Source organism: Argiope bruennichi, chromosome 1 (genome assembly GCF_947563725.1).
Source record: "Argiope bruennichi chromosome 1, qqArgBrue1.1, whole genome shotgun sequence".
In the NCBI taxonomy this organism is placed as follows: Eukaryota; Metazoa; Arthropoda; class Arachnida; order Araneae; family Araneidae; genus Argiope; species Argiope bruennichi.
Genome location: NC_079151.1, coordinates 33,602,999 through 33,891,356, shown reverse-complemented (window position 1 = coordinate 33,891,356; position 288,358 = coordinate 33,602,999). Strand labels below are relative to the sequence as shown.

The following is a 288,358-nucleotide window of genomic DNA, read 5'->3' as shown; positions in this document are numbered from 1 at the left end:
AATAAGATTTATTTTATTTAATGTTCTATTTATAACTCTTATAAGTATGATCAAAATAATCTATATATATTATTTATTCGTTACAAAATCTTTTATAAATTTAGTGCACACATTGCCATTCAAGTTAACCCTTTCTAGGGCCGTGGGAAGTATGCTTCCCACCAAATTTATCAATCTTTGTATGAAATTATGTAGGTTGGCATAAGTTCTGACAAATTTTTTTTAGTAAGTCAGAAACTTAGATGCTTCAGTTCTTTATCTCAGACAAAATGATGTGCCTTGATTTGTTACTTAATTATTAATTAGCCAAATTAATTAATTAATCAAATTAAATTTATCTAATAAGCTAAATGAATCTCCTTTCTTATTCTAATTTCAAACTTAAAAATATTTTAACATAATATGACTAGAAAAAAATGACCCTTTAAAGGGTTAAAATTACAAATTGATATGTATCTTGCACTTACAATACATAATAAAACATATCATAATGTAATAATTCGTTCACTTACAAGATGTTAACATCTGGAAATAGATTCGCCGTCTCAAATGCTATCCTCTTCATGTAAGAACGGTTTAAAAAAATGGAAGAGATCTTTTCCAAGTACAGAAAATTCTTTTTATATCGGACTTGAAGGTTCCTAAAATAACATTTGTTATGTATAGAAATTTGTATTGCAATTTTTTCATCATTTTCTTACTAAAAATATATCAACATTGCTGATGTTTTAGGATTAAAGAAAACTTTAAAATTCAAACTAAGATAGAAATGTATTTTAAAAAAAATATTCGTACAAGTTTGTTCTTTATAAATTTGTTGACAATAAATTTGTAAAAGTGTATGTTCTTATAAAAAAAATGACAAATGAGAGTAAATCTTGTAACATAACTAAATAAAAATAAAACTTTTATAATTTAAAACAAAGAACAGTACAGCTAAGAGTCAAATTGAATTTATGATTAAATATATTTCAAGCCTTAAATTAATGCCATCATTTTTTTAAATTTTTAATTTTTAAAGGAGAGGGTCTATAACGATAATTAAAATTCCAATTGTAAGCATGCATCTAGTTGCATTAAATGTATAAATATTTGTTAATGCCCAATAATAAATGGAAGAAATGCAGCAAAAACAAAATTTTAATTCTTTTGTGAGTCCGTACCTAAAAAAAAAAAAAACCAGTAAACATAAATTATTTCCAAGATTATATCTCTTTCTATCTTTAGAAATTATTATTTTGTTTTTTAATGCAATTCAATTCCTGCCTTTTAAGAGCGCCAGAAGGAATTACATCCTGTAAAGCACCGGATCTCCGGTCTAATTACTTCTTTTATCTGATGCGAAGCTATCTTATTAAGTTTCATCTTCATCGAGATGAAGACTCAAAATATTTAAAAGAAAAGTCGAAAGTGCGGAAAAGGTTAAAACCTAAAAAGGAAAGGGACTTATATTACCTGAAGAAGAATAGCTCTCATCTTGGTTTCTTTAGCGATTTCTTTAGAACATCATAAAAAATTTCATAAAAATATTTATTAAACGAGGTTTTACAATTTTTGTCTCCTCTTCATTTCTATATTTTAACTTTTTCATGCAGAAATTTAAGAGAAATGTGGATCTTCAGTTCAGTTCATTATCTTGTTTGGGATCTTGATAATAATTTTTACTTTATGTTATACGAAGTGAAGAGAATGTATAATCGTCAAAAATTCGAACTCGAAATTTTGACGAATCTCCACGTTTTAGATCGCCGAAAGGCGAAGTCGGAAAAACACATTTCTGGAAAATGTACGTCTGTCTGTCAGTGAGAAAGATGATTGTAAAACGCTTTGAGCTAGACGGTTGAAATTTGGTCTACGGTCTTGACACCAAATTTGTAGAATTCTCCCAAATTAAGAACAAATTCCGCTGAGATGTCTGTCTGTACGGCTGTTAGAATATAATTTATCCTGATAACTATAAACCGAAGGCAGCTACATAGATAATATTCAGTACGCAGATTTAAAACCTTTAGTATAAATGCCTACCACTGTGTGAGTAAAGTCAAACAACTAACTCTCCGACCCGCCACGAAGGCACTTGGATTTAAACCATCAAAACTGAATGACCCGACCTCCGCAAAGGCAACATTGGTGGGAACTGTGGTTGAGTCCTAAGGGCCGTCACCGGTCATGGTACAACCCTCCCCGAAGGAAGTACGTCTTGTCATCGATAGGAGGAGTCAGATCCCCCACCTATTAGTGTATCCTCTAGGGTGGCGAGATCCAACCACCATGCCGGAAGCATCTCATCCGCATTTCGAGGTGCCCCCCGGGGGTTTCAATGTATGAGTAAAATCGAACAAGGAGTTGGAGATTTATCAGTCTAATTTTAGAAACATATAAACGCGATAGCTGAAAAACACAATTACTTAAACGTATCAAATTTGATAAGTGATTTTGTGACTTTAATTGTAGTTTTATGTCAAACTCTTTTTTCATCTGGTTGGGAAGAACGGTTTCTGAAACCCAAATTTGATTTTTGGATCATTTAGATCGCATGTAAGGGATTAATCGTCGAAATGCTCGCCAAGGATCACCCGATAGATTCAGTAAAAATGCTAAATTCACGCCAAAGGTAAATATTTTGTAACTATTGTACGCCAATGCCATGCAAAACGTTCACTTGGATCAATCACATCTTTATTAGAGTGTATGCGAGAAAAGTTTTAGAGAGACCACTCAAGTTGATTTTGCTTTATTTTTATGTTACCCTTTAAAGTGCCATTTTTTTCTCGTCATATTATGTTAAAATATTTTTAGGCTTAAAATTAGAATAAGAAAAGGGATTCATTTCGCTTATTAGATCAATTTAGTTTGATTATTTAATTATTTTTTTAATTATTAATTAAGTAACAAATCAAGACACATCATTTTGTGTGAGATAAAGAATTGAAGCATCTAAGTTTCTGTCTTTCTAAAAACTTTTGTCAGAACTTATGCCAACCTACATAATTTCATATAAAGATTGATAAATTTGGTGGGAAGCATACTTCCCACGGCCCTAGAAGGGGTTAATTACTGTATTAAGAATGAAAACTCTTTTATTTGGTTTGGCGTTTATTTTGGTTTTTGTTATTAATAATTTTTTTAGCAAATTAAATAATTTTCTTTTAAGAAACTCCGCCAATTAAATGCGTTCCATTTTTATATTCACAATTCGTATATGAAATATTCAATATAATGCAACATATAAGTGAAAAATATTTGCTGAATATATAATATTTGCTCTCCAATCGAGGCTCAATAATTAATTTTTAAGCCTATAGAGATAACACAGATTTCTAACCCGGAAAATGCACAGCTGAATAAATATACAACTAATATAAATAGGCTTATATTCTTTAAGCTTATAAAGATATTAACAAAAATTATAAACTTACATAGCAATCAAGATTCTTGTCGATTTTCTACATAAACGAAAAAAAAATTAAAGGAAATAGTTATATTGTTACTTAGCAAGAGAAGTTATATTCTAATAATGGAAGTGAAGTCTGCATTTTTGCATCACAACAAAATTTGATAAAAAAAACTATTTAATAGAATATTGCGAACGACATCTAATATGAGCCTGGAGTATTATAAAATTCAATATTTCCTTTTTGTCACTTAATGCATTTTTTGATGTTATCGAAATCTGTATAAAAAAAATTCTAAATGGGAACTTATCATTAAAATTTATTAATATTCAATAATTAGCTATAAAATAATCAAATAGTTTGGTAACATAATTTACAAGTGCAGGTTTTTTAAACAAAAAATGATCATTAACATATCTTCCATATTAATTACTTTATCGATATTATTAAAAAATTATTTTATTTACCCAATATAAATTTGTTTTCTTTGCATATATAAAATTTCTTTTAATGAATAACAGAAAAAAAATATGAGTTATATAATTTAATGATGAAACACTGCAAGAGAATATTTAAAGAATAAAGCTGATGCAATTATTGACTGAAAAATTAATGTTTTAGAGGACAAAAAAATTAAGCCAGAAAAAAAAATACAGAAATTAAATAGTATAATGAATATGATTGTTTTTTTCATGCAAGTAATATATTCCGTGTTACGTGTATGTATTATATCAGATATAATACAAACACACAACACGCAAATCCGATACTTTTTACATTTATATTTACAAATTTTCACTACAAAAGTTTGTTGATTCACTAATTTAATTTTTTTCATTAATATATATTTAAAAATTAAGCGAAAGTGGCTGGGATAGACTTCTCTGAGAAATACAGATATGTAGAATAGATTATATAGTCATGCTTAAAATTTCTGACAATGTGTGCAGTTTTTGTAGAACAAAGAATTATAGGCAACTTTTTTATAAGCCAATTGTTCCATATTAGTTCTTAATGAAATTCAAAGGTAAACAGTTGAGTCGTCATAGTTTAAGTAACTCGAAAGCACACATACGAATACTTTTGTTATAATCCATCTTTGCATTAAAAAAAATTATCTTTTTCTGTCCGGAGTTAAATTTCGGAATTTTATCGTACACATTTATTAAATGATAATGCATAGTCTAGGAAATGGGATATAAATGGAGCAATAATCATTAAAAAAAATAATCTAAATTAATAATAAATGCGAAAGCTAATTAAATGCATTTTGGGCCAATAACTATCCATTTAATTAAATGAAAAAAATAATTGTTTAATTTGAATTTAAAGAATGAAATACATTAAACGGGGGACAAAACTGATCATGTTTGAAATGATGCATAAAAACTTTTAATAAAAACCAATGACACAAGCTCATTTATTAAAAAAGAAGAATGAATACTTACATTTAATTAATAAAAACTATCTCCTTTGAGAATTCGAACCCCTCATCTCGCTTTCACAAGATTAAAGTATCACAATGCAGCTCTTGGAGAAACTTAAAAATTCTGATAATTCAACACATTAACCATGTTCAATTTAACCATTATCGTCGGCTATAACCATTATCTTTCACACTGGAAACGATTAAGCGTGGCAAAATGAGGTTTTGTAAGAAAAGTAGTCCCTGAGCGAAAGGAGAGAGAGAGAACCCATTAAGAGTATTTATCTAATCTGATACCAAACAATTAAAACCTCTTGTTCGATGGGTTTTGTTGGATGGCGTTGCCAGGCAACCGGCCTGTATAATCGTCAGACCTTCAATCTGAAAGAATGTGTTTCCCGCTATCTTATTTCCTCAGGATGGGTTCGAATACTTATTGTATTTCGGCAATTCATAATCATTGTCTAGAAATATACAAGTGTTTTATCCCTCTCAGCAAGGGGTGCAAATACAAGTGGTGTAAACTAAAGAATTTACGAGAGTTCTCATTAAACGTTGCTGTTATCAATTCGTCTTGAAAGAAATCTTGGAAGAAATCTCAGCGACTACTGTTTGGTTTAAGGAGACTCGTGGGACGAATTGTGCAGACTCAAATGTTTGAAACTAAAAGTTTAATTTTGATGCATTGATGCGCAGACGAAATTGTTTCGGTTTGCATATTTATAGTGATGATAAAATATTTAAAATTCAGAAAATAGTTTTAGATATTTATATAGATAATTCTTTTTGTTACCGGATGAGAACTGCAATTCATGAGCTTGTTCGATATTTTAAAAATTCTTCTATTTATAAATAAATTAAAAGGATAAAAATTACATTATAAGAGAGAAATAGAAAACATATTAGTACTATTTGATCTTGGAAAATCGACTTCATTGACGTTTTCACTAGATTTAATAATTGGAAGTAAGACGTGACATAACATAAGACAGACGAAAAAATAATATTAATAAATAAATAAATAATTTTCGTTAAGAGTTATGAGGAAAAAAATGTGTTGTTCGGAAATTTCCTGATTTCGTGATATCAACTAAAGCTTGGAATCAACTGAAATCATAAAAAGCTAGGCTATGTAATTAAAAAATTAACACTGCGAAAACTATGACAGGGCTAGTACATGGTCATAGATTTCCCTGAATACAGTGTCAGAAGAGAGTAAGCTTCACGGAGAAGCAGGTACCTCTGTGTATTACAGAATAATGTTACTTCTAATCTTTTTGTTGTCCGACCCAATACTCATTAAAACTGAAAAAGGGATAGTTCACGTAATTTCCAAATTATATGAGAATTGGTTACCGAACTTTATGAATGAAAATCTGAAACATCTTATCCCTGCACTTCGTAGCTCAGGTGTCGTCCTCGTCATTTGACCGCCGTTCAAAATTACGAGGTCCGTCCCAAAATAGCCCTAGTGTTGCTTTAAGAACAGGACGTTAATAAACTAAACTCTTCACTTCATTCTCAATATTTTCCAGTACCCACCAAATAGAAGAAAGAGAAAGAAAGAAAAATAAAAAAAAATTCAAACACATTTTAAATAAATAAATGCTTCGATTTGAATGAATGATATGTTTCTAAGGGAATTGTAAAACTCGACAGAGTTCGTAATTGGGCTATCCAACTCAAAAAAGAAAAGAATGTGTATGTACATTTCTTTATAATTCTATTGCAGTTGAATATAAAAAGAAAATTGAAACTATGCTCACCTGAATGAATCATTTTTCTACTCAAAATTTTCGATAATTATTACCTTTTAGAGATTAGAGAAATAAAATAATTTCCAGAACTCCTTCCTGCGGCTTGACAAGTTTCTATTGGTTTTCGCTATTAATACTTTTTGCTTAAGTAGCTCCATCGGTTTAATTATCAATTTTTATATTCACAATATTTGTATGGAGCATTCAGTAAAATGCTACACATAAGTAAGAAATATTTGCTACATATATAACGATTTTTCTCTAATCGAGATTCAATAATTAATTTTTAAGCCTATAGAGAGATAACACATATTTCTAACCGGGAAAATGCGCAACAGAATAAATATGCAATTAATATAAATAAGCTTATATATATATATATATATATATATATATATATATATATATATATATATATATATATATATATATATATATATATATATATATATATATATTTAACAATTATTAATATTCAATAACTACCTACAGAATAATCAAATAGTTTGGTAATATAATTTAAAAATACAGGGTTTTTTTTTTAAACAAAAAAAATTAGTAACATACTTTTAATATTAGTTACTTTTTCTTTTCTTTGCATATTTAAGATTTCTTTTAATGAATAACAAAAACAAATTATGAGTTATATAATTTAATGATGAAAGAGTGAGAAGGGATATTTAAAGAATAAAGCTGATGTAACCGATGACTGAAAGATTAAATGTGGTAGATGACATAATAATAAGCAAGACCGAAAATACGACAAATAAATAGCATAACGAATACACCTATTTTTTATATATGTAATATATTGCGTGTTGCGTGTATGTATTATAACAGATATAAAACATACATGCAACACGCATGCCTGGTACTTTTTCATGTTCTATCAATCTTCCATCTCTTAAGTTTCAGGATACGCATGCTCACACACGAATGAAACTGATGTCACTAGCAATAGCGCCATCTGTATTTAAAAACTGTAACTACAAAAGTATGTTTATTCACTGATTTAATTTGATTCATAATTTTCTATTTAAAAATTAAACGGAAGTTGCTGAGATAAATTTCTATGAGAGATACAGGTATGCTTTAAGTGTTTATATACTAAAATTAAAGTTATTGAAAATGTGTACAGTTTTTTCAGTACGATGAATTGTAGGATCTTTTTTATAAGATGCCCATTCTTCTGTATTTTCAGGTCTTAATTAAATTCTAAGGAATACAGTTGTATTGTCATCGTTGAAGTAACTCGAATGTATAAGTGCCAATATTTTTGTTATAATCCTTTCTTCCATTTCAGTTTCCAAATAAAATCTAAAGAAGTCGAATTGTCATATTCTTAAGTATCTCCAACGTACATAACGAATACTTTTGTTATAATACTTTCTTCCATTTCAGTTCTCAATTAAATTCTAAAGAAGTTGAATTGTCATTTATTAAGTAATTCGAACGCACATCTACGAATACTTTTGTAATAATTCATGTTTGCATTCAAAAACAATTTTCTTTTCCCCTAATCGAATTTCAGAACGTCATCAAACAAATTTATCAATTGATAATAGGTATTCTGTGACATAGAAGATAAACGAAACAGTAATCATTAAAATACAGAACAAAACAATCTAAATTAATAGTGAAGGCGAAGCTAATTAAATGAAATTTCAATCAGTAATTAGATCCATTTAATTAAATGAAGAGAAATAATTATTAAATGCTAAAGAAAAGAATGGAATACTTTAAACGAAAAAGAAAACTGGTAATATTTGAAATGATACATAAAAACTTTTAATAAAAACCAATGACACAAAAACATTTTTTAAAGAGAAAAATGAATACTTGCATTTAATTAATAAAAACTATCTCCTTTGAGAATTCGAACCCCACATCTCGCCTTCCCAAGATTAAAGTATCACAATGCAGCTCTTGGAGAAACTTAAAAATTCTGATAATTCAACACATTAACCATGTTCAATTTAACCATTATCGTCGACTATAACCATTATCTTTCACACTGGAAACGATTAAGCGTGGCAAAATGAGGTTTTGTAAGAAAAGTAGTCCCTGAGCGAAAGGAGAGAAAGCGAACCCATTAAGAGTATTTATCTAATCTGATACCAAACAATTAAAACCTCTTGTTCGATGGGTTTTGTTGGATGGCGTTGCAACCGGCCTGTATGATCGCCAGACCTTCCATTTGAAAGAATGTGTTTCCCGCCATCTTATTTCCTCAGGATGGGTTCGAATACTTATTGTATTTCGGCAATTTATAGTCATTGTCGAGAAATATACAAGTGTTTTAACCCTCTCAGCAAGGGGTGCAAATACAAGTGGTGTAAACTAAAGAATTTACGAGAGTTCTCATTAAATGTTGCTGTTAACAATTCGTCTTGAAAGAAATCTCAGAGAAAATCTCAGCGACTACTGTTTGGTTTAAGGAGACTCGTGGGACTAATTATCCAGATTCAAATTTTTGAAATGAAAACTTTAAATAAGTTATTTCTACGCATTGATGGATAGAAGAATTTTATTCGGTTTGCATATTTGTTGCGATGATAAAATTTCTAACATTAAGACAGTAATAAAAAAGTTAATGCTTTTTGTTTTGGAATGAGAGCTGAAATCTATGATCCATTCGTACATTTAAAAAAAAATCTATAAGATTTTATGATTAAATTAAAATAAGAAAAATTTCATTATAAAAAAGAAACAGAATTAATTAGCACTATTTGATCATAGAAAATCGACTGCATTGAAATTTTCAGAAGATTTAATAATTAAAAACAAGGCATGATACAATACGAGATACGAAAAAAAAAATAATAAATAAGTAAATAATATATGTTAAAAGTATTAAAAAAAATGTTTATTGTTCGGAAATTTCTGGACTTCTGATATTAACTGAAGTTTTAAGTCTATGGAAACCACAAAATGTTTAAATAAATGATGAAAATAATAACACGAAAAAACTATCACAGTGTAATTACAGGATCATAGATTTCACTAAATACAGAATAAGAAGAAAGTATCTCTATATATTACACAATAATGTTACTAGTAAATTTTTTTTTGTCCGCCTCAATACTCATTGAGACTGAAAAAAAGGACAGCTCACATAATTTTCCAATTATAAATGAAAATTATAAAATATCGTTTCTTGCGTTTCATTCTGAACATTTTCCAGAATGCACAAAATAGAAAAAAGAAAGAAAACGAAGAAAATACAAAAACTAAAACACATTTGAAAGAAATAAAGAATAGTTTTGAGTTGAATCGATGATATGCTGCTAAGGTGGTCGTAAAACTAGACAAAGTCTGTAATTGGGCTATCCTATTCACAGAAAGACGAAAGATTTTTATTTCTATATATAATTCTGTTGCTGTTGAATTTCAAAAGATAATTCAAACTATAATCACCTGAACGAATAATTTTTTTCTGCTGAAAGTTTTCGGTAATTATTATCCATTAGAGATTAGATTAATAAATAATAATAATAATAATAATAATAATAATAATAATAATAAATAATAATAATAAATAATAATAATAATAATAATAATAATAATAATAAATAATAATAATAATAATAATAATAATAATAATAATAAATAAATAAATAAATAAATAAATAATAAATAAGAGGAAATAAAATAAGTTCGAGAACTCTTTCCTGTGGTTTGACAAGTTTCTATTTGTTTTCACTATTAATAATTTTAAAATAGCAAAATAAATAACTTTAGTTTAAGTAGCTCCATCGATTAAATAGTCCATTTTTATATTTTCATATTTTTGAATGTATCATTCAGTAAAATACCGCACATAAATAAAAAATATTTCCTGCATATCAATAAATAATTTTTAAGCCGTTAGAGACAACACAGATTTTTAACCCGGAAAATAAGGACCTGAATAAATATGCAACTAATATAAATGGGCTTATATTCTTCAAGCTTATATAAATATTAAAAATATATATATTAATTTGTAGTAATTACAAGCGTTGTCAATTTTTGTCGTAAGCTGAAAAGAATTTAATTATTATATTGTTACTTAATACGATGGAAGTTTAGCTTGCATTTTTGCATGATAAAAAAATTCGATAAAAATTATTCCATGGAATATTGATAAAGACATTTAATATTAGCATGGAGTATTATAAAACTCAATACTTCCTTTTTGTCACGTAATGCATATCTTGATGTAAATGAAATTTCCCTAAAAAATACTTTTAAAAAGTTATCTTTAATATCTATTAATATTCAATAATTAGCTACAGAATAATCAGATAGTTTGGTAACATAATTTATAAATGCGAGTTTTTTTAAACAAAAAATAATTATGAACATACTTCCAATATTAGTTACTTTATCGATATTATTAAAAAATTATTTACCCAATATTAATTTCCTTTCTTTGCACATTCAATGAATAACAGAAAAAAAAGAAGTTATAACAATAATTGAAGAAAGAGCGGAAAGGAATATTTAAAGGATAAAGCTGATGCAACCGTTGACTAAAAGATGAATACAGTAAAAGATAAATATGAAGTCACACAGAAAATACGACAATTAAATAGCAAAATTAATATGCCTGTTTTCTTCATATAAATAATATATTCCGTGTTGGGTGTATGTATAATATCAAATATAATACAAACATCCGATTCTTTTTCATGCTCGAGGTAGCATCTGCTAGATTTCAGGAAATGCATGCTCATACACGAATGAAACAGATGTCATCAGCAATTGCGCCATCTGTATGTACAAACTTTTATTACAAAAGTATTCACTAATTTAATTTATTTCCTTTGCGTTATTTAAAAACTAAGCGAAATATCTTGCAATCAAATTCTATGAGAGTAACAGATATACTAATAGCGATTATGTACTAAAATTCGAATTGTTGAAAATATATGTAATTTTTGTTGACCGATGAAATGCAGGAGACTTTTAAAAGTTGTCCATTCTCCCATTTCAGTTCTTAAATAAATTTTAAAGAATGCAGTTGAATTTTCATTGTTTAAGTAACTGGAACGCCCAGGCACGAATACTTTTGTTTTAATCCGTGTTTGCATTCAAAAATGATTTTCTTCCCCTTCCCCATCCCGAGGGAAATTTCGGAATGTTGTCGTGCAAATTTATCAAATGATAATGCAGATTCTGTGAAATGGAATATAAATGAAACAAAGCATGAAATGAAGCAATAATTTTTAAAATACAAAACAAAACAATCTAAATTAATAACAAATGCGAAACCTAATTAAATGAAATTTTAGTCGGAAGTTATCCATTTAATTAAACGGAAAAGAATAATTGTTTAATTCGAAAAAAATTATAAAATATAATAAACGAAAAAAAACTGATCATGTTTGAAATGAAAAATAAAAACTTATAATAAAAACCAATGACACAGAATCATTTATTTAAAAAGAAAAATGAATACTTGCATTTAATTAATAAAAACTATCTCCTTTGAGAATTTGAACCCCTCATCTCGCCTTCGCAAGATTAAAGTATCACAATGCAGCTCTTGGAGAAACTTAAAAATTCTGATAATTCAACACATTAACCATGTTTAATTTAACCATTATCGTTGGCTATAACCATTATCTTTCACACTGGAAACGATTAAGCGTGGCAAAATGAGGTTTTGTAAGAAAAGTAGTCCCTGAGCGAAAGGAGAGAGAGCGAACCCATTAAGAGTATTTATCTAATCTGATACCAAACAATTAAAACCTCTTGTTCGATGGGTTTTGTTGGATGGCGTTGCCAGGCAACCGGCCTGTATAATCGCCAGACCTTCAATTTGAAAGAATGTGTTTCCCGCTATCTTATTTCCTCAGGATGGGTTCGAATACTTATTATATTTCGGCAATTCATGGTCATTGTCGAGAAATATACAAGTGTTTTATCCCTCTCAGCAAGGGGTGCAAATACAAGTGGTGCAAACTAGAATTTGCGAGAGTTCTCATTAACCGTAGCTGTTAACAATTCGTCTTGAAAGAAATCTTAGAGGAAATCTCAGCGACTACTGTTTGGTTTAAGTAGACTCGTGGGACCAATTGGACAGACTCAAATGTTTGAAACTAAAAGTTTAATTTTTATGCCTTGATGCGCAGACGAAATTTTTCGGCACACGTATTTGCTGTTCAGGGCAGTGACAAAATATTTAATATTAAGATATTTATAAAAACGTTTTATTATTTTTATTTCTGATGAGAAATGTAATTCACGAACCATTCATATATTTAAAAATTTCTTCTATATTGTTACATAAATAGAATAAAAAGATGAAAATTACTTTATAAGAATGAAAGAGAAATAATTATTTATATTTCATCATAGAAAATTGACTGCATAAAGTTTGTAATAGATTTAGTAATTGGAAACAAAACATGATACGATACGATACAGCGAAAAGAAATAATAATAAGTAAATGAATAATATTTGTTAAAATTTTGAATTTTTTTTTTTTTTTTTGAAATTTTAAGACTTTTGATATTAACTGAAGTTTAATGTTGACTAAAACCACAAAAAGGTTTGTGAAATATTGAAAAATTACACGGAAAGAACTATAAGAGTGTAATTACAGTGTCATAGATTTTGCTGAATACAGTGCCAGAAGAAAGAAAGCTGATGTAGAAACACATATCTGTATATAATTCACAATAATGTTACTATTAACCTTTTTGTTGTCCGACTCAACACTCCTTGAAACTGACCAAAAAGAATTTTCGCATTATTTCCCAGTTTCAATGAAGAAATGACAGAATTTTATCTGGAAATCTGGAATATCTTGTCCTAGAGTTTCATTCTTAATATTTTCCAGAAAGCATTAAAAAGGAAAAAGAAAAGAAGGGAAAGAAAGAAAAGTTGAATATATATATATATATATATATATATATATATAAATTTGAAAGAAATAAAATAAAGCTTCGATCTGAATCATTAATATGTTTATAAGGTGGTTGTAAATCCAGATAGATTTCGCAAATGGGCTATCCAATTCAAAAGGAAAGGTGGGATTTTCATTTCTTCATAATTCTATTGCTACAGAAAATAAAAAAAAATAATTCAAATCATCTAATCAAATAATTTTCTGCTGAAAGTTTTTGATAGTTATAACCCCTTTGAAATTAGAGAAATAAAATAAGCTTTCAACCTTTGGAAGTGGTTAGGCTGTTGTTGAAAAGCTCTCTTAAATCGCAATCTCTTATATCCTCATACTTCCAATATCTATGAAATTAGAGATAGAATTGATTGTGGAATAGAGAGAATGTTCATTATGTCTCAGGGGGGAAAAATGTATTATCGCATACTGGCTTTTTTTTGTATTGTTACGAACCTGTGATGCGGCTTCCCAGCATAGCTGGTTCCATAGGAGGTCCCGGAGCTTGGCGACAATTTGGCGACTTGGCAACGAATTTGGCGACTTTGGCGCCAAAATAGATAATACCCGAAACATCGAGAATTTTCCCGAGCCGTCCAGTAGGAATGGAGATACGCCTCGAACGTTCCTGATTGGTTGAGAGGCTTCTAGCCCCGCCTCCTAAGACCTATAAAAGGAAGCAGTCCTGCCGCTGCCGAGTAGTGGTGAGTCGAGTTGTGAACCGACGGTGTATTGGGTCGTGGACCAGTGGAGTCGAAAGCGACGGTGAAGAACTGGTCTTCCAGGGACTAGCGGAGCAGCGACGGAGTAGAGCTGTTGTGTATACTGTTGTATGCTGCACGTCTCGGTTGAAGATAATCGTCTTCTGTGCTGTATATAGTTGTCGTCTTTGTGCTGTCCGGTGTGTCTTCGTGTAAATAAACGTCGTTGTTTTATTTTCTACTGCCGCCTGGTGATTGAGCGTTCTTCACACCATATAACCCCCACTATCCAAACGAACCCCCCGGAAATTTCGTAACAGTATTATACACCCTTTTTTATTTTTTGATATTATTATGAAGAAAAGTAGTATTGAGAGGCTGAAACACAGAATCAAGGGGAAAAAATACAAATCTTATCTTAAAGTTAAGACTTATTCGAAAAAAATATATATAATTTTGAAATATTTGCAAAGATATTTCATAGCCATGAATATTAAAATAATGCGTTTTAAACAGAAATGAGTACCAATATGTAATTTCATGATTTTACTTTTTCTGTACGGTAACAAATAATGTGGATTATGAAATCCTATTCTATCTGTTTTCGCTAATAGGTGCACGAAATATTGATCAAAATTGCTTTAATTTTTCACTGTTATGCATGAGATCTGACATTGTAGTTTATTGAAAACAAAATATTTTCATTAAAATTTTAAATGAATATAAAGGATATAAATAAAATATAATGAATTAATATAAAAAAAACTAAACAAAATATTCATTCTTTTGTAATTTCAGGTGCTTTCACATAGTGCTTGAGGACAAATATAAGAAATATCAGGGATATGGATAGAATACAATTTCTTTTCCCTGAATATTTTCCAAATATAGATAAATGAAGATATCAAAAGTTATATCTTCTTTCTTTAACTGTGCACTAGGTTTATGAATCAAGACTGTGGTCAAACCATTGCATATCATATTCTCTTCGTTCCGGCATTGATAAACCCTTATTAAATAGAAAATTTACAAAAAAAATGGTCTACCATTATTGAATTGAAAAATTTAAGCAGCGAAATATTTCAGCGAAGGGAACTAATAGCAATTCTTATTATAGTACCGGGTTTCATTATGTAATCTTGCTGACTATCTAATTATTTCACTAAGTACACTAAATACAGAGAAAAGTAACTGTTGCCTGATTAAATATTTAACTGAAAAATTGTCATCCCGTCACAAAAATATAATAAGGCTATTGGTATTTAACTTACCATTGCCATGCATAGTAGATCAAATAAGGAAACTGAAGATAATGCAGATATTGTAGATATGCATGGGCCGCTCTTTATGGGTTCTTTTCCAGAAAACAAAAAGCACGACATCACTGTAGAACAATCAAAAAGATAACTATCTACTTTCCTTGGCATCTGGCCTTCTCTGAATAATAAAACTGTCACAATAAAAATAAATAAATGATAAAGATTCAGCGAAATAAATGGTGTAAAATCCTGTATCAAAAGTGATGTAAATTAATAGTTTAAAAAGAAATAATCAAATAAATAAAAATAATTGAACATAAATATATTTTGGCAATGGAAAGTGGCAATGGCAAAAAGAGGCCAGAAAATTCCAAAAATTCCATTTTCATTTATAATTTTTATTTTGGAAGCTACATTATGAGCTTTTCTTTTTGTTCTGTCATTATTTAAACTTACAAAAAATATTTCTATAAATTTTATTTTATTTGCGAACAATATTCACACATAGAGAACAAGAATAGTGTTTACATGTTCAACAGCAGACACATCCTAGCCCTTTCCTGTATGAGATACAACACATCATTGAAATGGAAATAACTCAAGCCTATATCCCCACAATTATAGGTCTCTTACAAGAAACGAGAACAAAATAAAAAAAATTCGTCAACTTTTCATCTACATGTCCCTTTCAACCCGAGTGGGCGACCACACAAACAGTACATGATAACACGTGAATGTATTACAGATGCAATGAACATCAAAACTTTGTCATGTAATTGCAACATCAGTTCAGTTACATGATTCAATTTGAAAAAATTCTAATTTAAATTTCCTGCAGATGATAATTTTAAAATCTGTTAAACTCAGTTTAGACAATATTTTCAAATGCAATAAACTGGGAGATTCTCAAGTCATATTTAGTTTCGATTTTAATTAATTTTGAAACCTTTCAGAATAAAATAAAGAATATTTTGAATCTGTGCATCTAATAAAGATATATTAGTATAACTACGAAATTTATCTTTGTCTTGGAAAAAAAAACCCTTTATAATATGAAATGGAATTATATTTTTCATTTGTTAAATTCAATGATTAAAATTTATTTTTAGTACCAATTTAAGGAATTTGATAGCATGGATTTGATCTTTAACTTATTTTGGTTTTTAGTGGAGCTCTTGAGAAAAATATTATGCTTATTAAGAAAAATTAATTTAAATTAATTGGATATCTAAATAATAAGACGAAAAATAATAAAATGAAACACGCAATTAATCTTTAGAGTTAGATGATTAAATTTAATAATTTGACATTTAAAAAAATGCAATTCAGTTATCATTTTTAAAATAGAAAGAGTAAAATTTTCGTTCATCTTTAATTAAAGCATTTTTTAAAAGAAACAAAAACAGTCGTTAAGTCAGTGGCAACAAAAGTCAAATGATAATTTCTTTTTAAAGGGCAGTAATATTTTGAGCGATAGCAAGCAAAGAAGAAAATTAACACTCCAATAAATTTTTATAACGAAATCATCGCTTTCTGCAAACTGTAACCGACATAAAATCTCGTTTTTATGCCTTTACGAACTTTTTTAAAGCTTATCTAAATTAGAAACATAAAACGGTCAGTAAAATTTATATTCAGGCTTTGTTAAACAGTTTAGAATGAATTTTTAGGTTGTAAAATTATTTCTAAAAGATTATACAACAGCGAAGATGAAAACATTTATTTTTAATATATTTATTTTACACTTTGTTTCCGAGGCTCTATCGGATATTTGACAAAAGTATAAATCTTCATTATTTTTTATTAAAAATCAAAAATGAGAATAAAGTTCAGTAAATATTTCTGAATCATTAAGGCTACAATTTGAAAGTTTAAAAATTAAATAATTGTCTAAAAATAATAAACCAAAATTTTAAAACGGAAAATTTTTTGACAATTAAAAAAATGTACAAATTCAAGCTACAAAATCAAGCAAACGTTGATATTTGATTATATAGATATCAAATAATTTTTACTTTATTCATATAAAAATATAATTAAAATTTATTCCGTTTTTATTAAACGCCATGCGCTAGTCTATTTTGAAATCTGACGCAATGTATTAATCCATTTTTGAATTCCGCAGTAATTACAGTCTTTAACTTAATTTCAGATACAATCGGGACTTCTAGATCTTATTCTGCTGAAGAGTAAAGTATACAATAATGCATTATATAATATAAACACAATTAAATTTCGAATAGCATAAAATACTCCTACATAACATCTGCTGAAGAGTAAAGTATATGATAATGCATTATATAATATAAATTTCGAATAGCATAAAATACTCCTACATAACATCTGCTGAAGAGTAAAGTATACGATAATGCATTATATAATATAAGCACAATTAAATTTCGAATAGCATAAAATACTCCTACATACCATCTGCTGAAGAATAAAGTATACGATAATGCATTATATGATATAAATTTCGAATAGCATAAAATACTCCTACATAACATCTGCTGAAGAGTAAAGTATATGATAATGCATTATATAATATAAATTTCGAATAGCATAAAATACTCCTACATAACATCTGCTGAAGAGTAAAGTATACGATAATGCATTATATAATATAAATTTCGAATAGCATAAAATACTCCTACATAACATCTGCTGAAGAGTAAAGTATATGATAATGCATTATATAATATAAATTTCGAATAGTATAAAATACTCCTACATAACATCTGCTGAAGAGTAAAGTATATGATAATGCATTATATAATATAAATTTCGAATAGCATAAAATACTCCTACATAACATCTGCTGAAGAGTAAAGTATACGATAATGCATTATATAATATAAGCACAATTAAATTTCGAATAGCATAAAATACTCCTACATACCATCTGCTGAAGAATAAAGTATACTATAATGCATTATATAATATAAATTTCGAATAGCATAAAATACTCCTACATACCATCCTTGAGTATAACTCGATATATTTTTCTTAACATGTTAAATCAAATGTATGATGCGATTGGGAGTCGAACATAAGCCATCGAACAGTCACAAGATATATCTTATAATTCATGAATAACTGCTTTGGTTTGAAGTTCTTAATTTCTTCGATATCAGTTTTCCCTCAGTTATGATATTAAAGCTCGGAAAAGAAATGCTTATCAATTAGGAAGACTTCTTCAGGCTAATTTCAACAAAATTCAAAACTATGAATGTCACAACATTTCTTTCGTTTAACTTCCAAATAGAATGCGAAATTAGCTAAAGTTAACTGCAAGTTTAAAATGTGGTTTAATTCAAGCGAGTATTAAATTTTTACCCCCACCTTCGTTAATTTTTTTACCAACAGAATTTAACTTCATATTTGATGAGTATTATGGATTTTTTTTCTTTATCAGATAAAACTTACTTGTAAACATAATTTTCAAATACCATCAAATAATTTGCACCGCAATATGTTCCTTTATATCTGAGTGTTCAGAAGTCTATCTGAGAAAATTTACTTATTAAGTTTATAAGTATCATAAATAAATTTTTAAAAAGCTGATGTAAGTATCCACACCGAATTGTTTAATAAATGTTAGCTAAACAAGGCTTTAGCTGCAAAAGAATCAAGAAACAACTGATATTAACGCCAAGATACAGGGAAGAGCGTCTCAAGTTCAGATACCAGCACATTGAATCTACGGATTTGCAGCAAATGGTTTTCATGATTTTGCCTTGATGGACCCGACAATGTCAGTTCATACGTCTAACAAAGAGTGGATAATGTCATTGCACCACATCGAGTAAAGCGTCAAATGTGTGCTGGCGGTGTCATGATTTTATGTGCCATCTCCAGCTTTGGCAATTTCATGATACAGGTTGTTGAAGGCAAATATAATAGCTAAAAATATCTCGATGACCTAACTTTATCCCGTGGTGTCACGGGCAATTTGGCAGTAAGACAATGCAAATACCCAAAAAAGAGAGTTGAAGTACCCGAAAATCCAATAAAATTGCTATCTTAGACTAGCCCGCTAGCAGCCCCGATTCGAACATCATCAAGAATGTGCAGTCTATGGAGGTGCAATCTGTGGATAGTGATATCAATACGATGACCGACTCTGAAGAGATTTGCAAAGAAGTTTAATAAGGAAACCCTAATGAATCTAAAACATTAGGATTTCCTTACTGAACCTCTTATGAATTCTTGGACGTTTAAGAAAGGTTGTTGATATTACAAGGCACACATTCAATAACTGACTCACCATTTTGACAAACGTGTGATTTATTAGAAATTTTTTCGTGCGCTTCATGTAAACTATTTTAAGATATTAAACAGTTTTTGATATTCGTGTTTACTTCCTATTGTCTCTAAGTCTGGATGGAGAATGCATCCGAACTAGATTTGAAATTTCTTAGAATCAAGTGGTAGCCGAATGTTTTTCAGAAGTGGGAACGTATTTTCGTTTTCCGAAATCACAACTCAGAACCTTAACTCGAGAATGTCATCATGAGCCATTTCTCACTATGGTCTACTCAGCACTCAAATTAAAACACAGATGAGTGAATTATATATTAATAATAAAATAAGATAAATAAATAGGAAATTTCAGTTGGTACACAACTCAGGATCATAATTCAACTATACCATCATGCACCATTTTTCACTGTGGTCGATTCAGCACTCAAATTTTTAAAAAAACAAATGAGTAAATTACGTGTAAATATGGAAATAATACAAGTAAATAGAAAATTTCGGGAGGGACATAACTCAGGATTTTAACTCAAGGATATCATCATGTACCATTCCTGACTTTGGTCTATTCACTACTGGAATTAAAATACAAACGAGAAAATTACTTATAAATATGGAAACAATATAAATAATTAGGAAATTTCAATGGGGATATAAACATATACGTTTATAAATTATAAACAAGCAATCAAACTACCTATTCAAGTATCAATCATTTTTATACCTTGTTTATGTTGGAAAAAAATGACTATATTCGAAAGTTTTAAGAGAAATTTTCGAATTCATCTTCTGTCTTTCAAATAACCGATAGTCAGTCCGATGTAATGAAATGCAAACCTTTCAACAATGTAACATTGTATCATTACATTCACTAACAATGAAAATAATGAAGAAATATACAAAACTGCGAGTTTTATTTTCCTTGGTATAAAAGAAACTTTTGACAAATGGAAGAACGTGAAAAGGATCACTTACGACAACAACCGAGAAAAAAATAGGACACAGGCAATCGTTGCAACCATTCAATCATAGAATGGCAAGTAAAGCCCTTGTTTTTACAAGTGATATCTCATACACACATACAAAAAGAACTATTACTTCCAAGAATATCACAAATACAATCGTGGAAAATATAATCGGGAATTTTTCAAGCCGTTGCAGGACTAAAAAAAAAAGATCGGAGAAAAGATAAAGCTTCTAACGCAATTTAAAGAAAACACTCGCTCAAACCAAACATTCGAGAGACAAAATCCTTCAGCGGCGGGAAATTGAATTATGCGAATGATAAATTGAAAAGCATACAAGGAATATTTATCTACTCAATCCTCCTCTATTCCTTTCATTCTATCGTTCGTACATGAGAAATACGAAGAAAGCGCCGCATCGTTCCATGGGAAAAAAAGGAATTTCTCGAAACAATAGAGACAATAATAGATATCGAATTATTTTTTGCAGAGTAATTAATTTCATAAAGGAAACATTTCTCAGGAAAGATAAAAAAAAAGTAAAACAACTTAAAGTACAGTTTTATTAGTATCCTAGAATGTAGATCGTAATTTTTTTTTAACTCCACTAACAATAAAAATCAATATTTTTACATTGGTGCTCTAAAGAACAAATTATTACAGTTTATGGATTGGGGGATGGTAATGTGTGCTTTGGCGTCAATTTTTTTAATTTTAATTGAAAAAAAAAACTAAGCAAAGTCACCGAGATAATAAATTATTGTTTTATTAGTGTCATCGAAAGTAGATAGTAATTTTTTAAACTCTACTAAGAATAAGGATGAATACGTCTGCATTGATGCTCTAAAGGACAAATTATTACAGTTTATGGATTGGGAGGTGGGAATGTGTGCTTTGGCGTCAATTTTTGGAATTTTAATTGAAAAAAATAAAGTAAAGGGTCTTACAGTATCACTGCGGTGTCTAACGAAACTATGACAGTATAAAAACGAGTTTTAGTCATCTTAAAATTGAAATCTGCTATCGCATATTACAAGTTATCATGTGAGAACCTAATTATTTTAAGTCATTGTTTGTTTTAATTATCTTAAGTCATTAATTAGTTTCAACCGGTTTGAAACAATCACGTGACTGTCAAAATACGCATGCGTCGATATTTAGAAACATGATGGTTTCTTTCATCTCAGAATGGGTTCAAGCTCCACAGTTTTTTCTCGAGGCCAGATTTTTGAAAACACCACCCAAATATTTTTAATTCTTTAAAAGCTATTCATTTTTTTACCTATATTTGATACATCTTTTTCTTATATATATAGTTTGTCCTTTCCAATTGCGTTCCCTTTATTTGCTTTATAATTTTTTATCAGTTTTATCTTATTTTCATGTATTCATTATTTTTTTTAAAAAATTCATAGCTTTATCGAAATTGTGTTTTTAATTTTTAAATCTTTCTCTTGTTGTTGGATATAATTTATTTTTAACCATATATATGACGCAGTTTAGCCAAGATAATCTCTTGGGAAATTAAACCTCATAAACCAACCAAACCAAACCCGTTTTCTTTTTTGTACTTAGGAGGATAACTTCTTATGACCCTGCCCTTTATTGGCCGGACGGAAGAATCGAGTGTACGATGAACATTCGCGCCAAATTGTAACTTTTTGTTGGCGATAACTTGCCAAATGTAACCATCTTTATCATTTTCTAATAACCCTAAAAGCAAAAAAAAAATGATGCTTCAAAAACGATAAATCGCCAGTTTTCTACCCATGCATTTTGTGGCTTCAAACCAAAACAACATCATGATCTCACGTGATAAAGAAAAATGATCTTTTTAATGAAATCCATCTGATAATCGTGTAATATTCTTTTTAAATCTTGGGAAAATTTTAAAAATGGATTCTTTAATTTATTTGTCTTATTTTCAAAAATCGATTATATTGTCGTCCTGAAATTCAAATTGTTTTATTTATTTCATCAAATATTTAATCATATGCTTTTTCTTCAGTTGTTGAAAACTAAGCCAGAAGAATTTTGTTGAATGTCTATACAGTTTACATGTCGAATAAGAAAATGAAGTTACTGTACCGCGAAAGTTAAAAGATTATTCAGATAATTACCTTGGGGCTTATCACTATTAAAAGGGTTCATATACACAATAGACAAGATTATTAAACTAACACGGCACTAATTTATATCACAATTTGACTTTTAAAATTATCTTTGGGAGGGTATCAGAAATATTAAGTCATGCAGAAGAGATGTAATTGAAAGTAAACACCACCAAAATTACTAGTGAAACAGATAGTCAACAAAGGAAGCTAATCAGAATCATAAACATCAAACCAAAATTATAAAGTGTGTGGTGTTGATAGAAATAATTTGAAGCAAATTGAAATTTTTATTATATATATATATTGGAATTAATTTTATGTTTGTGTGGGTAATTCGCGTGTTTTACAAGCACACAATAATTTTAACACTAACTGATTATATATAATTTACAAGATTTTGGCATTTCGTTTTTGTTAAAATTATTTTCTTTTCATTTATGGAAATAGATGCATGGCAAATCAAATCTTAAAATGACATTGAAACGAATATTTTTTTAATTGAGTTTCTTTAAAACAGCGAGATATTTCTCTGATAATTCAGATACAAATTATCGCTACGAATCTGTAATATTGCTACCCTATGCACTTCCTCTTGTAATACGGAAAATAAATTTATTGATTTTTTTAATGGATCATGAATTATGGTCAGGACAATAACGCCCAGTCTTGGAAACCATTTGGCGTCCGGGCGACAAGTGTGAGGATAAAAAAGAAGATTTTCGGAAATACACGAATTTTGACATTAATCAAATCAGTATCCGAGATTCGTAGATCTTTCTCAAAAATTCAATACTAGCGAATTCTCTCTTTGGATCTTTGTTCACAGAACTAGCTGTTTCGCTGCAGTGTATCAGTTGTTGGATAAAGATTTAAGGTTTTCCTGCATATTCTTGGTTTCTACAAACACATTCTCTTCATGCACATTTCACATTATCTTCATCTACCGTGTTTTGTTTTTTTGTGAATTAAATCGTCTTTATCCACTGTTGCATTTGTTAATTTTTTACATTACACTCACCACAGGATTTCTGTAACAAAATAAGGGAATTTAAACATTAAGATATTAAGATTTAAAAATCAAATAATGGCGTATATCGCATCTTTTCTCTTTGAATTTGAATGATTGAATAACAGGATACATAAATCACAAGCTGTTAGCCCTTAAATGGCTAAAGATTACAATTAGCAAATATTAGCACGCATGAGAGCTTAGAAACATATTAATAGATTATTTTGGTTGGCAAAAGTCTGTGATATAGAAAAGCGGTATGAAATTCTTGATTGAATAATTTTTAATTTTCTTACCAAATTTTTTTCTCTACAGGCATATATTACACATTAATAAAATATCGCGCGCATTGTTAAAATGTATAATACGCATACAGGCATACATTACACATTAATAAAATATCGTAAACATTATTAAAATGTACAATCATATAAATACAGGCATATTATACTTTTTAACAATATGTAGGATGCCTTCGGCTGCGTTGCAACGTTGCTACATTACGTTTTTAACAGATTATGATATTATGAGAACGGTTTTTATTAGAACGATTCATGTGCACGAAGCCGGCGTCCTGGCATAGGGGTAGCGTGTCTTCCCCGTGATCTGAGCGTCCTGGGTTCGGGCATGGTTGTTTTCATCTGTTCTATCGGTGAGATGTGTGAATATGCCCCCCTGTAAAAAGGGGCCATGCAAGCGAATGTGTTGCGCGAGTAGCTAAGACGTACTCTTGGCACTAGTTGGCGCTACTAAAAAGAAGAGACGCACCCCCGGCTTAAAATCGCTGATTTAGTCAACGAGCTTGTCCAGGGCAAGTGTCATTAGAAACAACAATGAACCCGATGAATAAAACAAATGTACCTATGACAATAAGATGCTTACAAACAGTTTGTTAATGGAATAGATTAATATAAATTAAATACAATAATTTAGATGATTAACTGGTTCGCCAGTTAGTCACCTAAACACAATGGGAGTTAATATGTAAATAAATTTATTAGACTGATGCTTCAATACGCAAGTAATTGATACCTATATTATATCCATTAAGTTGGCTCAAAAGTTTGCCAACAGACATCTTTTTTGTAACATCTTCATAATTTTTCTTCTTCATTTTCTTTGATCTTGAATTTTTATTTCAATCTTTTCAATATTTGTATTCCTAATATTTATATTCCTCTTTTATTCTCCACATTTTTAAGTTCTTCTTTAAGTCCTTTCTGTTTTTAATCACCATTTGCCTCAAATCTGTATTCTCTTTCTTCTTCAATACCTCGCCGTCTGCATTTTTTCTTACTTTTGCGTGCGGCTATGTTTGTCTGCCTGAAGCAATTTCTCTCTGCCTTTCCGTTCAACGTCCGTCCGATTCCTGATTCCTTCCATTCTGTTCTTTTGTTTCGAATGTTGCGGTTTGAATTCTTTTTTTGAAGCTGAGTAAGTGACTGCCAAATAAAACACGTATCGTGAAAAAATAATCCCGTGATTCTAAATTCCCTTCCTCTTTATAGAAAGAAGAACGGGAAAGGATGGTAGGATATCACTAAAAAAATTGCAGACATTTATTTAATAAAAATCTTAAAAATCTTAATTAAAAAAATCTTAGAATGAGCAAAATGTTGCTAAAAATCCACCATAAAATATCAAAGATAAAAAATACAATACAATCCTGATACAATAACCATTATGAAGGTAAAATATAGACTCACGCAAGTTTAAAAATAAATGATAAAATTTTTCAAATGTTTTGAGAAAAAAATGTCTGTTATGAAATTAAGAAAAGAATCAGTGCAAGTGCTCTCTCCTAAATTTTCTCTCGTAACATGTCATGGCAGATAGAGCCTTGTATGGCAACAGAGTACAACATATACGAAATATTAACTTTTGGCATGAATTTAGCATTTTTACTGAATCTGTCTTGTCATCCTTGGCGAGCTATTTGGCGATTAATCCCTACAATGCCGTTAATAGTATCCGAAAATCGAATTTGTGCTTTTGACAAGTTTTTCCTAATCGTTTGAATCAAAATGTGATACAAAACTGCACTTGTAGTCAGTAAATCTTACACTAAATTTGAATCATTGAGCTTTTTAATTATCATGTTTACACATTTCTGAAAGTAGAGAACAACAGAAAATCAATTCGTTATTGGATCTGATTCAAAACTGGACAGCTATTTACACCATACTTGTTAAATCTGAGTACCAAATCTGATCTATCGAGCCCTCTTAGTTATGTAGTTATCCTAGTGCAATATGAGGTTCGAACTTGCTACGTTAGGGTTCATAGCCGAGTAACATCACTACTAGACAGAACTGTACACTCCTTACCGGAGGTTGTTAACAAGTTACCACCACAATACTCCCCCACCAGTGAATCGGTGGAGTGTTATCGCACCAGTTATGGCAAGCAACGAACGTGATTATTACGCCAGGCTTTATGGCGAGTGACGAACGTAGTTATAGCGCCAAGCGTTATGGCGGGCGACGGCGAGCGTGTGTGAGTGATTGCTGCCAGTAGATGGATACACGACAGCTGAATGAAGGATGCGGTTGTTCAGAACCAGGGACACCAATGTGCAAGTTGAGGTTCGAACTTGCTACGTTAGGGTTCAGAGCCGCGTAACATAACCACTAGACAGAAGTGCACACTCCTTACCGGAGGTTGTTATCTGGCTTATGAAGTTACCACTACATCCTGTTAACTCATATTAGAACAACCGGACAGGCAAACTTCTTCTGAATGCATTTTACTTAAAATTTGAAGAAATCTGCAAATTTGGTGTAAATACCATATACCAAATTTCAACCATCTAGCTCATTGCATTTCTGAGTTGTCACAGATAGACAGACGGGCATTTTCCAGAAATGTGTTTTGGAAAATGTCAATCGAACTCAGGAGAGATCTAACATGTGGAGATTCGATAAAATCTCGAATTCGAATTTTTTGATAACAAGGAAGATTAAGAAATAACTTTAAATCATGTTTATCAGGAAAGTAATTTTTCTGAATACAATGTCTTAAAATACTCAAAACCTGCTCGCATTTATTGTTTAACATTAAACAATTAAAATAATAAAACGAATTTTTAAATAAATGCCGCGGCGTAAGTTTCGACTTATGACAATTCATCACTTTGCCAAATTATGTGTTGAGATGTGGAACGGACAAAGAAAATAAAAACAATTATACGCAGTCCAATTCTAATGATAATGTTTAGGAAATACAAATACGGGACTTGAACGAGACGATTGCTAAAGTAATTTCGGTAAAACGATACCGAAATTCCATTTGGGAGGGCAATTTGAGGCTCATGTTACTGGCAATTGGTTCTTTTGCCTAACACAGCATATTTTTGGTAATTGGAGGGGAAAAAATGTTGAATGCAGATAATTAGATATAATTGAATGATATAGATTTGCAGCAAGAATTAAGAACCGATATATATATCTTGTCTCTTAATTGATGAGAAATTACCTTAGATGAAATTCAACGTGGTGATGCAGAAATGAAGTTTCCGTTTTAAGAATAATGATGTTTATAGATTTGATCCATTTATAAATCACATGATACGAATTGTCATATTCATAATAATTCAAAAATAATACAAAGTCCGTCAGTCCGTGTAGTCATTTGTAGGTAGTGGGAGCTCACTAAGATAGTTTTCTTTAAAATTTAATTAGATAAAAAAGTAATTATAAACATTTCCTTCAAAATTATTATGTTACAATACTTTATATTCGAATTTGGTTGTTTTTTGTCTAATGGTCACAGCTAAGAGCATCAGTCGATGTTGAAGAATTTTGTTTCGGATTTAAGGTGTTCTTTAAACAAATCTTTAGATATTTTAGAACTTAGAATTTTCTTATTTATTACTTTTGCTTTTGTCATCATAAATAAATTAAAAATCAGAAAATTCAATCACAAGATTAGAAATATGCAAGAGTCAAACAAAAATAGTCAAATCCATGATGACATAAGAAGAATGCTAAACTTTGGAAAAAGAAATGTTTATCGGTAAGAATGGTAAACACATTTTAAAATTATTTCAGTTTCCTCGAAATATTTAAACAGTTATCGGTTAGCAAACTAAATCATTTAAAGTTAGCGTTGTTTATTTGAATTATACTTTAAAACTTTATCAATAAGCTATGCATTTTTAATGAAGTTTTTATAAATTCAATCTCTATACCAAATAAACAAACAAACAAAATTAGTAATTAAAATGAAATTTGCGATCGCAAGTTATGATGTGAGAACATTATTATTTTTAAGTCATTATATGTCTTAATTAATTTAAGTCATTAACCAGTTTCAACCGGTTTGAAACAATCGCGAGACTTCTCTATCGGTCTCTATCCCCTCCTCTCTTTCTATATATAATGATAATTTTTTAAGACTTTCATATTCAACTTTTCTAGCTGGCAAACGAAGTTTTGGAGCTCGACCGATTTTGAGATGAAATAACAGCTATGATGTCATAGTTCTGCGTCAATCTTTTAAAAATTCATCTGCTGTCAAAGAAGCATACGTAATAGTAAAGCAATACTGGTAAAAGCAGGTCAACCTTTTAAAAACGCATCTGCTTTCAAAAATGCCTACATAATAATGATGCAATATTGGTAAAAGCAGGTAAAAGAAATATATGCGATTAAAAGATGATGACGAAAATTGCCATTTATGTTTTATTCATTGCCTACGCGATTTCGAGCTGTAATATCCATTGCCTACTCGATTTTGAGCTTCAATATTCATTGTCTGCACGATTTCGAGCTTAAAAACCGCCTAACCAAAACAACATCATGTTCTCACTTGATAATAAAAGGAAAAAGTAGAAACATTTATTTAAAACTTATTTATATATAAATATAAGCACTAAATAAAAAAATACATAAAATGTAAGCAGTTTGTTTTTCATGATATGCATAACTCCGAATTCTCAATTATTTTTCAGCCTCAAAATGTTATTATATTTTTTTACTTTTTTCTCTACAAAGAGAAAATATTGGAATTGTCAAAAAAAACCTCGAAATTTTAAAGAATCTTAAATTTTCAAAGTTAATCAAGTCCAGAGAAACAAGGTTTGGAAATTATATCTGTCTAATAACTCAAAAATGCTTTAAAATTGAAATTTGTTACATAAGCTTAAAACCAAATCTGTATATTCCTACCAAATTTTGAATAAAACCAATTTAGAAGAAGTCTATCTATGCAGTTATCCAACTAACTAAATATTAACTAAACATAAAACTATTAACTTTAAAAATTAACTAACTAAATAATTATCTAACTAAAACAACAACCAAAAAACAAGGACAGTTTGATAGATGAAATTTGATACCTAAATTTAGTATCTAAAATGTATATATCTATCAAATTTGACATCAAATCCATCATGGCATTAACCACCTTCGCATCTCTATTTTCACATCTATGAACATACGATAATTCCACATTGCATTGATTTAAATACAAGAAATTTGGCATGTGATTTTAGGATTGTAATGGCAGATATGTATCTAAATTTGGTGTTAATGAGTTTGAAATATGATTCCAAATACACATTCGATTATTTTTATTTATGACAAACGACATCTCAGCGATTAATCGCCTCTAATAGGCAATGGCATGACGTTCATGACAAAAAAAAAGAATACATTTATTAATGCGTATACAAGAAAATTCGAGGAGACCTCATTTACTGGTTTAATAAAACGTTCCAAAAAGCTTTTTCGAATATTCAAAGAGCAAAATTTAGCTATGCAACGCAAAAAATGAGTTGATGAAAAGATAATATTTTACAATGTTTCCATAAAGAATTCATGAGTCCTGTCTTGTTATCATTTTTTTTCGAGTTTGATTATATTTTTCTTCTATTCGCCAGTTAAATTTGCTGATGTTTTTATTGCCATTTTTGATGTTCAATTTTTATCTGTCTGTCTCTCTTCTGCGGGCCAATAGATGGAAGTAAGTAAAATGTAGTTCCGTAACTCTTGCATGCGGTTTTCTTTCTCTTTTTGTCTCCCTTGCGAGAAAATAGCTATCCATACAAATATTCGCTTTACAAACATAAAATAAATGTATAAGTAAAAAAAAATAATTTATACGGGAAAATAATATAGTTAACATTTGAAGTTTTGCGTTTAAAATATACAGGAGATATTAAAGAAAGGAAAAAAAAATATGTAAATTAAATTCGAATCTCTGTTCTAAAATATCAGTCAAACTAAAGAATACATTCCAATAGTCAATATTTTAAATAGCCATATAGTTGAGATTTTAAATAGCCAAAACTTGGCGAGTTTTACTGCTTGGCACGATTTGATAAAGTTTGACGAAAAATGTGTATCTCTCATTATAATAAATATTTTAATATGATAAGGTTTTACCCTGATGCGTTTCTCCTCACATTATTTTCAAAATTTATTCTTTATTATAGCCGCGATACAAAGTAAAAAAAAATGTATTTAATATCATCGGAATACTAGTGTGTACAAAAACAGTCTCTAAAGCAATAAAAGCTTTTTTTTTGACAAAATATATTCAAAAATTTATTAAAATCAATAAAAAAATTTACGGAAGAATCTGATGGTATCACTAAAAAAATATTATGTTTTTATTTTAAAGCAGTACAAAAATGTTTTTGATGCCTTAATATGTTGTGAAGCTGTGACAGTAAAATATTAAAATTTAAGTGAATTTTTTAATGAAAATGTATTAAAAATTTTTGAAAAATATTTTCTTACTAAATATCATAAGTTAAGTAGTTACTAGGTAGGAAGGTTCTAACTCAGGTACATTCTGGTCACCTTAGAATAATTAAGAACTACGAAATCCTAGTTAAGATAGCCCTCGTATTGCTTTAAAATGAGACGAAAGTATAACTAAATTGAATGAAAATATTCTGAATTCCAATTGCTTATTAACAGAACGCTATCGTATTCTTAATAAAATATGTTTGTCACGTAGTACAAACTGATGTTAATTTATCTTATGTAAAAAAGAAAAAAAAAACATTAATTAACTTTCCACTAGTATGCGTGGTACTGTAAGAAGAAGACTGTCCATTATATTTTCAATAAATATTTCGACATAAAATTACAGACGAAAGGTTATATTAAATTAAAATATATCTATTTATAATATTAAGATTTATATTTATTCTCAAAATCAGAATCAGTAATAAAGAATTCTACAGGAACACAGTTTCCTTTTTTAAAAGATATTACATCATTTATCAACTTTATTGAGAGAACGAAAGTAATTAGAATTTTTTCCGCAAAACCAAATTAATCCTCTAATGCAGTAAGCTTGCCAAGTTTTCCTATGGGAGAAAAAACCGGTACAAAAAATGAAAAAAAATAAGTAAAATTATATAATAAAAGTCAGGAAGTACACGTAAAAGGCTTAAATGTTTTGCTAATATTCAAAAAAAACAAACAAAAAAAAAACAGACATTCGAAAAATAGGTGATAAAAATTTTTCATTCATAAAAATGTATGGCATTTTAATAATCATTATAGGAAATATACAGTATATTATATGTGAAAAGCAATAAAAAGATTCGAATGAGGTGAAATTATATTATAAATCAAAAACTGAAATGGAAAAGACAGAAATTCTCTGCTTCTATAATTTTTATAAAAGAGCATTTATTCTTATTTTTTATATATATTTGTTTATTAGAATGTTCTTAAGAACAAAAATGGTGAAGATTGAAATCTGAATTTCGAATAACAACAAAAAAATCGAATGTAACTCGATAATAAGAAATAATTCCTTGTCCTTGAATACTGTCTGAGCTATTTACTTTGAATAATTATTTCTTTTTACTATTCTTTTGCTACTTAACTTTGTTCGTACAAAGTTCAAAATAATCAGAATGAAGCAAAGTCGATATTAAAAACATAAAAATGATTGACAGATTATAAAATTATTTTAGGAACAGTTGCGCAAAATAACAGTACTTAAAAATCTATTAGAAATGTTCACAAGTAAGTATAAAATAATTAGAAAAATAAAGAAAAACATATATGCAAATTTAAAGATAAAAAGAAAGGCAAAGAATTCTTTCATGTCAGTATGAAAAGAATATTAAAAATTATTCTTGCTTAAAATTAAAATTCAGAATAATCGCGATAAACAATATTTTCAATATACATTATGATAAAACTTCCGATTAATGAAATCAGAAAATAGTATTTGATTCAATGGTAATCTGGAAGCATGCATGAAAATGAAAAATTTCGTCATCAGTCTAGTTCTAGGCTTAGTAAAAAGGGATAATTGTGATAATCCTCAGTCTTATCAGGAGTGCTGAAAGATCTGTTGAAAACAGTTGCTGGGATTACCCTCATCCTTTCAGTGAACAGATTACTGCTGACAAATCCTGACATGGATTGCGCTAGTTATAAGTTCTTTTGGACTTTATGTAAGATTATGGGAAATATAAGCTCAAACATGTGTGTTAGAAATTAACACAGGAATAGAAACTCTGCAATATTTTTTCCTCGATTTGTTTTTGTACAAATGGAGATGACACATGAAAATCTCCTATTTTCTAAGTTTTCAAAGATAAAGGATGCCGGGAAATGTCTACCCACATTTCTATTAATCGGAGTAGTTCTAATTAGAAAATAGAATCATAATAGAAGACTAAGTACTGCAACTGTATGATAGATAGCAATTGTAATAGAAACTTTAAAAATTGAATTGTATACGTAAACTTTAAAGAAAATCCCTAACGGGGGGTGGTCTTTTGAAATTTTCTCGTAAGATATTAATAACAAAGAACACCTTGCATGGAATTGGCGTAAGGTGATTACAAAATATTAAACTTTGGCGTGAATTTAGCATTTTGATTGAATCATTGTGTTATCTTTGGTAAATAGTTTGACGATTAATTCCTGACATGCAATTAATAGTATTGTGGTGAATAGCATATAAGCCAGTTAACAACTCTTCTACTCGAACGATCGTTTTGGTATAATTGTTAAGTTACTGGACTGCTAACCTGAAGTTCCCAGGTTCTATCCTAGCGCGTCCCATACCGCTTCAGTATCATTATATTCAATTCACATTTTATGTATGTATTTTCCACCCGATAGAAATAAAAATTTGGCACAGTAATTCATTTGTAGTGAGAAAATCACATACCAGTTCTGATAAATTTACGTCTTTGGTTTTAAAATTATCATGTTTATATATTTTTGAAAAATTAAACCGACATAATATCTACATCTTGTTGAATTTGGCTCACAAATTAGCAGGTTTTTACACTACAAATATTAAATATATGTACCGAATTTTATCTATCTAGCTCTCTTCGCTTTGTAGTTATGGTGTTAACTTATATTCAAGCAGCCGGACAGACAGATTTTCTCAGAATGGATTTTGCTCAAAATTAGATAGAAATCTACAAATTTGGTTTAGAGACCATATACCGAATTTCATCCGCCTACTTCAAAGCGTTTTTGAGTTAAATTTGTTGCAGACAGACAGACATTTTCCAAAAGTGTGTTTTTGGAACTCAGAGAGTTCTAAAACGTTGGAGAATCTACAAATTCTAGAATTTTAATTTTTGATGATTACTATGCTTTCTCTATATTCCGTATACGGAAAAGTGAAAAAAAAAAATAGCAATTAAGCGGTTAACAACATTTTCTTAGTAACTATTTGTTGATTTTCTCCCTAGTAGTATCCAAACGGCATTATCCGAGATATGACAAAAGTTAACGATATCAAAACCACACAATCTTAAAATAAAGCTACCAAAACAAAAACAAAAATAATTCCGTATGTTTTTTTAGAGAAATACAAAGAAAAATTCTCCTGCCCCAAATTTTGAATCGATTTTTTTTAAATTAATTTCATATGAACCTATTCAATCACCAATCTCCATTTTTCGGAAAAAAACGGGGAAAAAATCTGAACTATTTTACTTAACATTTTCTAGCTGTAAAATTATCGACTGATTTCCCAAAACCAGTGCACCAATTCAGAAATTCATTGTTTCATATCAATACTTAAGTCTTCCAGAAACAATTTTAACGTCATACCGTCATTTTCATGAAACATATGCTTCGTATAAAATATACCTTCCATTTGGCAGCAATGTTTGTTAACTATACAATATTACATTACAGTTTGGTAATAATTCAGGGAGATTAGGCGTAGCTTTTATTGAAACTGCATTTTGTAAGTAACATATTAATGCATCCTTACTTGTTTAGTTTAGCTATATTAACGTCCCGTTTTTAAAGCAATAGGGCTATTTTGGGACGGACTTCGTAATTTGAAATCGTTGTCAGATAACGAGGACGACACCTGAACTGGTACCCTCTCTCCAAATTTAAACACCAGTGGAGGACGTTTGGCTCCGGCGGATTCAACATGAAATAGGCCCACTTATACGATGGTTCTTCAGTGGAATCGGGTCTCACACCTGAAAACTCTCTGGTTCCGAAGCCAAAAACTTACCCCAGGCAATCGGCCGCCTTACTGGAAACTCAATTTATAATTTAAAATGCGTTAATTAAACTTAGTTTCCTCAAACTAAATTTTCAAAAAATGCGGTTTTCGTGGAATCAACTTATATATAATCCAAAAGTGCGAGTTTTAATTTAAAGAGAAAGTTTAAAAAAATAGGAACAGAATGTCGGATGCAAAAACTTCATTACCATTATTTCATCAAATTTTAAATTCACATATTTTTTTCTCTTTTAACAAACTATATAAAATTATTCACAACTTTTAAATGCTGGCATAAAAATATTTTTTTTATTTTCCAAACGACTCGTTATTTTTTTATAAATTTCTGTTCCTAATTTTATCAAAGCTTTAAAACGGATTTCTTAAATAGAATTTGGAAAATGTTTATTTTTTTTCTTTTGGGGGAAAGAAATGCAGCTCATTCTTATTTTTTCGCCATTTTTATTTATTTATTTTGAAAATGAAATATAAAGTTGTTTTTTTATTTTGTGAACGAAATTTTTGTTCGTTTTTTATTATTAAAAGTAAGAATTTTAAAAATTATCTAATTAATTTTGGAGGTTCAATTTTTGCAACGGTCTTTAGATCATTTTTTACCTTCAAAAAATAATCATCTCTACTTAAAATTCATTAGAAAACCATACATGTTAATTGATTAACATTACACTTCATGTGTTATTATTAGCTAAAATATATATTTTATAGTAACTTTAATTATGTGCAGGAATTAAATATTAAATTAGAATTTTGCTCAGACAAAATAAAAAAAAATCATTTTAACTTAACTATTTTAAACCTGATATCTTCGAATCAACTGAAAGTAAAGGTGAAATTCACTCACTTTTTTAAATGCTGAATATTACATTTCCAATTTGATTTTATATAAAAAAATTTAATTAAAATTCAACCTGTTTTCTTTTCAATCATTTCATTTTTATAAGTCAATTATAATAATTAAGATTTTGTGTTTATCAAAAATTATAAATAAGCAGTAATTAAATAAGTAATACTAGTACATTTTAAAATTGGTTTGCATATTATATTATGATTATTATTAAGAAGAAGCCGAAAGGTTTGGTATTTGGATGATTAAAAACGGTTTTTCTTCATAGTTTAGTCTTTTTTCTTTTCTTTTTTTTTTCATGTTTTCATGTACATTTTTCAAAAAACTATTATGCTTGAAAAGATTCTGAAACGTACGAGAAATATTTAGCTCCCAAAAGAAATTCATATGAAAGAAATGATGCAAGCTTTATTCCACAAATTTTAATCGCTATTTTCTGTTTTTATTAAAAAAAAATACAGAATTCTTGTCCTCTTTTTTTTAAATAGAAACCGCAATACTCTGTGCTCCAAAAAAATCAAGGATGTATTTTTTTCTTCAATTCTTACTAACAACATTAAAAAATTAAAATCTAGTAAAAATTAAATAGCTTAAAATTTTAAGGACATAAATTTGAACGCGATCTATTAATGAAGCTTATAAAAACTTAGTTCATCTGAATTTTTTTTATTGAAAAAAAAATCCTTCCATTTTAAAGAATTTACTTCGATATATCTCTTTTTCAGTGCTTTTTTTTACGGTTTTGGACCTCATTAATGAAAAATACAGAGATTTCTAAGAAAGCGGCTTTAAAAAAAGAAGAAAATGTTTCTTTTGAAAGCAAATAGCTCTTCTTTATTGAAAAAGAAAGAAAAAGGTAATTTGAGAGGTTGATAATAAAGTTTAGTGAAAAAAATTCATTTCAGTCTGTTGTTATGTGGTTTTGAGAAGAAAAAAAAAATTCCAGTCAAGATTTGCTTTTACTTTCCTCCACTGTAAAATCTAATTAATAGAAAAATGTGGTTAAGGCAAACAAAATGAAAGTAATTTGCTCTCCCACAAATAAACTTTGTTGCTGCCATTTTTTATCTGGTAATTTTTTGCTAAAAAAAAGAGACAAAAGAATTCTATCCTTTTCAGTTTAATTATGAAAATGTGAAAATTATTTATGTTATTCAACATGAGTTATAACCTACGAGATTTGTAATTATTGAGAAATTAATTAATAACCTAATATTAAGGTATTTTTCTGGAATATATGAAAATTAATTCACTGAAAGAAGTAAGTAAATTTTTATTAATTTTTTTTTTTCGAAAATTCAAATGACATGGATGGAGTGATTTTATTTCCTAAAATTGGATCAGTAACTGCAGTTTTATTATATAGAATGCATATGGAATTTATTATTATTTTTTTTTTTTCATTTCTGTGTTATCGTTGCTACAGACCGGATTCCAATCAGACTTATTGTGGATACAGTGTGTCCAAACTTTGATAGAAATCTGAGACTGAGTGAGTTTGCATTAGTGTAACTCACTACAATTTTACTTTCTCTCCTACATAGTATAGAGAAAGTATAGTAATCTATATAAGTAAAGTAAAGTATTTTACTTTCTCTTCTACATAGTATAGAGAAAGTATAGTAATCTATAGTAAGTAAAGTATTTTACTTTGTTTTCTACATAATATATAGAAAGTATAGTAATCTATAGTAAGTAAAGTAAAGTATTTTACTTTCTCTTCTACATAGTATAAAGAAAGTATAGTAATCTATAGTAAGTAAAGTATTTTACTTTGTCTTCTACATAATATAGAGAAAGTATAGTAATCTATAGTAAGTAAAGTAAAGTATTTTACTTTCTCTTCTACATAGTATAGAGAAAGTACAGTAATCTGTAGTAAGTAAAGCAAAGTATTTTACTTTCTCTTCTACATAGTCTAGAGAAAGTATAGTAATCTATAGTAAGTAAAGTATTTTACTTTCTCTTCTACATAGTCTAGAGAAAGTACAGTAATCTATATTAAGTAAAGTAAAGTATTTTACTTTCTCTTCTACATAATATAGAGAAAGTATAGTAATATATAGTAAGTAAAGTAAAGTATTTTGCTTTCTCTTCTACATAGTCTAGAGAAAGTACAGTAATCTATATTAAGTAAAGTAAAGTATTTTACTTTCTCTTCTACATAGTATAGAGAAAGTATAGTAATCTATAGTAAGTAAAGTATTTTACTTTGTTTTCTACATAATATATAGAAAGTATAGTAATCTATAGTAAGTAAAGTAAAGTATTTTACTTTCTCTTCTACATAGTATAAAGAAAGTATAGTAATCTATAGTAAGTAAAGTATTTTACTTTGTCTTCTACATAATATAGAGAAAGTATAGTAATCTATAGTAAGTAAAGTAAAGTATTTTACTTTCTCTTCTACATAGTATAGAGAAAGTATAGTAAATCTATAGTAAGTAAAGTAAAGTATTTTACTTTCTCTTCTACATAGTCTAGAGAAAGTATAGTAATCTATAGTAAGTAAAGTATTTTACTTTCTCTTCTACATAGTCTAGAGAAAGTACAGTAATCTATATTAAGTAAAGTAAAGTATTTTACTTTCTCTTCTACATAATATAGAGAAAGTATAGTAATCTATAGTAAGTAAAGTAAAGTATTTTGCTTTCTCTTCTACATAGTATAGAGAAAACATAGTAATCGACAAAAATTCGAATTGGAAATTTTGTCGTATCTTTATGTTCTAGACCTCTCTTAGTTCGAAAAACTCATTTTGTCTCTCTGTCTGTGACAATGATAATTTAAAAACGCTTTGATCTAGACAGTTGAAATTTGGTATATGGTCTTTACACCAAATTTTTAAATTTCTATAAAATTTTGAACAAAATCTGTTGGGAGGAAGTCCGTCTGTTCGGCTGTTCGAATCTAAGTGAACACGATAATTACAAAATGAAGAGCGCCAGTTAAATGAAATTCGATACTCAGAATCAACATCTACAGTCCAGACACCTATACTACAGATAGACAGACACGACAGATAGTCACCCAAGTCTGACTACGGGTTACTATCTGTCGGTCTATGATTTCAGAAATAAGTAAACTTGATAATTAAATAAAGGAATGACTTAAACATATGAAATCTAGAATGGGATCTTGTGAGTACATGTGCTTTCTTGTGTCAAATATTTATTCCAATCGGTTGAGAAAAAAAATGACTAAAACACAAATTATATTTTTGGTATTGGTCGCCAAAACACACGCCAAGGATGATGCGATATTCTCAACAAAAATGCTAGATTCACATCAAAAGTTAACATATAGTAACTTTTATACTGCAATACCATGTAAGTAGTTCTCTGGCGTGACAGGTTTATTATGGAATATGCGAGAAAATTTTGGAAAATCCACTTCCTCTGACTGAATTAGCACTCTCTCAGATAAACAAATTGGTATAATTAAAAAGCATTTTGTAAAGGGGAGAATGCATTCGGATATTTAAAACAAGGAAACTCATCAATATAATAGATTGCATTTTCAAAGGTGTGACAACATTTACGAAAAAATAAAAATTATTTAAAAGTTGAAGACTAGTTTCCAAGTAGATGAAAAACAAGAATTTATAATTATATATACCACATCCTTGTAGGTAAAAAAAAGGAAGATAACAACTTTTAACATGTTATTAACATCGACGTGTTTCGCGTTGCATTATGATAAGCGGGCCTAGATTCAATTTCCTGATATTAAATATTTGTAGCGCCTTTCGCGCTCTCCATTAGAAGTACTTAGTTTATTAAACTATTAGTTAATGAGCAAAAACTAGGAAAACTGGTGGTGGGCTTTTAAGCAATGGTGAATGACCCTGAATACAAAAGAATTTATTCATAATTTTTAGTTTCATAAGCTGTAATTATTTTTTATGCTTGATTCAGTTTATTTTGGTAACACTTCTTTCTAACCAAAAATTTCTTAGCAATTTTTGATTCATTCGCTAGTGATAGATTTTGACATTTTACAATATTCTTCTTAATTTGTGTTATGGTAAATTAAATATAATTTCTCAGTAAGCATAAAATGCCTAATTGTTATACTTTCTTGATATTCCGAATGTCGAATAATGCTATGGAGATATCATAGTATGTCTTGTGGTATTAGAATTCAGCATGTCGAATAATGCTATGGAGATATCATAGTATGCCTTGTGGTATTAGAATTCAGCATGTCGAATAATGCTATGGAGATATCATAGTATGCCTTGTGGTATTAGAATTCAGCATGTCGAATAATGCTATGGAGATATCATAGTATGCCTTGTGGTATTAGAGTTCAGCATGTCGAATGATGCTATGGAGATATCATAGTATGCCTTGTGGTATTAGAATTCAGCATGTCGAATAATGCTATGGAGATATCATAGTATGCCTTGTGGTATTAGAATTCAGCATGTCGAATAATGCTATGGAGATATCATAGTATGCCTTGTGGTATTAGAGTTCGGCAAGCAAATTCTGTTAATATATTAATCGTGATTATGATAACAGCTTGGTGAAATACATAGTATCAAGTTCATCATAATTCTAACTTTTCTTTCTCTTAGCCAAAGAATACCATCGAATTTAGAATCTGTAGATTTCCTGGTAGTTGAATGGATATATGTGCAAAAATTTATTAAGAAGAAAAGAGTGTTAAAGTTTACTTACGTTACATAAAATAACAACACAACGACTATACACAATACAATAATGAAAAAAGGAGCATGTAGAAGGGAATACAAGTTCAAGAATTTTGATAAAGTTAATATTGCTAAGAGAAGAGCTTCGTTGAGGAAGGAGGCAATAATTTATTCTGGGATTGGGTCGGAGAAATCTGATGTTCGTTATCTTGCACAATATTTCTAGTTTTGATTTTGGAATTTTGTTTGTCATCACGTTGAGCCACCAGATTTCGTTCGAGGTCGTGGGTGGGTTTGTTATGATGAAAAGATGTATTGAGGATATCTAGTGGCATAATGAAACGGTGACCGCAGCTACAGAGATCCGATCCTTTCATATGGAATCGTTTGAAGTAAGAAGGGAAAAGGCCATCGCCGGTTGCAAAGATTATATTTAACCTGTTTCATTATGCTGGGTTAAAGGAACTATGATATTAACTACAGAGATTTCGTTGCTACAAGGGAAATAAGACTTTTTCTGCCAAAACATTGGTTTTGAAAGAGTTGAACACTAAAACTTGATAATTTGGGGATCTTAAAAACAGTCTTGGAGGCCATGAATACTCAGATAATATTTTCAGAAAACCCTCGAGTTAGCGTTTTGTACCTCGTAGTATTATGGCGAAGAAAAACAAGTAAACACTTTGAATGCCTTTTTTTTTTTGACAAATTGAAATTGAAACTTGACTTAGAACTGCAATTATAGTACCATGATCACACACTAAAAGCATTCATCTAAATCATTGCGTTTGAGAGCTATCAAGTTTATGCGCATGTGACTCTTTTCCCGATTCAGAGTTTGATACAGATTGATACATTAGATCTATATACAAATTATGTCGACCTAGCTCCTTACTTTTCGTAGCATTGCATTCACTGGCACTCGTATACGTAGACTAGCAAAGACTACATATACGTAGACTTGAATGAATTTACTGATAGAAATCTACATATTAGTTGCAAATATCAAGGGAAACATTTCATCTGTAATTCGCAAAACGTTTTTAATTTTAATTTATAGATAGATAAAGAGACATAATTTCATAGGTAGACAAAGAGACATAATTTCAAAATGTTCTTTTCAAACTCATGGTCGGTCTGAAACGTGCATTTTACCAAAATCTCGATTTCGAACTTTTTGCCGACTACAATATTTTGCTTTTGTTTATTTCGTATACGATAAAGTAAAAAAAAAAAAAAAAAAAAAAAAAGATATGTTTCTGATGTAAATGAACATGATCAGATACCCGGATTACATAACCCCTGGGGGGGGGGAACCTCGGAATGAGGATGAGATGCTTCCAGTATAGTGGTTGGATCTCGCCACCCAGGAAGGTACACAAAAAGATGGGGGATCTGGCTCCTCCCATCGATGACGGGACGTACTTCCTTCGGAAAGGGTTGTACCGTGGCCGGTGATAGTCCATTGGACTCAACCACAGTTCCCGCCAGTGTTGCTGTTGCGGGGTCCGATCATTCAGTATTATTTATCCGTGTGCCTTCGGGTGGATCGGAGAGTCAGTGATATGACTTACCTGGATAACATTGGACATCCCAGAATTTCGATTGTTTGTTCCCGATTTCTCTTAAATTGAAACCATATGTATTTGTTGGAATTCAATGATAAATTTCTACTTTTGTATACTGAAGCAATTATACCCATTCTCTGTGAGTGGCGATTAGTTGTTGCTCCTCGTACGTTTGATTGAGCCAATTATTTATTCTGACAGTTTTTATCAGTTCGACTTTAGATTTCCGACTCCTTCGTAGCTTTGCAAACTGAAGTGACATATTATCTTTCCTTCTTATGTTTTTGAAAATCTTTCGTCTTTAGTGATTCTTTATGTGTTTTGCTATATACAAATGCTTTCATTGTTGAGTTGAGTTTGGTTTAGTTTAGTTATATTAACGTCCCGTTGTAAAGCAACACTAAGGCTATTTTGAATCGTTTGACGGACCTCGTAATTTTGAACCGCCCCAGCCACACCACCACACCAGCGGGAGGACCTTTGGCGTGACGGATTTAACGTGCAACAGACCCCCTTACATGACGGTTCTTCGGTGGAATCGGGTCTCGAACCTTAAACCCTACGGCTCACAAGCCGAGACCTAACCACCAGGCCTCCGCGGCCTGCTTTCATTGTTGAAGTGTGTTGTTAGTTTGCAATGTCTTTGTGATTTTCTATAGTATCGGTGTGTCTTAAATTAAACACATAATTCACATTAAGTTAGGTGACTAGTTTGGGAAGTTGATTTCTTGCGAAATTATGCATTATTTTATTTAATATTCTTAATGTTTGAAATATTTCTTTATAAAACTTTTAGAACTTTGCTTCTAAGTTTATTTTTTGGGAAGTTAGACTAATCATACATTTTAATACTATTTTACGTCTTTAGATGCTATTTTCTCGAATTCTAATCTTTGATTGAATTTTTCTGAAATCCCTAAACTATAGAATATGTAATCTATTCATTTAGAAGTGTTTTATAGTTGTTTTAATGCTTCACAATATGAAAAAAATTAAAAATTTCTTGTTATTTTTCTTGTTAATAATGGATAGAAATGTAGCTTATTTTTTTAATTCAGGAACTAGATAGTATATGTCTCAAGCTATCTGTAAATTTTTAAGCAAATCATTTGATACACTCCTAAACTAGAATATATATTTTTTTTCTAAAAAAAAAAAACTTTTGCTACTTAACTGGTATATTTTGGTTTCATAGATGTTTTTTTTTTTTTTTTTTTTTTTTGGAAAATATCCCAAAACATATTTTTATTTAAAGTTTTTCAAAAAAAATCATCACGAATGTAGTAACATACCTTACAAATATAATGTTTTACTTTTAAAATGTAAGTCTAAGAGATTAGTTTAAATTAAAACTTACTCCTTTTTTCCCCAAAGTTTGGCACAGCAGTGAAGTGACCGATTGAATAAAGTTCATTAAAACTGTTCCGATTTTCAACAATCCTAAAAGAAAACAGAATCCGATGAAAGAAAACAAAAATTCAATCCCATACAGAAATTAAACAATCTCAATTATACCATTTTTATAATAAATAATTCATGCAAAAAACAAGATTGAAAAAAATTTAAATATTATTTCAAATTACTGCCCTTTTAATCTTTTACTACATATAAAATAAAAAATTTTAGAGACATTTTAAAATTTATTCATTTATATATTAGTTGATTGATTTCGTTCAAGACCTTTTTGTTTTCATACTAGCCCGCAATATAGATTAAACGAAGGGATTTTAGAATAGATTAGATAAATATAAAATCAGAAAATATGATAGTTTTGATTAAATTCGTTGCGAATATACCTGATTAGATATTATTTATACCATTTGGGTTACAAGTGTCAGCTTTTAGTTTAGTTTAGTTATATTAACGTCCCGTTTGAAGCAACACTAGGGTTATTTTGGGACGGACCTCGTCATTTTGAACCCCGGTCAGATGACGAGGACGACACCTGAGCTGTCACCCCCCTCTCCACACCACACCAGCGGGAGGACGTTTGGTCAGGACGGATTTAACGTGCAACAGACTCCCGTACACGACCACCGTGGCCCTACAAGTGTCAGCAATTTGTATGCAATAGTTATTGTCATAGCGTACAGTTATCGCTTGTTGATTTTGCTTCAAGTTTATTTACTATGATTTAAATTTAAATATATGATAGTATACTTTTATATTTCAAATATACTTTTATATTTGAGATATAAAAGCATACTGCCACAAATTCGTTTTCATAAAACTTCATCTTTAAATAACTTATGCATGATAATTACAATGAAATGATGTAATGAATTTTTAATATATTTAATTGAATAGTCGTTTTTTTCTGTTATTTTAGAAAAGCTTATGTGAACAGATCATTTGAAATAAATAAAAGTTGAAGAAAATAATAAATAAAGAATTATCAGATACCCTTCCTGTTTATTGAGAAGTCATTCGAAACAGTAGCATTTAAAAACGCATTCCCAGTTCTACTTTTTATAAAAGAAGAAATAGATTGAATAAATAGAAAAAAAAACATCCATCAAGTCAAAGTCGCTTTTTAAAAATCCATTTATTTAACTTAAAAAGTTTTATGTTTATATATAGGTGAAATTTTAGAATAAATTTTTCACTCACTTCTTGATGTATTAGAATTCTGATTTCTTGCACAATTGTTTTAGGTATCAATTAAATATTTTAATTATTACAGAATTCTCAATTATTAGCTAATATATGAATTTAATTCAATATTTATTTCATGCTTGCGGCTTCATCTATTTATTAGAGAAATTAGAATATCATTTAGATAAATATTTATTTTACTTTTATACCATATTTTTATAACCATGGTTTATAAATATATCAAAAGATAAAACACAGAAAATGATTAGAATAAAAATATTTTAAACAATGTACCGTTTAAGTAATGTAATAAAAAACAAAAAATAATGATACCGTTTTAACCGAAATAAAGCAGTGATATAAAGAAAAATACAGTGGATGTCATTCAAATGAAATTCCTGGCCATTCATAAAAACTAAATTATATTATAAATGCGATTAAAATTCCAATTTACAAAATGTATTTTTAACAAAGTTTTAATCTTTTACGGTTTTCTTTAGTTAGGCTTAACTTTGATAAAAAATTATTTATTTAATTAACATTTGAATAAATCTTATTTTTTATTTAATTAATTTAACAATATAATAAAAATATTTCTTTAAATAAATTAATATTTAAAGCTATTAAATTATTTATAGTAAAAATATTATGAGAAGATGCAAATTAAAATATAGAAAATGTTTAATATTTTTGTGGAATATTACGTATTAGGTGTAAATAAGATTCCGCCCATTTTTAATAGGTAACATTAGTACATTTTCTCTTCGAATAAATCGGGAACATTGTATTTGAAAGGTTTTAAGGCTTTCAAAATTAGTAAGTGAACTATGATTTGTATTTAAAATATTTTTTAAATTAGAAAACATGTCAAATTTTTAATCAAAGAAAGATTTTTGGTGGAAATTATGTTAGATTACGTCATTGTAAAGAAAACTATATCAGAAAAACATTAATTGATATCAGAGATGTATGGTAAATATGCCCCATCAAACATAGCATGCTGCAGATTTGGAAACATTATTTTATGAAAGGTTCAATTATGAGCAAAATAAGCAAAATTTGATCAATTTGAAAGAAGCATTGAAAAGAAAAGTGTTCGAAATATGGTGGAAGTCATGACAAGTTTGTTTTCCAGCACGACAATGATCGGCCACATGTAGCTAGACAAGAGAAAGTTATTTTAGAATTATTTCGCTGTTACGTGTTATCCCGCCCGCCGCGTTCACCAGATATTGAGCCTTCAGATTACAATTTGTTTCGCTCCCTGTAGAGTAATCTTTCTGGAGGGAAATCGGTTTTCATGCAGACATCAAAAATTAATATGATCAGGATGGAATCTAAACAATCGGATTTTTTTTTTTTTTTTTTTTACATCATAGATTTCTTTTTTTGTCCGAAAGATGGATAAATGTTTAGCTTCCAAGGAGAAATATTTATAATAATCGTTTTTTAATAACGAACAAGTATCTTTCCTGATTTAAAAAAATATCATATTTATGTATTTAAATTATCAATGACATAGTATGTTTATTCTTTTGAGATCAAGGATATTAATAGATATCCATGATAATTTCTTTAGAGATTTCTTTGAGATGAAATTTTACATAATTGATTAAAACACAGATATAAACCTAAAAAATGTCACTTGATGTGGTAAAAAAGTTTCTACATACAATTGCATCCCTAGGGTGATTTAAAGACACAAATAATATTCGAACGTTTTCTAAGATTAATCGTTCGACTTTTGCTGTTAAGTAGCTCGCAGAGGGAAAACAATATTATCTTTGGTAATTATATTAAAGACTAAATTTAGGGGGGGGGCATAAAAGTGTTCGGCACCGTATGAGAAAGAACAAAATTACAATAAACAACAAAAAAACATTCAAAATATAAAAGACTTAAAATACATCCTAAATATGAATATTCCATTTTATTTAGTGTATTTCTGCGTGCGTCACAAACCTTTACAATTGTTGTCTTGTTCTCTAGTTTTTTGATAAATGATTATTTTCCATTTTAATATACTGATAAAAGCGATGTTTTTAAAACCGTTTTTCATGTTTACCATTCAAATTGCAATTGTTCTGTTGTATCTTCAATCCACACTCCGTTCCTTAGCTTATCCTGCTATAAAGAAAACATCACATCTTATTGGAAAAAATAGATGGATAGTTTAGTCAATAAAAATAAGCTGCGCAGATAAGATAAAAGTATCAAGCAATGTCTGATGTCAAATTCTATCTTTCCTATGCGAGAAATAAATAGTTTAATAAACCGCGCAACAATAATATGAGATATTGCTTATTTCGGCTTTCAAAAAAGAAAGAATAGCGATCCACAGGTATTCGAAACCGGACTTAAATCTACACTCTGCCCAACCCAAAGTATTTCGCTTTTCCCGCTTTTGATGCTCAAGAAAGAGATTTTCAGTTTGATAAATCGCATCTGCATTGTGAAAAAGTTCCAAATAAGGATTTTCGAAGAATTTCCTTATGTTACATTCGGAATCTATTGTTGGGATTTAGCGAGCGAACTGTTTTTTCTATATTAGCTTTGTTCAGATGAATATCTATGTGATATCGTTCCCCACTTCCTTCTTTCCAATCACTCACGTGCTCTTTGTCCCTGCTTTGATACAGCCGTATACTTACAATACTAAACAAAAAATGCCGTGAGATTTTCTTTATTCGTGTTTCTTATACATATGTTTGCGCGTGCGTATTAATTGTGCTGACAGAAAGAGAAAACCATGCCTAGGATCTTATTAAAATACCACTCAATTTAAGAGCTAGAAACAAATCTAAAGCTTGTTGTCACAAGTTGAGAATTGTTCCCTAAGCCATTGCTGAACTTGTTCGATGTAGAGGTTTAGAAAAGTGCAGTGCTTTCCTCTATTATCCAGGTTTTAACTATTCCGACCACTCTAAGAGTATTTATTCTATCAGCATTTTAGCAATACTCGATATTTTAATAAATATTCCTTTTTCAGATATCTTTGAATCCAAAAAACACTTTTTATATCATTCGCCGGTGCCGTCCTGATCTGGGGGTATCGCGTCTTCCCCGTGATCTGGGCGTTCCGGGTTCGAGCCCTGGTTCGGGCATGGTTGTTCTCTTCCTTGTGTTCTCTCTGTGAGGTGCGTGAATGAGCCCCCCCCCCCAGTAAAAAAGGGTTGTGCAAGCGAGTTTGTGTGTGCTATCTTCATTTGAGCTAGACGTCAGACTACTGCCCTCGGGTGCTCAGGGGTCTTTACCCTCAGAAGCTACTGCGCAAAAATGTGGCTTAAAATAGTCGCACGACAAAAAATAAATAAATAAAAATATCAGTGACCTTGGTTCGAAATGAGTAATAAATTGCTACTCTGATTTCCAATATTCATAATAAATTGTATAATTATCTGTACAATGACTTTCTCGTATGCTATCTATACAGACGGAAAATATTGTAATATTTCAAAAATATATAATATTTTATTAATATTTCCATTTTTCAGACATCCGTGAGTGTGAAAAACACAAAAAATCAGAAATTGACCACCTGTAGCTAAGGGCCAACCGCTTCGAAGAGGATCCCAGTTCTGAAAATTTGTCAGTAATATGGATGGATTACGATAAAGACAGAAGTCGGCCACAACAAATCCTATCTGTACTACTTTGTTCAGTGGTGGCGGGGTGGTCGGCTGTATGCAAGAAGAAAAAGAAGTTTGAAAAGTACCTTTTTGGAATTATATCTATCTGTCACTCTGCCTGACCAAGATAACTCACAACGATTTGTGATAAGCTGATGAAGTTTGATACTTGGATTTTGCAATCTATTTGCAGATTTCTACGAAATTTTGAATGAAATCCATTCACTCTATCTATACGGTTTCCAATTACAAATAAATATTTGGAGATATGCGATGAGCGAGGATAGAACCTGGGACCTTGTGGTTCGCAGTCTAGTAACATGACCAGGATACAAAAGCAATTGCTCGGGTAGCATAGTTGTTAACAGGCTTATAAGCTTTCACCACAAATACAATAGCTATAAAATATAAAGAGCTAGATAAATAAAATTTGACACTCAGGCTTGCGCATTTAAAATGGAGTCTTATAAAATTTGTAACCAAAACTGTCAAACGATTGTCGTTTACCATGTCAGTCGGTACTTTTCATGCATGTAAAAGCAAGGACTTAAAAAGTGAAATTTGGTTTTTAATATTACGACTACAATGGTAATTCTATATCAAATTTTGTTTCCAATCGTGCTGTTGATGAAAAACGGTGTTTACGATACAATGTGACTTTCTGGTATTTGTATATAGGACGCATGCTAAGTATTAATCGCTCAAGATCATACAATAGATTCACTTTGAAAGCAGTATTTACGCCAAAGAACAATTTTTAACTATTGTTCTTTGGCGAACATAACTATTGTTCGCTAGTGCATTTGCGACTTTTCCCAAGGTCACAATTCTATTCAAAGAAGTCGATAACACCTTTAACAGAGAGTATACAAAAAAGTATTAGAGAAAACACTCCTGCATAATTTTGCATCTGTTCTACAAAACACGCAAGGTTTTCAGCAGAAACATCTTATTATTACTTTATTTACAATGCTTTTGTTAAGTTGGCATCCTTTGTGTTTAATTGGGAGATTACTGTGTTTAGTTTCCGTCGGCAAACCATAATAATAATTCCGATATCCATCTGGTGCATTCAAATTAAATTTTTTTGGTCAGAAAAAGAAAACCCTTAATCGTTCTTTATCTTTTTTGTTTGTTTTTCTCTAGGTGTTTTCTTATCCAGAATTGTTAAGCACGGAATCTTAGCTCAACTCATTTTCTTATTTTTTACCCCAACTCAAATTTCTCAACAAATGTAAATCTTGACATATGCCAACAAACAACTCATCCATTTCGCATATTGAAAATATTTATTGTCCAATGTTCTCTGGATAATGTTCTTCATATATACTTAATCATTATCTTAATTTTATTTGATCTGCCGACAAGCTTTTATAAGAGAAACCTGAAAACAGAACATTTTCTTATTTTATGTAACCGCTAGAGGATACATGTTAACCAAGTTGATGAAATCCATGTATCCTATAAAGGATAAAATCCGTGTGCCCTATAAAGGATAAAATGTGTCCTATAAGGGATAAAATCCATGTGCCCCATAAAGGATAAAATCCATGTATCCGATAAAGGATAAAATCCATGTATCCTATAAAGGATAAAACCTGTGTGTCCTATAAAGGATAAAATCGATGTGCCCTATAAAGGATAAAATCCATGTGCCCTATAAAGGATAAAATCCATGTGTCCTATAAAGGATAAAATCCATGTATCCGATAAAGGATAAAATCCATGTGTCCTATAAAGCATATATGATACATAATAGAATGAAGCCACAAGTAACTAAGAAAGGAAACTTCGGACACTGCAATTTTGCTCTGTTGGGATTGAAACACATACCTATATTTTCCAAGAAGGGTTATATAATATAAATTTTGACGACATTTTTTTCAAAATGTTCGCGGTTACAAAACGATATTTTACATGTACTACATGAGTGAATACTCAGTTTCGGTTTTAGGTAGATTCCTATAGGAAGACTAACTACTTCAATGGTTCTCATGACAAGACTTCGGATCAATTTCAACATCACCGATCCTGGTCCCAAACCCACTCTTTGTCTTGCCCATGTTATCTCGTGAACCGGATAACTGGAACAATTCTTTTTTTGGATTTTAACTAGCTTGGAACTAGCTATTATTTTAACTAGCTATTATGTTGTTAGAAATATAAAAATCTCGGACGAGTTCATAAATGATCTATGTAGCTCAAAGGGGGGTGGGGGTAGAAATGGTGTACAGATTGAAATTTTAATTTCGCTATAAACTTTCTTAATATTTAAGACAGAAAAATCAATCTAATTAGCCAAATGAGCGCCTCATTAAGACGCACAACTTTTGTATTTAAAGCTTTTCGATAATTGCAATATCTTAGAGGTTAGGGGCTGGAAAGTGATTTTCGCGCTCTAATTTTGACTGTTTATAACATCAACAATTTATGTTGCTAAATAGTAACTCATATGTAAAGGAATCTACCTTTGCTTTCCAACTTGCAGAGAGTAATTCTTTTTTATTAATGTTATAACACACATAACACCTACTTCGCTTTCTTCTTAAATCTTCAATTATCAACGAGTACATGAAATTTGTCAGGTATATTTTTAGCATTATAATATTTCAATTTTGCATAATGTTTTTATGTTTCACAAGAATTTCATCACAAGTTAATAGAGTGAAATATTTTAGTCCTAACTTATTTAAATGATAGATATTATATTAAATGATATTATATAAATATTATTATATATTTATATAAATATTATATCTCTTGAACATAATTTCAGGGGATTTTCGGGTCACGAGGAATCATTATTAGACAATGTCTGTATTTCCTCACAGAAAAAATCCCTTTCTTTGAATCCCTGCCTGAGGGTGACCCTTGAAAAAGTCTTCAGGCCGGATTTTTTTTTAATATTTTTTTATAATTTTTTTGGGTTTAATTTTTGTTTGATTTTTTGTTTTTCCTATTAACTTGATTCTAATACTTTTATATAAATATTATTATATATTTATATAAATATTATTATATATTTATATAAATATTATTATATTAACTTACATATAACAACAGAGCAATTGAAAGCATTTAACGATTAATATGAAATCTTAATTTTTAAACTAAGTATAATCGAAGTTAGAAAAGGAGAAAATCTAGGCTCAAATCTGGCATGCACGATAGTAGCGCCATCTGGGAGCTGGGGTTAGCATAACATTAACATCATCAGCGCATACTAAATGGCGACACTTGACGGTGTAAGGGGGGAATAATGATATTTGGTAAACATTTCGGACTTGCACCAAGCGACTATGAGAATGCCAATAATATCAATATTTAATATTGTCAATATGACATTATGACAAATGTCAATATTATCCGGCGAGTCTCAGCATTTAACGGAGTATATTTACATTTGGTAGACATCAGTCTTACGCTGTCATATATGCACGTCAGTCCAAACGTTAATCGGCGCGATTAATGACTACGCACGTTTTATAACATAAAAGATTACCATTCATATAAAACTCAACTCCATAAGATGTACTTAGTGGCATGCTTCCTTTATATTACTTATAAACCTTCTATAAATTAAAATATATATATACTTTACTTGGCTCCTGCATATTATTTAACCCCCGGGAGTAGTCATCTCGTAACTTTCTCGCATAAACTCCAGGTAAGGTCTTATACCTCTCCTTCTACATAAGATTACATGCTTTGCAATGCATTAGCGAACAATAGTTACAAAATGTAGATATTTGGTGTGAATTTAGAATTTTTACTGTAGGACGCAAAAAGTGTAATTGAAAATGCCCTTTTTTACCGAATAGGACCAAAATTGAACAAGGAATTACAGTTGCAGTTACACTTACTGAATTTCAGTGATTTAAAGTCATTGCATTTATGAGTTATTGAGTTCATGTGCGTGAGAAAGTTAAGCCCGATAGATGGTCAGATCTTTGAAATATTTAGTTCAAAATTTGATAGCTATCTATATTTCAAATTGTGAATAGGTGTACAAAATTTTATCTATCTAGCTGTCTGCATTTTGTAGTTATCGAGTTTTCTTGGATTTGAACCGCCAGCCAGACAGACTTACTTTTAATAGATTTATGTAAATTCAAAATAAATCTGTAAATTTGGTAGTAGATCCATGTACCAAATATCAACCGACAAACTCAACGCGTATTCATAGATAGACAGACAGACGTAATTCCAAAACTATGTTTTTCGAACTCATTGGAAGTGGAGATTCGTCAAATTTTCGAGAACGAATTTTTTGAAGATTATAATATTTCTTCTATACTTCATAAACTAGAAAGTTAAATAGAAAAAACTGAAGACTAACATCGTTACGTATTTTGCTGAAATGTTTTGAAAAAAATTGTTGAAGAATTTGTGCACTAGCAACCCCACGCTTCGAAAGTTGTTCAACCAAATGCAGCTTCAAAATCTACTCATCTGATTGGAAAACATTTTTCAAACTTTATCTGAACTATGCCATCAAAATCAAAACGACTCCGAAGATATGCCTTTTATTCAAAAAAATGGAATCTGGAAAGAGTCGTGCTACTTGTACTGGAATTGACATCATGTGTAGTTTGAAAAACACCATACCGAAATCAACCAATGTTTTCATTTTTTTTCATTATATCTTCATGAAATTTATTTATTTGATAATATCTTTTATTTTATTTAATAATATCTCATTAAACAATGCATTGTTGATATTTTCTAAATAGAATAAACTATTTACCATAAAATTTTGAAATGTGGCATATATACTTTGGAAGGTGAGAATATGCAATTCGGAGATATTTTAATTTTTGAAATTTTAATTCGAATTTGGAGTAAAAATCAAGCAAAATTTTGTCATTTTTCCATAATTTCAGAAATGCAATTTTGAAGAGAAACTAGCTTTGCACATTAAATTAAGAAAAAAAAATATATATAAAGATATCAATTTATTTTTTTTTTGTCTATTTTAAATTAATTTATAATATTTTAATGTTTATTTTACAACAATATGTTTCACTGTAATAATGAAACTGAAATCATTTTTATTATTGCTATAAATATTTTGTTATTACTATAATTATTTTCATTTTTGGTGAAGGAAGTAAATAACTACACATGTTGAATCATAAAAGTTTTAATTGAATAATTCTCTAAATTATTACTTAAATTATGAAAAAAATATTCTATAATGCACATATAATTTTAATTTTTCAACGATTTTATTCCATTTCATTGCTTCATTTTAATTTTATCATAATTTAAATAAAAATGTATAGTTTTATTTTTTTTTTAAATTTATATTTGCTGAAATTTACACATCCCGTTTTTGTCAATTAAAGTTCAAATTCTAAATGAGGCAACAGAAATTTAAAGATATGTTTCTTCAAAATGAGCAAAACGATGCATGACGTTTAAAATAATACATGTTACAAATCTATCAAAATTTGAGGGTTAAAAATAATTTGCTGAGAAGACCATTAAGAGACAACTACATAAAATATTGAAACGAAAATTTCAACAAGCATTCCTTCCAGAGAAACAGCTGGTCGCTAAAAGCGACTAACATTCAATAAAACTGCAATTCTTATAATTTTACTTTGATTTGCTCGTAAAATATATTCTGATACTGTTTTATATTGCTTTCGACTAAAAAGAGATGCTTAATTAAAAGGGTATTCATGATAAAAAAGGGATTTTTGATTACGCATTTTTTAACAAAAATATCGCATTTAGCTTATTATAAACCTCTGATCTGCACCCCCACCCCCAACGCACATACCACCTAACAACCCCAGAAATCCAGGAGCACGAGCGCGCGCCGTCCTCCCCCTAGGCGCTGCTCCGTGTCTCTGACTCCTTTTTTAACCTAGCCTCCGCTGCGATGATCCGACGCGTGCGCAGGTGATGCAGCCGCAACCTGCCCTGCTTCAGTCAGTCCCCCGGCCGACACTCGCTCTCATTCCAAGAGCAACCCGCTAATGGCAGCGCACCCCAGGTGAGTGTCTCTCTCTCCTCTTACTCGTTTACTGTGGGACATCAGCATCTCTTTTTAGCTTAACAATGAGAAGGTCGCAAAGTCAACCGATTCGTGCCGGAGCGGGGGTGGAGTTTTGACAGTAGATGACTTTTTTTTTCTTCTTTTTCTTTCTTTTAAAACTCGTCACAAACTATAAACTTGGGCAAGGACCGTTGTTGTATCTTCGCGTTCTATTGCGTACTATTGTTTATTTTCGTTTTGCTCTTCTTTTTTTTAAAAAAAATCGTTTGGCATTGTTATTTTCGAAGCACGATAGCGGGATGGCGAAGAAAAGGGAAAGTTCGCCCCGGCTTGTTTCGTAACTTTGTTTCAGTAAGTGTGTTTGTTATTATTTTATTTTTTATTTTCATTCCTCATGCGTAACGCGCCTTTGTTATGTTTGTTTTGTTGTTTTCGAAAAGGGGATGGGGTGGGGGGGATTGCAGGCCGTTCCGCGTGGCATTCTCGTTCGTTTCAGCTATTGTTTCGTGCGCTATCTGGCATGGGATCAGAAAACTGAAGAAGACTTTAGATCATTTCTGAAATGTGCTGAACTGAAGTAGCTGTACTGTGTGTATGCGTGCATGTGGCCCGAATAAATATTGAAGAATCTTTGTACTTTATCATCAGCCGGCTTGGGCGACCAGTTTATTCATCCAAAAAAATTGGTGGTGTTTCGTTTCATTCAGATAGTGCATGTATGTTTAAGATTACATTTTACTTTCTTTCAAAATGCATTAAACAACAAACCTGCTCTCGCGCTAGCTTTTAATGCACGCTTTGGAGTTAGAATGCTATTCTGACGTTATCTGATACATGAAATTCGTTTATTAATCTTAACGAATTATATTTGGAAATAACTGTGTTAGTTTACGTCTTGATTTTCTTGTGAAATCTAGCCAAATTATAAAAATTTAAGAATATAATCAAAATAGATCTAATGTTAAATTCCCAATTTAATGAAATTGATGTAGTTGTGCACTCAAGATGAAAAAACATGCACAAAAATTCATAACTGTTTTGAAATGTGGGTGTAAACTTTGACAAAAAGCGCTTCTAGTCTCTACCTGAATCAGATGACGTCATTATTGGAGGTTAAACGTCAATACGTTATACTTCTTCATGTTGTGACCCTAATTATTTTTAATGCTACATGGTTTAAATGGTTTTATAAAAAATAATTTAACATGGAAAATTTTATTGTATTCTCTAAATATATGATATTACTTTTATTGTTAAAAGGCAATGACATTATGTGTTATCATATTTTAATTTTATGTAAATTATACTAGAATATATTAGACTAGGTTATTAATAGGGGTTAAATATTATTATATACCATTTTAGCTTTTTTATTTTGTCATACATAAGTAAAATATAGTAACAATTGATTAAAAAAATAGCACCAAAAAATACTTGAAAAGTTATTTCTCAGTGTATGTTAAAGTATTATTAAAATATTTTGAAGTAAATTTTCTTCCTTATTTATTCATTGGGAAAAGATAATTTAGATATTCTTTTATTATAAAGCATTATTGTAGAAACCGTATATTTTTAAAGTAGATTTTTTTAATTATATTTTACATGAGATTTTACTAAAATTTATGTCTTCATGTAAATGCAACAATTTTATTTTGACCATATGAGCTTAATAATGTTATTGATATTTTGTAAAATGTCTTCATCGGTGAATATACCTCATTATTTTAGATATCCTTCTGAGCTTTATGTTTCAAACAATTATTTTGCTTTATTTTCGTTTCTCAAAGTATTTTTTTGTATTCGATATTGTTCTTTTGACTTTTCTAATTTCAAATGAGATATTATTAGTTCTTAAATGTTTTCATTGCGTTATAAATTAAACAGTAATTTTCTAGAATGTCATTAGAACAAAATTTTACTCCACAGATCCCATACAATGTGGAAATGCATTATTTTACAACTTGTACAAAATAAGCGCACATTAATTTATAAAAATATTCAAAAATCTTCATTTAATTCATTTTTTCATTAAAAATTAGTTTGTTTTTGTTGAAATATACAATTAAAATTTAACAAAATTTCTAATTAATTAATAGTTTTATGATAAATTATATAAGCCGGTAGTAGGTCTAATGATAAGAACTCAGCTTCGAAGTCAAAGAGTTCGAAACCCGATTTCCCCGGGGGTATATTTTGTATTTTGGTTTGGTACACGTCAAATCTGACGTTGTGGGGACACATTTTGAGTTAATATGGTACGTAATTTTGATAAATGAGTGTTAGGAAAGTCTCTGTCCTCGTTATAAAAAAAAAAACGAGTGCCAGCCCAGATGTAACCCTCGTTATCTGCGTAATGTTTAATATTACTAAGAATGATTCTATAATCCGATTTCTATCAAAGTAGCACTTGTGTTGCTTCCAACTGGTGAGTTAAGCAAAATGAATTAAAACTTCTGATATCATAAATGCTTTTGCTTTCTACAAATCCTATCCTAGTGATATTTTAATGAGATATAACTTCATAAAAGAAATTATTGGCTCATATATTCTAGAAATAAAATAATGTTTATTTATTTATTTCTGCAACACCTCTAAAAATGGCTTCTGGGGTTATCCCTAGTTTCCCATCTCTACCTTAATGAAATAATTTTAGAAATATTTAAACCAATTTTTTTCCTTTGAACAGATAAAAAAAGCTTTGAATTGAAATATATATTATGAGTTCCAATATCTGCCCTTCTTGGCTACCTTTTTCCTATTTTTGTCCCCCTTAAGCATTTCTGCTTGTGATTCCTAAGTCAGAAAAATGGGTAAAATAATGAAACACGAATTAATGTTTAGTCCAGAGAAATTTAATTTAAAATAGTTGATCATTCATTTTTAATATGAAAAATTTAAACATTAAAAAATTATTAAATTGTCTACGAAACGAGATGAAAAATGTTTAGTGGAAGATTCCACTGCACAAATGTTTATCCAAGTGATTCCCATATCCTAGAACCTATTTGATTTTATAATTTAAGAATATTTATTCTAAATAATAAATAAATATTCGGTAAGAAACAAAGAAATTGTAGTTAGTACTTTGGCTTCAAAATTCGTCTTTGGAATTTTCCATACGATGATATAAATTTTACAACAATAGAATTTTTTTATTTTCTTTTGTGTACTGAAGATAGATACTACTGCTTACCCCTAAATCTTAAGAATTCCTTTGCTTACCCGAGCTAATCAGCCAGCATTCTAATCACCTGATCGATAGCTTTATCACTAATACAGAACTATTTCATTTTATGTAACACCATAATATTTTTCCTAATGAAACAAGAAAAGATTGCTCCATGGGCTGTCGAAATGGACTACTGATTCTGTCTAATAGTGGCATGAGAAAGAAGAAAATATTTTTTCATGTAGAAATTTTGAGGTTTCAACTATGTCTGTTTTTAAGATTGGGTAAATTGAAATGTAGTAAAAGATCTGGAAAAACCAAGCATCTCTCAGCAGGGTTTTCTTTTGAGAAAATATTTAGATACAAATCACATACCGATTACACAAAAAATATTTTTCCATCTTACCTACATATGAACTCGTCATTTAAATTTAAAAAATCATGAATGCATTTAGTCTAACGTGTCATTCGAAACAATTTGCTATATTACAATATTAATTTTAGGTTTATCTATCGTTATTTATCTTTTTGAACTTGTACTGAGTTTTACCATGATGAGATCGGGTCCGAAATGGCGTTATATGACATTGTCAGCATGAGAGCAGATAGAAAAAGGCTCTAACAGTTACTTATAAAAAATGTTTTTTCTTGTATGTGTGTGTGAGTGTATGTGTGTGTGTGTGTGTGTGTGTGTGTGTGTGTGTGTGTGTGTGTGTGTGTGTATGTGTGTGTGTAAAATCCCATTTTTTTTTCAAGAAAGACACTTATATATTAAATGTTAATTTATATATATAAACTAAAAAAGCAAAAATATTAAATGTAAATACGTAAGTAAAAAAATAAAGCAAAAGACGCGATTCGAATCGAGGCCCCCAACAGTCGCGTCAATCATGTTGTTCTGACCACTATACTTCACGGCCCACACTTCGAAGTGTAAGTTGAATATACTTATACTAATAGTTAGTTATAAAAAAAATGTATGTGTTTTTTGATGTATAATAGATTTTTTTCAAAAAAGATACCTATATAAAAGAAATTAAAAAGCAAAACCTTATCTAAAAATAAAATTTGATCTAAATCATTAGAGTCGTTTCCGAGATACTCAAAATAAATTTATATGCGTACGAAAATTTCTTAAAGTTATAAAATTCTTAATGAAATTCTTAAGGTATTTTATAAAAAAGTAAATTAATCAAACCATCAAGATTTCCATTCTTTATAAATAATAATTTTTTAAACCCGTGATATTTGTTTCCCTTCTGATAGGAAATAAAGTTCTGCATTTCTGAAGTATGTATATTGAGTGCAGCGTTGGCTCCTTGCCCGACAACTTCTCAAAGCTGGCAAAAGAAAGGTTTTAGTTTATCAACAAACCAAATATTTGTACATAAAATTACTCAACCGCAATCCAAAAATTGTTTTAGATTGAAAAAAGGCAAAAAAAAAAAAAAGTTAACTTCTCTTCTATAAAATAAAACCCGCTGAATAATTTATTTTTAAGTGAAAGACTCATTTTTCTGCGCTGTTGGATTGGAATTTATTTGCTATTTTTTTCCTTGCATCTATTAGAATCATAAAACTTTAAACATTGTAACTTTTTTACAATTGCCGCAATAATTAAATTCCTTTAACGAATTAAAGTCAGAATTCATATAAAATAAATACAAGTTATAAATGTAAGCTAATGACATTTTATTTGAGAATTATTTGTTAACGCATTAAAAGATTTCAGTTTAGAGAGCATTGGGAGATTTGGATCTACAATTCATGATCGATTCCGTTTTCCATAATCATTGCTGGGTAAAGTGAGTTGTGGGGATGAGTTGCCTTCACTCCGATGATGGGACCTACTTCCCTACGGGAAAAATGGTGATTGCCATTAGTACTCAACTAAAGTCCTGTCACAACGCTGTTCACTATTGTCGAATTACTCCGAATGCTATGGCAGGACCGCGGTGACTCCTTTTTTAGAATACGGCATGTATTAAAGTTTGTAACGAAGTACGTCGTTTCAAAATCCATTTTTATCATTCTTATAAAGGTTTCAAATGGCCAGGTCAAATTTATAGAATCTATAGTATCTCTTTTATACTTTCATAACGAAAAATTATTATACCTTAACTCAATTAGTTTAATTTAAATTTTTGTTAATGAAAGCATTCTTTGGAACTATTAAAAGTTTAAAAAATTACAATTCTTGAACAAACTGAAACTATTTTTGGAAACTATTTTTAGATTTCTCTTGATAGGATTCATAGAATTAGTTGAATAATATTATGCCGTTTAACAATCAGTAGCGAAACTTAATAAAATTAATGCTTCAAAAATGTATTCCACTTACATCAATGCATAATTTATTAATGGTGAAAGTTTATTTATAATATTTTAAAACTACATATTGTGTGAAAATTTTGCTGAATCAATTTTTAAAAAATTATGTTAGTTTTGTGTAAAACCATTTTATCATATCCTATAAGTTAGAAAATTACATTTTTCCATGTATTATATAAACTTTTGTGCTACAAATTTTTTGAGAGGATATGTGTTTTTTAATAAACCAACAATTAAAACAAATTTAAACATGGTTTTAAATTCTTCAAAATAAGCATGTGAAAGACGATTTTCGTCATATTATTAAATTTTGCGAATATATTTGTGAGCTTATTTATAATTGGCCATTTTTCATGAACAGCTGCTTAACCAGGAATATTAGTTGTATTTACTTCCAATTAAATCTGTCATACATAATTTCGTAATTCCTACTCGAATATATTTTCAAGCATGAATGACAGAAATTAAAGCCATGTTAATTGAATAGCCTTGCACCTGTTCTGTCCAATGCGTGCATCAACCATGCTAATAGAGTTAAGTCCCATCATATCATAGTACTATTGAAAATGCAGTTTCCTGAGTAATCTAAGTTCAAACATTCGCGATACTATAACTTCATTTTCTTATTTCATTTATATATTACACAGATATTAAACATAACTCTACTTCTTTAGCTTTCAATATTGGAAGAAAACCACGTGATTAAATATTTTATGGAACAATAAAAAAAATTGGAATTTCTGTGCAACAATGTAATATATTTTTGAAAATAAGACATAGAAATGATTTTTTTAAATCAGTCAAATTTTAGAAACATTTGCACAATGTATCACTAAAAAGATTTTTTTTTTTAGATTTTTAATATGATAATAAATAAGATTTTTAGGAAGTTATCTCAGAAAGATTCCAAAATCTCGATTAATTTTAATTAATTAAAATTAAATTTTAATCTAGATGAAATGGTTTGACCTATACCGTGCGAATACACATACGCACTCACGCAGAGACACACACATATCATTAATATAAGGAAAGTTTGTCTAGTGATCTTGTTTTTTTATAACAATTTTTCGGTGGAAATGCTTAGTTTGTCAATGTGAAGCAGACTTTATCTAAAAATTATAAATAACGTGTTAAATATAGCATCTATCTACATTAATGGATTTCCGATTTAGTATCATACAAATTAAAGTTATCTCCGTAGCTCTTAACTTCCAGAATCAATCACGGCTTAAACACAAAAATAAACAAAAATATTTACCATTTTTTCCAAACTTTTTTTTTAAAGAAAGCAGCTGGAATGATCCTCCCCCCCCCAAAAAAAAATATCAGACATATTATTTAACAAAGATATCTCAATTCCAAATAAAAAATTGCGGTACATTGGTAAAATCAAGATTGTCACAAGTACTCAGATCCTTATTTTTAGATCTCGCATATGAGCTCTTTGTGCTTCATAATATAATAATACAGGCTATTCCTCCCCGCCTAATTAAAGGCATTCGGTTTAAACTTGAATGACTGGACTGTCAACACTGTCGGGAACTCTAGTTGAATCCTAAGGGCCATCACCGGCCACGGTGCAACCCTTTCCGTGAGAAACACGTCCCATCATCGATAGGATATAGCCGACCCCCACCATTTCTGCACCCCCTCGAGTGGCGAGAACCAACCATCATACCGGCAGATTCTCATCCTCATTTCTGAGGTGTTAACTGATGGCAGGTACTTCATAGTATGAACAAGAAAATCGAGTATAATTTATAAGTCTTTCTTCTTTTCAACTGACTGAAAACAAACATTTTTGATACAACTACTTTAAAAAACAAGTACAGTCATTTGTAGTGCGTCAAATGTGTATGCGCCATCGCTTGACATTTAAAACGGGAACTTGAGGAATTTTTAAAAATTAATTCCGAAGTTAATGAGCTCAACAAAGACCTCAGAAAAGCAATGTTTTCGGATTGATTTATCGCACACATAAAAATTATTAAGCACCTTTGATTATATGGAAGGATTCGATCTGAAAAGGTACCTCACTGTTCTAGTCATAGATTTTCATTTGTTTTTATGTATATTACACATTTAATTGAAACATTTAGACATTAATCAGGTGTGAAAATATGGAGAGTACTTTATCAATTCAGGTGTAGTCCTTGATATCCTACGGAAGCCGATCAAAAGTTTTTAAAAAAAAACAAAAAAAAACAATATTGATGAACGATGATAATTTAATTGAAATAATATTAAATTGGATCTGCTACTTTATGTTATTTAGAAATAACAAATTGCCATAAAACTAACGCGAAATTTATATTGCTTTCATTGACTTTATATAAATATATTTATGTGTTTAACAGATTTCCAGGCTAGAACTCTCACAGTATACGAAAAATTACTTGTGTGTATTCGTTTTTTAGATGCTGTAGCTTTCGACTTGAAAATATAATCTTTGCTTCTGACAAATATAGATAGATTTAATCTTTTAAAGGGAACTAAATTTTCTAACCTATTATGTATTATTGCTCATTCATTAACTAACATAATTATTAATATTTTATGTCGGTAAATGCAGCCTTACCAACATGTTAAGGTTGTTTTTAAAAACATATCACGACATTTGTAAATACCAATGAAAAGGATAAAAAAAAGTTTTAAATCTTGTTATTATTCTTTTAAAGGCCTATGGTGATAAATTCTGTAAAATAAATACCAAACATTTATTTTATTCTTAAAACCACTTTATTAATTATTTTATCAACTAATGCAGTAAATGATAGAGATTACGTTTTATGTAAATTTAGTATTAGTTGAAATGAAAAATTCAATACCCAAATTGCTTCTTTTCAGAGAAATATGTATAATATTCTATTGTTTATCTAACAATGTAAGCCTCTTACTTATGAAACAAACAAAATAAAATAAAACTACAACAAAAATTCATTTTAAAATTCTTCAAACATTAAAAACCGTCGCAGTTAATTTTATGATACTACACTTCCTTTAACAAACATTATTTAATCACTAGACAAAGTACTTCAAATTCCAACTAAATTAATTAAATGTTGCAAACACAGCTTTTCCAGCAGAAAGTAAGAATTATTCTCGCAGAGCGGTTGTTTTTGTGTTTTACTTCATTTTAGCATTAGTTTCGGTTAAATTAACCGTAAGAAACGGATTAGCCAAAACACAACTAATTGAAAGCAACAAACATTCGATTGTTTTCGCTTTGTTACACTTTATAGAGGTCCGTAGGGAGAGACGACTCCGAAATAAAGACTTTTGTTTTAATTGACTGCATAAAAACAACTTCATTAGCCATTTCAGTTAATTTTTATTCCTTTTTATGATTTATGAAAAGTGGAATATTTAAGAGAATGTACAATTAATAGCAATAGGAATTAAATGAAAATGTCAAGCTCTTTCATCATTTAAAAGTTATGCTTCTTTTTTGTTTTATTTACTGTTTTTCTAAGATCAAACGATATTAAAAATGCACCACAACAAATATTTATATATGAATTTAATTAGTTTAATATTAATAAAATGAATTTGTTTTTGCATAATTTATCGTTTGCATCTTTATCTTTACTTATAATAAAGGTTGCGTGCGTGTGTGCGTGCGTGCGTGCGAGTATCTGTGTGTGTGTTAAAATTTGAACAAAATGCAAGTCTTTGCATAACAGACTTTTTATTTCGGATGTATAAAAGAAAAGAAAATTAGAATTTATAATTATCATTTCTTTTAATAAATCTTTTTTTTTTCACTTAATGCTATGCAGATATCTTTATATATATCAACAAGATATCTTTTTCATTTTCGATTTTTAAATGTTCTACAAAATGGTTGAAACATTCGATCAGTTGTTCCAATATTTTGGAAAATGAAAATTCAATAATTAATATGCCTATTTTTTGTTTTTATAACTTTTATATTCAATTTAAATTAGTTATACCCTCTTTATGTGAATAATGATACATATCTAATAAGAATAATAATAAGAGCATAGTTATCGTTCTTTTTTAGTTTGACTGAGTAACAAATGCTTTGATGAATTACATGATTTCGATTTTTTATGCAGACTTTCAGTCCACTGAATCATATTTAATGAAATATAAAATTCTAGTGAGTCTAATAAAAAAATTCAATTTTTTACGACAAAAACTGATTTTAATAAGAAACTCTAAGTATCATTATTAATAAAAATGCGCAATGTTAGACCACTTTGTCCTGAAGAAGATATATCAATCAGCAGTTTCCTGAAATTCTGTTGGCCTAAAATAATGAAATAATTGGATATCCTAAAACAGGGACATTCATAACTCGGTCAGATTTGGTTTCAGAAGATTGAAACTTTTTTGCAAGTTGCAAGAAGGTTTTACTGAATATAGCACATAGGACAAAAAGATTGAACAAATCCTTTTTCAAAGCATATTTCTTGACTGAAACAAAATAAATTATTTTTAATTACATTTCTTTAAATACCCCTGAAAGTAAAACTGAAAACTGAATTGCGCAATGATCCAGATAAGCTTATCTCTTATCCTTTATAAATCGTATATATTTATAAATTTTATAAATTTGAAATTATATAAATTTGAAAAGAATTATATTATACATACAAGGCTGCCCTGCTGAATGACTTTAATTTCTTCATTCATAATTTTAAAAAATATATATGCTTGGTTTCATCAAAAAAAAAATGTTTTAAATGAAGTTTGATCAATTTAGTTTGAAATTTAAATTCAAATTTGGGGGCTTATAAAGAAAATAAATAGGATAATGCAAAGTACAATGAACAGAAAGGTGAAATGTTTCTAAAATAGTATGAGTTATATAACTATCAAAATTTAAAAATTAAAATATTTTGCATAAGAAAAATAAAAATCAATATACTTAAAATATCTAATTGAAAATTTAAGTGTCTTTTCATCCCGGCAAGCTAGCTGGTCGCTAAAAGGGACTAGTATTTAAATAAAATTTTTCTACTTTCTGCTATCAATTGATTTATTGAAGTTTTCAAATAATAATTTAATTTTTTAATTACATTTATGGATTTTAATCAAGTAACTTGGAAATATTATTTATTTATTTAATTTTTTAGGGAAAAAACACATTTAATATCGTACTCGCAAAACAGCGTAGATACACATGGTATGCGTGCTGACGCTACCACTGAACTATAAGGTGACACTAATTTGTCTAATTAATACTGAGCTTAAATTGTGAAAACAAGATAGTACTTATTATTAAGATAAAATTTTAATTCTTTTGACATTTCCTTTTACTTAATGAGTGCTTCATTTGTGGGAAAATCCTTTTAGTTAAGAAAAAAGCTCTATTCTTTTTAATAATTATAATAATGAGCTAAAATTCAGTGAAAGATATTTATGTTATATTTTCACACACCCTTTAGATTATATTAACAAAAAATTTTGTTTACGAAGGAAAATAACAGTAAAAAGATTTTAAAGAAAGCTATTTCAAATTATAAATCATTATTTATGAGTTAAATTTTAATAATAATTATTATATATAAAAATATCTTTATTAGAAATCTGAATTATCTGAAATTAAATTATCTGTTATTGTATCGTCTTTTAAAAATTCACTTTAATCAAATATTTTACTGAAACTTCAATACCGAAGAATTTACCAATGGCTGACTCATCAAATAAGCAGGGTTACCATATGGTTATACTTTAGCTATAATCTAAATTTTAACACTTTCAATTTAAGGCAACAAAACTGCAATTTTGTCAGCCTAAAAGCAATAATGACTTAAACAACGAATTTTTCAAATATTTGGAACAATTTATTTTTTTTCTTAAAAGTCCATAAGCTATCTATTTTGTTTTACAATATTTAAAAGATTGATACATTTTTAACTAAAAATTAATAAAATGGTTATGTTTATCGTTAATATTTTGAATAATCGATTTTTTTCAGGTAAAATCTATTTACCTAAATGGCAACATGCAATCTTGTTAAGAAGAATTATTTCAAAAATCAATCTTAAAAAATTAAGAAAGTATTTTGTAAATCCATCATTTACTTTTATTAGCTTTATATCAACCAAAATATGTGGTAAAAATTTTAATTCCTTGTCACTTGATTTTTTTAAATAAAAAAAGTCATAATAAGAAATAATGTCTAATATATTTTGGTAAAACATTAATCCTTTTTTTGTCGCTTGTCACTTTGTTTGTTATAACTCCTTGATAAGAAACTAATTAGTTCTTCAACATCTAAATTTTTAAATAAAAATGAACAATGAAATAAGAAAACAATAAAATGAAATTAATTAACATAAAAACTCGTCTGGTACAGATTAGTAATTGCGACGCGGTTTAATTTTTTAAATCAAATATTGATAAAAAATTATTAAATTCATTCCATTTAATTTTTTTAAATTTATTTTTATGTTCACAGTACTGATAAATTTAAAACCTTTATTGTCAACAACATTTTTTAAAGCTTTCGCTTGCCATCTTTCTAAGCTTAAAAAAGGTGAAAAATAAAATAAATTGAAAAATAGACGAAATAAAAGAATTAAATCATTCATTTTTTTTACTTAAATTCATGTTTTGAAAATACAGAACATTTTTCACGTTTTTTTCAGAATATCAATATAGAAAAAAAAATTAGATGCGTTTAAATCCTTATGCAGTCATTTATGCTATTTTGAAATCTTCGATATATTAGTTTTCATTAAGAAGAAAGAATGAAAGAAGATTCTTTTTCAAGTATCATTTATACCAAGTGATTAAAAACTATTCTTAAGAAATAAAGAGATTATTTACAGACATTTAGAATGATTTCAAAAAAAAAATATTAAAAAAGTAAAATGCTTCAGAACAAAAATTCCCACCATATACTGAAATGAAAAATATCGTCTGGTACTTTTGAATTTATTCTTCTTTCAAAATATCGCATGTAAACAAATTAAGGTGTGTTTTCCCTTTTAAATTGACATATACTATAATTTAAAAAGTTTTGATTTATGATATTAATATTTCTATATGCAAAATATACCACCGTATTAATTGTAAAGGAATAAACCATTAATAATTGATTCTACATAGCAAAAAAAAAAAAAAAATATCGAAAAATAGATGTTTACTGTTTTAAATATTTCTAAAATGAAATCACTGATAACAGAAGAAAATTCATCAATTCAAAGTCTTTAAAGGCGTCTGTAGCAATAAATTAAGATTTGCGAATAAAAAAAAAATTGAAAACTTAATATTCCCAAATTTTTGCTGCGGCATGTGGTTCAAGGCAGAACACTTTGTAGAGCCATGTATGAAAACTATAACGATGCATGTATTTAACAAAAGATAAACAAAAACACATTGTGACTCGATGAAGCACGGCTTTACTTAAATAATCGCAAGAAAAATAGTTTATTTATTATCAAAAATGAAGAAAAAAAAATTAACAAACATTTTTTTATCAATGCAATGAAAATCTCAGTAAGGGGTTTGTGATTGTAGCAGGATTCTCCTGTAGTGGGGAATTATAAGAAGAACTGGAAAAAATGTTAAAATCAACTCAATATATTATAGAGACAAAGTTTTGCATCTAATATTTAAGCGTATATATATATATATATATATATATATATATATATATATATATATATATATATATATATATATATATATATATATATATAATGAAATTTAAATTAAATTTTAAATTTCTTAATCTTTATCTTAATTTAACCCATATTAACTTCATTCTAAAATGTTATCTTATTTCTTGATCCAATTCCCACTTTGTATTCAATTATTTTTAACACACGCTCTAGAAAATTGACGACTTCAGCACTTTTTCACGCTCAGAGTGAAGAGATAAAAATCTCTATTATTTATAACATTCTTTTAAAGATACCTAAGATTCCTTTTCCTAAGTTTACACGTGTCAATGAATCCCTATCAAAAAACCTTATAGTAAAATCACTGAAGGGAAAAAATTCTGTCCGTTTTGCTCTTGTATCGCTATGTAGAGTGGTGCATCTCCTATCGCTTATTCTTTATATGAAAATTATTCCTATTAAATCGAAGTTGAAATTCCAAAATTTCTATCTTTCAGTCAAGCACTGTAAAAATATATGTGAATGGATAGACCGACAGGTAGTTATATCAGATTCATAGTCCAAAATAAAGATTATAAAACCGAACATTAAAAAGATAGTCTTTGCATTTTAAGTACTAATTAAACGATTTTGAAATCATTATAAAAATGTGTAATTTTTGTGTGAATTTATAATATAGTAAAAAACAATTTATTTAGAATTTTAATTTTAAAATATTATTCTGATTTGTCAAGATCATGTCACATTCATTCACAATGTTAATTTAGAATCTTGTCAACAAATAATTTAATTAAAACAGCTTAAAATTTTAATAAAAATAAAATATTACAATTGTATTTTAAATTGCATAAACATAACCTCTGTTTCAATATTACCAGATAAATGCACGGAAATCCAAAATTGAAAAAAAAGGAACATTGAATCATTAACACAGTTCCTACTCGTAACACACAATGCGATTCTAATAACAATGCCCTATTACGTGTATTACCCATTATCATATAATATTAGCTAATTACCATAAAATGCCTGAAATGTTTCTGCCCAAACGAGCAAGATGGGAAAATTAGATTTGAAACAACGTATGCAAATTTCGTTTCTGTCGAGTTATTTACGTGAAATTAATTCGTGTCGCAGTTGCGTCGTGTTCATCAGATCAACGACGACGCTTCATACAATTACAACTCTGACAGGATTAGCAATTAGATCATTTTCAGGTTCTTGTGGTTTACAGTTAATGAAACGACGGTTTTATTTTCAACATTTGTCTCCTCACGTTTGAGAATATCCCATTTGTCATGCATTACTTTTAAATCAGTGACCATAAAAATTATGTGTGCAACTTAATTAGGATAAGGCTGAAGGCTGCAATTTCAGGAGTTAGAAGTTTTTAAATTACGATGTTATACAATGGGGGATATAATTTTCTGAAGCAGTGAATTAGTTCGTGGAATTTCTCGGTATTTTGTGGTTATAAAATATTTAATTCAAGCCAACCAAATGAAATTCTTTACGACATAAAATTATAATGATTACAATGGTAAAATAATTATCAAAAATGTTTTTGTGTGTGTGTGTGTGTTTGCCAAATAAGAAATATTATAATTGTATCAATAGCTCACCTTGTAGGAACACTTAAGAACTAGCTGATAATTTAACGAAATTTGTCACTAATAGCTGAAGATCTTCTGTTTCTTTTAACTATCTCAAAAAGCATGTTATAACAAATATTTACTCTAAGTGGCAAACTCAATGGAACCCTAAAGAGGAAAATAAATTTTACTCATTTACATATGTAATTGATTATTGATCTTGTTTACTTGAGTCTTTGTTTTAAGGGGCTTATGAATGAACAGTACATCCATAGAATACTGTACTTCTGGGAATAGTATGTCAATATCCAACATTAGTTCTTTACGCACAATTTTTTCGATGGCCGCGGTGGCCTGGTGGTAAGGTCTCGGCTTCGGAACCGGAGGGTTTTAGGTTCGTGACCCAATTCCACCGGAGAACCGTCGTGTAAGAGGGTCTGTTGTGCGTTTAATCCGTTATGACCAAACGTCCTCCCGCTGGTGTGGTGAGAAGAGGGGGGCGCCAGCTCAGGTGTCGTCCTTGTCATATGGCCGTGGTTCAAAATGACGAGGTCCGTCCCAAAATAGCCCTAGTGTTGCTTCAAACGGGACGTTCATATAACCAAACCATTACGCACAATCTTAATTATAAACGCATCTGATTACTCCATTCCTACTGTATCACTCTGAAAGACATCTTTCATAAAAGACCGCCTCCTCATCTGTTTAGTCCGTCAACACGTGCAAGTGTTTTTTTCACCTTATTCGTTCCTTTTTGTTCAAAATTCTAGGAATTTATAAAAGTTTACACCTGTTACTTCTTATATTTTCATGGGGGAGCTTGAAGAAGATGATCAGTGCAACAGTCATCAAAGACACATTGTATCGCATTTTTTTACTGAGAGGCTGGGGTTCAAACTGACCCCTGCATGTAATAGCATTTCAGATTCTTTTAATGTTAGAGCTATAAGGGTGTACGAACAGGAACAACAGAGATTAAGAAATCTTCTCAAAAGTGCTCTTATTAATAGTAAAAATGATGATAACTAAGATTAGTCAGATATTGATGAAATTTTGGAAAGTGATCATGATACAAAATGGTAACTTAGATTAGTCAGATATTGATGAAATTTTGGAAAGTGATCATGATACAAAATGGTAACTTAGATTAGTCAGATATTGATGAAATTTTGGAAAGTGATCATGATACAAAATGGTAACTTAGATTAGTCAGATATTGATGAAATTTTGGAAAGTGATCATGATACAAAATGGTAACTTAGATTAGTCAGATATTGATGAAATTTTGCAAAGTGATCATGATACAAAATGGTAACTTAGATTAGTCAGATATTGATGAAATTTTGGAAAGGGATCATGATACAAAATGGCAATTAAGATTAGTCAGATATTGATGAAATTTTGAAAAGTCATTATGATACAAAATGGCAATTAAGATTAGTCAGATATCGATGAAATTTTGGAAAGTGATCATGATACAAAATGGTAACGAAGATTAGTCAGATAGTGATGAAATTTTGAAAAGTCATTATGATACAAAATGGCAATTAAGATTAGTCAGATATCGATGAAATTTTGGAAAGTGATCATGATACAAAATGGTAACTTAGATTAGTCAGATATTGATGAAATTTTGGAAAGTGATCATGATACAAAATGGTAACTTAGATTAGTCAGATATTGATGAAATTTTGCAAAGTGATTATGATACAAAATGGTAACGAAGATTAGTCAGATATTGATGAAATTTTGGAAAGTGATCATGATACAAAATGGTAACGAAGATTAGTCAGATAGTGATGAAATTTTGAAAAGTCATTATGATACAAAATGGCAATTAAGATTAGTCAGATATCGATGAAATTTTGGAAAGTGATCATGATACAAAATGGTAACTTAGATTAGTCAGATATTGATGAAATTTTGGAAAGTGATCATGATACAAAATGGTAACTTAGATTAGTCAGATATTGATGAAATTTTGCAAAGTGATCATGATACAAAATGGTAACTTAGATTAGTCAGATATTGATGAAATTTTGGAAAGTGATCATGATACAAAATGGTAACGAAGATTAGTCAGATAGTGATGAAATTTTGAAAAGTGATCATGATACAAAATAGTAACTTAGATTAGTCAGATATTGATGAAATTTTGGAAAGTGATCATGATACAAAATGGTAACTTAGATTAGTCAGATATTGATGAAATTTTGCAAAGTGATCATGATACAAAATGGTAACTTAGATTAGTCAGATATTGATGAAATTTTGGAAAGTGATCATGATACAAAATGGCAATTAAGATTAGTCAGATATTGATGAAATTTTGAAAAGTCATTATGATACAAAATGGCAATTAAAATTAGTCAGATATCGATGAAATTTTGGAAAGTGATCATGATACAAAATGGTAACGAAGAGTAGTCAGATAGTGATGAAATTTTGAAAAGTCATTATGATACAAAATGGCAATTAAGATTAGTCAGATATCGATGAAATTTTGGAAAGTGATCATGATACAAAATGGTAACGAAGATTAGTCAGATAGTGATGAAATTTTGGAAAGTGATCATGATACAAAATAGTAACTAAGATTAGTCAGATATTGATGAAATTTTGGAAAGTGATCATGATACAAAATAGTAACAAAATGTAGATCCTGAATACTCTAGAAAATCTGATGGGAAGTATTTTCCTACACGTGTAAAAAAAGCAAATCTTTTTATAAAATGCATTCTTTTATAATATGAATATATTGCATTGAAATTCATGTTAAAATTTCATTTGATGCTAAATGAGGAATCATAAAAAGTGTTTTTTGAGTATACGTATAAGAATAAAAGACAAAATTTATGAATTTTTAAATTTGTATGTTTAAGCTTCTTGTTCTAAAAAATAATTCCAAATGTAAACCATAAGTAAAATCTATAATTTCGTATTCTTCCAACATTTTTGTACAGAGAAAATTATTACTTATTATTTTTTAAAAAAATAAGTTTTATATGAATTGAATAGAATAAAAGGAAATGAATGTAGAAAAGGTATCGTTAAGTTAAAGTATGTTTTTTTTTTCTTATTCAAAGTCACTTTTATATCTTAAATAAAACATATATGCACGAAAATATATTTATATAATCTAACCATATTTTATTTTTATGTAAATTGTCAATAAGATAGATAATAAGTGCTTGAAATTTGTGGTCAAAATAACCTCGCGTGTTTGCTAATGTTCAAAAAATGGTGCATGTACTAAAGGGTTAAGTTCTTACAAAATTATTGAGTTTCGTTATTTGATCTGGTTTTAAAGTTTTAAAATTGCATTTTTCCTCACAACAGTTCTTTTTTGCTTTCTGTACAATTTGGCAGATCATACAATTTTTCAACTTTATCCTTCATCTTATGTTTTGTCCAGTTTAATCAAGAGAGTAACTCTATCATATACTAAGTCAAGGACAGTATATTCATGTTCTTATGATGCATGTAAAATGTGCGATTTCCAAATTAATTATCAGATTTATTACAGGTTTTATAAAAGCAAAGGAACAGTATGACATCAAAAACCGTCGTACGATAATGTATCGTAAGACATATGCAAAGGTGTTTGTCATATACTATGGTGATACTACAGTGAATCTGGCTCCATTAAACAACAGTCTATACTATAGTAATTGAATTACAACGGTACAGACTATACTATACTTTAATAGATAATACGGTCAATACATTGTTTTATGATAAACGTAATAGCACATGTTATTTGAATGTCTGACTGCATGTTGCCGTCCATAGGTCTCGCTTTGGAATCGAGTCTTTTTTCCTGTTATAAAATATTCCAAAATTAAATTTTAGTTGCATATTTTATGTGCATCACGTGACTATGTATTCAATTCATTTCATTTTTAAAGACTTTAAACTAACTTGGTTCGTTTCATGTGTGTAAAAATGCAATTTGGCAACATCTTTTAATATTTTATTCTTTATTTCATAATGCGTTAAAGTTTTGAAATTTTGTACAATTGCGCATTCTCTAAGAACCATCTTCTAATATTTTCAGAATTTAATTTTATGTTAACTTTTAAGTAATAAAATTGTGATTCCTTTTCCAGTTCAAATGTAGATTCTAAGATTAAAAAGTAGAGAATAATTAAAATATCTAAGTCTACTTTTTATTTAATGCCCTGATGAAATAGGGTTTTTAAAAGAAAAAAAAACCATTTTAATTAAATTTTTTGTTGTTGGTAATGCTTTGTTCTTAATTCCGCATTCACATTAACTAGAATGTATAAAAAGAAGATTATAATAGTTAATTTTAGTTAATAGACTAAAAGTTTTTAATTCAAATTTTTCGAAGACAGAAGTAGGTATTAAGAATTTAATTGGATTAAAAAGTTCCTTTTTTTTCTGGTTATTCAAAAAGTGTCTCATATACAGTGTCTTAATCCTTTATGCAGCGCAAACAAATCTTTTCCAATATTGCTTAAGTCTGGTTTCCTTACCTAAGAGTTGAAATGACAATAAAGTAGTTTATATTTAAAAGGATGTGTTAATAACGGTTGGCACTTTATGGTAAAAAAAATATTTGGAGAAAAAAATTCTTTCTCATAGGCAAATTAACATTTAATTCTAATTTGTTACAGTGTGTGTTTAATCTATTGGAAAAGAAAAAATAGAAGGCTTTCTCGATTAAATTAATTTGATTAATGCTAAATTTATAAATTTATTAAAAAATAATAAACAACACAAAAGTATTTCGCATACCAATCTTATTTTAAATTTATTCCTTAGAATAAAAATAATGTATGGATTTTAAAGTTATTTTTAAAATATCGTCTGCTTATTTATATAATGATGTTATGTTCTGTAAAAAAAGTGAACAGAATATAAATGAATTTGGCTAAAATTTCTTTCTACTCATTTTGGTGATTATTTTTTTCATTACTCAATTCCATAGAAAAAAATTCTAACAAGTTAAATTTAGAAAGGAGAAAAAGATATAAAAAGATGTACTTTTCTTGGTAATTTAAGTTAAAAATCAGAACAACAGGACAGAAAAAAGTAAACATGTAAAAAGAAATCTTATTCGGAAAGAATAAAATTCTAATTTATTAGAATTTTACAATTAGGAATTAAAATATCATCAATTGCGAGTGTTGAGGTTTCCTGTGGAAAAAATGTGCCATTTGTACAAGAATTCAATTCCATTGTATTTGCAATTCACTCTTCAATTCCTAGATAATCACAAGAACATTCGACAACGAATTTCCTTTTCTTTCGCAGCAAATACACAACTTGTCGCCTGAGGCGCTGGACTTAACTTCATCTAGAAGATTAGAGCCGTGTAATTTCTCGAGAGGAACCAGAAGAATTCTTTCCCGCCATTAAATGAATTTAGCGCTCGTCGCATTCCGAAATCGGATTGCAGAAACGAATGAAAGGATAATGCTTTTCGGATGTTAAACAGTACCCTTCAAATAAGGCTTGTAGTTGCAGAATAGTCGTAATGCTGCGATCAAAGCGATTTTATTGTTGCCATGTTTGCGGAGGAAAGAATTGTAGTTTCAGGCAGCAAATTAGCAATAAGATCGAAGTTTCTTTTTATGTTCTTTTATAGAATGTATCTCAAAATGTTACATGATTTATGAGTTAAACAAATAAATATATTTATCAGTAAAAGTTGCAGTATATGACGGAAAAATATTTCATTCGTAATATAAAATTATTAGATATCGAAGACAACAAACGATATTTAATAAAAATAAATAAAAGGTCATTTTTTATCAAAACAATTTATATAAAAACGTTTATATTTTATTGTTATAGAAAACTTTAGATTTATTCAGCCGATATTTTTACGAGAATAAAGAATTCTGATTTCTACAATAAATAAAGCTATAAAGAATTCTGATTCTACAATAAATGGATTTTTAATATTACAATATTTTTTGAGTTTTAATATTAATAAAATGTCTGCTCGTTATAAAAATAGAATGTTAGAGTAAAAGGAAAAATATCTTTACCAAGTAAATTCTACATCATTAAAAATAATTTTTAAGCTTAAAACGCAATATTACGTAGGAGAAATGAAACCAGGGCGAGGTCCGTTAGTTGGCATGTTTATAAAGTCATGAGTTGTGTACGTGCAGATTAACTGATATACTCGGTTTGCCCGGGAAAGAAATTTTTCATCATTTTATGAATAAAAATGTAATTATTTTATTAAAGTCTAAGGAGCGTTCTTTAATGCTCCATATTTACTAATATTTCACAATAATTTCGAGCAAGTTTTGAAAATAATACTTCAGGAATTTATTCTATAGAATACACATTATTTATGAATTTCTCTTTTATTTATAAGGATATTTTGGAATTTTTGCAATTAAATCAATTTGAACTAAAAATTCATAGATTTAATAATTGTAATGGGCAAATGAGCAATTTTAATTTTAACTATAATACAAATAATATATACAAAATTTATAAATAAAATTACCTCTTCAATTGCTTTCTTAGAATAGGGCAAGCTACAACTTCATGAACATTTATAAGTCAGATTTTAAATCATTCGAAGCTGAAATTTTTAATTTAAACTAATGTTTATTATTAACAATTGTTTATGCTTGTTAAATTAAAAAAAATTGATTAAATTAAATTATTGTATGTTAAACAAAATTTTAATATTATGTATATGTATGCATTAAGAGACATGCCAACTAAACGCCATTTTGATTATTTAGCTAGCCAAAAGTTCATTCTAGGCACATTATCTAACGATCTGAAAATTTAATTTATTACCTATTTTTTTAAAAAATTACTTAAATTCTACCCTATTCCGTTGTCTACTACAAATCTGAATAATATATTTACATCAAAACTTCTGCAAAAGCTGACAAAAAATATCCCAAATTCTAAATTTATCCAATTTAATAAAGCAGGCAGAATGCTGCATCTTGGCAAAAATATTATAGAAAATAAAAAAAGATTATGGTGAAATGCATTATTATATATTTTCCGGGTATTAAAGTTTTTTGATAAAAGAATTGAATGGCTCCAAAATTAATGAAAAATTCGTAAATTCTTAGTGCTTAGATATAATCTCATTAAATAAATATAATGGATCTTCCATATAATCTCAACATTTCGAAATCCACTATTTGTTTCCAGCATATCTTATTCTATAATAATTCTAAATATATTCAAATAAATTGCCGAGGATATAATATCTTGAAGCAAGAAGCAGACGATAATTATAGATAATATTATCAAACAGGCAAAAGCAGAAATGAGTTTAATTGTGCTGTATTTTTCGAATTTGCTCAAGGTGAAGTCACATAAGATCGACTTTCTTTAGTTTATTTAATCATTGCTAAAATTTCCCATCATTTTGTAAAAATGAAATCCAAAACTTTTTTCGTTATTTGAATAATATTCGTTATCTGAGTAGTTTGTTTATTGCGCATAAAATAATAAGGAATATGTTTACATGAAATATCACTAAAAATTATTCAAGAAATGCTGCTCAAAAATTTAATATAGTAATCATATAATCAATATCTTATATCAATACAGTAAATTAAATCTTTCAACAATATATTAATCCATTGACTTATAATTTATAAATTTACTGACTAATACAGACGAAATTTTCCCTGATAGTCTAAAACATCTATGGATTTTAAGTTAATAATCATTGCTAAAATTTCTACATATTCTACATAGTCAGATGGGCCTATACATCCAGAATTTTACAAATTCCAACATAACTCGACTTAAAAAATTCCCATTATAATAAAAATATCACATCTCATTAATATATATTTGAGCTTTCGGGAAAAATAATAACATAAATAATAGAAAAAGAAATTTTTCAGAAATGACAATGACTTTAGCTGAAGTGCATTAATTAAATATACATGTGGGTAAACAATTATAATAATAGTATGTGTTGCTTTTCTATATGACTTACAATTCCTAATGATTTTTCTTAAATATATTTGTTGAAAATTCTTTGATTCATTCTTTGATTGCTGTCTGTTATGTTTAGAATAGATTCTGAAGTAGACTACTTTATCTATTACTCATAGTAATGAATATTTTGGTGCCCAAAATCATTTAACAGAATTTTATGAGTATTGTGGGTACTTTATGGGTAAATACGATTTTAGGTTTTTTCCCCCTTACAATTCTTGTTCGAAAAATATGATAATGTTATTTAAGTTAATACAGGTGATAAATTAAAAAACACTTTTACTTCATAAATTGTGTAAAACAATTTAACTGATTGGATAAAAAACACGATGACACTCCTGTAAGTTTTGCAATTCTTAATTAAAAATTAGAAATGAGAGAAATCAAATAAAAATAAAAGGAAAAGTTATTTTGTTCCACTTCTAAATGTCTTTTGTTTGGCGTTCTCGAATGAACTTTATTTACCAAAGTCTCTTTGCAGATGTCAACAGTAATCGGCAATCAGATAAACATCCTATCTGACATGGTATTGGTTTCCATTTTCTTTATGTTTTTCACTTTTTTCTTCTCTATCATCGGCAAGTTTAACAGGGAAAGGGTCCAAATAGCAATGCTTTACTTATAGATATAAAAAAAAAGGTTTTTTTAATCAATATTGCAGAAAATTTTTCGAGCGAAACAGCAACACTCCTATAAGTTAATTTAAAATTAAAGGGGAAAATAATAAAATTACCATTTTTTGCTCCTATCTGGAAGCTTCTTTTATCTGATATTTTAGAGCAAACTTTATTTATTTGATCCTTCTTTAGATGAAGCAGTAATTTGACATCGTATGGGATTTCCATGAGCCCTAGTATTCGTCCTCCATAGTCTTTATATCCGAGTTAAAAACCATAATTACCATTTTCCATTCATAGTTGTTTCTTAGTATTGCCAAGATTTTATGGAAAACTGTCAAAATGTCAGTGGGTGTAATGAATATATTCATAATATACCAAGATTTCTGAAATTGTTTAGCTTGTTATTAGCTAAATCAAAATGATTTATTGGCCTTATGGTTACCAAGAAATATCTTAACAAGAACAACAAGTGAGATTCACGCTTTTCACTCTATCTTATCACGGACCAAACGGGACTAAGATATTTCATAAGCTATCTATTTTGGCCATTATAAAAAATTGGAGTTTTAAGTTTTAATATTTATTACATTCAGTTTTTGGGCCTATGTGCACAAAGCAAGGGCTGCTGTAATTTTCATAGAACTGTTTGATTATTCCTAAATTTATATGCAGCGAAGGAAAGATGATTACAAATAATATTTATTTCTCCAGTAAGCATGTTCTCTCTGTAAATCACTTTATCCTTTGGTATTATTTAATTCTACTTTGCCAAAAGTAGAAGAAACAGTGCTATTTCATATGGTCCTCTTACTGACCAAGTGGATAGCTTACAGTTTTTAAACCCACGCGATTTCCTCATTGATGTAGTAAATTTAACCTTCTACGTAATAAAAGATGTGATATATTGTTTTTTATTCCCCAGGAAAACTTTTTTGTATGAGAACAAATACTAACATTCGTCTTTACCTTTCATATGATTCTTTTGTTCCAGACGAAATATAAATTTTATCTTATTCGGAACAAAAGATAAGGTATCATATTTTTCTTTTATTCAACAGAAACTTTTTGTATGAGAACAGATATTAATATTCGTCTTTTCATTCCAAGCATTTTTTTATGTTCGATGTAAAAATAAATTTGTTATATATTTTTTATTTCTTTATAATTTAGCTACACTAATGTCAGAATTAAGGAGGAGAAATGTGCAGGCAAACTGTTTTTATATTTGAAATCCACACACCAAAAATACTTAAAAATTGCAGGCATTAAAGAAAAACAGTTGACACCCTTGATACCTGTTTCCCTTATGTTCTTAAATATTATATAGAGATAAAAAATTTTTAATGAGAATTCATGTTTCTTCTAATTTATTCTTAGTATGGATATTTAAATTCAAGCCATCTTATATTTAAGATTTTATAGAATTGTGAAATTATCCAATAATTTAAAATATGACTTCAACGTAATTTCTCAAAGTACAATAATTACGTTAATATATTTTTAAATCATAAAATCTTTTAATAAAAAGTTATAAAATTTAATTAATAAATTTTCTGTATGTGTGCGCTGGAATCTTAGAAGCAAACTATTGAAGTATTCTCAGAAAATTGACCATCTTTGACTTACTTTCAAAAACCTTCACCATCTTAATGTTTGCCTTTTATCAGCTATTTTATAATTTATTAAATAATTTATTCTAGAAGATTTTGATGCAAGCAAATTGCTGTAAACAAAAAAATACTAGTTTAATTTGTCAAAAAAATATTATCACGCTAAAAATCGACGGAAATCAAATGAAGAACATAACGCATGACCAAACTAATATCACATCACATGAAATAGCTAAGATGTCAAATGGCATAATATAACTATATCGTGAAAAGCATTAGAAGTTTTTAAAAGAATTCTTTTAAGCTACTGTTTGCATAAAATGATTAAAATTTATTTTTAAAATGGAATTCAATTTCGCATAACGAAATATTTTTAAAAATTATTTTGTTCAAGTTTTTTATTATTTTAGAGTTTAAACATATTACCATTTAAGATGAATCTAATTATTAAACATCGATTTCCATAGATAATAATAAACAAATAATTTAATTGATTAAAATCAATTGCTTCAAAACGTTTCACTGCATTTCAATTTAACTACAAAATACTTTCATAATGTGTGCAATATAATATTATGAGAGAAGATGGACATGCGATTTTATCAAAATATTACTAACAGTTATAAAATAAAATAGACAGATTTCATATATATCGAAATAGACGTATATATATTACATATATATATCGATAGATAGATATATGCGCAGATGAATATACTTGTTTATAAAAAATAAATAAATGGAAATAGAATAAAGTGATTCAATATTTTGTCTGAAACTATTTTGAATTATTTTACGGTCTAACCTTCTTTCGGATTGATTATATCAATAGCCGTGTTCGTTGCGCCTTGAAATTTCTGAAAACAACGGAATAAAACCACGTTATGTTAATTAAAACGAAAGAGAAAATTCTATTTCGAAGGCTGTATCCAAAGAAAGGATTTTTTTCTTTTTAAATTGCAGCATTAATAGAGATAGTAAATGTAATTGATACATTTAATGAAACAATGTTAGTGATTTGAATTTCATTACAATAATAAAATACATTGGTGGGATATGTGTTTAAAATTACGTTTAAAAATTTTATAAAAATTGGAAAAAATCATATGGAAATACAGATTAATAATACTAAAAATCTAATTGTGGAAATATTAAAGTGATCGGAAAAATGATTTTGTGCAACAATGATTTTTTGGAGTAATTGAAGAAAAATGTTGGCATCTCGATAAATTTTTAAAGAAAATCTATTTAAATTCTTGAAAAAGAAATTTTTGGTAAGTATCACCCAAGTAGGGGTTTACTTGTGAAATTGTATAGTTATGAATCCAGTAACTTGCCCTGCATAGTGTTTCGAACGAATTTTACATAACGTGTAAAGCAGAAACCATTATAGCGTTAGAATACGACAGGAAACAAAATATTGATACTTCATTGCGAATTTAAGTTCAATGCCAGTAGTTAAACCTCTACTTCTAGATTTTACTATATGTGCTCTTTCTTTCATTTGTCCTTTATCATCAGTATCGAACGTTGAAACGGTATCAAACGTATCCCATATTTACTTTAAAATCTTAAGAAAAACAAATTTAACTGTGGATGACCAACATTTACTGAAAATTCTATTGTTTCCTGCTTCTTAAATAATCTGAAGATAAATTTCGTCTTTATTTTCAGCAAACAAACTAATATTTCATTTAACTTTCGAGATTTTAGATAATCAAAATTTCCATTAAGTGACATTCATCATTTCTACTATAAGCTTTATAAAAAAGTATTACAACACAAAAAGGGTAAATATGGTTTAATAGTTTATTATTCATCAAAAATAAATAGAATTTTAAAGCAAGTACGTGTAATTTAAAATTCAAATAAATATATTTCAGCAAAGAAACATATTATCTACCACTGTTTGAAAAATATTTTTGCGGTATTTTTTCTTTTTGTATATGGATTATTCTATTTTTTTTCCTTTCTTCCTTCCTTTTTCTTTTCTTTTTTTTTTGAACATTATCTGTAAATATCTTATTTTATGTTCTAACATATGTTCTAACATTCTTTTTAAAAAGACTCATAATTTTTTATAAATCTTTTATTAAACCACATTTTCCGAAAAAAAGTATCTAAAATATTTTTATTAAAAGATTAATTTTATTTTTATTTTCCAATTCAACTGCTACATAATAAATATCCGGCTGAAAAAAAAGCAAACCTTTGAACGATGCCATTCCATTCCAGTCAAAAAGTGAAAAATCGCATATTAAACCTTCAAGAAAAAAAACAAGAAGGAAAAAAAAAATAGTCCGAAATTGTTTGGGTTACCTAATCGTTCTTTACGGAGCATTTAATTTCTTTTATTATTTTCATAACCCTTATCCATCGTTGCTGACGGGAAATATTTTTCAAATCACAAGAATTAATCTAAATTTCATAACATCTTTTTAGCCAAGAACTCTTTAAAAAAGAAGTTAAGTTTTTTTTTTTCGTTTCTTTTTTATTTGTTTTTGCCATCGCTTCCGGCCCACTAATAATATTTGGTAATAAATTTCTTCCATTAAAGTTAAGAGTGCTCGATCAACTCATTCCAGCCGAATGACTTTTTGTCAGCCGCCATTCATAATGGCCAGGTTTCCAGAACGTTCTTGCCAGCGATGGCGATGACAGGCGCTGGATACATTACGAATAACTGACAAATTGCTTGATGGATACTGGTGGTGGGCTTTAAGAAATACCTTTACAGTCACGGAATTTGTTTTTGTGGGAGTTGCAACATAAGGAATCACTTTGTAAAAGCCTTTGAATATTTCTAAGGGATAGATTGTTATTGTATAGGGGGAATAAAGCGCTTGTGTTTTAGATAGCAAATATGCAGTGATGTATGTGAGAGCTTCGAAAGATGAAAAATATTTATGGAAAGGAAAATAGTATCAGATTTTGCAGTTTGTTTTTAAAACTCTGTTTATTTGAGTATTTCTTATATGAGTATTTATGTTTATTTGGGTAAAAGAATTGAAGGTTAAGATAAAGAAATGGAAAATAATTAAAATAAAATTTAATGCACGATTAAATCAAAATTTAATTGGGATTCATCTCTCTTATACAAAACATGATTTCATAAAGCTGTTGTTAGCTTTATTTGATTAGTTAGTTGATTTGGATTTAATAGCCAATGAACCAAACATGCCAAACTTCGCCAAATGTTACCTTAAGAGCACATACATTGATTAATTAAGCATAAATAAATTTTACATAATTTTGAGCTAAAAAAATAGCTTTTTAATCGTATCAGTTTTATTGTCATGATATTTTTAATTTATAAAAGTATTTTTAAATATATTTTTAAACTAAACACCTCATTGTTTTATTTACCTTATTTATACTCAGGCGAATTTTAACTATTTTTTGTGAGCACGGTTTTGGTTGCTATAATTAATAAAAAATTTTGAAATCAAGTCAGGACAAACACTGTTATTATATGACGTATACGAATGCCCTTTAAATTTTAAATATATGCAGTGTTGCAGTTCCATATCTATACATTTTTTTTAACCTACACATGTGACAATTCGTACAAAATTTCTCAATAATTGCATTCTTTGCACCTTATTTAATCCACATAACTCAAAGTCATGAAATTGAAGAAGAAACTGATGGAAGGATTGAAATTTTCTTTTCCTAAACAAAATTTACTTCCAGGTAACTTAAAGGATTTTTTTTTTAATTTCATATTTTTTCGATAATTTTTCCTTGGTTTTTTTTTTTTTTTTTTTTTTTTTTTTTTGCCACATCATTTCATTGTTCCTACTTTAGAACCTTTCATTCATAATTTCCATGTTCGTACAGAAGAACCTTTTTTTTGATCGGAAAAAGTTTTTTAATCGGTTTCTAAATTATATTATTCTAATTATTTAAAAATGTTTTCCTTCTTTCATCAGAACCATTCATAATGATTTAAAATAAATGAAATCTAAATTAAGTTAACCTTTTAAAATTTAATTAGATAATCTTATTTAAATTATATAGCAGGTAATATCTTAATATTTTTTTTTGCTTATTTGTTAAGAAAGGATTATACAAGATAGTTTACTAGCATTGTTACATTTAGGCTGCAAGATACACAATCTGGATAACTTAATAAAATTCTGGATGAATTTTCAAAATAACTCAAAAATACTAAGTGAAAAAATGAAATCGTTTGCGAATGACAATTTCTTTTCTCTTTCATATTTTTATATACAAAAACCAAATGATAATGTATTTTTCCTAATCTAAAAAAGAAACTGTGACTATTAAAAACAGTCAGATGTTAATGACAGTCAAATCCACATAAAATGATGTAAATGCATGTTTAGACGTTATGCGCATTGATGTTTGTCATGTGACCGTGACGTCATATAAATTGACTTTTTTCTATGTTATAGCAGCTACTGGAATAAAAAAAAAAAAGAGAGAGAACGAAAGATTATTTGCGCAGCCTTCACTATTCCTGTAAATAGCTTTCTGTGAGTGACCGTAATTATGGTCTAGGCCGCTTGCGTGTCACCCAGACCAAAATACTAGACTAACAATTTTCTACCCACTGGGATCTGCCCATTTTCAAATATTAATCGAGAACACCCGTCACGTTTTGAAGAATGGGTATTTATAGTGGTGTTATTTTCAGCCCTATGGGCTCTTCTTAAACAGGTAACAATGCGTGGTTGGTTTTTAATAATTTTAGAATTGCTGCTCTTTCTTTCGAGGTGGTCATTTATAAAAATAATAATTTGGGCATTATGCGAAACAGTTTCGTAGACTTCTTTGGTTTGAGAATATATACTTTTTTTGCGTTCTGTGGCCTAGTTTATTTTCTATATAAGACTCGTAGAAGTATCGTAAAAGTTTTTGCAAGTGTTTAGAATTTTATGGGTTGACTGTTGTAGTGATCGTAGCGCCATCTTTTATTCATGTCATTCTAAAGTGCTACCTATCTACTTTCCCTAATACAATCTATGTATATACTTCTCCCGGGGGAATCCCCGTTCTGTGTATACGTGCGCTAAGCAGCGATGTTCCGATAGTTGTTAGTGTAATAAAGAGTTTATTTTTCTAATAGCGATGAAATGCTTTACACTACACTCTACATGAACATCACCACAAATGGTGACCCGGATAAGAAATCACGCATCTCTTTTGATTTAATTGGATTAATATTATCTTACTAAGTTTCGTTTTGAAACGAAAGCGCACTTCATGATGGAGGAAATCTCAGCGGTGAAGATGCCTAACTTCATTCCATCCGACCCTTCCCTCTGGTTTACGATGGTGGAGTCAACATTTGAATTGGCTATTCCAAAGCCAATTACAGCTTCTCGCACTAAATTCAACTACTGCGTGAGCACCTTACCTCCAGAAATCGCAATAACTGTGCGCGATATCATTCTTTCGCCAGATGCAACTGACCCTTACAGCCAACTTAAATCTGAGATAATTTCCCGATGCGGAGAATCAAAATCTCAGGAAATTCGTAAGTTATTGGCTGGAGAGCAGTTGCATGATAGAAAGCCGTCCGAGCTGTTAAGAATTATGCAAAGACGTGCCGAAAGTCACAATATTGCCGATTCTCTTTTACTGGAATTATTTCTTCAGCAACTACCATCTAATGTGCAATCAATTCTTGCCTCAATACAACCTTTGACACCTCAAAAAGCCTCTGAAATAGCCGACAAAATACTGGATATAACACCAAACCAGGTAAGTGCTGTTTCAAATGCAACTGCTACAGCTGATTCTGAACTGTTATCAGAAATTAAAATGTTGCGTAAAGAAATTGCACAGATGCGTCGCCATTCCAGAAGTCATTCACGGAATCGCCAACCTCGTTTTCGACGGAAAAGCCCTGCCAGTAATGATGATATCTGTTGGTATCATCGGAAGTACGACTCCAAAGCGCAAAAATGCATTCCGCCTTGCAATTATCAGCCAAACCACAACGGCAAGGAGTAGCGGCGACATACGCCTCGCCCAGTAGTTCTCGTCGCCTTTTTGTTCGCGATAGAAAATCAAATGTAAATTTTCTTGTTGACACTGGCAGTGATTGTAGTTTGATTCCTGCGACTAGAAATGATAAACTGTGTATTCCGATTCAAAAATTCTTTGCAGCAAATGGTTCCATCATAAATGTTTATAAACAAAAGTTATTATCTTTAGATTTAGGTTTAAGAAAACAATTTGTTTATCCTTTTTATGTTTGTGATATTAAAACTGCAATTATTGGTGCAGATTTTTTACATCATTTTAATTTGCAACCTAATTTAAGAAATCGTCGTTTAAATGATATGTATACACATATAAATGCTCATGCTATTCTTAATAATACTGATGTTCATTCTGTAAAATCTGTATTTTGTAATGATGATTTTTCAAAGTTATTGAATGATTTTCCTAATATTGTTAAAGCTCCATGTGCAAACCAAACTGTAAAACATTCTGTTATGCATCATATTGAAACTTTTGGTTCTCCTGTTTATGCAAAACCTCGTAGGCTAGCACCCGATCGCTTAAAAATCGCTAAAATGGAATTTCAGCATATGTTGGATTTAGGCCATATGCGGCCATCCAACAGCAATTATGCCTCTCCTCTACATATGGTTCCGAAAAAAGGAAGTGACGATTGGCGTCCTGTTGGTGATTTTAGAGCTCTTAATGCTCAGACCAAAAAGGACAAATATCCGATTCCCAGTGTTTTGGATTTTACTAGCGAACTACATGGAACCACAATTTTTTCTCATATTGATTTAGTAAAAGCTTTTCATCAAATTCCGATTGCTCCCGAGGACGTTCATAAAACAGCTATTTGTACTCCGTTCGGACTCTTCGAGAGCACTCGGATGCAATTTGGTTTGTGCAATGCATCAAGTACCTTTCAGAGATTTATTGATGAAGTTACTAGAGATTTAGATGGTGTGTATGCTTTTATTGACGATTTATTAATTGCTTCAAAATCAATCGAAGAGCATAGACAACATCTCAGAGCTCTCTTTTCAAAATTAGACCATTATGGACTTACAATTAAATCTTCTAAGTGTACATTTGGTGTTCCTACCCTAGATTTTTTAGGATTTAAAGTTTCCAAAGAAGGTATTTCTCCAATTCCTGATCGAGTTAGTGCAATTCAAGAATTCCCACGACCCACTACCCTTACTCAACTTCGTAGATTTTTGGGTATGTTTAATTTTTACCGCAGATTTCTTCCCAAGGCAGCTCACATATTATCACCTTTGATTAAGTTTCTTGAAGGCCATACTAACAAAAAGAAATCACCACGGCCAGCAAAAAAATCTGAAACTACTCTGCAATGGTCTGAGGAAGCTGATAAGGCATTTTCTAATGCTAAGAAAGCTCTTGCCGAAGCTACCCTACTCAAACATCCGATTCCTGGAGCTCCTTTAAGTCTGTGGACTGATGCATCCTTATTTGCTATCGGAAGCTCTTTAAATCAACTTTCAAATGGAATTTGGGAACCTATTGCATTCTTCTCAATGAAACTTTCTAAAAGTCAAACTAATTGGTCAACATACGACAGAGAACTTCTTGCTATTTATGCTTCCATAAAAAAATTTCGACACATGCTTGAAGGTAGGGAATTTTCAATCTATACTGATCAAAGACCCCTTACTGAAGCCTTTAAGCAAAAGCCGGATAAATGCTCACCTCGTCAACTGAGACATTTAGACTTCATATCCCAGTTTTCTACCGACATTCGTTATGTCAAGGGTACAGAAAACATTGTTGCAGATGCATTGTCTCGCATTGAAATCAATTCAATTTCAAAGAAAAATTTAAATTTTAATGACATTTCACTTGCACAGTTAAATGATTCTGAACTTAAAGAATATCTGAAGTCTTCAAATTGTAAAATAGAAAAGCAATATTTTCCCTTAGAGGATGTAACCTTGTATTGTGACTTATCTACTAATTCACCTCGTCCGTACATTCCAAATTCTTTTCGTTCAATAGTTTTTGAAAATATTCACAATCTTTCTCATCCTGGCATTCGAGCAACAAGAAAGCTGATTACTAAACGTTATTTTTGGCCAAACATGAATTCATTTATTAAAAATTCTGTTCAATCTTGTCATAATTGCCAACGTTCTAAAATTCAAAAACATACAAAATCTCCTATAGGCACTTTCGCTTTGCCAGATGCTCGATTTGCCCATATAAACATTGATTTCATAGGACCACTCCCACTATCTGATGGTTATAAATATTGTATGACAATAGTTGACCGATTTACCAGATGGCCGGAAGCTATTCCTACTTCAGATATAACTGCTGAAACAACATGTAAAGCCCTAATTCATAATTGGATATCTCGTTTCGGTTGTCCAGTAACTATAACTACAGATCAAGGTAAAAATTTTGATTCACATCTATTTAGACATTTGAATAATATTTCGGGCACAAATCGAATCCGCACAACGTCCTACCATCCCCAATCCAATGGACTTGTAGAACGTTTCCACAGGGATCTTAAGAGTTCTATTATAGCCCATTGTCAACCAAACTGGACTGAAACTATTCCCATAGTTTTACTCGGAATTCGATCTGCAATTAAACCGGACATTAATGCCACATGTGCTGAATTAGTCTTTGGTACAACCCTCAGATTGCCTTCTGACATTTTGACCTCAAAAGTAGATCTATCAGTACCAACAGATACTTATGTATCAAAATTCAAAGCACTAATGCAATCTACAAATCCTATCTCAACGTCTAGACACTCGGTTAAACCTATTTATATTCATCCATCCTTAAGTACTTGCTCTCATGTATTTTTGAGAGTGGACAGTGTTAAACCTCCTCTTTCACCTCCTTACACTGGTCCACACCTTGTAATCAGCAGGAAAGATAAAACTTTTGTATTAAAAGTTAATAATAAAAATGTAACAGTTTCCATAGACCGTGTCAAACCTGCATATGTGTTGACAGGATCTAATGACTCGTTACCTTCTATACCTGCAACTATTCATAAAACTCAAGGTGAACTTTCTTCTAAAAATGAACAATTACCGACAAAACCAACTACCACTCGTAGTGGACGTCATGTCCATTTTCCAACGAGATTAATTACTGAGATATAAATTGTTATGCATATATATATATATTGTAACTGTAATTTTATGTATTTCATATATTATTGCATCTATTTACTTCAATTTCTATTTACCATTGAAACCATTATCCTATATTATACTTATTGTATTATGTGATGTTTTATTTTTATGCGCGTATAATTATCTTGTATTATCACATTTGTCGTTCTCCTTGTTCACTAGGGGGATACTCATGTAGTGATCGTAGCGCCATCTTTTATTCATGTCATTCTAAAGTGCTACCTATCTACTTTCCCTAATACAATCTATGTATATACTTCTCCCGGGGGAATCCCCGTTCTGTGTATACGTGCGCTAAGCAGCGATGTTCCGATAGTTGTTAGTGTAATAAAGAGTTTATTTTTCTAATAGCGATGAAATGCTTTACACTACACTCTACATGAACATCACCACACTGTTATCTTGGGAATAAAAACGAGATACACCTTTAATGTTTTAGCTAAGAGCTCGGTAAAAGCATTTGTAAGTATAAAAGAAAAGAATAATAAATTAAAGGAGATAAAGTGTATTTTTGTTACAATTTCAGTGAAAAAGCAAGTATATGACTAAAGCAGAAAATGTATTCAATGTATATTTTATTTTGTAGAGAATTCTTTGCATGTTGGTATGTTTAGTGTATCATGTTAATATAATTGGCCAAGAAAAGCCAGGAATTTTTTCTACGTCAGATGTGAACAACCTTAAAATAATTGATTTTTTCATAAGAAGAAAACATATTTATTTAGTACAACTAGGTATTTCTCTTCATTATATTTGCAGCCCATGTTTGGTCTTATTAACCAATAGTGTAATAGAAGTAAAATGTTTTAAATGTTCTTCTTTTTATTAAAGATAATTTTTTCTAACACAAATATCATTAAATATTTATTATCTTTTTCCTTGATAGCGGAATGAAAAAAAACACTATCTAACCGATCTGATAATAAAACGCTTTATCTATACTGTATATTACTCATGATATGTATTAAAATTATTTTTTAAATGTATAACTATTTATATGTTTAATTATATATTTAAAATTTTGTTTTAAAAACAATTTTATAAAAATTATTATTTTTTAATGTTTAACAATTTTATATCAACATATATTTCATATTATTTATGTTTGTTAATTTCAGAATCAAATGCTAAATATACAATCATATAGTTTATTTCGAACCCTCCTCTGTATTTTATAAACAATTTTTTTTAATATGTGTTTTGGCTAAATTCTTTGGTAAAACTAAATGTTTTGTATACAAAACTATCGGCATTTCATGTGTAAAAACACTCTACATGAAGAAGCTAAAAGGGCTATATAAAGATTTTAAGCAACGTGTACTTCTGCTTACGATGAAAATATTACTATCTGTTTGTAATGAAGAAAAACTTATTTATAAATAATGGAGAGAACTCATTTTTAAATCACAAGCGTCAAAATCCCCATCCCATTTTAATTTTCGAATTTGCAGGGTATTTAATTTAATTCTATTAACACCCCGTTTAAAAGAGGCACAAGAGCTATATGAGATCAATTACTATGCTTTGATCCATAATTAGGAAGTACAAGGCCACCATCTGAATCGATTATTTCCTGTCTAAACTTCCACGGCGCTCTAGTGTGAGATCGTCTGATCCTTGATCTGAAGTAGGAATAACTAAACGAAATCCGCAGCTGACAGGATTCAAGTAATTATATACACCAGAGCGCTATGCCCTGTGAAAGTTTGATGAAATCATGTCCCCAATACTGAGACGAAATCAAAATCTTAACCCTAATACCATTCTTAGAATTTCCCTGCTACATAAACGATAGATCATTTAACTGCAGTCGAAATCAGTATTCCTGTCAGCTGACGAAACTCACACGAACAAGGCGGGACTGATAGATACAGAGAGAATCTACGACCATGAAGTCAAGATGGTGCCACTAAGCCAATGTAATCCAATGAAATATAAAGCGAATCTCAATGGAATAGAGACAAATGCCTTTCAGAAGTCTCTGGTGGAAACTCACGGTCTCGATTCTCATAACAAATGCTGACTACTTCTTCAAGAAAGGGAAGATGTCATTCTTCATTCCATTCCTTTTAAACTAATTATGCTACATACACCAAAGACAATAATAATATAGACGTAAAAGATGAAACTAAGGCAGAGGGTGAAGGCTCCATCTTATTTCTGCTCAAATTGCAGATAGAAGAAACTGCTTCAAAACGATATACTTGCAGTAATTGATTATGATGTTCGTGTCATTTTCGAGCGATTATTCGATTATTCCTGATTATTTTTGAACAGAATAGATTATTTTCGAACATTTTCAAGTGAAAAATGCAAAAAATGAATTTTTTGATATATGATTAATATTAATAATAACCGGTAAAAGTGATGATTTATCACATTGACTTGTTATTATTAATGATAATTGATTAATTATGGTAACACACACACACACACACACACACACACACACACACACACACACACACACACACACACACACACACACACACACACACACACACACATATATATATATATATCTATACTTATAATAAAGCTCAATGTGTGTGTGTGTGTGTGTGTGTTGGCGCTCTACAGGCCAGGTCATTTGACATACAGCTATCAAATTTGGTACATGTATACCTTAGAGGTCGGGAATGTGCACCTGGGGTCCCTTTTTTTGAAATTTTAATTAGAATTTTAATTATTAATTAAAAACTAACTTTCCCGCCAAAAAATCTTTTATTTTCCCCACCGCCAACTTTTCCGCCAAAAAAATCTTCCATTTTCGCCACCGCCAAATGAGTAAGGCTTCCGGGTTTTTTTTCTCCCAACAGTAATGAGGCTAGGGTTAGTATTTTTCGGCGGATTATTTCAAACGATTCTGTTTATTTTCTTAATGTTTGATGCATTTAAAATTAAACATTGTTAATTAATCGATCCTTCAGATTCATTCTGAAGAACTTTTGAATAAAAATAAAACAGAATAAAGGAAATTAAAAATTTCTAATCCGCATAGCGTTACCCAAACTGGCGTAGAAAAAAAATAACGTATTTGCGTTACGTAACTGGCGTTGAAAATTCACGCATGCGCTTTGTGTTCTGAATTTCGCATTGTGTTGACGAATTATTATCAACCGATGCGGACTGGATTTAAATTTTTTTTAGGTTCGTTGCATGTTTTTGTAATTAAAATGTATTTATGTTAGTTATATATTTTTTGTATATGCTTATAGTTTTAAGTGCATCGTTTTTTAAGTAGTTTTTTTAAAACCTGTTTTAAACCGTCTATTTTAAACGATTCGTTTCATTTTCTTAGTGTTTGATGCATTTAAAAGTAAACATTGTTAATGAATCGATCTGCTCATGATGAATCTAAGAAAATTTTGTTGACAAATTCTTGAGATAATACGTAAATTGAAAAGGATATTCTTTAGTGCCCATAAAGTTTAAACGCTGAGTGACTCTATTTTCGTTAATCAGATTATAAAAAAATTCTTTGTTTCAGTAAAAAATATTATTATATTAATTGCAGATTAATTCTTTCCACTTTAATTTAAAACATAAATTCTACGGGTGTTAACAGAAAATTAGAGAGATACATATTACGTTATGACTGAAGGCCTTTATAATATTATAAGTGAATTATATGACTATCAAAATTTGAAGTTTTAAAATATTTCGTCGACAAATTCTTGAGATATTACATAAATTAAGAAAGATATTTTTTAGTTCCCATAAGGTTTAAATGCTCAGTGACTCTGTTTTCGTTAATCATGTTATTAAAAAAATTAACATTTATTGACGAACACGAATACACTGATATTCACCGTTACTCTGATTAGATATTATAAAATCTGAATAGATAAACATAAAAGTGTAAACAGCTGTGCGCCGGTTTCTATGGCAACACAGCTGGAAAGGGAAAAGAAGTTTCCGAAGAAAATTTACGCATGCGCATTGTTCTGATTGTTGTCATGACAACCACTTTCAACAGACGATTTAAATTATTTTTAGGTGAGTTACATGCTTTTGTAAGTAAATTGTATTTATGTTAGTTATATATTTTTTGTATATGCTTATAGTTTTAAGTACATCGTTTTTAAGTAGTTTTTTTTAAACCTGTTTTCAATGATTTAAATTATTTTTAGGTTAGTTGCATGCTTTTGTAATTAAATTGTATTTATGTTAGTTATATATTTTTTTGTATATGCTTATAGTTTTAATTACATCGTTTTTTAAGTAGTTTTTTTAAACCTGTTTTAGACCGATTATTTTAAACGATTCATTTTATTTTCTTAGTGTTTGATGCATTTAAAATGAAACATTGTTAATGAATCGATCTGTTCATGATGAATCCGCGAAAATTTTGTTGACAAATTCTTGAGATATTACATAAATTAAGAAAGATATTCTTTAGTGTCCATAAAGTTTAAACGCTCAGTGACTCTATTATCAGTAACCATATTATTAAAAAAAATGCTTTGTTTCAGTAAAAAATATTATTATATTAATTGCAGATGAATCATTTACACTTTAATTTAAAGCATAAATTCTACGAGGGGTAACAGAAAATTAGAGAGATACATATCACGTTATGACTGAAGGCCTTTATAATATTATGAGTGAATTATATGACTATCAAAATTTGAAGTTTTAAAATATTTTGCTGAAGAATCTATTAAAGTTGGAATTGCATAAAATATTTAATTATTAAAATTTTAACGAACATTAAGATTGGCGAACCGGCTGGTCGCCAAAGGCGGCTAGTATATATATATATATAAATATATATATATATATATATATATATATATATATATATATATATATATAATAGCACAGGTTTCTGACTTTCCAATCCTGCTCAGGATTTAATTTCTGTGATTTTAATTGTTTAATTGCAATACCATGTAAAGAACTCGAGTATAAAATAAAAGATTTCTCAACTAGATTTTGGTAAAATTCTCTTTTAAAAGTATATAAGCTCTGGTATATACTTTCTGATATATAAAAGTATATAACTTCACCACCCTTTTTTTTTTATTTGTGCCTTGCTATGATGAGAGAGTCTCCCCCACCCTCCATCACGTATTTTACAAAAGAATTTTTAAAGTTGCATTAGAACTGATTTAAAGAGAATTCTCTCCCGACATTACGTATAGACACACACACGCACGTACACGCACACACACATATACATATTATATGAATGATCACTGCAGAAGTTGTCACTTCTTATGTTCTACAAATAGCTGCCGACTTCTACGTAGTAAGAAATGAAAAGTTGAGCTTATGCAATGTACATGTAAGAGCAGATTCAATAACAAAAACCCGATTGTTCACAAAACACAACCTTTTATTTTAACATTTAAATGACATATATCAATACGAGCACTTATGAAATAATACGAACAAAAATATAAAAATGAATTCTTCCAGAATGCATTAGCAGAATTCTGAAAGAACACACAAAGAAAAGCTTAAGCTGGTTGAGGCAACTCAAGAAAATGGTGCAACGAACTGAATTCTATTAGTTATTTTATTAGTTGTTTTAGAAATGTATTAACATTAATATTCGTTTTTCTGTAAATGATTTATTGTACGGACTGATAAAATATTTAACATTTAATAAAATTTAAATATCCATTCTTAATGATTCCAATGCATTTTGTTTTCAAATTTTTTAACTTTTAATGCATGTTTCCTGCAATTTAAATCAGCATTATTGTTTAAATGTGATTCATTTAGACCCCTTTCAATATATTAAACGCAAAACCGAAAGCATATCTAAAACAAAGAATAAAATTTTTAAAAAGTTAAAATTCGACAAAAGCAAAAATTTATTTTTAAATGCGAGTTTAATAAAATTAAAATTCAAGCTGTGTGACTTGGATGGCATTGTTATTTATTGCAGGTAAATTTCCGTTTACACCCAGCGGGCTTTATTTGTAAACGCTGAAGACAAACGAGTATTTATTAACCAAAGAGCTTTCCATCATATGCATCAAGACAAATGATGTTTTAATTAACTGCATCACTAAAAGCTCGCTAAATTTTAAGTCAGTATTGAATAGGTCTTCTTATTCAGGGCAAAGAAGTGAATATCGTGATTGAAATTACACACATTTTCTGACAGTGATTTACAATTTTAGCCTTTATTTTTTCTTGATTTTCTAATTATATATCAAAAATTCAAAATTCTTTTGAAGCTGATAGTTATATATATATATATTTTTTTGTCTAAATTATTAATTCTTCGAATTGGTCGTTAAAAGAATTCGATTGGAGATGTTCATGATGAAATTTGTGTTAAGTTAAAAATGTTAAATAAAATTAGATAGAATCCACGTTTTTACTTTGTTGCATATTTTTCTTCAGCTTGATTTATTTTTTGTTTGTTAAGATGGATTCTTGTAATTTATTATCAATTTATTTCTTGATGTGTTGGAATTTACAAATTTTGTGCACTTGTGTATATTTGAAGACAGTATTAAATATTAGTCTTTTAAATATTTAATTGTAAATTAATCTATTAATGTAATTAAATCTTTTTTCCATATCAATGAGGATGATCATTCTAGTATACGCAATTTATATAATACCGTATCTCTTAAAATTTATTATATAATAACAAATTATAAATTAATTTTTTTTTTATTTTTTAATATGAAAGTGTAGTTAATTTTTTTAATTTAATTTTTCTTCTTTGATTTGTAATTGGAATTTTGTATTCGATTTTTTATTTACTTCGAATATATTGAAAATTTCTGCAGTAATGTATTATCGATGACAATGGAATATTTCAATATTTTCGGAATTTAATTTTAAGTTAATAGGTTAATTTAATCAAATTTTGATAGCGTATAATTGGGGTCATTTGATAGTTTGAGGTAAATTTGATTTCGAGATTTCATAAAATCTATTAATAATGAATAGTACTACATTCAAATTACTCGAAAAGTAGAAAATAATTGTACTATTTAATCTACTAATAAAGGAAAGTCTAGAAAATAATTTTATTGAGTTCAAATTTTATTCATTTAGTTTATCGTATTCACAGACAGGCTGAAAAGTTTATTTTTCATTGAGTTAAAACAAGACGTTGTCTTACAAAATACTCAGGAATGTCTAAAAAGTAGAAATGCATCAAAATCTCAAATGCCAAATATTTCAGCATTTGCTACACTTTCCCTTAGGATGTATCAATATGTTCAATTCAATACTTTCTGTTCAATTCTTTTTCTTAACAAATTCGTATTTCAGAAAGTAGAAATTTACGATTACCATTTCTGTACTTGAAATAAATAAAAGATTAAATCCAATTATTCAAATAATACAAGGATCAGATCTGTAAATATAATGAAATTTGCATGAAATCAAAATTACTAAGAATGCATGAAGACTCATCGCATACGTCTTTACTAAAAATAAAGGTGAATGTGTGTGCCCTCTATAGGTATTGGCATAGATCTACCAAAATAGATACAAAAATACCTTGATAGATGAGAGTGTACATCTCAATGTGATTTGTTTATCAGTTTAATTAACATTTTAATTAATTAAAAAAATTGATTTTTCCCGTGATATCTTTCAAAAATATTATCAAAAAAAAAATGAAATAGACTGTCTCAAATTTCAAATTATCATGTGAGAACATTATTATTTTTTAAGTTATTATTTGTCTTAATTAATTTAAGTCATTAATCAGTTTAAACTGGTTTAAAACAATTCACGAGACTTCTCTATGGGTCTCTCTCTCTCTCTCTCTCTCTCTCTATATATATATATATATATATATATATATATATATATATATATATATATATATATATATATAATGATAATTTTTTTAAACTTTCATTTTCAATTTTTCTAGCTGGCAGCTTTTTTCTTTTGGAGCTCGACCGATTTTAAAATGAAAAAAAAAAAAAAAAAAAAAAAAAACCATCGTTTTTCTAAATATCGACGCATGCGTAGTCTGATAGTTTCGTGATTGTTTCAAACCGGTTTAAACTGGTTAATGACATAAATTTATTAAGACAATTCGTAAGAATTCAGAGAATGTATAATTTGGAAATCAAGTTGTAACTTTAAGTTGGCGATAAATTGCCAAATGTGACAACGTTCTGCATTATTTTCTAATAACCTTATTTATATTAGTTGAAATTATCCCTGGACCAACAATCTTTATCGATTAAACAAATACGATTTTAACTTGCTTGATTTATTTTAAAAAAATGTTGCGCGAGTTAGGCTACAACAGCAGACGATAGATAATTCAAAAGCTATACTGTGAATGCCGACTCCAAAATAAAACTACATTAGCAGACGATAGATATTTCAAAAGCTATACTGTGAAAGCCGATTGAAAAATTTAAAAAAATGGATAATTTGTTGCCTACGCATTTTGAGGTTTCAACAATTTGTTGCATCCAAATTCCTTCAAAATCCTCAAGCCAAAACAACATCATGTTCTCACATGTTAATAAGAATAATTTTTAGATTATCTTAAAATTTAAAAAAAAAAATTATTCTTTTAACGATACCAATTTAGTCGTACAAATCTTTCCTTCATTTTCGAATTTCTTTTAAATGTTTTTCTCGTCTAATTTTCAAAATCAGGTTACAATGTTGTCCTAAAATTCAAACCATTTCCATTGTTTCATCCAATATTTAATCTCATGATTTTCATTTTTCAAAACTAAAGAAGATGAATTCAGTTTAATATCTATTTATACAGGATGAATAAAAAATGGTTATAATACTAAGAAATTAAAAAAAAATCGCATATGTACGTTTTTAAGCGCTTATGATGTCATGGGACTTGATTCTATTAGAATGGTTCATATATACAATGAGCAGAACAGGTGCTAGTATATTAAATTTACATAGCTTTAATTTCTGCTTCAATTTGAGGGTTAGAAATATTTTCTGAAGTAATAATAAATATTAAGTTATGCATAAAAGATTTAAATAAAAATAAACGCAATGAAAACTTTCTGAGAACAGTTGATCACCAAAGGCGGCTAGTATGCAATAAAATTAAATATTAAAGAAATAATATTTATGGATCTCACTGTAGGTGCTAAAAGTGTCATTGTTGGAAAAAAAGCACCTTAGGAGCTCTGAAAGTACTACAACTAAATGTTGATATTTTTAGTTTTTTTTTTCCCCTTAAATTTTGAATTTAAATTACTGAAGATTATGTAATTGAAATTCAAGTAATTAGGATTCTAAATTTTTTTGCAGTATATTATATGCTACCTTCCGATTAAAGGAACAGTTCTTCGGAAAATTATTTTCTCATAACAAAAAGCAGAAAGAAGACTGACACGTCCCCTCCCAAACATTAGTTTGTGCACACCGAATCCCTCCTCATCAATACAGATCACATTTCTGGCTTTTGGTGTTGTTGATGGTGGCAACGGCTCCTTCTTCTTGAGCCGCGACCTTCCAAATTAGATCTCCGCCGGCCGCCCCAGGAAACATAAAGACATTTCTTGAGCCCCAGAAAACTTTTGCCGCGCATCCACATTTATAATCATAATGCTCACCACGTAATGGCACCTCTGCGACTTCTGATGGAAGGAGAGATGCAATTTATTGTGCTGGGAGGGGGAGAGGTAGGAACGACTTCGTTTGTCTGTTAAGCGAGAAAATGTGTTTCTGTCGTTTCATTCTTTATTTGCCTGTGAAAAAATGGAGCTTTAAGGACCTATTAATAAAAACAAAGAGTGGTTTTAGTTAACGAGCCTTTTTTTTTTTAAGCTTAGAAAACATAGATCATCGTTTAAAGGACTCTATTTGGAAGCTTTTGTAAGTTTTTTAATCGCGATGTGTATTGCTTATATTAATATATTTTTTTAAAAAAAAGGATGGCTTCTTAACATTACATTTTTATTGTTCAAATTGCTGTAGGAAGCAATGGAAAGTTTGGCCAACTAAATCAATAGAAGATGACATATCCAACTTTTTATAGAAACCTTATAAGATCTTGCTTTACTTATATTTCTAATGAAAGTCTATTCATGATTAGAATGATAATTAACCAACGTATCGGGGAAATTTATTTTTAGAATGTCTTGCTTAAATTTGTAAGAGTGCAAAAAAAGAGTGAAGAGAAGAGAGAGTTAAAATCTTTGATATTTTGAAGTTGGAAAGTTCATCAAATGATCGAATATAAATTGTGAAATAAAAATATTTAAATTGCTTGTGACGTTATTGAGCAATTAGACGCAATTATTCAATTAAAATCAGTTTAAATAATTCATATTTCAATGCGTTTTTGAAGCATCGAGCTCAGGTAGGAACAATCAGCTATTTTTTGGATTTTTGGTTCATTACAGTATATTTTACATGTTAATTTCTTGCAGGCAAACTATACAAAGAGAAAGAAATGAAATCGTTAAAAAAAATCGATTTCGAGGTTTTGTCAAATCGCCACATTTTGCAAATTATACAAAGAGAAAAATCCTCAAATTTGGAATTAGGTCTGCCTGTCTGTGAGCACCATAGCGAGGAAAAAAAATCTCTTTCAACTAAACTGATAAAATTTGGTGTGTAATCGTTACATCAAATTTGTAGATTTCGAACAAGAATTAAATGAAACATACCCATATGAAATTTGCTATTTGTGCAAGGGTAAATGGACATAACAACTATAAAATGTGATAAACTATATGAATAAAATATGGCAGACAGTTTTAAAATTTAAATTGTAGATTTTTATTAAAATTTAAGCCAAATCTATAAGCAGGTCGACCCTATTTTGGTCTGTAAATTTTCAAACATATAAACGCGACTTGTCGAAAACGTAAAGGCTTAGTTATAATTCGATATGATTTCATGCTGATGTGATTTGAAATATCAAGTTTCCATACCAAATTGCAGCCAAATAAAAAGATGCAGTATTGTGCTGTAAAGTATGTATTAATTATATACAAAACCGAATCAATAGCAATCATTTACGCAATAGACCATCCATGATCCAATAAAACATTTTTGAGATTTTCAGCAGTAGAATTCTATTTGTTATGTTTCGAAAAATCATCTATATCATATTTTAAAACAATTTAATTGACAACATATTCAGGAAAATGAATTAAAGAAAAATTCTAACTAACTTTTTTATAGAAAATCTATTTCTTATTCATTAAAGTTTTTCTTTTATATATTGTCATGATTCTTCAACTTTTCCCTTAATTTCAATGCAGTTGTTTAAGATAATTAATTTAATGACAGGTTATTATAAAAATACAAATTCAAAAATCATTTTTTTATGTTTATAACACAATTAAATATAGCAATTTTCATTAATTATAACTTCTATTTAAAAGTGAAGTTTGACAGTTAATAAGGGTAATTAACATTGTTTATAAACTTATATAATCATTATTAACCAGCTGAAGCCAATATAGTATACCTTTACAATATAGTATGCCAATATAGTATACAATATAGTATAATATATATATAGTATACGTATCCCTTTGATATAAGACATGGAATAATTTAAATAATTTACGAATTATATTTGCAAACTTTTACGATTTTTGTTCGTTGCGAATTTATAAAAGAAGAATAATTAAATCTGATACATATAAATTTAATTCGAAATTTGAAATTGGTAATTAAATAAAAGGATAAATGATATAAATGAAAAATAATAATAATTTAATTTGAAATAAAACTTTTAAGAAGGTAAGTTCAGAATTTAGAATCAAAAGAAAAGAATCTCAGAAAGAAATGCTTTAGAAATAATTTAAATAATACTTGTGCTTTGTTTATTTTTCAAATCCTTTTTAAAATATCATTTATTTATTTATAATATGCACTTTCAAAATAGAAATATGTAACTCCAATTTTATGTATATATGTATGATTTATAAAGTTTCTGTTACTAGTAATTTGATTCATAGTTGGATTTGTATAAAACATAAATTCCTGCTAGCGTCGAATCTATAATAGTGTATAAAATGTGTACACTTTTTATTTTAGCTCTTATGTCACTGCAGAATGACAAGATGGTTTCTTACAGATCAAATTTTTTCCATATATCACAAAAAAAGACGAATATAATAATAATTTTTTATCTCTTATTGAAAAAAAGGATTTATAAAAATTCTTGGCGTTTCAGAGATCAGAAGAATGCCAAATGTGAACACATCCCTTTTTGTTCCAAAAAAGAACGCGGGATCCGTGATATTTCGGAACATCAGCCGAACTGATATCAAAAATAGATTTCAGAAATTGATTCATTCTAGAAAGTATCACCGAAAAATGCTCCTCAACGGCGAACAGACTTTTTCTCGGCCTGCGACCGGGGAATTTCAAATAGGCCGGTGGGAATATTTCTTGTCGCTTTTTCTTTTGATCTTAAAAATAGAACTTCGAAAAAGGTTTCGGCAAGTTTTTAAAGTTAAAATTTTTTAAGGGTATTGTCGAAAACCCCGAAAAAGGCAGGGTATTGTCGAAAACCCCGAAAAAGGCAAATTTTTGAAAAAGAATTTCTTTATCCTATTCATGTGAATATGTTTTCATGTACGATCTGCTTCGGAAATTCATTTTATACATTGTGAACTTTTTTTAAGCTAGCAACTATTGCTAAGCAACGCGTTATTTTCGGAAAGAATGCGGAATTCTGTTTTAAATATAATAACAATGATGCATGAACATGTGGTTTATTAATAGCATCTCTCCCAATAAACATTTTTATTTTTATCGGAAGAATTTGATTATTTTTTACTCTACATAGTTGTATGTATAGTTTGTCTTTCATTTTTCTGTAACCCTTTAAAGGGCCATTTTTTTCTAGTCATATTATGTTAAAATATTTTTAGGCTTGAAATTAGAATAAGAAAAGGGATTCCTTTAGCTTATTAGATAAATTTAATTTGATTCATTAATTAATGTGGTTAATTAATAATTAAGTGACAAACCAAAACGCATCATTTTGTGTGAGATAAAGAACTGAAGCATCTAAGTTTCTGTCTTTCTAAAAAAATGTGTCTGAACTTATGTCAACCTACATAATTTCATACAAAGATTGATAAATTTGATGGGAAGCATACTTCCCACGACCTTAGAAAGGGTTAAAAAGTATGAAACACTTATTTGAAGCATGATCTTCCTTTAAAAGTTCTAGAATTTATTACTATTCTCAATATCTATTCTTAAGGACAAAATATATATATAAATAAGATCAAAAGAGTTCAAATATAAGATCATAAAAAAAAACGAGAAAAAATCGCTCATTATTCTAATTGATGTCTCTTACATGTCTACAAATCAAATTCATTAATAAATATATGTATCACAGTTATAAAAAAAACAAAAAAAAATACAGATTTGAAATTTTTGAAAAAAAAACCTTTTCATAGGGTAGATTTTGAAACATTCCCAATCAAAGTAGAAACGGGTAAAAAAAGACAACAATTAGTATGGAAAAAGTATAAATATATCCAAAGAAAAGATTGGTTACATAGTTTTGCTTTAAAGTAAGAAACCGTTCTCGAAGAATGAAATAACTAACTATTAATTACATTTTCGCCTCAATTAAACTATTCAAATTCCTTGCCATTAAAACCAGAGTGTTAAATTTAAAACTGGGAAGGTTGGTGAGATTACAGATGTCTTGAATGATGCCACAAATCTACACAGGAAACTAATAATATTAAAAGAAATTGCGATACAAATTTTTATTTTTATATTCTATAATTGAATGATTATACATATATTGAATTATGCATAATCGTTTCTTCATATTATTGAATTTTTAATGTTTTTTTTTTATTTACAGATATAACTGTCGATATTCTGATGAGAATGCACTACCAATTATCTAAAATCAGGTATGTTCATATTTCATATCAATATTTGCCAAAGCCGCATTTTTATCAACTTAAGGTATCCGAAGAACTTAAACTAATTAATGAAAATAACTTAAACTAAGGTTCGAAGATGATTTTTCAATGATTTATAAATAAAATTCTATAGTGTCAGATAATTTTTAAGAGTTAAAGACGACAGAAGAATCTTGGAACGACAAAATTAGAAATATATATGTTTGTGTGTGTTTAAAGAAAGCTTCGTAATTAATGAAAAATAGGCAAAATTTTCCATGGTAAATAAAATAAAAAAAATAACAGAAATATTTAATTTTTATTAATATTAACTTAACGCCTTTGACGATCAGCTGGTAGGCGGGATTAATAATTGATAAACTATACAATTAAATATTTATTACAACATAATTTTAATGGTTTCATCAGGACAATATTTTTAAGGTGTACGTACACACTAGAAGATTTTTTTTTAAATTTTAACTTTAAAAATGCAGTTTTTACAGTAAGTCAATAATATATGTTTAAACTCATTTCAGTGAGAAAAAACCATATTATACTAATTATTAATTAATTAAATAATATTTAATGAGCTAATTAGCATATTTTTGAAACATGATATCTTAAATTCTAATTTGTACAGACACACAATTTTAGTTGAAAATTATGCCTAATATTAGTCTTTATGTTGTCTGCCTCAATTAAGCGATAAAAATATATATTTTAACAATTTTTTCATCAACGATGAATAGAAAAGGCGAGATTTTTAATGTCATTTTAACTTTTAAATAGCTATTAAAAATTTATTTCTATAAATATAACTTTGATTGAGGTGCAAAACATCCACTGTTTCATACGAATTATTTTGATATATAAATCATTGCATTTGGTTAATTTCTTATTGAGTTATGATTGTTTGAATGAAGCAACATAGTGGAAAAATATCATTCTTCATAAAATGAGTTTGAAAAACACCGAAACTAGACTTTTTAGTGAAAGTACCTCAAGAAAAATAATTATAACTCGAAAACTATTTCGAATATTGATAACATTTAACGTAATTTTTGTTACTCCTCTTAAAATTTTAATTTTGAGTGTAATAACAAATGTGGTAGTTATAAAACTTCAATGAGTAGAAAAATTTATTTGCTGAAACCAAATATTTTTTTAATATGAGTAAACCAAATATTTTTTTTTAATATGAGTACAGAAAGCAGAATCGTTCAGCATCCAAATCTTACTTGTATAACAAATTATTTTTTGCAATTTATTCATTATCTCAGTGGATTATTTAATAAAAAACTTCTCTGATTCTAGATAAAATTCAGTTTACTACATTAAGAAAGATTGTTTTAAATACAGCTAACAGCACCGAAGATCTCTATAAAAATTTCAAATTCCTAATTCATTAAATTTTTCATTGACTCAAATATCATAAATATAATATTTTTTTTTTTCATTTAGTCCATTTTTACAATTAGATGCATATGTCTGATATTAACTGCTTAAGAATTTCATGTTGAGACCCGTAAATTACATTGGACATCTTGTAAACACACACACACACCACACACACACACACACACACACACGCACATCATGCTTTTCATAAACTATTCATAATGAAATAGTTATCCCTCGTAAAATGCCTGTAAAAATGTATTTAGACATTAATTCAACTATATACACTAGAAGCTAACGTTGGTTTCAAGCAATTTTAATAGAATTGCCTAAAATAAGCAAATTATGGTTGAATCGGTAGCTTATTACTATAGACATAAGTATGCTTTGACGCAAATATTATTTTCGGATATTTCTAGTATAAATTAAATTATTCAGTTTGTGTTTAAAGTATCATTGTTTCTGTTCTTTTCATTTCCTAATTTTAATAGGGGAAAAAGATGTGTGTATTAAGGTTTGAGAATTTAAAATAACAAATTAGGCACAGATATATATTAAAGGACGGGAATATGATCCATGTAGAGATATTTTTGAAATTATAATTAATAATTCAATTTGTTTCTTGAACGAAGAAAAACATAAAATGAATGATTTGGTTTGTTATTTTGTTTTGTAATTTATATTTGGAATACGAAAAAGAAGTAATATGAAGACGAATTACATTAATTAATGGCTTCCTTATGACAGTTGATTCCATTCCTCCAGGAAGGATTATATTATAAAAGATGTGACAGATGTAAAGCTATTAAAATAACAAGGTTTTAATGTCTCTTGCAATTTGAGTTTAAAATTATGTTGAGGAAATTACGAGCACCAAGTTATGCAAATGTAGTTTAATTGAAATCCCACTTCTTGGCAAACAAGCAATCTATTTAGAGATAAAGCCACGTAATTTAGCAATGCAAAACAAATGCAGAATTTTATATGAATTGTTTATTACCTCTTAAATAGTGCATTATGAAATAAATTGTAATTGGCAAATCAAACTATATATATTTTAATAAAATTTACGATAGTAAACACAAAAATCTATAAAAGAAAAGGGTTGATCCTTGATTGCAAAACTAAATCCGAATATTCCCAATAGAAAGATATTTTATTCTTTTTTTTCCTTTCAACTTTTAGAAGTTTTTCAATTTTTCTTATCTTCCAAAACGAAACGTTTTTTTTTTTTTAATTTTTTATTTTATTTATCTTAGTCATATTCAATGCTCAGCTTTCTAACACACACAATTCCACCATTCTTTACTTAATTCAGAATCGGAAACAACTGAAATATTAAAAACTGGAATGCGAAAGTTTATTCAAGCGAAATTTTATCAACTTAAATGCAAGTCTTTCAAAATCGCGAAAGAAAGCAAATCGTGTTACAGAGAGGCATTGGATGCTTTTTAAATTTTTAAAAAGAAGACTTCATTCTTTGTTGGCATAGTAAAGCAAGCGAGAAAGAAGGCGAGTAAATATTCCAAAAGCGATAAATTTGTCAAGGAGGAAGGGCTTTGAAAATTAAAGAAGAATCTGGATTCCCTTTCTTTCTTTATTTAAGAGACGTTTATCTTTTCACTGAGTATTACAACATTTGAATTTGCACTCAAATCTGGCATCATTCGTGAAAACTGACGGCTTAAATTTCTTGGCTCAATATCTGTGAAATAGGATGCCAACATGGCTTGAGAAAAAAATAAAAATGGTTTGAAGTCCTACTATGACATTTTATTTAATCAAATGCTTGCATGTTTTTCGTCAAGTAGGCAACAACAATTTAATTTTAGAATATATTGTGCACTTTGTTAGAGGAAAAGGAATATGACGTCACAGAGCGGTGCAAGAAAATGCGCAGTGGTGTCTGCCATATAACTAAAACTGCACCTGACTTGTTCCCATTCCGGCTCTATCAAGAAATAGAAACTCACTGCAGCAAAAGGGCTGTGGTGGCTTGGTGTTAAGGTGTAAGCTTTCGGAACCGGAATATTCGAGACCAGATTCCACCGAAGAAGCATCCTGTAAGAGGGTCTGGTGCACATTAAATCCATCGGAGCAAAACATCCTCCCATTGGTGTGGTGTTGAAGTTTGGAGAGGGAGGGGTGCCAGCTCAGGTGTCGTCTTCGTCTTGTGACGCGGTTCAAAATGACGAGTTCTGTCCCAACATAGCCCTATGTTGCTTTAAAACAGGACGTTAATATAACTAAACCAAACTAAAACACTGCAACAAAGATTTGCTATTAAACTGAATGGGTGGGTTGAGCTCTGTTGAAGTACATATATTCACTTAATAAACAAAACATAATGTTTCCATTCCGAAACATGCTCTCAGTTGCTTTTAATTATAATAATTATCTCAATTCTCTGTAAATTGTGACATAAAAATTAAAAATGAAAAAAAAAAAATCAAAACTTCCTACAAGGTAGACTTTCTTTGTACCAAGAGCTGCCAAATTTGGTAGATGTTTAGGTCTTAAGTCGCAAATCTTTCCTATAAAACGCTTCCTAAAATATTTAATAGATTTTTTTAAAAAAAGCAATTAATCACTATTTTACCATCTTTCACATTATAATCGGACACATTTTGTATTACACATTATAATATTCACATTTTATTGAATAAAAAATATTTTTATTTCATTTTAAAATGCGAGAATTAAGCTTTTAATTAAATCAATTTTATTCCGAATTATGATTATCACTAATTTTTACAAATATTTAATATAACATACGAGGAGAACTAAATGGTTTTTATTTGTCGCTCTTTCTGAAAAAGTTATAATAATTCTGTGCTTCTACTCCATTATCACTCATTATCATGAATAATCTAGAATCCTAAATAATCTAGAAAATCAATATCAGTGCGGTCACCAACACGTAAAAACATTATTATATCAGGGTTAAGCACCTTAGTATCACAACACTGCATGGAATACTTAATTTATAAATATGATATCCGATTCTTCATCATATCATAATGCATTACTTATGAAAAAGTCTGTTAATTTCATTGATCCTATATTATCACGAATATTCTAGATGAATAATCAGGGAATCAACTTTAAAGCATTATCTAACATTTAAGAGCATTATGTTATTAGTTTTAAACATTTCAAGAATCCTATACCGCATAAACTGCTTAATTTCTAAACAAAATTATCCTTTCTCTCTCTCTCTCTCTATATATATATATATATTACAAGGTGAATAAATAAATTATCTTGAATTAGCATCACCTCTAGATAATGTCTAATGTCTATCAAGCGACTAATCGTTGTTATCATTATATTTTCCTTCCATATAAATTTAAATTAGCAATTCTTGTATATTATATATATATGAATGCTGTACTATAGCAGATTGTTTCGAATAGCATGTTAAACTAAATACATTTATGATTTTTTTTTATTTAAATGTTCAGTTCATATGTAGGCAAGTTTGAAAAATAGTCATATGTAATCAGTATGGGATTCGTGTCTAAAAATTCTCCAAAAAACACGATTTTACAAAAAATAAAAAGAACTGTACGAGCAAGCTTGATCTCCTAGGTATTCATAAATAGTCTAGAATCTACAATAATCTAGAAAATCAATATTAACTCCTTCAATGATTTATTTTCTTTGCTATGCAAATAGATAAAGTTTTCAAATTCGGGAATGTTTTGTCGTTTTGATTCAATTAAGAATTCATAAAGAAAACTTCAGATATTTACTTACTCTATGTGATTTTTGCACAACATTATAAAAATTAGGAATAGCTTAATCGTTGTCTAAAAGTGAGATAAATCGATGCACGAATAGCGTACGGGCAAACCGGTTAAGGGGTTAATACCGTCATTAACGTAAAAGGGCATCATGATATCAGGGTTATACAATTTTAGTATCTCTATACTGCATAAACTGCTTAGTGATTTAAAAAAAAATAGCTTTTCTTCATCTATTACAAAATTAGTAAATAAATTAGCACCAATCATCTCTGAAAAAAATTCTAATAAACCACTAATTCTTGATACATTTCATTATCCCTCACTATCAAGTATAATCTAGCATTTACAATAACATAGAAAATCAAATTAAGTCGGTATGAGAATTTTATGAAATCAGATTAAACATCTTGATGTCTTTTTACTGCCTAAAGCACTTATTTATAAATAAAATTTGCATTTCTTTATCTATTACAAGTATAATAAGTAAATTCACCACACTTACAATCATCAGTTCCAAAAAAAAGTAATAATAATCTGATAATCTGCCATTCCGTGCTACTACTCCATTATCCTACACCATCATCAGTAACCTAGAACCTGGGGGGCTTTTTTCGCCTATTTTTTTTCACAATTACAATTCCAAACAATGAGTAAAAAAGCGAGAGGGAGAGTCTATCGTGTTGTAAAAATCGAATCACCCCTGCGCGAGCACGAAACGGTGGGCGAGTAATTGAACGTCTGTTGAAGTTAAGTGTGATCGGTAAGTAACGCGATAAATTGCCACGGAACAAAGAAAGTGTCACTTATCAATTACGCACTGAAGTGAAGGGAGAAGGCCCTGGGCGTGGAATATCGATGGAGGGAATGCTCTGTGAATATAAAGCCGGCTGCGTGAGCCCCCCGCAATCCGTCTTCGAAAGGCTCGTCCATCTTCATCCATTGAAGTCACGCCTCAAACATCGATCTGGTGGTGGGACCCCAAGGGGTTATGGGGAGGGTGGAACGAAAATTTAAGGGGCATGTTCTTGTGGTAGGTGATTTGTGAATAATTGGGATTGCATTGCTTATAATTTGGAGATCTGATCGTCAGTTTAATATAGTTGTACTTTTGATTCTTTGATGGTGGGATTTTACTACTTTCGAATGTGGTCAGATTAGCTCAGTTCAGTTTAACACCCCTTTCTGAAGCTATACATGGACCAGATTGGGACTGATTTCGTAATTTTGACCCATGGTCAGATAATGACAGTAATATATGCATCGGCACTTCGCTCTTTAAACTTCCAGATTTTTACACTAGCTAATCTTCGTATTTTGCAGAGAAAAACAATGTGACATTATGTCTCAACCTTAGATATCTAGCGATGAGATGTTAAATGATATACGCCATTATTCTAATCACGTGACTGTGGCTGCAATTTAATTAAACCCGCAGTATACAATATTCTATTTGTGGCGTATGCTGCATTACCGACCCATATAAGAAACCAAATAAAAGTCCACATACTTAAATTTGTTTATAGGATGTTATTTTTAATTGATTTTTTACTAGTAATTAGTTAATCAATTAGCTGCTAACAGGATATAACGATTTTCAGCATTAAAAAACAATTGATGCATTGCAAAGTCATTATTAAATGCAAAAGATTTTAATCAGATTTCATTTAAATAATGAATGATTAACTGTTTAAATAGACGGATGATTATTTTAGGAGTCACATAGTCTTATAAAAATAGTTCATCTTAAATTTTTACCCATTTTCATTTAATTTCTTCACTGTTTTGTAAATTTCATATAAATGAAATTGCTTAATAGATCATTCATAATTTTTTTTGATTTGCCATAATTCCGAAATTTTTGTGCAGTTGCGAGTTCCAGATGATAACACGATGTGTTAATAGTTTCAGATTTATATGTTAAATTATTTAATTTAGTTTCGATTCTATATGAAATGCAGCAACTTTCTGGAAAATTTTTTTTAGTTGATCCTATAAAATTATTTATAGTAAAGAACTATAAAATATATTTGAGATGGGAAAAAGAAGAAAATACTTATATGTAGTTTATTAATGAATGGAAAGTAATTTTTTCGTAAAATACTTAAGGTCGACAGAAAATTGCAAAATCATAAGAAGCTACTATAATATTAATTTGCTTATAGTTATAATATAAGCGAATTAAGGTCATTTAGCCATTTTCGGTTACCAGCTATTCATCTAGGATAAATAAATAATATTAATTATATCAGCCAGCTAGGGGTAGCGCGATCTGGGCGTCCCGGGTTCGAGTCCCGGTTTGGGCATGGTTGTTCTTCTGTTGTTCTATCTGTGAGATGTGTGAATGTGCCCTCCTGTAAAAAGGGGTTGTGCAAGCGAATGAGTGATGCGTGAGTGGCAAAGTCGTACTCTTGGCCCTAGTTGGCGCTGCTATAAAAAATAAGAGACGTTCCCCCTCAGGCTTAAGTCGCTGTCTTCGTAACAGTGGGCTTGTCAGTGGCAAGTGCCATAAGAAACAAACAAACAATATCAGCCAGCTGTGATGAATTACATTTTACAACATCAAATGAAAGTATTATTTTAAACCTGCACTATAACCTAATTATATCAAACCTGCACTATAAACATAAAGCTTTCTAATTGATTGACTATGTACATTAAAAACCAAATATAATTGGCGAAATATGTCCAATTATCGAGACTGACAAATGTGTCAAGGTTTCATTTTGTACTTCATATCTTTCAAAAATAGGGTTTGGTTTAGTTATATTAACGTCCCGTTTGAAGCAACACTAGGGCTATTTTTGGGACGTACCTCGTAATTTTGAACCACGGTCAGATGACGAGGACGACACCTGAACTGGCACCCCCCTCTCCACACCACACCACACCAGAGGGAGGACGTTTGGTCAGGACGGATTTAACGTGCAACAGACTCCCTTACACGACGGTTCTTCGGTGGAATCGGGTCTCGAACCTGAAACCCTCCGGTTTCGAAGCCGAGACCTTACCACCAGGCCACCGCGGCCCACAAAAATAGGGGGAGTGCCAACAAGAAGAGTAGAGAACCATTGATAATTCATCCTGGAGTAATACATTTTCTTGTGAAATAAAATTTGATAAAATAGGTTCAATTATGTGGTTTTCGGAACTGTCTCGGGTTTTTTAAACATAAAGAATGTACAATGAATGTACAGTTTGAGATTTCCCTTGTGTGATGATAGAGAGACAGGTGACTAAACTAATGACAGTATAACATGAGGTCTTGAGCTCTTTTAGGAAATAAAAAATGACGAAATCAGGCCGTTTATTGGGATAGGACGACATTTTCTATTATTTTCTTAATTATTTTAAATACATAAATGAATAATATCAAGAGAAAAATCTGAATATTCATTATAAATTAAAAATATAATATTAATGTCATTAATATTCCGATTAACTTATAATTTTATTTTCAGAAAAATTTTTCAGCTTCAAATTAGCTTCAATTTACAATTTCATTTTGATAACCATTTTTTACTTTCTCGTACACGTAGTATAGAGAAATTATAGTGAGCGTCAAAAAATTCGGATTCGAGGTTTTGACAAATCTCCACGTTTTTGTCTTCTCTGACTTCGAAAAACATATTTTTTGGAAAATATCCATCCATCCGTCTGCGGCAAAGATAACTCAAAAACGCATTGATCTATACGGATGAAATTTGGTATATGGTCTTTATAATAAATTTGTAGATTTCTATCACATTTTGAACAAAATCCCATCAGAGGAAGTCTGTCTGTCTGACTGTTCCAATATAAAATAACACGATAACTACAAAGCGAAGATATCTAGATAGATAAAATTCGGTACACATAATCAGCATCTATTAACTAGACACCTATCAAATTTTGAGACAAAACCAACAAGGCATTGACCGTCTGTATGCCTGTACTTTCAGAAACATGTAAACTTGATAATTCAAAGACGCAATGATTTAAATATATCAAATTTGGTATGGGAAAATTTGAACTACAAGTGTAGCTTCTTGTCATATTTTTGTGTCAGTCGGTTGGGAAATACCGGTCTAAAACACAAATCTGATTTTTGGATACTATTAACAGCATGCCATGGATTAATCGCCAATTAACTCGCCAAAGGTGACGCGATAGATTTAGTAAAAACTGCTCAATTCACGCCAAAGGTTAATATTTTATAACTATCATACACCCTTGCTATACAAGGCATTCTGGGATAACACTTTTATTTTGAATGCGAGATAGTTTTGGATCGACCACTTCTCTAGGGTTTATTAATAATAAAAATCTGTTCCACTTTTTAGAACAATAATGAATGTGCGTTTTTAAACATTTTATGTTTATTATTTTATTACTAAAAAGGCCAAGAAATGCATACTTTTTGCAATTTATGCACACATTTTGCTCTGCAAAAGGATGGCGCATATTTCCACATTTAGAGTAAAAAAAAAAGTAGTTTTTGAGCTGTAAAAATTTATTCAGCAAATCGCCAGTACATATCTACAAATCTACGCAAGACATTCATCTTGGCTAATGCCCCCGAAAGCACTGACCGGTCAGAGGGAACTTATATCGAATGATAAATATCCCCAGACGACAGGGCAGTTTTCCGGAATTTCACTGCGCGATTTAATAGCAAAAAAGTAAAGTCGCTCGCTTTTACATTTTTCACTGTCATATTCAATACGCATTTTCCGGCGGCCATGAGTCAATCATATTTCAAACTTTTTTTTTTTTTTTTTGGCAAAAGGGTGCTCACAGGGTTTTTTTTTCGGTATTTTGAACTCTGTTGTGTGGAATAAAAGTTATATAGAATTTTAGCGAAATTTTAAAAATAAATAAATAAATGACGGGGATAAGAAAGATACGGTAATGGTTTGTAAAAGCAATTCACTGACAATGAAAGTCTTATAAAATATATTTCTTGCGATCATTATTTTTGATAGTTTCGCTGTTTTTTACACACATTTTACATAGATATAGTATTGCAACCAATGAAAAATTTGACCTTAGTCTTCGATGCATTGCCGTCTTGTAACTTCACAGATTCATAAAGTACTGTTTCTTGTTGGCATGCGGCATGATAATATAAACTTTGGCATTACAAAAAAAAAAAATACTATCTATTTGTATTAAATTTTGGATAGCAACAACAGTGCCAAATTTTCGGACATTATATTTGTATAATTATCGAACATAAATATTACGTATATATAAGGTATTATATATTTTTCAAGACAAAAAACTTGGCTATAGAGATGGCTTGATTTTATAGATATTTATACGATTATGTTTTAAGATAAATTTACTGTAAAATATTTTGTATTTAGAAAAACTTGATGAAAACTGAATTCGAAAATAAATCAATTTAATTTTTATTCTGTCAAATTAATTTTAACTAATCAATTTGAAGATAAAAATTCACCTCATAAAATGAATAAATTGATCTTTTTTGTATTTAATAAAAAATGATTTTAAAACTTTACATTATATTAGATTACTGTGTATTTTCAAGCGAAAAATAGCTTGTGAATTGAATTAGCAGAACTTAATAGATACATTTTGAATTTTTAAAGATGAAGTTATCAAAATATTTTTTTGTTTTGTTTTCTAAAAACTGAATTTGAAATTGAGTCAGTTCATTTTTTTCCCGTCAAATGATTTTCAATTAATATTTTTAAGGTTTGAAGAAATAGCTTTTGAAGTAAGTTAACTGAACTATTTAATAAACTTTGTCTCTTTGACTTCAAAGGATATTTTACTTATTGAACTTACAAACGCAGATTATTGTTTTTGATGGAACACGTAAAAATAAAAATGTCGATTTATTTAAAATTTGTTTAAAAGCAAATTTCGAATTCTATAACAAAATTCCTTTTTTCTTTTGAAGCAAAGCCTATACAATTTAGTTTTTGCATCTAAAATAAAATTCAATGCTAATCATAATAAGACTCAATGATTTAATTTCTTTTTATCTATAATAAAGTTAATTTTTGATCACATAAATTTCTAGGATTTAATCGGGAAATTCACTAGATATCACGTGAAGTCAAAATTTTGAGCCGAAATGCAGTTAGAAAACTCGAGCTGTTACATTTGTGATATGACTGTGAGTTCCAGTGAATGGACTTCTTTGAAATAACAAAGGTCATAAAATCTTGAACAGAACTTAAAAATAATTTCTTTTCGGGAAAAAAAAGTCAGATTTTTTAAAAAGAATTTCGCAATTTTTTTATTGCTTTCCGCAGAAGTAGAAACAAAAGGAGAGGGAAAAAAAAACTTTGTCTAAATACACAAGTAAACAAAGCGCAACAAACAAAAGGCCAAAGACACTTCATCCTTAGAACAAAGGAACTCCCTCTGTGACAGTTTCTTGAAAATGTCGGTCTTTCACGTTGTGCCGTGATTATTTTTAGCGATTGTTGTGAAGCTTTTTTTAATAGTATCTCCGTCACCGTTTTACGACAGGCAAGTTGCTTTTCACTACAATGTATAACATTTTGAAAAGAATCATTCTCTGCAGAATACTCTCAACATCATCCCTTCAGAAAGGCTGCATTCAATTTCTATTCATGATGAGTGTTTAAATCTGGTTCTGTCAAAAAATATTTTTATACTAGAAAGAAGGTAGTTTACTGAATAAGTCCGAATCAAGATTTTAAGAATAAAAAAAATTTTCACTGTTTCATTTGGATTTTTTTTTTTTTTTTTACTATATCGCGTATAAAAAACCGAGTTAAATTTTTAAACTCATTAATCATTTATTATTATCGTTTTCACTTATTAAATATTTATTGAATATTAAATGTAATTTTTTTTCTTTTTTTAAAAATCGTCTGCTTTTACTTTTACAAATCCATTATGCAATCCAATTCGACAAAGATGTTGGAAATGCCTAGTAAGGAGCTCCGTTTAATACTAACTTATGCATCGAATAAACGAAAGGAAATATCAAATTCCTGATGTGTAAAAAAGAATAAATATTTTTGGCAAAAATCTAAGAAAAAAGAAGTTACTATTTATTATAAAATTTATAATAATAAATTATATAAAAAATATTGATCAAACAAATTCTAAAAATTAAATTGTACTTAAATGGAATATCTATGTAACTTATTGGAAATATCGATAAATAAATTTATATTTTAAAACTTTTTAATTATGCTTACATATTTAATTTTTAATAAAATTCTATTCAATTAACTGAAGCTAAAAATGAGTCAAAAAAGACTTACGATATTCTAACGGTGCATAAAAATTTTAAAATTACTAAGCTAGTTTAGTTTAGTTACATTACCGTCCCGTTTTAAAGCAACACTAAGGCTATTTTGGGACGGATCTCGTCATTTTGAACCGCGTTACATGACGAGGACGACACCTGAGCTGGCACCCTCCTCCATTGCCAAACTTCAGCACCACACGACATCATCGGGAGCACCCGGCTGATTTAACGTACATCAGGTCCTCTTAGACATAATTCTTCTGTGCAATCGGATCTCGAGCTTGAAATCCTCTGGTTCCGAAGCCGTGACCTTACCACCAGGCCTCCGCGTCCCTTAAGATTATTAAAACATGAGATTAAAGTAGGACAAACAATTAAAAAAAATTCAAAAATTTTAAAATATAGCATTTAAATCACATATCAAAATGTAATATGTAACAAATTCAACTCAAACTTAACCTTAAAAATTGTCTATCAAAAGTAAAAATATCCAAAGAAAATAACTTCAACATTGGTAAAGGCGCACTAGCGATAGATGTAAGTAAGCAGGTAAATGATCTTTAATATTTCAATTGAAAAAAAAAGATATTGTTATAAAATATATTTAAATTAAATTTAAAAATTGATGAAAAATCGGGAAATATTTTTTTAGATATGGAATTTATGTCAGCAAAATGCTAATTTTTTAAAAATTTATAAATGTGTAAAAATAATTTGGGGCAATGATTTATGTGTATTCATAAAATGAAATGGTGACCATAGTTATAAAACGTATGACGGAAAAAATGTAAAATTTTTCATCGTTCATTTCACTCCATTTAGAAGTTTGTTGAGACTTTTTAAAAGAGCAAAAATTCCTTCTAGATGGTAAGGATGTGTGCCAAATTTCATAAAATCTAGTAAGAACTGAGGAATTGTACAAGGTTCAAACATGTAACTAAACAAATAAATGGATGTTCCATTTTATATAAATACATATTATTTATCGCCGTTATATTTTTTCCAATTTGTAAACACCATTTACATGTAATGTTTATAAATAAAGTAAGATATACCTTTCAAGTATGTGAATTCTATTAATATGATAGCATTTTTCTTCAAATTTGTAAAAAATAATTCAGTCGAATGTTGTCAGTAACAGAAGAGTTGTTTTGTATTTTCAAAATATTATTTCATAGTTTTATTTTTAGTCCAAACAATTTTTCAAATTTAAATTCAATCGATTCTCAAATATCCTTCCATAAATGGAGCAAGACAGGAGGATAATAGAAAATACAAATTGACTGGAATTCTATAAATGCAGTCCAAAAAATAAGAAAATTGTGCACATTGTAAGATAAATTTAATTATGTTCATTTAAGTAAACCGCAATAATTATAAAATAAGGTATAATTTACAATATGAAGACAAACGCTTTTAAAGTAAATAAATCTATAAACAAAAATTAAAGTTAGTGATAAAAAGTCTTTAAAATTTATTTCCTCATTTAATGATAAAGAGACGCACTCATTTAAAAGTTAAACCTAAGATGAGACAAAATTGACAGTTTAACAATTTATTGTTTATTGTAACAGATGCTAGAATGCAGTGTCTGCTAAGGCAAATAATTCCTGATTTTAGTATGGAAAGTTATTATTTTTTAACTAAGCCGGGAATCATCAATAGTAGAAAGTATACTATATAATTTTTTTTAAATATCTGACAAAAAAGCAATAATTTTTTAAAAATAAAGCATGCATTTGTTACACATATTTTATATTGATTTATAAGAGTAAGCATAATAGATTTGTATAATTATTATTTTATCTCTGTTGCCAGAGGTTAATTTAATAGTTTGATAAAAGTGCTGTTTCATTTCATGTTAAAACTTTTGCGACTTTCATTACTTAAATAAATTTGCAAAAATATACTTTTGATATTTTGATAAACGAAATAAAATAAGTGACTTATTGTTTAAAACATTTTAAACCATAATGTACTTAGGGTACTTTTTACGTATTACAATCAGAATAGTTGAATTTTAAAAGAATGACTCAACTCAATGACTGTCGCACGATTCGCGTGTGACCCACCCTTATTCTTTTATTAGTTCAGTTAATATTGTTACGAAATTTCCCGGGTTCGTTTGGATAGTGGAAGTTATATGGTGTGGAGAACGCTCAATCAGCAGTAGAAAATAAAACAACGACGTTTATTTACACGAAGACACACAGGACAGCACAAAGACGACAACTATATACAGCACAGAAGACGATTATCTTCAGCCGAGACGTGCAGCATACATTAGCGCACAGCTTATTTCAGCACTAGCTTCACTCCGTCGCTGCTCCGCTTTTCTCTGAAAGGCTAGTTCTTTACCGTCGATCCCGACTACTCTTCGACTCCACTGGTCACGACTTCTCAATTCACCACGACTCCCCGGCAGCTGCAGCTCCTTTTATAGGTCTCAGGAGGCGGGGCTAGAAGCCTCTCAACCAATCAGGAACTTTCGAGGCGTATATCGGTTCCTAATGGACGGATCGGAAAAATTATCGATGTTTCGGGTATAATCTATTTTGGCGTCAAACTCGCCAAATTCGTCGCCAAGTTTGTCGCCAAGCTCTGGGACCTCCAACGCGACACCCGGACTCCGTCCAATACAGATGACTGTAAAACAGTCTTTCTGATGATGGAACCAACTATGCTGGGAAGCAGCATCACAGATTTGTAACAATATTATATGATCCCCTTTCTCCTACAATTAAAAGATAACAAAGAAGTGTTCATGTAATTAGATAAACGATCTGATTCACAGGTGAAAATAATGGCAGCTAATGGGTTAAAATTCTCAACTTCAAAACTCTTTCATCTGAATTAAAAATGGAAACAAAATAAGATGATTCACTTTTCACTCCAAAAGAAAATAAAATATAAAAAAATAAGCTTCTAAACTCAGATTTTAAATTGCTAATCTTCAAACAAACACTTTGGGATTTTCTTCCAAAGGTGCATTCAGATGCTTGAAGAGACATGCATTATTCATTAACTTTCAAGAGAAGATTTGCTAAGCACAGACATTAAAATATGCGAGTATATTTTCAGAAATTTGTGTTTGATCATATTTTGAATTTCATGCGTGTAAAGGAAATTAATTCACTGAAGGTGTGATGTTGAAAACTCAGATTAAAAAGTAAATGCATATTTATAAACTTTAAAATCAAATTACTTCTACTTTTTTTTTAATATACTCTTTTTGAAAGAGATTACTATTGATGAGTTGTAAATACAACAAATAACATTAATTAAAGTTTAATTACACAAATTTATGGATACAAATTTTAGAATTTTCCATATATGGGAATTTTTTTAATGCTGTTTAATCAATATAATTTTTTATTTTTTAAATGATAATTACCTTACATTTAAAGAAGTAATGTTACAGACATCCATAAATAATGTCTCAGTGATAGTTATTCGGCTATATTTTCATTTAAACTGGAAAATAACATAAAGTTAAAAGGATTATTAAAAATTATTTTACTTAATCTTATTTCAATATAAAGTATTTCTCATCAATAAAAAAATAATCCTGATGCGTTTAATTTTAATTCTGGGCGACGCAGAGAGAACTTAATAAAGGGGCTGGTGGTCTGGTACATCTGGTTAGAAGAAAAACCGATTCTCTTAACTTCTGGCTCCTCTCCCATTCGATATGCACCATAGAACTTGGAAAAGAACTTATCCATAACACTGAAACCGAATTAAAAATCAATCATGATTCTTATTTTCCATTCGATATCACCATAGATATGGGAAAAAATGTTGTTTATAATGCTGAAACCGAATGAAAAATAAATTCTTATTCTTTTTTCTATTCGATATATATCATAAAACATGAAAAGGACTTATTCATAACATTAAAACTGTACGTCAATTCATAACATTAAAACTGTAAAATCAATTCTTATACTTTTTTTCATTCGATATGCACCATAGAGATAGTAAAAGAACGTATCTATAATACTTAAACCGAATGAAAAATTAATTCTTATTCTTTTTTCCATTCGATATGCACCATAGGTCTTGGAAAAGAAGTTATCCTTAATGGTGAAACCGAATGAAAAATCAATTCTTATTCTTTTTTTCCATTCTATATGCACCATAGATCTAGTAAAACTTATCCATAATACTGAAACCAAATGAAAATTCAGTTCTTATTCTTTTTTCCATTCGATATGCACCATATGTCTTGGAAAAGAAGTTATTCTTTTTAGTGAAACCGAATGAAAAATCAATTCTTATTCTTTTTTCCATTCGATATGTATCATAAAACATGAAAAGAACTTATTCCTAATATTAAAACTGTATGAAAAATCAATTCTTATTCTTTTTTCCATTCGATATGCATCATAGATCAGGTAAAAGAACTTATCCATAATATAGTAATCAAATGGAAATTCAGTTATTATTCTTTTTTCCATTCGATATGCACCATAGGTCTTGGAAAAAAAGTTATCTTTAATGGGGAAACCGAATGAAAAATCAATTCTTATTCTTTTTTCCATTCGATATGCACCATAGGTCTTGGGAAAAAAATTCCTAATAGTGAAACTGAATAAAAAAGCAATTCTTATTTTTTTTTCCATTTGATATGCACCATAAAACTTGGAAAAGAGCTTACCCGTAATACTAAAACCAAATGAAAAATCAATTCTTATTTGTTCTGACATCTTCTTCCATTCGATATATGTCACAGAATTCGAGAAAGGCCTTAGCCGTAACACTAAAGCCCAAAATGCAAATACTTAATATTTGATGAAATTGAAATGAAGAAATGTTTTGAAGAAGTAAATATTTCAAAACTGAAATTAGGTTTTACAATGAAATATCCAGCTTATTATAACTTCCATTTCTAATCCAGGCATCAATCAACACGATAGACTATGATTCAAAAATCACTCTGTGTTTTACTTAAAAATAAAAATTGGACTTTACACGTTGTGTATAGTGTTGGCCGACTTGGTGTCGATGCAAATTACATATAAGATGGTATCAAAGTTCACGTCTAGTCGATCAACAGGAAGAGATCGACTTTCAATATGCAATCTTTTCTACGAAATGAATATGAAACACCTTGTAAAATGCAAGTATACGATAAAGAAGAACTGCAGCACTTTTTACAGCTCGTTATGCAAAAAAGTGAATTTAAAGCAAAAAATTATGTCCAAAATAAATGACAGAAGGAGTGGTCTTTCCCCAAATGTCTTGCATGCGCGCTAATAAAAATGTTATCCCTCTCTTGTTTGTCATTTCAGTGAGGCCCTGAATGCCCCAAGTGCTCAGATTTTTATTTTCAGAGTCTACAAATGAACGTGTTTTGCTTCATAGTATAATGAAGAAGAAAACTAAGAATGCTTTTTGGCTACCATTTTTTCAACAGGTTGAAACCAAAATTTGACGTAGAAACTATAATTTTAATGATACAATAATGCCGAATTTTAGTAATTTGCATTTTTGAGTTAATGCGCTTAGATGCATGAGAAAGTATTTTAAATGCGGGTCAATATTTTAGTGAATTTCATTTAAAATTTAAAAAAATAAATATCTAAGTTTTAGATGCTGAATTTCATTAATCTAAGGCATTGCACTGTTTGATGGATGGATGGATGGATGGATATTGGAGTTTTATGGCACAAGAGCCAAAACTGGCTATGCTGCACCAAAACAAGTGGTATGTGTATATTACCATATGATTGTTAAACAAAACATTTCCTCAAGGTTAAAATACAAACAACGTTTTACACTTATAAAAAGAAAGCGCAATAAGTTTAAAAGACAAAGATCTTAAAATTCAGACTCCAATTATGGAAAAAATTCCAAGAAAATGTTTAAAATCCCAATAGTTTTCATATAAAATGTAAAAAATTTATGGCTCTTAAAAATTTAAAGATATTCCTGTGAGGGTGTTCTCCCACCAATTCATGCATTTCCAATGTTAATGAATTAAAAAACCGCACACGATGAGAATTAAATTTAGGACACTGAATTAAAATGTGTAAAACTGTAAGATTAACACTGTAGTCTGAGCACATCGGTGGACGCTGACCAAACAAAAGATATTTGTGCGTAAGGCGGGTGTGACCAATGCGTAGTCTGGTTAATTTGACACCTGCCCCTCTAACCGAGACAGCAGGCCAGAAGTTAACATTCGGTTTAATAAAATGCAATTTATTTTGCATTTCTCTATTCCAGGATTCTTGCCAAACAGAAAGTATGTACTTGTCATATGTGGCAAACAGATCAGAATGAGTGCAAGGTCGTGACAGACTATGTAGAGCCGCTCTCGCAGCGCAATCAGCCTTTTCATTGCCAACTATACCTACATGACTAGGTATCCAGCAGAAAAGTATGCTGAATCCCTTTGTTTGAAGAGTTTTTAAGCGACAATGAATATTGATTGCAACAGGATGTTTGCATTTTGTAAAATGACACAATGTCTCCAAGGCGCTCATACTATCTGAATAAATGCAATATTGCACTTTTTGAATTTTTGCGTTTACATGCATACGGAAACACAAACAGACAATCAATCTTTTGATAGATTTAGTTCACAATTTGATGCAAATCTAACCTTAAATGCTATATCATTCTACCGAATTTTACCTAAATCCTTACATTTTGTAAGTATCGTGCTCATTTAAATTTGAGCAGACAAACAGATTTCTTCTGAATTGATTTCATTAAAAATGAGATAAAAACTACTAATTTGATACAAAGGGAACATGATAAATTTCGTCTCAAGCAGTTTTTTGAGTTACAAACAGAGAGACATGATTCCAAAAATGTGTTTTTACCATTCGGGATCGTTCCGGAACGCAGAAATTCGACAAACTATACAGATCGACTTTTTTTGGCGATTACAATATTTTCTGTTTGTGTATTTCATGTACGAGAAAATAATAAAAAAAATCCTTTAATATTACTTCTACACATTTAACCCTTTCTAGGGCCGTGGGAAGTATGCTTCCCACCAAATTTATCAATCTTTGTATGAATTTATGTGGGTTGGCATAAGTTCTGACAAATTTTTTTGGTAAGTCAGAAACTTAGATGCTTTAGTTCTTTATCTCACACAAAATGATGTGTCTTGATTTGTTACTTAATTATTAATGAACCAAATTAATTAATGAATCAAATTAAATTTATCTAATAAGCTAAATGAATACCTTTTCTTATTCTAATTTCAAGCCTAAAAATATTTTAACATAATATGACTAGAAAAAAATGGCCTTTTAAAGGGTTAAAAAAGGAAATTTGAATTTAAAATATCTGGTTATTATTTCCCATATACAAAAGGAGTACAATTATTGTAATTTTAAGGCATACTTGTTGTAAAAAACAAGTATTTGAGCGCCCATAGTCCATGGTCATCACAAAGATGTATTGCAAAATATCTCCTGCGAATCCCTTTTCAGTCCATATTGATTTTGTAAGCGGCTCTATTTCTACGGGGATTGATTAACCGAGATTATGAGGCTTAGGATGCGAGCGGAAATTGACCATTTGCGAGAATGCGGACTCTCGATGTTCCCGATATTAAGCTGTCTGGAATGCTGGCTATTGCCCGATAAACAGAGAACGTTTCATGAAGATTTTTCTTTTTTTAATCTCGAGATTTAGGAAAGCTCCATGGTTGGGCGGAGTGGTTATGCATGCTGCTTTCAGGAGTTATCTGGAACATATAAATCGTTTGTAGCTTCGAGTTATAATATTTCTACTCTAGTTCGCCCCATTAGCGTCACTCAAGTCTTTGAAGAGGGATAAAAGTTCTGAATATCTTGGTAAGCATTCGACTATGAGTATCAGAAGCTTAGGGCAAGATATTAATTCCACCTCAGACGAGTCTGCAATCTTAAAATGGAATGTATTTTATTAGAATTTCTCTGAGGTTTGCACATCTGCACTTTCTGATAGAAATATGTAGCAGTCATTGTTACTGTAAAGCAATGGCGGCTTGTCAGTTCAGAAACGAGCAATACTGCAAAAAATAATTCACCAGAGCAAATAATTAAATGCAATTCTTAAAAAAACGGCTTTACCTCTAAAGCGCCGAAAATTATTAATTTCATTTTAGAAAATTCTCGTAGTATGTTTTACCGATAAATGATATCTAAGAAAGAGTGTTCCAAAATTAATACAATATTTGAATTTGCCACCATTCGTGCAGAAAAAAGCTGGAAACAATAATTAAAAACCCATTTGACAGCTGATAGTTTAGTAAAAATGGAACGTGACACAATGTGTGAACAATGTGTTAACGCAAGATTTGAATTAAATAAAAAACACAGTTTTTTTCTTTAAATTGTTATATTTTTATTGAATCATAAAGTACACAGGATACAGTTACATATGGAATAACGCATTGGGCAAATGGCTTCTACGGTTTTGCTGGCCTATACGCACTCTTTTGTTGGAATTTTCCATAGCCATTTTGCATAAATGTGGCTTAATATCGTTGATGAAGCGTTGAATTTCTTACTTCAATGCGTGCTTGTGGGCTTGTTAGCATAAACATTTGATTTTAAATAACTTCATAAAAAGAAATCCATTAATGTCAAATCACACGATCTTGTGGGCCAATTCTCAAATTTTCGAACTATGGTCACCAGACTTTCGTTATTTTCGAAATATTGTTTAACAATGAGAATACGTTGTTCAGTCTTTACTAACCCTAAACTATCAGCTGTGAAATGATTTTTAATAGTGTTACCAACGCTTTACTGTCCGAATGGTGGCAAATTCAAATCTTGCGTTAATTTTGGGACACCCTTTAAAAGAAAACGAATGGGCATTGAAGCAGATGAGTTGCCAGAACAAAGTGAAAACGAAAACAGAGCCAAATAGTAGTTAAGTAGAATAAACAAGAGAAGCCAATCAAGATGGCAGAAGTTAACCTCACAATAGAAAGAAATACACTCACGCATATGGATCCCTCATTTGACTGTGGTCTGCTCTCAGATCAGCCTAACCACCGCCAAACTCAATGGGATAAATGCTCAGTTTTTGCCTTTGGCCATTGCTCAGTGAGCGAATTTTGATACCTTCAGGAACTGTTCACCAAGCAGTCTTAGCTTGGGAATCTCTTTTATTTAGTGATTCTTTTTTGTCTTATTTCTTTGTTTTTATTTTATTTATTTATTTTAAATGTACGTTAATTTGCATGTTTAATGCGGAAAAAGTAACCAAAACGGTTTAAAAACGAAGAAACATCCTATTAAAATAGTTTTAGGGAATGATGAAGTTCTAACAGATGAGTCGCCATTGCTGTATAGTTTGTTTCCGAATGTTGATGCTGAATTACACAATAATGTAGAATTAATCGTATTTTTTCAGCAATAATCTCATTTGGATTTATTTTATAAAAATTAAAATGAGATACGTTTTAATTAAAAATTAAAGCAAAATTTATTTTACTAGATTCTCGTTGAAATTAGAGGCTTATAATTGTATGGAATTCGATAGATATGTATGCTAATGATGCGAACATCGGAGCAGCGGAGCTGGTAAACAACCTGATATTATTTTGTTTCTTTCGAAACGTTTCCCGAATTTTTTTCATCAGTTTCTATTATCTTATTTTATAAAAGATAAAAAAACTGTTTTATTAAGCAACGTGAAATAATATTTTCTTTTAAAAATACGAATTGATAAAGCTTAAATGTTTGATAATTAAAAGCGAATTTTCGAAAGCGTTGATTGAAAGAGAATGATTTAATTATTAATTGATTTTATTTGTCTAAAAAATAAACTAAAAGGGAACTTACCTACCCAAATTTTAATATGTTTAGAATAATGTAATCATAATTAATTTCTGTCGCCATATTATTTCTTCATAATTTTCTAATTTTAAGTACGTAAGATATACTAAGATATGCACAGATACAAGCAAATTTTGCAACAGAACAGTCAGAAACGCAAAGGCAGGCAGGCAGCTGCACTGAGATCTTTGTCAATGAATTATGCAAAAAAAGATAACCAAATAAAATATATTACACAAAAATTAAAAATATTGTAGAATTCCAATCATATAAATATCTGAAGCTTGTATCGCTTTATATAGGAATCCATTTGATAGCTTACTTTCAACACAGTACTCATAATCAATATCCCGAAATAGTTATTATCTCTTTCTATATCCCATTATCGCATCCATCATGCTGTATATAACTGGTAATGTTGTTATTAAATAGTGCTGTTCAGATGTTATAAATAGGAATTCCCTTAAGTCAGTATAGTGCATTTTTTATTCTGTATATACCATTCTTTCACTTAATTCAATGATAAAGTGTTCTCTGTAATGCCCTCCCCCCGAAAATACATTTCCTTCACGGACTGGATCCCAAATTTGATATAGATCTATAATTTTCATGTTGCCTTTGTCAGTAGCCTTACCATGTCACCAGAATTGTCTTTACCATATACAGGATGTTCCATCAAATTATTAAAGGAAAATCAAGCAAATTAATTTTTGCTGTATGACATTTATTCGGAAATGTTAAGGAGGTGGGTCATTACAAAGGGGCCTTGTTAGTGAATTAAGTAAAAAACAAAGTGACTCATAATTCAAAATATAAAATATAGAATTAATAAAATATGTATTTAAATTAGCATAACAACTAACTTTGTTGCATAAATTTAAATATGCGAAGTGTGGATCTCATCGGACTTCATTTCCTTTGCTGTAATTCAAAAGTATATAGTTGACACTGCATCCTATTTGCAATTATTTATCTGTCACATTATGTAAGACTTTGTATTGCAATCATTGATAATGATGATGTCGTGTCCGCGTTACCACGGAAAGGGAGGGGGCAGTAGCTTCTGAGGGTAAAGACCCCTGAGCACCCGAGAGCAGAAGTCTGACTTCTAGTTCGTATGAAGATGAAGCTCACACATTCGCTTGCACAACCCCTTTTTACAAGGGGGCACATTCACACACCTCTCAGATAGAACACAGATGAAGAACAACCGTGCCAGAACCAGGATTCAAACCCAGGACACCCTGATCACGGGGAAGATGCGCTACCCCTATGCAAGGACGCCGGCCATTGCAATCATTCAAGCAAATCTATTATTAGAGTAATAAAAATTTACATTCCCTTAAAGTATTATAGTATATTTTATTCAGTATATCCTTTTATTTAGTATACTCTGACCCTCGGGGGGGGGCACCTCGAAATGAGGATGAGATGCTTCCGCCATGGTGGTTGGATCTCGCCACCCTGGAGGGTACACTAATAGGTGGGGGATCTGGCTCCTCCCATCTATAACGGGACGTACTTCCTTCGGGGAGGGTTGTACCGTTGCCGGTGACGGCCCTTAGGACTCAACCACAGTTCCCGCCAATTGCTGTTGCGGCGGTCCGGTCATTCAGTTTTTTGGTTTAAATCCGTGTGCCTTCGTGTCGGGTCGGAGAGTTAGATGATTGACTTATTTAGTATACTCTGATAACCATCTATATAATCCTTTAAATTACTTGAAAAAGAGTCAAATATGTTTATGATATTTCAATGCAAAATTGACTTGTTTCTGCACATCTGACTTATATTGAAATTCTTCAAGCAATCTATTTGAATATGTATACGCACAGCAACATTTCCTTTTTGTTAAGTTTTTAAGGTGAAATCCTGAGGGCAGACATCTTAGTGACAATGTGGAAACAAATATTAAATCTTTTGTGCCACTTTTAAAAACAAACATGATGAAGAGATGAAATATTAATAAACAATGCGAACCCTATTTACCCTTGCTAAGCCATTAAAGACGACTGGGAGGGCGAAAAACCCATACTAAGCCCCTAAAAACCGTACAACGACATTACGTTATTGAGACACAGCAATGTTTAATGCTGTAGGAATATTTGCAAATTCTTCTTTCCAGACGCAACGTATATTTATATAACCATAAGATATATTTGCATAGCTTTCAAGAAATCCTTTTCATGCAGTGTTAGTATTAAAAAGATAAATTATAATTAATATCTCGGGGAAATGTTCGAGTAAATAGAAATAAATGTCAACATAAAACCCTTTCAAAGCTTGTTGACTTCATTTCTTCACGCAAAAAAATAATTTAAAAAAAACCCGAAAAATCCAAGGATAATGAAAGAAAGAAATTTAATGGAAGAAATATCTGCACGAGGCAAAATTTCGATAACTTCATGTCTAAGCTTACTTGGTTCTGTCAACAAATATCGCATGCAGTTGAGAGCTCGGAGAGTCATCTACTTAGCATATTTTATAGCATTTCTTTAGAAATGTATAATCTACAATGCAATGCATAAATTAGAGTACATATAGGAAAACTACTGGATGTAAATATCTCCTAGATATTTAAAAAAAACCCAACTCTATTCATCAAATTAAAACTTTCTAGGAACAATGTGAAAATTGCCCTTAGCGAGTAAATATTGCACAAGAATCGATTTTTCTATTTTTCTCATTTCTGTCAGCCGAACAATCTGGGGAAGAGGGTAGGAGTAACTACGTGTTCTGGAATTATTGCATTTGCTGCTAATATAAGGATTGAGTTTTTTCGCTGGAGTAATTTACGTGATTATTGGGGATAAGGTCTGGTTATTTTACTTTTGTATCTTAAATACAAATATGTCATACTGATTTTTTATAGAAGAAAATCACGTGGAATGATTTTTTTTGTTACCAAAATATATGCGATAAAACTGAGGATGACATATTGCCAATTGTAGTCGTAATTTAGGTGCTAGACTCTTAGATAGAAGCATACTTTAGTAGATTCAACAACTTTCAATAAAATCGTTCAAATTCAAATAAAAAGCATAAAATGCAAAATACGCATATGACATTATTAATTTTATTATTTAAGAAAAAGAGTTTTGTTAAAAACAGTTTTTATAAGACATTATTATAAGTATACTAAAGAGAAGATATTTTATTTCCCTATTTTTCAACTATTTAGTCTTTAATTTATCATTGACAATATTTTTTAAAAAACTTATGATAATGTTTTTCTAAAATTTAATACCAGGTGACGCCACAATACATCTCCATAGTATATAGAATCAAAATTTAATGAAATTAACCAGTTAAATGCGTTTGCCGCGTACGCGTCAATCCAAATCTTCCTTTCGGTCCGATCGATGTGAAATTTTTTTAACAAATAAAAGTAAAATTTTATTTGCTTTAATATATTTTTTTGTAAAATTTACTATACAATCAGATTTTAAAAGACATTATTATAAGTATACTAAAGAGAAGATATTTTATTTCCCTGTTTTTCAACTATTTAGTCTTTAATTTATAACATATCATTGACAATATTTTTAAAAAAAACTTATGATAATGTTTTTCTAAAATATAATACCAGGTGACACCACAATACATCTCCATAGTATATAGAATCGAAATTATATGAAATTAACCAGTTAAATGCGTTTGCCGTGTGCGCGTCAATCCAAATATTCATTTCGACCCGATCGATGTGAATTTTTTTTAACAGATAAAAGTGAAATTTCATTTGCTTTAATATAATTTTTTGCAAAATTTACTATACAATCATTTGTATTACGTTCGACGTGTAATGCGCCATTAATTGCCTTTAAAAAGAAAGACAATGAACTTCCGCATTTAAGTGGTTAATAGATTTTTTGATAGCTAAGTTTTGAAATTATTAAAATAGCATGTTATCATCAAGAATACACAGGAATACAAAATTTGAAAACTCTGTTACATCAGAAAAATACAGAATAAGATTAATAAAAACAGTTTTTGCAAGCCCTTTTATTAATGTATTACCAACATTTGTATTTTGAATATTTTCAGTTTTCCAGATTTTAATTTATAATTTATTATTGTAGATGTTAGTGAAATAGTTTTTTCCATTACTCCCCACTAAGTGGAGACACATGTATGAAATCAAAATTTAATTTAATTATTTTATTAATAATTAATATTCGAAAATATTGAAACAATTATTTAAATTTATAATTCATTATTATAAATATTACAGGAAAGTGATACTAATTTTTTTCGCAAATTCATCATTAATAGCTTCACAGGTCCAAAAGCAAAATGTAATTTCATAGTTTTATTAACTAATAATTAAGTTCTGAAAATATAAAAAAATAATTTTAATTTATGATTCATTATCATAAATAATACATTTTTGGAATTCTATTAACATGATAATTCCAAAACGCTTTGAGGTTGATGGATGAAATCTGGTATATAATCTTTACACTGGATTTGTAGATATCTATCTAATTTTGCATGAAATTCAAGCGTAGGAAGTTTGAATGGATTATCAAAATTTAGAATTAAAAAAAAAAGAATCATTCATAAATATGAATATAACATTAAAACAGTTTTGAAAATGCAGAAACGAATGTAACTTTTTAAAGAAGCACTAAAACAAAACTCAAACGGTTCTGAAAAAGAAATTGCTTTTATATTATATATAAGCAATTTCTTCAGTATATTTTTTAAATGTCTGTTATGTACCGAAAAATAAAAATCGTATTGAATATAATTGAAAAAATAAATCGAAATCGAAAATAATTGAAAAAAAAAAAGAAACGAAATCGTGCACGCTGTACTTTACGAATACATACACTTTTAAATGAAACTATGCATTAACTTTACAGTAAGATAAACTGATAGAAAATTATTTAAACTTTTTTTATTTCATTGATAAATGATGAAACATGCTTAAAAAGTCTTATTAAAGAAAATTAAACTTCAATTTATTACAGAGAATGTTTTTTAACTAAGCCAAATACAGAGAGGGATTTCGGAAAAGGAAGATTAAGCAGCTGTTTTGGCCCGTTAAGCTCAGAAGGGGCCACAAGCAGATGGATTAAAAACATTATTTTTCTTGTTGCCAAATAAACAAATAAATTTATTAAAAAAATTAGAAATTCCAATAGTTAAAAATATCAGGAATATATTAAAGCTAAGATGCATAACTTTTTTTTTTAATTTTTTAACAAAAAAATGTGTCTTTTATTAGATGCGAATAATTTAGAAAAATTATTTATTTTTTTTAAAGTTAGTTTATTTTTTTCTGTTGAAATTTTAACAAAACAAAATGCACCAATTGGCTACATTAGGAATCAAACAATAACCCAGTGACACAAATCAGATTATAACAATTCTGCAATTAATATATCAGTTCTTTTTACTAATATATTTATTTGCCGGTGTCCTGGCATAGGTGATCTGGGCTTCCCGGGTTCCAGCCCCAGTCGGGCCATTGTTGTTCTTCAGCTGTATTCTATGTGAGGTGTGTGAATGTGCCCCCCTGTAAAAAAGGATTCTGCAGGCGAATACGGTGCATGAGTAGCAGAGCCTTAGCTTTAGATGGCGCTACTGAAAATAAGAGACACTCTCTCTGCTTAAAAGCACTGACTTCTTCAGTGTACTTGTCTATGACACTTGAAATAAGAAACAACATGACACTAATATTTTTTTTTTACAATGCAAAAAATATTTTGATAGCATTTATAATTGTAGAATTATTCTTACAACAGTCATCTTGATATTTTTCTAAGTTTCCATTTCAAATCTAATTCTAGTATCTCTGTCTGCCATACATCTTTTCTGAAAATATTTATCAAAATGCATTTAAAATGGGATTTCAAAGCACTCATTGTTGCCATTTAAAACAGTCATGTGAAACTTATAAGCAGAAACAAAAATGCGTAGCCAAATGGCTACACGATGCAATGTAGGGTTAACTTTTTATAAAGTATATTTCATCAGGTTCTGATAAAATTCATTACATTTATTTAATAAATACAATATTTGTAAATATGGAACTTGATTTAATTAAGCTACTGGTCTTGAACAATGTAAATGTAAATAAATAGAAACAATGTAAATAAATAGAAACATACATTTTCATGCACTCAACGAAATAAAAAATAGATAAAATAAATCATTAACAAGTTGATTAAATTTATAATATATAGAAATTGTAAAACTAATTGATCATCTGATTAAAAGAGGATCCTGACTGCATAGATGTTGCCCAGTCAAAAATTAATATACATAAAACAAAAGAACTTAGAAATAGAATAAACGATTTCTAAGAATGAACTTCTTAGAAATAGAATAAACGAACAGCATATAAAAGAGAACAAGAACGACGAATAAAACTGCAGGACTTTAAATAATAGATTGGAATTAAATTGAAATTTTCAAATAAACCGAAGCTTTAGTGTATGAATTAAATTGATTAAAAACACTACACTATATGCCTTTGAAAGGCATAAACAAATGCTAAAGAAACGAGAGTGGGTTGGAATGGAACATAAAATATTGAAAACTCGATCTGTCTAAGAAAACTGAAAAAGAAAGTGAAAACACTAATAAAATCTTGACAGCTCAGCTACGCTAGTGATAATATTCTAAAAGAAAGCTAACAGCTTGAAGTTATTTTTGAGCCGAAACAGATCGCACTCTAACCTGCAACTCAAATAACAATAAACAAAAAAAAAGGGTAAATTCAAAAGTTGAATAAATAATAAGTTAGTTCCTTTGGATTGCAGACAATAAAATTACGTTGATATTTATTTCGGCTTTTTTTTCTGGATGTCTTTTACGTCAAAAAGTTCAAGGACAAACATTTGGGAAGGCTCCAGATTCAAAGTCAAAAAAGAAAAATCATCTTTTTCTTCCCTCTTTTTTTTTTTTTATATGATGAAAAAAAATCTTCGTCTTTATTATTACGCTGGATTGCCCTGGCTGTCTGACGCACACGTTGACTTGTTACTGTTTACGTTCTATTCGGAAATGCAACCTCTGGAACAGTTCTTTAATTATGTTGCCTTTCAGGACTTCCGCAGGACTGTTGTTTAGTTTGTATTTTCCTGTTCATGATAGAGTTCTTTTTTTCTGTTCGTAAATTTTTTTTATGTTTCAACTTTCAGTTCATCTTTTCAATTAAGACTTAGATGCAAAAAAAAATCAGACATTGTTTAATTTTTAGCTGGTGAAAAATAGTAAAAAGAAGAAGAAAAAAAAAGTTGATTCCGTGAGTGTTCTTGAGAGAGCTTGTTTTTAAGTAGTGAAAATTAGGTAAAGAAAGTTTTCTTTTTTAAATTCTTGCTTTTATCTTTTTAATGAATGTTTGCGCTTGTTTTTCTTTTCTTTTCTTTTTTTTACAAACTCAGACAAAAGGTTAATTTTTTTTATTAAGATTACTAGTAATAAAACTTTAAAAATATGCCTTGTTGGGGTTATTATCTTAAAATATTTTTTTATTGATTCTGGATAAAAAATTCATTCTTGTTAAAAATAATTTATCTGTCTTGAGATAGATGATAATCGATTGCTGCTGGTAATATTAAGTCGATTTTGGCAAAAATGTAGAAAAATGTTTTTTTTTTAAATATTTATTATTCTTATTGCCAGAATATTTTCTTTATAATTTATAATTTTGTTTCTCAGTTCATTGTTTGGAAAGTTGCTTTCATTTTTATATTTGCATAAAATATATTTTAATGCCATTTTCTGAAATCCTAAACTTTGATAAAATCTTTTTATTAAAAATCCAATACATATATTTAATTCAAATTTGGCATTGCAATTTTTTAATGTTTTAGAGTTCCTAAACTACGAAATAAATAATCTGTGCATTAAAAAAGATTTTACAGTTGTTTTAATACTTCATAATGCGAAATTATATAAAATTTCATATAATATATTAATTGAACCTCAGTATTTAAAGGATAGGAATACATTTTATTTCATAATTTGAGAACTAAGTGATATTTTCGAAATTTTGAACAAATCGTTTGATTTTTATTTTTTTATGTCATTGTGTTATTTATTTATTTATCTCTTTTTAGCCTTTGTTTTTCTTCCAATTTTGAAAAACCAACTTTTGATTTTAACTGGCGTATTTTTATTTCATGAGTACTTTTCAGTCATTTTCAAGAAATAATTCAAATATATAATTTTATATCAATTTTCAAAAAAAAATTATTTTGAATGTAGTTGCATGCCTTAAAAATAATTCATTTGCCTTAAGACTCTAAATTAATGTGCAATTTTCATGCAAGTCCATTTTCTTCATATTTGCTGTAGTAAAGAATTGTTCATTTGTTTCCATTACCATCTTTGAATGGAATGGTATGAGTTCACATGATGTTAAAGTAATATGACAAAAGATACTGTACATATTATCTAACCATCTTATTTAACAGCGTCTGTACTAAAAAAAATATTCTGGTTTTCTCGGTTGTTTCTATATTTATTGGAAGAATTCTCAAAGGTCAAGAAATAATTAACAATGATAAATTTATTTTATTCTTTACTACATCAAGGTTAAATGTTGAAACTCAAATGAAATTACGATTATGAATATGTAATGTATCTAAAATACAATATATACATATATAAATTAATATATATCTAAAATTTTCAAGTTTTCAGAAACTAAGTATAATTTAGAAATATAATCCTATTTTCGATATACTAATAATCAAAAAATCTTAACATATTTAAAAAAAATGTGATTAAAAATATCGAAATATCTTAACTAATTTATAAGAAAACTGCTTAAATTTTTAAATTTCGTAGTAAAATTAGCCAGAGCGAAACTTAATTTCATTTTGGAATTCATGGAATGAACAACAGCACTTAAAATCTTACACTACTTAAAATCTTACGAACAAGAACAAGACATTTAATATTCATATGTAACCCCAAATACATACATATATATATATATATATATATATATATATATATATATATATATATATATATATATATATATATATATATATATCAGATTATTACTAACGCCATCTGTTGGATTTTAAGATATAGCAATATTTTAAAAAAAATTTTAAGAATCGTGCTATATTTGTAATATAAATTCTCGGACATTAACTGTAAAATAAAAATCTATCTCTTTAGTGAATCGTTAGCTAGTGCATCATTTTGAATCCCACTCTGGGCTTTCTTATTTATTTTAAATTTAAAAAAAAATTTAGTAACATCCCAAGTATTCGATAATAAGTTTCCTACATCATTAACGAGCACACAAAAAGTTTCAAAACCTCATTTATTCCTGAATAATAAATCCAGATAGAGCACTCAAGATCTCATTCGCATTGAAGTAACTATTCTATAAAGCTATGTGTTCTTGTCGTCGTTCATATAAAGATCTAAATGCAGGTTATAAGTCAATTTTGGCTACATCGTCTACCACCTTCATCGCTCATTAATGCACTTCTTCGGAACTTGAGAATCGTTGCTCTTTAAGCAAATTCGTCATTCGAAAAGGAGGCGAAATAAACTAGTTGTGAAAACATCGGATTCTGATATTTTAACTAATAATTTGGCCCTAGGAGGGAGATGTGGAAGACTCACAATGGCAAAATTTGAGTGCCTAAAATCATGAATTATATGAGTTCACTATATGAATTTGAAATGAGTGTTCTTTCTAGTTGGTCACATGATATTCTTTGAATGTTCTCAGGAAGTGACAAATTCATTTACATTTATAAACATATAAGAACTTCTAGCACTTCTTTCTTTTTTAATGTATTAACATAATTTGTTCACTTTATTTGTTTGTTGCAAACACATGTTGATCTAATGTATCAATTTATACCTTGTTCCAATCCCCAAAACTATCTTCATTTGTTTCAGGAAAGCGTTGATTGTTGCTTTGCAAAGGAATTCCAGGGTTACATAATTGGTCTGAGGAATTTCCGCGATCGATTCCTTCTCCGGTAGAGGATCCTTTCTAACAAATGTGGGTAAGTGAATTTTCTTTGTCACCCCCTACCAATTTTCTGTGGCATTTTTTCACTTCCGGCAATAATTTTCCTTCCAACTCTTTATTAAATATTTTTATCATTCATTATGATTTCTAAAACTCTTTTTTAAAATTATCTAAATGAAATCAACTTAAGGTTTCTAATCTCTATTTGTTACGGAATGCGATTATCATGATATATATGAAATTACAGGATGATTTCAAAGTAAATGCAGGTGGGAAGGGGAGGGGGCAGAATAAGTTGATCAAGAAATAATAAAGAACCTATTAAAATTAGAAAAAATACTTTTTTTGTAGAGCAAAGCTAAGAATAAAGCTGGAATGTTTCTTCCCTCGAAACGAGAATTTATTGGTAACGTAGTTTGCAAGTTAAACCAACTCCAGATTTTCGATTAAGCAGCTTCTTAGTATTCTGGGCTAAGGAAGAGGGGGGGGGTGTAAAAAAATCTATTAAAATAATTTTATTAGACTAATATGAAAATAAATAAATTCGTAAAGAAATAAAAATTTAATGAATTGCAGAATATTATGATAATATTAACTCTTTACAAATTACAATTGGCCAGATTCTAATGTGATTACTAATTCCATGGAATCCATAGTTATGGATCATGATATTACTATTCCATTACTAGGTTACCCTCATTTACTAAATGATTAATATATATATATATATATATATATATATATATATATATATATATATGAAAACGAGAATTTACTTAAATAACAGTGAATATAAGCATGGATGTTACTTAGTCAGGAATCGTAATAAATAAATAAAAACATAAGAACTTTTGAAAGTTATAAAAATAAAGAAATCTAAAAAAAAAAATCGTTAGCATGAAGCTAAGATAAAAATACGTTGAAACATGAAATTAAATTGACCAGTAAATTAGAAACAAGTTGTCATGATACTTACTACCTAGGCCGGCAAAATTCCTAAATTCAACTGCGGATTTTGGTATTTTACAGAACTAAACAGTGCACAGTATGTGAATCCTCTGTTAATAATTTATAATTTAGTTTCATATTCCAACATGTTAATAATTTTTTAAGTTAATATTTTTATGTTATTAACTTTGTAAATACATATTCGTTTTTATAAATGCATTATGAGTATAGATTGCCTGCCATTATGTTCGTAAAATAATATTACAGCGGATGATCAATTTTATAAATATTCTAATTAACATAATGAAATGTATAGGAACCTAACCAATCACACTTGATAAAGTATCAATATTGTCCTAATATTTTGCAGTTTTTACAAACTTATCCACATGCCAACCAGGAAAATAAAGTTTTTTAATGGACCTGCTTGAGCCCCTTCTGAGGCCTAGCGATCCTAGGTAGCCAGCTGTCTAATCTGTCTCATAGAAAATCCGCCATTGGCTCTATCATTATCAATATTAGAACAAGACGATGAACAGAGAAACAACTTGTAAATGTTCATTGTATCGTTCTCAATTCAGAAGTGATCAGTTGGGAGTGTAGTTCTTCTAAACGTTAAATAGCGCAATTTTTATTCAATTTCTTTCATATCGTCAGAAACAGATCTTAATTCTGTTGAAAGTGTGAGTTCCTTCTTAATGAGTGAATTTCACATCCCTTTCATATTTTTCTTTTAAATGACAATGTACATTTTAATTGTTTCACATAAAATGTGAAATTCTATCTTCTGCTTAAAATAAAAAAATAACATATTTGCAAAAAGCAAATTATATTCTGCAAATAACAATACATAAAATTTTCAGGAATGTTTTATCCAACTTTAAAAAAATTCCCCACATTTTATTTTGCTTATCAAAATCATTTGGCAGTATAGTTATTTTAAGATCCTCTCCCTCCCTTTTGTTTGTAACGGACAGAAAAGTAATTGTGTTTTATGCTTGTTGCCAACTCCATTTTCATTAGTCGGGAAACTCCCATTCTAAATTAGTGTCAACCTGATAATTAATTTTGCACACGTTCTTCTCTAATTATGAAAACTTTTCTTTAATCTCTGTGGTTCGCGACGTCCAGGTAGATACACACCGGTGCTAAATTAACTCTCTTGTCTCATTCTTTTTACCCCTTATCAACACCTTTCCTGTCTTTTTTTTTCTCTTACTTAAAAGATAATTTTTTTTTTAATTTTTTTATTTTTATTTTTTGAAACAAAGTTTTCGTTTTGGTAGTTTAAGACTCATTGCTTTTCTTAATTCGATGTAGAGTTAGTAAACATTATGTGTAGCTAAAATTACCAGATGTAAATTAAAATTAATGTCTGAATTTAATCAGTCTAGAAAAGTCTGGTTATTTTAATCATTATTCTTGATTTTCCTTTTTTAATTTATAGGTGAATAGTTATTGTTTAAATAAATTTAGTTAAAACAGTGTCTTAAAATACACTTTTATTATTGTATTAAAAATTAAATTTGCATTATTTTTGGATTTTTAGTCCTTTAATTTATAATTTATTATGGAAAATTTCATGAAGATTTTTTTAATCACTATTAGGTAGCAACAGCTGTGTGGCATCGAAAATTTAAAAATAAATGTATGAATTAATAATTACATTTTGAAAGCATTGAAAAAAAAGTATTCCATCGAGGATATAAAAATGTAAACAATTTAAAAACTCTTACATACTCTTACATATACATATTACATACTCTTACATATATATATATATATATATATATATATATAATTTTCATAATTATTATTTTTTATATTTTATACGTTTATTATTTTTATTTTAGTAATTTATTGGATTTCATATGTTATCCATTCTTAATATCTGTGCCATCAGCATTTCAATTTGAGTTTAGAAAACCCACCTGCTTTAATTAAAATACTAATCTATGTATGAAAAATAATTACAAAAAACAAAAGAACCAATCCTCCAGTTCCACCCACTGTATCAATTTCGCCCATTTGCATACTGTTTATAAAGAGCTGCGCCTGCGCCTTCTTCCGATTACTTCAAGAAACATTGCAAAATTAAACCTTGATGCAATTTCTAGTCAATAACTGAACAGATTTTACCAATTAATTTCGCAAGCAGCCCCTTGGCATGAGCAGCTGACCATTCAGAATTAGAGTTCTATATTTCATACGTAAGAATAATTTTTTTTAAATCTTTCATTTGATGTAATAAGATGTAATTCATCAAAGTTGCTTTACGTTATTAAATTAAATATGGCAGACAAGCACCTGATCATTAAGGTTCTATTATAACTATAAATTCAAAAGTGATGCAAGTGTAAATTATTTTTGCAATTCCTAACCATCTGCAATTTAGTTGCATTTCACTCGTAAATAAATATATGCTCCTCTGTTTTTTTTTTGTTTTTTTTTTTTACTTTCTTTCTTTTTTTTAAACCCCTTTTCATAAAAGTGCGCTTATTGCAGTTCTCTCTTAATAGAAGAAGATTTTTCTGGTTAGGATTAGGACTGGTGTTTCATTTTTAATGTTCCTGGTATCTTATACCATTCAGTTATATTTTGTTATGGGCATCATATGAATCGGTGATTTTGGTATTTTGCCAACCTGCATTGCTTCAGACTAGTTTTTTTTTTTTTTTTTCCGAGAAGGGGAAGGGGGGGGGTGTCCGCGTTTATTCGATTTATGGTTTCTCTATTAATTTTTTTTTTACTTTCCTTATTTCGATTTCATTGCAAGAAACTCAGAGAATATGGAAACATTTTTAGTAACCTGAATAGAAGCTTTAAGACTATATATTTTTAACTATTACCAGAAGCTTCAAGTAATACACATTATAGAGTCTATTGTTTATTAAAATGGTCAATTCAAATTTTGCATTTGAATATATATATATATATATATATATATATATATATATATATATATATATATATATATATATATATATATATATATATATATATATATATATATATATATATATATATTCAGCATATTGAAGATTTATTTTTTCATTTTTCTATTTCATTCACTTTGTAAAAGGAAAGTTTTTATTTTTTCACTAGCCATCTTTGGTGACCAGCCGGTTCGCCAAACTTAATGTTCGTTAAAATTTTAATAATTAAATATTTTATATAACTCATATTTTAATAGCTTCTTCATCAAAATATTTTAAAGCTTCAAATTTTGAAAGTCATATAATTCACTCATAATATTATAAAGGCCTTCAGCCGTAACGTAATATGTATCTCTCTAATTTTCTGTTAGCTCCCGTAGAATTTATGCTTTAAGTTAAAGTGGAAATGATTATAATGCAATTGATATAATAAAATTTTTTTTACTGAAAAGAAGCATTTTTTTTAAATACGAATACTGAAAACAGACTCGTTGAGTATATAACCTTATGGGCACTAAAGAAATATCTTCCTTAATTTATATAATATCTCAAGAAGTTTTCGACAAAATTTTATGATTCATCATGAACAAATCGATTAATTAAAAATGTTTAGTTTTAAATGCATCAAACACAAAGAAAATAAACAGAATATTTTGAAATAATCTGTCGAAAACATGTCAAGCCTTCAAAACCAAGACCGTTGAAAAAAATTTTGTCAACAATCAGAACACAATGCGCATGCATGAATTTTCAACACCAATTATGGTAACGCAAATGCGTGAATTTTCTAAGCCAGTTAGGGTAACGCTATGAGGATTAAAAATTTTTAATTTCCTTTATTCTGTTTTATTTTAATCCAAAAGTACTTCAGAAAGAATCTGAAAGATCGATTCATTAATAATGTTTAATTTTAAATGCATCAAATATTAAGAAAATAAATAGAATCGTTTGAAATAATCGACCGAAAATTTGTTAAGCCTAACCTCTTTAGCACGGGAAAAAAAACTGAAGTCTTACGAATTTGGCGGTGGGGAAATAAAGATTTTTTTGGCGGGAAAGTTAATTTTTAATTAATAATTAAAATTTTAATTAAAAATTCAAAAAAGGACCCCAGGTGCACATTCTTGAGCTCCAAGGTATGCATGTGCCAAATTTGGTAGCTGTTGGTCGAACGGTCTGGTCTGTAGAGCGCCAACACACACACACACACATTGAGCTTATTATAAGTATAGATATAGATTACTATTCGGGACTGCAAGACAAGTTCGTTATTCATATATACAGTAATAATGTAGTAGATATTATCAATGATTTATCAATTATACCCATTAAAATGTTAATACATTTTTTGATATTTTATAATTGATAAAATTTATATTTTTACTCATTAATTTATTTGACAGAAAGGAAATAAAATTTTGAATCGACCTGTCTGAGGCCCGTTCTCAGGCTAGCGGCCATAGGCAGCTACCTAATCGAAAACCTGGCACTGATTATATTGATAAACTTTTGAAAACTGATATTATTTAATTCTCTAAATATAAGCAATTATTGGAATTTTTCTAGTTGTTCATTTGATTTTGCAATGCAGAGTTACTCATTAAAATAGTCAATATTTGATTCAAATGCAGCAATCTCCACTAATAATAATGATGTTTGTGAGTGTGTGCTGTCACGCTTGCGTTTGTGTGATGGTGCTGTATAGGCCAAACCGTTTAAGTTACAACAACGAAATGTCTTGATGTGTCTTGATTTGTTACTAAATTATTACTTACTCAAATAAGTTATTTAATAAATCAAATAAACTCAATAAATTATTTTTCTTATACCAATTTCAATCCTAAAGCTATCTTAATATACCACGACTAGAAAAAATGGTCATTTAAAGGGCTAAGCAGCATACTTTATTAATGGATAGTTGTTAAGATACATATTGGATTAAACTATTAAGGATTGATTTTTTTTATTGGCGAACAATGTAGCTAGTCAGTGACAAAGTATTTATAAACAAATATGATTAAATAATAGTATATCGCGAATCATACGCGAAAATTACGAGATTTATTTTCTTTCAAGCTTTTCAGCATGCGTCAGTAGGCAGGGAAATGATTTTAACTTAAAATATTCGCTTAAGATTTAATAAATAACTAATTTGATTTTCCTTATAATTAGAATTTCTTAGTATTTGGTTTATTTTATCCAACTGTGAATTCGTTATAATAAATAAGGAATTGTACAACGCTTATAACCATGAAAAGGGTCACTTGTTGAACCTGCTGGCATCACGGCAAAGTTTATATAAACTTAAACAATGGGGAACGTTTTGATTTCAGCGTCGTAGAACAATGAAAAATTTTGTAGACAGCTTCCCTGAACTATTGGATGTAATTTTAGTTTTTATACAGCATACCAATTTGATTTTCCTAGATTATTAAAACTTTGGGGGGTTCGTTTTCTTACACACTTGTAAAGACTCAGTATTCAGCTGAAGGCGATTCTTTGAGTTGTACTTTACGAATACATAATTCTTTGAGTTGTAATTTACGAATATATAATTCTTTGAGTTGTAATTTACGAATATATAATTCTTTGAGTTGTAATTTACGAATACATAATTCTTTGAGTTGTAATTTACGAATACATAATTCTTTGAGTTGTAATTTACGAATACATAATTCTTTGAGTTGTAATTTACGTATTCATAATTCTTTGAGTTGTAATTTACGAATACATAATTCTTTGAGTTGTAATTTACGTATTCATAATTCTTTGAGTTGTAATTTACGAATATATAATTCTTTGAGTTGTACTTTACGAATACATAATTCTTTGAGTTGTAATTTACGAATACATAATTCTTTGAGTTGTAATTTACGAATACATAATTCTTTGAGTTGTAATTTACGAATACATAATTCTTTGAGTTGTAATTTACGTATTCATAATTCTTTGAGTTGTAATTTACGAATACATAATTCTTTGAGTTGTAATTTACGTATTCATAATTCTTTGAGTTGTAATTTACGAATATATAATTCTTTGAGTTGTAATTTACGAATATATAATTCTTTGAGTTGTACTTTACGAATACATAATTCTTTGAGTTGTAATTTACGTATTCATAATTCTTTGAGTTGTAATTTACGAATATATAATTCTTTGAGTTGTAATTTACGAATACATAATTCTTTGAGTTGTAATTTACGAATACATAATTCTTTGAGTTGTAATTTACGTATTCATAATTCTTTGTGTTGTAATTTACGAATACATAATTCTTTGAGTTGTAATTTACGTATTCATAATTCTTTGAGTTGTAATTTACGAATATATAATTCTTTGAGTTGTAATTTACGAATATATAATTCTTTGAGTTGTACTTTACGAATACATAATTCTTTGAGTTGTAATTTAAGTATTCATAATTCTTTGAGTTGTAATTTACGAATATATAATTCTTTGAGTTGTACTTTACGAATACATAATTCTTTGAGTTGTAATTTACGAATATATAATTCTTTGAGTTGTAATTTACGTATTCATAATTCTTTGAGTTATAATTTACGTATTCATAATTCTTTGAGTTTTAATTTACGAATACATAATTCTTTGAGTTGTAATTTACGAATACATAATTCTTTGAGTTGTAATTTACGTATTCATAATTCTTTGAGTTGTAATTTACGAATATATAATTCTTTGAGTTGTACTTTACGAATACATAATTCTTTGAGTTGTACTTTACGAATACATAATTCTTTGAGTTGTAATTTAAGTATTCATAATTCTTTGAGTTGTAATTTACGAATATATAATTCTTTGAGTTGTACTTTACGAATACATAATTCTTTGAGTTGTAATTTACGTATTCATAATTCTTTGAGTTGTAATTTACGAATATATAATTCTTTGAGTTGTAATTTACGTATTCATAATTCTTTGAGTTATAATTTACGTATTCATAATTCTTTGAGTTTTAATTTACGAATACATAATTCTTTGTGTTGTAATTTACGAATACATAATTCTTTGAGTTGTAATTTACGTATTCATAATTCTTTGAGTTGTAATTTACGAATATATAATTCTTTGAGTTGTACTTTACGAATACATAATTCTTTGAGTTGTACTTTACGAATACATAATTCTTTGAGTTGTAATTTAAGTATTCATAATTCTTTGAGTTGTAATTTACGAATATATAATTCTTTGAGTTGTACTTTACGAATACATAATTCTTTGAGTTGTAATTTACGAATATATAATTCTTTGAGTTGCAATTTACGTATTCATAATTCTTTGAGTTATAATTTACGTATTCATAATTCTTTGAGTTTTAATTTACGAATACATAATCGCCTTCAACTGAATGCCTACAAAGTGCAAATTGTGCAAGCTTTACACTTTAATATCATTAATAAAATTCTTTGAGTTGTAATTTACGAATACGTAATCGGTTTTTGCGTAATGTTTTTTATTCGAAAGTTATGAGGTACGGAAACCCCGACAATAATTAATGAACACCCTGTAGTATAATGACAAAAAGAATACAGAGCAATAGGCCAATTCCAAAGTCCTATTTTCCGGAACTCAGAGAAGTCAGAAATGTTGAAATGGGTCAAAATCGAAATTTTTTTTGACGATTCATTCTCTGTTTGTATACTTCGTATACGAGAAAGTAAAAAGTGAAAGAAAACCGAAACAAATAAAACAAACCCATATCCCCCGATGTCCTCGCATTACGTGTGGACTAACGCAGTTATCCTTTCCACGACAAAGATTTTCCCTTTTATCTAGCAGCATACGACTTGTGGACCGATTCAATTACCTATCCCTCAGGTACTTCGCGAACAACTCGAAGAGAGAGAGAGAGAGGCTCCAAGATTTTGTCTCCCCGGGGGAGCTTCCGAAAGTAGAGCAAACGATGCGTAGAATGAAACAAGGCACTGGCCTCGGACCAAAATTCAAATGTCAGGACCCATCCCTCCCCTCCCTGGATTATAAATTCCTGATCATCCGTAAGACTGGCGCTCGACTGCTGCAAGGGCGAGGAAAACAATGGCTTCCCCAAAGAGGTCCTAATTCCAGAAATTTCTCTGGCTATTGTGAGGAAGAAGACGAAAAAGACGAGAACAGAAAAAAAAAAATCCCCCTCTTTTATACTTCAAGAGACAGAGAGAGTTTAAAAATAGTCACTCCAATCGTGAGCGATGGATCCTATATAAACGACGTTTGCAGTTTCTTTTGCTCTTTTTAATCGTTCAGATGTCGATCCGTAATGGAGTTTATTTTGGTGAGGAAAAAGTTCCCCCCCTCTCCTCATCTCCCCCCCCCCTATTTGGTGAGGAGTTTGAACTCTGGGGTTTGGGCATCCACTGGTTTTAGGTGTCACCGAAACTTTTGTTCCTCGACAATGGCTATTGTTTTCTGGGAAAAGCTCGATTGCCTATGTGGTGCTTTATTGGGCTTTTAACGGGATTTCTCAGCGTATAAAAGCTAACATGCCACAAACTCTTCTCTTGCTGTTTTTTCTCTCCCCCCCTCTTTTTTTTTTCTATAAAGAATGTTCTTGCTCGGCAGTTTCTTACATTCAGGCGGAATTTAAAGGGTATTTTTTTTTGTTATTATTATTGTTCTTTGGGTTCCGAGACGCGTTGGGTAAATCTCGGTCGTTCGCTTTGGTACTTCATTGTTTCCAAACTACCACGAATAAGGCACTTCTTACTCTAAGCTAAAAATAAAGGCAATTTAATGGTGGAACCAGTAACTAAAAAAAATATTAAATCGAATTAAAGTTGTGATCTTCAGAATACCTTGTTCTAAGACGAACGCTATCAAAAAACTATTCTGAAATGATGTTTACCCCAATTATACAATAAATAAATAAAAATATAAAACTTGCAATTAAAAATAACTTCAATGAAATTGAAATTTAATATGATTCGACTGAACGATAAATTAAATTCCTTACCCAAATATCGAAGAAATTAAAATTAATTCTTTAATGATGATTAATAATGATAAAATAAATTCTTTAATCTAATGATAATATAACTTGAGGCTTGAAGACTAGAATGGGTTTCTGAAATCAGCATTAATAACTCGTTAATTATAAGTGGAATTGATCACTTAACAAATATAACAATCCTTTCAAAGGCAATGCTATCACCTGAAAAGTGTATTAAAGGAACTTCGATTTATTATATATTTTTAAAGGTATACAAGTATTTTTTTTTCCGATCTTCAAAAATAGATATAAATTATATAATTTCTAATTTGCATAATAATAATAATTTCTATATAAATAAAATTGAAATTCAAAAATAGTTTGTACATTATAGAAATCCAAATTAATCATTAGATTTCCTTCAAATTTTGCTGAATACAAAAATAAACAATCAGAGGCAGATAGTTAATTAAATAGTTAATTCCTATTAATTTAAAACCATGCTTACGTCTATTAAAATATTATTTTATCGCAAACGACATTTTCAATCGCTATATTTGATATCAAGATGCCACAAATATTCGTTATTTTAATCATACACTATTCTTAAGAAATATTGAATGATTAGTGAAAAAAATTAGCTTTTAATGATTCTTAAAAATTGATTAGTACTTTCTGTAATTTTTCGACGATTTTAAAAATCGCCAGGTGCAACTGATTTTCTTATTTAATTAAAAAGTAAAGATTTCGGATTAAATAATAAATTTTTAGCTATAAAAGACAATATAATATTTATTGAAGTATTGTATGTATTAGCTAGTAAGGCTTATATCTTACTTGTTTCTTCTAATAAGCATTATTGACGATTTTTTTATTCTTTCGATACACTATTGCCAATGAATATTAGTAATAATACTTCTTAATAAAATGTTCAGAAACTTTCTAACAAAGATTTAGCGAATAAAAGTCAATTACTTCGAATGCAAAAATTTATTAAGCCTTAATCTTGTTTCGAAACTCTGATATATGTGTAAATTTAACATTCTTAAATTTCGCCTTCTGTAACAGTAATAAATGTCATTAAAACAATTAATTAGAACATACGGATTGAAGTTGTTGCTGTTGCTACTTATCCCCAATCAATTCAAACCAAGTCCAAGAGATCGAATCGCATGATAAGATTGTAAACTGACTCCTCCTCATTTACCAGCTGCCTTACACAGGCGCCAATACAGTCAATGATATGAGGAGTAGAAGCGTCGGCCGAACAGCAGCAAGGAGTATACATCTTTTGGCCTCTGATGAAATGGCTTTTTATATAGCCAGACCTTACCCTAGATAAGAGCATTTGAACACTCCTTGGACTGGTGCACACCAGAGACAAGCCTGTACACCTACAGGGATACCAGTTATGCTCTGGGGGAATCCTCCATTTCGTTTTAGTTTTTAGTTTAAACAAGACGAGGATCTTTGCGGCCAGCAGTCTAGAAGAGGGGGGATTGGGACTTAGGCTTCGTCCCTTGGCCAGGGCATCTGCAATTTCATTTTCGTGGATACCCACATGGGGAGGGATCCACTATATACTCACTGAGCCGATCCTTGCGAATGTAGTTAATTTGGGGATAATGTCTTGGCCCAACTTGTCAATAATGTTTGACCAGTCCTTTAAATATTGCATTGAACTCTTGCTGCTTGTGAGGATCCAAATTTCGGAATTATCAGTACCCAAGTCGAGGTTCAAAGCTCTTTTAATAGCAAGAAGTTAGATATAAAAACTGAGCTATGTTCTGGGTTTCTAAAACAATGCCTCGATTCCCCTCTACTTGATTTTAAAAATATGCCACTTCAAGTTCTCCAGTTTATGAAATATGAGCAGAATATGTTCTGAATTTAAGTTCTTTGTTTGAACATCAAAAGTCTGAGGCGAAAGAATAAATTATCAGTAGATAGGTTGTCATCTTCGGGACTATTTGTCGAAAACATGTCATTTTCTGGACCACATCACTTTTGTTTCTGCAAATGCGGTGAAGCATTTGTTGCCTACATTGCGTTTGTTGCGATTGCTGCGGACATCGCATATGTTTCTTACATTGCAATCGAAGCGTCTGCTTCTCACACCGAAATAAATGCGTCGACCACATTTTTGCTTCAACACACTTTAGTTTCAAAACATTGGATGATTCTGACTATCCCGCTCTTATCTTATTATTCTAGCGTATCTTATTTCTTCTATGAAATCTGTGTGCTAGTATCGTTTCTGTTTATATTAAAAGGGAAAATCTGGTTTTAATAAAATATTTCAACGATTTGAAATTCTTTATACAAACGAATAAAAGAAATATTTCTTATTTTCAGTTAAAAACAAAGGTCTTTTCACATTGTCGTTTTATAAAAGCTGTTTTTATCCACATTGAACATTCAGAAGCAGGAAAGGCACGGAAATTTTCACAGGAAATTACTTATCTTGTTATCATTTTTACGGTAAGGCATCAGAGCACTCGAAATATATCCATTCATATATCCGCTTCAGATTTTGATATCATGTTAGTTCTAAGGATTATTTCTTAGTGTAAAGTATAACTGATTCATCTGTTTTGGAAGCAAATTAATTAAGTAGGTATTTATATTCTTTTTTTGTATTATTTTGAATAATATTAGTCTTTTATATGAATATATTTCAAAGCATACACATACAAAATTCGATAATATTCTGAAGCATATAAACTGTGGAAATTTTTCCTTTTTTGCTCTGGCAATTTTTCTATGAAAAATCAGAAATCCGTGGTAAAAATTCTATATATGACTGAATATGTTATAATCGATAAATGTACTCTAATTTAATTTTAAAAATTTCATATTTGGTTTAGAAGAAATGAATTAACTTATAAATGAAATTGAATCTATCTAGTGATTTAGATAAAAAAAATAAAATGAAGAGAGCGAATAAGACAGTGTTACTGAAATAGAGAGAACATTTAAAACGGAAAAAAAATATTTATTGAGCAAGAAAAAGACAAATTGTTTAACAGAATTCATTAACATATTTGTTTTATTTACAGTTTTCCTCAGCGTACTATCATCATTTGATAGGGAATAGTGTACATATGAGATACAATCAACTCCATTTTCTAATATAATTTTTTTTTATCATAAAAAGAACATAGAGACTTTTTATTCACAAAATTAGTACTGATTTCATGATTTTGACTTAAAATATGATATTGATAACATCATATATTCATACTTTCATTTGAGATATTTTTTAAAACATTCACTACTTATCGTGATTTATTTTTTTAACCGCAGGCAATCTTTTTGTAATTGTCACCGAAAGTATGAGAATACATTTTTAATTTTAAACTGAAAAATTTCTTAATTGACACTCCTTTTGTTTCATCTTTAAAGGAACCCAGTTTATTATCATTAAATTTATTCTGCTGCTCATGGCTTTTGTCATAGTTAGAAAAATCAAAAATTGGAGGTAACCTATTTTCTAAATCCTTATATTGTCAATTCAAATTTAATTTCTAATGTGAATGAATCTGAATCCATATACAATAGGGTAACGTTTTCGCCACATTTTTCCTTGAATACTTCATAATATAATTTATACATCTAAAGTTTAGACAGTTCTAAAGCTGTAAATCCTATGTAGATTGGTTTATTTAAGAATAAATTTATCACTTTTTTTTTTTTTGAACAAAGCATAGTTTTCATTTATTATGGAAAAATACTCCAAAGAGGAGCTAGTTAACTGGTTTATGCATTCGCGTTTAGTTACAGCTATTTTGATATCTATTAGTTTTCTAATGTCCATGCAGCTGCGACCGAAAAAAACTATTAATCATTAATTTGAAAAAAGACTTGTCAAATTCATTTTTAGATTCTTTTCTTTTCAATGTATTAAATTCTACGTATGATTTTAACCAATCCCATTGTTGAAAAGACATGACACGGAGAATTTTTTTTTAGTACTTTACCTTTTATTTTTAATCTTTGCATTATATAAATTGTAAATTTAGGTAATGAGTTACATAATGTTGCTTACTAAATAAATTAGGTGTTAGCTTTTTATTTTTGCGATTAAATTTAAAATTATTCTTTTCCTATTCTTCCTTTTAATATGGGGATAAATTGTCATAAGATATATTTAAGTGTTCAACGGCTAGGGTCAAATAATCATGAATGTCATGTAAATTTTTAGGATAATCTAAGTCGACTTCCATAATATATCCAGTTTTAGCGTCAGATGAAATGCCCATTAGATCTAGTATATCTATTTCTTCATGATTTAATCACTTAAAATTAGAAAATGGTAGATTAGCAGTCATGGAAAAACCATATAAATTATTAACATCAATTGAAATAATGTATTTATGAGGTTTCGTTATGATTATAAGTTTCAGACACATATGGGTTATTACATTTGGAATATCTTTTACCAATAAAGCAAATTCCTCCTCTAATTCCCCTTTCAAGCATTAAGTACATATCCACGTCTGTTAAAAGTTCAAGATGCACATCTGTCATTTTTAGACCAGTATTCCATGTTAAATCTGGTGCTGATATAAACTATAAAGCTTCTGATACATATATGTCTAAAGTTATTGAAGATATCTGCTAACAACAAACAATCCACAAATAAATACAGTTTAAGTTAATCTTCAAACAGGCAACCTCTGAATTTTCTTCCATATATTTAGAGCATGACAATAATCCTTGTCTGATATATATTCTCCACTTAAATTATTATAAAAGTATTGTTTTGGAGGAAGCTTTTTTCTCGACTAAACCTTCAATATTATTGATGATGTCGTGTCCGCGTTACCACGGAAAGGGGGTGCAGTAGTTTCTGAGAATAAAGGCCCCTTAGTACCCAAGGACAGAAGACTGACTTCTAGCTCATATGAAGATAATACTCACATACTGGCTTGCACAACCCCTTTTTACGGGGGGGGGGGATCTTTTACACACCTCACAGATAAAACACAGGGGAAGAACAACTATGTCCAAGCCAGGAATCGAACCCGAGACGCCCAGATCATGGGGAAGACGGACTACTCCTAAGCCAGGACGCCGGCTTCAATGTTATTAAAGTAATCATAAGGAAAAATCCCTTTTCTTAGCAAAAAAATCAGTATGTTTTGTTCCATAAAAGCATTCTCTAAAAATAGGGAAAATATAATTTGATTTTTTAAAAAAAATATTTGTTAGCTTGGACGGAGATGAACTCAGAAAATGGTAACTATCTAGAAACTTTAAATTTCCTAAAGTGAAAGTTATAAATTTTTCTTTGTTTATTGGTATAACTTTAATCTTTTTTTCTGAATCTCAGTGAAATTTTTTTGAAAATTAAATGGCAGTCGTAATTAGTAAAAGTATGTAAAACAACTGGTATGAAATGGGAATGTTTTTAATTTAAGTTGTTGTTGTTATTTATGGCACTTTACAAGTCCGCTGACGATCTATCAGCGATTTAAGCTGAGTTTGTGCAGTAGCTTCTAAAGGCAAAGGCCCCTGAACAGCCAAGGGCAAAAATCTGACTTCTAGCTCATATGAAGATGACACACACATTCGCTTGCACAATCCCTTTTTACAGCGGGGGGGGGGGATCTTTCAAACACCTCACAGATAAAACACAGGATAGAGAACAACCTCGCCCGAACCAGAACTCGAAACCGGGAGGCCCAAATCACGGGGAAGACTCGCTGCCCAAGGCTAGGACACCGACAAAATTTAAGTTACTTCGAAACCTAAAAATTTTCCGGAATATAGACAATGGTTACGGACAATTGTGTCGGTTGCTTTAAAATCTTTTTGACGTAAGTGAAAATTTTCATGTTGCATTGAATCTGATTTTGCAAGAGGGATATTTTTCTCCATAGACCTTAAATTCATTGTTTCAAGGTTTTTTTAGACATTCCAAAAACTTTTCAACGCAGTTTGTTCCACGATAATAATTGTGAAAAACAATTTTGCTGTTTTCATCAATGACGAAAAGTGCATAGTAAATTGGCTCATGATTTTGAGTTCTGAAGCTAAAACTTCTATCTGTTTTTGGTAACGAATTATGTACACTTGTGTCGTAAGTGTTTATTTATTTTATTATCTCAAATCCTGTTGATTTAACAATCCAAGCCATCTAATCCTAGAACGAATGCATCTATTGAAGCGATAAAAGTGTGTAAAAAAACCTACGCAAGACGTTCATTCACTTGCTCAAAACGTTGGAAATGGACTTATCATTCAAAGGGTGTATATCCTTAAAAATAGAAGTAGGATAAAAACATGTGAACAGAAACAGGAAGGTAAATTGGGTTAAGAGTGATAAGCGAACATTAATAAATTGCACACTGCTCATATAAGGGAAGACATATCTAAAAATTATCATTCACAAATTATGTGAAAAGTAGATGCTTCGATTGCAATGTAAGAAAAATATGCGATGTACGCAGCAGTCCTGCTATTGCAACAAATGCTTCAACTGCATTTGCAGAAGGAAACGTGATGTGGTCCAGAAAAAGTGATGTTTTTGACAAATAGTTCAGAAGATGACAACCTATACTGCTATTATCAGATTGATTTGTTGTTAAAATTTGTCGTAAAATAATAACCTACTGAATTATTATATAAAAGCAGCAGAATCATGACGTAAACCATTTATTTTGTTTAATAATACTAAATTAGTAAACCAGAAACGCTGAAAATTTTAGGTTCATACATTTAAAATTTTGCCTCTGAAAACTCAATTTCTGCTTCTTTGTTTCTAATTGAATTTGTTCAGCTTTAAAGTTCTGATGATAAAAAATTACAGTAGCTCATACCATTGATAGTGCACATTATTTTTACTTGATAAATCAGACTTTCGTCATAAATAGCCCATTACCGAGAAGTACAAACATATTTTTATTTTTATATATAACAAATGGAAGTAAAATTTTATAAGTGATTGGAAAAAAATTCTGTTTAAATTCGAAAGCATTTATTAATTCAGATAAAATTAATATTTTTATATTCAAGGTGGTATTTCAGCTTATCGTACAATACTGACATGTCATGAAACGGCGTATCATATTCATCATCAGCTTTTTTTTTAAAAAAATTGTTTAAATAGTTAATATCCGGAAAGCATAACTATTAACTACGTCATATTTCTCATGTTACAATTACAAACAATAAACTACTTCATAAATATATATAATGTAATAAAAAATAAAATTAATAGTAATATTAGAAATTTAAAAGTTATATTTAAATGTATTGATAAAATTTTGAAAACATATAATTTTTAATACAAATAAAATTGCCATTGATTTAGTAAATTGTTCTTTGTTTTGTGTATTATTGATGTTTTTTAAAATTAAAATAATTCTAATTCTAAGAGATAAAGATAATTTAAGACTAAAAAAGAATATAATTAAGAAAGCAGTAATAATGAAATTCAGACTACAGAGAAGATGAGAGTGGACCATTATATTATCATTTTCATTCACAGCAAACGATATTAATAATTCAAATTAATTTGAATTATTAATATTTAATGAAATGATATGCTTCTTTTAAGATGAACGTGGGTTAAATATTGAGAAATGATAGACGCAGCTGTTATTTTTTAAACAATGTGAAAACATTTTAAGTAAAATGAAATAATTTTTTCTATAAAATAAAATAAGTCAGAGATGGATGATATTTTGGAAGCATCGATATTTTTATTTCATTAGAAACTCCTTCCAAATTCTTAGGATGATTACCGTCATTAGATATAAGAATGAAAATACTTCAAGCATGTAATACCTCCCCTAGTTGCTCACAAATAATGTACAATATTGTATGACATTGATCAATATTCGCAATATTAAGGAATATTAATTAATATCATGCAATATTAAGGAATCTTAATTAATATCATGCAATATTAAGGAATATTAATTAATATCATGCAATATTAAGGAATATTAATTAATATCATGCAATATTAAGGAATATTAATTAATATCATGCAATATTAAGGAATCTTAATTAATATCATGCAATATTAAGGAATATTAATTAATATCATGCAATATTAAGGAATATTAATTAATATCATGCAATATATCACAATATTGTATAATATTGTGGAATAATGATTAATACCATGCAACATCGCACAATATTGTATAAAATTGTTTAATATCTATTAATATCAATATCTCAATATATTGTATAACATTGTGGAATAATGATTAATACCATGCAACATCGCACAATATTGTATAAAATTATGTAATATCGATTAATATCATGCAATATGTCAATATATTGTATAACATTGTGGAATAAGGATTAATACCATGCAACATCGCACAATATTGTATAAAATTATCTAATATCGATTAATATCATGCAATATCTCAATATATTGTATAATATTGTGGAATATTGATTAATATCATACAATATGGCACAGTATTGTACAAGAGGCTGTGTTACTTCAATTAAGAATAATATTTCAGTATTTATTGACATTTTTTAAATTTAAATCGCCTTATACATTATTTAATTATAGAATTTTTTAAAGTTTCATTTCGATTCGATATTTGTTACATGTTTCCTAAAGCAAAGAAAATTCCTCACAAGATCTTTTATAAAGAATCAATTTCTTCTGTATATTTCGAGTAGCAGAAGAAAAAGAAAAATATCCTATTCGAAATTTAAGAATTGGTAGGAAAAAAGAAGAAGAAAGAAAAAAAGAAAAAAAGAAAGCCTATAGCTTTGAGCCCATAAATTGAAGCGCTCTAAAATAAAATTCTATCTATCAAAATCTGCAGAATTCTATACTCAGACTCGAATCTCTTGTTACAAAAATGGATGAACTAGAGATGGCTGATTTCGTCGGTGTGAAGTGCATCAAACTAAACTAATTTTTTTTGCTCCGAAACTGAAAAGATAAATAAAAAAATAGTTAGAGAATTTGAGAACATCTGAGTTTCTCTGACAGAGGGTACGGGCAATCGAATTTTACATTTTACAGAAAGAAAGAATTCAACGTGATAAAAAAATATTATAATAGATTCATTTCTTGAAAATTCATCAAAAATGCCAATTGAGAAAAATTTATGTGTAATATTGAAATTTGAAATATAAACACACATTATCAGTGAGACAATGGCACTATTAAATGCTCACACACTAAACACCAATTGCTCCTCGCTAATGTCCTTGCAGGATATATAAGGATGTGACGTCACACAAAGATAGTGGGTGCAGATAGATAATTTGTGTAAACGATAATAACTACGTCCGGTGAACCGAGTTCATTCGCGTGATTTCAGCGAGATTAGCCTTGGGGCTTCAATCATCATTGCTTTGTAGTACTGTAGATATGGCGACAGGGCATAATCAGTTTAACACACAAATATCGAGCCATTTTTCAAAATTAAAAATTTGTTAAAATGCAAGAAAAATTTGAATGGTTATTATTTAACCTCTTAACATGCCATTTTTTTTTTTTTTTTTTTTGACGGGTATATTAAAATATTTTAGGAATGAGATTTTCTTAAGAAAAGTGAGCCATTTAGCTTATTAGGTAAATTTATTTTGATTCATTAATTTGGTAAATTAATAATTAAGTAACAAATTAAGACAGACCATTTTGTGTGTAATAAGGAACTGAAGCATCTAAGATTCTGTTTTATTGAAAAATTTGTCAGAACTTGTCCTCGTCATCTTTCGTGGTTCAAAACTAAAAAGTGTGGACCGTAACAACGTTAGTTTTGTTTTAGAACGGCTGTTAATATAACTAAATAAAATTCCACTTTAAGCGAAGTTCGTTTTCAAAATTTGCCCTGAACAAAATACTTCTATAAACAGCATTTTTTTTAAAGAATTAACATAACATTTGAAGTAATCTTTATCAAAAATTACTGTGAGATAGATGTATAAAATGGTCCATTTATATAAAAATAAATTAATTTTTTATGATTCAAAACTATTTTAAGAACTTTTTTTAATTAATAATTACCCTCTTTAGTCATTTTAGTTGAATAAAAGTCCATTTGGATTTCACTACAAGAACTTTTTAAAATCCATTTCGTGTTCAACATTTAGAGTAGTTTAGGCAAAAGAATTGCAATCGGAATTTTCAAAATTGTTATACAGAGGATATGATTAAAATATTTTTCTTAGAGCTTTTCAAAGATAACTATCTTAAAAAAAGATAATAAATTAAAAGAATATTTCTGAAAGCTTAATATGTTCAAAAAAGAATAACAGTCAATACTTAAAGTGAGCTGAAAAAGGTTTGAAAGAACTATCAAATCAATAAAAAAAATAGAATTAAATGTCCAGAAAAAAAAATCTAAAGCTCATTTTCGAATCGTTTTCAGCAATTTAAATCATAGTTCATTTTAACTATTTATTTGATTTCAGTTAAAAAAATATGTTAAAAATCCATTAAAGTCTGAATGCATTATTGGTTTCCTATATATTTTTCACTAAATAAAAAAAAAAAAATGGCGGAATGTCTTCTTTATCTATGTCAAGCTCCCAATATTCATTTTTCGAATCGTGAATACGACGATTCTTTTTCTCTAAAAAATAGATTTTCTTTTCAACAGTTAGTACACAAACCGTTTTTCACCTAGAAAGCTAGCATGTTTTAGAAAAATAGTTTCTATTTGTCTACTTGCATCCATTATTACCTTCATTTCTGGAATGGGTTTCTTTTGATTTCTTAAAAGAAAATTGATTAAAAAAGCTGTTATTTATTCATAGGAATTTTTCGAAAGCAACATATCTTGGGTCTCAAAATCCTCACTTAATCCTTCGAAAAATTTAATTAAAAATATATTTTTAGAAAATTTATGAAATTATTTTTCTATTTCTAAATAGCGATCTGAAGCAATTAACTTCCTTGATAAGTAGTTTAATATAAAATTAAGCTTCCCGTGATAAAGTGGAAAATAACAAGTTATTATATCTTCTCATTATTTTGTTATTTTATTTATTATTTTTGCTTTTTTTCTCATCATTTGATTATGTATTTTCATTTTTTATTTCTTTTTATTTGGCGTCTTTATTTGTTTAAATAGATTTATTCAAAATATGCAATGTTTTTTGTATTCTGAAAAAATTGTATTTTTTGTCAAAGCTAGTTTTAAAAAAAATCGCTTCAAAAAAGTTTTTTTTTAAAATAAAAAAAAATATCAAAATAATTTATAAATTTGAAAGTAAAACAGAAAAAAAAATCATAATTCATTCAGTTATTTTAAAAAATTATCAGTATTTTGTACAAGGATAAAAATAATATTTTTTTCAAGAATAATAAGCATCATTTTTTCTTTAAAAAGGAAAGAAATTTTGAATTTTTTTCCAGTGATATACTTTCATTATATCTAATTTTTATGTGTCAAAAAATAAACAGACTTCTTAGAAATAGACCTTAGTTTATCAAATTAGTCACAAAAAGATTTTTTTAATAAAAGCATTTTCTTCTCTTGGTTACAAAAAGTGAGGTTATATTTTTCCACCAGTGCAGTCACAATCAACTTATTTTATTGTGACTTTTAGAAAAAAAAAAACAACCTAGTATACCTTCATTTGTTTATATGTTTTAAAAAAATCTATTCCCATGAAAATAAAAGTTCCCGACATAATTGAATTTCGACGTTTATTAGTTAGACAAAAAAATAAGTTTTCCTATGCCAAAAACTCCCTAAATTAATTATCAGAAAACAAAACAATAGATTTCGTGGTATCAGTGAAAATTAACGACGCTCGTAAAAATACAAAATCTTAATGAAAGTTTTGCGATTTGAATGTACGCCTAGTTCTTTTATTTCAGCATATTTTTTTTTACTTTATTCCGATTTTTTTAAACATAAAAACCGATACATGTAGTAAAAGTATTTATCGCTATGTTTAAACCGACTATTCCTTTAAACTTTCTAGACTAGTTTGCGCTGATTAGCTCTGTTAAAACTGGCAGAAACGAATGTGGTATTCTGTTTGGTTTTAGCGACATCCTTTTGATTAATTAGAACGTGTGGTAGTATTTGTTATGCTAATTTTCGTCCCTCTCTCAATTAGAATCACGATTCGAGAACGTTTCATTATTCATCCGAGAGAGGGAGTACTAGGTTTGCAAATTGGAGGCGTGTGTTCTTGAATATTTGGAACATATCTAAACGACACGGAAACTAAATTTTTGCTTTTAATTGGCTTTCTTCATCATAACTAATGCCGTTTGCCATTAATGTGAGGAGAGAAAATACTAAAAGAGATATCAGACTTGAGGTAAGTGAAAGACTGAAATATCAGATGAAACTACTCAATTTTCAAATGCGTTTGGTAGGGGAATATTCCGTTTATTATTTTAGATTTTTTTATTTGTATATTTTTATGAGAAGTTATGTAATTATTATCTTGCATTACATTCTTGATTACGTAATACTTATGAAATGTGCAGTTTCAGTGTAACACTTGCGACCCTAGACTCTATATACATCTTGAAGCCCATACATTTTTTTATTAACTGGCCAATCTATATTTTTCATTTCAATTCATATCATTCAATAAATATTAATGATTAAATTTTTTTTATTTAAAAAATATAGAATTCTTTCTTTCTTTATTTTATTTAATATATGTATGACAGAAAAATGTTTAAATAAGGAAATATTACCCATCATTATTTATTAAACACTTCCTTTATTGCGAAGAAAAGCATTTAAATATTCTAATAGATTATAAGGAAATAAAAAACACATTTCAAACAAACATAATATTAAAAATGAAATCACAGGACCTATCAATATAGTATAATCAGTTAAAACAACAGCTAACATTCCAATATATTATAAATAAGTAATTAATTATGCGTTAATTTATTTAATAACTTACCACTAATCCCATTTGTTTTATTGGGATTAATGATTGCTAAAAATCTCAATTAGTTATTTTGTTTCATTTGGCCTTAATGGCTTCTTCAGTAAAACATTTTAAAATTTTCACTGTATTACAAGCCTCTCATCAATCTGATCATTGCATTATGCACTTCGTTAATTTCCTTCCTGTATCTTTATATTTCCATTTATATAGCAAGATTACTAACATTTCGGCATTTAAAAATAAATCGAATTTCTATATCTTATTCACAACAATGAAAAAAAATCAAGGAATATTAATAGCGATAACGATTAGTCTCATATATATATTGTAGTAAAGTCTCATAACCATTCATATATATATTGTTGTAAAATACGCTCAAAATATTTGTTAAATAATTAAAAGTTAACAAAATTGTTCGGCAAAAAAACTGGTAAAACTAAAAAAATTTTTTAAAAATGAATATGATGTAAAAATAATTTTCAGCTATTATATTTTCATTAACCAAAAAACTCGCTCAATTTTTAACTCAGTAAAATTATTATTTAAAAATACCCTAGATGCACGTTACCAACCTCAAAAGTATATAAATGCCAAGTTGGATAGCTTCGTCTATATTTAGGCCTGTAGAATGGCAACACTTATACATTCATTTTTATTAGTATTAAAGATGATTGTAATAAATTTAATGAGAAAAACATAATAATCCTTAAAATTTATAATTTGTGGAATTTTTGTTTCTTATAAATTTATTGATTTAGCAGTTGGGCTAATAATATTTTTTAATAATCACCACTCACCTACCATTATTGTATCTTTAAGCAGCGAATAGTCTTTAATCTGACCCTCATTGGTCACAAGTCTTGTTGGGAGTTCGAAAATACATTTCATAAGAAAGTCTCTGTTATGCTTGCTTGATTCATATAGTAGTCACTAATATAAATATGTGTTTATATTCTATATGCAAGAATAATAATTACATATTCCAAGTATCAGTTCATTATATTTAAAAATTGAGGAAAAAATATTCTACTAGACATATTTCAGATCATAGTTACTACTAGAAGGAATCTTAAGAATTCAAGGTGATTTTAAGACTATCAGAATAATACATTATAATCTCTTTACATCTGCTTCGTAGGTCATGCGTCCTCTCATTGGTTTAGTATGGGTTATACTCATATCAGTACTTTCACCGGAAATGTAAACCGGAAAGACGTATTAAAGACAATTTTCATCATCTGAACACGATAAAATTTTTTTGAAGTCCCCAAAAGCCCAAATGTATATTTCGAAATTTGATATTAAGTCTTCGCTGCAGCTTCTTCAGCTGTATCTAAAATCGAGCTTTTGTACATAAGATGAACATTATAGGAGCTTTTCTGTAATTTAATGCAGAGTAACTAGTTAATATCAATAAATCAAATTACAATCTATATCCTATCACCCATATGGTAAAAGCTTTACCCAAATAAGATCAATTCATAAGATAGTTTAGGTACATAATTATTATAAACCTGAGATAATATTTTATTAGAAAAATATTAAAAAATATTCGCAACAGTTTGAACGAGAAAGTTTTGTTATACATCTGTTACAAGAATAGAAAATTTAACAAAAATGTCTCTTTATTCACCTGTTTCAAGAACAGGAAATTTAAAAAGACCGTCGTTTTATTCACCTGTTTCAACAATAGAAAATTTAACAAGAAAGTCTTTTTAATGATTTATTTCAAGAACAGAATATTTGTTGGATAAATATTAAAAGGTAATCGCAACAGTGCGAATTAGAATGTTTTTTTTATACATCTGTTACAAGAACAGAAAATTTAATTAGAAAATCTTTTTATTAATCTATTTCCAGAACAGAATATTTGTAAGATAAATTTTAAATGATATTCTCAACAGTACAAACGAGAAGGCATTTTTATATATCTGTTGCAAGAACAGAAAATTTAACTAGGAAGTCTTTTTATTGATCTATTTCAAGAACAGAATATTTAACAAGAAAGTCATTCTGTTAATCTGTTTCAAAAATAGAAAAGAATATTTAAAAAGAACGTCTTTTTGTTCATCTGTTTCAAAAATAGAATTAATATACATCTGAAATCTTAATCAATAAATAATTAACAATAAAGTCTTTTTATTCACCTGTTTCAAAAATGGAATTAATATACATCTGAAATATTAATCAATAAATAATTAAAAAGAACATCTTTTTTTATTCATCTGTTTCCAGAACAGAATATTCATAAGATAAATTTTAGAGGATATTCGCAACAGTACAAACGAGAATGTCTTTTTATATATCTGTTACAAGAAAAGAAAATTTAACTAGGAAGTCTTTTTATTGATCTATTTCAAGAACAGAATATTTAACAAGAAAGTCATTCTGTTAATCTGTTTCAAAAATAGAAAAGAATATTTAAAAAGAACGTCTTTTTGTTCATCTGTTTCAAAAATAGAATTAATATACATCTGAAATCTTAATCAATGAATAATTAACAAGAACGTCTTTTTATTCATCTGTTTCAAGAATAGAATTACTATACATCTGAAATCTATCTTTACATAAGTTTTAATCATCGGCCGATCTATAATGATGGTTTCCCTCAAAGCCTGTTTAAAACGATCGCTTTGAATCCTAAGAGAACAGAGAAACCATTGAAATATTTTGGATAATACAGTTCAAAGGATAACTACGGGACTGTAACATTTGGAGAATGATGTCGGCTTCTAACATTCAGTTGTCCTTAGCCAATCGGTAAGCGTTTGATCCGAGTAGTGGCCAATAATAATTTGGCCTTTCCTCTTGTCATCGGAGGGCGCTTAACTCTTCCTTGAGTCAATGTTTGTCGGTTCCCAGCATGCATTTCGAGGGAAGGAAATCTCTTGGGCAAACAAGATTAATTTCTAATGTAAATGGCGAACGACCACAGGAGTTTCGTTTCTGTCCCTAAAGAGAATTCAAGTTCTACAGCACTTTTATTAGCTTTTGCTTCTTTTCTTTCGTACATAAAATGATCATTAGTTAAAGAAAAGAGACTGCTATGTCCCTCTGGGTAAAATGCTAAAAGTCGTGACGGAAACTTGTTTCATTTAATTGCACGACTTTCTGTTTAGTTATGACTGTTGATTGACAAAGCACAAATGGATCTGTTATGTTAAAATTCTTGAAAGCCTTTAATTATTCCTTGAGAAAAACCTCAACTAGCGATCGATCCTTTTGTTTAAGTTAATTACCTTTAAGTGGCAAATGTCAGCTTAAACCAGTTTGTCAGAAGACTAATGAAAACTGATTTTCTAAAAGCAAACGATTTTTTTTCGAAATTTATTTTTGCTACAGTATTATTTAGCGATTAAGCAACAAAACATTCTGTGTTGTCCTGATCAATGATTCATTTTTTTTGTTAGTTTTCCTATAGATAAATTTGCAAAATTCGAAGCATGTATTATATATATATATATATATATATATATATATATATATATATATATATATATATATATATATAAATCATCTTTATGATAACGCATGAGTTCTGTTTTGTTATGACTGCTGGTTGACAAAACACAAATGGATTTGTATTACAATTCTGAAGAATGTCTGCTTAAGTTAATTGCCTTTAACTGACAAAGGACAATTTAGTCCAGTTTGTTACAAGACTTTTGAAAGCTGAATTTTTAAAGCCAAACGATTGTATATTGCTTTTACCTAAATGCATTCTTACAGCTGTATCATTAAGCCATTAAATAACAAAACGTATGCTGTGTATTTTCGCTGTAGAATAATTTTTTTGTTTGCTTGTATATAAATAGACTTGGCGTGTTGTATAGAATATTTTTTTTTCAATCATAGAATAGGGGAATTGAATGAGGGTAGATTAGGTATACAGAAGAAGCAATTTTTGCAATAAAACATGGGTATTTTTTAGTTATGGTAATTTGTTGACAAAGCAGAAATCGTCCTATTATGCTAAAATTGTGAAAACCTTCAGCTGTTCTTTGCGAAAAATCTCTCGATGTTTTTGTTTAAGTTAATTGCCTTTTAAGTGGTTGCCAGTTTAGATCAGTTTATCACAAGATTAATGAAAGTTGAGTTCCTAAAAGCAAACGATTTTCTTTTGTGGTTATTTTTCGCAATTTATTTTCTGTAGCATTATTGTTAAGCTATTAAATAATAAAACATATGCTGTACAATCTTGCTTTTGAATCATTTTTTTTGTTTGCTTGCATAGAAATAAATATTTGAGCCTTAAAGTTTTATATAAAAACAGCATATAAGTAAATCGATTATTGATGATTAATTGACCGATTCAATAATTATGATCAATCGCCTGTGTAGTATAAACTAACATTTTTTAAACATCTTGGCATGAGGTTAATAATATCTGAAAATCGAATTTGTGTTTTTCATTAAAACCAAAATTTATCACAGAACTAAAATTTTAGTCATTGCGTTTTTAAGTTTTGCTTTTATACGTTTCCGAAAGCGTAGACCGACAGACGATAACACCTTTGTTGGATTTGGCTTAAATTCTGATAGATATCGTCTGCACTATAGATGTTAAACGTCTGTACCAAATTGTATCCATACATCTTTCTTCCTTTTACAGTTATCGTAATAGCTTATATTCGAACAGCTGGACAGACAGATTTCCACAGAACGGATTATGCTCAAAATTAAAAAAAAAAAGAAAAAAATCTACAAATTTGGCGCAACGATCATATTTAAAGCGTTTTTGAGTTATTTTTGCCACAGACCGACAGACGGATAGATATTTTTCAAAAATTTATGTTTGGAACTCATGGAGGTCTAAAGCGTAAAGATTCATCATAATCCGATATTTTTGGCTATTGTGTACGAGAAAATAAAAATTCAAATACTATATTTTTTTAATAATAAATGATTCACCTTATTAGTAATTCCTTAAAAAATAGATTGCATGGATAACAACCGTGCTATGTTAATGTTTTTAGGTGCTATTTTTTATGGTCAACCCAAAATTCATTGCATGATAAGTGGTTCCGGATTGCAAAATTTTATTAAATCTTCTGTTTCATTTAATAAAACATAAAAATAAATGTGAACTAATTTCCTCAGATTGATCAAAAAATGTACTCGAATTTCCTCAATTTGATTAAAAAAATGTACTTGGATTTGATTAAAAATGTACTCAAATTTGATTAAAAAGTGTAGCTGAATTTGATTAAAAAATATACTCGAATTTCCTTAAATTGATTTAAAAATGTACTTGAATTTCCTCACATTGATTAAAAAATGTACTCGAATTTCCCTCAATTTGATTAAAAAGTGTTGCCGAATTTGATTAAAAAATATACTCGAATTTCCTCAATTTGATTAAAAAATGTACTTGGATTTGCTAAAAAATGTACTCTAATTTTATTAAAAAATGTACTCGCATTTAATTAAAAAATGTACTCGAATTTAATTAAAAAATGTACTCGAATTTGATTAAAAAATGTACTCGAATTTGATTAAAAAATGTACTCGAATTTAATTTAAAAATGTACTCGAATTTCCTCAATTTGATCAAAAAATCTACTCAAATTTGATTAATAAATAAATTTTCTCAATTTGATCAAAAAATGTACTTGAATTATCTCAATTTGATTAAAAAATAAATTTCCTCAATTTGATCAAAAAATGTGCTTGAATTATCTCAATTTGATTAAAAAAATAAATTGAAAGAGTGCTTGAATTTCTTCAATTTTATTTTAAAAAATGTACTCAAATTTTCTCAATTTGTTCAAAATATGTACTCGAATTTTCTCAATTTGATTAACAAATGTACTCGAATTTCCAACATTTGATAAAAAGAAAATGTGCACTGAATTCTAAATACAAAATCCACCAGATAATTGTTAAACGCTTCCTGAAAAATGAGGAAATTGAAATATGTTAAATATTTATCTCAATTAAATCGCCTTTCAACTTGAAAGCGAAACGCAAATGGAAAACATCTCAAGAATATGAAGCAGAAAAAGAAAACCACATTGCCAGAAATCTTACACAAAAAGAAGACTTTCTTTCATATAACAAATTCTTCAAACGTATCTGGAATCCTCGTTGGCTGTTAAAATTAACATAATCCTCATTTACATTTGAAATGCGCAGACGGTATCAAGTTGGAAGAATGGGTACTTTTGCAAAATACGAACTGTGCTTCAGAATATATATTCTTTCTTATAAGTAACTGCATTTTGGGAAATGCAACCCATATTCGTAAGAATATTTTTTTTGCCATATTTTTTTATCGCTGTCTCATCATTTTTATTTTATAAGAGTTAAAGCTCAGATTTCGCATTTTTTGTATTCTAAAAGTTAATAATATAAACTTTGGTTGAAGGGACATAATAGATAAGTGACCAGTATATTTAAAGTTTTGAAGGGAAAAAAAGGGTTATATTTTCGTTTCTTTTAATTGAAAGCTTTGAGTTTGATTGCAGTTTTTTCTTCTAAATTCTGAGTTAGGAAATATTTTTATAGTTTGCAAATGGATTTTCAGATGAAATACATTAATAACAAACAGTTAATTCGAATATAAAAGTGTTTCTGTCATTTTTAACTCCAGTTTCGTCATATATTTCGCTGTTGTTATCAGATCAAGTATCAGAATTAATGTGTTATTTTTCATATTTTAAATCTATAACAAATAACTCTCATATTTAAAGAAACATGAAGGATTGACAGAAAAACATGTTTTCGTCTAAAATTTATAACCAATTCTTGAAAATACAAGAAGAGAATATTTTACAGTCATTAGAAAACAAATTTTCTTTACAATATAATATTCAATACTTTTATTTCCAATAAAATATTAACTAAATTAAATTTAATTTTCTTACTTAGATTCACCCATAACTACGTTATAAATGTAAGTAAAGCATTATCTTTTCTTCAAACTTGTGAATAATTTATTTTTTTTCTTTATTTTAAACAGTTTATTTTTTTATTTTATCCAATTTATTTTGATGATCCTTTTATAGCATCCTTACTAATAATGGAGGAAAACGTTTGTTGTATAAACCAGACATTTTAAAGCAGAAATACCAAATTTAGCAGAAATGTACTTTGGGAAATGCGAATAATGCATTTTAGAGCAAATTTTTGAATCTTAATTAGAAATATTTAATTGGAAGCAAAATTGGCTTTTTTTTAAATGAAGCCAAATTTAGAGATTTTACGGAAATGTATTTTCACAAAATATTTTTACATCATTTTAAAATTCAAAACATCCTCTTTTTAAAAATATTAATTTAGTTTAATAACTTTAATTAGTTTAGTTGCATTTTCTCCTAAAGCTTGGCAATTTTTTCAAATATTTTTTTTGCATAATTTTCAGCAATATTTCCCATTGTTACAATAGAATTTAAACCATTTTCATTGCTATATCAAATAGTTATTCTCTTGTAATTTTTTTTTGTTAAAAGTTGAAAAAAAAGAGCTTTGTTTATATTTGGCAACAAGCAGCAATTTGAATGAGGATTAAGACAACGAATAAACTCTGCTGCAAAAGACAATGCATAATTAGGAGGTAAATTATCTTGATAATTATGTTACTAATCGTTCTGTGAGGTCACATGGCATGACTCCCTTAAGACCGTCATATATAAAATAAATAGAACTGGAAAGAAATAAATAGAACTGGATAGAATAGAAAACTATAAAAAAACAATGTGTAAATGTCTATCAGGATTTTACTTTTAAAAATATGTCATTAAAACGTATCATGAACATCAAGTCATTCTTAAAAGATTTAATAGATATTAAACATATCCGGTACACCCAATGAACCAAGAGATTGCCAAAAGCGGCTAGCCATTATCTCTACTAATAATAAACGAAAATATGTGTCTGCTTACGTGTTTGCATGAGTGTTAGCGCTCTACATATCAGACAGCTTGAGCTATCAAATTACAAATATGCGTGTACCCTGAAAGCTCGTTTTAAAATTTTTAATTGCAATTTGAATTAATTAAAATTTAAGTGGTATTTCGTCATTTATTTTCCTAATAACTTCTAGAATTATTATGGCATATAAGAATTTTTATTTACTTAATTATTGCACATAATAAAAATTAAAAAGTTATATAAGTGATAAGTTATCATGCAACATCTTCCTAAATTTCGAAAAATTAATTTTTTTTTGAATAATTTCCAACAATACATTTCATTCTTGAATAAAAGATTAATTATGTTAATTCTTTCATTAAATATATTATCACCTGATTTTTTTCCATTGTTGAAACTTAAGAAAATAAGATCCTTCTTATTATCTGCGATTCTCAGAATATAAACAGAAGCCCCAATACCAAGAAAGACAATTTGCTGTTAGAAGATGGATTACCTGAGATTTGCTTTTTAATGACACTATGACCATTAGGATTGTTTATGTACACAATAAATAGAATATGTGTAAAGTTATTAGAATAATATGGCTTTAATATGTATGGCGATTTAATGCTTTAAAATACTTTGTTGTAGGATTCATGAATATCAAGTTATACATACAAGTTTTAATTAAAATGAATCCTAATTAATGTTTTCGGCTAATTAGTTGATCAATTAAGGTATGTAGTTCAAAATAAATTTTAAAAATGCATTAAAATACAAATAATCATATAAAGGATTTAACCTGGTATGTAACTTGATGAATGAATTTTTTGAAAACATATAAAGACAGCTAAATTTTTAAATATTTGCATAAAAAAGATTTAAAAAATATCCATGAAACCAAAATATACTAGTTAAGAGGTCAAATTTAAAAAAAAAAAAAAAAAAAAGGGTTTTTTTTTTTTTTTTTTTTTTTTGGCTAAAAAGAGGTAGACGTTTATCAAATGTTTTGCGTAACATTTTGCAGATTGCTTAAGAAATATTTTATTTAGTTCCTGAACTAAAACTTAATCTGTATTTCTCCCCATTCTTTAAATAGTGTTCCAGAAGAATATAGAAGTTTTCCCATTTTTTCACATTGTGAAGTACTAAAACAATTATAAAATATTTATAAATAAATAATTTACTTATTCTCTAATTCAAGAAATGCAGAACATATTGAGAAATTATTATACCAAATTTTAACAAGAAATATGCATTACATTTTAATTTATAAAGTTTTGTGTAAAAAAAAATCTTATATTTGAGAAAATAGCATCTAAGGATATAAAATAGCAAATAAAAGTATTCAAATGCAAATATAAAAACCAGTATAAATTCCGAGAAAAAAGCTTTAGAAACAAATTTCTAACTATTTTATAAAGAAATCTGTTCAAACATTAAAAATATTAAACAAAATAAAAAAAAATCTTAATTTTTTTCAACGCATTCATCCACTTTAAATATTTTTTTAAACTCAAAATTCAATAGAAAAAATTACTAATAGCAAGGGACAAAAACCATTTCAAAATTGTTGATTTCTCTAAAAAATTTTATCATATCAAATATTTTTAAATCGTTTGAAAGATCAACAATTTGACACAGAATTTACAAAATCTTCAGGAATATTTCATTTATTCAAGCACTTAAAAAAATTATTTCCGGAAATTGAACACCAAAGCAAGAGAACTGCTTGTTGAATAAACAATGCACAGTAGCCAAATATCTCAAAATAGTGCTCTTGGCTGGCTTCCATCAATATCATTTAAGCTTTCAAATAATACATTAGAGAAATATGAAAAACGATGCTCAAAAGAAATCCAGCCACTCTTACAAGAAAGAACATCATTCAATGCAGTTTTATAGAGGAAAGTAAAAGCAAAAATCAGTACCTTTCGGACTTCTGTAACTTCTTTCAACACGCGACTACTTCGATGAAATGATGCTGCGAGAAAGGAAACACCTGCCCAACATCTGACAGACGAATTTTCACAATGATGCCACGGCAAGAAAAATTTATCAAAGCAATTGTTTTTAGTTTCTTATAAGGATTTATATAAGTGTTTCTGGTATGGAAATAAACAGAAATTATTGCTATAAATCGGTTTAAATCTGTAGAAGGAAACGTCTAAATATAATTTTGTAATGGGAGAAATATGATGAAAGAAGGAAAAAATATATTCAGACGTTGAAAAATACATATTTTACAGAAGTAATTTGAGAGCTCTTTATTTTGTTGAAGCCACACAGATTTTGATGCTTACATTTCTGAATCTTATATTTTTAAAGCTGAGACTCAGAATATTTTTCAAAATAATGGTAGAATTCCGTTGAAGTAGATTAATTTTGCATATTTTAAAAATGTTAATATTCAAAAGAAGCATTTCTCGTCAAGGAATTAAATAGAATCAAATTAAAATGTTCATAAAATTATATTTATAAATCAAATGAATGCATTATGATTTCTAAAAGTATTCTACTTATATATAAAGTAACAATTAAAGTAAAAAAAGTTAATATTCTAAAAAAGGGGGATTTTTTTCATTAATCTTCTTAGAAACAGCATTTACAGATGAATGAAAGGAATATTTTGAGACATAGATTTTAATGCTTTTTTTATAAAACTCAAAATTAAGCATATTTCGTACTTTTCTTATGTTCTTGGGCAAATTTTTATTAATTTATTTAAAATTATCCGCTTTCTATGCACGAGAACGCATTATTTATATAAGGCTTAACTAAATTACTAATTTTCTTACATTCAATGCGATAATTTTAAATTATTTATAATTTTCGAAGATTAATTTCTTCTCTAAAATTTCACGTAGTTCTGAAATCTATTTTAAAAAATAATATATCGTTTGCGAGAATAATTTTAATAAAAATATTTTCAAAAAAAAGCAATGCCCTAAATTAGAAAAAAAGGAAGAAAAAAATAGAACAAGCAGAATTTTCTGGAAAATTCTACTTTCTAGGGAAGAATAATATCTTTTAAAATATAAAATTGTGTTATCCACAATTTTATTTAAAAGAAATAATAAATAACTCGAAACTTTATAAGTGCACTCCATCTAAAGTATGCTTAAGAATATAAAGGGAAAAACGAATTAAATGAATAGTAGAAAGAATTCTTCGTAATAGAACAGTTCTTAAGAATAAATTTAAACTTTTCCGCAAAATTTTCACTCCGTTAATTTAATCTCTGAAAGCCTGCTTCAGAAATTTAATGGAAAGAATATAAAGTCTTTTCATATTAACGAACTTGAAGTAGATAACCTCATCTTCAACATATTACGCAGTTATACATACACACGAAAAAGAATCCCTTTATACCGCCAATCAGCAAGCACAATTTAACGATTTATTTCCCGTCATTCCATTCAACGGAGATCTTTTTTTTTCCCGCCTAAAACCATTCCGCCGACTCACTCGTACACGTTTTTCATTTCAAATAACATTCTTGACCTCAAAAGACGGCTCTTAACTCAATTTCTTCTCAAAACTAGACCAAAAGTTTGCAAAGCCGCAATTATTTGTCTTCCCTAAGCCCTTGCTTGGCATCATACCAACGGGCGCCCTATTCATGCTTTTTGACACAACAATGAATTAACCTCGCTGCCGTTTAAGAATTTAATGTTGTAATGAGGAAAAGTTTAGAAACTATTTTTAAAATGTAAATGGTCTTCCGTGGTTGCAGAAGTTGCTCAGAAATATGCTGAACTGTCAACACCGTAAACATGGGAAGAGGGGAGGGAGTGGTTTTTTCCCCCTAGTCAAGAGGGAAGAGGGTCGTTATGTTGTGTTTCATTTTTGACTGTTTTGTTTTGATGATGCTTATAAGGCCGTGATTTATGCAGAGTATTAGTTCTACTTTATGGCATTAATATGATAAATGAGCAACAAAGTTGGATTCGTTTTTGTCGATAGTTATTCATAGTTAACTTTGTAGAATGCTCAGGTTTTTGTTATTATTGTTATTATTTTGACAAGAGGAAGGATGCAGAAAATTGCACGGGGAAATTTGGAGTCTTCCCTAAAAAGGTAAAAAAAGTCTTAAATGATCTTTTTTTTTCATTATATAATTGTGTTTTAACTCATATTAATTTACTCGAGTTATTTTATTAATGACACCAGACGAGTTAATTTTTATAACTCTTATTTTCTTGACATTTTTATCTTTTTGTAAAATTTATTCAATAATATAATTAAATTTGTTATGTTATTCTTTCCTAGCATTGTTAAGTGCGGAGGTGAAGAACCTTGGAGTTCAAGCACTCCATTAACATCTGCGAATAATTGGCAAATTGGACAGTCGCAAGTTGAAAATATTATCGGTTTTGAATTAAAAGTCTCTGGCCTCCTCTTATTAATTATAAGCATATAGCTCAAATACAAAGATTAACTTTAAATATAACTAATATTTATATATAAATGTAATTAATAACTAGAGAAATTTTTTCACAACTTTTGACATTCTGTAGAACCAAGAATTGATCATTGCACATGTTGTCAAGAAATACACATTTTGATGATTTAGTGGTAAATCTTCAGGATTGAGTTAAGAATTCCAGGTTCAAACTCAAATTCTGAGATTCGTAGTGTATCTAAAGTAAATTTTAAATGATCTCCCGTTGGTACTGTGTGGAAGCTTAGGGATGAATCAGGTGCTATAGGAAATATCGAACTGGTTATCTAAACAAAATATAAAATAAGGTTTGTGCTAAATAGCGCTTGTATTTTATCGAAACTGTATGTTAACATAGCTCTGTTTTTTATATCTTTTCCTGAAATACTCAAATGTTTATTACATGAATTACGCATTTACCAAAAGGGTGTTTTTCTACACGTGAGACAAGATTCTGCGCTTAATAAGAAAAAAATTACAACAAATATTTTGGTTAGCGTTGGTATATTTTGGTAGCAAATTTACAATTCAACAAGGTACGAATCAGCTTAAGTGAATAAAACATTTTAAACCAGAATATTAAAAATATTATCGTATCAATTGTATCGTTATTTTTTATTTATCCTTTCTTTTTATAATTTTATTAATAATTTTCTTTCTCCTGATTTCTATTTTAATTAAAAGTTCCTTTGGAAACATTTTAACTCCACATACTATTTAACGAATATTTATAAAATATCTCGGGTTAAAACTAAAAATGACAGGTCATTTTATAAAAGCGAGAATAAATAAAAATAAATAAAATGCTTCGAATAGAAAATGAATTCAATTTCCCAATCCCACACAAAATATTTCTTATTTTTTAATTAAAATTAATTATTCCTTAATAAAAATACTGCTGGTTACTTACTGCTATTTAGAAGTCCATCATTCCACTTGAAATAAAAAAAGCGTTGCCTAGCAACCTTCTTTATTTTTATTTTTTTTTAATTCAAGGTTATTCCCAAGACACCTTTCACCCAATGAAAGGCAAAGAATTTCATTTCACTGAAAGAAAAATAAAGAATGGCAGAAACATTCGATTGCATCACCAAAATAAGTCAATACTGAAAGAAATTGAAACCGAAACTTGAAACTTCATGTTTATATTTACTCACAAAATTATACAAGCAGGATCCTACTGCCTATGAATATATCAAAAACTCGGCTATAAATATTTATTTATCGTATTTTCCAAACATTATTTTTCAGCCGAGTGTTCTAATGTTTCTAAAACTGGATGCAATAGGATTGCTTTCTTTTGCCTTTATGGCGTATGGAATGAAAAAAGAAATCCCAGAAAGAACATTCGCCTATAAAATGTAATATAATATTCATATTTCATATTTTCGAATGTATGGCGATTCTGTAACATGTATTTTGAATTGCGAATTATTCAAAGGGCCGTTTCCCTTGAATTTTAGTGATGGTAGATTTCCGGTATGGAGTTAAAATTTGAAACATGAGATCAGTAAAATAGCCATTTCCAGTTAAAATGTTCTGCGAGTGAAATTTTAGAGATATTTTGAAGTTGAAATCTGAATATAGCTGCCAGGAATGCCAATTGGACAAAGTAGCACCGTGTATTTGAGGTGGAAATTGCAGATAAATTATGTTTCACAAAACAAAACTGAGACGAGTTCTGAGTGAATACATTCACCACGTATAGAGAAATATTTAATTTATAATACACGGATATCATATCTTTTGTATACAACAGATATCCACGATATTTATTCAGTTTTAAACGCTTTCATATTATAAATTCAACAAAGGTAGAATTGATAGAACGGTTACTTCTTGTACTTATTTTAATTATTGTTTGCTTTATTTTGTTTTTTGTACTGTTACTTCAAAAATTAAAACATAGCTTTTTTCTGAGTTTTTTATTCAATTTATAATTCCCTTTTTGCTATTCCTGTTTAATTGTATTATTATTTAATACATTTTTTTTTCATTCCACTTTTTATTTCATTAACTCTTCCATATACGAAGTATATTTAGAAAGGAAGAAAACAAAAACAAAAAAACATTTTAATTGTCAAAAGAGAAGAAAAAAATCAACCAGAAGATTTTCGCGAATTTTCACGTTTTTGATTTTCCTTGGAACCAATTTTTTAAATTATGTCTGTCTGTCAGTCCGTAGATAGACAGAATAGTCCATCTATCTGCCCGAAAAAAATAAACACGGGTCTACAAAATGTACATACCCCGATTTTTAATATATATATATATATATATATATATATATATACAGTGGTGGCCAAAATTGTGGACACTTTTGAAAATCTTTATGTTTTCTAATTATGTATGCTTATAGAAAATGTTACAATTCACAAAATGCAAACTCTTACATATCATTTCAAAGAGAATTTAATGCTGATTTCAATACGAAAAGCAAAATTCAAATATTTTCAATACAAAAAAGTTATTATTACTTTAATATGAATAACAAATACAATGATGAAATAGATTGTAATTTCTAACTTTCCTGACAAATCACAGTTCTTGTTCTGGGAACCAATCAAATGTTAATTGCAGAAGCTGCTATCATGTTTAAAATTGGAACAAGTTGTTATTGTGCTTCTTTCTGTAGAAGGAAGACTGATTTTCATGTAATCAATTTACAAGTCAGAAATTTTGTTAAACGTTTTAATGTTAATTAGTTTTTAGAAGTATTTCTAATATTTAGTCAAGAAGCAATGACATCTAATAAATGAATAGATTGGAGACCTAGAAAGAGAACTAAGAATATTGTGTTACATGAATGTGATCTTTCCTATGTTGAAATTTCAATACAAGTGGATGGTTCAGTGATATCAAGAGACAAATTCAATAAAAGATAAAGCAGGAAATGGCTGAAAAAGATGCACCACATCTGTTGATAACAGAAGAATGAAAAGATTATGTCTCCAAGATCGAAGAATGTCATCAGCGGCCATCAGAAGTCAATTGAATGATGCTGGCATTTATGTCAGTTCAAGAACAATCAGGAGAATATTATTATTCTAAGAGGTAGAATTCAATGAAAAAAGCCTTATCTCAATTTACAGCAACGTATAAATAGATTACAATGGCCAAAGGAATGCATTAAGTGGACAGATGATCAGTGATTACAACTTATTTGGAGTGTAGAAACAAAAATATTGTTATTTGGTAGTGATGGCGAAAATAGGTAAGACATTGAATAGGCGAAGAGCTACATCCTGACTGCATTCAGGCAACTTTGAAGAACTCAGTTAGTGTTATGATTTGGTCATGTATGTCAGCAGATAGTATAGGTCTTTTTCATGTTATCGATGGGACATTAATTGCAAGAAAATACATTGACGCTACTCTAAAGCCAACCTTACACCTTCCATCTGTGATCAATTTCCCTACAATGCATCATTTATTTTTCAGCAGGATTCAGCTCCTTGCCACACAGCAACAATATCAATAGTGTGGTTCAGTACAAAGAATATTGAAATGTTATCACGGCCAGGGAACAGTCCTGCACTCAAAACTATTGAAAACTTATGGAACCATTTTAAAACTCTAGTTCATATCAAGCGTTCATCAAGTAAAAGAGAATTAATTGTGAGACTATAATTGTTTCCTGGCATCATACAATAACGAAGGAAGAGCTGAAAACTCCCATCAGCTCAATGAAACATCAGTGTGAAGCTGTAATAAAAAACAATGGCTACCCTAATAAGTACTGATAACTCACTGCAGTCATCAGCATGTAATGTATCACGATAATAATTGCCGCTCGACTATTTTTGTATTGTAAATATTTGAATTTTGCATTTTGTACTGAAATCAGCATTAAATTCTCTTTAAAATGATATGTAAGAGTTTGCATTTTTTGAAACGTAACATTTTTTTATGAACATACATACAAAGTTAAAAACAAAAATTTTCAAAAGTGTCCACAATTTTGGCCACCACTGTATATATATCACTAATTATAAAATTCTTTAAAAATGTATCATTTTTTGACTTCTTTATTTACAAATAAAAACATTCCATTCTTATGATAGATTATTAAAAAAATAAATTTCAAACAAATAACATTACAAATTATTATTTAACAGGAATTGTCAAGCGAAATACATCACAACTAGTTAAACGGATAATTAAAATTCCAATATATTATAAATAATTAATTAATAATACTTTAATCTTTTAATAATGATTCTAATAATCCTACGTAAACAGAAACTGTAGTTCTGATATTTTATGATTCATAGAGTTTGTATTTTTTCTAATTTTTTTTAAATTTGAAAATTAAATTAATAACACAACATTTTAATGCTCAGGTCTCTCTCAGCTTAGCGGCTCTATCCTGTCTTCCTAAGTGGAAACCCGCCACTGTTTTTCTTATAAAAGCATTTTAAAATTATCATAGTTCTCATACTAAACTATTCTTCTTACAGAACTGCATTTCTTTTTTTCTGCAATGCATTAACGTTTTCCAAAATGCCATTAAGAAAAATAATCCTTTAATTTTTCCATTATCTGTAAAAAACCTCCTAACATGAATTATCGATTTGGTAAACAGAACCATCTTATATAAATAGAACAAAATAACTGGAATTCCGTTTTCATTCTTTTCACATTCAAAGGAAAATCTAATTCAATTTTCATCTTTAAAAATGAAAATCCTCTTTGTACACTTGTTGATCCAAAACGCTTTTAACCCATCTTCAAATATAGATCTTTTATTTGCTTTTACGTACAACATATAATATCTCCGAGTAAATTGAATTGAATCCATCCTGGTAACTTTCATAAAACGATAAGGCTCCAAATTAAATCCATTCATCTCGATTTCGCGGGTATGCAATTTTAATGGAATTCTGGAGAAGGTGAAAATCTGTGTTTATTTCAATCATATTCTTCATTCAAATCCAAGAGATAGGCATTCCAGTGGAATTACTAGCCATCCGAGTAATTCTAGTAAATGAATATCGCAGCTCATGCATCGATAAATTTGAAACAAGTATGATACAGAGAGCTGGAGGAGCTTTGATTATTTAGTAAAATTGTATTAAATAACTAAGTTCTTCATGAAAGACGTTAAATTTCAATCTATATGCATGATTTTAAAACTTGTTGCGCGAACTGAAGTTGATGAGTTCGTTAGATAAATATTGCCTGTAAGCTATTTTGAAACGAAGCTTATAAGAGTTTAACATAAAATGAACTGTTTTCATCTACATTTTGCATTTACGTAATTCAGATATAATCTCCGCAATAAATTTATTAAAATGTACAGAACGTTCAATTAAGCTTGGTTCTGAAGTTGAATGAAAAGTTTTCATTGGTATATGTGATATTTTTATCATTAAGTTGCTGCTTAAATAATACATATAATTAATTGAAATTGGCCCAGCTATTTTTGAAGAATTAAAGAATAAATATTCATCTATGTCTTTTATTTATATTACGGCTAGAGAGAGTTTTCTTCTTATTTTTCTGGTTTAATTTACTAATTATAGCGTATTTTAAATTTAATTCATTGTATCGCATAAAGAATTTAGCACGCTTTTTTTTTACAAATACGCCATTAACATATTTAATCCCAAATTTTGAAGAAAATCTTGAATTCCAGTATTAATTCCGTGCGAAATTTTATCAATCTAGCTCTTTATATGTCTTTTATGCTCACTAAAGGACAAACAGATAGACTCCCTTTCAACAGATTTCGTTTAATATTTAATAAAAATCTGTGATTTAGAAGCAAAACCACTAAACTAAATTTCATCCTTTTAACAAATTTTATTTCTGTGTTATCATGCTTGCTACCGATCTATTTAATTAAAAAATAATGATTTATTTTCTGTCTTAAAGAGTATTAAGACAGGGAAATCAGAGAAATTTAAAACATAAAATGATCCTCATTCTAATTAAATCCTCATTATAAAATGATCCTCATGATCCACTTTTCTAATTACCTCAAAATCTTTTTTTTTCTCGCCATAATTAAAAATATGAACCACAAAATCGACTTTTTTGATTATTGAAACACTTTTTTTTTGTGTATGTTTTATTTTTGTACAAATAATTCATTCCATTTTTATAATGTATATTATATAGTTATCTAAGTGAAAAATCTACTGCATGTCACAATTGCTCTGAACATTATTAAATGCTAGATGCAAACTTTTTACTATTCAAATTTTCTATTTCACTCCACTTTTTAATATGAGTTCCGAATCATCCATTCGGCCGAAGATTATATTTTTATTATCAAAGTTTGATATTTATATGGTGAAAATGCAACACTTCTTTCTAAAAATGTCTTCAATATTAACAAACTTAGCCTTCTAAAACAACTATAAAATATTCAGTTGGAAAATTTTGAAATTTTTGGTCATGTACCAAACGATACCAAAAAGAAAGGCCTTTTTGAATTATACTGAGCCATTATATTTCATCTTTAACGTCACCATTTGAAAAACATTTTCCATGAAATTATTAATTTCCCCTTTTTTTAAATATAAAACTTGTAATATTGCCCAAAACGGTTCAAAAGCCATTTCATTTCGAAATTGTCAGTTAAATTCCCACAAAACTAACCTCGCAATTAGCATAACATTTCTCTAAGGAGTTGTTTACTCTGTCAGTCCAAAATCTTTCACTAATAACTCCGCAGTAGGTTCAAATAACCGGTCCATATTAAGGATTGGTCTTAAGAATGATTAAGGAAGGAGTGGTCCAGAGATTAATATTCTACGACATATTAATCCTTGGTCTCTGTTAAAAGGCGGAAGATGGTTCGATAAGGGACAAAATTTGCACTCCGCATTCCCGGAATTCATCAAGAGTGCGGCCGAATGAGGTACAGTCCACTGTCATGTAGGAAATGATGGATGAGTCAGAAAACTTTTTTTTTTGTTTGGTTGGTGTATGCGCGTAAATGTAGCGCTGATTCAGCTATCCTATGCGGCTTTTTGAATTACCCAAATGCTAGATATTTATGAATATGGGCTTACATACCGCTATAAAAGGAATTATGTTTTATATCTAAATCAAAATTTTGAAGTTATTGCTCATAAAATAAGACCTTGGATTCAGTATCGAATTTTGCCTATTATTTACGATATAAAAATGGCGAAATATTAATTTTATAGATCAGCTCTGCTATTAAAAAAGAAAATGAAGCAGGGCATTTTGTCATTCTGCAGATTTAAAGCTATCAAATTCGGCAAAACATAAAATTGAAGTGTAAGCATCTGCACTTCGGAGCGGGATTTTTTTAGAAATTTTAATTGATTTAAAATTAGGCTGGACTTTAGTTCTTTTTCCTACTATAATTTCTGTTAGCCCTTTAAAGGGCCATTTTTTTTCTAGTCATATTATGTTAAAATATTTTTAGGCTTAAAATTAGAATAAGAAAAGAGATTCATTTTAGCTTATTAGATAAATTTAATTTGATTCATTAATTAATTTGGCTAATTAATAATTAAGTGACAAACCAAGACACATCATTTTGTGTGAGATAAAGAACTAAAGCATCTAAGTTTCTGTCTTTCTAAAAAAATTTGTCAGAATTTATGCCAACCTACATAAATTCATACAAAGATTGATAAATTTGGTGGGAAGCATACTTCCCACTGCCCTAGAAAGGGTTAACTTATTTTTTTTAAAACTAATTTATGTGTCATTTTATAATTTAAAAATTTATTTTTATAATCATATCAGTTTAGTTATTATGCAGTTTGTATTTATGAATTTTGATATTTTTTAAGAATATGCTTTACAAAGCTTTTAGCAATAGTTATCACTATTGAAAAGAAATTCAAATCGTTTTGATTGTTTCATCAAATAATAACTCATGCGATTTTCTTCTATTATTCAAAACTAAGGATGAAAAATTCTCATTACTTATACGGAGAATAAAGAAGTGAAATTACATTGTCACAAATGCCAAACTGCAATTGAAGACAGCTTACTTGGGTAATTGCATTTTAATATAACATTCATGGATTCATTTACGAATTTCCATGTACGTGGTAAAAAGAATATATATCAGATTATCAGATCGATCCATATTTAATAATACTTTGTAAACATAAAAATATGCATAAGAGATTTAATTGAAACTAGGGGGCTCTGCAGCCTGCACGCTTATGCTCGCCAACCCTCAGGAACTGCTAATGCAGTTCTCGGATCATTTCCAAACTTGTGTCATGTTCTAACGCCAGATCTTCAATGCTAGGTACACAGCCAAATATCAGTATCAGGGGTGTTTGTGCTCCGGGGAAACCCCGGAATTCCGGGGATTTTGAACTTCGATCCCCGGAATTTCCGGGGATCGTCGTTCAAAAGGAAGTAGGAATAATAATGAATTATTTATTTTGATCTGGGTAATTTTGTTTGCTTTTAAAGCAGAAAACGCAAGGACAGTGTGTGTGGTGAAAACTTTTCCTTTCTTTCTCCAAAGGCAGTGATAATGCGTGAAAAGGGGGGAAAAACTTCTTTTTTGTTCTTTCCTTATTGCGAGTTATGACTCATTCCCCCGGTTCTCGGACATTCTCTTCTGGATTCTTTTCGGCAAGTAGGCGCGGCAGAAAAAAAAAGGGGGAGACTTCGTTCGACCAGATGTGCGATAACGCGACTCTGGGTTCAAAGGTCTTATCTCTACTGGCGTGGCGCCAATAAGTAGAGAAGGGGGATTTTTCGCCGTATTAGCTATTTGTCATTGATCGCTTCGGAACTTTTTTTTCTTCGCTGTGTAAAATTTTCGTTCCATTTATTGATGCACGTGTAAATTTTTCGTTTCGCTTATTGAAATATTTTTTTATTTATGTACGCAAGAGAATTTCACTTTGAAATTTCAGCATATGAAACAGAAATTACCCCTTAAAAATTCATATCTAATTAGTTTTACAGCATTAGATCCAGAGCTAAGAGGTAAAACCAGTAGAATATTAGCTTTTAAAAAATTATCATCTTTTATGTCCCATATTTTTAGTGATAATGAAAAGTCAAAAGTAGAAGCTGAAATAAGGTTACACCAGAGTGATATTGATATCACCAAAGAAATGCTCTACACATCTGATGAAAGTGGAAATCAAGTCAAGTGTACAATTGATAAATATTGGTCTAAAGTTTTTAATTTAAAAGATGATTTCACAAATGATTATAAGTATCCTACATTGGCTAAATTGGTCAAAGCCTGCCTTAGCTGCTTCCATGGCCCATTAGTGGAAAGTGCATTCAACTTAATGGATACACTTGTCACTGACTATAGAACCTCTCTTAAGATTGATTCCCTAGATGCAGTGCAGACTATTAAATAAGATTTAATGGCTTCTAAAGAAACCTCATGTGAAAAATATGGCTCAAAAAATCCAATGACTGATCCAATTCACAAAGATCTCTTACTGAATATGAACAGAAGTTGGAAAACATATCAAGAGGACTTAAAAACATGTATTTCAGATGAGTCACCTATAAAAGTCTCTGAAAAACCTTCTACATTAGCAGAAAAGCAAGCTGCTTCTACCTCTGCATGTGCAGTTCTCGAGGAAATTTCTTCAACTGTAAATGAGGAAAATAAAAGTCAACCTTCCTGCAATTATGAAGTTCACCACAAAAGAAAGACAAGCCCACAAACATCAGAAAATAAAAAAAAAGCATCAGAAATTAGATAATTTTTTTAAAAGAATTAATTCAGGTAATTTAAAAGATTTGCATAAAATGTAGTAGTTTATATGTTTGAAAATTTATGGTTATTAATTTTGCAAAAAAAGTAATTCATTGAACTTTTATAATTAGGTCATTCAATACTTCATAATTGTAATTTTTCATTTCTCCCCCCCCCCTTCTCGAAACTCCAAAATGCCGGTAGTAAGTCCGTAAAAGTTTCAGGGGATTTTTTGGGGTCCCACAAACACCCCTGCAGTATTGAATTCTGATTCCCAGAAAGGAACTTTTCATAATAGAATGAGTTAACTTTTGACAGATTAATCCTATAATTCAAGACTATATTTTCAAAACCCAATTCATCAAATAATGAATTAATCATGACTAAATGGGGAACCTGCAATTGTATTCCTCTTTCAAACTTTCCATATTATAAAACTAATTTTTCAAAAGAGAATACATGCCAGTGAATATCTAATTATTTCTTTTGAAATAAAACTATTATTAAATGCCAATAATATCGTAAATTCAGTTACTTGGTAGCAGTACTAAGAGAGAAAAAATGTAAAATTATTTTACAGCCATTAAACAAACTATAAAACAAATGCATCATTTTGCGGTCATATTTATAGAAAACTTAACAAACTTTAACGATATTTCTTCCATTTATAATAAACGCTTCCAAATTTCTTCACGGAACTGAGTGCCAGAATTCAGTCTGTGACACTTCTTGTCTTTTCTTCTGCTGGGGCCAGAACTAATTTACAAACTAATCCTCTTAAACGTTGCTTTTCCACCTCTCTGCAGCAGCGACTCGGGCACTTAGGCCGAGCTCTCAGAATAATGGCTTAATTATATTAACGCTCGGGTGCTCGCGCATTTCATTTTCCGCGCCCTTAATAGATGTTTGAGTTATGGCACTCGTGCTAAAGCGCCTAATAAATCGCCCCTCTTTTGTAAGAAAAGTGTGATTATGCTAGCGATGATTATGCCAAGCCTGCTTTGGCTGATTAATTTAGACGTATCGATTGCATCACTTGCTCTGATGCAGATGAAGACCCCGAAATTTGCATGGTTCCTGAAGTTATTGACGTACATGGTTAAGCGGTATTCAAAAATCAAAATTTGTTTTAGTTATGCTAAATCCATTATTAATATTGTATACCGATATCATATTTACAATTTTGTGGCTTGTTTCTTTTAACATAATTTCATTAAAATTTATCTTAGTTATCCCTCTTTAAAACTTCTTTAATACGTCATTCATACGATCTGTTCTCTTTGACTAGAATGATATATTATCAAATCTTGTCCAAGACAAGACAATGAGCTCATTTTTTACCCTTATTATGATGCATTTCAATAAGATTTCATAAAATAATTATGGTGAATATACCATATAATATGAGTAAATTTAATATATTATGAACAAATGTACTATTGACACTTTGGTGGTTAATTTTAACATCACTTGATTAAAAAAAAAACAAGTAATATATATAAAAAATTTAAGTCAGTCCCTACTTTTGCAAGAATTGAACTCGCATTCTTCACCTTCAGGTGAAAAATACTGAAATCCTTGCATTTTACAGATTGAGCTACTTACTGCCTGTTGATTTCCATTTTCATGGCAAACTGCTAAAACTCTATTTAACCCTTTCTAGGGCGGTGGGAAGTATGCTTCCCACCAAATTTATCAATCTTTGTATGAAATTATGTATGTTGGCGTAAGTTCTGACACACTTTTTTAGAAAGACAGAAACGTAGATGCTTCAGTTCTCTATTTAACAAAAATGATGTGTCTTGATTTGTTACTTAGTTATTAATTAACCAAATTAACTAATTAATTAAATTAAATTTATCTAATAAGCTATAAGCCCTTTTCTTATTCAAGTTCCCTTTTCTATTTCAAGTCTAAAAATATTTTAATAATATATGACTAGAAAAAAATGGCCCTTTAAAGGGTTAAAGTACTAAAAATTAATTAAATTTAATAATTAATGAATTAGTATTTGAAAAAACTGTATTAACATCAAGTGTCATCGACAACAAGTTTAAAAAAATGTATTTAAATTTGAGTGGATGAATAAAAAGTATTTTATTAACCGCTGAAAATTTGAACAAGATATATAAATATATATAGGGAGAACTAATAGTAGGAATTGAACAATTGCCTTGTAGTATAAAACTTCTTAAATACGTTGCTCACAGGACCATTTCTAACTGACGTACATTTGTTAACAAAAACAAGGGAACATGTCTATAACTTTGTTTTTATTATCGCATCTTTACAATGAGGGGGAAGATTTGTTCAGATAGACAAACTGATTAACCGAGTTAATTAACATGGATAATTAACTATTATTTTGAAAATTTCTCATTACGACTGCCATCTTTTTTACTGAATCGATTTGTTGTAATGAAATTAACCTCTCAATAAAATTTTATGGAATTCTGATGATAATTTCGAAAGTTATATGGTTTTGAAGAATGGCACTTCAAATGTCATTTATTTATTACAAATGCCTAGAAAATTGGCTATGGCGCCATTAGATCTTTAGCCTTCTAATAGGTTAGAGACACAAGGAAGGAGGCAAAGCCGTAACAGATGTAAACACTTAAAATGTTAAATGAATCTTATGGACTTTTGATGATATCTCGGAAACTATTATAAATTTCTTAAGATTTTTTACTTACCTAAAATAAATTATCATATTTCATGAAGTCATGAAATATGTACATAAATAACAAAAATGTAATAATTTCTATTAATTTTTAAAGATGGAGGTAGGAAAAAAGTAAATTGCAACACTCTAATTTTTTTTACACGGCAGCAAAGATGACATGCTAAAATGACAGAAACTAAACAATTATGCTCATACTCCAAATAGTTATATTTTATTATAGAAATATTTACAAAATTTGAAAAATGTCCACAGTCTTTTTGTAATTCCCACTTCTTGAGAGATCTTATATTAAATTGAACCCACCGGGGGGGACACCTCGAAATGAGGATGAGATGCTTCCGGTATGGTGATTGGATCTCTCCCCCTGGAGGGTACATGAATAGGCGGGGTGGAGGATGGGGGAGCCTGGATCCTCCTTTCGATGACGGGACGTACTTCCTTCGGGAAGGGTTGTACCGTGGCCGGTGATGGCCCTTATGACTCAATCACAGTTCCTGCCAGTGTTGCTGTTACGGCGACCCGGTCATTCAGTTTTCTTTATCCGTGTGCCTTCGGGCGGGTCGAAAAGTCAGTGATATGACTTATATTAAATTTATTTGTATTTATGGATCTAATTTTTATGAATTACGAGCCTTAACAACTTTTATAATATAGTCATATATAAAGATAATATAAAAAATGTTCATCTTTAGGTCATTCTTGCAATAGCTTGTAGAAGTAAACTTAATAAATCTTTTATCCGAATTACGATAATTTCCGAGTGAAAATAAAAATAAATTCTTTTAATAAACACTGGTAATTTCATTGGCTTAAAGTGTCTTTATGGTATTTGCATTCCTTTTATCAGCGACTTTAAAAAAATGGGTTAAACAACATATTTCATTCGTCATAAAAATTAAGATGTATGTTAATTTCTTAGGGCGAGTTCAATTAGATATCCTAAACAAGTTGATTTTAAAAGTAACTAAAATGCTTTGTTATTAACTAAAAGGAAAGTAATTTATATATTTTGAAAATTCATATTCCTATTATAGATAAATATGTGTCGTGTTATTTGTTCCCCCGAAATACCTGTAATAAAAACGCGAAAAAATTCTTATTTTTCTATTAACAAGTTGAGCCTTATTTAATATATGGTCCCCGGTGGGTTGACTCTTTTCAGGCGAAGTTTTCAAGAAACAAAAATAAGTATATCTCAAAAACTAGTACAAATTTCAAAACAAATTTTCATATACATACATTAAAAGATCTGCTGAATTGAATTATTAAAAACTCTCGATTTCCGTATTAGAAAAAATTTCGAGATAATAGTTAATTAATCCGGTCAATCAGTTAGTCTAACTCAACAAACCTGTCTCTTTAATCTCTCTTCAACGAATTTTCTGAAGATGCAATAATAAATAAGTTAGCCGGCGTCATGGCATAGGGGAAGCGCATCTTCCCCTTGATCTGGGCGTCCCGCGTTCGAGTCCCGGTTTGGGCCTGGTTGTTCTTCCTGTTCTATCTGTGAGATGAGTGAATGTGCCCTCCTGTAAAAAGGGGTTGTGTAAGCGAAGGAGTGATGCGTGAGTAGTCAAGTCGTACTCTTGGCCCAAGTTGGCTCTACGATAAAAACAAGAGGCGCCCCCCCCCTAGGCTTAAAACGGCTGTATTTGAACAGCGGGCTTGTCCATACAAATGCCATAAGAAAAAACAACAATAAATAAGTTACAAAAATGTTTCCTTTTTTTTACGACTGTACCAGCATGAACAATGTAATGCGTTATGAAATCTTGATTAAAATTGTGATAATTAAAGCTCTATAACACTAACACTTAGAGATATATAAGCATTTTAATAATGATTCTTTATCATTTTAGAATATAAAACGCCAAACAATGTTTACAAATATTTTTATTTGCCCCATACATATTATATGCCATTATTCTATTTACGATTTGGTGGTTGTTTTTTTAAATTTCGTTTCATTGAAAAATCGCCTTATATTATTTTTGTATTGCCTTCTTTAATATGTTGCTCGTAGGATCAATCCTAAATGATGTACCAAAAAGAACGATTTATCATGGAATCTTGGTTCAAGTTGAAATAATTAAATCATTTTAACCTTAAAACCTTACAATACAAAGACATTTCAACTCTTAAATAATTGAACAACTCTTTAAGATAGCTACATTGCTTGTAATCCTTTTTTAAATACCCATACAATCTTTATATGACTTATCCTGCGAGTTTTAAATCAAAGTATATTCAGAAAATATAACTGTTCCTTTCTACAACTTAACCAACCTCCTCCATCAATAGTTGTTCCATATCAGACCGAGAGTACATTGTGAGGCTTGATATAAGAACTCGCCCTTTGTGCAGTTCTGTTGTAAGGCAGCGCGAGAGTACAACCATTTTAATTTAAGTTCAAAAAAGGAATGATTGATTTGTTCGAAATCTATTGTAAGCATCCCATTGAATTCCTTGGAGTAATCGAGTTCTTAAACTTTTTCTTTAACATTGAATTAAATAATAATAAATTGGGAAAAAGGTGAAATGGTTTTCTACCGAGAACGATGTGTTGAAAAGGATATTTCATTGTACTTACTTTTATAGCTGAAACTTGTATTTGAAAAGTTTGCTGTGTATAGGAGAGAGACGGATTGAGTCGATGTCATGTCGCCGACTTATTTCTTCAATTTCACTGAAAAAAAAAAGAAGTTTCATCGCAAATATTGGTTCTCGTTTCATCGGTTTTCGATTATTTTCATGATGCTATTATTTGGTTTTGATAAATTTTGAATTCAGCATCAAAAATTCAAATTTTGTGCATATAATTTATTGTTCAAAGTGTAATCATTTGCAATTTATTTCATAACTGATTACTTATAATAAATATATTTATTTATAGGGAAATACAGCATTAGAATTTTCTTTGAATTAGTATTGAGCAAAGAGTTTTGTCTCAAAATTTTGTTTTAGAGTTATAACATCATTCACATCTATATCCATTTAGAAATGAATGCTCGCATGCTATATTTGCAAGTTGAAATGCAAAAACCATTCAAAAGGCTAATTAGTGGCAAAATAATAACTTTTAGGATTTCAGTGTAAATTTAGAATAGATTTTATCTTCACAATCTTATTTTTTACTCAGTTTTCTATATTTATCTATATTATATTTTCTTTATTTCTATATTTGAGTATATTTCTATATACTCAAAATTTGCTTGGTTGCAAGGAATTATATTTATTACTTACGAAATAAAGTTAGCATATAAAACACAATACATGGCTAGATAGTCAATAGATAATATAAGGAACATATATTGCTCTACAGGCTTTTATTTCATCTATTTCTTCTTCGACTAATTCCTTAACCATAAAAAATATTATAGTGCTTTGTCATCATTCCCATTTTGAAACTCTTATAGCTTACTAAGTTTTCAAAATCACCTTTTTCACTATCTCAACAAATACTCCTTGATTAATCTCAGTATCTCAGGTAAATAGTACCTGTCATGTAAATAATAATCTGTGAATTACTATTTTATTGGGTATATTATAATAATTACACTGACTTTCTTCCTGTGCTGGTAACAACCATACAGGGAACTAAAAAATTAGTGATAACATTTATTTAAATTTAGGATTTATTAGCTTAAAAAAATGATTATTTATAATTATTATTCTAGATTCTGAAATAATTATTTCCAGCAGAAAATATTATTAAAAAAAAGATAAATCAGTCTTCAAATATTTTATCGATACAAATATTCGAATATAATTTAATTTCAAACACCAACATTCTATATTTATTTAATCACATTTTATGTTTAACGCCAATTTTTATTAAATATAAAATATGATTATAGAATGTATTATGTTTAATGCAAAGCTGGTATGAAAGGACATTGACCCTAATGCTGTATTTATATTGGGGCAGTTACTAGGCGCCATTGGAACCCACATGATCGCATTAAGATAATGACTGTTAACCCCATCAATAAATAAGTCACCATATTGTAGCAATTTCTTCGTTTCATTTTTTGCTACACTTTATTACAAGAAAATTTACAGTTGCAGTTAACTTCTTTCTATGGAATGATGCATAAAATGTATATCTCTGTTCTGAATTCTTTCATTTACAATTTATTTACTACATTTGTAAATGTCTTCTTTCATAAATTTTATATTTTTTAGGATCCAGCACAAATTCTAATAAGCTAAAAGATTAAAGAAAAGAAAGAGGGGATTGGATTTTGGAGGGGGGAGGAAATGAGGCTTTTTCTGGTGTTTTCTCTGGAATCTGAAGTCGTTATTTGTCTATAATATTCATAATAAATGTATAATGATACTTTTTTGGCTCCATAAATTTATTTACTCAAAACATTTTTTTTTTATTTTGTTAATCTAAAGAAGCGAGCATCTAGAGTAAATAATGTAACAAGATCAATCATTAAAGGCTTAGCAAAAAAAAAAAAAAAAAAAAAAAAAGAAAGTTCTTTCTTGGCAAACATTTTTTATTTATACATGTTAAGAAAATAACGATATTAATTACGGGAATAATTTTTGTTTCATTTAGTTCATTCTTTTCTTTCTTTCTTTTTTTTTTCTTCTGTCTAGCGAAGTCGTTAGCTCTTTTTTTAATTGTTTGTACATAAGAACATTTTCGCTCTTGCTTTATTTAAAAAAACCATCATTTTCAGAAGAATGTGACTTTTTTAAATGGTAAATGTATATTTAATTTTAATTACTTTACATATTATAAAGTTTAATTTATTGAGAAAATTGAATTACTTTTTTTTTGTAAACTGAATATTTATAATACGATTTATTTGTTTGGATTCTTTAAAAAAATAAGTTGATAAATTATTCGAACCTCGGATGCGATAAAATTTTAAACATCTGCTGCTAAAAAAATATAACATCTAAACACTTTTCTGTTAATAACAAGTGGAAGCATTTTAAGCCAATGTTGTATTTTTTATTTCATTGTCTGTCTAGCTATTCGCATGGAATAAATTTCCTTTATTTGATTTCTCAACTTCAAGTACGTTCTTTTTTTACAAATATTTATATATTATGAATATTTAAATAAACATAACTTGTTCTCCTCTGTAGATAACGAACAAAAATTCTTTTGTAAATTAAGTGTTCGAAAAGCGGTATTTTGCCATTACGAACTCGATCAGACGTACGTGACGAATACGATTAATTGACGAAAATATTCTATCGATTCCTTATTATTCGAGACCAAACGATTCTTTCTAATCGTCTGTTGTGTGTGTTAGCTAACAGTTACGGTCCCAAAACTCGATAACTTGCCGTTGTCGTTTCCCTTTGGCTTTAACTTATTTGAATATCGATTCGATATTCCTGGCTTAATGTTTACGGATTTGAATTGATCAGAGCATTTGCAGATAGTAGAATTCTTCCTGCAGCGCTGACCAGAATAAATTATTAGAATATCGATTTCATGCCCAGAACACGTTCCAGTGGATCTCACGTTATGTGTGGGAAGGAGAGAGGTGGTTAACGTGCATATAAGCAATTCAGAACAGTTTTGTTTTATTTCTGATTTCTAAATGTGCTGCTGGATGGAGAAAAAAAGTAAAAATGGCTTTATTTTTTATTTTCTTAATGCATTTGTGACTTTTCTGATATATTTTGGGCTTCTGTTCCAAAAAGCTAAAATAGATGTATCTCACTAAGAAATATTTGTGATTTGTTCTAAGCTATTAGTTTTTCGAATTTGTTCGAAATTTTCTTAGAATGTTTCGAATTTGATGGCAAATAAATTGTTTTAACCTTTCTATATTATTCTGAAGTTTAAAAGTTTAGCTAACTTCTTGTTATTAGTTATATTGGTATGTATTGATTTACAATAATATCTTTTAGTCAAAAAAGTCAGTTAAAAAAATTGAAATCTAATTAAATTAAGAACAGATAATATACTGCGTAAAACAAAGCTGAATCTAAATTTTAATCTGATTTTACGAACATAAACAGAAAATACTTGCAAGATATTTGAAATTATTTCTACATTGTTATTAATTTTTCTGGGTTTGGAATAATATTGTTGTTATTCTATTAATATATCGCCAGCTTTTGCAGCAGCTTTTGTTAATTTAGCATTGCTTAATTCATGATTTTCATATGCGAAAAATTGAAATAAGTTGCCTGTTTAGTTTATCCATGTAGGCACATAGTAATTTTTCGCCTTAAATATTTTCAATCATATGTTCAATGTCAAAGGAAAAGTTATTATAACAAATATTAAAGACTTATGAAAAGATCTAAAATACTTGATACTACTGAAAACACTTTTACCACGCCGAAGTGTCCAGACTTTTTTAAATACCAAATTTAGAAGGCTAGATGACTGAGGTGTATTAGACGGAACATAACATGAAAAAGGTTAGTTGTTTAAAAACATTGTCAAAAGAAGTGAGGCTATGTTGAAAAAGAATAATAAATGAAATGTTTTATTTTTATTTTATATTTTTTATTCGGGAGGATTCAACAATGTTGAACATATTGACTGACCACTTTATATGATGGAAGAGAATATTCTACGAAAACTAGCATTAAAAATTATGTGAATATATGAAATCTAATTATTTTCTTTATAATATGAATTATTCAATGAGTAAAATAAAACAATTGCTGACAAAATAATTTAAATTCGATAAAAATTCAGAAGGATTGCTGAATGTGAGACAACTCGGCATTGTAAGAGTAATTTTAGACTCCATTTTATTCACTCTCTTAACTTAGAAAAAAAAAAGGACGAGAAAACTGAAAACTCTGAATTACACCAGTATCTTGGAAATTTGTGATTAGTTTCCAAGAAGAGGAAATATAAAATGAAAGAAAACAATGAAATCTGTAGAAACAAATTTGAACAAAAAATGAAAGTATCAAAGAAATAAAAGCAATTGTCATTTGATTAAATTTTAAAATATGCAGAAAACCATTAAGAAGAATCAGACAACTGAGCCAATGATTAAATGAATCTATTTAAAATCAAAATAAATTAATAAAATAAAATACGTGATTATTAATCACAGAAAATGAAACATTTACAAAGAATGAACTATTTATATTTGATATTAAAAAATAATCAGAGGTGATACTTAATTTCAAACAGAATGATAGAAAGAGAGAGTAAAGTTTTCTGAATGGTTCGTGTATCGTTTTTTTTTTTTTTTTTTTCCTTTTTGGTTTAATAAACTCTGCCTACATCTGAATTTTTAAAATGGTATTAAACTGCATTCCCCCCTCCCTTTGTCCTTTTGTTCACTCTTCTTTGTTATTCAGATCACTCTCTTCTCTCAAAAACAAATTTAATCCAAAACCAAATTTTAAGATCGAGTTTAGAGGTGAACAATCAAATTTTAAGCTGAAATACTCGCACTGTTTGAAAATTGCACGACTGAAACTTTATTTTCTTTTTATCTTAAACAAGCTGCTTTTAGAAGCATCGGTTTTATCAAAAAATGTGAAAGTATAAAAGTATCTATTGAAAAACTTTATATAGTATAAATGCATTTTTCAATAGTCACTTTTCTTTGCGAATGCCAGAATTTAAATTTTTGTTACTATTTTTTGCTTGCGAAAATGTGTTACATATTTATGTGATATCTTAATGTTAATTCTTAATTTCAAAGTAATTCAGAATTTTAATCTACAACAACATTGACACATTTATGCTATATTTTAGAAACTAATTTCTTATAAAGTGATGTTAACGACAGCTAAAAGTTGTTTCTGAGCTTTTTTTGCACTTAAATCAACTTAAAGAAAAGTATAATCTGTGGCATGGAAAAGTTAAAAAATTATATCTTATTTAGTTCTGAAAGAAATATTTTTTTTAAATCTCATAATGTTACTAATTCTAATTCTAATTCTATACTTATATAAAGCTCAATGTGTGTGTTGGCGCTCTACAGGCCATACCGTTTGACCTACAGCTACCAAATTTGGTACATGTATACTTTGGAGGTCGGGAATGTGCACCTGGGGTTCCTTTTTTGAATTTTTAATTAGAATTTTTATTAATTAAAAACTAACTTTCCCGTCAAAAAAATCTTTTCATTTTCCCCACAGCCAAACGAGTAAGGCTTCAGTTTTTTCCCCCCAACAGTAATGAGGCTAGGCTTAACATTTTTCGGCCGATTATTTCAAACGATTCTGTTTATTTTCTTAATGTTTGATGCATTTAAAATTAAACATTGTTAATTAATCGATCTTTCAGATTCATTCTGAAGTCTTTTGAATTTAAATAAAACATAATAAAGGAAATTAAAAATTTCTAATCTGCATAGCGTTACCCTAACTAGCGTATAAAAGTTCGCGCATTTGCGTTACCGTAATTGGCGTTGAAAATTCACACATGCACATTGTGTTCTGATTGTTGTGACTGATTGTGGACTTGATTTAAATTATTTTTAGGTGAGTTGCATGCTTTTGTAATTAAATTGTATTTATGTTAGTTATATATTTTTTGTATATGCTTATAGTTTTAAGTTCATCGTTTTTTAAGTAGTTTATTTTAACCTGTTTTCAATCTATTATTTTAAACGATTCGTTTTATTTTCTTTGTGTTTGATGCATTTAAAATTAAACATTGTTAATTAATCGATCTGGTCATGATGAATCTGAGAAAATTTTGTTGATAAATTCTTGAAATATTACATAAATTAAGAAAGATATTCTTTAGTGCCCATAAAGTTTAAATTCTCAGTGACTGTTTTCAGTAATCATATTACAAAAAAATACATTGTTTCAGTAAAAAATATTATTATATTAATTGCAGATTAATCATTTCCACTTTAATTTAAAGTATAAATTCTACTGGAGCTAACAGAAAATTAGAGAGATATATATTACGTTATAACTGAAGGTTTTTATAATATTATATGACTATCAAAATTTGAAGTTTTAAAATATTTTGATGAAGAAGCTATTAAAGTAGGAATTGCATAAAATATTTAATTATTAAAATTTTAACGAACATTAATATTGGCCAACCGGCTGGTCGCCAAAGGCGGCTGGTTTCTAATAATATTCCGCAATGCGTTTTCATTCTAAAACTTGCAGTTATCAATATTTATATGTCGAATTTATGACCATAATTTTGATGACTAAAATATTTTCGTACTTTTTATATCTTTTATGTAATGAAATATATTCAGAATTTTAATTCATAACACGCCAATAATTATGGTACATTTTAAGAAATAATCTCTTTCCAAAAAATACAAAACAATAGTTACAAAATTACTTTCTGCATTATATTTTCGTTAAAGGAAGTTATAGTTTTTGACATGAAAAGATTAAAATAATTTTATTGCCATATTGGCTCAAAAAGTGATACATGATTTTTTTAAATATCGAAGTATGTAATTAGTTCTAAATACCGAAATTACTAACGATATTCCACAATGCAGTTCTGTTCAAGAACCGCTATACCCTGCATTTAAACGTCGAATGGACGACCATGATTAGCCCAATCTAATGCCAGAGCAAAATGGCAAATGTGGTTATTCGAACTCATAATCACTACGCTAAGCGAGTGTTCATTCTAAATAACAGCTAAAGCGTGCGATGGATTCGGCAATTAGTCTCTGAAGCATGGCCCTGGTATAACAATAGCCCAGCGTTATTATTCCGTAGCACTATGTGATATGAAAAGCGTATTATTCATCTAACACAAATCCGATTCCAAATGATTGGCAGGGCTGAATTTTCCCGCCACAATTAGCGTTCTGTGGGAACTGTAATGATATTATGGAATATCCGATTGCGTGGCTGGTCTTTCATAATTGACTGTCTAGCGACTGGACATTGTTATTTTACGTTGGAATTTTAACTAAATGTAAATATTCATAAGACATCTGGTATTATATACTAATTGAAGCTAATTCAATATAATCAGTAATATTCTTGTATTTTTCAAATACAATTCTTTTTTTTTCTTTTTTGAATGAATATTATTATTAGAATGAAAAAAAGTATTCTTGTAGGAATAAAAACAATGTTCTGATCAAAAATCGTTTGCATAATTTTACCCTTATAAAAATTTTAAAGCTTTAACGATTTTAATTAAAAAATACTTAAAGAAACAAAGCATTCCATACTTTTTAATGGTTATTTTATTTATTTATATTATTTTATTTATTTATATTTTATTTTAATGGTTATTATAAAAATTTCCTCCTAAAAAATCAAGTATTTTTGTAATTCTTAAATGAAACCCTTCAAATAAAATTTCTTAAAAAGACTAAATGTAAATTTTAAATACGGTATATTACAGTACTGATATTTCAATAATTGTATTTGATGCAACCTGAGTGGTTTATAGTATGCTTAGTATTTAATTTCTATTATTTTAATTTGGCTAATTATAATAGTATTTGACTTATCAAAACTGGAATACCAGAAATCCATTCCTAATATGCTGACTATTTTAAAAAATCCAAGGAAATAAAGAGTTTTTATACCTTTTCAAAAACTGGGACTTATCCAATTTAATATTGTTTGGTTGCTATGCATCTCTTGTATTCCTAGAATTATTATAACTTCGTATAATGAAGCTTTTTACCGGAAGACGACTCCTGACATTTTCAACAGTCGAATTGGATGCTGTAATTATACTAATAATCTCACTTGACTGAAAATATAACGTATGTGATCTTTTAATTTTATATGGGAAATAATTTAAAAGAAAATTTTAGAACTAATCCAGGAAGGACGAAAATTACAAAATGCATCGAAATAAGATAAGAAAAGTAAAATTTCGTATGGCAGATAAAATCCCTCATGATAATTATCAGTAATACATTTTTTTTACAGTTCCATTCTTTGAAATTTAATCATTAAGAATTATAAAAATAAATAAAAAAAATGTTTAATTTACTCTAATGATAATAATCGATTAAAGAATAAAAGATGAAGCAATGTTCTTTTTATTTCCTCAATAAATCATTTTCAAAACAGAAATTCATTAATCAAACGATCGTATTTTGAAATAACATAACCCACCCAAGAGAATATATTTTCAAATGAGTAATTAATGCAATTGCTTTTGCAAAGATATAATCTTCCCAATCAATAATGTCTGGGTTAAGCTTTGACGAGCAAAAAATGAAATTCTGAAATGCGGACAAAAATGTATGAACTCCTCTCTAGAAAATTAGTTTATTATTATTATTTTTAATTTTATGCATGTCTGCATTCGTGTTCGCAGTATTAATTCTTCTAAATATAAATTATTAATCTAAAAAAAAGAAAAGTGACTTTAAAAAATAGAAAACATTAGAAAACTTTTTTTAGGGTTAATTTCGGGTAATTGTTTGATATGCTAGAATGAATTGCTGTAGTTATTTTATTGAAAATGTGTTAACTATGAATGGAATAGCACTACAGTGATATGCAGTTGTGGAAAAGCTAAAATTAACTGCATCTCTTTATGAACAATTTTTGTATCTGAAAGCATACTTTTTAATATTCAAAGCGAACATTACTAGTAACTAGAAAATATTTTGTGTCTACATGTATGAAATTAAATGCTTAGATAATTATAGAATAAATATGAAAAAATAATCTAATAAACATATTCTGATTATGCACTTTAATTCAATCGGATAATGTTAATGAAATTAATCTTAATAACCATTCATTGAATAAAATTTGTGTGTAAATTAATGAGAAAATTCACATTAAATAAAATTTAAAATCGCATTAAATGAGATTTTAGTTATTAAATTTTCCATTGCATTCTATGTCATTTCTGTTTTTAATGAAGCTAATATACATTGCTCCTTCATAAGTAATTTATTATTTCATCTTAGGTCAGACGATATTTAATGCAGTCATTTCGCATGTATTTTATGCATAAAGAATTCTTTACCAAACTAAATTTAAAAATAAAACAACTTGCCCTTTTCTAATTTGCAAACGATGTTTAAAGAAATTATAAATTTCAGATATTATTTAAAATTTTACATTAGTGAGTATTTCATTCGAATTTCAAATTGCCCGAAATGGTACCTAGTATTAAAGTGCAGGGTTATACGAAAATCTACATTTGACGAAGACCTCTCCTTCTCTGCAAACTTTCTAATCACATCAATTGAATATTTAGCAAATTGTTCACTATATCCAGACCGGGAGTCATATCTCTGTCAGAATATAATGAGACATATTATAGTTTGAAGTTAAAGAACTAAAATCATCAATTTGATGAAATCAATTTATGTTCTCCCTGTACGAATAAAATCATTTAATTTTGTAACTTAAATGATGTGGCGAGTACCTCTTATTGGAGTAAATATTAGGAAACGTCACAAATATGCGTAAGACAGCATTAAATATCTGTGATACCAACAATTATATCTGCTGCTCTAGTAACGTGTACAAAGAATTTTTCAAAAGGTTTTCTTCTGAGTAAGAACACATTTAAAGATGAGGATTTTTATTTGCTTATATTTTCAATTTTTTAACCATAAGAAAGTTAACATTTTCGGTAAATAAAAGAAATCTTGAATTCCTTTCGAGATTGTTATAAATCTATAAGTGGTTTCATTTTAATTTTAAGAATTTTTGTAGTTAAATAATAAGAAGAATAAAAATTCTTCTAAATGCAGTAAAAACTAGAACAATTTTTTTACAGAGTGTATATACAAGTTTTATATCCACCGAATTCTGATTTTAAGAAAAAACATCATTTTTATCGAATTAAAAGAAAATTAATATTTTGAAAATAATCTAAAATTACACAAAAAATATTTGTATTAATTAAAATGAATCTTTAGTATAAGAAATTTATTTGAGTAGTAGCAGTTTGTGATAATCATTTAATATTACTTGAGTTTTAAGAAATTATGTCTGTTATTCCAAGTCGAACGAATTCTTATTTATTTGTACTTCAAAAATATTTCTACTTTGAACATATAAAACTAAGAATTTTGTTTCCCTCCAAAACTTAAAGAAGTCTTTATATTGAAACTAGTCAGCCAAACACTTTTCAGAAAATTTCAATATTTTAAAAATTTGCTGAGTTGTTTGCTGTTTATTTGTCCTGAAAATATCTTGAAGTTGCATCGCTTAACAAATTGTTCTTGTCGATAAAAGTTTTGAAATATTTAAATTTTTTTCTAGAATTCGTTTTTTTTTTCAATAAAGTTCTTTACTATTTGCCATTTTTTAAAGAAGAATAGTTGTTTATTTTAACAATTTACTTTGACTTTAGCAGAAAAGAATGCCGTATAAAAAGAAATACAAGAAATACAAGTGATAATACAAAAGAAATACAAGAAAGAAATATTCGTATTGAATAATAATTCCTTCGTACAATATGCGAAAATTTAATAAATATAGATTTTCATAATTCTTTTCAAAGAATTCCTAATTACTGCGCCACAATTACCTTTATATAATAGATTTTCATGGGAATTTTCAAATAGTTCCTAAAAAAAAATTATCTTTTTTTTTTATTTTTTGGAAAGTTTGGAAAATATTGCACAACTTGTTTAATGTAATTTTTGGGCATATTTAATTTTTTCTAAATTGATTATTATTACAATCGACATAGCGTTGGCGTTAATTATCACGAAGTTATGGAAAGGTATTAATTTTAAAAAATCATTCTAAATTTTTATTACAGGGCTCGCCATTCCTGTAGATTTTTCAAACCTCTTTTTTTTTTAAATATAAATTGGATTGGACTATTATCTCTCAATCGCTTAATCTGCAAAATAAAATAAAATTTAACGTTTTATATAGACAAATCATTCGATATTCTGAAACTCCAAAACTTCACATTTTGCACCTAAAAAAATTGATTTGTCTAAAATAAGGGGATGGGGAATTAAAAGATAAAAGGGGGGAATGATTACGTTTTATTTGGCAGTTTCATTGGAATTAGGTAACCTCAAAAATAAATCAATCGCAAAATCGAACTAACTATATAAGTAATAAATGCACGTCTCGAATTAAAATAAAGCTGCATGGTCGAAAATTTGGTTATAGAAATGGTTTGGTTATAAAATTGCAAAATTACACTGAAACAAATAGAGTGAAAATTTGGTTATAAAATTTATAACTAAATTTTTGAAATTTGGTTATAAAAATGCAAAAATATACTGAAAGAAAAAAGATACAATGTAAAAGCACACCAAACTGAACGAAGGTCAAGACTTAAAAAAGAACCATGTAGATGCGTACATCTAACTTACTTTCTAACGCCTGTATGTGGGATAGAATTGTTCCCAATTTTTTGAAGGAACTGTTTACATAAATTCATATTATGTCTGTTTGCATGTAATATTTACACATAAATTTTTAATTACTTTTTGTATTAAACACATTTTCTTGACATTATTTAACAAACCACATTATACGCCGTTGCAATAGAATGAAAATTGGAAATTGAGACAAAACAAACATGTTACATAAGATTTGAAATGTAAAAATGAAATTTAATTATGTTAATAGGCTAGGCTAATTAAATAAAAGAATTAAAGGGGCAAAAGTTCTTCTCCGGATTGCATCACATAACACAATATTAATGTTTAATTCATAATAATTATTATTGTACAAAATAATATTGTAGTATTAATCATTAATTAATACTTAATGCAAAGCAAATAAAGAATTGAAAAGAGTAAGCTCGCAAATGCCAGTTTTAATTTAAATCCTTTTCACTCGAAATGATAATTCGATGCATAATTATTCACCCAATTCATTGACCTGTTTATTACATGAAAAAATAAATACATGCAACTGTTTGAAGTTGAGTTTGCCTTAAAAAAAATCCACATCTTTGATATTCTGTAGGTATTTTTAACAATTAAAATTAAAAACAAAGTAAATAAATAAAATGTCAAAATGATGCAGCCTCTTGAATGGTGACTCAGAGAAGAAAGACATTCGAGAGCAAAGGGTTAGTATTTTCTCCTGAATATTCATCAGATTATTAAAAAAATATTTTTTTTATCTTAGTCTTTTTTTCACTCAGAATAAATTTAATCTACCTACTGATTATTTATCCCTGTTTGACTAATTTGCAGACGTAAGTTACACATTACTGCGTATACTCCTGATACATAAACCTTTATTCTGATTATAAAAAAGGGTATAAAAACCAATACTTTAGATATCTTCCAGCGTCATTCATTTCATTGGTCGTAAGCTTCTTTAAGCCTCAGCTCTTTAAACCAATGGTAATCAATGGCAACAAGCTGCAAGACAAAGATATCTTTTTTCCTCCTTTCTTGAACCTTTTTTTCCCCTGGAATACACAAGAGATGTTTAAAAAAAGAATCATTGACGTTATGTCAGCGAATTTTCGGAGCAGACGATTTTCGAAACCCAGGGCAATTTTTTAACGTATTATATTAATTTACGACTAAGAGGTGCAAGAAATTAATAAAGCTTAAAAAATGCTTCAGAAACTTCGATGTAAGAAGAAAAAAAATTAAGGCTAAGAAAATAGCCCGTTTCATGAGCTTAAAGTTTCAGAACGTTCTTTTACTATCATTATCTTCGTTCTTAGGAACGTTTTTTTTTTCTTTCCTTCAGACGAGAATCTATCGGATTTGCATTTTAAGCACAGATTGAGAATTCAAGCGAGCAAAATAATTGCTTATTACGAAGTTGCCAGTCGCTAGACAGAAGAATGAAGAATCGTTTTCTTTTTTTTTCGGTTTAATTTTCGTAATAAACCCTGCAAAGTGAGAAAATTGTTCTTAAAAAAATTCAGAATGATTCTGAGTCCAAAATTAAAAGGAAATGAACCATACAAACAGTTAAAAACATCAGAATAATTCCGAAAAACCTTTCATAAAAATGCAAATTATGAAGTAAATTGAAAAGTTTTTTTTTTATTATTATTATTCATCTTATGTACTTAGCAAGGAAATGAATTGAATATAAACTTCCTTTATATACATAAGTTATTTAAAATTCATTCACGATTTTTCCAGAATGCTTTATGTTAAATATGCGGAATTCACTTGATAAGATAAGTAATGAAAAATATAAAAAAATGCCCTAATTTTGATTCTAATCGATTTCACGTTTCCATTATTTATTTCCCCTTTTCATATACATTTAATTCATAAGAAAAAAAACCCTATTATTTATTAAAGAAATATTTTTAAAATTTACATTATAAATTACCGGTGATATTTGAAAAAGAAAAGGAACCAATATATTTTAAAAACATGCTTTTTTTAATGGAATAACCAGATAGATAAAAGAAATAAAAATTCCAATGTATAAGAATTTACGAAATATCTAATCTACTTATGATTCAATAGCAAATCCCTGATAGACTGATACATTATCAATTAAAAAACAATGTAAATGACGTAAATAATTACATTTATTTCGTTTGATTTTATAAGTATACTGATAAATAAATTACGATGTCATAATTTGTACTTAGTCCCTCAGTTTTTCATAGTCCCTGGTAGTTATATTTAATAAAATATACTCGAACATACTAAGATTGTAAATGAAAAGTGTTCCACTCTTTTGCCACCTAAGCTGCCCATATGTCTCGAGGCAGAGGAGGCCTTTGATTGGAAACTCTCGAATGAGTCGTTGGAATTCTTCCCATCACCATGCCGGAAGCTTCTCATCCAATAACAGAAGTGCATCCTGGTTTGAGCGATTGTATTTGAAATGACAGCAGTTTTTGATTGAATACTAGTTGTATAAGAAATATATAAATATTAAGGTTTAAAGCTAGAATCCAGCCTATTATTTTCTTAATGGTTTATGAATTTATATTCAATAATATTCTTACTGAAATATTTCATATATATATATATATATATATAATGTAAAAAAATTTTTAAACAGAAGCGTGGCAGAAGAGACGAAGACACTTTTGAATTTTTAAAACTTCGCCTTTATACCATCCCGGGAGGCAGAATTTATGTACAAGAAAGAAGCGAGGGTGAAACTGACATCTTTCACATCGCGATATAAAAGCAAAAGAGAGAAAAGAGCGCGAAATATATTTCACGTGTGATTTTATACTATGAGATTCTTATAGGGATTCTTTGACACCTGTCGATTTAGGAAAAGGAAATATAAGTATCTTTTAAAAAAATTTGCTTAAAATGACATTTTTATCCTTTCTTTTGGAGCGTGAGAATCGATGATTAAAGCATTTTACAGAGCTCGTGTAGCATTAATGAAATAAAAAAAGTGGAATTTGATCGGGAAATAAGAGAACATTTTAGAATTAAGTTAGTATGGGTTACAATAAAATAGAAAATTAATTAGGATTTAAATTAGATTAGCACATATCATTAAACACGCGCGTGCACACACACATACAATATTATATATATATTATAAAGGACTGTGATTGTCAATGATACATGTATTGCTAATAACCTAAGTCCATAAAAAGATTTTTCTTAAAATACGAAACAAAGAACTAATTTTTTTTAGCATGACCATAAAATCATTGTTTTTAAAAGACATAAAAAAAATTGAAACTATTATAATCATGAAAAAATTTGATATTTATAATTTAACAAATTCCCACGCTCTAGAATATTGTGAGTTCGAAAAACTCATATATCTCTCAATCTATAAATGTACTCATATATCTGTCAATTTCAAAAAAACACCCTAAGCTAGGTAGATGAAATTTGGTATGTAGCGTCGGCACAAAATTTAAAGATTTATATCAAATTTTAATTGAAATTCAGACAAGAAGTTTATCTGTTTGATGTGCAGGAGCACGATAACAAAAAAAAAAAAAAAAAAAAAAAAAGAGATTAATAAAATTCAATGTAAAGTTTCAACGTTTAAGTTTAAAAATGCTGACCCGTATCAATGTTTGAACGAAATCTGTTAAAGGGTTGGCAGTATGTCAATCTGTATATTTGCATGCATATAAACGCGTTAACTCAAAAGCATCAGAACGTCGATAAATGAAATTTGGTATGTAATCTTGTAACTAATATTGTAAATCTTAGATGAATTTTGGTATCAATCAGTTTAGAAAAACAAACATCTAAATTACGTATTCTATATTACGATACTTTGAAACTGCAAACCTGACCGCTCATGAAACTCGCATGGAAATTATTGAACTTATCCAAGTTCCACGTATTTTTACTTTCTCGTGTACTAAGTATAGATGAAGTATTGTAATCGTCAAAAAATTCGAACTGGAGATTTGGAAAAATCTCCACGTTTTAGACCTCCCTAAGTTCGAAAATTATATTTTTGGAAAATGTCCGTCCGTCTGTGGCAGAGTTAACTCAAGAATGCTATGAAATAGACAATCGAAATTTGGTATATTATCTTTAGATTTTGAAGATTTCTATCAAATTTTCGGCAAAATTTGCTTGGAAGAAATCTGTTTGTCCGGCTGTTTGAAAATAAATCAACACAATAATTACAAAACAAAAAGAGCTGGATAAATACAATCTAGGACACAGATTTAACATCTATAGTGTGGACACCTGTAAAATTTTGTGCCAAATCCAACCAGAAGTTGAGCATCTATCGGTCTAGACTTTCAGAAATATGTAAACACGACAACTCAAAAACTCAATGACTTAAATATATCACATTTGGTACGGGGTTTTGCGATTACAGGTACAGTTTTGTGTCAAATCTTCGTTCCAATCGGTTGCGAAAACCTTGATGATTAAAACACAAATTCGATTTTTCAGTATTATTAAAGCATGCCAAGGAGTAATCTCCAAATAACTCACCAGGGATCACAAAGTAAATTTAGAAGAAATGTTAAATGAATAAAACACAAATTCGACTTTTGGATACTATTAAAGCATGCCACGGATTAGTCGCCAAATAACCAGCCAGGGATCACATGATAGATTCAGCAGAAATGTTAAATGAATAAAACACAAATTCGACTTTTGGTTACTATTAAAGCATGCCAGGGATTAGTCGCCAAATAACCAGCCAGGGATCACAAAGTAAATTTAGAAGAAATGTTAAATGAATAAAACACAAATTCGACTTTTGGATACTATTAAAGCATGCCACGGATTAGTCGCCAAATAACCAGCCAGGGATCACATGATAGATTTAGCAGAAATGTTAAATGAATAAAACACAAATTCGACCTTTGGATACTATTAAAGCATGCCAGGGATTAATTGCCAAATAATTAAACCAGGGATCACACGATAAATTTAAAAGAAATGTTAAATGAATAAAACACAAATTCGACCTTTGGATACTATTAAAGCATGCCATGGATTAATTGCCAAATAATTAAACCAGGGATCACACGATAAATTTAAAAGAAATGTTAAATGAATAAAACAGAAATTCTACCTTTGGATACTATTAAAGCATGCCAGGGATTAGTCGCCAAATAACTCGTTAGGGAGCGCGAGCACGATAGATTCACCAGAATTGCTAAACTGACGCCAAAAATTAATATTTTGCCATTGTACGACAATATTGTAACTATTGCACGCCAATGCGATGCGAGCAGTTGTCTGGCATGACAAATTTATAAGAGAGTATGCGAGAAAGTTTTAGGGAGACAATTCTTTTTTGTGTGTGTGTGTAAACTTGTTATTTTTAATCGGATAATTTTTTTTTCTCCGTTTGCCGCTAATTGCAATATACTCCGAATACTTAAATAAGAAACCAAACTCATATTACAGTTAACCGCATTCATTATTACAGCTATTTAATGATAATCAAAAGCAAGTCCCATTTCCACATTATTTTCCACTCATTTCAATAAATCCTTTGGAAGCGCAAACCCGAGAAATCCCACGGGAAGTCCAAAACCATTGTTGATTTCTCCGATGAGGCATCATCTGCTTGCTAAATATAAGTTCGGGAATGCGATTCATGAGTCAGCAGCTCAGATGGAATGCCCGACACTGGAAATGATGAGCCCTGGAATTTAATGTCCGCTTATAATTAAAATTTCACGGATGCCTTCGCGGCCCGTCGCAAGATGCTTATCATTTGTATGGATCCCATTCATTTCGGAGATCAGGCTATTTTGAACCCTCGGTTTAAGTAAAGTGGGTTAAAATCTACATCAGTTAACCAGCCAGGTTTGTGGTCGTATTAGACGTCGCTCGACTCTTTGATGAGCCGCCATTGCGACGCAATCTGGCTCACTCAGCTCGCTTCGTTGTTTTAATTGGAATTGTTTTTAAAAATAGCGGCTCGTGATTTTTTCTTAAATACTAGCCGCCTTTGGCGTCCAATTAGTTTGCCCTGAAAATTGCTTGTATTTAATTTAATTAGATGTCTTATGCATAAATTTTCTTTCAATAAAATGATTTTTTAAGCATCAAATTACCATGTATATTAAAATCGTGCTATTTTAATAACCTTACACATGTTTTATTTATTGTGTACATGAACCATTCAATCTTGACATCGTAGTGCTATTAAAAGCATAATTACTTGGTTTATATATTCTTTTAGATTTCGTGGCATTCTAACTTTCATTAAAAGTCTTAATTTTTCGAATTTTAAATTTTGTATTGCTGTTGTTTCTGATGGCACTTGCCATAGACAAACCCACTGAATTGAAATCAGCGATTTTAAGCCGAAAGGGAGCGTCTCTTGTTTTAGTAGCGCCAACTAGGGCCAAGAGTACGATTTTGCTACTCACGCATCACATTTGCTTACTCAGCACAGGGGGGCACATTCACATATCTTACAGATAGAACAAATGCAGAACAACTATGCCCGAATCGGGATTCGAACCCAGGACGCCCAGATCACGGGGAAGACGCTCTACCCCTATGCCAGGACACCGACAAATTTTGTATAAGCATGGCTGGTGCCTGATTATATGTGTAGGTGTTAATAAAAAATAATAAAATTTTGATTATTTTTAATTAATTAAAAATAAAATTAATATTTTGAAAGTATATTACAAACCGTGCCCCTACTACCCAAGAAATAACATGTCAAATTTGGCATTTCTAGATCTAAAAAATGTTTTTCAGTCTTTATCTTAAAATTATAACTATCCCTCCTGTGTTAATAAATAAGAAAACGTTAACTGATTCTTTTTACTTTGTCGTACATTTAGTATAGAGAAAGTATAGTGACCATCAAACAATTCGAATCTAGATTTTTGACGAATCTCCATGTTTCAGTCCTCTCTGAGTTCCAAAAACACGTTTTTCAATTATGTTCGTCTGTCTGTGACAAAGATAACTCAAAAACGCTTTGAGCTAGATATTTGAAATTTGGTATACGGTCTTTATACCAAATTTTGATTAGAGAAAGTCTGTCTGCTCTGCTGTTCAAATATAATTTAACTCCATAATTGCAAAACGAAGAGAGCTAGATATATAAAATTCGATGCACAGAATTAACATCTATAGTTCGGACACCTCCTTCCAAATTTTGAGCCAAATCCAGTAAGAGATTGACCATCTGTCGGTTCTGTAATTTCAGAAATAAGTAAAAGCGATTATTTAAAAACGCAATGGCTTAAATATTTCAAATTTGGAACGAAAATGTATGACTACATGTGCAACTCTATTTCAAATTTTTGTTCCAATCAGTTGTTAAAAGCCTGCCTAAAATATAAGTTTGATTTTCGGAAACTATTAACCGCATGCCAGGGATTATTCGCCAAATAACTCGCCAAGGATGACACGATAGATTCAGTAAAAAGGCTATATTCGCGCCAAAATTTAAAATTTCGTAACTATTGTACGCCAATGCCATGTAAAGCATTCTCTGGGATAACACATTTATTAGAGAATAAGGAAGAAAGTTTTTCTTGGGGGGGGGTGGCTACTTCTTCTGGTTTCATTACTACTTTTCTTTTTCATACCAAATGCTCTTTAAAGAACTTTAGACTCTACTTTAGTTCAAATCTGAACAATTATCAACTATATATTTTTTTAAATTGTGCCTTCAGTTTGTGTTAGTTGAATTTGGAGCAGTAAAAATTTCAGTGACATAATTTTCTTTCTTTTTTTTTTCCCGTCAATAGTAATGCATACTCTTCTTACTGAATGCGCTAATGCATCGGTAACGAATACTTTCAGCGTTGTACAAAATTTCAAATCAAAATCAATAGATTTAATGAAATTATTTTGCATTAAGGCAAGAAAAAAAAAGTTTTAAAATAATATCAGCCAAATTTAAAGCTGAAAGTAAGCAGCAAAATTTTAAATATTTTCCTTTCGAACACCAGGTCCGCGGAGAGTGTGACCGTGACACTTAAAATCGCCAGGGGAGGAAGCGTCAGCCCGATGTAAGGAAAAAATATCTTTTATTTTCAAGACTATATTTGTCTTTATCCCTGAAAAATAACCTCGGCTTGAGATGAACAATATTTTTGCATTTATTTTCTCAGAGTATTTTTTTTCCCTCTTCGTTCTTACATTCTTGTAAAATGTCACTTTTTTGCTGTCACGTATTTCATTCTTTTTGACTTATATATGTTCAGCATCGAAACAGAAAAGTGACTTGTTAGGAAAATATGAACTACCGGGAGGAAGGGTCCGAGGTTCGAAACTTGATTGATTGATTATAAAGGGAGCCGAATGAGAGACGTCATTGCGCACTGAATCAGTTGGGACGAAATGTCCATTGGTGGTGTAGTGCGAAAGTTTGGAAAAGGGTTGCCAGCGCAGGTGCCGTGCTCTTCATCAGACCGCCACCCAAAAGTTCGTGGTATGCTTCGAAATAACTGCAGGATTGCTTAAACGGAACATTACTATAGCTTCTAAGATTATTTTTCTCTATTTATTCTTAGATTCTAGCAAAATGCCATTTTTTGTTACAATGTATTTAGCTTTTCTTGACTGCATAATTCAATATCGATGCAAAAAAAAAAATAAATAAATAAATAAATAAAAAATAGCAAAATTTTAGCTACATGGACTGAGGGTAACAGGTTCGAAACCTTATTATAAGGTTTGGTTTGGTTATATTAACGTCCCGTTTGAAGCAACGCTAGGGCTATTTTGGGACGGTACTCGTCATTTTGAACCGCGGTCAGATGACGAGGACGACACCTGAACTGGCACCCCCCTCTCCACACCAGCGGGAGGACGTTTGGTCAGGACGGATTTAACGTGCAACAGACCCCCTTACACGACGGTTCTTCGGTGGAATCGGGTCTCGAACCTGAAACCCTCCGGTTCCGAAGCCGAGACCTTACCACCAAGCCACCGCGGCCTCCGCCTTATTATAAGGAAGAACTGCTGAATAAGCGCATCCATTGCACATTAAATCAATTGGGTCAAAAATGTTCCCTCGGCGGCATACTGCGAAAGTTTGGAAAGGAGTTGCCAGCGCAAGTGTCGTGCTCTTTATCTGACCACCACCCAAAAGTTCATGATCTGCTTTAAGTTAACTGCAGCATTATTTAACGAAACTTTACTATAATTAAACTGGAGACGGGAAATTGTTGAATCAAAACCCCCATTTCCCTAAAGATTTTCAGAGTAAAGAGGTTCCCCCCCCCCCTGTCAGCAGGTCAGGTGAAGTATCGTCTAAGGCATTGACGAAGTCACCAAATTACAATTCAAGACAACAATAATTCCCCTGAATTTTAAACGAAAAAAAAATATTTCTTCCGATTCCGGAGTTACGAATAATTATTTGCATGAGTCTGACACTATTTATTATCCAATGCAAAAATATATTCCTAGAAACTAATTTACCCTAGATATATGCAATAAATAAAGTATGAAAACCAGGATAACGAAGACGTTTATTGGCTTTATGCTTTTCTTTAAAAGAAAAAAATCTCAAAAAATCAAACAGAATTTCCGAAAGTTCGAAATCTTTTTTTCTCCCCACTAACAACATTGATGATTCGATTTTTCGATTGCCCAGGGGTTTTCCGCGATTATGATTTGTTGTCTGATATTGTTAAATTGGTTTATCAAACACACTCGATCTATAATAACCTGAGGCGTTTCATTTCATGGATCTTATCTGCTTCCAATTGAGGCTGGTGCAAACGGATTTTCGAAATTCCCAGCAAGGAATTTTCTGGTGTAATACCGATTAATTTCTTTATTCTATATTGAGTTACGAATTTCTATTGCGTTACTATGTAATTAATTCTTTTTAAAAAAATGCCTGAATTCATATGAAAAATTTAATGAATTTTTAATTTAAATATACTTTTATAAATTATATTTAAGTTGGAAAAAATGGGGAGAGATAAAACAACACCAAATTATAGAATTCATTCCAATGTTTGAGGATGCAGATCGGAACAAGGGAAGTAGTATCCTCGAAACTTTCTCCCATATTCTCCAATAAAGTTCTTAGGCCGCGGTGGCCTGGTGGTAAGGTCTCGGGTAGTGAGCAGTAGGGTTTCAGGTTCGGGACCCGATTCCACAGAAGAACCGTCGTGTAAGGGGGTCTGTTGCACGTTAAATCCGTCGTACCAAACGTCCTCCCGCTGGTGTTGTGTGGTATGGAGAGGGGGTGCCAGCTCAGGTGTCGTCCTCGTCATCTGACCGCGGTTCAAAATGACGAGGTCCGTCTCAAAATAGCCCTAGTGTTGCTTTACAACGAGACGTTAACATAACTAAACTAAACCAATAAAGTTCTTATCCCTCTCCTTCTGTATGAAAAAAAGAGGCTTGGGTAAGACCGCAAATACTTGGCATTGGCGAATAATGGCTACAAAATATAAATATTTGGCGTGAAACTAGGATTTTTACTGAATCTATAGTATGATTATGTAATTTGGACAACTTTGTAACCGAAATTTGACACACAATGACAGTTGTAATCACAAGATCATATACCAAATTTCATTGATTTAAGGCATTGCATTTGTATGCATACTAAAGTACAAATAGACAATCGAATAACCATTTGACAAACTTATTTGAAACTTTGACAAGGATCTACATTTCAAATACTAAATCTGTGTGCCAAATTTTATTTATCTAGCTCTTTACGTTTTGAATTTATTTTGTTCGCTTGTATTTGTGAAGTCAAACAAACATACTTCCTCTCAATAGATTTCATTTAAAATTTGATAGAAGTCTTCAAATTTAGTCTAAATTCTATATAAAAAGTTTCATGTGTCTAGCACAAAGCGTTTCTTATTTATCGTGTTTACAATTAGCCCGCTAAATAGATATAATACCAAAAAATACGTTTCAAACTCTGGGAGATCTGACACGCAGAGTTTCGTTAAAAACTCGAGTTCTAATTTCTCAACGATTACAAACTTTCTCTATAATTCATATCCAAGAAGGTAAAAAAAAATCTAAAAAATCTATATATATTTTAACATTTAATATTCTTATAGAATATTTTAAGTTAGTTAATCAATAGAAATCCCTAACGATCAACTAATGAAATTCGGATTTAATTCTACTATTGAAATATTGGATAAGAAATTAAACTGAAATTAAATATACTTTTAAAATTTTAACAAGTTTTAATCATATTTCCATAACAACCTAGTTACAGACCAATGCCGTTTATCAAGAGATTTAACGAAATAATTTTGGTTGCATACAATTTCTGTTAAATATTTTATCGCAATTTGCTAGAAATTACTTTCTCATCAAGTATTCTTAAACTTTAGATTTTAACAGGATATAACTCCCATTATTTTCGAATTTTACACCATTTTGGTCATTGTAATTGTCTGCCTATCTTGTATAAAGTTTTAGATTTAGTTTGTAGCAGAAATCAATTACGCATCAACTAATCTAATAACTTCCTTGGTGAAACAAAAAAAAAGTTCATAAAAATACAAGGATAGAAAGTAGAATCCATGAGCGTTATATACAATACATAATATACTTCATAATTTAAATAATATCTCAGATAATTATTCAATTTCAAATAAAATAATATTCTATTAAAATCGTGCTTTAAACAGAACCTTATTCAATATGGAAAAATAAACAAAATTAACATACTTTAATCCTCAACAATAGAAGAAAAATGTAAGCTAAAATTTTTGTAGCTACAACAAAAATATTTTTATCATAACAATAAGAAATCTATTGTAGTAAAATATACAAAAAATATTTTTTTCAAAATTTGATTAAAATAAGATTAAAAAATTGTCTAATTTCATTGATAAAATTTCAATAAGGTGTAAAAACCATTTTTTTGTGCAAGAATATTTTCGGAATTTAAAGCGGTTGAAAATCAAAATTTCGCTTAATTTTTGATTAATTAAAATCCTAATGAATGTTTTAAAAGCAAAAATTGTCTCACATTTTAGCGCATATTTATTCAAAATTTTATAGCTGTAGATTTAATTTTGCGTAATTTTAGAACACCATTTTCTTTCATCATTAGAAAAGGAAAAGATTCTATTCTCTTTTTCAACATTTTGCCATTTCTTTTTAATTCTTCGTAATAATGTACCATTTCTCAAAAGGTATTTCTTTCAATTAATAATAACCATACCTTAAGAACAAAATCGTAAAGAATTCATAATTATTAAAAGTTAAGTATTTTTGAGAACAATTTTAATTTGCAATAAAACAGGAGAAATTAATAGAAATTAGAAATACACACTTGTGATGGACGAACTCCAAATATGAAATTTCAGTAAACACAAGTTAAAGAAAGAAAACAAAATCTTCATTTCAGTTCACTTGAAATTCGATCTACTTCAAAACTCACATAAACTATTAACATAAATTCCGAATCAACAACAAATAACCTTTACAAACACCATGCTGTCAAATTACTTCGAACGAACCAGCAAAAATATTCTGAAATACAAACACAATTTAAGGCAAACACAAACATTCGAACAGCTGAAAATCTTACCGTGCTGCTTTCTCCGAAATCCATAAATTCGCGAACTGACATCTATACGAATTGATCGTCAAAAGAATTCATTGTCAACACTCCCCAGAAATGCGCATATTTTCTCTTTTCGAATATTCATTTCCTCTTGGAATTTACTTCCTTTATCGAAATGGTAATTAGTGTTCGGAATCAATAGGAAAAGAATATAATCGGAATATTCTGTAATCGAAATCCGAATTATGCATTTCGTTAAAGGTTTTTAATATCATCTGAAAACTCTTAGTATTTATTTATTAATTTTCGTAAAATACTGCATTCTTTTTGCAAAGCAGAAAATGCGTTTCATGTTTATTAAAGTTCTAAACATTTACTTGTTATATTGCCATTAATTAGCATTTGACAATATTGAATAAAATACAAGCTAACTTTTAAGATCTGCTTCAAGAAGCATAGAAAGTTTGATTTGATATATTTGCTTAAACGTAAATGTGTTATTTAAAAATGTATTTAAATGGATAATCTTTTCCAAAAGGCTAGATATTAGATTTATAAGCATTTAACAATAGTTTTAGAATTTATAGAAATTCGTATTTTATATTTGTACAAATGATTTGTGTTCAAACGATTTTTTTCGGAAGAACAAAACGAATGAGAATTGAAAGTAAATAATAATTGAATATAAAACTATTTAAAAAACACTTCAGTAATTTTATTCAATCTATTATTGTATCATTCGTCATTTAATTAATTTTCTTAACGTAATAATAACTTTTCGTAACGTAAACAAAAATTGTTTGTTCTTTTTAAAAAGTATAACAGAATTTTAACTCAAATAAAGTATTGCTTTCCAAAATAGAAAACCGCTGGAGCATTTTTTGAACGATTTGCTACTTAAATAGAAGCCATCACTTCTTTTTTGTTTTTTTCAAAACTATTATTTAAAATATTGTGGCAATTTATTTATCTACTTCTTTTTAAAATTAGCCTTAAAGGAAACGAAAGTAATTACGTCTGTGTAGAAGTGAAGTTTATGGCATAAATTTGACATCTGTAATAAGTTTTTACTATTGATCGATTAAAAAAAAAATAGCTGAAAAAAGTGTTCGTTTGATTCCTTGTATTGAAATGGCTTTTTTAAAATGATTTTTTTTAAATGTATTTCTATGTGAGCATTCGTTTTTTTTTTATTAGTAACACTGCATGCGATTGATCGAAGAATAACTACAAATATATATTCAACTAACATAAAAAAAACAGTTGCAATCAAATTAACTTTAGTTTACCAGATCAATTTTTAAGTTAGAAAAATATAAATGAATAGAGGTAAATAATATTTCTATCGATTAGATAAACCGTAGAAACTTGGAAACTATTATTTCTTTGTATGTTAACAAAAAATAATATTTTCCCAATAACGTTCTTGGAAAATATAATTGGTGTGTTTTTGAAAAAGTAATCAAGACTTTTGTTTCAAAACCCTTAAAATTTCCATCTATTATTACTCAATCTACATACATTACTATCTACATCTATTATTACATACGATACCATTCCAAAAAATATGCATAAGTAATTTTTTCAGTTAGAAGAATTTAAATAAATACTTTAGCAATTTTTTTTTCTCGCAAAGCTCCTATAAAATTCAATCTAGGAAATTCTGTAAATGTAAGTAAGTATTCTAGACGTAAGCTTCTTAGAGAAACATGCTATTTTTAATCATATTTATATTATTCTTAGTCCAGAACAATTTTTCCCTATTCCTATTAAGAAAATCGAAATTTTATTTTTATGAGAACAGGAGAGGAATTCTCAACGTGTCCAATCTTGGTAAAATTCTGGTCGCATTCCTTCTTGTATCTCGGACACGGCAATAAATGATCCTGACCGCGGAATGCTGGCCAACTTAGACCCACTTGTCATACCCTTAAAGACAATAAATTACATTTGTTGTTTACTATTCTTCCCGCGTAAAATTTGCTAAGTTCTTTACGGCAGGGATTTTAGTTTAAATATATCACTCTGGCCCCCTTATTTTTATCATTATTATTATTGACGACATAGAGTCACTGCAGATGCGAAGACTGACCCATTTTGGGGAAAAAAATCAATACTTTGGCGAAAACTTTCTTGCTAAGCAAAATGCGAGGGTGTTTTATTTACTTATTTTTTTTTTTTTTTCTTCCTTACTTTTCCTCTACCCTCCCGTAAATATGCCCTGACCTTTTCTGTTGTCTTCTTCCTTGGCTGCTGTCAAACTAATGGTTGCAGAAAATGCTGCCAGACATTTTGCCGGATATGTGTGCGTTGCCATTACTGGAACCATTATTTCCAACTTAAGTGAAAACAATTGTTATTTGAAAACACAGCTCTGCCTCTTATATATGTTCTTTTTTTCTTACGGAACTTAGGATCTTTATTACTACTAGAGTTGAAGAGTTTGAATCACAATAATTTGAAAAGCCTCACTTTATAACTTTTATTTCCTCACTAAAAAAACACATACGGTTCAAACGTTTTTAGTTGAGTTTTCTTTTTTAAGTCTCCATTGTTGTTACTTATCGTTTAAACTTTTGAAGTTATAATAGAAAACACGTCAGGAAACAAATATAAATAGAGCAGAAACGCTGTTAATGTTGCTGTGTTTGTGAAGAAAGTTCTTTGCCAACCTTTTTTAAAACTTGCTTTCTTTTTCCTTTTACTTTCTTTCTTTTCTTTCTTTTTTTTTTTTTAAGAAACTCTCACAAACGTTTAAACATATTTTTCATTAAAATGTGTCTTACTCCTGAAATCAATCGATTTATGTCAGCATAACTTTAAACAATTTGATTATTTTTCATAATATTTTGTTTTCAGCCAGACGATAATTTCTTCCAGATTTCATCGAAATTTTTTTTTGAAAAGCATTTTTTTTTTAATTTTTTATTTCTCCAGTCAAAAGGTATCGATGAATCGGAATTTTAAACTTGATTTAGAATTTTTCACCATTATAATATCTGTGACTAAAATAATATTAATAAGCAAATAAGTCGTTATTATAATATGTCTAAAAAGATGAAATTGTTAAAAATAAAATTAGAAAATCTTAAAAATAGATATTTTATGATTGAAGCAAACGAGTAAGAAAAAATTTTTTTGGTGATATTTTCCATTCTATGATAAAATATATTGCTATAATTAATTGCTGATTTTTAAATGAAGTGTTTGTATTAATTTCTTAAAATCAAACCTGCATTCAGATTTTTATTTTGCATGCCAATTAATGTTCATTACATAACTTTCTTAACAGGTGACATAATTATTCATTTTTCAATAATATAATACAAAACGCAAATTTTATAACAAACGTAATACGATGCATTGAAAATTAATTTAATTTAGCAAATATTAAAAATCAATTTCGGTTCAAGTTTTCTTATTTATTTAGATAACCGCCTACTTGTGTAAATGTAAATTCTTGACATTGTCATTTTTTTATTGACTCTTTTAATGAAACTTCACTTGTTTTATTTTCAAGATTCATTTAATTATCTTCGTTACTGTGAATGATTTTTTTATATTTTCCTTTGCTTTTAAGATACCAATTAACTAATTAGCTTACCTCCTCCTTTTTTTCAAAAAAAATCTAATTATTTTTGAAACTAATTAACTTCGAAAACATCTTCTTGAGTCGAATCTTATATTTGACCATTATAAAAATCCTCTTAAATATAATTCATTTTATAATTGTACTTTTCTAAAAGTGTCCATATGTATAGTTTGGTTAAAAAAATTATTTTGCCATAATTAATATTGTTTGCGCAGGATCAAGTGGATATGCTTCAAGGAAAAATCGTCTTAATGATCAACGTCTTTTTTTTTTTACAGATTATTTGCCAGAATAATTCAGATGATATGGTTCCAGAGCAGTTTTACATTTTTGGGAAAAATCTTTTTTAAATTGTTTCTAAATTTATTGATAAGTCTTTTTTTTTAAATAACAAACACTTAATTAATTTTGATGTGATGTCTAAGCTTTCAGTAATATATTAGCCATCAAAGTGAGATAAAAAAACAAACCTTGTTAATTAGATATATTGGTAGGTGCCAAGTTTATATTTCAAAAAGATATTCGTTTTGTTTTTAACATTTTAAATATGCAGTTAAATAAATTGCTTCTTTATGTACATGCTATATTCTCTCCTGTTTACGAAGTTCAGTAGATTTTATATAAGTGACGTTACAGACTTATGAGAAAACTATTACTTGCATACATCATCAAATATTTTTAACCATTAAAGGCCTGATTTTTTTAAAAAAATCATTAATTAAAAAAAGTTTTTTTTTAATTTTCATTCTTTAAATAAATCATTAAATAATACTTTAAAAATAATCTTATTTTGTTTCGTATGGTTTCATTTAAAAAACAGTTCATTGCAAATTAAAAATATCCAAGAATCTTTAAAAATTCTATAATAAACACAGAGGAATTTTAAGAACTGTGATTAGGAATTCCACTAATTACTTAAACATTTTTTAAATCGTTATATATATATATATATATATATATATATTGCAAAAATTTATAAAAATTCTTCTGCAATACAAAAAAGTATTTATTTCTTGATAATGATAAATATGATTATTATTAACTACAAGAGAAATTATAAAAATAAATCGTTTGTCATTAAAAAGAAAAAGCAAGAAGTAGCTGTTGAAGGTATATTTCTATTTTTTAATAACTTATAATTAATTTTTGACTTTTAAATGAAGGCTTCGCTTTACTCTTCTTAAAATTAAATTTTTGTTTGGGTGTTATTATATCTTATTTATTTAAAAACAGAATTAACAAATCACGCACTTTATTTCTAGGTATTGCAAATATTTTTTTTTTTTTCATTCTTTTACCTAAAACTGAATTAATGAGTTAAGAAAAAATGCTTTTTGTTGACTAAATATAAACACCTCCATCAAATTCTTTCTAAGTGAAATATTCCGTATAGTGAAATCAAACTCTTAAATACATTTTTAGTGTTATATTTCATTTCATAGTTTTTGAGACTCACTAAACGTTTTTAATAAATTTGTCACGAAATAAATAAATCTCTGTTCTTTCGAATAAGCAAGGCAGCTTTTAACTGTAGATGAAGCAAATTTTCTAGTGATTTTGAAACTCCAGAACAGCAAAGGAAATGCAAATATATGCTCGATTAAATCATACGGAACTCCACGAAATGGTGCTGAACAAATGCACATTCGTCTGGGTTTTGAAGTAGATGACATTTGAATTGGGGAGTTTTAACTTCTGGCCCTATTTTTGAAGAAATATTTCATACCATTCAGCTTTACATGATTTGTGAATTAATGTATTTTGTAGACCAACCATGATACCTTTGTTCTTATAACTATATAAGGAAATTGTTGAATTTATTAGATATACAAGATTTAAAATTTATTACATATATTCAACTTTTTTTCACAAGATAATATTTATTGGCTGTATACTATATATAAATTGTGCAATACGACATGCATGGTGGAAAATTCATTTTTAAAATCATGTATGGTTGACCTTTTGAAATAAAACTACCAAATTTCGCATATTTTTCTTCTTGGGGTGGTAATATAAATTTTCTCCCCGAAGTCGTAATTGTAATTTTAATTTAAAAAATTCAATTATTTTCAGTGACACCAGTTTAATTCATTATTTTTCTCCTAATTTCGATTTATTTTAAATTCTAAGTGCTATTCTTTTTACTTTCTTGTATAAAACTTTAGAAAGATGCTTAACTTGCTATAATATTAGACTTCTAGATTTTATGAATTTCTATATCTCTTTCAGTTCGAAAAAACGTTTTCTTAATTGTGTATGGGCAAACACAATTAAGAAAAGCGCTTTAATTCAAAAACTCAGCAAAATAGAAAGATGAAATTTGGTAAATAATCTTAATGTTCAAACAATAGATTCCGGTTGAATTTCAAGTGATGTCTACTGAAAATGTTAGAACATAGTTCCTTTTCCATACATATAAACGCGATAATCTCAATAACGGACACACTAGCTGAATGAAATTTGTCGAATGTTATTATTACTGGAATTTTAAATATTAATCAAATTTCGGACATAATCTATGATCCATTTCATTATGTTTATGAGGTATGCTAAAGCAGTTTCTCAAAAACGCAGCATGCTAGATGCATGAATTTCAGTATGTGATTTTAGTATCCAAATTATAGGCTAATGTCAAATTTTTCACCCAGTTATGCTCCAAAATATGTATTTGTTTATCTTCGCAATACGACGACGTTAAACACAAAATATAAAGATATGTACGATAATGTCGAGGAGAAAATTCTCCTTTTTATTTTATGATATATTGAATTGGCAAAAATGTCTCATTCCCAATTTACACAATGATATAAATAAAAAAAAAATCAAACTGATTTATATGCATACATACATATACATACATGCACACACATACATACATACATACATGCATACACACATACATACATACATACACAGACGCATATATATATACACACACACGCATATATATATACACACACACACACACACACACACACGCATGTATACATACACACACACACGCATACATACACGCATACACACACACGCATTAACGCATACACACACACGCATTAACGCATACACACACACACACTAACGCATACACACACACACACACACACACACACACACACATATATATATATATATATATACAGTAATTTTTTATCAGCTTTACTGTATTATATTATAGAAACAATGCTATTTCATTTTAAAACTTCCCAGAGGAAATCTAAGATTAGAAAATAGGTTTCTGTTTAAAAAAAAACAAACATGCAAGCGAATTTTACAATTTTAATATGTTTGCGTTACATTTTGAAACTTAGCAACAAAACAAACGCTCGAATTAAAACAAAGGATTTTTCTTTAAAAAAAAAGGATTATAAATGTATTGACTTAAGAGTTTATAGAAAACCAATATTCTTTGCTGCTAAGCGACGTAGTTATAAATTTATTTTATCGTTTCGCAAATTTTCCAAAGATCTTAATACACAGCACGAAAAACAACATTTTTTTATTTGTTTGTTTGTTTAAGTTCGTTATTTTACATCCTAGTAGGCATTTATAAAGATAATTTATTCCGGAAAACGATTTAAGCTCGCGTTTGGATTTCACTAAGGAATACTCTACGTGAAATTTCGCATAAACCTATTATTCATGGATTGTTTAAGGTATAGATTTGAAATCCTCGTTCAAATAAACATTTTTCAAAAACACGATAAAAACTCAATAGTTGCTCATCTTTAAAAAAAGAAGAAAAAAAAAAAGACTTATCGAATTATTAAAAGGAGAGATTTATGTTATCATAAGGGTATAGTTTTTAAAATAACTTTATAAATTTAGTATTTATACATAAATTATCTCAATAAAAATACGCGAGGACAAACTTGTAGGCGCATGCGTCAATTCTCAGATGCTGTAATGTGTTTTATTTATTTATCAATGTGCTGTATTAATTATCCCACCCTTATCCTTGTGTTTGTGGTATGTTTCATTAATCAGTATTCTAATAAAGGACTTTTTTCATAATTTTTAGAATTTATGAGTCAGTATGTAATTATGGTATATTTTTTGCTACTACCAATCGTATTAATGCTCCATTCTTTTAACTGTTGTAAATGGATAGCATTTTTGAGCATTTTCTATTTATCAAAAACCAGCTGAAGTAGTCCCCCGAAAGTTTCTGGCAAACTCGAATGAAAGTGTTAATCACCCCACCCCCCTCCGCCCTCCTTTAAAATTGCGATCTTGGACCAAACTGTGAATACCAGGATTGCACTGAGTTTTATTGTCACACATGAGAATTATGTGGATAGTATAGTAAAGAAAACCGGTGATTATGTATTAACAGCATACCACAGTAGTTACAATCGATCTATGACGTAAATCCAGAGTGCAATCTTTTTCGTTAATTGCTGATACACGGTTAATATACAAGCAATAGAAAAATAAAAAGGCATTAGAAGCAGTTTCTCCATTTGAAACTAAAATTTCGCACATAATTATAAATATAATCACAAGATTACATACCAAATTTCACTTATTTACGCCATTGCGTTTGTAAGTGACATACATGAGAAAATATACCCAGCAGATCAATCTCTGGTCAAATTGGGTTCAAAATCTGATATGAATCTTCACTTTATATCTTAAATATGTGTATCAATTTTTATCTGTAAAGCTCTTTATATTTTGTATATATCGTTTTCACTTGATAAACATATGGAAAAATTGGTTTAAATACTATATGACAAATTTTATCCATTTAGCTCTAAGCGGTTTTGAACTATCGGATTCACAGAAAAACAGACACACATAATTTTCATTCATTCATTTCATTTCATTTGAAACCGGTAATTTGTCGTGTTCAAATTCATATGCTTATTTTTTTTCTTAATTTTTATTCATATGCTTGAGCGATTGATTATATTGGCGAGAATAGAAAAATATTGGCGAATAAAATAATTACCGAAATGATTTTAAATTTCAATATATAAATTAATTAAAAACTAAATTTTAACTATCAGACTTTTAATTTTTAATATGCTTGTCGTGATTTTTTTTCATGCTGAATATTTTAACCCTTAGAAACTTGATTTTTTTTCCAAATAAAATTTTATAAAACATATGAGTATGTTCACTGCAGTAGCCAGATAAAGGGAAAAATAATAATAAAAAATTGCAATACATATTTTAGTATATTTATTTCGTAAAAAAGCAGATATCAATTTGTATACTTAAGCAGTTTCTTCAAACAAAAGAGGCCTTTTCTAAAAATAATTATATCATAGTAAAAATAAGATAATCACCTGCTTCAAAGGTATTTTTATTTTTCTGAAAATAAAATTCGTCAAAGATATATTCCGCTAAACATTTTCTAAAAATATGTAACTCGGCAGGGGAATACGGCAGTGGAAAAAATGTCATAATATTTGAACAATTTTGATAGCTGTAATTTTTTTTAAAATTTTATTCAAAAGAACATAATGCAATGGTAACATACATACAGTCAAATATTCAAAACAAACCAATTATAAGTGTACAATTCGATTTAAAAGTCCGGTATCAAATTTGAAACTTACGGCATCTAAAGGTTTACATTCTCTGTATTCGTAAACAAGTAAATCAATTTTCAAAAATTAAAATCGATAATCTTCCTATGAAGAATTAGAAAACCGGTGTTGTCCTTAAATGAACCACTTTTGCTCATATACTGCTCGTTTCAGTATTCTGAGACTACCGCTTTTCGACGATTCTATCTAATTAAGGGGATAGACTCGTAAAAATGAGCGCTTTTCTGGAATTCTTCGTCATTTTGATTTTGAGTTTTGCTCTATTAGATATTTTTTTGATCATTTTTTTTCACGTGTATTTGAGAATCGTGTCGTTTCTGACCGTATTATTTTAATTCAATCCGTAAGTAATCCAAGTTTATTTGTTTGTTAAATGTAAACATCTCCTCCTTTCATATTTCCTCTCACTCCTATTTTGACGAATTAAAGACATCCTAACGAATGCACAAAAACGAGGAGGGTTTTAGAATCCGTTGTCAAAAATTACACTGACTGATCTTCATTTGAATCTGTTTTTATGGTAATAAAAGTAACTCTATATTTGTTTTTTTAACTAATTCAACTCACAGTTTGTTCGTCACAATACATTTGATCCGATTTCAGCATCATTTAACCCATACGTAACCAACATGCATCTTCTTACACAGTTTAGTTCCATTCACAGGCTTCGCTCTTTAGAACAAAACAAAACGTCTCTTCAAACTTACCGCCACCTCTCACTCCCTCTCCAAACAATAAACAAACATTTCCAACAAACTCTTTTGACAGTCATTCAACAAAAGACCGCCGAACTGTTTTCTATCCAATAAAAACCTCTCTTCACCGGCGCATTAAGCTCGGAGCCAGGTTCAGATGCAAACAACAACCGACTTTCGATGTTTTTCGCTCGCTGTCAAGTGGCATTCGTCGGACGAGGAGGTAATTAGTATCAAAAAGGTATTAATGGTCGTTTTCCCTTCTGGAAAAGGCGGAAAGAAAAGTGGAAGTTCCGAACAACCGGCGCGCGAACTGAAGATATTGATTACAACTTAATGAGAATGGCATGATCAACGACGCATTGTGCCACTTAAAGGATACAAAAGCTATCGATCAACCACTTAAAGAGGACGAAGCAAATAAGCGAGTGATGAAGTTTTCTTTAATGGATGGAGAATTGAATTAATTTAAAGAAGACCACTTTTATGATGGCTATCTCACACAATGATAATGATTATATTGGGAGATGTTTTTCTTAGTAAAAGTTTAAAAATTGAACATCGCTTGTGCGAATATTCTGTGGTTTGGTGGTAGATAAGCAATTAGCTGTTGGAAAGCTTTAATCAATGCTTTAGAAGCGGTATTGAATTTGATCGTTTAATTTTTCAGTTAAAATTACAATATTTAAGTTGTTGTTTCTTATGGCGCCATGGACATTAAGTTTGTTTTAAGCCGGTGAGGGAGCGTCTCTTGTTTTTATAGTATTGCCAACTAGGATCAAGAGTACGACTTTGCTACTCACGCATCACTCATTCGCTTGCACAACCCCTTTTCACAGGAGTGCACAATCACACATCTCACAGATAGAACAACCATGCCCGAACCGGGACTCGAGCCCAGGCTACCCAGGTCACGTGGAAGACACTACCCCTATGCCAGGACGCCGGCAAAATATTTAAGTGAAATGTTTTTACTTTCACGTATACGTAGTATATAAAAAGTACAGTAATCGAAAAAAAAAAATCGAGATTTTGACATATCTCCACTTTTTAGACTTCTCTCAATTCGAAAAACGCATTTATGGAAAATGTCCGTCTGTCTGTCTGTGACAAAGATAAAAATGCTTTGAATTAGACGGATCAAATTTGGTATATTGTATTTACACCAAATTTTCATATTTCTGTCAAATTTTGAGTAAAATCTGTTCGGAGGAATTTTGTCTGCCTGGCTCTCCGAATACAATTTAAGACGGTAACTACAAAACGAGGAGGGCTAGATAGATAAGATGCGGTACACAGATTTAATATCTATAGCATAGACATCCAACAAATTTTGAGTCAAATCCATCAAAAGGTTGATTGTCTGTCGGTCCGTACTTTCAAAAACATATAAACGCGATAACTCAGAAACGCAGTAACTTAAATATATCAAATTTGTTATGGAATTTTGTGACTGCAAGGGCATTTTTGTGTCGAATTTTTGTTTAAATCCGTTGGGGAAAATGTTTCTAAAGTGCAAATTCGATTTTCGGTTACTGTTAACGGCATGTCAGGGATTAATCGCCAAAAACTCGCCAAGGATGACATGATACAGTAAAAACGTTAAATTCTGGTCAAAATATTTAATAACTATTTTACGCCAGTGCCATGGAAGGTGTGCTCTAAAATATCAGCTTTATTAGAGAGTATGCAATAAAGTTCAGGAGAAATCACTCCCGCTTTTTTCTTCTGGAGTAAAATATATTTTGCACTCTTATCAGGAATTATGCAAATCAATTATATATCTTCTAGCTGGTAGGATATTTATATATTTAGTTTATGAATCCGGCGTTATTTCATAACATTATTTCTTCACAGGTTTTTTTTCTTTTATTTTTCCAATAATTTTCGTGAAAGCCAAATGCAAATCTCCTTCAAATCTTTACTGAATTTAACCTTTGTAAATTCTAGTTTGTTAATTATCCGTGCAATATAAAGCAAGGATTAAAAAGCATGCAATTATTTATATTCAAACAATAGATACATATCCATTATATGCCATTTTCCATTAAAATATTTGTATAATGGAAAATACAATATCTATTACACAAATAATACAATGGGACATTTGAATTATACTTTAATAGAAATTTGAATTATTTTGCAATAGCCATTGCGATTATACATATAAGATAATTAAGAAAAATATCATATGCGTTTGAAAATTTTCTAAACATATAGCATGTGTAAGGAAAAAAATTCAGTAGTATCAGAATGAATTATAAAGTATTGGGAATGATTTTTCTTAACTCTAAAATCCGTTTTGTTAATGAAAGAGTTGTTCATCTGAAAACACACAAATTAATTTTATAAATAGAAGAGACTACAGGAAGGAATGTTTGCATGCAATTGTACAGATAAAAATTTTTAGTCTAAATTCACATAAATTATGTGAGTAATTCGTGATCATATAAATAATCCAGAAAAAAAAATCATTTTTGGCTCATCAAAGCATATGCTCAGAGGTAAAATGAAACATAAGCAAATACAGGACTAATCATAAGCAAATACAGTACTAATTATAACCAAATACAGTACTAATTATAAGCAAATACAGTACTAATCATAAGCAAATACAGTACTAATCATAAGCAAATACAGTACTAATCATAAGCAAATACAGTACTAATCATAAGCAAATACAGTACTAATCATTCAGCATGTTAGCTCCATTTCCCAGTATTTAATTAACAAACAATTTCCATTTAATACAATTTTCATTCATTTGATGCCGAAATTTAAAAAAGTAAATAATTTTACTACATATCAAATAACAGCAATAATTTCTATAAGTAACTGAGCGTTCTGTAAATTTTGAATAGTTTCTAAAGATAAATACTAAACGAATACTTGAATAGTTAAATTTAATCCTTTAATTAGCCAATTTTTTACTATTACAAGTAAAATTTTAGCATTGAATTAATTATTTTGGTATCATTTGTATTAATTTATACATCATTTTTCAGAAATTCACTATTACATTATGCAGCATTAAAAAATGTTTGTTATAAAGATATGACATAGTGAAAGATAGTTACCTATTTTAATTCTATATAATCAACATACGATATTATTTTAGCTTATTATGCCATGTTACAAAGAATACTCACAAAATGAAGAGAAAATCTTTTGGCAAAGAAACTTCCTTCGAAGTTTAAAATTTCCGCTGTTAATGTAGCGCCGCATTGACCTTATGATAATTTATCAGAGTCAGAACTGGAGGGTTTCTGGCTCGAGACTGTATTGCATCGAAGAACCATCGAGTAAGCGGGTCTGGGGCACGTTAAATCCGTGTCACTTCCGCTGAATTGGTATGGAAGCTTGGAGAGGGAGGTGCCAGCTCAGATGTCTTCCTCGTCATCTGACCGCGTTTCAAAATTGTGAGGTCCGTCCCAAAATAGCCCTAGTGTTGTTTCAAAACGGAACGTTAATATAACTAAACCAAACTAAAATCCAATGTTGATGCTTTGGTAAAAAAGAAAGGAAACTCAATTTCTTTTCGTTGTCTGACTGAATTCAGATATTTCTGTTATTTTGAAATAATACTTACTCCTTTTATTAATTTAATTTGAAATATTTGCATAACATATATTCAGATTTTTAGAAAGGGAAGAACATGCTTCTGGAAATTTAGTCTGGAAATAAATCATCTTTGCTTTTCAAATAATTCAAAGAAGGTTCGAATAACGGCTGCATCGCGACAAAATTATTTTCTTTTTTTATCCACGGGCAATTGGAATCTATCGTAAATTCGAAATCAATAAACTTGGGAAAAACAAGAAAAAGTTTCGAAATCCTTAAAGCTGCGATGTCTTTGCTGTATTTAAAGCCAAGTTTATTTTTAGAAATTGCAGGGCACGGATTCTTTTTTTTTTTTTCAGTATACGTTAACGGTTGAAAAGAAGTTTTATTTTCCGATTTACTCCAAATATATGTTTACACTTTTAGCCTTTTCAAAGTTTTTTTTGCATCATTATCAAAGTGTTTTCTTGAATTTTAATCCTTAAGGAATAACAAACACGTCATTGTTCTGAAACCTGATGACAATCTTTCGTTCGAAATAACAGTTTTCGTAATTAAAACATCTCCCCCCCCCGAAAAGTAAAGAGAATATTTTTTGTTCAAATATTAGGGTTTTAATCATATAACTTGATCTTCTGCAGTTGTTCATTAAAGATGCTTTAAATAAAACGGAGCTTGTTAAATATGTTTACATCATTAAATATTATAAACACGTACTGAAGTATATTTTTCCCGCCGTCTATTAATTTTGCAATCACGAAATTGAAATTTAAATCCTTGACTAATCACCAACATATCGAATATCTTTCCTACGTATTTTCGCTAAAAACAGATGTCACCATGGCAACTGATTATTTTCTCACTTTGTTTAACGAAATCTTCTTTTTCTATTTCGAAATACAATTATAATGAGCGGAGCGTCACTTTATACCCTCATATTTGATTACTAAGATTTAAAAATGCATTTTTACCAAGAAAATTTGGAGTTGTTTACTCGCAACGTTAGCTTGGGTGGAATTTAATTGAACAGAAATCGTATATATACAGCTCTTTTGTTTCAGCTGCTTTTCAATAAATTTTTATCCTGTCGTTTTCATCTTTATTTTCTTAGTTTGTATTTGATGCATTCATAAACATAATTAGACATTTTAATTTTTTGAAAATTTTAATATGTGAAATCTTAGATTCTGATGTAAAGTCTATTGTGAAAAATATCTATTGTAGTTAAATCTCCTTTTCTCGAATTAATTGGAAAAGAAAATATTTTTGAAATTTGAAATGCCCATTCTTTAAAATATGTTTAAAACCTTTTATATTTCTGATCAATAAATGGAGTTGTTTTTTATATTTCTTTTCTTAAATATTAATAATTATTCGATATCTAATTTCTAATTTATTAGAAATAAATACATATTTCCTATCAGAAAAAATGTTCTAAAAGACACAGGTATTTATTTTATGTTGTTTGTATCAATAAATTCAATGCAGGAAAAATTGAGAAATCCAACTTTTTATACAGTTATCTTTTTGGTCTGGTTAGCATATAACAGTTACGAAGATTTTCAGGGGAGAAAAAACCAAGAGAGGGAGAGAGAAAGAGTTCTGCAAACAAAATTGGCCGAGATACAGTCCTTTTGGTCCAATTAGTCATATGACAGTAAAGTATTTTTAATATAAAGATTTAAAACAAATAATAAGTTCAGCTGCTCTGCGAAAAAAATTGCCCGATATACAGTTCTCTTGACGTGGTTAGTCATATAACAGTGAAATATTCTTAATACGAAGATTTTGAACAAAAGATTTCAACTGTTCTACGAACAAAATTGATCGAAACACAGTCCTTTGGATCCGGTTAGTCATATAACAATTAAAGATTCTTAATACGAAGATTTTGAACAAAAAATTTCAACTATTCTACGAACAAAACTGACCGAGATAAAGTCATTTTGGTTCGATTAGTCATATAACAATTAAAGATTATTAATACGAAGATTTTGAACACAAAAAAGGTTCAACTGTTCGGCGAATAAAATTGGCTGAGATATGACATATCAAATTTTATTATTTTAGACCAATTAATGCTCACCTCAAGGATGACTGTACGTCGAATGGTGGATCTTCCTATGGGTGGACATTGAAATTTCTAAAATAGTTATCATCAAAGCTTCTTAACTAAGTGAATTTTAATCATAATAGTTGAATTTTTTAAGTGTTAATCTGTGAAGAATATATTGTTAAATTTGAATAACAGAACCAAAGGCCTGTATAAAAATTTCACTTCATAATTTATTCAGAAGAGCATTTTTCAACTCAAACAACATTAAATACAATTCTTTACGTCATTAACAATATTGTTAGAATTGGAATTTTTGAAATAACCGTTATATACATACCCATGGCTAATTATTAGAAACTAATTAAGGGATCACAATTAGAATAGACTACTTATACATGTGAGCCTCAGAATTAATATAAAGCTGAAATATTGAATAATTTGTTTTCAATAAGAACAATCATTCATTTTAGTTATGTAGCTTAAACATTTTAAATCATTTATCCTAAATATTTTAATTCAGTATTTTTACATTTGTAATGACTTAACTAATGGTTAAATAAAATACATTTCTAATTTATTTTGATATAACTTTTATGTTTGTATATTAAAATAGTCAAAAATATTTTAATGTGAAACATTTGAAGTATTGAAGATTACTTGAAAAGTTATTACATTTCGATTTTCAATTAATAGATATTCACAATATTGTATTTTTAAATTATTTTTAAGAGAATTTAAATAAAAATAAAAGTCTAAAATTGCTAAGAACTTTTATCAGTTCGATGATTTGCAAACCATTTGAACCGCAAACAGTCTAAAATAACTTTAATAAATTATCACATCACAGAAAGTATATTTTTTGTTAAATTCGAATATAGCAACTTTTGGAACATTTGGTAATAGGGACAGTGAGAAGCTTCGCAAAAACTTTAGGATAATACAATTACAATAAGACTGTAGGAAATTCTTCTGTAAGATTTTTCTTCTGTTTAATTATAAATCAATGGTTTATAAATCATAATTTAATTATATTTATTTCTTTCTCGTTCATTTTCCAAACCATATTTATATCGCCTGTGTCATAAAATTTTTTATTTCCACATCAACGTATTCAATTTTTTTAAGGAAAAAAATCTCTCTCTCGAAATAGGGTATTTAATTTTTCCATTTTGCACGATTTTTAAATAAATTTATATTTCAATTTTCGAGATTATTCCTTTTATTACATTACATCATGAAATACCGCTAATTTATTTCATGTTTAACATTGATCTTTATTAATGTCTTAAAACATTGAAAATGATTAATGTCATTTTGTCTTCGTTTTTTCAACAAAAAAACAACTTAACACAATAGACAGTAGATTAAGTTTGAAGTGCACATTAATGAAAGAAGTATGAAATATAATGGAAGTATTTTAATCCTTTGTATTTCTTTATTCTTATATTGTATTCTGATTTTTTTTTAAAAAATTACTTATTTTCAAACACCTGGTAATTCGTCATATTTTCACTTTGCACCTACGAAATTATTATTAATTTATTTTAATAAAAAGTAATTTATAAAGCTATGAATCTGACGTTTTAAGGGAATAACTTTCCAAACTTTTTGTTTGGCATAAATATATTTCGTTCAAAGTATTATGACAATCATATCATTAAATTAATTAATATTAAAATATATCGAAAAAGAGAAATAACTGGAGATATAGATATGAAATTAAAGATATTACATTATTTAACTTCATCTCATTAATCTAACTCTTTATACATGTTTATGTTATATTGTTAAAAGCTCAAAATCATTCATGCGAATTTATGTAGCATTCAGACAGAAAAGAGTAAGTCGAAATGTTAGCAAAAGTTAGATAGTCAGCATTAAGAAACTATCAATCCAAAAAATAATCAATATAAAAATTCACCTACAAAATATTTCCTGAACATATATAATAAAAATACATTGTATTCAGAGAGCGCTAATGCTGCTACAACTAAAACACAAATGAACTTGACCAAATTAAAATAATTATTAGAAATAAATAATAAGTTTAAAGCCAAAGAATCAAAAAGAAAGATATAATGAATCCGGCCTGAAGACTTTCTCAAGGGTCACCCTCAGGCAAGGATTCAACCAGGGATTTTTTCCTGTGAGGGGTCTGACTTTTGTCCAACAAACTGACCCCTCGTAACACGAACATCCCAGGAAATTAAGGGTTTTTAGATAATAGCACAAAATTAAAAATAATTATACAATAACAAGTAAAACCATTTCCAAATTTTTGAAATCCAAGCAAGATCACAGCAAAACCAAACAATAAAAGACCATAAAAATAGAACCAAATTCATTAAAATATGAAAGCAAAACACTTACCAACTGAAAGTGCAGTTTCAAAAGACAGTGTGAGGCAAAACAAAAAAAAAAAAAAAAAAAAAAAAAAAAAAACTCGTTAGTGCAATTGCACTTCGTTAAACTAAACTAAATTGAATTTTCCCGCGTTTAAAGCTATATACACCTACCACGTTTTGCCATAATGCACCGTCATCATAAGGAATAATTGAAGCACCTTCTATTGAGTTAAAATTCAAAGTGAATAAACTGGTGGATGTCAGTAATTAGCTAAACTTTCTCTTATCAAAACTTCTATATTGCAAAAGTTTTTGGGAAATTCATTAGTAGTTAAGTTTTTAATGAGATTGTTTGTTGCTTCAATATAAGAAATTTTATTATTACACATTTTTTTAATCTTACTGAATTGTGAGAATATCAAATTTTTAAAAATTTTAGAGTTTAAATTAGAATGGTAATTTTGAAGTTTAATTATTTTAAAGTTAAATTCATCCCTTTTATCATAAATACCTATTAAATTTTTTCCATTAGAAATTTCTATATTTAAATCTAGATAGGTAGCTTTAAGTTGATTTTCGTTTGTTTGAGTTTAAATTTTTTGGGTAACAATTAATAACAACATTAGGATTATCCAAGTTTAACAAAATTAAGTCATCAATATATCTCCAACCTTTTATTAAGTTGTGTTTAATTATTTTTTTCTCATAATAATGTAGGAAAATATTGACTAAAGCACTTGAAAAAGCTGTTCCCATTGGAATTCCCTTTACGTTTATAAAAATTCCGTTTCCCATTCCGTCTATAAAATTTAATTCCGTTAAAAAGGTAGTTTCCTTTAATTTACATAATTGTAGCCAATTACTTTTTGTAATAATATCTCTAAATATTCGTCATATATAATAGTACAGACATCTATTAATTTTTCATGAGGTAGATTAGTGTACAAATTTTCAAAATTTTAAGTATTAAGTTTATTAACATTGTTATCTTTTAGAAAATCAAAAACATCTTCGTTACTATAGATTACAAAGTTATCATCATCTTTAATTTTATATAGGATCATTTTCAAGTATTTAAAGAAATGTTTTCCCGTATAGTAATTGTAACTGCCGGTGCTACAAGTAACAAATCTAAATTTTATTGGTTTTTTTTATGAAATTTTACTGTTGGGATCAAGTAAGGATAGTTTAAAAAGCAAGTCTTAATTTTAGTTTTTTTGGCAAAAGCTAGCATCCTTTTACCCAAATACTTTTAATTTGTAAGTCGAATTCGAGTTATATTCATTAATTAAAAGTTCTTTCTAATAATATTTACAAATTAAACAGAAATTATTTGCCGATTTATCTATTACTGTAATAATTTTATTTTAATTTATTAAATTTTTTTCAATGATTTGTTAAAATAAATTTTTCATTCTTTAGTTCTGACATTATCTGCATTAAATTGTGTCTTAATTTCTTCTAAAATCTTTACTTTCCATTCTCTGAAACCCTCTGGAGGCCAATGGTATTTCCTAGATAATTTAGAAATAAAAATATCCAAATCTTGTCCGATAGAAATTAAGATTTTTTTAATGTTTTCTTTTTCTCTCAGTCTAAATTTTGTTCCTCTTTCAATTAGATCTCTTAAAGAGCTGGAATCTATAATTTTCAAATTCCCTGTTATGTCCTTTGTCAGCATCTACATAATCTTTATAAATTTCTTTGTTACAATTACAATCGGTTTTGCTTATCTTATTAAAAAATTTTCTATAGCAATTATAATTACAAATTCTTTTCCTTAAAGTTGCTGAATAACTAAATGCTATTCAAACCATTGCATTATCCTTTAAAGGAAAAAATTCTTTACTGTTGTGCATAATTTTAGGTAACTTTAGGTTTTCGAAGCAAATATCCAAAAATCTCACCACACAGTACTTTTTATTTAAATTACTTTTATTTTTAAATAGTAAATCGTTTTTTTCGATATTAAGTTTGAATTTGATTAGATCTAGAATTATAAATTTAGTGAAAGAATTTTCAAATTTTAAATCTCCAACTTTATTATTAATAAACCATTTAATTTCATTTTTCCTAAAGACAAAAATATATTTCTTAATTTTAAGACTGTTCTCATTATTATGTTCCAAGTTACAATAATTCTGAAATTCCTCAGATATAATATCATAATTGCCACCCCTACCTTTTCCTTTCTTTAATCTCTTACTATAGTTTTACTTATCTAGAAAGTCTTTAAAGATGTTAAATTTGTTATAAATGCAAATGTTATCTATATCCCCGCTGGCGTCCTTGCATAGGGGTTATGCATCTTCCCCGTGACCAGGGCGCCACATGTTCGAATCCAAGTTCGGGCATGGTTGTTCTTCATCTGTGTTCTGTCTGTGAGGTGTGTGAATGTGCCCCCCCCCCCCCTGTAATAAGTTGGTTGTGCAAGCGAATGTGTGAGTTTCACCTTCTTATGAGCTAGAAGTCAGACTTCTGCTCTCGGGTACTCAGGTGTCTTTACCCTCAGAAGTTACTGCACCCCCTTTCCGTAGTAACGCGGACACGACATCATCATCTAAATCCCCGTAACCTTCTCCATTTAACGTATTATTAAGTCCATAAGGAACAGTGTTTTTAAATTACAAATATAAATATTTTCCAAGTCTAATCTTCTGTTAAAATCATTAATATTATCTAATTATTAAATATTAATATTATCAAAATTATGATATTGGAAGTGTAGTATTTATAGTCAAAAGACTCATTTTTAATAAAGTTTTTAACAGCAGATCTGTGGCTATTTATTCTTTTATTTAGTTCAGTACTAGTTTGCCCTATATAATTCAAATTACATTCTTTACAATTCAGCAAATAAATAAGATTTTTGTTTTTACAAAACAACACCAGATTCGAAATTTCATTTTTAATTTGTTTTTTATTAGCTAGTGGAGAAGTTTTACATTTTTTGCTATCACAAACTCGATATTTTTTGTATTTTTAAAATTTTTTGTATAAAACAGTTGTGCAAGTAACTTTTTACCGTGAATGCCCCAAGCACAAAGCTATCCACAGTGCCCCTTGGTAAAGCGCGCGATGGGCCATGCGCTATGAGAAGTTCATTAATTGACCTTTGCAAAGTTTTATTTTATTGGTACCTGAAAGGAAAGAAATCTCTTTAGCCTCAACAATCCGGAATCCTCGAATCAAATCCAAAAGGGAAAATCAAAAATATTTTTAAAGGATGCATATACTGGAAAAGCGCAAATGAAGCTTAATTCCAACTAGATGCAGGAATAAGAAACTATCAATAGAAAAACAATCAATATGAAAATTCGCCTATAAAATATTTCCTGAATCTATATAGTCAGCATTAGATATTCAAATCTAATGAAAAAAGAAATAACTTCAAATCGAGAATCACATAAATCACCAGCCTAGATATTTTAGAATTATTGTCTTTTATACAGATATTTATATTTTCTAAGATGAAAAAAGTTCTTGCGTTTTGAAATGCTATATAGAGTCAGTACAAGTACACATCATGGACCATTTCTATTTTTAAATAATTGATTCTATGCCATTTTTGTACTTAAAAGTGATAAATTTTGATTAAACGTTTTTGATGCTAATTTTGTTACCTAATGTACTGAACAAAGGTGATTTTTAATTAATCAAATTAATTAAATATCACCTTTGAAGTAGTTTATTATGCTTATAAAATGTATGCAGCTGTTTTTTGTGAGCGAATATTGCAGTTACAGGTTGGCAGTTAAATATTTAATATGAGCTTATAATTCAATCTTTTTTTAAATAAAGAATAAAAGTAATACATTTTTGAAAGTCTTGATTTAAAAACCATAAGAGTGTTAAATAAAGATGTTCATAGCTTTGGATGATAGCACGAGTATGATACATTATTATTATTATTTATTTTTTGCAGTTTTCCCATTGAATGTTGCCAGTGAGCAATGAAGACAGGATGCTCATGGAAGAGAGGTGCTGCATTCGAGGGTGGAGTCTTTGTCTTTCTCGTTTTCTGCTGTGCGACCGTCAACTGCTTCTGTCCCTTCAGATGTCTGTGTAACGAAGACACCTTGACTGTGTGGTGCGACGGAGCGACTTTAGATGTAGTCCCCATCACCCTCAATCCTAACCTTCAGGAATTGCACCTAAATGGCAACAGAATCAAGAGCATCAATCTCTCCTTCAGCGTCTACGAGAACCTCCGGTTCTTGGACATGTCCCAGAATCTTCTACAAACCCTGGGACATAATAACTTTATTTGGCAAAAGGACCTGCGCGTCCTCCACCTGAACAGCAACAAGATTGCTTCTCTCAAAGCCAAAGCATTCGTTGGACTATCTGCGTTGAAGATTCTAAGACTGGATGGAAATGCCATTTCTGATATCGACGACGAGACATTCGAACCATTGTACAGTTTAGAGACATTAGATCTATCCAGGAATAGCATATCCACCTTATCGTCTTCTACCTTTTCAGGTCTCATCAACTTAAAAGAGCTAATACTTAGAGATAATAGATTAACAAGAATACCCACGGAGTCTTTCCAGAATGTCAAGTCCCTCCGTAGTTTAGATCTGGGCGTGAATTACATTTACGTTGTACCCAAGCAGTCTTTCCACTACCTGCGTCACCTCCAAGTACTTAGCTTAGATGGTTGTGGTATCCATATCATTGAGAACGGTGCCTTCCTGGGACTGGAAAATATCGTGTCTTTGTTTCTGCAGGACAATGAACTTCAGCACGTGCCTACAGATGTCTTGTTGGACATCCCCCATCTTCAAGAACTTCATGTAGGTAAAAACAAGATTCAGAGATTAGGTCCGAACGATTTCAAGGGGCTTCGATCCTTGAAGACCATCTCTGTCAATGGCGAAGATTCTCTGGAGGTGATCGAAAACGGTACGTTTTCTGACAACCATCAGCTGGAACGACTCATTATCAGCCACAACAAAGTTCTCAGCTACGTGGAAGGCGGAACGTTTCGTGGGTTGGACAACCTGCGAATTCTTATCCTCCGAGGCAACCACTTCACTACATTCACTGAAGATATGGTACCCTGGGGGAAACTAGATGTTTTCGACTTGCGAGAAAACCCTCTCGTGTGCAACTGCACTATCCTCTGGCTGTGGAATTTACTGAAGCAGGAGAATTTCACCTCCTATGGGGAAGACGTCACTAGAGTCAGGTGTAAAGATCCACCCCTCGTTAGCGACCAGCTGCTGATTGACATCGGTCCGGACGACCTGGATTGCGAAAATCGCGCCCTCAAACAGATCTTGGCGATCGCCATTGCGGCAGTGGGAGTCGTGTTGGCTGCCGTCATCATGCTCGCATTTTGGCACCGATACAAATACGCGGCCAAACAGAAAAGTAAACTGGGTCAGAGTAAGCGAACACTTTATCAATACGGACAGAACTCGGAGAATTTTTCCCCTATCCTGTCGCAGATCGTTCAGCAGCCCTTTAAAAATCCGGCCATTGCCGAATTATGATAATATTGCCGGGAAGAGATATAAATTCGCTTGTCATGTTTTCGGGATTTCGATCCATCTCTTTTTCTTTCTGGTAGATGGTTGTGTCCCGCTTTTTTTTTCTCCTTGGATGAAGAATACCGAGTGAAAATATATCTTATCAATTAAAACTAATGTTTCATTTATTGTGTTCAAACTTTATCTTCCCTTGTGATTCCATTTCCATTTATCTTCAATAAAATATTTGAAAAGGAAAGAGTTGTATTTTTTAAATCTCTGTTGGACAGACATTCAAAAAAACAATTTTTTTTTTCAATGTCGTAATATAATTTTAGTATTCTAAAGTCGTAATAGCTTTCGAGATTTTATATAATATCTGGATTACTCTTAATGATCTTATACAAAAATTTACCTTTTAAACAAGTGTGATGAATTTTAATGTTCGCAAGTTTTATTCCAGTATTCCATGAATACTTTTGATATTTGTAAGTTTAATTAAAACATTTATTCACTATACAGCAGTATCTCATTTAACACCATAATGCAGCATCATAAAAAGTTCCATATAAAAATTAAATGAAAAATTTAACTTTATTCATAGTTTTTGATTTTATTTGCGTAAAAAAGCAAAATATTCATAAAGCAAACATTGATTACATACGGACAATGAAACTTATAGTTTCAAAAATTAACATTTATCTAGGAATATACACCGTTACAATTTAGACAACTGGTTGAATTTAAATAAATTTATCTGGAAAGCATGCCACATATAATTTGTTTTCTATTAAATGAAATGCATCTTCCATAATGAAAGAGAGATCTACGAAAGATAATGTTTAAAATTTCAGAAAAAAAAACACATTTGCAGATGAGAAACAACATACATTTTCTTCGCTATATTAAAACAACATGTGTAATTACTAATAAATAAAAGGTTTTAAACCTCCAAATATATCTTTGCGTTTATATATATGGAAAAAACTTTTAGGTAACAAATATTGCTTTATAGAATATATTTTCTTAAATTTAAATGAGAATGCTGTCAAGGCCACTAAATATAAGCTATTTTTTGAATTCATATAAAATGCAGTTTTTAAAACAAAAGCTGGATTGGAAATATGAAATCGGCAACTAAATAATTATCTCATCACTTTTCAAACAATTTCTAATGTATGCATTACAGTTAATTACATTTTTGCATGTGCAAGTTTTATGATATTTAATTTAAGAATGCCTTTAAGGAAATTGATCGATAAACTGGAGAGGCATAAATGCACCCCAAAAACCGCAAAAGAGGGTCGGGGGGGAGTGTGCCCTGTCTGAAGATTCACGGGTCGTTGGAACACGGCTTTAGGAAGAATCTAAATCCGTCTGATAGGTGAATGGAGAAAAGTCTAACTGCGATCTCGATTTCGAATTTTGTGACGATTACAATACTTTTGCTTTGCATACTTCACATACAAAAAAAAAGTAAATATACAAAACACCTTTAAGAAGTGAAAAACTCTATCATCACTCTACAGTCCCTTTTATATCTTTATACATTCATTGAAAAGCCAGAATATAGACGTCACAGTCGCATGGAAAAATTAAACGCAGTTAACATCAAATATCTAATAACTGTACGTTGTCTTACATTTTTTGATGAATTGACGTTTTAAATGGCAACGAATTTTCTAATTAAAATAAGCGTGTATTGCTGCCAGTACAGAATGACTCCATTATGTAAAAACGGCTACATAATGGAGTCAGAATGATTTTAAAATGAAGAAGATTTAGCCACGTTCAGAATTTGAACAAAAAATCTGAATATTGAAACTGTCAAAAACATGAGTCATAAAAATTGAAATATAAAAATTTATAATGCTTTCTAAATATAATAATTTTTATAATGGTATTGAAACTCTCTTTTTCGAGAATATTGAGAAATAATGGTGTAATAATTGCTAGAAAATCAATTAAATAATTGTTACTGCTGCCATTTTTTGTATCTATAGTAATAGTAAGAAATCTTTATTACTAATAATAAAAAAAAAAAATGTGTGCTTTGGTTCTCTATAAATGAAACCATTTAACTCACAACTACCAAATTTCACAACTACGTACCTTAGAGAATGGAAATGTGCATTTGGAAGCATTTGTTTAAATTTTGAAATAAGATTTTAATTAATTAAAAATTAAGTGAATTTTTAGATTTGGGTTAAAGAGAAGGGTGTGAACTTCCCAAAATCTTCTGCTTATTCTCAAATAACGATGTTACCTCCCCTCTCCCATGCATGAACATTTTGGACCTGGGGCAAAGCCATGAACTTCAAAAGTGCTCAAATCTCGATTTTCAGAGCACTGAACTTCCCAGGTTTAGCTCCGTGCAATAGTAAAGAAACACGAATATGCATTCTTATTATCGATTCACACCATAATTGACACTGGATTGCAATTTTAATAATAAGATAACGTTCCAAACATCTTTATTCTATTATTTCAGTGGTACGGTTTAGTACATGCAGGCAAAAAATAAATAGACAGTTAACCATTTATTGAATTTGATTTATAATTTGATAAAGATTTTTATTTGACCTAACAATGAGTGCCAAATTTCATTTACCCAAATCTTTGCACTTTTTAGATATCGCGTTTACAAGCATGTGAAAATAGAAACCTATAAATGATCAACCGTTGACGGGCTTAGTCCAAAATCTGTTCGGGAGGATCTATATTTTGCATACTGAAACTGTGTACCAGATGTTACCCATTTAGACTTTGAATTTTTAACTATCGTGTCCACTTGTACTCAGACTAATCTAAAGTAGACAAGTTTCCTCTAAATTAATTTCGTTCAATGTTTGACAGGAATTAGCAAACTTCACGTAAAGATCATATACCATTTTTCATTTGTGTAACTGATATCTGTTTTGAGGTATTGTGAACATAAAAATAAAGACATACAATATTTCCATGAGTAAATATGTCTAAAATGTGGAAAATTCCAGAAACCTCGTAGTCGACTTTTTTATTATTACTACAATAATCTCTCTTTGGATATTTCGTATGGAAGAGAGTAAAAGGCGGAAAAAATTATTTTATTCTCTACTTTAACAGTATATCATATAAACTATATAAAGAATTCTAACTTTTTAAACTTTTCTAGTTGGCTAGTTTTATTTTTGCGAAAGTATTAGAATGTTTACAGCCTGCTACCCATCTGAAATGTTTCCAACGAGCGACGGAGATGTTTAATGCCTTAAACCGTTCCATAAAATATGTATTAAGGGCAAGAAATACATATTTTAAAAAACAGCTTAAAGACTTTCAAACAGGAAAGCCAGCAGAACCATGGAAACTGCCTCCTAATGTGAAGATGGTATCTTCCTTTTCTTAGACTTCGACAGTCATAAATCAAAATATATGGCTTTTCGTGATTTTGATGCCAGCGAAAAATTCTTGGGAAACTGAGAGAATAAAAATGGTAATTCACTCTCTTTAGTTCCGTCAGAGTTTTTTGCATAAAAACGTGAAGAGTTTCGTTTCTTGTATGGCGTATGAAAAGTAATGCAAATAATCTCTTATATAATAGTTTCGTTTTTCGAATATATGCCAATATGAAAGTGTAGTGATACTTATGGCCAATATATAATCTAATCAAATAATTAAAATCTTATGCTTCTCATATTTATTGTTTTTACTTTCTCGTATATGTAGAATAGATAGTAAAGTATAGTAAGAAAGTATATATAGTAAAGTATAGTAAAAAAGTATATATAGTAAAGTATAGTAAGAAAGTATATATATAATAAATTATAGAAAGTATAGTAATCGTCAAAAAATTGGAACTCGAGATTGTGACGAATATTTACGTTTTAGACCTTCCTGAGATCGAAAAACACATTTTTAGAAAACTTCGTCCATCCGTCTGTCTGTCTGTGACAAAGATAACTCGAAAACGCATGGAGGTAGATGGCTGAAATTTGGTATACGGCTTTTACACTAAATTTGCAGATTTCTGTAAAATCTGTTCAGAGGAAGTTCCTCTGTCCAGCTACTCGAATACAAGTTAACACGATAATTATAAAATTCAGAGAACTAGATAAATGAAATTCGATACACAGGTTTAGCATCTAACATACAGGCTTCCTGGCATAGGGACAGCGCGTCTTCCCCGTGATCTGGGCGTTCCCGCGTTCGAGTCCCGGTTAGGGCATGGTTGTTCTTCCGTTGTTCTATCTGTGAGATGTGTGAATGTGTCCTCCTGTAAAAAGGAGTTGTGCAAGCGAATGAGTGAGTAGCTAAGTCGTACTCTTGGCTCTAGATGGCGCTACTATAAAAACAAGAGACGCTTCCCCACCGGCTTAAATCGCTGTCTTCGTAACAGCGGGCTTGTCCATGCAAAGTGCCATAAGAAGCAAAAACAACAACAGCATCTATCATGTAGATGCTAATCAAATTTTGAGCCAGTCTAACAAAGGGTTGACTGTTTGTCTGCTTGTGCTTTCAGAAACATTTAAAGCGAGATAGTTCAAAAACGCAATGGCTAAAATATATCAGCTTTAATGCGGGATTTTGAGTCAAATGTTTATTCCAATCCCTTGAGAAACACATGTCTGAAACAGAAATTCGATTTTGGGACCGTATTAACCGCATGCCAGAGATTAATCGCCAAATAACTCGCCAAGAAAGACACGATAGATTCACTAAAAATGTTAAATTCACCCAAAAGTTAATGTTTTGTAACCATTAAACGCCAATGCCATGAAAGACTTTCTCTGGAATTACACCTTTATTAAAGTGTATTCGAGAACGTTTGACGAGAGCACTTCTGCTGGTTTATCTATATATTTAAAACAATAATAAAGAATAAATAAAATAGCAATCCCCCTCTCTGAACCATTAGTCTGATTTTTGAAACTTTTTTTATATGAAAGCTAGACATGCTATCAATAATCGCTTGCCTTCGGACACCTCGTCATTTTCAAGATAAGTGTCAAATACATTACTCCGTTGCACCTTCTATTATAAGCGGCCATTGTGTGCTATTCCTCTACCAATCATTCCATAGATTTTAAAAATTGTTAATTCATATAAAATCTCATACCTCTAAATGTGTCTTCACCACCTTCCATTTCTGGTTTGAATAATAGAACATCATTATACTTTCTCTATAGGAAAAGCAAATACCGTGAAGGATTCTACCCAATAAGAACCAATTTGACAAATTCGAGAATTCTTGCTTCCTATGAAGACTTGCGACTCCTAGATGCCTTATTAATGGTCCTTTGCCTCCATCGTCTTAATGTTTTGAAAGATTTTGAATTAAAAACTTTCAATACTTCTAAAATATCCAAGTTCGATTCAGATTTATGCAAAGCAATCGATTTATGTAAAATAAAAAAAGATATTCAAAGAACCAGCGCTTCGCATTACAAACATTGGTACATTTTTACCAATTTTTTCTCATGGTCTCTAGATCGATACATCATCAATGATCGCCTGTCGTTCGTTACTCTTCATTTTTGAGAGAAGTTTCAAAATTGTGATTTCAATTCTCAACTATAATTATTACACTAATTTATATATATATTTTTTTATTTCACCTGGGTGTTAATAACTCTTAGATATGTCATCCATAGTCTCCTAATGTCCTAATATTTCGAAGAATATTTCAAAATAAAATTTTGGCAGTGCTTCCAGCGTTTACAACTGGAGCAATTTCGCCAATTTCCAGACAATTCAAACCAATAAGAATGCTCACTATTGTTAAAGTTCAATTTAAAATAGAACCTAATTTTTAGATAATATGCAGTTCATCAAATTTGGCTGTGCATAATTGAATAACTCAATTAATATAAGTGAAGAATAGCTGATTTCCAAACGTGCCTAGTTAATATTTATATACATGTGAATTCATGCACATTTGATACTCGTCAATTCAGATACACTAATTTAATTTTGGGATCTATTTCGCATCTTGATAGATAAAAAGTAGAAAAGATACATTTTATTTAAATATCCATTTTTTATTTAATTCATAAATAAACAGCTTCTTATAATAGTCATCTCTTAAGTTTCCGATTTCTTACCCTTTCTTAAAAATGACACATTTCGTATACTTCATTTAATCTTTAACTTCTCAACTGACCTTTTAGAACATCCTGCATTTAACAATCGGTGAAGGGGGCAGGACTTCTAAAGAAGACATGATTCATTAATCTTTATACATGTGAAATTAACCTTCGTATACAGAAGTCATCACAAGAATTTACTGAAATCTTAAAAAAAATATGATCCCAAGATTTGATGAACCAATATTTTTGCTTCAGTTGCATCACTGAAATAGGTAACTTATATTACAACTGTGTAAATGCTGTTTATGAAATCATATTTTAGAGAAAGCGGCGTGTGGTTGCAGTTGGGGAATAAATAGATATCACCAATTAAGCATTTTAATAGGCTTTTAAAGTAAGCAGCGAAATATACTTTTATATTCGTTCGAAGGAAACTTGCTGCGTTGAAGTAATTCTATTAATATGATTGAATATAAGGTTAGAGAAGCATTTTTGTAGCTTTTATGCCAAAATTGGCTGGCAAATCACAGAAGCTGGTCTAAATTGGACTATCTAAATTTTAATATTGATATCTTTATCTAAAAAAATGGCTTAGAAAAAATTTATAACTGTAAGTCGACCACTCATATTGGAATAAAAGAAGCTATTGCAATAAAAAGACATTAATGGTATCAAAAGCTCATTTAAAGAGAAAAAAATATGGTTTTGTATCATTTATGAGAAAACTAAAGAATAAGAAATAACACAGTATCTATACTATTCTATTTAAGTTTAGACATTGCATGATAGGGTAAATATAAGTATCAGAAAAAAAATGTATTTTCTTTCACTGAATTGAAAAAAAAAAAAATTGCAATTTAGTTTGAGCAACCAATGGTCCAATCTAGAAATAAGTTTCACTCATTGGATTAAAGACACAATTATTCTGATGTTGCATTTTTGTCTTTAAAATTTTTTTCTTAAAATGTAAAGGGCATTGTTCAAAAAACGAGTAAACTTCAAAAAAAATCACTGACATTTTTTTTTCTTTTCTGAAAAATTATTTATATGTATATATACAATATAAAATTTTGAAAAAAATGCATAATCAATTCCATTTTCTATTACATATTTATTTTATATATCTGATCTAGAAAAACATTAATTTGAATCATTCCTTCCATCTTTGATTTAATAAAAAATGCTTCATTTTTAACCACTTCAAAAGTAATAATGGATCAAACTCTCACATCGAACTTCAAAATTTTTGATATTTATATTACCTCACAATTCAGAATACCTTGCAATAGCCATGGCTCAATCTGCATCTTATTTCTGATTAGTTGGGGCATCGTTCGAATTCCAACCACGATGCTTTATCCAAAGACTGGAATTCTTCTATTTAAAATGTTACAATTGTTTATCTATGATCTGAAAGGTCCTAGATCTTTCTTAAGTATTCAAATTGGATTATTCTCGAACATTCTATCTGTGTATAAAAGCCGAGTCCCATCAGTGATGGGTAAATTTTCAGTCTCGTTCTGTTGGGAGTTGCTTAGTTCTAATAAATATAATTGTTTGTTTAGACTAACGGCGTAGTTCTTTGCATCTTCGTGACAATATCTATAATTAAGTAACAATTGATCAGAAAGACAAAAGTTAGATTAACAATCAACACTGAAAACACACTTTGTCATAAATAAATAGGTACGAGGAATAACAAATCCTTTAACAAAAACATCAATAGTAAAAAAATTAAATCAATAACTAGACAGTTTTTTGCAACAGAAGAACATAGCTGAGGGCAATTTTCAGATCTTGAACATGACATAGGTTAGCTCTATTGAGATTAGAAATATAACCATTTCCTTAAATAAGATAGAAACTGCAAAATTGTAGAAAAAAACTCCAGGAAAATTCCGGTTGAAAAAATTATGGGAAGAAATACTCAGAAGAAAACTGAAGAATGATGAAGTTTGAGTTATATGTTGGATTCGAGCGCCTCTCTTCATTTGACTTCATGTAGGAAAACACATGCTATCACGGTTGTTCCACACTTAATTAAGATATCTTTTAGTACTCATATGGATTGAAAAAAAATAATATAATAGTAGGGTAAAAAGATTAGTCGGACAAATGACTAAAATATTAAGATTCTCCCGAAATGCACAGCATAGTTTTCATTCAAAACATGAATTATATAAATAAGTGGCAAAATTATTCAAAAATTTATTAATTTCCCCCGATAATCTATTGCTATTATCTTCGTAAGTGTTGTTCGAAATTCTACAAAACGTAACTTACACGGGTCACTGTTCGAGAAACTGAATATTCCCTCTCCCGTTCCTTCCCCCTCACGGTAATCTATTTTTAAAAATCGCAGAATCCGGATGTATGGATTCGGAGCGATAAGGCGCAAATTATCCATTCCGCGGAACTCTATAAAAGGGGATCCATTTTCCTTCCTGAAAGAAGACTGTTAGCCGCAAACGAAGCTTCCGGCCAACCGTTTGTCATTTCTTGGAGAAAGTCAACTTTTCGAAAACTCTTTAGCCCTGCTCTGATGAATTAAAGCGATGTGAAATCGATCAAGAAAAGACGTAGAGGTGGAAATCGGTATCGATGGATGAAAGTATATTCAACAAAATCCAATAGCATTCATTGATACAGATGAATGTTTAAAACAATTGTAAAGAACATAGAATGATATTATTTCCGAATTTGCTTCAGTTATCTGTATATAATTATGAAAAGTTCATCCGTAATTATAATAACAATAATGTGCCTACAAAACATTTAAAAAGAATCAGAGTGCAGCTATGAAAAGAATAGTTTTGAAATATATTAAAAAATATTTTGGAATATTATTAAAATGAGTGGAAAAGGCTTGTAGAGAAATAAATGCCATATCACTGGAAAGCTAATTTTTAAATTCTGTAAAAGTAGATTTTATTCTTCATATATGCTCTGAATTTCTTGAGGAAAAACATTAACATTTCGATTGAAATTTAACACTAGGTTTACCATGAGTTAGCATATACCTACTCTACCAAAGTAGAAAGACAAAAGTTATATTAAAAATTATATTAATAGTTATATCAATATAATTAAAAAATTATATTAAAAGGATTAAAAAGACTCCTTTCGGTATTTAATTAGAAAAAATATAAATTGACCTGTCTGTTATGAAGTTAAAGTAGAAAAAACTTTTTTATTTTCAATATATTTGTTGAAGTGTGATGTGAATAAAAAGGCAGTTCCTCAGTGTTTTTTTTACTAAAATAAATGCTTATTTTCTAATCTAAATCTAGTTCTTCATCTATTCTTCTACCAAAACATTGACTCACACGTCTTCTTACTGACAACCTATAATAGCTTCTATCTGACTGACTTTTGGCTTCGTCTTCTTGCTTCTTATATACACATATTTTACTAAAACATAATTATTTCTATATTTATACATATATCTATGCACATCCCTATCTATCTAAGTGCCCTACGTTAAATATAAATGTACGTATTCGCAGCAATATTTATTCGAATGATCAAAATGGCCCCTTTGGTAAAAGTAAGTATACTATATACTCCGAAACTAAAAAAGAATATTTGCGATTTTATGCCTTATAAATGTAAGTAAAAACTAATTAAAATATTCTCATAAGATACAGTAATAATTTTATTGAAGAAAATTAACGAAAAGTTTTCTCAGATCGAAATGACCCCTTCGTAAACTTAGTGTTAATTGATAACCGAATTAAAATTTCTTGATTTAATTTATAATGAGAATTTAATATCTCAGAAGTATCTATGTTTCAAATTTGATAGGATTCGTACAATGGACTGTCCTATTAAACGTCTTGAATGATTTCATTATGATGTTTATCATCATTACGGAATTTTCACGAATTCATCATCATGAACGGAGGTACTTTGGTTATAAACCACAATATCAATGTATTGTAAGTTTTTGGAAAAATGGAAGAAAGTAAAATTTCTCGAAAATAAACTCGGTGTATATTTAATGACAAAAACAAGTAGAAATTCGAAGTCTCACGTTTAATTACATAATTTTTCAAACAAATAATTACTTATAGTTCTTATAAGTAAAAAACCTCCAAAAACTGAACAGAAGAATATTATTTATTATTTCGAATTTGTGGCATTAAATAATAAATTCCTTCTTTATTATTAATAATTTATTTACTGTTTTCAATAGTAAAATGTAATGCCAATAAAATATACTTTATGAGAGCTTACAATGGCATAAGATTTTGAAAACGTTAAATTAGTTGAGGCTCTTTTATGCTTTTATGATAATTTAATTTTTTTTATCTTTATTTTAGAAGGGGTTTAGATTTCCAAATATTATAATTAGAACCTTGTGAGACATAATTATCATAACATCTCAAAGACTTAATTATGAAACGGCTAAAAGAAAAAGAAATTTCGTCATTAAACTGCTAAAATGGATGGTAAAAGCCTTGGAACCACATAAAATCCTTTGTTAAACATCAAATTGGAATATATAATTGAAACAACATAACAAAAGAGCGAAGGCTTATATTCAATAAAATAGAATGAATGAATAAAAAGATACAGAAAATCCTCAGATTTCCCTGCTCTAAGACGAATCAGATATTTAAAAAAAGTATTTGCTAAATGAAATTCTTTTTTTATTATTTTTCTTTGCAAAATGATATCTAAGTATTCGACTACGAAATTATTCTTGTAGTAATAAAACTGCATAACGCTTAAAGCGATATTTGTTATTATATTTTAGAAAGAAATACAGTGGGAATGATAATGATATTTTCCTTTTTAATATCCATTCAAGCTATGTTTTGTTGCCTTAGGCTTTATTCGTCACGGCATACCATTTTTCTCCTTTCTCTGCAAATAATGATTCCAAGCTTAGATAATCTCACGCTTTCATATATGGTCTGCTGCTACCATATATGTTCGATGGAAGTTTCCAAAACTTCGTATTAATATTTTCGCCAGACAGTATCTCGAAGTATTTAAAGTAAAAATCATTATTTCTAGTAGTAAAAATATTCAAACCAAAGTATTTGTATATTATACATATAATCTTTAAATAATGATGTATCGTTAGAAAAGGCGAATGGTGAAGACAATTGATATATTACTCAGAAATCATGAGCTTTCATGTAAAATAAAAATGCTCAAAATAGGTACAGCGGCTATGGCTGGAGTATTTAGTCAATCTTACCTTATAAACAATATTTTTGGAAACTTCGCTCAAAAATGGAGGATTACTGAGACATATACAGGGATCATGAGATATTATAACCCCCCCCCTCTCCAAATGTCGAAGTCGATGGTTGGAATTGTTCTGTCGTAGTTTATTTCTCATAGAAAATTACAGTGAAGTAAAGGGTGTGAGATTTCTCTCGATACTGAGGGAGAAGTATTCATGTGGGACAATGGGGAAATTGGTGGTCACGGATGAAGTTCTTAGGAGCTTTGGGCTTTTTTTATGAAATAGAAAGTGGCGAAATCGGACCACTGACTTCAATCACAATGGTGGAAGTTAGGAGGCGGACTTTTTGGTTATCCGAATTATTTTAAATGAATAGATGCTTATATTTTTACAAATACTCCTTCATTTTATGATCAAATTTCACTTCATTTCTTTTCTTATAATCAACTAAAATGAATAAATAATTTTTAATCAATATATAATTATATTTTTACGAACACTTTTGTACTTTATGATAAAATTTCACTTCATTTCTTTCTTAAAATCAACTAAAATAAATCAATAATTTTTACGTCAATATATGATTCTATTTTTACAGATACTTCATTATTTTATGATAAAACTAAACTTCATTTTTTTTCTTAAAATCGATTCAAGTAAATAAATAATTTTAAATCAATATATGTTTAGATTTTTAGCTATGCTAATACTTTTTTACTTTAAGATAAAATTTCACTTTATTTTTTTAAATCCATTACTGTCATCAATAAAACTGTACAGCCAATAAAGTTTATTTCGTAAAATAACCTAACTACTAATGTACATACTTGATGATTTCATGATTACGTGCAGCAGTAATTTTATCCTGAATGACAGAATTAAGTAGTTATGTCCCAAAGTACTAATTTCACAAATGTACAATTCAGAAATATTTCAGTCATAAAATGGAATCAGTAAACGGTTTTTCTTGAAAATTAATAATAATAATAAAAATAATAAATGAATATGTGACAAAATTTCATGTGAATTAGAAACATAATTTTTATTCTATGTTATTGAAGGCTCATAAACAATTAAAATCAAAAAACAATTTCCAAATCCAGAGATTATTAGAACTTGGGTTTTCAGAATAGTATTCAAGTATCTTGTTTCACCTTTTCTCTTAACTTAAAAATAACTGCTTCACTTTAAATAATTTTAATTAAACTTATCTAAATAATATACAATTAAATAAATAAATAATACATTCGAGTATAACAAAATTTGAAAAGAAATATCGAATTTTCGAGCTCAGGTACTTAGGTTATTCGAAGTTCAAGGAATTGAATTATCTCAAACAAATATTTAGTTACCTTCTTAGAAATACTTCATCACAAAAGAATATTATGGCTTCTAAGAATCTGAAGAAATTTCGATTTCTCTTTATTTATCTCAAAACACTTTTCTATAATACCTTGTGTTAAATAAAGAAATTCAGAGATTTCAACATTAAGCTGTTTATTTGAAGTGTTTGAAGTTTTCCCCAAGAAGAATGGAAATTTCGAAATGGAAGCTTCTAAAGTAAGTTCTACTTGGAATCGAATTTTTTAAATTCAAATAAGAAAATAAAAGCAGTAAATACATTCTTGACAGTCTTTCCTAATTATCAGCGAAATTCAGTTATCATATTTAAAGATTGGTAGTTTTCCATTTTCAACAAAGATTAAAAGTTAAACATAACCTTGATATTCATGATGGAAATTTATATTTGTCTTCATTTTCTCGATGAGCTAGGTTCATAAAAAGAAAATATTTCAAAATATAAATCTTAATAAGTATTCTTAGGAACGGTATGTTGTCTTTTATATGCCTGACGGAAATTATTATTATTATTTTTTTTTTTTGTAATTTTTCAATAAAAAATTAGACGCTGTATATCAATGAATGAACTATACAATTTAAAGGCATGTAGATATAATATTTTTTTTAACTTCATAATATTTCTAAAATTCCTTTTTTATTTGTTTTATAAAATAACTTTGGAATACTACACTTGAAGAAATCCTAAACTTTCAAATATTTTTAGCTACATTTTTTAGAAACCGAGTCTATGGCGACCTATTTCCTCATCAGTACATTGATTTTTTTTTTTTTAGTCAGATGCACACATTCTTTAAAAAAGAGGATTTTATGGATCAGAAAAGAGTTTTTGTGTGAAAAGCATTTATTATCCAAAATAATTAAGTTGACACAAATAAAAGAAGAACCGCTTTGAGTTTAGTTGTGCACAAATTGAATTAAATGCCCTATAGCAAAACGTAATTTTTGATTAATAGGGTAAGATCAGAAACTGGCACAAGTCATCCAAGACTGCGTTCACATTTTTGCAAAATAAGGAAAGATGCATGCATCGTATATATACAGTCGCGATTCACAGTTTGTAAAAATTTAAAAGGCAACCCTCGTTTATTATATAACTCTCGATACCTTTTTCTCGCTGTTTCGCGTTCATATCCATTTTCTCCTTTGTACTTCGTCAGGCAATAACTTCTTACGATAACTTCATTATTAGCAAGACGGGAGAATTGGGTCCATGGCAGACATTCGCACCAAATTGTAACTTTCTGTTGGCTATAATTCGCCAAACGGAACAACCTTCTCTATCATTTTACAATAACCCTAAAAGAAAAAAATTGATGCCACAAAAGTTATAAATCGCCAATTTTCAGCCCTTAAATTTTGAAGTTTCAAAAATCTTAAACTTAAACAAAATAATATTCTCACATAATAATGAACTGAATCTTTAAAACTTTTTTTTAAAAAAACTAAATTACGTGCTTATATTTAAACATGTCACGGAAATTTCTGCGAGTTTTTGAAAGATCAAATTTTATACACTGTTCAATATCTCGGAATCTTAGATTTTTTTATTTATAATTTCTTATATGTTCTATTAATTCTCTGATGCACAAATTTTCTCTTAAATAATTTCGATCTGATTTATTTTTCATATTTTTCCCGATCAGCGAAATGTTCTATATTAAAACGGAATCACATATAAACCTAAGGTCGCCCTTCGCTGATTACTGAAAAAAAAATATCCGTAAGCAATTCCAGATGCGCATTTAATGGCATTAAATTGCTTCCACTGAAATTTAAAACAGATTTCCAATTCTGGCGTCTCCTTTCTCCCAATCACCACCCTTCCCTTCTTTTTTGCTTTCATTAATTCGAGTTTCGGTAATGGACATTCCACTACTCATTAAATGTCTTCTGTTCTCGGATAAAATACCAAGACATGCATTAATTTCGAAAGATCAAAGCTAAGATTTCATGCCGAAAGCCTCGATTATCTCGAATGAAGGCCATTTATGAGTAATTATTTTTGTGACTGAAATTTTATTTATAATGCTGTTTACATGTGATATAATATGTAATTTTAAAAAAATGTATCCAAACTATTAATTTTTAAATTATTTAATTGGAAATTTATTTTCACATAGATTAAAATTAAGTTAGTTGTTGTTGCTGCTGCTGCTGCTGATACCCCTTGGATTAAACTTCAATTGAAACACAGTCCAGGAGATAGGGGAAAGAGGGGTACAGTACCTTCTGAGGGTGAGGACCCCTGAGCACCCGAGAGCAGATGTCTGACTTTAGCTTCATATGAAGATGACACCCACACACTCGCTTGCACAACCCTTTTCTTTTTCAAGGGAAGGGGGCTCTTTCACACACCCCACCGATAGAATACAGGACAGAAAACAACCATGCCCGAACCAGGATTCGAAACTGGGACGCCCATATCACTGAGATGACGCCCTACCCCTAGGTCAGGGTGGGGCTTTTAAATCAGTTTTGATTCTATATTGGTAGCCACTATCAACTTACTCGTTCTCCAGTGCAACTGACAAAATTTTCAATGAAATATGCGCCTAATGACACTTAATGACTTTCACAACGAAGTATTTTAAGCAAAAAGTATTTTTATAACCATGGAATATATACTACTAGCCGCCTTTGGCGACCAGCCGGTTCGCCAATCTTAATGTTCGTTTAAAGTTTAATAATGAAATAGCTTGAACCGGAGTTTAACCCCCTTCTTCACCAAGTTGCGATAACGCGCCAAAGCTGGCAATCTTTATTATGCACTATGATTAAACATCTGCTCCTTTGCTTTTGAACATTTCGCAAGGCCGTTGTTGGCAATTTTTAAAAGCAGGGGGTTAAACTCCGGTAGTACCATTACATATTTTACGTAATTCCAACTTTAATAGATTCTTCAGCAAAATATTTTAAAACTTCAAATTTTGACAGTCATATAATTCACTCATAATATTATAAAGGCCTTCAGTCAGAACGTGATATGTATCTCTCTAATTTTCTGTTACCCCTCGTAGAATTTATGCTTTAAATTAAAGTGAAAATGATTAATCTGCAATTAATATAATAATATTTTTTACTGAAACAAAGCATTTTTTTGTAATATGATTACTGATAATAGAGTCACTGAGCATTTAAACTTTATGGGCACTAAAGAATATCCTTCTTAATTTACGTAATATCTCAAGAATTTGTCAACAAATTTTTCTCAGATTCATCATGAACAGATCTATTAATTCACAATGTTTCATTTTAAATGCATCAAACACTAAGAAAATAAAATGAATCGTTTAAAATAATCGGTCGAAAACAGGTTTAAAAAAACTACTTAAAAAACGATGTACTTAAAACTATAAGCATATACAAAAAATATATATAACTAACATAAATACAATTTACTTACAAAAGCATGCAACCAACCTAAAAATAATTTGAATCATTGAAAACAGGTTAAAAAAAACTACTTAAAAAACGATGTACTTAAAGCTATAACCATATACAAAAAATATATAACTAACATAAATACAATTTACTTACAAAAGCATGCAACTAATCTAAAAATAATTTAAATCGTCCGTTGATAATGGTTGTCATGGCAACAATTAGAACACAAAGAGCATGCGTGAATTTTCTTCGCCACTTACGGTAACGCAAATGCGTGAATTTTTCTACTCCAGTTGGGGTAACGCTATGCAGATTAGACATTTTTAATTTCCTTTATTCTGTGTTATTTTAATTCAAAAGTACTTCAGAATGAATCTGAAACATGGATTAATTAACAATGTTTAATTTTAAATGCATAAAACATTAAGAAAATAAACAGAATCGTTTGAAATAATCCGCCGAAAAATGTTAACCCAAGCCTCATTACTGTTGGGAGAAAAAAACAACTAAAGCTTTACTCATTTGGCGGAGGGGAAAATGGAAGATTTTTTGGCGGGAAAGTTAGTTTTTAATTAATAATTAAAATTCTAATTAAAATTTTTAAAAAAGGGACCCCAGGTGCACATTCCCGACCTATAAGGTATACATGTACCAAATTTGATAGCTGTATGTCAAATGACCTGGCCTGTAGAGCGCCAACACACACACACACACACACATTGAGCTTTATTATAAGTATAGATTTTAGAAGCTTTACACTTTTCTGTATTCATTCTATCTTCATTGTATCAAGCATTTCTCTAAATGTCAATCATTTTACCTAAAATTCGCATTTTAAATTGAAACGGAAATGATTAAACTTCAACTAATATAAAACTTTTCTTACGGAAATTTTTTTATAGCGAAACGCACTTTTTGCTGAACTATTTATAGTTAGGAAAGACTTTTCATCATTTCTTATTTGAAGAAATAAATTTTAATTGAAGTAACAAAAATTTTCAAAAAATTATTAATAGCGTTTAATAATTTTAACGTTGTTAAACATATTCGTATTTATCTTGGAAAATAAGCTGTATATTCATATTTCCATCATTAACAATGGATAAAAAATCTATGATGAAGTATTTGTTACAGCAATGTAAATGATTCGAGTTTCTATAAAATAGTGAAATATATTGTAGAACAATAAGCTTATAAATATTCTTAAAAGATATTTAAAAATAATCAAAAAATTACAACAATTAAACTGGTGGTATTGAAAGATAACTTTTTTAAATTTTAAGATGATGCAAAATTCTGTTTTCTGCTGCAATATTTCTTAGAAATTGAGAACTTATTTTTAAATTAATTAAAACTCAAAAAATTTCCCTTATATGCATATTTCCACAAGCCAATATACATCTGAGCCAAATTTGGCAGTTCTAGTTTTAATGATTGTTCATCTAGAGAAGCCAACCTACAATTCCACATTTTCATTATTAGTAAAATAAGAAAATTTTAAAATTAGAAACTTGGAGTTAAAAATATGTGTGTTTAAAGATTATTCAATATTATCATGTTGGAACCTTAAATAATAATATGTAGTTTTTTTATTGATAAGTCTGAGGTAAATATTTGGAAAATGATATCATTAATTTAAAAGTTAATTTTATATATAAAAAAACTAAATTATCTATTTTGAATATTTCGTGTCATTTTCCCCTAATCAATAATTCTGAAAATAGATTAAATTTATATACCCTGCTTTACGTGTATCCATCCCAATATTTTCAGAAGCAAGTTTCCAAAAAATCGATAAATAAATATTCAAAAAATTCAATAAGAAAAAAGGGTATTAAAAGGGCTGAACCACGTTTCTGCTGGTCTTTTTAAAAGTTATTTATAGTTGCATTTTAAATTAATTAAAATCTATAAAGAGACATAATTTCCTTCCATTTATGATTAAGTTTTCGCTTGAGTACTTTTTGATATTAACACTGGAAAATAGTTTGTGGATATCAATAATGCATTAGATTCAAAATCAATTGTTTGCTATTTTAAAAATACTGCAGTTGAAAATCACTCTGATGGCAGTTTACGCATTTGTTTAATATGATGACTAAAAACATTTAGAACTAAAAATTCCATGGGAGCGAAGAACACAGTTTTCTTCAAAAATTTTGATCTGCCTTTTCGTTGTTTTGCCTTCAAAAAATTATATACGTTTTAATAAGTTTTATTTTTAAAAATCTAAGAAAGAAATAGGATAATTCTTTCGGGTAAAAAAAACCCACACGAAATAAAAAGCTGGAATGTTATGAGAAAGATACCGAAAAATTTAATGAAAATGACATGTTCTTAAGCAAATTGAGAATTTTCAGAGGAATATTTTATTTTGATGCTTTCATGTTTTCAATAAAGATGTTCAAATACATTGGCTGCAAATATAATGTATCTTTTTCAACAAACTACTCATCAGCAGAGACTATTTTACGTTTTAAATTCATCGAAAATAAAAATTAAAGTTTTCATTAAATATCACTATATTGTTACAAATCTATAATATTGTTTTCCAGAGCAACTCATTTCATAATGCAAGATACATTTACAAATATTTTAATAAATGTCAGATCGTTGAGCTCAGATCTTGACTATAAAATGGGTGACAAAAAATGTTCTCTAAAATACAAGATACATGAAGTTATCTCTGACTGAAAACTACTTGCCATATTTAAAAAAAATTATATACGGGGCAGAGTTAAAGCGATTGGATTGAGTGAATTATTAAGCTCATCTTGAGTGCTGTTGTTTAATTTTTATGCACTAATCGGATTTTTTTTAGCTGTATATGCTATTTCTCGGAGTAAAGTCTAGCTATCCATTATCGTGTTCATTAAATTTCTTGCATCGTACACCACTTCATGCTTTCTGTAATAATATGCTCCCACCGGAGGATACGTCAGAAATGAGGATGAGAAGCTTCTGGAATGGTGGTTGGTTCTCGCCACCCTATTAGGTCCAGAAATGATGGGGGTAGACAACATCCTACCGATGATTGAACGTATTTCCAACGGGAATGGTTATACCGTAGCCGGTGAGGGCCCTTAGGACTCAACCATAGTTCCCACTAGTGTTTCTGTCACAGCGGCCCGGTCATTTAGATTTTTCCGTGTGTCATTGGGACGGGTTGGAGTAGCCAGTTAATGTATATATAGCTTCAGTTTCAAAATATAAAGGAAAGTTTTTATACTTATGCATCGCCCAGGCGAATTTTACCCATTTGACCTAGTAAAAATCAGGTCGGAGTTGCTGGTTTTGGTTCTATAATGATATATTATTGAAATTCTATTTATACTTAATATGCCTCTTAAACCTTTCAGCTTATAAGAATAATTTTCATAAAAGAAAAAAATTGCCATGTTTCCCATCCTAACTTCTGATAAAAGTGAAATTTACTATTTTCAACTTACCTATTTATACTCTAACCTTCTCTTAAATATTTCAGTATTAATTCTGAAAATTGCGCTGTCACGGGAAAAAAAATTTCTATCTAAAGCGAACAATATTTAAACTTAGATCACTGTTCAGCAATCACGAAAGAGAATGATATGCGAAAGTAATTCCAGACGAATGCGTAACGACACTGAATCGCTTCATTGCGATAGAACATTAAATTACTCCCGCTAGAATTTAAAAATGATTTCTAATTCTGGTTTCCCATTTCACTCCATCTCAATTCTTCTCTTTCTTGCTCTTGACAGTTAGAGCACCAGTAATGGACATTCCACCAATCATCAAATTTCTTCCTTTCTCTGAAGCAATATCAAGATGTCCATTAATTTTTAAGAACACTAAGTTAAGACTTAAAGCGGTAAATGTTGATGTGCTTCAACTAGAGCCATCTATTTAAAATTATTTTTCAAAACAATTTCGTATTTGATATTCTGGCTCATGGGAAAAAAAATTTAAAGATTGTGGTTAAATGTGTTTTGATTTTTCGAAATTATTTGTCTTACTTTGAAACTCTCTATTTAAGTAAATTATTTTAAGAAAGGAAAAATGGAATATCTTCTGGCATTCATTTTCCTTTAGAATTCAGTCAAATATCTAAAGATGAGTGTCATTCTGGTAAATGAAAAGCAGTTAATGCAATATTTCAAAATAATGAACGATTCGTATATATATTTCCATTCGAAAATGTTTAATAATCTTTTTTCATAAGTTCAGTATGGATATTTCTTATATCTACATAAAAAACTGTGAACTACAAATTTCTAAAAGATAATTTAGAATATTTTAAAATTGTATTTTCATTGGAAGAGAATATATCGAAAATTCATTATCTGGTCATTGGAGGATATTCTAGCCAAAGCTGTTAAGAAATGATAGGTGTTCGAACCCCTCCCCCCCCTCTATTTTATTAATTTATTAATGCGAACTAAAGCAGAGTGTATTTTTTTTAAAATCCAAAGAAATTTATTTTTTAAAATGAACAAATGGTTCAATTTTGTTGCATTAAAATATTTATAGGTGATATATAATGATAACTATATAATTAGTTGGATCCAGATAAAAAATAAAAAAAAACTTTATATAACTTTTAACGCTATTATGTAATACAATTTATTCTGGAATCCTATTTGAAGAGTTTATAATAAAAAGTATTTAAGAATAAATCTTAAACAAATTATATATATGCAACATTATTTTGTTTGCAGCAGAATGCAGGTTCGAAGACGTTGAAGAGACAAGTTATATTTTTAAATTAATTTCAATATCCATTTCGTGAAGGTATAATTATTTACAAGCAGAGACGCGGACAAGGTACGTCCGCTACAGCGCGACACAAAAGCAGAAGTAAGAAAGAAGAGCGCGAAACAAATGATCACTAGTCTTTTATAGCATAGGATTTCCGGCCACGTGCCGATGGAATACATATGTTGACCTTTGACAAGGGCAACGGAAGTATCACTTTCATTTGATACGTAGTACTGATGGCGCATTAGTTTTACAGATGAATTAATTAAACGGAAAATGGAATTGGATCAAGAAATAAGAGAATATTTTTAGAATGAAGTTACTATGGGCTAAATTAAGATAAAAGCTTGGAAATTAATTAAATTGAAATTAGAATTAAAATATATATATATATATATATATATATATATATATATATATATATATATATATATATATATATATATATATATATATATATATATATTACAATAACGCGTTTCACGGCTTTTTTGCACATATATGTTTTATATATCTGGTATCACTGCTATATAATTAAGACTAAATTTGAAAAATAATATAAAAACGATCGAATTAAAACTGGCTGGAACGTTAGCATTATACAATATTATAGACTACTAGTTATTCTTGATATGTTAAAACGGATTCTTGGATTAGTTGTTTTCCTTTTATGTCTTAATCAACGTCATAAATAATTTTCAGTCAATTTCTTAAACTAATATTTTAAAACACATTTATTTAGGAATAAAGATAATGCGGGTAATTAATTAAATTATACATTAGTTATCTTTAAAAATTCCAAAATTAAACAGGAGATTTATCTGTACATAAGATCTTATTTTAATTAGAACTTCAAAAGACATCTCCTAGAAAATTAAGCACTTCATACATATTCTACCTGTAAACGAGTGACCCAATCAAGGATCTTCTTTGAAGGAAGAAGGTATAGAATAAATATGGAGTCCAATTTTTCGAAAACTTTTCTCTAGAAAAGCATAGAAGCCGTGTTTAATTTTTAATCTCCAATGAAAAATTAAAACAGAAAAGCTCCAAACTTGAAATAAGATAATTGGGTTTATAATTAAGAGTGACTCTTTAGGGCAACTATTTATTTCTTTTATTTTCTTATATTAATTTAAAATAACAAGATTAAAGCCGAAAATATTTTCACAACATCAGACTTAGATATTTGGATTCCTGCAGGGAGATTTCAAGCACTTAGGGTAAATATCAAAAGTTTCGGTTTTTGATAATTCTTGATATTTCACAACACAAAGTGTAAAATCCATTAAAAATTTTCTCTGTAAAAGATGGATGCTTTAAGTAAAATGATAACACATTTTATTTGATTTTCTCCCAGAAAATGTTTTATCATTTGATTCAAGGCGCAAGTAACATTAATGCTTTTTTTAACTACTCGATTGCCCTAGATTAAATGAAAATCATATAATTATTAGCCTGACTTAGTTATATGTGCTGTTCATTTGTAACCCAATGGCTCATTTATAAGTTATTAGAAATGAGTATATATTTCTAATTGATAAATGCTCTAGATGAATAATGCTTTATCCTGTTTGAGTTAATAATTTTTTGTTGAAAAAAATTAAGAAGTTTGAATTTTTCTTTATTCCATCGTTTTATTAATTATAATTATAAAAATGTATAACTCAATGAATATTAAAATAATAAAAGAAACTACACTTTTGTGTACAGAATTTGTTGAGACAATTTTTTAGTCGCCTTGAAAAACCTCCATCAATCAATCGGAGTATCTTCATCGAAATAATCATTGATTGAATTCAAATAATGCAATTTAGAACTTCATTACGTTATGCGTTAATAAACTAAATAGCTCCTAATGATTTTACTAAAATCATGGCATATAAAAAGCGAATTCACGAAATTTACTAACTAACTGCATTGACTTTTGTTCTGACTTTTTCAAAAGCGGTTATTCTTTGGATTTTTATTTACGATTATATACTTGTTCATTTATTTCGAATTCCAGATTTTGATTTGCCTCCATACTCAGAATTTCATGATTCCAAAAAGCACATCTCTTTGGTACCATTTTTTATCTATGTGCTTATGAACTCGATAGCTCAAAAAATGCGTTAAATGACAAGGACGAAATATAAAATATGATCTTTGCACTAATGTTCTAAATTTCTAGCATATTTTGAATGAAATGTACACAGAAAAAGTTTGTCTGTCTACCTGTCTATCCAAGTAGCAATGAGCAGAACATAAAGAGCTAGATAGATAAAAAGCGGTGAGCAAATTTAGCATCTAAAAATAAATTAGCATCAAATTTTCTATAAAATTATTCAAATGATCGCCTGCTTTTTGGTCTGCACTTTCGCAAGCATGTAAATGCTATAACGGATAAACGCAAAAATTTATATAAACGTAATTTGGCATACGATCTTGTTACTACAGTTGTAGTTTAACGGCAAATTTTGACGTCAATCGATTAAAATAAATAGATCAAATTATATATTCGGTTTACTTTACTATCTTGCTAAACACAGAATTTTTACTCTTCAATTATTTAAAAAATTTTCATCAAATTCTATCTATTAAAGATAAATATTTGAAACATTCAGATAATTTCATAAAATGTTGGTTTTACAAATAATTAATCAATTATATTTTATGAAAAGAGCTAAAGAAACAAGTATTATCTTTTAAAAGTAATAAAATTTATTTATTTAATTTATTAAGGATATCAGACTTTGAAATAAGGCCAAAATGGATGGGAACATGAAATTTTATTTTTATCCTTTCCTCACCTATTCAAATAAAAGAGCGTTATGAGATGTATTATGATTATTTGAATTAATTATTAAAATGTATAATATTTGAAGGGTCTTGAAAAAGAAAATTAACTTTTAATAACTTTCCTCAAAATGATATTGAAATAAGATTTAAATATCTTTGAAATGTTCCAGGTGTCTTAATTTTTGAAGAAATTAAATAGAATTGATAATAAAGATTTCGGTTAAACTTTGAAAGAAAATCAGATTTGCATTTTATGTTTCGAATTTTTTTAAATAGTTAAAAGACAATTTTAATTCCGAAAAATATAAACAATTTTATGAAAATTTAGTAAGTGCTCATAAAAATATTTTATTTTTAAAAAACTGCCATTTAATTGGAATTGGAAAACTTACACATTTTTGTTCTAAATAAATTTATATTGGATAATAATAAGAAAAATTTTACAGAAAAAAATAAAAAATAAGTCGCATGGAATATTTTGAAACTTTAAAACATTATATATCTTTTGATTATTTTTAAAATAATCTTTCGTTTTAAAATATTTTTAAAGAAATTTGAAGTATTTATATTTTAATATATATGCATAAAAATTTTTATGACTCTAAGTCAATAATTTGCAAAAATATCTAATAGAGTCAGTCCACCGTCTCCTTAAAATCTTTAGAAAAGTTGAATTTCATTATATAATTTACAAGAATATTAAGGAGTTGTATTCAGAAAGACAAACCTTGGCTTTTGTGTCAGCTTGCATGCACCAAAAATCAGAATTAATGCAGACAAAATGCCACATTACTTCTTCAAACGTCTCGCATTTGAAGAACAACTTCAGTGTTGATTTGCAATAGAAGCATTTTTACTTACTAGTGATGCAAATGAATATTTACAAACAAAATGAGTGTTCTGAGTTTTAAAAATGTTTCTTAAAACTTCAGATGACGACATTTCTTTCAAGTACTTAAGATGTTGGTATTTCTTTTTTTCCTTTCACCATACAGATTGAAGTGAATATTTTTATTTCATACATCTTTTTCCTACATAGTGCAAAGAACTTGGCATTTTCGGATCATTTCTATGCCAAGAACATGTATTTTTCTCAATAAATAATGAGAAGCAGCAAGATAGAAATGTTCAAATATGTGGGAAAATGTCTGATATATATTCTTCTTCTTTTCCCTGTCTGCCTTAGCTTAAATCAGTGGATTTGGGCATTTAGAGGCCTAACTTTTAATAAATGGTGAATTTAGTTTCATATTTAAATAAGTTTTTAAACGATTCATAATAATTTATTTTATTTTATTTTTTCATTTCATTAATTTTAGTTGATTCTTTTATTTAATTTATTTTAATAGTAGTGTTACGAATCTGTGATGAGGTTTCCCAGCATAGTGGGTTCCATAGGAGTTCCCAGAGCTTGGCGAAGAATTTGGCGACGTTGGCGCCAAAATAGATAATATCCGAAACATCGAGAATTTTCCCGACCCGTCCAGTAGGAACCGAGTTACGCCTCGAACGTTCCTGATTGGTTGAGAGGCTTCTAGCCCCGCCTCTTGAGACCTATAAAAGGAAGCAGCCGCAGCTGCCGGGTAGTCGTGGACCAGTGGAGTCGAAGAGTCATCGGAAGCGACGGTAAAGAACTAGCCTTCCAGGTATAAGCGGAGCAGCGACGGAGTGAAGCTAGTGCTGAACTAAGCTGTGTGCTACTGTCTGCAGTAGAGTGTGTTGTATGATGCTGTTGTATACTGCACTTCTCGGCTGAAGATAATCGTCTTCTGTGCTGTATATAGTTGTCGTCTTTGTGCTGTCCTGTGTGTCTTCGTGTAAATAAACGTCGTTGTTTTATTTTCTACTGCCGTCGGCTGATTGAGCGTTCTTCACACCATATAACTCCCACTATTCAAACGAACCAGGAAATTTTGTAACAGTAGTTTTATTTCTTCCATTTAGTAATGAAAAATTAAATTTTAATTTTTTATTTCAAGAATTTTTTAAATAAATCTATAAAGGTTTTAAAAATTTAATCAAAATCAATAAAGATTTAATTTTAACCAAATATAAACATTTAAGTGTCATGACATATTATAAACAATCAATAAATTTCAAAAACAAATATAGCTTCAAAAATTATTATTTTATAATGTCTGTCAAGTAAGGAATAACATACATAATTAAGGAATAATTAATATCTCAATATTTTTTAAATATTTACTTATATTTTAATCTGTTCAATTCCTTTTTTATATTCTTGATATTTTATAACTTGAAAATTGGGCATTTTCTACAAATTTGTTTATGTGGAAACTAGACAAAAAAATTTATTCTATTTCGCCGTCTGTGTCTCCATTTCAATCTAACTGCTTTGGACATTTGGCTTGTCGAAAAGTCTATGTACTCTGAGTGCGCGTGCTTGAAAATTGTGATTCTGAAACAGTTTGAAGAAATGATATCGGCTGATACTTTTTACATTTTTCATGCTATAACCATTGGTTTTACAAAAGCTATAGTAAGAAAATTATTGAAATAGTTACACAATTATTTTAAGTTAATAAGAACTTATCCCCAACAAATATTTTAAGTTAATAAGACTTTATCCCCATAAAAAGCATTTTGAGCAAGTAATTAATATTCAATTGTCAAAGATTCAAAAAGATAATGTATCAGACATGCGTTTTGAAAATTTTTTAAAGAGGTAATCTCTAATATTTTCTTTAAATTAATTTGGCCAAACGTGGATTAGAAATATCTATAAATCGATAGTTTTATAATTTGCTAAATAGAGTTGAAAATGCTTTGAATGTACAATAATTATATTGGATGCTACAATTTAAATGAAATGCCTGACGCAAACTTTTTATTGTACATTTTCAGCCTAGATTTTAATACGAAGTAGCTAAATTTGGTTCCTGAATTTAAAGTATTCAAATACAGTTTCTGTAAATAGTTAAAAGTTATTGAACTTTTAGAAAGATAGCGTATATCCAATTCATAAAATGAACCAATTTCATATAAATTCAAAATGAAGATGATTTTCAGGAAAGTTGCATTGTAATGAATATTGTAATTTTAATTAAGCTGAAGTAATAATTCTTCCTTTAATTATTTTTGAAACCGAAATGTAAAAAACTAAATGCAGTCTCCTTGATGATACATGTTTTTAATAATAAGGAAACAGTACAATTGTTATTTAGAAATGTTTGATGTTTTTAAAAATAGAAACAGAAAAACGAATAATCCGCAAAAGAAATTCTAATTTCCAATCAATAAGGGATTTTGATTATCAGTAGTAGCAGTTTAATATTTAGTAACATGTCTAATTTTAGATATTCATTGCATGAAATGAATTTTAGAACAGAATAATTAAAAGGAATATTAGTAATTTATTCTATCTAGTATTTTCATTTAATGCTCCGCAAAGTTAAAAAATAAAATAAATAATTGAAACTTATTTAATTTTAGTCACTAAAATAACTAACCTCATCTTTTTAATTAAGGAGGCCAAAAGCAATATTAGAAAATCTCAAAATACATTCACAAGAAATTCTTTTTGAAAGTATAATGAAGAACAACGGGAATTCGAACATTAATTTTTATAGGACAAAACCTTAATTATTACAGTTTGTAAATTTGTCATTTTGAAACCATTTTTTTTTCAAATTCACAAAATTATACCAGAAAAATACAAAAGATAAGATACTTTCTTTAATCTTCAGATAAAAATAAAATATTTTTAGAATGAAAATTTAATTTGTTTTCATTAAAGGTCACAAGTGGAAGCCGACTCAGTAATTAAAGGAACTATTGAACATTTTAATAGAGATAACGATACAATAATAAAAGAATAATTCATTGCATAAGCCTTTGCTTTAAAAATTCCGACAAATATATTAAAGAAAACATTGCATGGAAATATAATTTGTATCAATGAAAAACTAATTATTTTGAGTTCTAAGGTGCTGCAAAACTTGATTTTGTAAGATAATATTTTATGGCGCTTTCGACTAAAAATTTCAAAATTTCAATTAAATTGAAATGAATTAAAAATATAAAACAAACTTGAAATCTCTTTTGCTAAGTCTCCTAGAAGTACTATGAGCTAAATTAAATAGTTCTAGGTCTAATGGTTTGTTCTTAAAGCAATTTTAACAACTTTTACACCCCGAATCGGGAACTGTACAGTAACTCCCCTGCTGTACTATTCTAAAACATACTGCTATTTACATTTCTGTTAATAATCTTTTTTTTTTCTTATATAGATGTTGAATAGGAATTTACTCCCACCAGATGGCAATACACATAATGATGATGGCATTTGAATTCTACTTCTGCCCCACAATTCTTGCTGGATGGAGTTGGAGAATTTGATTGAAATCGATGAAATCGGTCATTGTGATATCGATGTCCAAATTCGTCAGTGTAAAATTCAACCAAGTCAGTGTACGTCTCCTAACAATAAATTAAAATATTTCCAAGATAAAATCATATGCTCTTCTGTGATCTGGAGTGTCGCGCTCCAATTTACATGGATGCCTCATCTTCATAAAAAAGTATTATCATTTATCAGTAAAAGATGGGCATGAATTTAAAAAACCTTTTCATGTAACTAAATAGAAAACATCGGTTTAACTTGTTTCTATATTTCACAACAATTTTTAAAAGTTTCATTTTTAAAAACAAATTTATCCTGATATTGGTAAGTTTTCTCAATTTCTGATTTTTTGTCAAAAGGTTTCTTGATTAATGTTTCTTAGTTAACATGTGCTTTAACCTTATAAGCGTCAGTATTACAAATTATATTTTCATTACTTTTTTAATTTAATTTCCTGGATTTTTCTTAATCTAAATGAGTTCATAGATCCATCCACAAAATTGCATTTTGCCAACTGAAATTAAAATAAAATAAAAATTAATAACTTTTAATTGGCATTTTATATAAAGAAATAAGATAGAAACAAGCCTGGAAAAATGTGTCAGTTATAAAAATTTTAAATGGGCAAGTTGATGAAATTAGACGATTACCGGAAATGAAATTGATTATTGAATACGTGAAATGAATTGATATTGGGTATGTTATTATTCTGAAGACTAATGCTGAAAATATTTAAGCTCATGATGTTTGTACATTTTAGTAGTAAACAAGTTTTTCAGCAATAGTATTCAAGGAAAAATCAGAGTAAACTTTTAAAAATATATATGAGCTGTGAATATTATAAGCATAAAAACATATATGAGCTTTGAATATTATAAGCATAAAAACATATATGAGCTTTGAATATTATAAGCATAAAAACATATATGAGCTTCAATAATTCTCATTCGTCCTGTAGTATCGTTGGTATTATGCATCTGTGGAGGAATTGGAACTTTTTATCATTATTTAAAGGAATGCATAGAAGTTTCGGAATTAAGAAAGAATCTAAAAGTTGAAAATAATGACTTAAGTACAGTACTGATGGCGCCAGAAAATCTTAAAACATCGAAGGAGACGATATTAAAAATTGTCAATTTATGTGCCAATTAATCGAACGTTTTAAAGTGTTTGGATTTCTGTTGTGGAACGAGAATTTGGAGTAATATTATGAATTTTGAGGAGATTATCTCAAAGTGATGGTCTTCTCCTCGTTTAACAAGATGATAGAGGAGATGAGGAGGAAGGTCAGTGATTGACCATTTTGTGACGGGGTTAACCACTTCTAAGAGGATGTCAGTTTTGTGAACTGGTCAGTGTAAGGGATGAATTGTGATAAAGACAGCAGTCTGTCGCAAACAAATCCTGTCGATACTGCTGCGTTCAGTGGTGACAAGGTGGTTAGCTGTACACAAGAAGAAGAAGTTCTGTTGGTACTAATTTCTTTAATGTAGTTTATCTACCTAAATGCACGATTGGAATATTCACGATAATAAAGGCACTATGACACATTCCTTGGTAAAAGAGAAGTAGCAATATACCTTAATTCTTATATATGGTTGTAGAATTCTTTTCTAGATGAACTTTAGAGAAATTGACTCCAACATGAGCTTCACTATATGAAATACATGTAACCAGTCTTTACACAGTGAATAATCTGCAGCTAAATCATACTGGCCAACCAGTTTTTAATAGTTTATGTTCAAAGCATTGTCAGAGGATGGAACTCATAATATTCTTACAACAATTCAAGTTTCTTCTAACCACTTGCCACTTGGACAATAAAATGCTAGTTGTCCCATTCGAAAGTCTATTCTTACAAGAATGAAACGTTATTTCATGAAAAGCAAACTTCTCCAAGAACTCATTATTGATATTTAAAAAGTAGCAAAAGTTTTATTTTGCAGTTTCAAATATTTTTAGTGTGATTTTTTTTACAAATATAAAAATAATTTTCCCATGTCTTTTTTTTTTTTTTTTTTTTGGAAAGAGCGAGAAAATAAGTGCGAATGCTAAGTAAAGTAGTTTGAATAACATCGTAACAATTTCTTTCATTTATTAATATGTAAGCCTACTTAGTTAAAAACTGCTTGCTAATAAACAATATGTTCGTAGCAAATTTTCTGCTACAAAACACATTGATACTTGAATTGTTTACAAATTCATTACTCTTATCAAAACCTATAAATAATAAAAAGTAAGAAACCAAGTTTCAAACTAGTTGATAGGAGTGAGATTTCCTAATGACCATGCGTCAAGAAAAAAAGAAAGATTTAAGGAAACAACCGTCACTTAAAACGAAATTTGCTTTACCTGAATAACAAAGAACACGAGATTCTCAAAGTATTTCAACTAATGCCGGCTTAATTCTCAACAAATCAGTTGTTGTTCTTCCCACACATCTGCTCGTGAAACATCCAAAATAAATTTTCCCGGATTAAACAAGTTGCTTGCAAAACATCGTTTATCATTTTGCAAAGTATTTCATTTTTTCCTTGCTCTCTTTAAGACATATGGGACTCGTTAAGATAGGGTAAATTAATGCTTCCGAAGAATAAGTTCATATGTTAAAATATGTTTAGAAAGTTATGTATAGAAATTGCTTAAGTTAAATGCTTAGTAAGTATAGTTGTTCTGATTACGGTCAAATAATTTTCTTTGAAATGTGTGGTAATTAATAAGCTCTGTAGATATTTTGTATCTTACATTAAAAGTTCATTATATATTTTAAGCTTGATGAATTATATATCTAATATAAATAATGCGCAGAACCTTGCAAATGCTGAATAAATATTATCCTCAAACTTGTTACAAACTATTATTTCCGTAATAAAATATTTTCTTGATGGATTGTTGCTATTTCTCTTGTTATTTTTAAGCGCAAAATGATAACACTGAAATGAATGTATTAATTCAAAAACAGATGCTTACATTGAAAGCTAAATAAAGATTAAATTAAATAACTGAACTACGAAGCAGAACTTATAAAAATTAAAAAAGCATTTGAAAATACAGATTTCTCTGCAATACCTAATGAATTGGAGGATAATTTCAAATATTATTTATAAGAACTTAAACGAAACTATTTAAAATAAGAAACAGAAAATTTGGACCACCTAGATGTAAATCTACAATGAGATAGATATTATGATATGCTTACCCTTAAATGTGTTAATATTATTCGATTTAAGATAAAGCATCGTATTTTTTCAGGATCCGGAAAAATTGGAAATGGTGGTCATAATATGGGTTTCATATTATCGAATTTGCCAACTAGAATTCTAATAAATAACAGCAAATTCTTGAAATATTATATAACATATTTTAAAAATTATTTTAGATAAAGCAATGAAATCTATTATTAAAAATATACAATTTTACTCTCTTTTATACGAAGAGAAATAATTACAATCAGTAAAAATTTTAGAAGTCAATAATCTGAGACTATCATCGACAAAATCATTACAAATTTTTGAAAAATATTTCTTTATATTTTTAAATATTTTTAAGAGCTTTTAACGTTTTCTTTTCTTTTTTTATTTTGAAATATACTAATTGTTTTACAAATTATTTTTCATACATAGAATCAATACAACTCTTAGACATAGAATTAATTACAACTGTAGTCATAAGATCATATACCGAAATTCGTTTCTTTAATTCATTGCATTTTGAAACCTTATTGTCACATCATCATCACATCAAAGTACAAGGGTCAACCTTTTCACAATTTGATACAAAATTTGATAATAAACAACACTTCAAATGAAAAAAAAAACCTTGGACAAAATTCCATTTACCTAAATTATTATGTTTGTAAGTTATAGTGTAAATATGCATTTAAAAGTATAAAATGATAGATGGTTAACCTCTTGGGAAATTTTGTTCCAATTTAGGCCAAGATTTTAGGAAGAGATAAAAAATCTCAAAATAAGACGTGAAGCGCTCAATAAAAGTAGATCAGGAAATAACTTTCCATTGCTCTTTCCGGAAGAAAATAGTTTGCCCCAAACTTTGGTCTTTTGATCCGGTCCACTGTTTGTCATCCCTGGGAGAAAGTGAACTTCTTGAAAATTCTTTGGATTGCCTCTGATGACGCAACTGAAGTGAAATAAAGTCAATCGAGAAAATGTTTCGTGGTGCCGGTTTATTAAAGTGTTCATCAGCAGTCATTAACCCGGAATGTTAAGACAGCTTTCGTGGAAAAAAAGGATGCTGTGATTCTTCGGATAGTTAGGAATCTGAAAATGATGATTTTGAATAAATGGTTTCACAACTAATAGCATTATGGTTTTGATAGTCGTACACAATACTTCATTTTTGTGTAAATCAGATATGCAATTCAGATTCAACATAGATTGACGTATATCTTAAAATAAGTATATCTTTATTTATATGCGTGCTAATGATGAGGAACTTCAAATGAAAAAAAATATGATGATGATAATTTATATGCGGTTTTACATAAGGTGTTTACTTTTTAAAAAAAATCGATTTTTTTTTGCATGATTAGGATTTTTTTTAAAATTTAATATTCTTGATGTTTGAACAGATCTCTTCATAAAGTCTTTAGAAGTTTGTTTCTCAGTATATTTTTGGAATGTTACACCTGATTCTTTTATTGTGGGTTACATATATTTTAATGTTTTTTACATCTATAGTTGATATTTTCCCATATTCTAATCTTTGATAAAAATTTCTTACGAAAACCCTCATAAATTATAATCTAATAGATATTCTTTTGTTCAAATTCGATGTAAAAATTTCTCAATATGTTCCGAAGTTCCTGAACTAGAGAATACCTGATCTATTCATTTAAAAATATTTTATAGTCTTTTTAGTACTTCACAATGTGAAAAAAATTGAACATTTCGTGTTACTTGCCAGTCGAATTCCAATATTTAAAGAATGGATAGAAATATAGATTATTTTTTTAGTTTAAGAACTAGATAATAAGTTAACTGCAAATTAAGTTAAGTAAAATATTTTATAAACCTTTAAACTAGAAGATTTTTGCTTTATACCTTATTTTTGCCAAAAAAAGAAGCATTTTTCTTTTCAATTTTAAAAACTTCCACCACTGAACTGGCATATTCTAATTTCAAAGGTGTTTTTTCAATCTTTTTTATACAAATATTTAACTACAATTATTTTTATACAAAAACTCATCCCGATCGTAGTGACATGCCTTGAAGAATTATCTTGAGTTTCAAATGTAATAATTATTGAGTGGGCAATAAATTATTCACTGTGTGTGTGTGTGGGGGGGGTTGTACCCCAAAACTTTCTCGAGTTGAAATCACATGCTGAATTTTATGCATATTGCTCATAGTAGTTTAGAATAAACAAACTACCGGAAAGGAAACATTAACTTGATATCAACAAAATTTTCAAATAAAACTTATATTTGTTTTGAGGAATGAATATTTACTTTCACGATCTTAGTTGAATCCTTGTTATTTTACACATATATAGATTCAAATAATTCCATAAAATTATTTTTATGACTCATGGATACAGATATATATATATATATATATATATATATATATATATATATATATATATATATATATATATATATATATATATATATATATATATATATATATATGTATATATATATATATATATATGTATATATATATATATATATATATATATATATATATATATATATATATATATATATATATATATATATATATATATATATATATGTATGTATGTATGTATGTATCAAAGCAAAATAAAACTATAAAAAGTTCAAAATATTGAAAATTCTAATTTATTTGATGTTTTGACCTCCAGTATTTCTAATTCAATGATGCCATTTTAAAAAGAAAATTATTTTAGTGTTTCCTTCGGCTAAATATGTTTTTCAATTTGCCAACCACACAAATAAGTATTTATCTCTGTTTAAAAGTTTGTGAAATAACATAAAATAAATTTGCTACTTGCAAACTTTGTTTATATTGACAATATTTCAAGTATGGAAAGATTGGATTTTGTAATCTAATTTCTAATCCTATTCTAATATGCTTACGGTTTTGAAATATTGTAAAATATTTACGGAGATAATGTACAATTTTTATATCTTCTGTACAACTTTTATATTATTGCTTAATTATTTAATAACACTTTTTTTTCATTTTATAATATTAACATCTTTTGGTATTTAATCTGAGTAAACAAATAGAAAAGCATGTATTATTTATGTAAGCGTAATTGTTAATTAAAGTATTAAAAATATATAATAATTAAAATCTTTATTTAAGCAAAATATTTCGACCAGTAAATAAGTAAATACAAACAGAAGAAAAATTTAGGAGGAAAATGTTAATTTATTTATTTTATAAATCTATATTACCTAAACAATCTCAAAAAGCTTATATAATTGAAAACAAGGAAAAAATTATATTTGCTTCCAAAATTTAATCTTTATGCTAGCTTTCTCATTCTCAGAAATCTAGCAAAACATTAAAATCAATTTTCGAAATTCCTTAACAGATTATTGAATAATTAATCAAAAATCTCATTTAGATAAGAAATGAAATAATAAAAATTAGGAAACAAATATACGTACGCTCATTAATATTTCATTATTTTACTAAACAAAAATTGACGGAATAATAAATATTTATTCGCATTTTGAATTGGAAAAAATCATTATAGTAATGAATTTCAATAAGCGCAAAAGAATTTAAGGTAAATTAAAACATTATTTAAATTACAAATTAATGATAAAATCAGTCTATCAAAATGCTCTACAAAATGAACGTCTTTCTTATTTTGATAGCCAATAAACACTATTCATACGATAACAAAAAATAGATTTCACATTTAATATTCTAATAATTATGTAATGAAATTTTCAAAATGATTTTAGTACTTTTCATTAACATGTTTACGTTCATTTGTCATTCAAAAATGAAGATGCATTTGTGTTTAAAATGAAGAATCATTAATTTTTAACGGCTTTTCACTAAATATACTAATCTACTATGCATTTATTTTCTTTTTTAATTACGAAACAGTTATTAAAAATTAATTCTGGTCATTGTTTTTAATCAAAAAAGATTATTATTTTATCCCTGTTTTGAGAATAAAATAAATCGGTTACAGATTCTCAAGAAATGTTTACCTATTGCCTTTTTCCCCTTTTTCATTTTTTTTTTCATTAAAGAAACAAATATTTTTAGTTTTTTTTTAATTCCCTTAGATCAAATATTTCTAATTATTAAAATGATGAGTAATTTAGTTTTTAAATTATTCAGTTTAATTTCGCAAAATGTTTCTTATATAAATAATTTTATACATTTATCTTTATTATAGCTCGAATTTTCTTCGATTTGAGCAATTAATTTGCTTTTTAAACAAATTTAGTTAGCTTGATACTTTTATATTTGTAAAGATCGAATTTTTAATCAATTTTTTTCACGCTTTACAATGTGCTACAAGTCTACATTTTGCACATTTTATGTCGCAGATTACAATTCGCTACTTAAATGTTCTCAGAATAATAAATTAAATGATTAATTTAAAAACATTCTGATTTCATACGAGTGGCGCCATCTGGAATTGAATTTGAGAAAGGCTTTGTTATTAAAATTCTGTAATATTTATGATAATGGATTGTAAATTTAAGATTAAAATATATAGAACTATGAAAAAGAATTCTGCATTTTAATACAAAGTAAATATGTGATTTTGAAAAGTGTTTTGTTAAACTAGTTTATTTCTTTCAGTCAACTATTCAACATATAAATGCTAGATGAAAAGTATTGAATTAATTATTAATTAAGAATTGTCCCTTTCTGCATTTGACATATTATATATTACATAATCTAGCTACTTATTTTTAAGTTAATAATAATTATTATTAGTTACTAATAATGTCTTAATAATGGTGTCTTTATTTCTTAAGAAGTTTGAAGTATATTTTTGCATCTAGAAAATGTTGGATTTTTTTAAGTAACTCGCACATTCCAGAAATCATATGTTTTTCTTTTCACAAAGTATTCCCAAAACAATTTGGAATCATATTCTGTTCGACAAAAGATAGAAATTATATAAATTCTTCTTCAATCTAAAAATAAAGACCGTTGTTATTATTTACAAATTGCTTTTCTCTCCATATATGGCGTTTCTTTTTATTATCGATTGCATGTAACTTTTTTCTTGTATTATGTTGAAATGTTTCCCTAATATAAAGTCGCCGATTTGAGAGGAATGTCACAGAGTTCTTGAACTCAAGGTTCTTAACCACCAGACACAACAGACGAATAGAGTAAAGGCATATCAAATAGGTTACTTAGTCTGATTAAGTTATATATAATTGCTAAACTTGAATCTAAACATTTGCTTTAGAAATGTGAGACATAATATGAGAACCAATTTTATTAGCTAAAATTTCATTTCATTTGAAAATATTATTCAATATATGAAAGACATTAGTTCAAAACGAGTTATCATACGAATAAAACTAACTAAAAATAATTCTACTAAAAATATGAATAACCATCAAATGATAAAATTCGGTTAGATTATATATATATTGATAATATTGATATTGATGTACAAATATTGATACAATATACTGTTGTTGTAAAAATATTGATCTACAAAACACAAAACAATGTACAAAATAATGTATTGTAAATGTAATGTAATGTAAAAATAAATAATAAAATGTAATGTAAAATAATGTAACAATGTACAAAACACAAAGCTATTTTTACTTAATATTGATAATGCATTTTGTCCTTATTTGCAATCAAATTTACGTGTTTTTATTAATTAACAACCTGCATTATGTTGTGTCAAATTTTTTATCTTTTATTTGCAAATAAATCATTTTTCTTTCTCATGTACGAAGTATACCAAAATAAAATATTATGTTTAATGATAACAAATTCAACTTTTTAAATGTGCGAGTGTTCTTATTTAAAAAAATATTTTTTCAGGTTGTAGAAGCTATATTTATTCTCTCAAAAAAAAGTAATAAGTTTCAAGTATTATCAAATAAGATTAAAGAATGAAAATTATTTCGTACTTTAAATAATGCAACTACATAGTTACATTAGAAATTACAGAATCCCCTTTAAATAATTAAAATTAATAAATATATTGTAGTATTGGATCAACAGTGCATTTTCTCATATTTTTATAAAATATTAGATTTTGAGAAAGATTTAATTAAAACATACTATCAAAGTATAATTTTCAACATTCTGCATTAAATAGATGTTGAATTCTCACTTCTGTATTTATTTCTTTTGTTCAGAAAATTAGATCAAAAATTACATTCTTAGTTGTGAAAGAGAAAAAGGCTTCAAGAAGGATTAATCAAAATTATTTCATTTTAATTTCGGAGTGAATACTGTTTATTTTCATACATATCATATCAATTCAAGAATGTATGGTAAATATCACCGCTTTAATCTATACATGGCATAATACATGTTAGAAATATTCTTGCTTTAGTTTTTAATAGTTCAAATTATTAATAATTATAACTTGTAGATTTAACTGTTAATAATTTATAATAGTTATATATTCTTAGATAGGAATTACCGTGAAAGCGAGATAATTTAACAAAATATTCATCATTTAGAATTTCTAATTATATGAACTTTTCAATAAACACAAATATTTCAAATAATTAAAATTATTTTTATATTTAAATAACTGTTCATTGATTATTATTGTTCATAAATATTATATTTATTATTTCATATTCCAACAGCAAGAAATTACTTTTACTTTTCAATATTTTCCAAAAAGTGTCGAAAATTACCTATTAAATATAACTATATCAACTTACTCACAACGAAATAGCTTTCCTTGCCAATAAGAAAATATATCTAATCACCCAAACCATCTTTAAGAACTAAGAATTACTAAGTAATTCTATTTAAAAAAAATTGGTATTTTTTTTTTAAAATTAGGAATTAATATTAATCTAAATCAAGATGAATGCCATATAATTTGCCTTTAATTTCTTTCAGAAATCAAGAAATTCAAAATAATAATTAAATTTCGAAAAGCTGATAATGAATTCAATCAAGTACCAGTTTTAATAGTCAAAATGCAACAATTTGAAATTATTTTCATAAAAATAATTTTAAATAATTGGCTTAATTTGAAAATAAGAATCTTCTGCTCAAATTCCAAATCTTGTTTCTTTTGAAATTAATTTACATTTTGATATTTCTTCTAAGAGAATAAAAAGATTTGATAAGTATTAGAATTTACAGTAGGTTGAGTTTCAAAAGTAAGGAATGGAAAAATTAAATTGAGTGAACAAAACTGAAGATATTTTAAAATTCTTATGGCTTTTTAATGTTCTTTCATAATAAGGCAATTTAATATGACTAAGCAAGCATTGGAAATCAGTGGCAGAATTCTAACTAGGGAGACTAGGTAGATGCTTATAACAGCTGAGAGCAGCTTCTTATTATATTAGCATCATTATTCTCTGTAATTTTATAAAATTAATTTAGTTAAAACAATTTTAAAACGCAATTCTATTAATATACTCTTAGAATTTATTTTATTTAATTAACGTTGTACTTGTAAGTCTTCAATTTCTAATTCATTATATATATTAGAGATTCTTTAATTCTTAATATTTAATTCTTTGTTTAATTAATTCTTTGTTAATTCTTGTTAATTAATTGTTTAATTAAGTGCCAGACAGAGACGTACAAAATCAAAGCTTAATTAAACGGTTATATTAACTCATAATTAAGTTCACAAAACCTTAAAATAATGTATTGTGATTAAAAACTTATAAACATTCAAAATTACAAAATTCTGGGACATGAAGACGTAAGTGATGATGCAATTCAAATGAAATGATAGTATGTAATGATAATAATTTTGTTTAAGATGTTTTTGTCATATTAAATTGAAAATTATGTGAATTAAAATCATATTTTTAGGTTTGAGTTTCAACACAAAAAATAAAATTTTCATGTTAAATGCTTCCAAAGAAAATGTCATCACTGCTATCTCATAATCAAACGTTTTTTATTACTAGTTTTTGATTAATAAAATTTCAGTATTTGTGTATTTTTAAAGCCTTTTTCAGTAAATCGCTAAAAAATAAAAATCATCTCAACTAAAGTAATTGATAGAGAATTAATATCTTGGCAGAAATTAATATCTCTATCTAATTAATATCTAATATCTTAGAGAATTAATATCTCTTAATTTTTAATGGAACATGAGGATCTTCACTTAATATAAAAATTACTAAGTGATCCCGGAAATATATATATATATATATATATATATATATATATATATATATATATATATATATATATATATATATACAAAAGTATTAGAATCAAGTTAATAGGAAAAAGAAAAAATCAAACCAAAAAAATTATAAAAAATATAAAAAAAGAATCCGGCCTGAAGACTTTTTCAAGGGTCACCCTCAGGCAGGGATTCAAAGAAAGGGATTTTTTCTGTGAGGAAATACAGACATTGTCTAATAATGATTCCTCGTGACCCGAAAATCCCCTGAAATTATGCTCAAGAGATATACCATTTTAACAGAAAAGGAAATATAAAACAATCTTGAGCATAATTTCAGGGGATTTTCGGGTCACGAGGAATCATTATTAGACAATGTCTGTATTTCCTCACAGAAAAAATCCCTTTCTTTGAATCCCTGCCTGAGGGTGACCCTTGAAAAAGTCTTCAGGCCGGATTCTTTTTTTATATTTTTTATATTTTTTTTGGTTTGATTTTTATTTGATTTTTTGTTTTTCCTATTAACTTGATTCTAATACTTTTGTATCAATTCATCTGTGTTTTAGAAGTAGCTGCAATTGCGCTCTCTAAATACTATGAAGATCTTTTTTGGTTTTAGTTTAAATAGGTTATAAATTTTAGTTGCGATTTCGAAACTGTTTTTGTTTCGTTTTCATTTTAGTTTCGTTTTCAAACTTTTTCTTACTTAAGATTGGTTATATATATATATATATATAGCCAAGCAAATTTGGTATGATTTGAGAAAATCGCCAAGTTAAATCATCATTTAGGCGTTCTTGTCGTAATCTGAAAATCGTCAAGCAAACCTGAGGGCAGAAAAAAAATATCAACATTTTATTTTACAGAAAATTATGGATTCATTGGTATTTAAGCATCAATAAAAATAATAAAGTATTATAAATATATTTTCTAAAAATTTTCCTTTTAATAATATCACATTACAATCTAACTGTGAAAAAGAATTAATTTATCACACATTTCATTGTATTTTTTCATAAATTCAATAGCAGAACATCAAAATGTATTATTTTCATCTAAATCAAGATTAAAAGTAATTCTAAATAAAAAACTTAATTTCATAGATTTTTTGCTTTTTTATAATGGGAACGTTATACGTCTTGAAATTGAATAAGTATTTTCAAATTCTTTGAAGGAAAATTTAAGAGAAAGACACTTAATGAGTAGTAAATTGTCCATTACCAGAAGTCGAACTGTCAAGACTTAAATATAACAAAATTGAAAGAGAATGAAACGAGAAACCGAAATTGAAAATCATTTTTAAATCATTCATGCTCTGACTAGAATCATTATTAAATTCGAGCGAGAGCAATTTAACGTTCGAAATAAATTTAATGCCTTCAGAATTCATCCAGAATTACTTTGGATCCTTCTTCTATTCAGTAATTCGTAAATAGTGAACCTAAATTAAATTCTTTACTTCTGGAGTAATTCGAAAATTCTGAAGGACTCCAGAAAGAAGAAAGAAATATCCAAATTATTTCATGAGAAGGCGCTTAAGAAGAGAGTCGAATCTTCGCATTTGAAATGTAGAATCAAAGGATTTGTAAAACGGTTAATCAAAATGTAAGCATTTCTTTCAAAAATAAAGATATTTCACATTCAGGTTGCATCGTCTTTATGAACTCCAAACGACTTACAGAATTTCATCACTTAAAAATAATGTTTGAAATTCAAGTAGTATATATGTTGTCAAAAGCTTGAAAGAAGTTTGAAATATATTTCGAATTTCACTTCAATTTCTAGTAACTAATAAATTCTGTTAATTTAAATGTGATAACTCAAAGATGTAACGATTTGGATGAATGAAATTGGTATGAGATTTTGGGATTACAAATTGTAATTCTGTGTCCAGTTTTAGATTTTAATCACTTCCAATCCGAGATCCACAAACAGATCAATCCAAAATCCATAACAGATCAATCTAAAATCCACAATCAGGCCTTTAACATTCAGATTGATCCAAGATACGCTATCAGATCAATTCAAGATCTACATTCAGGCCTTTAACAATCAGATCAATAAAAGATTCACAATCAAATCAATAGGTCTTTAACAATCAGATAATAAACGATCCACAATCAGATCAATCTAAGATCTCCAATCAAGTCTTTAATCATCAGATAATAAAAGATCCACAATTCAGATCAATCCAAGATCCACAATTCAGACCAATCCAAGATCCACAATCAAGTCTTTAACAATCAGATTAATAAAAATCCACAATTCAGACCAATCCAAGATCTACAATAAGTCTTTAACAATCAGATTAATAAAAGATCCACAATCAAGTCTTTAACAATCAGATTAATAAAAGATCCACAATCAAGTCTTTAACAATAAGATTAATAAAATATCCACAATCAGATTAATCCAATATCCACAATCATAGCAATCCAAGAACCACAATCATATCTTTAACAATCAGATCAATAAAATATCCACAACCAGATCAATCTGAAATCAACAATCAAGCTTTTAACAATTAGATCAATCCAAAATTTACTATCAGATCAATCCAAGATCTATAATCATCAAAGTGTGAATCCAAGATCCACACTTTGTATGAGGAAGAGAAAGGATAGATAATGACACCTTCATTAAAAAGTATGTGAGAGGGTTTCGAGGTGATAATTTCTACTGATTTTTCTATATATTATTGAAGTATATGTGATATTATTTTTTATACATTATTCTGGTTTAAAAAGAGAACAAGACATTCCCTTACACAAAGATCTTAAATAATGATGGGCTTAAATTAAATAAAAAATTAATTGCTTGCGCATGTTCTTCAGTTAATCATGACATTCATCGAATCATCAGATATCTCTTTAATGAGATTCTCAAAGAAGAATTTGAGATGCCTCCTTGAAAACTAAACACTTCATGTCTCTCCAAAGCACTCTTCGTTCACATTTTCAAAGACCTTCTTTACAGAAGCATAAAGTTAAGTTGGTTGCAAATTTTTTGAAAACTTTTACCTGGAATATCTGTATTTAACTTTTAATCTTTGATGAAAACTTAAAGACGAAAAGTACCGAACTTTTAATAGGTAATTGAATTGGGATTATAATTAAGAAAGACTTGATCTGGTAACAGTTTACTTCCTTTATTTTCTTAATTTAATTTAAAATTGCAAAACAAGATTGTTTTTAATATTACTTTTACGATCTGAATTCTTGCTGGAAGTGTTTAAAAAAAATATCTTAATTTTGAAATTTCCCTTTTTTTTAGTAATGAACAAATTAGAAAGGTTAAAATGCATAAACGTAATTATGAAATAAATGAATAGTTATTAAATAATCTAGTTTCTAAGAATTTTACTGATTTTTTTTCTGCTAGTAATAATCTTTGACAAAATTCTTGTTAAAAATGTTTGGCAAACGTATGTTATAGTTATCATGATTAATCGTTTATTATTAATAATAACTGCAGTAATGGTAATAACAACCGACAATTATCAATAAATTATATTTATTAAGAAAAGTTTCATTTTAAGTTTGAAGACCATTAAGAATTTTTTAAATAACTGAATTTTTTCACAAACAATCAATAATAATTTATTACAAATAAAAGTTAATAATTTTTTATAATTTCTATTTTATTAAGAGGAATTTTTTAATTTGCATTATCCGTTTTAATGCTAATTCGAAATATTTAACATTTGAATCTTTAAAAGCAATGTAACATAATCTTGTACGAAACGTATTAACCTCAATGATCTATAGATTATCATTATCATCTTTTGATAGCATCAGTACATACGGTTGCCTATATCTAGCCAATTCCTTTAGTCAGGGCCTATAATAAAAAAAAAAGTACTATCTTTTTTTGCCACAGTAACCATGAAGCTCTTTGGTACCTTATAAAGTAGAAGGCCAATTTATCAACTGGATATAAGAAATAGATAAATCAAAGCTATCATCTATGACAGAATTTGTTTCCCTGCTTCCCATTTTATATTAACTTGAATTGGAATCTAAATGTTAATTCTATTACAAACTAAGATATATTTTAATTTAATTTAAAATGCTTTTAAAGAAAAGAAATTTTGCAACGAGGTTGCGAAAGTTCTCAGCAGTCAAAGACTAACGTCTGATGAATGATTCTGGGCCATTCTGTCTGGTTTCGAATAGTCAGTGTAAATAATCGTAATGAGGAAACATGAACCAATGGCAAGGCGCAATGCTTAAATCCTTATCTCCAAATCTTCCGCACCAACTAGTACCATTAAAACAGCATTTAACGTGCAACTCACAAATATCCCCGTAAGAGGATTCCTGGTGGAATCATGCTCCATTGTCTCCGATTGGCAAAACAAATTTGCTATTACACCAAACTGATTTCAGAGCAAGTAACCCGGGTAGCAAAACATGCTTTATAATATTGCAAAATATTGTCCAATATTGTAAAACATTATACAGTAAAGAGTAACGTTACAATATGAGATCTATTATATATATTGTGATTATTGTACGGTAATTTATTATATTTATCAGTACATGTGTGCCAATGGTAGTTTTAACCCTTAACTGGGGAGGTGAAATTTTAGGACTTAACTGGGGTGGTGCGGTCTACAAGACCACATTTCATTTACACTCAAATTAAATTTTCTAATGAATGTATTAGTATGAAAAACTGCCAATATATTTTGCAGATATTTTTCTTGATATATAGATATGTTTTAGAAATTTTTCAAAATATACTGTCATTGAAAAAAGTAAATGCGTTGGAACATACATTTTCTTCTCAAATGACATGTTACAATAAATAATATTCTTGAAAAAGCATATTACTTTTTACTTTTTAAATCATATTTATTTTTACTGTATATGAAGGTATATAGAAGACAATATAATGTAAAATTCAACAATTATATCAAAAAAAAAATGACAATGGGTAAAATTGGCTCTTCTTTTATTGGCTTGTGTGGCTTTCATAGCACGGTTTTCGAGGGCATTTAGAACTAGTATAAAAATCAACCTATAAATTCTGTATATAGACCTCTTGGTATATTAATATATTTTATAAATTTTTTAAAATACATTATCACTAGAAAAATTGATTATATTTGAACATACATATCAAAATCAGTCCAATGCTAACTTTCATCGAAAAACTCTTCTGTACAATTATCCTTAGCACTAAAATCCCTTTCTGCTTCATTTAAAAGTGTCTGGAGCACTGCTTCATAATAGGATCAGTAAACTGGATGATATTTCGGGCCCCAAATTTTAGCGCCATCTGCTAATCCTTGTTTATCACTGGGACACTAACAGGGAGATACGGTCTTATAGACTGCGCTCGAAGAAATAACTGAATTATTTTAAAAAGCATCCGCTGAAATCGGTTGAAAAAGTGCACGTGTATTGAAGGTCACAAAACAGGAAGCTACAGGGTCAATCCATTCAATGAAGCTAAAAATAGAATAGGGGTGATAGAAAATCAATCGCTAGCGGTCTCACAGACCGCACGTCCCCAGTTAAGGGTTAAGAGCACTTGGTCTAGAATGCCTAGTCTAAGAAATCAGGCTTTTAACCAGTTAAGGGCATTCGACGCGTATACACGCCGATCCAAGTCTTCGTTTTGACTCAATCTATATGTAATGTTTTAGCTAATATAAATAAAATATTATTCGCTTTATTGATTTTTTGTATTTAGTATCCAACTACTTGTATTGCGTTCAACGTATATATGATCATCGCGTGACTTTATAAAGAGGGACTTGAGTAAATTAAAGAAAAATTAATTCCGCGTTTAACTGGTTTAGAATGAGCTGTAGTTTAAATATATTTTTTGAGTTGCCATCTTATAAGATTTTCTGGATAAATTGCGTTGTACAGTCGTTTCGTTTGGAGTGCAACCTGGGAAAACTCTAGAAGCCAGTCTGCTGACAAAAATAAATTCATTGGTTTTTCGCACATCATTCTGATTTATATCAATAATGATGTTAAGAGCTCAACTAGGAGATAAAATATTATATATTCATCATACAGCTTACTTTCTTCAGCCTTTCTATGTCTTTCCTAATAGATCAAGATGTGTTAAGTAATAAGGTTTTTGTTTCTCAACATTATTTGGAAAAAATAAAACTTTCAAATCCGAGCTTTCGAATGATTTATAGCATATTCCACAGATATCCATTTGATTTAGTGACTTTTAATGAAACATTTGATATACACGTACCAAAATCCCCCCCGAACATTGTTTCGTGATTGACTTCACCTCATTTCATTTCCGTCATCAAAGAAGGGCTAAAGAGTTTTGGAGAAGTTGACTTTCCTCCCGCGATGACAAACGACAGGCCGGATCAAAAGACCATCGTTTGCGGCTAACGATCTTTTTCCGGGAGGAGAAATTGTCGGTCGTTTTCTGATCCCCTTTTATATGGTTCCAGTTATCTTGAATGGATTACTCGTACTTATCTCCTTGCTTCAGTGTTAAGGTTGTTTTATTTTAATATTTTTCAACATACGTCATCGGGAAAATTCGATTTCTCTAACTGTGGATGCAGTGACCTATGGATTGGGAAGTTTTAAATAGCGATTATGAAATTAGCACCTATGTAATGTTGTTTTATAAAGACAGAGCCGATTGAAATGAATATTATTTGCTTTAATTTATAATTAAAACATTTTCTTGTATTAGAATTATAATCAAACATTGGAATTTTTAAAATTTGTTTTATTTATATATTATCCATTCCTGAAATTATCAAAATCTATTCCACTCGTTACAATTTTAAGAGTAAGTCTTACATAAATTGTCTTATCCTTTGAATACTGTGGTGGTTTGGTGGTATGGCCTCAGCTTTGGGATTGGACCTCGAGACCCTTTTCCACTGAAGAACCGTCGTATAAGGTGATCTGGTACACGTTAAATTGGTCAAGGCCAGATGTCCTCACTGGTATGGTGAGAAAGTTCAGAGAAGCGAGTACCAATTCAGGTATCGTCCTCGTCATCTGACCACAGTTCAAAATGACGAGCTCCATCAGGGACGTTAATGTCCTTAACTGAACCTTACCAAACGGCATCTTTTGAATTTTTTATAATTAGCCATAAGTTATCAAGTAAAAATATAGATAAGCATACTGAAAATAATTTTATCCCTAAGAGCCCAAAGTATGCAATATTTAAAACATATCATAAAGTTTCTGCAATGCACACTTTTAATAAATAGAAATTGAATAATAAATAACCAAATAGTGCACTCTTTACACTAGTTTTTGACTTTCTTAAAGGGCAAAAAGTTACTTTTCTCATAGATCATACTATGAAAGATTGCTCAATATACACTTTAATGGGAAAATTGGTTCTTTTTATTTTATAAACTTGCATCTTTTATCATTTTTAATTTCCAATTAAACGTTTTGAAATGCAAATTTGAAAACCGTTTCCGTTTATTTTTTAAAAACAATAACCCCTTTTTTTCTGGAATGTAACAGCCAAATGCTGCATATTAAATGAAACATAATAAACCTCGGAATTCAGGATTCTCGGAATTTGGAAGATTCAATTAGAATTTTAATTTATCAAAAATTAATTAAGAATTTGAGGGGATTTCGATAAATATTTCCGAAAATACTTCTGCGCATAAGTGAGTTTTACAAGTTTTATAATGCAAACAATCATCCTTGAATGATATTAATTTATGTGTGAACAATTTTGTCCTATATTATGTCAATTTTTCAAAAATATTTTCTGTAAAATTTTCAAATATGGATTTCATTAACGCTATAAAATTCAATCTCCTGATTTTTTTCCCATTGTTGACATCTAAGAAAGAATATTCCAAATATAAATATTTGAATAATTTACGTAGGGAATCAAAATGTGAAATTATTTTATTGCAAAAGATAACGTGCCCTTTAAGGTAAATTAATTGCCTTTGACATCATAGAACTTGACTCCATTAGGAAGCTCAAGTACAATGCAGAGAATAGGTGTGAAACTATTAAATTAAAGCGGGCTTTAATGTCTATCCTATTTCATGCTTAAAAATTTATTGATGAGAAATCATGAATATCATTGTTTATAAAATATTCGATTAAATTTCAACGCATGCATTATCGTCGGAAAATCAACCTTTCGCCGCAAATGGATAGTTTATAATAAATACAAATGTGAATGGAATCTTGTAGAATATTTTCAATTCTTATAGCATATTTTATTCTTGTTGAATATTATGCATTCTTGAAGAATATTTTATATTAATGAAATACCCCCAAGAACAGTTTTTATTGTTTTCCATAGTCTGAATAATTTATTATGATAAAGTTTCTTATTGAGATATAGAAATCTAAAATAACACAAAGATAACATATTCCAAAGCTCTATAAATCCTTATTTTAACCTTTCGTCATTTCAAAAATCTCGCGATCAAAGCTTTTTTTCTTGATTGTTTTTCGATTTAGTTGCTCCAATAACTGTTTCTTGCAGTCAGTATTCATTTTATCTCGTAATACAAATGGCAAAATCTAGATTAATATTAACAACGTAAAACATCATTTTCTGAAAATGGCTCAAACCTGGAGCTTTACCTTCGATTTTCAACTTATTATTCTAATTTGTTAAATGTTGTCAATATGCATTTATAAAAATGAGTGTTCTGTGGCTTTGACTTCAATGTCTGAAAGAAAAATGAGCACAGACGAAATGTCACAGTACTTTTTTTAAAAGTAGCAACTCGAAGACCGATTTAACTTTTGATTTACAATGGAAGCGTTTAAATGATTAGATGCTCCCAACATGCATTGAAAAAAGTGGATGATTTGATGTTTCTTGATGGCTAAGTAATGTGAAGAAATAAGAAATGATGAAAGTCATTAAGAACAAACATCAAATGTGAAAGATATTTATTAACTATTTCAAAAGCTCGGCTACTATCCTATTTGGTCCATCAACTGATGGAAATATTACTGTTATTTGAATATTGAGACATTTTAGGAATAAGTGGTATTGTAAGGTTCATTTTTAATTTAAGTCTTTAAAGAATATGTTCTTTTGCAAATAATATAAACTAGGCATTGTTAATGCAACTCGGATTTAAAAACACGGAAATGCCAAAGAGAATAATCCAGAATATGATTGATACATTTTTTTCTGTGCTTTTTTTATCATATAAAAGAATAAAAGCTATTAAGCTTTTTTACTTTCTAGTGTACGTCATATAGAGGAAATATAGTAATCGTCAAAAAATTCGAATTCGGAATTTTAACGAATCTCATCTCTATGTTTTAAGACCCCTGAGTTCAAAAAATGCATTTTTGGAAAATGTTCACCTGTTTGTCTGTCTGTGACAAAGATAACTCAAAAACGTTTTGCGCTACATGGTTGAAATTTGGTATATGGTCTTGACGTCCCATTTTCAGATTTTTATCAAATTTTGAGTAAAATCAGTTAAGAGGAAATCTAACTGATTTTACTAAAAATAACTAGAAAACGAAGAGAGATAAGATATAAATTTAACATCTATAGTGTAGACATATATAGAATTTTGAGCCAAATCTAAAAACAGATTGACTGTCTGTCGGTCTTTTAATTTCAGAAAGAAGTAAACGCGATAACTGAAAAACGCAATGACTTAAATATGCCGGATTTCATATGACATTTTGTGACTACAAGTGTAGCTTTGGGTCATTTTTTTTTCAATCGAGTGGGTAAACATGCCTAAAGCATACATTCCATTTTCGAATGCTATTAACCGCATACCAGGGATTAATCGCCAAAATTCTTGCCAACGATGACGCGATTGATTCAGTAAAAATGTCAAATTGGCGCCAAATGTTTATATTTCGTAACTATTGTTCGCCAATGACATGCAAGGCATTTTCTGACATGACGGTTTATTAGAAAGTATGGGAGAAAGTTTTGGGGTGACTGGTTTTTTTCAGCTACAAAAATTCAGAAAAAACAAACATTTATAAAAGTGATCATTTATTTGTAAAAATGGAGCCACTTTTCTTTGATGACTTTCCTTTACATGTTTTTTCCATAATCTATGTGAAAACGCACTACTTTCACATCTGAACTTCTTTCTTCAGAACAACTTACTAAGTAGAGAAAGGCACTTCAAACCTATTTCAATCATCTTAACTCTTCATCATAAGCTTCGTGGGATTATATTCATGTAAACATACAATTTGTTTTTCTTGTGCAAAAACTCAAGAAGTAAGCCTAATGATAACACCCATAACATGCATTGTAACACAGTTTATATTAAATTAGATATTGTTCAGTCTACAATCTGTTCATTTATAAATATTTTCCGAAACAGTTATTGAAATAGGAATAATGCAATGTTGGAAAAATCTACAAAACATTCATTATTCTTTTCCATTCGACAAAAGATTTTATTTTTAAATTTATGAAGATGCTGGATTCTATGAAAGTAAACATTCTTATTTTATCTGATATATAGTTTACAATTAGAAATTTACATTCTTCAACATTATTTGACAAATGTTCTTAATTAACTTAACTTATTACAAATTTTCGTATTCGATTTTTTTATTTATTTTCGCATTTATTATAATTTATTTTTAGAGATTTTTTTTATCAGAAAATCGATAAATTCAATTAAGTTTCGGTTTTTACTAAGACGCAGGGAATATTTTGAAACAATTTAAAGGAATTTATATTATTTATGATAATATTTTACAAACAAAAAGCATTAAAGTAGAAAATAATTAAAGTAAAATAATTTCATTTACCAGTATATTACTAAAAGTATATTTTTAAAAGTTTTATTAACATTATTTAGCTGATTTTCTCCATTTAATATTGACTAGTCAACTTTGGCGATCAGTTATTCATATTGGTTATCTCTAAATTCAGCGAATTCGTTTAGATGCAATTTCATATCCTAGACAATGTGAAATGGACAGACATTTAAAACGCATTACATTAATTGTAAATTTTGTGTAAATTTGTCTTACACATTCTCATTATGTATATGAAACATTCTAATGGAGACTATTTCCATGACATCATAGCGCTATGAAAAATGTAAAAGTGTGATTAATTTACCTTAAAACTTTTGTGATATTTAAACTTCAGATTTTCTCTGTATCGTAAACTATAAAAATATTAAACAAAGTTTTTCTACTTTAACTTTCAGCAATGGAAGAAAATTACATGATAAGATAGATTAGGTAACACTGTAAACGGTTTGAACTTTAGGGCAAAATCTATAATGTTGGAAATTAAAGAAAAAAAAATTAAATACTGACAAAATTCAGCAAAACTTTATAAACTATTAAATTTATATTATTTTTTTTAAATATTTAAGGCAATTTTTAAATTTTGAAACGATGTAAAATTCATTTTTTATAATAGTATTTTTGAAACCTTTGGCAGAAAAAGGCCAAAATTCAGTTTAATTTTAATAAATTAAAATTGAAACTAAAGAAATATTTCTAAGATGTAATTTTGACACTCCAGTATATATATGTGCCAAATTTGATAGTTGTCGGACAAACGACTGAAGAGAGCTAAAACATACAGACGCACAAACATTCATATTTATTATTAGTAGAGATAGAGATAGCTATTTAAAAATGTTTAATTGGCGAGATTTGTTCTTAGCAGTTTTTTCTTCCTTTTTTGAATAACAGGGATCATTTTCTTTTCCATTGGTTGTTCACAGTAAAAATTTTTAAAAATCTATGCAAATTTTAGAGTCTAAAATATGAAAAATCTTCTGCTTTATCAATTATTTATTTATATAATCAAGTAAAAATAACAATGCATATCTTTATTCTCTCATTAAAAATAACTATTTCCAAGTATGAAATAACGAAACACAGTTTTCTCCTAATTATTTAAAATTCACGATTTGCTCAACCCATCATATATCAGAAAAAATATTCAGGATTCTAAGCCATTCGATGCGCATGAAATGTCTTAATGATCTAGTTGAAAGAATTAAAGAAACAGGTGTAATTGAAACTGAAATGTCCTTCATCTGAATGCAAAGACTGCATGATTCTCAAACGATTTTAATTATTACTGATTTAATTCTCAAGAAATCGGTTATTGTTTTCACTTTTCACAATTACCATATGATCAAAATAAAATAAACTTCCTCGAATGAAGCATGCTGCTTAAAAATATAATTTATCATTCTGCGAAATATTTTCTTGTATTTTTCGCTTTTTCGAGATATTTGGAATTAATTAAGATACAGCAAATAAGTTATTTTCATAGAATCGTGTATCCTAATTAGTTCAAAAGGTAAAGGAAGATTTCTTATTAAAATAATTAGAAATGGAATAGTTGCCTTATTTATTTCAAAATACTAAATGCATTTGAAGTTAAAAAAATTATTTATACTTGATGTTAGGCAAATTTATACGTAAAATTTTGAATTTATTATTGATTAAGCACAGGACAGCGAGCAATTATTATAAATTTTCAATCTTATTCACACTAGTTACTTCGTATTAGAAAATATTTAATTCTTCATTTTTACCTAATAACAAATTCATCTATAATTTAATATTTATACATTTATTTTGATTTATTATATTTTGGTGACTTGAAGTGAAATAAGCAATCAATGAAAAAAAAAAAGATAAATGCAGTTCTGCTTTTGAAAGATAAAATATTTGCAATGAAAAATTTAAATCTGCTTTCTTATTAGTAAATATTTATTAATTTCGTCTTTCATTCGCTTAAATATCGTTTAGATAAATTTAGCGAATTTGATTTTAAACGCGTGGCTGAATTTTTTAAAATGTTATTTACACTTATGTCCAATTTTAATATGCACAAAGGCTATTTTGGGATGCACCCATAATTTTTTGCCATGTCTAGATGATAAATAATCGAATTGCCAACATTACGTGAAAACATATTATCATAATCACAAAATTTTCAACTTCATATATACGAAGAACTTTATATAACCCTAAACAGCAATTCTTTGATTTCGAATCCGAACTTTTTTTAAAAGAGACTATTCTTTGTGGTTCGAATCCCTCTATATATTATATGTTGCCTAATTCATGGATCAAAAATTCATGATAGAGCAGAATTACATTTACAAGATAAAATTTTTGTTGCTGAAATCAGTCTTGGAGTACCTGAATATAACATGAGAGTAAATTAATGCCAAAATGTAAGGATAGGTTTTCATCTTGGAGGATTGCAGGGAAAAATTTATATCCGTGTTTCGTCTGTACGAAATCCATGGAAAAATATAGCAACTCACCCACATGGAATGAAAAATTCTTTGCTGAAGCCCACAAAACGTCCACCATTTTTATTTTCTTTTGTATGAAATTATACTAAATGAAAATATTGTAATTGTCAAAAAAATTTGAACTCGATATTTTGGGGAAACCTTTCTCGAATAGCTAAAAACATATTCTTTGAATGTCTATCGGTCTGGGAATAAGCTAACTCAAAAACGCTATGAGCTAGATATTTGAAATTTTGTATGTAGTCCAAATTTAAATATTTCCGAACAAATCTTGAACAAAATTGAATCATGGGTTTCTCTGGCTGGCTGTTCGAGTAAAAGCAAACACTGTAACTTCAAAACGTAATGAACTATATAGATAAAAGCTGTTACACTGTTTTAGTAACAAAACTGTATAACCTTCTTAAATTTTGAAAAAAAAAAAAACTTGACAATTTTGTCGACTTGATCTTTAGCTCACTAGTAACGCGATAACTTAAAAACACAACAAATTTAAACGAAATTTAGTATGTAATTTTGTAATTAAATTCGTGTTTCTTATGGACAAGCCCGCTGTTACAAAGATAGCGATTTTAAGCCGAAAGGGGAGCGTCTCATGTTTCTATAGTAGCGCCATCTAGGACCAAGGGAACGACTTGGCTACACACACGTCATAACCCTTTTTATGGGGGGGGACTTCATTCACGCATTTCATTCACTCATCCACATATCATAATTTAGATCTGAATCAGATCACCCCTGAGCCAGTACCCATAGTGGTATTACTCTCGGCATGGAGGACTTTGTGACCAAGACAGATTTATACGCGCGTCAGCCACCAAGCACGCGGGGAATCTTCGGCCGGCGGGGTTCGAGCTCGCTACCTAAGGGACACGAATCCAACGCTCTACCAACCAGGATATCCCGGCCCATTAAATTCGAAATCTATGTCAAATTTTGATAGCAGTCGCTCTAAAAAAAAGGCACCCAAAATACAATACACTACGACGAACAAAACGCTCATGTATTGAATAAAAGATATTTGTTGTTTGCGGTCCTAGTTATTATATAGGGAAAGTGGAATAATACCTTTATTAGAGGACTTGAAGGAAAATATTGGGGGGTGCAATCCAGCTGGCCTGAAAAATTTTATTAATTGAGCAGCAGAGGAATAGATCCCAAAATCTACGTCTTTTACTGATGCATGTTCATGGGTTGTGCTTTAACTCTATAGCCACTGGTTGAAAGAGGCTATTTCTTGTTATTACAATTATTATTCATTTTAATTGTTTTTGTTGTGATTACAAACATATCAGCAAGCAACCGACTCTTTGAAGTTTACAATCAGTCACAGTTGAAAATTCACTCTTCATGTATTAAATCATGTAGGCAAAAAATAAAGTATAAAAATAATAATAAAAACACAGTATCATTTAAAAAATATCCTCAATAAAAATCTCGGAAACTTTTGGTATAACAAATGAATTTTATAATATGACATAAGATTTAAAGAAGGGATATGACAAAAAGTTATCGCTAAGAAACAGCAAAATAGATTTGTTCATACAAGAAACAATTGGAAGACTTTGGATTTTTGTAAGAAAATACTGTAACTTCATTGATTTTCGATATCGAGTCAAAAACCAAAGGAAGTATTTTTCCCACAAAAAGGATTGGGTTTAACTTCTTGGTGAAGAAAAATAAGTACGCGCGCTTTTGGACTTCTTGTTTTTAAACAATTGGATCGAAGATTTAGTAGAAGGAGTGATATTACGTATATGATTTCTTCTCTATTTTATTTTCAAGTTATGATCTGCATATGTGAACGGACAGAAAAACAGTATCCGTTCACTGGTTTAATACGAAAATAAATAAAAGAATAATTTTACAATTTAATAATAAGATTATTTATTCAAATCCTACTTGCTGCTTTATTGAATGACTAGTAGCTTTTGGCGACCAGATCATTCACTTTGTATATTGGTTATACTTAATTTTAACTAAATTATTTATATATACCTTCATGATCGAAATGATGCCAAAACATTAAAACCATAGTATTTTAATTACCTTATATATACTTTGTTTATCATGTGTATAAATTCACAAAGTAGGGATCAGTCTCAGGATATCATAGAGCTATTAAAAATTTAATGTGTGTCTTATCTAAATTCCGCGATATTGTAGCATCACTTTTTTTTCTCCTGTTGTAGGCTATATATATATATATATATATATATATATATATATATATATATATATATATATATATATATATATATATATATATATATATATATATATATATATATATATTAAATTAAATCCTTCTTCTTAAGTTTTCAACTGAAGAAGAAAATGAAGAAATGAAATATTTAATGAAGCAATGAAAAACATTTTGAATTTCAGAGCAACAAAAAATCTGTTGTTGGAAAAAAGGCGAATTAAAAAAAATTGCCAAAATTCAGAAAAAAATGTATACAGTTATTAAATTAATTATAAAACTGTGTAACATATTTACTGAAGTTATACTGAGAAAATGGCAAAGTTCAGATTAATATTTATTCAATTAAAATTCTTTTTACAAAACAATGGCTCATTCCTATCTTTCAAGATGTATACGTATCAAATTTGATTGCTATAAGTTAAACAGTTTGACCTGCAGAACGTTAAACATGCACACACACACATGCATATTCATGTTTATTATTAGTAGAGATAGACAAATAAAATAAATCTTCATTCGTTGGAATAATGAACCAACAAATAATCAAGGTATAACTGGAATTATATATATATATATATATATATATATATATATCGAGGGATTTGCATTTGCCCAATGAGATTTTGATTTATCTGTTTTCACAGGCAGCATCGTCAGAATTTTAAAGCCGAATATATTATATTTTATATCCTTAAAATAATTATCTCACAGACAACAATTAGCAGGGTGCTTTGAGAATTACGACCGAAATTTTGAAAATTGGTAAAAATTCTATACGAATTAACCCTTTACACTCTCACGTCGAAACCGAATCGCCATTTCGAGAAATGCGTCTTTTCCCCATTTTTGACAATGTGTGTTATAAAACCAATAATTTAATCACATAATAATTTTTAGGAATTCTAATAAACTTTATCTTTAGTCTCACGTATATATAATTATGCATCCTATCATTTTTCGAAATGCACAGAATTGTGCCTGCCACTCATCTTTTAAAGCATTATTTAAAATTAAAGCGTTATTATGGAGCATAAAAATCTTTCAGAATATAGGAAATAGCTCTATTTTTATGCATAACTTAATTCATGTATTAAGAAAATAAAATATATTTTAATCTATTATTCACTAAATTTCTTATTCAGTAAGCTTTTTGATAATGAGCATACTTTTGTACTCCCGATGAGATTACAATATTTTATTTGTTTTAAAATTAATTAATAGACAGTCAGGTCATTTAACTTAACTACGATTCAATACTCGCAGCGCCATCTACTTCAAAATTTGAGAAAAAAATGCTTACAATATTTCAGGACATTATAAATAATGAATTATTTATTGAGGAATTATAAGTAAAAAATAATAATAATAAATTCAAAGAAATATACTTTTAAGCCCGCTAATAGAGGTAGACTTCATAAAAATTGCGTTTTAATAGATTTATTTTATTGAATCTTACAGAAAAACACTGTTGAACCGAAAATTACAGAACAGCTGTGATCCATGTTTGCTAGATCATTACAAACGTTTGTTTTCGTTTCAAACATATTTAATCATTCTAATTATTAGCTGTACAATACGAAGAAATTATACAAAGCGAAATAAGAAAAAAAGTATTATTTTATGTGTTCAGAGATTATTTCTTTAATTAGGTGTTTGCTTTTCTAATCATTTCGTTTGCTAATCTTTTACAAAATACTGAATTTGGCTCCCAGAATTTCTTATAAGAATGTCCCCATCCTTAAATATTTATTTAACGATATAACGCCTTCATTTAGAAACGAATTCGAAGAAGTATAGAAATTATGAAAGAAGTCTATCTTCGAAAGTAATTTGATAATCCATTTAACAGTAACGTTTTGAAGAAAAATATTTGTTTCCCATCCAAAATACATTAAAAATCATAATTATATCTAATGGAATTTGCGAAAAATAATTTTAGACAAGAATTTTATATTTTAATGCATTTGTTTGTTGATTGATCAAAGTTATTCAAATATTCTGTAGAAAGAAGCCGCTTTTTATTTGTACTCATATTAATGCTTTAAAATGGGGTTGGAGGATTAGTTTGACTTTCACTTTTTATGAAAATTTTCGAATGAAAATGTGACAATTATTTTAATATCCTTTAAGCAATAATTCCTTTTTTTAAAAGCTGCTAATATATTTGAATCTTATGCTGAATTTCGAAATTTTAATTGATACAAAATTACAGTAAAATGGAAGTTTTAATGCTTCTCATTTTTTAATTGCTATACCGTTTGATAAACAAAAAATATCCAATAAATGTTTCATTATAACTTTAATACCTTCGATGCCATTCTTAAAATCCTTCAATTTTAGTATAATGATGATCTTCACTAACGTATCAAAGATTATTTTTTATTATTAATTTTCTTCTTAACAAAGTTATCAAAGTCAACACATTTTAAAGATGCTAACATTAATATTAATTAAACGCTCTACAAGTAACAAATAATTCCTCAAAGCTTTTTGCCTTAAAGATTCGATCATATTATGAATGTTTCTGCAGCAATTGTAAAAAATGGTAACATCAAACGAGAAAAATCCGTTGAGAATAGAATTTTCTATATCCGTCTACAAAAATGATATTTTTTTGTGTTATTTTGCAATTATATTTCCTCTTTTTTTTCTAACTCTTTTCTACGTGTAAAATGCTATGCATTGTCCTCGCTTGTATACATAAAAATAACAAATTTGATGTAAATATATTTGCCATGAAAA

The 288,358-nt window shown here is 28.9% G+C and overlaps 1 protein-coding gene across 3 annotated transcripts; it reads left to right on the top strand.

The window, feature by feature from the left end:
- The first annotated feature begins 53,433 nt into the window (after window positions 1-53,433).
- LOC129964762 (insulin-like growth factor-binding protein complex acid labile subunit) lies at window positions 53,434-231,227 on the top strand. Of its 3 annotated transcripts, none has more exons than XM_056079128.1 (4): window positions 53,434-53,558; window positions 101,391-101,442; window positions 133,500-133,609; window positions 229,417-231,227. In XM_056079128.1, exon 4 carries the CDS (start codon window positions 229,445-229,447, stop codon window positions 230,990-230,992), a length of 1,548 nt encoding a protein of 515 aa, XP_055935103.1. In that variant the 5' UTR covers window positions 53,434-53,558; window positions 101,391-101,442; window positions 133,500-133,609; window positions 229,417-229,444; the 3' UTR covers window positions 230,993-231,227. The 3 variants fall into 3 exon arrangements, with proteins under 3 accessions (XP_055935103.1, XP_055935104.1, XP_055935105.1); XM_056079129.1 differs by lacking the exon at window positions 53,434-53,558 and adding an exon at window positions 54,139-54,277; XM_056079130.1 differs by lacking the exons at window positions 53,434-53,558; window positions 101,391-101,442 and adding an exon at window positions 130,816-130,913.
- Window positions 231,228-288,358: the final 57,131 nt, after the last annotated feature.

Excerpts from the sequence above, each read along its gene's own strand:
- LOC129964762 (XM_056079128.1), top strand. The coding sequence starts at position 229,445 with ATGAAGACAGGATGCTCATGGAAGAGAGGTGCTGCATTCGAGGGTGGA.